Source organism: Typopeltis vanoorti, chromosome 6 (genome assembly GCF_054136105.1).
Source record: "Typopeltis vanoorti isolate ZY-2024b chromosome 6, IOZ_Tvanoo_1.0, whole genome shotgun sequence".
Taxonomy (NCBI): domain Eukaryota; kingdom Metazoa; phylum Arthropoda; class Arachnida; order Uropygi; family Thelyphonidae; genus Typopeltis; species Typopeltis vanoorti.
In genome coordinates this window covers 137,670,046-137,958,403 of record NC_143554.1, presented here as the reverse complement: position 1 = coordinate 137,958,403, position 288,358 = coordinate 137,670,046, and the positions used below count along the sequence as shown (strand labels likewise).

Below are 288,358 nucleotides of genomic sequence, written 5' to 3'. Positions count from 1 at the left end.
AATTGAAAAATAAAAATCTAACTTAAATTTCTGTTTAAAATCTGTTATGAATTCATCCTCTGCTTCATATACAAATTGTTTCTTTTTTTTTCCTCTAAGTCTTAACTGTTTATTGTTCAAAATTAGGCGTTACACCTAAGACCTCGGCGAATTTTATAACATCTGTTAACATCTTTTGAAATTCATCCTCATTTCGGATTTTCATTAAGAAATTCTTTGTATCATTAACACAATTTAAGACACCATTTATATCAAGGCTTGTATTCTGAAGTTGTCTACTTGTAAAATTTATTTCAAAAAGTATATTATACCACATTACTAAGGATGCGATAAATTTGAAATTCCTTAAAGTTTTAAGAAGACTACTTGCTTCTAATTGCATGATATTTCCACTTAATCCACATAAACTATCATCTTGAGATATTTCTTTTAGTGAATCCCTGCTAATGCAATTCTATGAAAATTCCCACGGCATTCTTATACTGATTTAGAATAAACTGAACTGAATTAACAAGACGATTCTGAGAGAAAATGAATGACTTATCCCTACTTTGCAGACCTCAGAGAGCTTGAAAAAACAGGGCTTAATCTAAAACTTTATCTTTACATATTATACCTCATAGCAACCTACGATCAACATACTCAACCTTCGGTGAGTGTATTTGATTTGATGGTTCACTATGGCAATCTGCTGAACAAATAGGCCTACAACATGGAATCCTATCAAACTCTGTCAGTTCCCTTCTAGCAACTATTTCATCCGGACAGAGTTGCACTGACTTGGGAGCATCACATTCCTCCAATTTATACTGGGTAAAAACACGTGACTCTTTTCATGGCACCATGTAACGTGCCCATGAGGGTGTCCGTTTGACTTCTTTCAATATATATATGTAACGTGCCCATGAGGGTGTCCGTTTGACTTCTTTCAATATATATATATATATATATATATATATATATATATATATATATATATATATATATAATATATATATATATATATATATGCTTCTTTAACAAAAGGAGCTTCTACTATACAATGTAATCTTCCATATGTTATTACTATAGTGAAATAAGAAATTCTGGGGAATTATTCTTTATATTAAAACACAAAGTAAACTTAAAATGAAATTTCAGACAGCCAAAATATCTGCTTAAAGTAAATTCCTGTTACTAGGAATTCGTGGTTATCTAATTCTGTATTCTAGATCTCATGATATGTTTCTCAGTCTTTTGTTTGTGTTATTGTGTTAACCAAAAGTCGCAAAGCAAATAAATTAGTAGATTCTCGATTTGAAGACTAATTATAGCCTTCAACGAGCCAACATTGTAGCCTACAAACTATGGTGAGAAAGATTAATATAGTTTACAGATATTCAAACCTACTTACGTCTTGAAGAAAACAAGATCCTTATTTAGATCGTCGATTGTGCTCACTCCTTTCAGTTCTAAAAGAGTACCTTCATGAAAGCATGGGATGTTACAAATATCGTGCCACCTAACACACACTTTTCTAACACTATCTAAATCATCCATTTTCAATAGCTTGAAGATTTGCACCAGAACTTCAGCAGGTAAGAGTGTCCATATTCCTTCATCAATGCTACAATTAAATATTTTAAAGCAGAAATTACATATAAAGAAAGTAGTTTGCTGGTTAACTAATTTACAACTATTTATTACAAACTGCGGCATTGTATTATAATTTGTGTAAAGAAGATGTGCGTGCGTGCGTGCGTGTGTGTGTGTGTGTGTGTGTGTGCATCATCTTTTGATGGAGAAGAACATTATTGTATACATTTTTACCATTAGCACACTAAATCTACATAACTGTAATTTCATAATTTCATTCCATATTAAATATTACATATTTATTAATTTGATTATTAAAACAATTAGATCATAACAATAAACAATGGGTATTTTCTTCATGACAGCACCTCTCGTCTAGAGGTGACATGAACGTGAACGCGCATATTACGATGACAACGACTCTACGTTAGGCGGAGTTAATCAAAAACATTTGTCAATTCTTTACTGATTGTTCGACATAAAAGTATGTCAGATCGCAGCATACGAGTCAATGTGAAACGGAATCCGTTTCATATTGTGAATGATCTTCTCAACCTACAGCTGTAGTGGATACCAGATATCCGTCATTAATAATGGATACTTCCAACCCAGCAAGTATCCATCATTAATAAACAAACAATAACTAACCAGTGTCATAAACGTTAGTAATAATAAACAATGAGTAACCAGTGTCATCCTCAGATAAGCTTAATGAAAAAGCTTCGAGGATGCAAGCTGAGAAATTACATCTCGATAGGAAGATAGGAAATGGTTTACTTGCAAATTTTACTTGTTTTATAAATTTTAATTGTTTACTTGCGCCCACCTGCATAAATAACAATCCATCATATATAATGACGCATTTGTAAATACTTCTATTTGAGGTATCCTCAAATTAGTGGCTTATGACTCATTATTCCTTTAGTTCATATACAAATGCGAATAGAGTGTTGTCGTGCTTTCAACATCTAATCGCCATAATACTGTCATCGCATTCATATTGTCATATGTAAATCGATCGCACATCCTGCCAATATTAATCTACAGTCCACAGCTTTTCCATCTAGCTTACAGACAGCAGATTAACCACCTCGAGCAGTCCCTCATTCTGTGTGCAGGAAATTACTGGACACGGCTGCAATTTCCACACTCCACCCTACCCCATCCTGACCACGGCTGCGCCTACTCCCCCTCTGCCTTTCGCCCGCTAGTAGGTGCGCATCCAGTAATCCATACCTAAACCAACAGCTTAACAAATTGTCTTTAGGTATGCCACACATCGATTCCCAATGTACGGTCCATAGCAAGATGAATCGCCATTGTGCTACTTCATGTCCTACAAGTTCTACGCAGGTAGCCACGATTTCCTTGATTAAGAACACCTTCATAAAGAAGATGTTATCTAGTTATTTCGTATGGGTACTCCCCACTTCCTCTCCGTCCCTTAGGGCGGATTGAATCCTCCTAATGAGGGATTGAGTGTGTTTTTATGTCTGTAAAAATGTGTGTGTTAACGGAGCCGGTTTCCCTGTTCTGAGGGACGAAAAACCAGACTTTCCAGGTGTAAAATACCCTCTACCTCCGTATGAGACCGGCTATACCCACCGCCGGTGAAAAGAGACCCTCTAAAAATTCCTCACGTCATGGACGGGAATCGAACCCGGTCTTTTTGACTTTGGGCTTAGTCTATACCGACTGAGCTACGGACGCTCATAATGAAGAACACCGCTCACCTACTTCGAAAACACAAACGGTATCGCAACACGGATAAAATTCATATCTAGTCATGAAGCAGCGCCAGTTTTACACATCTGTTGATATTTATAGGGAAAATGGTTTGCATTTCGATTGTGACGTCATAATGATGGGCGCATTATAAAATTAGTTTTCACTGCGACAATAACTTTAAATATATTCCGTATGTGACATCAATATTCAAAGATTTCAATTTGATAAATATTGAACGTCTTCAGTATCCAATATGAATATTGGATATTGAATATATTAAAGACTGATTATATTAAATATAATCATATTCATGAATTCACTATTCATGAATATGATTATATTTGATATATTCAAAATCAACTGTAATGAATTAGAACTTCTCATCTGTAATTGTGTATATCCATCGACCCAACTGGTGATTTTCAGATAATTGGTTAACCGATGTTTTCTTTTATATGGAGATCTCACGACTTCAAATTTAGATATAATATTGCAATATAGCGACGTTTCTACAGAAAGAATATTATTAGAACCTTAGCAGAATTTTTCACCCTGGGCGAATTCTTGTTATTATAACTGAAGCGTATAAAAAAATGCATGTAACGATTTTATTCGGAAAATAATCATTTTTATTCCTCTCTGTGATGTACGCTTTTTCCTACACTATTCCACCACGCCTGTGTTTCGGACACGTTTAATAAGGTCACGTAATTAACAATCAATTAATTGTTGGATATTTTAATATCATCGCAGCTTCGTCAATGGATGCGAAAGTTTCATGTCCAGAAAATGCGAGCAGAATACATTCTCTCTCTCTCTCATTTCCTTATTACAGAAAAACCATATTTTTGTTAACATTAGTAGATCACAGTAATATAAATAATGATATATATTTATTATGACATTTGATATGATGTAAAGTATTGAAGTGGTGTGTGCGTGTGTGTGTGTGTGTGTGCGTATGCAACACGACATCAATCAAATCACTAACTGGTTAACCAAAAACAGCATATATATAAACCCTGGAAAAACAAAGCTAATGATATTCAAAAACCCCCAAACCCTGCCCATAGAAACTAAATATCTCACTATCAAACATTCATCCTCCTATACACAAAGTGCAGAACCTAAAATCACAACCATCACACAGGTGAAAACAACACGCTACCTTGGACTTCACTTCGATGCAGATCAAAGTTGGAATAGCCATACAAACTACCTACATACAAAGCTTAGGATAATAGCAAGCAAACTATACAGATTAAAAGACACTGCCCCAACCCACATAAAAATACTAATCTATAAAGCATTATGTGAAAACATTTTAAGATATGCAATCACATCATACGCATTTTGCGCAGACTACAGACTTAACAGGCTACAATGGTTGCAAGATAAAATGATAAAACTGATATTCTGGGAACAACCCACTCTTATGCAGGAAGCATGGACAAAACACAAAATATTTAAGGTGAAACACTTATGCCACTACACAGTCATGTTAAAACACTACTACAGCCCAACATATAGAGTAACCAGAACAACATATCAAATAACAAGACCACAGTCAACAAACTACATGACATATAAGTACAACAATCACTACGGCAAAGCCACCCGAAACTTCTGCGTACCTGACATGATAAACAAACTCCGTTCGACAACAGAAACCTAGGAACATAGAGAGAGCTGAAACAGGCACTATATAAATATTATAGCGAGAATGAAAATTAGAGCAATTCCTGTTTCTCTCTCCCCCACCACACATACAAACCACGACAACCCCCCTCTCAATAAACTACCACGAAGAAACAAACACACCATGTCTAAATCCAACCCTATTTGCACAAAAAAAAAAAAAGTTAAACTGTAATAGCAGTCAAAGTCTTTCAAACACGTACCAACAAACAGTAAAATCAACACCTGGCTTGTGACCACTATAGGAACACAACCATGAAACTACCACCCTCTGTCATCTATTATCTTCCTCAGATAAGCTCTGCTAAGCTTCGAGGAAGAAAATTACTAACTTGCAAGTATCTGTTATACACACTTCTAACGCGTTATAAATATTATATACATATAATTACTACAGCAACTATGTATGCAATTCATCTGAGACAAAAAAAAAAAAAAAAAAAAAAAATTCTGTATAATCCTTATTGTAAATACTGTAAATATTATTATTGTATGTAACTTATACTGAGACATAATAAAATATAGAAAAAAAAAATATTATTATTAGTAGTAGTAGTAGTAGTAGTAGTATTATTATAGTAAACAGCTATAAACAGCAGACCCAGGTGAGCCCACTTTAAATGCATTACTTGAAAATAGATTACAAAACCTAAAAGACTGTTTAATCGATTTAGTTGGAGAACTATTTAAAAAACATACCGCACAAAATTACATAAAAATTCAACCAATATGAGGAATTTATTAAATTTAATAATAACTCGGTAGAAAGTGTATTACAGACTGTTAGAGAAATTAAAAACTGCGTTAAAGAGCTAACTGAAAGACAGCATAATTTAATTAAAGAGACAACGGACCTACGGCAAGAACTAAACTCTTTAAAGCAACAGTACGAACTCTCAAACCAACAACAGCACAAAAATGATCTCCTCATAAATGGTCTCCCAGAAATAGCTACGGAACATCTAAGAGACACAGTAATAAAACTAAGCCAAAAAATTGGCTCTCCCATTGAATCAAGAGACATCCAGTCAGTGCATCGGTTACCACAAAAAAGGAAAAGAGAAAATAATACCCGTCCTTCTCCCGTCGTAGTGCGACTCACCAACAGCCCAACAAAAACTACACTTATAAAAGCTAGCAGGATTAAAAAACCAGTAGTCAAGGATCTGAAAGGAGACCACGACAATCCCCCAATACACTTGTCCGAATACCTAAATCCATATTATCAGAAAATATTCTACCAAGCAAGGAAAGTAAAAACAGAAAATAATTACCAGTTTATATGGATAAGAGCCAGCAAAATATTCCTTAGATAGACACAAGACGCAAAACCAATCGAAATACAATCCGTAGACGACCTCAACAGGCTGTCACATTGAAAGGAATATTGACAACTCGTAAAGAAGGAACAGCACACCAACCAACATGAATACAGACCATCAAGCAGACGTAATCATCCCGGAACATGATAATTGCCACATTCTGAAATCAATAACAGATTCTAAACAAGTAACAATCCCCAAAAAATGACTATCTATTCTCCACATCAACATCAGAAGCATTCAAAAATATTGGCTGACCCTGCAAGCTTATCTGAAGGAAGATAAAGACGAAATAGACATTTTAATACTGACTGAAGTATCTACGACAAACGAAGAGGCATCCTCCTACCAAATGCCACACTTCCAACAACACAAACACTGCAGGCAAACAAAACGTGGTGGTGGTATAATAATATTTACCAAACATAAACTAGAAGTAACAGAAATAAACTATAAATTAGAATACGCAGAAAACATATGCATCGAAATTAAAAACATCAAACAAGAAAACTCCCTTATATTAAACGCAATATACATACCACCCGACTTAAGCACCACAAAATTCCTGCAAGAACTAAACAGATGGCTTTCAGCCACGGAAGTAGGCACCTCAGAATACTTGATAATAATAGGAGACATTAATATAAACATTAGGAACATAAATAACAACACAGAACAATACCTAAACTTATTATCGGCATATAACATAACCCCATCCATACAGTCGTATACACGAGAAGAGATAGTCGGAAACACAACAACGTCATCCAGCATCGATCATATAAATATAAGGGCCCCTCCAAACAGCAACACAGCAGCCGTCATAACATGCAAACTGGCAGACCATTATTTCACAGCATTGCAGGTACACACTGAACCAGAACCCATAAAAATTACTGAGACTTCAAAACAGTATCATAACATTCTAAACGAAACAATAGTAAACGATGAAATCAGAAAAACAGACTGGATGCAGATAGCATCTTTAGACTCTGCTGAAGCTGTATATAATAATCTTAAACTTGCATTTAACAAAATATATAACAAAGCATTAACAAAAATAAAAATACGCCACCAAACGAAACAAAATCCATGGATAGCAGACAACATACTAACAGACATACAAAGAAAAGATGCCCTGTGGAAACAACTTCAGAAGTCGCCGAACAATATCGCTGTAAAAGCTGAATACAAAAGAAAACGGAATCTCCTAACAACAGAGATTAGAACGGCAAAAAGAAACTATTACAGCAACAAATTAACAACAGCTCAGAATGACATAAAGGAAACCTGGCACCTGATTAATGAAATGCTGGAAAATATACACAGAACCACTGCCACATAAACAATAAAACACAGCTTTGCTTGCGACCCCAAATCCCTTAAACAGTTGGCAAACAACTTTAATCAGCACTTCGTGAACTCTGTCCAAAAGCTACAAGAAACAACCTCTCCTCACACATACGAACATTCTCCACTAGGTCCACGAGCAACCCAGTCGATGTGGTTCCCCACAGTAACAAAAGAAGAACTATCACTGGCAATTCAACAAATTAATCCTAACAAAGTACCGGGGATAGACGGAATCAGACCAAAGGACATCAAGAAACACTCAACCGACCTACTTCCAGTTATACAAAAACTGTTAAATAAAATCTTCGAAACGGGACACATACTTAAAACACTGAAGACTGCATTAATCACACCCATACACAAGCAGGGAAAAAGAAACATTATAAGTAATTACAGACCCATCGCCACACTGTCTGTAATGAACCAAATCATGGGGCGCATTGCACATCAGAAACTCTCCACATACGTTGAAAAATTTCAAATCATACCCAAAACACAATATGGCTTTCAAAAAAATAAAGGAACAGCAACACTCCTGGAACATTTCACAGACCTAATAAACGCTGCATTGGATAAAAACAGAATAACATTAGTGGTATTCATTGAACTAACAAAAGCATTTGACACAATAACACACAAAACCTTGTTAACGAAACTAACCCATATCGAAATTGGAGGTCGTCTACTCCAGTGGTTTAAAGCATACACGAAAAACAGAAAGCACATCACACGTATAGGATCAGCATACAGCAAAGAGGTACATGTAACCTGTGGAGTACCGCATGGAGCTGTCCTATCTCCCATTCTATTTAACATATACACACACGACATAAGCCAACTCCCCCTAAAAAGTAAAATCTTCCAGCATGCAGACGACACTGCCATAGTATCCATTCACAACAATGCAAATATCACTTACACAAATATGCAACACGACATCAATCAAATCACAAAGTGGTTAACCGAAAATGGCATATATATAAACCCTGGAAAAACAAAGCTAATGGTATTCAAAAACCCCCAAACCCTGCCCATAGAAACTAAATATCTCACTATCCAGCATTCATCCTCCTATACACAAAGCGCAGAACCTAAAATCACAACCATCACACAGGTGAAAATAACATGCTATCTCGGACTTCACTTCGATGTTGATCAAAGTTGGAATAGCCATACAAACTACCTACATACAAAGCTTAGGATAATAGCAAGCAAACTATACAGGTTAAAAGATATTGCCCCAACCCACATAAAAATACTAATCTATAAAGCATTATGTGAAAACATTTTAAGATATGCAATCACATCATATGCATTCTGCGCAGACTACAGACTTAACAGGCTACAATAGTTGCAAGATAAAATGGTAAAACTGATATTCTGGGAACAACCCAATCTTATGTAGGAAGCATGGACAAAACACAAAATATTTAAGGTGAAACACTTATGCCACTACACAGTCATGTTAAAACACTACTACAGCCCAACATATAGAGTAACCAGAACAACATATCAAATAACAAGATCACAGTCAACAAACTACATAACATATAAGTACAAGAATCACATGGCAAAGCCACCCGAAACTTCTACGTACCTGACATGATAAACAAACTGCCGTTCGACAACAGAAACCTAGGAACATACAGAGAGCTGAAACAGGCGCTATATAAATATTATAGCTAGAATGAAAATTAGAGCAATTCCTGTTTCTCTCCCCCACACACACACGCACACACACAAACCTATGAAAAACCCCCTCTCAAAAACTATCACTACAAGAACACAAAGAAACAAACACACCATGTCTAAATCCAACCCTATTTGCACAAAAAAAAAGAAGTTAAACTGTAATAGCAGTCGAAGTCTACCAAGCACGTACCAACAAACAGTAAAATCAACACCTGGCTTGTGACCACTAGAGGAACATAACCATGAAACCACCACCATCTATCATCTATTATCTTCCTCAGATAAGCTCTGCTAAGCTTCGAGAAAGAAAATTATTAAGTTGCAAGTATCTGTTATTCACAATTGTAATGCGTTATAAATATTATATATATATATATATATATATATATAATTATTACAGCAACTACGTATGCAATTTATCTGAGACATTAAAAAAAATTATAATAATAAATAAATAAATTATTATTATTATTATTATTATTATTATTATTATTATTATTATTATTATTATTATGTATATTCTATATTCAAAAATTCTGTATAATCTTTATTGTAAATATTAGAAGAACATGTGTTGTAAATACATAATATAGAGGCAAAAAGTATTTTTTTTTAATTTTTAATTGAAATCCAATGTAGAAAATGTAGCACTTTGTGCTGAATTCTCTAAAATTATAAGTGCAATGTCACTCAAGATGTTTATTGTATGTGTAAATATTTTAGCAGATCAATAAAAATATTATCATATCAAAAAAAAATTATTATTATTATTATTATTATTATTATTATATGTACGCATGTAATTTTTAGAATTTTTAAACTTTGTAATTTCTATAATTTTATAATCTAATTATTATATGTATGCAAGACATAATAAAGTGTTCAAAAAAATTATCGGAATGTTGTCGGAAAAAAAAAATATTATTATTATTATTATCATAATTGATACACAGTCAAAACAAAACATCATATAAACAAATATTTGACTGGTGATAAAGAATTCAGATTCTACCCAAGAATCTAAGAATAGTCCGTTAGGTAGCGTCGTAAAATATGGACTGTTCCAAGTAATACTGTTTTTTTTTTTTTTTTTTGTAGGTCATATGGGGTCACTTCGTTTATGCTTAATTACTGTAAATAGTTGGTTAGCTTCTTTGAAGTTGAACCGAGTGCACTGATAACTATTGGGATGACTTAGGTGTGTTTAAGCCACAGTCGGCCAAATTCGATTGCCAGATCTCGATATTTAGTCATTTTTTCCAGTTCTTTGTTGGTAATGTTGTTATCACTGGGTACTGCGATATCAATAATCCAAACCTGTCGATGTTTGATAATTCTGATGTCAGGTCTATTGTGTTCCAAATGCCGACCAGTTTGTATTCTAAAGTCCCAGAGAATTTTTGCTGTTTCGTTTTCCAATACTGTCTCGATTTTATGCTGCCACCAGTTATCAGAAGTAGGAAAGGCATATTTTTTGCATACATGCCAATGAATTCTTTTTGTCACTTGATCATGGCGGTATTTATAGTCAGTTTGAGCTATTTTGCTGCAGTCACTGATTAGATGTTCTACAGTCTCATCTTTCCGATCACATAATCTGCATTTGCTGTTATTATTGATGTTCAAATTTTTTTCCTTTAATTGCATTAGTCGGTAATGCCTGTTCTTGAGCTGCTAGAATAAATCCTTCTGTTTATTTTTTAATGTATCCGTATTGTATCCATTGCCACGTCTTGCTCACATCAATTTTGTCTTCATATCTCGAAGAAATTGGCCATGCAAGGGTTTAATTTTCCAGCGCACATATCGGTTATTTTGTTGTTCCTTTTTGTAATCGGATTTGTTTCCTGTTGCTTTTAGAAGACCCTCTTGTATAATTGCTTGAAGCATCGGCTCAGAGCTATTGTCGATGTAACTTCTTAAAATAATTTCTTCTTTTTCCACAGTCTGGCTCATTTGCAGCAGACCCCGTCCATCTATTCTCCTCGGTAGGTACAACCGGTCAACATCACTTCGTGGATGTAATGCATGATGCATAGTCATTAGTTTTCTAGTTTTTTTTTTTAGTTTTCCAGTTTGTCCAGGTCTTCTTTTGTCCAATCTGTTATGCCAGCTGTGTATCGGATCACTGGTATCGCCCAAGAAATCATTACTCTAATTGTGTTTAATCCATTTATTTTTGTTTTCAGAATATTTCTAACTCTTTTGATGTATTCTGATGCTGCCTGTTGTTTAACTTTCGAGTGGAGAATATCATTGGCTTCTAATATTCCTAGCTATTTATATTGTTCGTCAGCTGAAATTGCTTTTATATATTTCTCTTGATCAAAACTAAAATTGCTAGTGTCATTAATTTTTCCTCATTTAACAGATAAAATTGCGCATTTATCTAAACCAAATTCCATTTTGATGTCCTGACTAAAAATACGAACTGTGTTCAATAAAGAGTCTATTTGCTGAGCCGATTTTCCGTATAACTTCAAGTCATCCATATACAACAGATGGAAAATTTTAATATTACATTTAGGAATTTCATATCCAAGTTTTGTTTTCTTCAGAATCACAGACAAAGGTATCATAGAAATGTTGAAGAGCAATGGTGACAAGGAATCACCTTGAAAAATTCCACGTTTAATGCTGATATCTCCAAATCGTTCATTATTCACTAATAAAGTTGTTTTCCATGATTTCATAGCAGCAGTTTCTCATCACCAAGGGATGAGACTAGTGCCAGGTGGAAAGGACACTGAAATTATATTATGGGATACTATTAATGAAGCAGGAATGTTCATATTAAAAGGTCACAAAGGAATTATTACTGCTTGTTATTTCATGAAGAATAAGAATATTCTTATTTCCAGTTCTGTGGATACTTTTCTCAAATTTTGGGATCTGGATACCCAACATTGTTTTAAGACTCTTGTTGGACATAGAAATGAGGTATGGGACTTCATTATGCTGAAGGATGACACAAGATTAATAACCTCTAATGATATCAGTTCCCTTTGCATTTGGAAAGTGGACTTTCTTGATGGAGAAGAAGAAATGTCTCCTGTAAAAAAGCTAAATATTCAGAAACAATATGAGGAGGAAAGTAGTGAAGATGAACATGATGAGAGTGATCTATTGTGCATTAAAGTAGGTGAAATATATAGACAGAATAGCAATAAAATTGCTGACGGACTCTTCAGAAACAATACTTGGATGCCATGCATCATATTGGGTGTTAGGACTATATACCATTCTCTCTCAAGATGAATGCCAGAAGAAATTGCAAAAGAAAATGAAGAAAGAAAAGAAATTATCTGGGATCACTGACCAGAAGGATGATGAAGGAGGAAGATCAATTGATTTAAGTCATGAATTTAAGAAGTTAAAGCCTATTTTTGCTTCTGAAAAAATAAGATCTTTTGATGTTCTGGTAAAAAAAGGAACTGCAAAGGTAGCAGTCTGGCTGAATAACAACAGTATTGAACTATATAGCATAAATCTTTCTGAATTTGAAAGTTCGGGTTCATTATTAGGAAGCATGCAAATGGCTGGTCATCGTACTGATGTTCATACTCTTGCTTTTAGTTCTGATAATATAGCTATTTTGTCTGTTAGTGCAGAAAGTGCAAAAATATGGAATATGGCTAGTCAGAGTTGTGTATGTACCATAAAGTGTGGGTATGCTTTATGTTCAACTTTTGCACCAGGTGACAGATTTTGCATCAGTGGCACTAAAGAAGGGAAGCTGGAGATATTTTGTCTTTCAACGGGAAAACTTATAGAAACAGTTTATGCTCATTCAACATCTGTTTGGTCTCTTGACATGTCTCCTGATAAGCAACATTTGGCAACTGGAGGTGAGGATTGCAATATAAAATTCTGGGTATTTGATTTGGTGAAAAATTCTGATGAAGAAAGCCTTAGACTAAGTGTCGTGCATAGCCATACTTTGAAGATGTCAGGAGGTGTACTTGTAGTAAAATATAGTCCAAATCAAAGATATCTTGCAGTGGTATTACTGGATAGTGCTGTGAAGATATTCTTCTCTGATACTCTGAAGCATTGTGTTACACTGTATGGACATAAATTTCTGCTTGGATATATCATCAGACAGTACACTTCTTATTACAGGATCTGCTGACAGAGATAACAAAATATGGACTTTTGATTTTGGAGAATGTCGTAAATACATATTTGCTCATGATGATAGTGTCATGTGTGTTAAGTTTCTGCCAAATACCGATATGTTCTTCAGTGGAGGAAATGATCGAAAAATAAAGCAATGGGATGCAGATAACTTTCAAAAAATTGTTACACTGGATGGTCACCATGCAGAGGTATGGGCAATGCCTATCCGTTCTGATGGGCGATATGTAGTAACAGCATCTCATGATAAGTCCCTTCGTCTCTGGTTAAAAACAGAAAAATTAGTTATCCTACAAGAAGAGCAAGAAATGGAATTTGAAGCAGAATATGAAAAAGGTGCTGCAGGAGAAGAACCAGTGATACCTGGAGAAACAAATCAAGAAACAGGGTTAGCAGGAAAGAAAACCATAAAATATGCTGAACAGTTGATGGAAGCCATAGAGGTTTATCATGAGGAAACACTAAAATTGCAGCAGTACAGCAAAAATAAGGATGAAAGTGAAAAATCACCTGCATACACACCACATCCATTAATGATGGTGTACAAGACTACTTGTTCACTTCGTTATATGTTAGAAGCTATAAGAAGGATAAAATATAGTGATCTAGAAGAAACACTGTTGGTTTTACCTTTTAAGTATGTTGTGGATTTACTGAAAATATTAAGCTTATTTCTAGAAAGGAAGTGGAAAATACCACTGAAAGTCAGTGTTCTCTTTTTCTTTTGAGAATTCACTCTGGTCAGATAACAAATACTCATAGTCTGTTGCCTGTTATTGAGAAGATGAAATCACTTATGGTGTCTGGCATTAAAAAACTCAGATATACAGCAGGCTTTAATATGGCTGGGCTACAGTTTCTCAAAGGTAAGTGTGATAGTGAAGGAGTAGACGGAACTTTGAACTTAGATGCTACAAATGCAGTAAAAGCAAAACATAAATTAAGGGAAAAGAAGCAACAACAACAACAAGCAATTTTAAGTCTATCATGATCTTGTAAATTATGATTTAGCTGTATTTCTTTGTAAATCAATTGTACAGTTTCAGATATAAAATTTTATATGATAAAAAAAGAACAATTTTTTGAATTAAAAAAAAAATAATAATAATTATTATTATTATTATTATTGCTTTCACAAACAATATCACACAACTCAAAAAAGACAAACTACCAACGATCAACAAAAAAAAAAAAAAACTACCAACACAAATTCAACAACAAACGATGTATTTTCCACCCGTAACAAAACAGGAATTGAAAGAAGCACTCCTACAACTAAAACCAAAGACCACTCCAGGAATAGACAAAATAAGACTCACATGCCTTATAACACACATTTTGAACAAATAAATCCAATACATTTGAAACTCGTGAACATAATATTCGACACAAGCATTATTCCACAACAACTAAAAACTGCAGTAATTACGTACAAACACGGCAAAAGAAACGATACTCAGAACTACAGACCAATATCTACCCTACCAGTCATCTCAAAAATTCTAGAAAAAAATAACGCACACCAGACTACAGAACTATTTACAGAAGTACAACATCATCTCACAAAACCAATACAGCTTTCAGAAAACAAAAAGCACCATTACTTTATTAGAAGACATCGCCGACACAATAAACAAAGCTCTTGACAAAAACAAGTACACCGTCCTTATACTGCTGGACCTAACCAAAGCATTTGACAAACTTGAACATGACATACTACTCACCAAACTATACTCAATAGGTATAAGAGGAACACTACATACATGGTTCAAGAACTACCTCTCAAACAGAACACAAGTAACGAAAATAGGTACATGTTACAGTCGGGGTATACAATTAAAACACGGTGTACCTCAAGGTGCCATATTATCACCCACTTTATTCAACAAATACATTAACGATGTTCATAACATATCCAACCAACGGCACCAAAACACAGATGTTGATAATACACAACCCAAGAATCATACGCCCCACATCACTATCGATACACTGTCACCCATACCGCTGCATTAACAACAAAAATACCTGCCAATGTTCTGAAATCAACCCTGTAACACATTCAAAATACCTCAGTCTCTATATAGATTCCCACCTTAAATAGACAAAACATCAAAACATATAGAATACCTACACACGAAACTCCGGATCATCGCAGCAAAACTCTTCCAAATTAAAGACATTATTCCATCCAACATAAAAAAAACTCCTATATCACGGTATCTGCGAATCCCTGCTCAGATACGGAATAATAGTCTATGCAAACACATCAAACAGCCAACTAACAAAATTAGAAACATTACATAGGAAAATCGTGTCAACAGTGATCTGGACACCTTACACCCAACAACCAATATCCGACAAGCACATGGCGCTACACAGAATTCTGAGCATTAAAAACCTGAAACACTACATGACATTAACAAGGAATTACTTCAACATCACCTATCGAAACAACAGCGACACATATCGTATAACACGACTTACAAGAACTCTCTACATCCCTACACCCTTCAACAACTCATACGGTTCTTTTGTGAGATCACATCAGATACCCACACAACTCAACAACCTACCAAGAAATTTAAAACACATAGATAACTACAGAACATTAAAAAACGAACTCTGGAAAATATACCAACAAAGTTAATATACCATTAACACTAATATACACACCACAAATCACGAGCATCCAATGCCAACATCCCATACACAAACAGTAGCAACAACATAAATAGTGAAGCCTAAATCCCACTCTCTTCACAAAAGCTAACCCAAGCTTCGAAGTAGGTGGGATTAAACTGCTCACTCATCCATACGTAATCCTCATAATCAAAGGCTGCAAATTATGTTACAGTAACAACAACATAAATAGTGAATGTCTAATCCCACTCTCTTCATAAAAGCTAACCCAAGCTTCAAAGTAGGTGGGATTAAAACGCCTCACTCATCTACACGTAATCCTCATAACCAAAGATTGCAGATTATGCAACAAAACAGTCATCAAGGTGTATAACAAAAATAAAAATACTGATATTAAAAAAAATTGTGTATATGTAAATATGCTGTATAATAATAAACTATGATATTGATATTGAAAAAAAAAATTACGTACATTTATATTTTAAAAAAATCAAATCATTGTACTCTACATTTTGTACTGAACAGAAAATGTAATAGTATTCTTTATTGTATATATGCAAATACTCTGTATGATGATAAATAAAATGTTATTACAGTTTCTAAAAAAAATTATTATTAATATTATTATTATTATTACTAGAAAAGATGAGACATAAGATAATAAACCGAAAGGCTATTTTTACTACCCAAGTGATGATTTACACTTGGGTCCGCCGATAGTTTTTTCGGCATGAAACTCCATGGATTTCGATCCGAGTTACGTACCTGGCTATATACAGTAAAATAAAACGGGATTTATCATCCCCCTTTCTTTAAAGATGAGACATGTTTGAATAGATTTGCCTCTGTGCAGTTGGTATACAAACTGCCTTCAAAGGCATATCACACGTATCGGATCAAACCGAAGTAGAGAGCTACCATAACCTGTGGAGTGCCACAGGGAGCTGTACTCTCCCCAACTCTATCCAACATTTATATGCACAATATTAATCAGCTACCTCTCAAAGGCAAGATCTTTCAATACGCAGATCATACAGCTAAAATATCATATCCCTCCATAATAAAGCAAGTATAGGCCAAAGAAATATACAGCATGACATAAATCTGCTCACAGACTGGCTCAAGAAAAACTCCATACACCTAAACTCAGAAAAGACAAAATTAATGATATTCAAAAATTCACTCACTCGACCAGTTCATAACAAATATATAACCATCCAACATCCTCTCCAACATAAAAAATACACAGAACAGCAAAACTACTACAATCACTCAGGTTGAAACAATACGATACCTCGGAATTTACTTCGATGCAGATATGAACTGGAATAGCCACATAAACCATCTACACAAGAAACTCCGAACAATAACTGACAAACTCTACAGGTAAAAAGACATAGTTCCCACACGCCTAAAAACACTAATATACAAAGCACTATGCCAAAATATACTAAGATACGCTATAACAATATGCTTTCTGCGCACCCTACAAATTAAATAGATTAATGTTGCTACAGTACAAAATGATAAAACTGACCTTTTGCAAACAAAGAGAAAATAACGACCTTATATACATTGCAATGTCAGAACACAAAATATTGACAGCAAAACACTTATGTCACTATGCAGCTTTGCTAAAACATTATTTCGATGCCAACTACAGGACAGTCAGAAATACATACCGTATAACAAGATCTCAAACAACTAATTATATCACATATAAATACAATAATCACTACGGAAAGGCCACACGTAACTTTTACATCCCAGACATGATACACAAATTGCCTGAACAAGAAACACGCACATTAAATACCATACAAACTTAATGAAACACAATATATTAGTTCAAGCTTTCCAGTTCACCGACGCGCCAAGAGATTCCAAATTATCGTGAGGGGTTGGGGGGGTGAATTTCTCGACATACGGCTGTAATGCAAATCGGAACTATCAAACATCAGCCTACTTCCCGACACAGCAAAAGAACTAAATAAATAATAACCAACTGGTGTCATCCTCAGATAAGCTTAATAAATAAGCTTCATGGATGAAAGCTGAGAAATCTCAGCCAAGATCAACGAGAAAAAAAAAATTCTTCTGCAGCTTTTCCCACTTAAGTAGGGTCGCTGTTTGTGGTGAGTCTCCTCCACAACTTCCTGTCTTGGGCTGTAGCCACATCCAAGTTCTTCATCCTCAATTCCTCCTTCACCATCTCCCTCCATCACTTCTTTGGCCGTCGGCGCTTCCTCTTCCCCTGCACATCCATATGCATGACCTTTCTTCCCACATACTCTTCCTCCCTCCTCATCATATGACCAAACCATCTCAACTTTTCCTCCTGTATCTTTGCTTCCAAGTTCGTAACTTTCACAGCTCCCTTTATATAATCATTTCTCAGATGATCCTTTTTGGTCACACCGCACATCCACCTAAGCATTTTCATCTCCGCTACCTCCATCCTACTGATGTTATTTTTACTCAGGGCCACAGTTTCCAAAGCATATGTCATAGCTAGTCTCACTACTGTCCTGTAGATTTTGCCTTTTAGTTTGATTGGCACCCTCTTATCACACAGCACTCCAGCCATCTCTCTCCAATTCCTCCATCCTGCTTGTATCCTGCATCCCACTTCCTTCTCAGCCTCACCACCCTATTTCATTGTTGAACCTAAGTATCTAAAGTCACTGACCTTCCTGATGACATTTCCTTCCAGCTCCAGATCTGTCTCCTGGCTGCTATCCACTTTGCAACACATATACTCGGTCTTACTTCTGCTCAGTCTCATACCTCTCTCTTCCAGTACTTTCCTCCAATTGTCCAGTTCGGCTGCCACTTCTCTTGATTCTGCACACAGTACGATGTCATCTGCATACAACATAGTCCAAGGCGCGTCTTCTCTCACTTCTTCCGTCACCACCTCCATCACAATATTAAACAGGAACGGACTTAATGCTGACCCTTGATGCAAACCAACTGTCACTGGAAAATTTTCTGTCTCTCCTAGTATTTCTCCGGTACCTTCTTCTCCCTCAGACACCTCCAGACTTTTTGCCTTAGTACTCTATCATACGCTTTCTCCAAATCAATAAATACCAGACGTAGCTCCCGTTGCTTCTCTCGAAACTTTTCCATTATCTGTCGTATCCCAAAGATAGCATCTGTCGTGGATCGACCAGACATGAAGCCAAATTGCTCTTTTGCAATCTCCACCTCCTTCCTCATTCTTCCAACCTCAAACCCTCTCTAGGATTTTCATTGTGTGGGACATCAACTTTATTCCTCTGTAATTCTTACAGTCTTGTGCATCCCCTTTACTCTTGTAGATGGGGACAAGAGTACTTTCACTCCATTCCTCGGGTATATTTTCCTGCAGGTCCCACAGCAGGTCAATTCCTTCTTCCCCCAGTGCCTTCTATGCCTCCACTGGGATCCTGTCAGGGCCCACTATTTTTCCATTCTTCATCCTCTTTATGGCTTCTTTTGCTTCCACTCTACTAATGTTCTGCACCATCCCCTCATAAGGCTCCCCATCTTCTCTGTGAGTCCTTGCATTTTCTTCATTCAAAAGCCCTTCAAAGTATATTCTCCATCTGTTTCTTATATCCACATCCCTCCTTAATACCCTTCCTCCAGAGTCTTTGATCTGCCTCACATGTACGATGTCCTTTGATGCCTTATTTCTACATTTTGCCAATTTATAAATCTTTCTCTGTCCTTCCTTTGTTTCTAATTGTTCATAAAGGTGTTGATATGCCATGTCCTTCGCCTGTGCAACAACTCTCTTGGCTAACTCGCTTTTTCTCTCTGCATTCCTCTCTGTCCTCTTCCACACTTGATTCATCCCACTTCTGCTTTGCTTTCCTCTTAGCCGTCACTGCTTCTTGTACATCATTATTCTACCACCAACCCTCCTTCTGCTCTCTAATTTTTCCGGATGTTTCACCAAGCACCACAACTGCACAGCATAGAATTACTTTTGAATTATATCTCCACCAGTCTTGTACACTTTCTAATCCATCCGAAATCCTCTCTAACAGCTTCTCCCTAAAACGATTCCTCACACTCTCCTCTTTTAAGCGAAACAACTTAATTTTCTTCCTCCCATGGCTTCCAAAGGTTCTTATCTTCGACTTTATTTCAACGTCTGCACACAGCAGCCGGTGTTGTTGCGCCACTTGATCTGTTGGGATTACTTTACAATTTGTTACTGCCTTAAGATGTTTTCTTCTAGTCAAAATGTAGTCAATCTGTGAACTATTGTTGCCACTTCTAAATGTTATCAAATGATCTTCCCTCTTATAGAAGAAGGCGTTCACAATTGCCAGATCAAACGCTACTGCAAAGTCCAAAATCCTCTCTCCTTTCCGGTTCATCATTTCCACTCCATGGTCACCATGTACCCTTTCACAGTCCCTATTCTGTCTCCCTATGTGTCCATTCAAGTCCCCTCCGACAATCACCATCTCGTTTTCTTCCAGTTCCCTCATTTCTTCATCTCGCACCTTCCAGGATTCATCTTTCTCTTCTGCTGTAAGCCAACTTATGGGGCGTATACACATAAGATGACCAGTTCTTCTTCTCCTAGACCCAGTTTTTCATTCGCATGATCCTGTCGTTCCTCCTACCCACATCCAGTACTTCACCCTTCATTCTGCCACACACCACAATTCTGACACCATTTCTTCCCTCTTTATTCGCTCCAGAGTAGAACAATTTATACCCGTCTCCTAGTTCCTTCGCCTTTTCTCCCTTCCGCCTTGTCTCCTGCACGCATAAAATGTCCAACTTCCTCTTCCTCATCATGTCTGCCACCTCTCTTCCCCTTCCAGTCATGATTCCAACATTCAACGTTCCCACTCACAACATTCTCTCCACTTGCTGGGCTCGCTTCTTTAACCGCAACCGCCCTTAATGCGGTAGCCCTCGTCCACTTCTCGCAGCTGTAGTGCGATGTGGCTGCGCGTCGCTTAAGGGGTACGCCCTAGCCCTTGTATCACTTTCTTTTCGATTCATTTAATCATATCTAGAACTGGCAGTGAAGTTTTATGACCGGATGCCCTTCCTGACGTCAGCCCTCGCCATTTATTCAGGCTTGGGACCGGCACCTATTGGGGCTAGTTTTCCCCATTCAGTGGTTGCAATAGGCGAAATGACATAGCAAGATAGGAAAGATTCACTCCTAGCCCTCGATTACTCTAATAGCATTGGGGGTAAGGAGCAAGAAGAGAAGAAAGAAGCAAAGAAAGAAGGGTAGAGGACCAGTCTACAGATAATATAACAGATGTATATTACATGAAGTAAGACATGGTCCAGCATCAGCTACCTCGGGTTTGCTATGCCCGTACTCACTAAAGTGAGCCCTTGAGGTAAGAAAAAAAAATTGTAAATATATATAACTCATTGTTAAATGTATAAATGCTGTAAAAAAAGAATATTATTCAACTATTCAAAATTAATGACCCTGTAACTTTATACTAGTACTTCCAACTAATGTTCACAGAAATATACAAAAAAAGCAACAAAGCCTCCACAAATTAGGCGAAAAATAGACAATAACCCATGGATAAATGGCGACATTCTAATTAGTATTACTGTAAAAGAAAATCTATGGAAAAAACTAAAAAAGTCACCCAGTGACACATATTTAGAAGCATTATACAAAAACACAAGAAATTAACTGACAGCAAAAATTTGTAGGGCAAAAAGACACTACTACTACTACTACTACTTCCAACAATTCGTAGAATGTAACAACATGAAACAAATATGGGCTACACTCAACGAATTAGTAACTCGAAAAAAGAAAACTTCAGCACAAGATTTTATTGCAAAAAGTTTCGGTCATGATACAAACCAAGAGGAACTAGCAGACTCATTCAACTAGGCCTTCACAAACAATATCACACAACTCAAAACATATAATCTACCAATGATCAACAAAAAATTACCAACACAAGGTCAACAGCAAATTATGTATTTTCCACCTGTAACAAAAGAGGAAATGAAGGAAGCGCTCCTACAGCTAAAACCAAAGACCACTCCAGGAATAGATAAAATAAGACTCATGGACGTTTTAAAACACTTTTTGAACAAATAAATCCAATACTTATGAGACTCGTGAACATAATATTCGACACTGGCATTATCCACTACAACTAAAAACTGCGATGATTACGCCAATGATACACAGAACTACAGATCAGTAGCTGACCTACCAGTCATCTCAACAATTCTTAAAAAAATAACACGCACCAGACTAAAGAACTCTTTACAGAAGTACAATATTATCTCAGAAAACCAATATGGCTTTCAGAAAATAAAAAGCACCATCACTTTATTAGAAGATATTTCCGAAGCCATAAACATAACTATCGATAAAAACAAGTTAGCTGTCCTTATTGACTACTTAAGCTTTTCATGCAATTGAACATGACATACTGCTGACCAAACTACATTCAATTCGAATAAGAGAAACATTGAATGCCTGGTTCAGGAATGCCTATCTCACAAACAGAACACAAGTAACAAAAATAGGCTCATGTTACAGCCGGGGTATACAAATAAAAGACGGTGTCCCACAAGGCGCTATATTATCATCTGCCCTATTCAATATATACATTAACGACATTCATAACCTGGCCACACGAAGTCAAATACATCAGTTCGCAGATGACACTGCACTTCTAGCAATCCAAACAGACATCAACACGGCTCTTTCCAAAGCACAACAAGACCTAAATAAAATCACAACATACGTCTACCAAAACTCAATGTAATCAACGGTGCCAAGACACAGATTAATAATACATAATCCGAGAATCATGCACCACCCACCACTATCGCTACACTGTCACACATATCGCTGCATTAACAACACAAATAGCTGCCAATGTCCCAAAATCAAACCAGTAACACGTGCAAAATATCTTTTCCTTTACGTAGTTCACCTTAAATGGATAAAACATATAGAACACCTACATATTAAACTCCTCATAATCGCAGCAAAACTCTTCCAAGTAAAAGGCATGATTCCATATAACATAAAAAACCCTATATCATGGTATTTGCGAATCTCTACTCAGGTGCGGAATAATGGTCTACGCAAACATATCAAACAGCCAACTAACAAAATTAGAAACATTACATAGGAAAATTGTGTCAACAGTGATTTGGAGACCTTATATACAACAGCCAATATCCGAACCGCTGATGACGATACCTAGAATCCTGAGCATTAAAAATCTGAAGCACTACATCATTTTACTAAGGAATTACTTCAACATCACCTGTCATACCAACAGAGACACATATCGCATAACACGACCCACAACAACTCTTTACATCCTTAGATCCTTCACCAACTCATACGGTTCTTTTGTGAGATTACATCCGATACCCACGCTACTCAACAACCTACCAAGAAATTTAAAACACATAAACAACTACAGAACATTAAAACACGAACTCTGGGAACTATACCAACACAGTGAATATAGCATTAACACTTATATACACAACACAAATCTCCAGCATCCAACGCCTACATTCCATCCATAAACAGTGCTAAACAACATAAATAGTGAAGGATAATAGTGAAAAATTTCATATCTGTCAATATGTAACAACCATTAAGTAACTTATATGCTTAACCTATCTCTCCTCTTTTCCACTTACTTGCCAATTTCTGTAACCCTCAAATCTTCAATCTCTCCTCATAAGGAGTATCTCATAGACCTGCCACCATCTGATCACTCGCCTCTGGATTCTTTCCAGGGGAAAAATTAGTACAAATCTAAAGGCCCCCAACAATGATAGAGAGGGCCCAGGAGCACTCTATCGCTCGGTCTCTGCCTGCCCCTCGGGAAGAGTGTACGGCCCTGATCTTTTCAACCTCTTCCACATCTTAAAGAACCTAGATCTGTGCGCAGTATTGAAGATGGGATCGTATCAAGGCCTTATAAAGTGGTGATAACCTTCTTATCGCTGCTTGTTAGTGTTCTTCAATAATCAGATAATTCTATGAGTTATTTTAGTGACTTCTGCAATATGGCCTCCGAACTATAACTCAGAGTCCACAATCACTCCCAGATCTCTAGCCTTCGTTATTTTTGCAGTACAGTTCCATCAGTGCAGTACATAACTGATAATCTTCTCGTCCCAAAATGCATAACCTTTCACTTTGCCCCAATTAACTGACAGCCATTCTTCTTTGTCCATTACCTTGATTACCTTGATGGATCTGTGATTTTAGTCAGGATTTCTCCATGACTGCAGGTCGTAAAGAGTTCAGCTATTGCTATCTTGGGCCTTTCTTCTCCATTTTCTTCCATCTTTCTTATAATTGGGTCTTCTCACCTTAAGGCTAGTCTTCCAGGTTTCCTTTTGGTATCTCTCGGATACAAATTTGTTACTTTCACTGTACATCTGTTGTCTCTCATTCTGGCGCGATGTTCTGCCCATCTACTTTTGCTGTTGCATATTGCTTATATTACATCCTTGAGTTCAAACTTTTTCCTGATTTCTGTGTATCTTATGTGGTCTGTTTTATTTATATTGCACATTTATTTATTTTTCCCTTCTTTTTTTCTTTCTATTGCACGTTGAGTTGTTATTAAGCTTTGTTCTTCTTTTAAGGTTGTGTTCCAAAGTTCATTGCCCATACTCTTAGTCTATACAATTAAATGTTCTTGCAGTCCTTCTTCAAGATCTTCACATCACCATTATTAACTATTTCTCTACCCAGTTTTAAATCAACAGCAAATAACTGAATATTTCCCTTCAGATCATATTCTACAGCGTTAATGTTCAAGTTAAATAGAAGTGTGATGACTAGTGAATAGAACTGATGTCTATTCACTAGTCATCCTTTTATCCACCTCACCAGCTTCATATCCAAGCCCATTTTCTCCGGTTTATGTAATAAAGTTCTTGCGATACGTCAAATGCTTATGCGAAATATAGCAATATCATCGTGTAAGCATCTCTCATTATCCAACTTGGATGTTATGTGATTATAAAAAAAGTGAATAAATTACTTTGGCATGACCTACCCTTCAGAAATTTGCTAATTTGCTACTTCTCTCTTGGATCCTCCTTTATGCAACGGAATCATTTTGTCCTCTTTCAATTCTCTTAGGACTTTCTCAGAGCTGAGACTCAAATTAAACAAACTGGTCAAAGAGGAGTATACCCCAGCACATTCTTGTAATATACGAGCTCGTATCCCATATAATCCCATAGTTGTATTCATATCAAGGTTATGTAAGACCGTGTACACCTCTGCCTCATCTACCCTCTCTCATTTTAAAATCTATTTTAAATCACATCTATTACTGCAATACTGGATGATAGATCTTTGAAATGTGATCACTCAGAAATTCAACTATTTCATCTGCTTCGGTCAACTCCCGACCATTATAATTCATCAGAATTATTCTACCATGGTCATTATTCCTTTTTCTTGCCACATACTGAAAGAACTCCTCTTTGGCTTGCTCAGCTAGTTTCATCTCATACACTTTTCTTTGCCTTCCTACCATATCAGTTACCCTTTTAGCCATTGCTTTATACTGATAGTGAGATTGCTGATCGCCTTTCCTCTTTATTATTATTACTATTATTATTATCATTACGGGTGACTCCAGGGAGTCCTTAGACTCATCGAGGGAGGCCCTAAACATCGTGTTCACACAACTATTCTACATTCTCACAGTATCTATCATACCTTGCCTTCAACTCAATCACTGCCATACCACCCACAACAGACTTTGGCAGCTTATTCCACTCAATTACCACTCTAAGAGTAAAAAACCCAGCTCTAACACCCTTCCTAATCACACTTTTGCCCAGCTTAATCCTATAATCCTATAGAAAACCTTCAGCAATTTGAATGTCTCAATCATATCTCCCCCTTTTCCGCATATCAACCAATTTCTGCAACCCACAAATCATCAACCTGTTCTCATATGGTTCATTCCATAGACCTGCTATCATCTTGATCACTCGCCTCTGGGTCCTCTCAACCTCTTCCTCATCGAGAAGAAACCTAGGTGACCAAATCTGGGCACAGTAGTCGAGATGAGGTCTTATCAAGGCTCGGTACAGAGGTACAATAACATGCTTGTCTCTGCTCGTCAAGGTATTTTTCAACAACCAAGTGAGTTGATGAGCTGATTTAGCTATTTTTGCAATGTGCCCCCTAAACTTCATCTCCTTGGCCTCATCAATCTCCTGGCAGTTCCATCAATATGGTATACTGCTGCTAATCTTTTCACCCCTTTTCATAACCTTACATTTTGTCACATTAAATTGATATCCGTTCTCCTTAGCCCATAACTCCAATCTATCCAAATCATCCTCATCCTGCAAGATTTTGACATCTTCGGCATTCACTATTTCCCTACCCAACTTTACGTCATCAGCGAACAAATGAACTGTTCCTCTTAGATCCTTATCTATATTGTTAATGAACAAATTAAACAGCAGTGTTCCAAGAACAGAACCCTGCGGCACACCAATAGTCACAGGCCGTCTTTTGGATTCTACTTCTCAATAAACCACTCTCTGATATCTCTATATCCACCCACTTATCCATCTCACCAACCCTATATCCATTCCCATATGTTGCAGTTTCCGGATTAGACTTCCATGTGGTATCCTGTCAAAGGCCATAGCCAGGTCTAGCAGTATCACTGTAAACCCATTTCCCTTATCCAGTTCAGCCGTCACTGTGTTATACAACTTGAGAAAGTTACTGAGGCATGATCTATCCTTCAGAAAGTCATGCTGTCCCCCATAGAGTATCTCATTTTCATCAATCCATTCCTGTATTTTTCCCTTGACTACTTTCTCCAAGACCTTGACAACGACTCCTGATATGCTGATCAGTCGGTAATTTGCAACAGTAGTCTTGGATCCTCCTTTATGAAGTGGGACTATTTTCCCCTCTTTCCACACCTTCGGGACTAAACCCGACCCGAGACTCAGATTAAACAACGTGGTCAAGGGCACTGATAATTCTTTAGCCGCTTCACGTAAGCCCCGTGCCGGTATACCATCCAATCCCACATTTGTATTCACATTAAGGTTCTGTAATAGACTATTCACTTCCAATTCATTCATCACAATTCCCATATTAACTAATGGTTCCTTCATTCTGTCAATGTCACCACCTGGTTGATATACTCTTTCAAAGTGCTCACTCAGTAATTCCACTATATCGACTGATTCAGTGACCTCCTTACCATCGGCATTCTTTAAAATCATTCTGCCGTGTAAGTTTTTTTTTAGGTTGCAGCATATTTAAAGAACTGTTTGGGATTCTCTTTAGCTTGCATAGCTAGTTTCCTTTCATAATCCGCTTTTGCTTTTTTTACCACACTCGTACCCTTCTTGCCTGCTCTTTATACCTTTCTTTTGCCTGCAGGTCACCTTTCTCTTTAAATTCCCTCTACAGTTGTTTCTTTTTTTGCAGCTCAAGCTTAATAGTGTTATTCATCCATTTAACCCCTACTTGTTTTACTATTTGGACCTAGGTATACAATCAGCCATTACCTCTTATAAATGCTCCTTGACCACTTCCCATGCTCCATCGACATCCAGCCCTTGCAGTTTTGCATGGCATGGCACTGAACCAAGCAATCTCCTAAGCTTGTCATACTTGCCAGCACGGTGATTCCACATATTCCCTGTCTTAATCGAAAATTTCACATCTTTAGCCACCTCCCTGGTCAAAACCGTATGATCACTCTCACCAATAGGTGCCAACATGGTCATGTTCATTACCATGTTGGCACCTATTGGTGAGAGTGATCATAAGGTGCCAACATGGTCATATTCATTACAGTCAAATTTTCTGATGCTGTTACCAGGGCAAGCACTCTCAAACCCCTAGTATTTCTATTACATGCTGTCTCAGATAGTTATCCCTTAATAATTGAATAAAATCCAGCTCTTCCCTCACATGTGTCCTCTCCTCCTTCCAATCAATGTTATCATAGTTGAAATCTTCCATAATAATTACCCTCCTTCCATTCATTTCATCAATTTGTTTATGCATACTGTCTCCACCATCTGTTCCATCACCTGATCTATAGCAGCACCCAACTGTATAATTTGTTCTGCTAGTCACAATCTCACACCGAATAGCCTCAAATGAGTTATTTTCACTATCCTGCAATACAACTTCAATTTTCCTTAGCTGCAGTTCATCAGCTATCATCTATAATACCTCTCCCCCATTTTATTCTCTCTGTCCCCCTTAAACACACTATAACCTACACATTCTATCCCTCTAACTATATCCTCTTCCATCAGCCATGTTTCACTAATGCCAATAACCTGTGGCCAGGAGAGCCAACCAAGGCCAAAAATTCATCTTTCTTGTTCCTAATACTCCTGGCATGAGTATACATGAAATTCAGAGGTCCCTTTGTTCCACCCCCTATCTTGATGCGTTATTCTAACTATCCCATTCCGATTACTTGTCTTTAGTACTTGCTCGGGTACATTATATACATTCTTACACTCAATTGTCTCACTGATGCCCGCATATCCGCTCCCCCCCCCCTTTGGTAATTCTAGTTTCCCGTTCTGCACATCCATTTTCACTTCATTCAGCAACACTTTTTCCAGTCACCGCACACCAAATCCATTCAAATGCAGGCCATCCATCTTGTATAAATACTTTCGCCCAACAAACTCATTCCACGCCACTCCGTCTGCATAACCTATGCATAAAGTTATTTGCGATTATGGCCCTCCTAAACTCCTCTCTGTCGTACCGTGGCAACAGACTCACCATCCTAACTCTGTCACTCTTTTCTTTCGCTACCTTTAACAATACTTTCAAGTCCTCTTTAAATGTCTTCCACAAGCCTTTCTTTTTTAGCAACTCATGCTTAGTTACTTTATTTATCCTCTTGACTCTGTGTATGCATTCTGCTTTCTCTTCCTTCAAACACTCTTTCACCATTTCCCATGCACTATTAACATCCTTCCCTTGCAGTGTGTCATTCAACAGTGCTTCTCCAAGGAATCTTCTGAATTTGAAATAGTTATTTTAGTTCTGTAAGTCCACATGTAAAGAGAAATATATCCATATGATCTATCTATATCAAAACTACAAGATCGCTCTCACCAACTGGAGGTAAAGTATTTAGTTAACTTCTTTATAGACAGATTCTCTGATGTAATCACAAGGTTCGGCACTCTTAATCCCTTACTATACTTTTTATCACGTGCGATGCTAAATAACTGTTCCTTAATAGCTACATAAATTCCATTTCCTTGCTCCCTTGTAACCTTTCCTCCTTCCAATCTTCAGTTTATTTGTCGATGCATATCCTTTGCATTACCTGGCCTATAACGAGAATCAACTATATATTTTGTCCTGTTGACCTCTATCTCAAACCAGATGGCCTCGAGTCTACTGTTTTCATTTCACTGATACTCCTGTTAAGCCGTTATTATTTTCGGCTACAGTTCATCTGTTATCATCAGTAGTACCGCCCAGTCTTGTTTGCTCTGCTCTTTGTTGATCCATTGTATGAATTTTATATAGTTCTTTGTATGGACATTGTATGTCCAAATTTTGAATGCCATGAATATATGTTGAACAGTGTAGGTGATAATATTGCTCTTTGAGAGACTCCGTGCTGTATTGTATTCCACGGCTGCCATGTATGCTTTTTTGTTAGCTGCGCTCTCTCTCTCTCTGTGAGGTAATTCTTAAACCAGGTTTGCCGTGTGTCTCTTATTCAGATTGAGCACAGTTCGATCAGCAGTATTTCATAGTTAAGTGTGTCAAAAGCTGTGATTAGGTCAAGAAGTCTGAGGATAGCAAATTTGTTTTTATCGAGAACTTTATTTTCTTCGTTTGTAATTTCCTCTAAAAACATGGTTGTGCTTTACATTTTCTTGAATCTTAACTGCTTTTGTGAGTGGTGTTATATTTCTGTAAGTAGTTTTGTAGTGTTGTATGTATTAGTTTTTCAAGACAACAAGGTTACTGGTATAAATTTAACTATACATATGTTAAAAATGTTATTATTTATTCACACACACATATATATATATATATATATATATATATATGTGTGTGTGTGTGTGTGTGTGTGTGTGTGTGTGTGTGTGTGTGTGTGTGTAGAAAGTATTTTTTTTTACTTTCGGTATAATAAATGTTAAAGATACCAAGCTATTTTAAACCTAGTTTTACTCCATTTCCCAAGTAAGCAAACGGACAAGTAGGTCACGTTTGCGCCTGCAAGTATTGCAAGCCTAGGTGACCCCATGCGTAGTATAAGTCAAGGCAACTCATGGTAAAAGTGGGTAAGCTCTGATCACTATTCTTAATATTTACTCTTGATGCAAAACACATCTCCTGGAGGAGATGTATGATGCTATGTATTAAAGGCAAGGGGCCACTACCCAGACCGGTTTCGACCTTTATTGAGGTCTCATCAGTGGGGGTCAGGCTAGAAATACCAAGATTTTAGTAATACAGAGCTTATAAGTATTTTACCAGAACAAGTTACCATAAGGTGTTTTAACCTTATTAAATAAAACTCTCAGGAAGAGAGATAGATGTAGAAAATATTTTACTTTGGGTATAATAAATGTTAAAGATACCAATCTATTTTAAACCTGGTTTTACTCCATTTCCCAAGTAAATAAGTTTCTACATCTATCTCTCATCTTGAGATTTTTATTTAATAAGGTTAAAACACTTTATGATAACTTGTTCTGGTAAAATACTTATAAGCTCTGTATTACTAAAATCTTGGTATTTATAGCCTGGCTCCCACTGATGAGACCTCAATAAAGGTCGAAACCGGTCTGGGTAGTGGCCCCTTGCCTTTAATACACAGTATCATACATCTCCTCCAGGAGATGTGCTTTGCATTAAGGGTAAATAAGAATAGTGATCAGAGCTTTCCACCTTTACCACGAGTTGCCTTGACTTGCACTACGCGTGGGGTCACCTAGACTTGCAATACTTGCAGACGCAAACTTGACTTACTTGTCTGTTTGCTTACTTGGGAAATGGAGTAAAACCAGGTTTAAAATAGCTTGGTATCAACATATATTATTATTATTATTATTATTATTATTATTATTATTATTATTATTATTATTATTATTATTATTATTATTATTATTATTATATACTTCTAAGTATCTGTATGCACATTTGTGTGCATGTATGTACTGTAAATATTATGTATGAATGAAGTTTGTTTGTTTGACTGATTAAAAAAGTATTATAATTATTAATTCCCTAAAACTACAATACGAACATTTAAATCAATAACAACGTAAAGAAGATCTTGTCATTAACGGTCTTCCTGAAACCGAATCCACAGAAAATCTCAGAGACGTAGTTTTAAAGTTAGACCATGCAATTGAAATCCCCCTACATCATAACGACATTCAGACCGTAAATCGGATTTCCAGGAAGAAAAAAAAAAAAACAAGGCTTGCATCAGTCACAGTTCGTCTTACAAGCAAGTCCACAAGAGACATTCTATTAAAAGCCAGTAGCCTGAAAATAGCAGTTGCCAAGGACTTTTACGCATCACAAGACATTACACCGATCTTTCTATCTGAGTATTTAACACCATTCAACTGTTGTATCAAGCAAGAAAAGCAAAAACAGGGAAAAAAAGGTATCACTTTTTGTGGATCAGAGAGCAACAAGATATTCTTGAGGAAATCACAAACTTTAAAGTCGATACAAATCGAAAGCACGGAAGACATAGATAGACTGCCATAGTGATATAAAAGACTCTTAATTAGATCAAAAAGAAGACCTGAACACAACAAAAATTAATGTGAACCATCAGACAGATGTAATAACAGCAGATTACATCAGCAGTTGTACTTTTGACTAGCTCGATGCATGGAAACAACACACGGTACACACGTGAGGTCTCTCCGCCATGCCTTATTGCTACAAGCTTATCTGTATAATCCAGATAAGCAAAATCTATCCAACAACTAGCAAATGACTTTAACCAATACTTTACAGACTCCATCCAAGAACTACACCGGTATTATTTATATATTGGCCCTAACAGAAGTATCCGTTACTAATGACAAAGCAAATGCTTTCCAAACTCCTGGCAACCAACAAGATAGATCATGCCGCCAAACAAAAAGAGGGGGTGGAATATTAATATTTACAGAACATTAATAAATTAATAGAAACAAAAATGTTTATCAGTTTGAGGATGCTGAGTCTCTTTACATCGAAATCATTAATACCACCAATCGACAGCATCCCATAATACTAAATGCTATGTACAGGCCACCAAACTTAAACGTGATAAAATTCTTGCACGAACACAACTGCTGGCTTTCACGCCAAGAATTATGCTCAACCGAATACCTAATGATAATCGGTGACATAAACATAAATATTGCAAACAGAAACCAGAATCTATCCTGTCCTATAATACGCTATCCATGTATAACTTAATACCAGACATAACATCATGTACTAGAGAAGAAATATTCAGAAATACTATCGCTGCTTCCTGCCTAGATCATATAAACATTCGGGCACCACCAAATAATTACACTGCAGTGCAAAGCAGTAGACCATCACTTCACAGCTTCAAACCTGCACAATAAGACAATATCCATGCAATGTTCCACATATGAAAAGCAACACAAAACAATAATAGACGAAGAAATAATCAAACCACGAAATAAGAAAAATCGACTTGAAACACATGGCATCACCAGCTTCAACAGATACCTTATACAACAACAACATTAAACTCACACTGGAGGAAATATCTAAGATAACTGCAAAGAAAGTCAGAATTCGTTCGAAAACAAGCCAAAATCTATGGATAACGCTAAACGTAATCCTAGATATACACAGAAAGGACATTCTATGTCCTTTCTCTGTATATAAGAAATGCAAAAAAGAAACTACTACAGAGACACATTAACCTCTGCGCAAAACAACATGAAACAAACCTGGCATCTAATCAACGAGATGCTAGATTGTGTTCCTAATACCACTGCCTCTGAAACCATAAAACACAGCTTCATGAAAGACGCAAAATCTACCCAACAATGACTTTAACCAATACTTTATAGACTCCATCCAAGAACTACACAGAAATATCCCTCCAATCACTAAACGTAGTCCCCCACTTGGGCCGCAATCAAAACAGACATTATGGTTCCCAACCATAAAAGAAGCAGAACTTCTCTCTGTCATACATCAAATCAAACCAAACAAAAGTCCAGGAATTGATGGTATAAGACCTAACGATATCATGCAACACGCAAATAGCCTAGGCTCTATCATATTAAAATTAATAAATAAAATATTTAAAACCGGACAAATACCAACTATGTTAAAGTCTGCCATAATCACACCCATATACAAACATGGAAAAAGAAATTTAATCAAATTACAGGCCCATAGCAACACTAGCAATTATCAATCAAATTATGGAGCGGATCGTACTAAGGAAACTCGCAACATATACAGAGAACTTTTATATTACCCCAAAACACAATACAGTTTTCAGAAAAATAAGGGAACATCTCTCTTCGAAGACTTTACGAACGTAATTAATACCGCCTTAGATAAAAAAAAATTGCCATGGTAGTCTTTATCTCTTTGACTAAAGCACTTAACACACTCACACATCAAACTTCATTAGAGAAGCTGAGACATGTTGGCATAGATGGGCCTTTGCACAGGTGGTTTTAAAACTACCTTCAAAATAGAAAGCATATCACACGTATCGGGTCAAACCGCAGTAGAGAGCTACCAGTAACACGTGGCGTGCCACAAGGAGTTGTTATCTTCCAACTCTGTTCAACATTTATATGCACGATATTAACCAGCTATCTCTCAAACGCAAGATCTTTCAATATGCAGACGATACAGCTATAACATCCATCCATAATAATGTAAGCATACCACAAACAAATATGCTGCATGACATAAATCTGCTCTTTAACTGGCTCACCAAAAACTCCATTCAACTAAGCTCAGAAAACACAAAATTAATTATATTCAGAAATCAACTGACTCAATTAGTTGATAATATATATATATATATATATTAACCATCCAACATCCACTCTACAACATAAAAAACACACAGAACAGTAATACCACTACCATCACCCAGGTTAAAACAATACGATACCTTGGAATTTACTTCGATGCAGATATGAACTGGAATAGCCACATAAATCATCTACAAAACAAATTCCGAACAATAACTGGCAAACTCAAAACACAAAATACTGTGTTTATAACGCATAACACAAAATACTGACAGCAAAACACTTATGTCACTATGCAGCTATGCGAAAACATTATTTCGATGACAGCTACAGGACAACCAGAAATACATATCGTATAACAAGACCTCACACAACTAATTATATCATATCATATATAAATATAATAATTACTACGAAAAGGACACTCGAAGCTTCTACGTCCAAAATATGCTAAATAAACTGCCTTTTGAACACAGGAATCTTACAAATTACAATAGCCTGAAAAGAGCCCTAAGGACATACTATGAACAAGAAACACGCACCTTACAAATCTTACAAACTAAATTGTGTGTGTGTGTGTGTGTGTGTGTGTGTGTGTGTGTGTGTGTGTGTGTGTGTGTGTGTGTGTGTGTGTGTGTGTGTGTGTGTGTGTGTGTGTGTGTGTGTGTGTGTGTGCGCGTGTGCGTGTGCGTGTGTGTGTGTGTGTGTAATTAAAAGAAACACACGTATTAACCACAGTGAAAATGATTTATTTGTAAATATTTCATCCTAAGCATCTTAGGACATCATCAGTACAGTAGTTTAAACAATAATAGGAATAACATACAGTTAGGGCACATGATTACAATAGAATCTCATTAAACGCGTAACGTGTTACAGAAGTTAAAAAAAAAATAATAATTATTATTATTATTTTACACAATTTTGTATGACAATTTCCCATACTTTAGGAATAGTAAGAAGTGGTTTAAATTTGGTCTGTGTAGTAGGGCTTCAGAACTTTCTTTATATAAACGTTCATGTTTATATAAAGATCTATGTAAAAGTTTAGACTTTTCCCAATGGATCCTATGGTTTGGATTTTCAATTCCATGTTGAGAGGCCAGATTTCTGCGGTTTTAAAAGACGAATGTGGTCCTGATGTTCCGAAATACGTTTCTGAACAGACTTACCTGTCTGTCCAAAGTAAGACAATTTGCATCAGAATGGAATCTCATAAACGTCAGGCAACATCAAAGGTGAGAGTTTGTCCTTAGAAGGTAACAAGTTGTAAATCTGGTTGATAGGTTTGTAAGTAGTGGCAAAATTGTATTTCTTCATAATTTTAGAAAGACGTTCAGAGATGCCTTTAACTTAAGGTATGGGAATCCTATGGACTTCTTCCTGTCTGGTTTGATGTGGGGAGAAGTGACTGATGATTTTTGAGTTGTTTTAGGATTACATCCATTTAGGATGGTTGTATTTTTGATTACTTCTAATTCCTGGTTTAAAGATTCTTCAGAGGAGCAGAATTTGTGTGCTCTGGAAACTAGTGATTTAATAATGCCAGATTTCTGAGATGGATGATAAGCAGAAGAATTGTGAATGTAGCGTCCTGAGAATATAGGCTTGAGAAAGACAGCCGTGGCGATGGAACCGTCTTCTTTTCTTTGGATGTGTAAATCCAAAAAGGAGATACCCTGTGGAGATTCTTTTTCTAACGTAAAGTTGATGCGATGATGAAGAAGGTTAATGTTATCTAGAAACATTTGTAATTCCTGTTCGGGATGATCGCAGACAGCAAATACATCGTCGACATATCTTAACCAAATTTTTGGTTTGGGTTCAAAAGTGAATATTTTTTCCTCACGGTGTTCTAGAAACAAGTTTGCTAGGTTTGATGATAAAGGAGATCCCATTGCTGTTCCTTCTTCTTGCTTGTAAATTTGACCTTTCCAGGTGAAGTAACCTGATGCAATAACAAACTTGAACAATTCAACTATATCAGGCGGAAATTTGTGAGTTAGTAATTCTATTGTTTCTTTATGGGGAATGTTCGTGAAGAGGGAGACAATGTCGAAGCTGAATAACAAGTCAGTTTTTGAAAGTTGAATGTCTTTCATTTTTGTGTGAAACTCTGTGGAATTTTTGATTGAAGGGACTGAGTGGCCTATGTGAGGACGGAGCAGGTTAGATAAGAATCTTGATAACTGCTGATACAGTGCATGACGGGTCTGAGTGGAACATTAGTTTTGTGTAGCTTAGGTAAGCCATAAATTCTAAAGAGGTCTGGTATGGTATATTGTCTTAAGTTTTTTGATTTTTTTCTTCATCTAAGGAGGAAGTTTCATTAAGTAGCTTATTTTATTTTCTGAGTTGACGTTTTGTAGGATCATAATCCAATTTGGCGTAAATATTATGATCTCGAAGAAGTAAATTCATTTTTCGGTCATATGAATTTGTATCAAGAATCACAGTGGTATTTCCTTTATCAGCTCTGGTAATGATTATGTTTTGTCTTTTTAAACCGCAGAAATCTGGCCTCTCAACAAGGAATTGAAAATCCAAGCCATAGGATCCATTAGGAAAAGCCTAAACTTTTACATAGATCTTTATATAAACATGAACGTTTATGTAAAGAAAGTTCTGAAGCCCTACTACACAGACCAAATTTAAACCGCAACGATGTTCTTTACTATTCCTAAAGTATGGGAAATTGTCATACAAAATTGTGTAAAATTATAATAATTATTATTTTTTTTTTTTTTTACTTCTGTAACACGTTACGCACGTTTAATGAGATTCTATTGTAATCATGCGCCCTAACTCTATGTTATTCCTATTATTGTTTAAACTACTGTACTGATGATGTCCTAAGATACTTAGGATGAAATATTTACAAGTAAATAAATTTCACTGTGGGTTAATACGTGTGTTTCTTTTAATTATGATCTCACCACAGGTTTCGTTATTTTAAAAAATTTGTATGTGTGCGTGCGCGCGCTCGTCCCTGACTTGGTGATGTGATTGAAACAACAGGTTTTGTGATATGAAATGATGTGATAAAAGCAAATATCTTCTTTCAATAACCAAAAAGTCGAACTATATATCTGGGAAAGTCTATTTTGTAAAATCGGAAACCATATTGATTATACAATGAATTAGTACCGGCCACTGAATTAATTAACCGTTATGTAGATATACGTAAACATCACTTACGTAGCCTATATGCAAAATACTTGGACTCTTGCGTCACCACGTGTTCTGGGCAACTATTTAAGAATGCTGTTGGTCCGTAATCGTCAACAATTGATCAAAGGATCTTTCGGAATTCGATAAAGGGCTTATTGTGGGTGCCCGTCTGGTTGGAGCCACGATTCTGAAAACAGCAGAGCTGACTGGTTTCTCAAAAGGTGAGATATCTCGGGTGTATAATCAGTGGAAAAATAATCATATTGCTCGTCTAAGAGGCGTAACTGTGGTCGTATGATAGTCTGTCAGGAACGAGATCGCCGTCGTGTGTGAATTTGTATGGACAAGCATAACTTCCTCTGTGCAGCATTAAGTGAAGAGTGCTCTCGTCCCATATCTCACCGAACTACGCGCAAGGAATAGAAGACGATCAGTATTGGCAGTTGCATGCCTATAGATAAAATAAAAGTTTCCAATTCAGTTGCCAGTGTGTGTAATATTGTGAAAACGAAAATGTACGCAGGAGTAGATATAGACAGATAAATGTTTAAACAAATTCCAGTTTTATCAAAAGTAAACGTAAGATTAAAAATACTGAGAGTAGTCATAAAGAACTTTTTCCTGTTTCAGTTACTTGAAAAAAGGAAACCATTAAAAATAATTATGCAATAAAATTAAAGATTTAAAAATTGTTTTGAATACATTACAGAGCTTCATTAGAACATGAAATGGAAAATAATAACAAACTGGACATAGAAAAAGAATGTAAAAGTGGAAAATCAAAATGGAAGAAAACCATGAATGAATGAAAAGTACAGGGTGTTTTTAAAATAACGTCAAGTGTTCAGAGCTCTCTAGCGAGTAATGTATTGGACGAAACACACCAATATACGGTTGACGTATACAGTAGAACATGGGGATTTGATTTAAAAGACGCCAACAGGGGAAATTTTGGCGCTGCCAAATTAATTTTAGTAGGTGTGACTAACGAATGACTAAATGGCAAATGAGAGACAGCACACATCAATTTCATGACGTTTATTGTTAATTGTAAAGAGGTTCAACATGACCACCATTCTGATGTTCCAGGAACTGCATACGGTACACGACATTTTCCACAGTGGCTCGCAACATATCGGAATTGATTTGTCTCACGTGTAACGTTGTTCGATCTTTCAAAGTTGGAATATCGGGAACATGTCCTTGATACACAATGCTTTTAAGAAATCCTCACAGCCAAAAGTCACAAGGATTGAGATCAGGCGATCCCGTTGGCCATGGTGTAGGAAATGCACGACTAATGATTCTTCTGTCAGAGAAATGTCGCAAAACACGCTGTACCTGAAGTCCGATGTGGGGTGGTGCACCATCATGCATGAAGATGGTCGAATCGAGACATCCTCTTTGCTGCAGTTGTGGAACCACAAAGTTTTGTAGCATATTGGCATACCTGTTAGCATTGACGGAACAGGTCACTGGTCCATTTTGGCGATTTTCCTAGTAAAGACCTAGTAAGGACCAATGATAAAAGATGCCATAAATCCCCACCACACTATGACTTTGGGCAAGTGGATAGGCATCTGCAGACACGCACGTGCAGATTAGTTGTAGTCCAAATGCAACAGTTGCATGTGTTAATATCGCCGTTCAAATAAAAGTGCGCTTCGTCACTCCATAAAATCTGCCACGGCCATGCATCATCCACTTTCATGCGCGCTAAGATTCTCAAAGATAATTCGATTCGTGTGGTCGCATCACCAGGGCGCAATTCTTGAACATGACTGATTATATAAGGGTAAAACTTCAAAATCTGATGTAGGATTTTCTACACTGTTGTGTATGCGATATCCGTTTGACAGGATATTGCTCGTGCATTACTGGTACCCTGCACATTCGTCATCTCCTGTTCCACAATAGCAGTTGCAACGTGTTCAACATGTTGGTGATTGATTGGTTTCCGTCCTCTGCCTACCTGCACTGCTAGAGTTCCAGTAGTTTCAAATCGCCGAATCAGTTTTCGTAAGTTTGTTACGCTAATCGGTCCTTTTCGTAAATTTTTCATACACCGAAAATCACGAAGACAAGCACTGGCATTATTGTTCCGCTGATAATAGAGTTTGACTAACAAAGCACGCTCACGTAAGGTAAGAAGCATCGAAAAGCAGTTCGTCTACGAATGATAAGAAATCTCAGGCTTTCCTTTTATTGAATAATCGCTCACAAGAAACGCGATAATGCAAATTAATGCATTTTACTCGGTAAACAGCGCCAAAATTTCCCCTGTTGGCGACTTTTGGTACTATTTCTTTTTCGTTAAATCGAATCCCCATATTCCACTGTGTACATCTACCGACTATCGGTGTGTTTCGTCCAATACATCACTCGCTAGAGGGCTCTGAACACTTGACGTTATTTTATAACCACCCTGTATATTAAATCTATTCAGAAAAAGAAGACAAGCAAAAACTAAACCAGAATATGTCTTTAAACAATACAATAAGGAAAGGCTAAAGTTTAAAATATGTCTTTAAACAATACAATACAATAAGGAAAGGCCAAAGGGCATGGCTTAATAATTATTGCAAGGAAATAGAAGACCTAGAATTAATCAACAAATTCCTGAGGTGCACCAAAAAAATAATAATTCAATAAAATAAATAATTATTATTATTATTTGTCACCTCCAGGGAGTCCAAAGACTCATCGAGGTAGGGCATCTGCTCTACAACTCTGCTTCCAACACTCACAATCCACCAATTGACCGCAACTATACCAACGCCATCTACCGCCGACCGCCACCACTATTTTTTTGCACAAACGTTCATGCCCACGGCGGGATTCGAGCCCGCTGCCTCTTGATTGGAGAGCGGACACGCCATTCAGGCTAATGAACAAGAAAGTGAATGATCCAAAGAACGTTTTAACAGAGAGCAATGGTGACAATTTGTTATTTTAAACGAAAGAAATTTGGAAAAGATGGGTTGAATACATTTCAGATATTTTCATAGATGAGGAGAGAGAAAAGTTATACTGAAATTTAACAATTCTGAAGACCATCCTAGGAATAATTTCGGAATGTTTACATCATAAACATTCCGAAACATAAACATAAACATTTCGAAAAAAGGCTATATTTGAATGTACACACCATTAAGCCTAATTAACCGAGTAGTAAAATTTCAGTTACGGATGACATTGGAAACAATAAAATCAAAAACATGAAATGAAATTAAGTATGTCAAAAGTGGATTTATGAGAGAGAAAAAAAGGAACAATATCAGAATGATACTAGAAGGAAACTTGCAAATTCATAACAGTAGTTATTTTTCATTTCCATGTTTAAAATTCATGTCGAAGATAGAACAGCCAGCTTTAAACAAATTGAAGGTGTAGCAACGGGCTCGCCACTTCACACTGCCTTCGAAACAGGTGTAAAATTAATTTTATTGCTAACATTATGTGTGATTATCATTACAGCCTCCGTAGTTCAATCGGCTTCGACAAAGTCCTTTGGTTCAAAAAAAAAAAAAAAAGAAGTACGAATCTCGTTGCATAATACAAAAAACCTTTATCAGAGTTTTCCACTGAAAGAGAGTTATCGGGTCTCATACGGAAGGTTTCCCTCCCTGAAACTCGGTGTTTTCATCCCAAGAAAACACACTCAATTTATACGCAAAATTATATATTTAGGCATAAGACTAACAACATTATCCTAAAATTATAATTGCGAAAGCAAACTGTTAGGTCATGAGCTTTAAGAGCCTTTGTGTACCTTAGGTTATTATTATTATTATTATTATTATTATTATTATTATTATTATTATTATTATTATTATTATTATTATTATTATTATTATTCACATAATTGATACACAGTGAAAACAAGATATCATGAGTCTATGACTTCATGGAGGTTTTTATAATAATAATATAAACAACAATTTGAGTGGTGATATAAAACAATTCAGATTCCACTCAAAAATCTAAGAATAGTTTGTCGGGTAGCGTCGTAAAATATGGACTGTTCCAAGTAATGCTGTTTATTAGGTCATATAGGGTCACTTCGTTGATATTTAATTGCTGTAAATAATTGGATTTACAGCAATTAAACAATTAATTTCACCAAGTACACCGATAACTACTGGGATGACTTGGGTGTGCTAAACCCATAGCCTGCCAACTTCGATCTTTAGTAACTTCTCGACATTTAGTAATTTTTTCCAGTTTTTTGTTGTTATCACTGGATACCACGATATTATTATTATTATTATTATTATTATTATTATTATTATTATTATTTCGATACCAACTACAGGACAGTTAGAAATACATACCGTGTAACAAGACCTCAGATTACTAATTGTATCACATATAAATACAATAATCACTACGGAAAGGCCACGCGAAACTTTTACATCCCAGACATGATAAATAAATTACCTTTTGAATACAGAAACCTTACAAACTACAATAGCCTGAAAAGAGCTCTAAGGACATACTACGAACAAGAAACACGCACCCAAAATACCATACAAACTTAATCAGACACAATATATCCGCTCAGGCTTCCAGTTCAGCGACGCATCAATACATTCCAAGTTATTGTGTGTGTGTGTGTGTGTGTGTGTGTGTGTGTGTGTGTGTGTGTGTGTGTGTGTGTGTGTGTGTGTGTGTGTGTGTGTGTGTGTGTGTGTGTGTGTGTGTGTGTGTGTGTGTGTGTGTGTGTGTGTGTGTGTGTGTGTGTGTGTGTGTGTGTGTGTGTGTGTGTGTGTGTGTGTGTGTGTGTGTGTGTGTGTGTGTGTGTGTGTGTGTGTGTGTGTGTGTGTGTGTGTGTGTGTCTGCGCGCGCGCGCACGAATTTCTCAATTATAGATTTCGTAGCATCCCAACACAGCAAAAAAAAAAAAAAAACATAAATAATAACCAACTGGTGTCATCCTCAGATAAGCTTACATATAAGCTTCGAGGATGAAAGCAAAGAAATTAGTTCTCATCCAAGATGTGTCATATGTAACCATGTAACGAAATGCATGTAATGTACGTATCACATGAAAACCAATGTATATAATGTATGTATTGTGCATTATATGTAAACCAATGTACGTAATGTAAATATCACATGTAAACAAATGCAAGTAATGTATCATACCTAAACAAATGAATGTAATGTATATAATAATTGTAACAAATGTATGTAATGTATAAAATAACTGTAACAAATGTTTGCAATGTAAAAAAAATTCTTTTAAAAGTAAATCATGAGTTTACACCGTATGTTTGTGAAAATCAGGAAACATAATATTTAGATTGCATATGTGTAAATACTGTTGTATAATCAAACTTTTCAAACTTGAAAAAAAAAATAGTAAACCACAACATGTAATATTATACAACTAATGTAACTCTGAACAATATAATTGTAAATTATTATTATGATTGTTATAAATATATAAAAAAAACTGTTATCATCATTACTATTTAAATCTCATTATATGTAGCACAAAGTGCTGAACCTTGTAAAATAATATACTGAATAGATGATCATTGTACATATGTAAATATTTGAAAGAACAATAAAAAAATTTTAAAAAAATTATTATTATTATTATTATTATTAAGGTACGATATCCCAATATGCAGACGATACAGCTATAATATCCATCCATAATAACGCAAGCATAGCACAAACAAATACGCATCATGACATAAATCTGCTCAGAGACTGGCTCACCAAAAACTCCTTACACCTAAACTCAGATAAGACAAAATTAATGATATTCAGAAATCCACTCACTCGACCAGTTGATAACAAATATATAACCATCCAACATCCAATCTCCAACATAAAAAACACACAGAACAGCAAAACCACTACAATCACTCAGGTTGAAACAATACGATACCTTGGAATTTACTTCGATGTAGATATGAACTGGAATAGCCACATAAACCATCTACACAACAAACTCCGAACAATAACTGACAAACTCTACAGGTAAAAAGACATAGTTCCCACACGCCTAAAAACACTAATATACAAAGCACTATGCCAAAATATACTAAGATACGCTATAACAATATGCTTTCTGTGCACCCTACAAACTAAATAGATTAATGTCCTTAGAGTACAAAATGATAAAACTGATCTTTTGGGAACAAAGAGACAATAACGACTTTATATACACTGCAATGTCAAAACACAAAATACTTACAGCAAAACATTTATGTCATTATGCAGCTTTGCTAAAACATTATTTCGATGCCAACTACAGGAAAATACATGTCGTGTAACAAGACCTCAGACACTAATAATATCACATATAAATATATAAATACAATAATCACTACGGAAAGGCCACACGAAACTATATTCCAGACATGATAAACAAATTACCTTTTGAATACAGAAACTGTTACAAACTACAATAGCCTGAAAAGTGTGTGTGTGTGGTGTGTGTGTGTGTGTGTGTGTGTGTGTGTGTGTGTGTGTCACACTTTTTCAAACTTTGAAAAAAAAATAGTAAACTACAACATGTAATATTATGTAACTTATGTAACTCTGAACTATATAATTGTAAATTATTACTGTGATTCTTATTTTAAAAAAATAGCAAAAAAAAAACTATGTTATCATCATTATTACTTAAATCTCATTATATGCAGCACAAAGTGCTGAACCTTGTAAAATAATATACTGAATAGGCGATCATTGTATATATGTAAATATTTCAGAGATCAATAAAAAAATAATAAAATTATTATTATTAATTGTGTATATGTATATAGGCTGCATAAAAATAAGCTATGATATTGATACTGAAAAAAAATTACATTTATATTTTTTAAAAAAATCACTGTACTCTACATTTTGTACTGAACAGAAATTGTAATAGTATGCTTTATTGTATATATGTAAATACCCTGTATCATGATAAAGTGTTATTACAGTTAAAAAAAAAATTTTTTTTAATTATTGATATTAAACATATTTATATATTATTCATATGAATGACCATTTTATGTATATATGTATATCTATGATCACATTTTGTCAAACTTTGAAAAAAAAAAACTTTAAATTTCAACAGGCAATATTACAGACTACATTGTAATGTTAACTTTAACAATAGTACACATGGTATGGTGGTATTATAATTGCAACTAATAATACATGAATTATCCTGTTATAGCATTGCACATTATGCAAATTATGATATTAATTAGAAATTGTTCTTGAAACACATGAAAGAAAATGTAGTATCATTGCTTAAATTCTATATCATATGTATTCAATTTATCTGAGACAAAATAAAGCATTAAAATAATAATAATAATAATTATTATTATTATTATTATATAAAAAAGATGAAAGTACTCTGCATTTTGAATGAAATCTATTCACTAAACAGAAAATGTAGCAATAATATTTTTTTTTGTTTACATGTACTCTACATGCTAATTTATTTTCATTATCATTATTATACAGGCTCTTACAGGAAGCCAGCTACTTATCAATGTCTACGTACCTATCAGACTTTATTCAAAGCATTCACAGAATATGCACTTACGATATATAGGGACAGCATGTTCCATTCACTTACTGTATGCTATGAAAGAAACCTGAACCTAATATACTTCCTGACCACCTTCCAAGGATAACTTTGCGTTCCACCCCCCACCCCCAACCTGCCACGAGCAGCAAAATTTCACTTTTGCCAAATTAGATGTTTTACCGTTTACCAACTTCTATGTATCTATCATATCTTCTCTCCTGGTATTTCTCAAACTTCCAAGATCCCACTACTTCAGTACATCACACACGAAAAGTTTCACAGGCCAGATATTATCTTAGCTACCTTTTCAAATCTTTTCAACAGTTTCTTCATATCCATGAAACCCACTACATTTGAAGAAAAGTAATCTAGATGTGGTCTTATCAAAGCCTGAGAAAATTACTTATTCGAGGGGATGAGTGTTTCTTCTCAGCACTGCAGTTATCCAATGAGGTGTCTTAACCATCTTAGCAATCCAAGCCAGCCTGGATGGCCAAGTAGATAGCATCTAATCTCTTTCCAACCAATAGGTATTTGGTTTGAATCCCACTGTGGGTATGAATATTTGTGAATGTCTTTAGATGGGAAATGAATTTTATCGAACAGTGAGACGATACCTTGCTTATTTGAAGACCTGACGTGTCTTGAAATAGTTCCACATTTGGTTTCTAGTGTAGGTTCTGTATTATGTAAAAATAATGTTTAAAAAATAAGAAATAATCAAAGTAGCAAAAACCTTAGTCCATCCACGGTATTAATGTATTATAAGTTTACAACCTTTTATGGTGGGAGTCGCATAAAAGACTAAATAATAAAAATGCGACCTCTAAACTTTAAATGGCTTAACTGTCTCTACCTCGATCCATACATCCATAAGCCACTTGCATCAAATTCCCGTTGATAATTATACTTGCTGCAATGTCTTCAGTCCAAAACCTCGCACTTAACAACGCTAAACTCAAATTCATTAACATGTGCCCATATATCGGAAAGCTGCAAGGATACTGTATCAGATATGTCACCTATCACTTGACTGCTTCAGTTGCATATAATTTAATGTCGCTCTCTCCAGATTATTCTCCAATGTCATTAATATACAAATTAAACAGCTGAGCAGTTAAATTATATGATGGGGGGGGGGGGGGTAAAAAGTTCTGATAAACACCTAGAACAAGAATTACATTAAAGCAACTGATATAACCACAAGAAAAAACATATTTTAAAACATCTAAAGCTCCCATGTTTCATCAAATTGTAATAATTTGTTCTTTTTCTTTTAGGAGATATAAGAAGACATCTTGGAGGTCATTTTTGTTCAGGTGTTTATCAAAAATTTCCACCACTACCCACGTCGCTATCAATTCTAAATGTACGCTAAAATTTGCACATTTCGAAAAATAATCAAAACTGGCACAAATACTATTATTATAAGTCTTTATCATATTTTGTTAAGCTTACATATAACAAAGATATTAACATTATTAGACATAATATACGTGGTTCAAAACTAATATCAAACTAATATTAAACTCTTACTTATTGAAAGCAGTGAAATCTTAAACGTTCCTAAATAAAGAAATCCTAAATAAAAAGCATATTAATTTAACTAATATAGTTAATTATCTTACATAAAAATCCAAAGTTAAACATCATTCTAGTATGTCCAAAAATTTTAATTCACCATACATGTTCTATTTGCGTTTAATAATATTAATCGCTTACTTATTGCAAGCAGTGAAATCTTAAACGTTCCTAAATAAAAAGCAGATTAATTTAACTAATATAGTTAATTATCTCACCTGAGAATCCAAAGTTTTAACTGAATTAATAAATTCAGTTAAAATGCAAGTTATTTTTCTTATTCAGGTCTTATTCAAGTTTGGCATCACTCAAAAGTGGCACAAATACTATTATTGGTAAGTCTTTATCAAATTTTGTCAAGCTTACATCAAACAAAGATATTAGCATTATTAGACTAATATACGTGGTTCAAAACGATATCAAACTAAATATTAAAACTAGTATGTTCTATTTGCGTATAATAGAACAGGTCTGAACAAACTAAAAGTTTACATGGAAATTTCAAGTTTGGCATCACTCAAAACCTGCACAAATACTATTATGATACGTTCAAAACGATATCAAACTAAATATTAAAACTAGTATATTCTATTTGCGTATAATAATATTAATCGCCCTCTACATGTTTTTATGTATGGTACGCATATACCATGAAACATAAATTAATCTAAATAAGTATTTTTGTAGATTTCATTAAGATTTAATAAATTCAGTTAAAATGTAAGTTAATTTTTCTTATTCAGGTCTGAATAAACTAAAAGTTTACACGGAAATTTCAATAAGAATTAATGAATTCTAGGAATAAAATCGCTATTATTATTATTATTATTATTATTATTATTATTATTATTATTATTATTTAGAACTTCCAAAGACCACTTTGGAAAATGGAATTTATAGAATTACTAAGAGACAGCATGCAATGGTGTGGAGACAGTATGTTTGAGAGGATTGATACTGGTCATTGAATCAGATAACTGAAGTGAGAAAAATCAATCTGCGCCGCCATCGCATGTGGAAACCAACCGTGTTGTTTTGACCTGGAAGATTTCCGAACATGTATTTTCTGTTAAGATGGAGTATACGTGAAACTACAAAACTGGTGATTATGACAAACTGAAGAGTCGGCTATGTACAGTAACATAGCATGAGAATTTGGAGGGAAGAATTGGTGGTAGTGGTGGTGTATGAGAGATAGTCAAGGCGTATCTGAAGAGAGCAATATCAACTCTAAGAAGTTTTTGATGTGTGACAAGTAAAAGGTGGAATTACTATGAAATGCGCTGTGAGATAACAGAAGCAAATCAAAGAATAGTTACCAAGTGATCATTTTGCAAAGGTGTGCACTGAAAAATTCTGGACAGTTTAAGGATGTCATGTTGGACGGGGGGGCCGAACGTTTGGTCTCTATGTGTCTAGAGATTATATGAAGTCGTCACTAATAAGCATCTGCACTTTTTTAAAAAAAAATAATAATAATTTTCAGTGCAGTCAGTTAACTGAGTTCATCCCTTACTGTTCTTTTAGCCTGAAATAATTTTAGTAAATTAGGGTAATTGTTAGCAGATAACACCACAGGTTTTGCTAATGTCTCATGGTATGAAGGAAAACAAATCAAGTTCTCATTAGAATATTTCTGCTAAGTATAAATAAGTAGAAGTTTTAGTATGATTTTCAAAAACGTTTTAAAAACGTTTTCATCAAAACGTCGTAGTTTTCGTATAATTAAGCAGAACTGTGTGTTTCAATATAACATTTTAAAAAGATAAAGTTATCATTCTACATCAAACTGTAATCTTAGCACAATGATTAGGTATTGCTTACTTTAGCAACAATTGTTCCAAAAGAAACTATCAGGTCAGGCAGATCAAATCCTTCCATTTCTTTCTACTGTCCCAAATTCTTCACAAACACTGTACAAGTTCAGCTTTTTTTATTTAGATCTTCTCTCCACCTTTTCCGTGGTGTTTTCCTCGGTCTCTTCTCCTCAATTGTTTTTCATACTTGCTTGGCATCCTTCCTAAATTCATTCTCATTAGAACTGCAAACTACTTCAAGTGACAATTCGTACGCATTTCTTTCACTTTTTAGTCCTAAACTATTCTTAATTTTCAGATTTCTTATTTTATCTTTCCTTGTTTTTCCAACATTGTCCTTTTAACTTTCCTTTCCATTGCTGGTATTCTATTCATATCTCTTTTTTGTTAGAGATATGAATATATGTCAATGAAATATATATATGAATAAGTCAATGAAAAAAAAAGTAACTTTTTTTAATCAAACAGTTGCACTTCAGTGGGACCTCGCTATCCCAAAGTAAACTGCTTACACGAGTAAAAATGTTTGGCCTATTGAAACCCTACTCATTTTCTGCTAAGCTTCCATCACTAGAAAGTATGCCTCCCAGATATCTGAAGTTTTAACTCTTCTTCAAATCTTACCATCGAGTCAAACATCATTTACAATTACAATTACAATAAGATTTATAACTAACCATGTTCTCACTCTTTCTTCTATTAATATGTACGAGAGAGGATCTGGTAAGTTCTGATAAACGCCGAGAACAAAAATGATATTAAAGCAACTGAGTGAACCACAAGAAAGAACATACTGGTAGTAGAGTTATGAAGATAACTTATATTTTTATATCCTCGTTTGTTCTTTCTTGTGGTTATATCAGTTGCTTGAGTATCATTTTTGTTCTAAGTGTGTATCTGAAACTTTCAACCCCCTCCCCCATGAAACTTATAGTTCTAATGTACACTGTTCCATTTGTCCAATTTTTTTCTGTGGCTCTTCTTCTGAATGTGCTTGAATTACCACATCATCTGCAAACACAGCTTTTTCTCCTTTTTGGTCATTAACCGTATCTAAGTAGATAATATTAAGCAAAAATTTCACATCATATGATTTCAAATATTTTAATCGCAGTAGCTAATTAAATTAAACATGGACGACAAGCAAGTGAAAAAGAACATCAAGTTTTCTATAATCATTCTCTTATACATATAATTTTCGATATCAATATATCAATATAATAAATTCTCTTATACATATAATTTTCGATATCAATAAATTTTATTGTTTATCGAAAATCAATATTTTCGATAAACAATAATTAACAATATAGGAGTGCACCACTTTGGCAATTCGATAGTAAAGGTAAGTTCGTGTTCACTTAAAAACCTTGATATTCTAGGTCTACCTACTTATCGATGAGACCTCAAAAAAGGTTGAAACCGGTCTGGGTAGTGACCTCTTCTCATAATGTAAAACAATATATATACATCTCTTAGGAGCTGGGTTTTACATTATGAGAGAATATTAAAGTTAGTGAGGGAGCTTGCTCCACCTTTGCATGGAGTTGCCCTGGTGTTGTACTACCCAAGTGATCATTTTCACTTGGGCCTGCCGACAGTTTTTTCGCCATGAAACTCTATGGATTTCGATCCGAGTTTCGGACCCGGCTATAAAATAGAACGGGATTTACCATCCCCCTTTCAATTATTAGCACTTATTGAAGAAAACATCATACTGCTAGTAATGAAAAATTTAAGATTATTTTAATCTAAGTATAGTTAATATAGTATAATTTAGTACAGTTATAGCATTCAGATCAAACTGTGACAAAAAAACTGGTTGACATCATAGCATATGTCTATTGTGATACAATAGCATAGGTTTATGTGAGACATAAATCTACAGAGCAAAAATAATAAATGGTATGATACTAAAGCCCAGCACTTCTACATACTTTCAGTTTGATTGAGAACTCTCTTTCCTTAGAACAAAGGAGAGAGAGAGAGAGAGAGAGAGAGAGAGAGAGAGAGAGAGAGAGAGAGAGAGAGAGAGAGAGATTTATGAATAATGCCTCCTCCTTTTCAAACTCTGTAAAATAAATCAGCACTCGAAACAATTTTCAAAGAAGAAATAGCACGTCACATAAACTAGATCAAAGAATGTAGTTTTTCAATAAGAAGGTTTGCGCATTTTTGAAAGAACATAATAGCCATCTCTGTACAACTCGCAGTGAGATGAACTATTGTAAGAAAGTTAATAGGAAGATTGAAAATTAATATCTAGAAATGAGTGACATATACTAATACCAAAATATGAAGGTATTGCTGAGCCTTGGATGCTCATATTACTATGATAAAAGTTTCTGAACTCAAATTTCGTGTGGATGTTAGTATGGCACTTAGTGACGAAACCTCAAATATAAGAAAGGATCCACGATAACTAGATGCTAATTAATTGCTATAAAAGAGAGCTAATTAACTATTAAAGAGAGGTTATACTACTATGGGAGGTTCCAAGTGGTGAATAGATCAATGCATTCTCTAGATTTTAAATTTCTGAGAATTTAATAATGTGGATTCTCATTGATTACTTTTGTCTGATACAAAGGGAGTTCATTAATGACACTGTCTCTTTCATAATGTTTGGCTTGGCATTTCGATTTGATTTTTTTTTCTTTGCCATGGAAACTGGACAATATGGACCTAAGGATTGTTTACTTATTACAAGTGAGTGATTAGGATTAGAACCTTCCTCTGAAAGAGGATTTAGAAATAATTTGCTATTACACGGAAAGCTAGCTAAATATTTGGCCTTTACAGTGGGTCTCGTGCATGTGGAAAGAATGTTTCACATATTCACAGGATAAACCTGGAGAGTATTCACATCTTTGACTGAAAGAAGGACCAGTTTTACTCATAGCTTTTTGAAAATAGATTCTACGATAGTTTACATGAAGTTAACAATATTTCAAGTTGTAGTTATAAATCACTCTTTAAATTTCTTCATGCTGAGTTGATCTGAGTTCTGTGAGATTACTGAATTATGAGAGGAAGCTAGCTGATGAATCCAAAAGAAACCCTAAGGAGTTCTTTCGCTATATGGCAAGTAAAAGGAAGAACAACCATGGAAGGATTACATTAAAAAGTGTTGATGGTAGGGAAATTACAGACGTAAATCAAATAGCCGAGTTGCTTAGTGATCAGTTTTCAAAATTGTATCGTCTTGGATGTGATATTGCAGTGTAAAATGTGTTATTGACTGATGAGAGTCTAGAGATAGACGAAATAGAGGTGCTTAATATATTACAGAAACTTAATGCTAACACTGCCATTGGGTTAGATAGCATATCAGCCCATGTGTTACGAGAGTGTGCAAGAGAATTAGCACCTCCTATAACCAGGCTGTTTAATTTAAGCCTCAGTTCTGGTATAGTACCGATAGAGTGGAAAATAATTCCACTACATAAGGGAGGCTCCAAGATAGAGGTTGCAAATTATACACCAATCAATATATCTGGAGTAGTGTTTAAGGTCTTGGAGAAATTGATAAAAATTAGAATTCAGGACTGGGTGGACAGCCATATGATACTTTATAAGGAGCAACATGGTTTTGTGAAGGGTGGACCTTGCCTCAGTAACTTGATTACTTTCTATAATAAAGTAACAGTGGAACTAGATAAAGGAAATCCTTACTCTCAGTGATACTGCTGGACTTTGCAAAGGCATTTGACGGGATTACACACCGAAATCTGTTGCATAAATTAGAAAAAAAATGGTATGGATCCGAAGCTGGTGATTTCGATTAGAGGGTGGCTGAATAGATATCAAAGAGTGGTTTATGGAGGAGCTGAGTCCATGAGAAGGCAGGTGACTAGTCGTGTACCTCAGGACTCAGTGCTTGGTCCTCTATTGTTAAATTTGTACATCAATGATATTGGGAATACTTTGAAATGAAATATCCACTTGTTTGCTGATGACGTAAAATTAGGAAGAGCGATAGTCAATTCAGATGATGTAGATATCTTGCAGGATGACTTAAATAGGCTGACTGTATGGACAAAGGTAAATAGCTGTCAATTTAACATAGCTAAGTGTAAGGTGATGCACTTTGGGACGGTGAGATCACATGTTGTTTACTATATTGATGGAACTGAATTGCAAGAAGTTGACGAGGCAAGGGACTTGGGAGTTATTATGGACAGAGAACTTAACTTTAAAGGGGCATATTACAAAGATTTCCAAAATATCACATCAAATTAGATGGTTGTTGAAGAACACGCTAACAAGCAAGGATAAGGAAGTTATTATTCCACTTTACAAAGCATTAATAAGACCGCATTTGGACTATTGCGCACAGATCTGGTCACCTGGATTTCTTGAAGAAGCAATGGTGGAAAGGATTCAGAGGCGTGTTAGAAAGATTGTTGCAGATCTGTGGGATATTCCTACGAGGATAGATTGAAGATCTGTGGGCTCTAAAAACTAGGTGCTAATCTTCTTGCATCAGGCTCCCAACTACCTTAGTGTCATCCATATATTAAGCCATCTGTAATACTTGCCCGACTATTCCTAAATTCATTTTAGAATGCGAATGGATATTGATATCTGATATTCTTGAGTTTGAATTTTGGAGAGAGTTACTCATACATGGAATCAGGAGTAGCCCTTGGAAATCCTTACTGAATTCTATACATAGAAGATAATTTCTTGGTTTTCAAGCGAGAGCTGTTTTTTGTTCGAATTAAAAACGTAACGTCAAGCTATCGTATATCTCTGCCTTAGAAACAGATTAGCATTCATCAGAACAGTGTCCTTCTGCACTGCGAAGCAAAACAGCCCCAACAGAAATTAAAAGTTTTGTTTGCGTTATTCAGATATTTGGCACGTTGCTATTTCTCTAACTTTCATTGGATGAATGGGGAATAAGAAAGTATAAGTGTGGCATTCAGAACTAATGCGAGGGACAGAATTCTTGAATGATCAGGAAATATCTACATGCTGGGGGAAGCAGAATCCTCAGCTCAGAGGAATGGCTTTAATTCATCCTCACTTCACCTACTTAGTTCTTGAGACTTCCGTGTCATTCTAACACTATTGGCTGTCTTGTAGGAAACTAACGTCTTCTAATATGTCTGCTTTCCTTCTTCTGGACTTAGGTAAGTATATTTCTCTACCATTCACTGCAATCATGGTGAATGACGCCGTTTTTCGAACTTTTTTAGCAATGCAGAAGTGCCAGGACTGTTCTATCAGCATCCTTCTTTATATTATACAAAATTCACTTATAAATAACAAGGTTCAGAGGAAAGGGATTAGGCTAATGAATGATCTCTTTCTCTCTGATACTTCAGTCATGGCCTCCACATCCTGAAGACAGCCCCCAGGCCAGGAAGTTTTTGGTAGGCCCCCTACCTGTCACTCGGGTTAAGGACAATGCATTGCTATACAGTCTACAGGGTTTAGGATTAATTAGTTTAAATAATAACACAAAAGTAACATTTATTTTAAAAACTACCAACATCTACATAATACAACAAATAATAATATTCAAAATTACTTCAGAGTATATTTTCTAGCTTTTGTCGACGAAAATTTATCAATAACGTCAGTAAAATCAACTCGCTTAGCCAAATCATTTTCGATGGACAAAATTCCTAGGTGATTAAATCCTTCTTGGCTACTTGTGCTTCTTTGCCATGTTTTCAATGAATTGGCCAGTCTGCTGAATGATCTCTCAGCTGAAGAGACAGTAACCGGTATTGTGCAAAATAGTTTAATGGCGAGGCAGATATTGGCGAATATAACTTGAAGGTTTTTGTCATAAATTGCCTTCAGAAGTCTCACCAGACTTGTTTCTGTGCCAAAAGCTATCTTATGAATACTTTTAATGTGAAGAATTTCATTCAGAAACTCTTCTGACAGATCTTTTTTATACATATTCACAAGTTTTGCTGCTTTTGCGATAAGTTGACCATCGCCCAAGTTGTGGAAATTTAAAATAGGTGAGAATAATTCGCATATATTATCTGCTGCTTCAAACCTTGTTTTTAAATCATTCATAATGAAATCCAATCCTGGATAAATTACGAAAATTTTGAAATCTTATTCAGGTTCTACAATAACTTCTCGATTTTCGCAAAATTGAGGTTGCACATCGATTGCTTCAGCAACTTCTTTTGCTTTTTTTTATTACTATTGCTATTATTACGGGCGACTCCAGGGAGTCCTTAGACTCATCGAGAGAGGCCCTAAACATCACAACCCTCCACACAACCTTGCCTTGAACTCATTCACTGTCATAGCACCCACAACAGACTTTGGCAGCTTATTCCACTCATTTACCACTCTAAAAGCAAAGAACCCAGCTCTAATAACCTTGCTAACCACACTCTTGCCCAGGGTGTTTTTGGACAACACTTTTTCCACGAGATATATCTCTTGCACTAATTCTCTTATAAGTGCGGACTCGACCTCAAGAGATATTCCTTTACGTTGTATAATAATGTTCTTATTTTCAATATTTGTTAATATTTTGTGCGAAAACATTATCTGAAATATTTTTCAAGCATTTAATTGTGTTCAGTGTTGAAGGAGTTAATTCTGTGTCCTATTGACAACTAAAAGTACAACTGACTGTTGTACAGTTCTATCGATTTCCTAGTTATTAAGCAGTACAAAATTCCACTTTTCATCTCTGTGGAACCAAAAGAATCCGATAGTTCTTTCTTTCTTTTTTTTTTTAAATATTTTAACATTACATCCTCAGAGCAGATCAGGTTTTTCATATTTTTCAACTTCCTTTAATTCAGTTATTTTTTATTTTTTTTTAGAAAATTCTACAACAGCGATCTCAAGAAATCACCTGTCCAATTTTTTTTCATTATTTTAATTTATTCTGCAATACATCATTGCAAATATGTTACCTGTGTAATAAATTTGTAATAATGTATTGTAGATAAATTGAATATTATCCATATGGGTTTTATATCCCTTTTTATAATTTAAATTATACTGGTGTACAAAAGCTCATGACAAACTACAGCATACTAATAAATTATATTACATAAAAAATGTGTTATAAATTTCGCACATATTAAATTGCAATACGTTTTCGACCAAAGTTGAAAAATTTCCTAAGAACGTAGTTAAAGAACAGTGATTAAAGAAATTATGTGGAGACACACATCAGAAGGGAATATGCGCATCAAGAGCTGCGATGCCACTCACACAACGTCGTATCATGCTTACTACCAAGTGATTCAGGAAATCTTGAGGCAAACTGGCCCAGTTCTCCTTCAGAGTAAGGATAACACCTTGTTAATTTTCTGGAGGACAATTTCGAGCAGCATTGCGCCTCAAAGGTGTTCTATGTAACCGTGATCGAAGGGAACGTGCTGGTCACTCGATTTGATTAATATTTTCAATATTCTCGATCACCAGAAGCATCTCCATTGCTCATAAACAATGTGTTATGGCATTGTGATTCATAAAAATGAATTCTTCGTCCAAAGCACCACGGAACAATCGAACATGACATTGACGATACTGCAACGAGACTGATTGGTGAACGATACTGCAACGAAGTTGCAGTATCGTTCACCAATCAGTCGCTTTTTTTTCCCAACTCGTAGCGCGTGGCGTCCATAAGCATAACGCCTCCCCATACCATCGTATCCGTTCCTTTCAAGAACCTTCTCGCAATGGTAAGCAATAACACTTTTATGCCAGATCATGTCGGCTAAAATCAGAGAAAAGACTAAAACGACTCTTATCTGTAAAGAGTACTACGTTAGCCGATTGGCGTCTTCTTCAATGTACTGAAACGTGTTCTACGATGCCCTGTGAATAAAGAAACACAAGTCTAGTGGCCTTCAGATGGACAAGCCTACTTATCCTGGTCGTGTTGTCCCAGACTGTCGAGATATCCGTGTGTGCTTGAAGTTTCTTGCAAGCTGACCTTTTGAACAGTTATTGCATTTTTAAGCAAGGCAAAATTATGTAACATCCAAGTGTGATTTTAATTATTTTGATTTTGGATATTTTTAGGCCTGAAAAGTAGGTAACTAACAAACAGGGGGGAAGGGATCTTGCCAGATTTAAAGTGACCAGTAGAGTGCCCCAGGGATCAATCCTTTGACCATTCGGTATTGGAAATGGCCTGACAGGAGTTCTCCAATTGTTTGCTGATAATGCAAAGATAGGTTGTACAGAGATGCTACTGGGACACAGCATTTACAGGATGATTTTAAATAAGCTGAAAGTGTAGGCAAACGATAATGGCTATGAATTTTGTTAGTGTAAAGCTATGCACTTTCACATGATGAAATGTCCAATGGCATATTACATTACACGGTCAGGATTATGGTTGGAATAAATGACGAGGGTAGAGATATTGGAGTGTTGTGGACAGGAATTTGAAGATTAGGGGTCACAAAAACATTGCAAATACAACTCAGGAAAATTATGGTGTTGAAATGAACGACTTCCATAAGATAATTGGATTATATTTATTTATTTAGCAGGTTAACGAAAATTATCAGTGCCCCGCTTATCTAAAATGGGTTTGAATAGCACGATATTTCTTCTCTATATTAAAATTCCTACTTTATGTATTTAAGTGTATCTAAATATACTGCTTGGATACAAATCAACGGACACTCCTATGGGCTAGGTGCATTATGTTGAGGAATGTGATGCGCTCAAATCAGTACAAGTCCCAGTGAAATGGCTGTAAGAAGGGAACTGAAGGAGTTTGGGAGGCTCTGTGATAGGATACCATGTTGCAGCCTATTTGTTCAGCAAATTCTTGGCAAACTGGTACCATACCGATACGGAAGTGCAGGGAACCAACTGCAAAATAGTGGACGACAAACCACACTTACCGAACGTGATGGTACATGTGGTTGGACTGTAGGACGGTGCTACGAACTATGTTAAAACCGCCATTCATCGGCCAACACGTTGAATATAGTTCGGGCATCTACTGGAACAGGAATCTGCAGAAAGACATTCGGAACCAAAGCAAAACATGGATTTCCATGTTGAAAGCCACACATTACCGGAACCAATACCCAGCATCATCTTCAGTTGTGCAGAGCGTGTACAGTAGAACGTTAAAGCTTGGAAAGCTGTTATGGCACACCTTCTGAGCAGAGATATGGGTATAGGAGATGCCCCATGAACGTTTCTTACCAGAGTAACCCCGAACTATGAAATTCGGAGGTGGCAGTGTGATGGTATGGTCCCGATTTTCATGGCACTAACGAGGTTCGAGACAAAAATTGAACTCAATATCTAAACATTCTGGACAATGCAATGCTTCCTGCTGTTTCTACAGAAATGCCTATTCTTCCCTTTCAGTAATACAATTAACTGTCATAAGGCTCCTGTTGTAACTGTATGGTTTGCAGACATGAATGTCACCATACTTGACTGGCCTCCAGAGCCATGATCTCAACCATATTGAACATCTGTAAGAGAACTGGGACATTGGGTGAGGTCAATGGACGTTTGCCCCACAACAGTCTAAAATTCCTATTGATCGCTAACGTACACTTGTGGAAAGTATGCATCTTAGGATTGCTGTAGATGTTATCGCAGTGAAAGAGGGTTTTTACTTCTTATTAAATTAGTCACCATGGCAGATTATTCCTCATACTATGGTGTCGGTTGACTTCTTTCCAAGCTGTACCTTATAATTAAGGCATTACCTTTCTGATACATTTATGGCACAATGCTGAAGGCATTTATTTTTTAAATAATCATGATAATAATAGTATGATAATAGTAAGTACAATATATTAGCAGTATGTATTTTTTATTTTGTTCACATTTTTTGAAGCCAGCGGCTTATGTAAAGATGAATAGGTGCCATTAGGGTATAATAATTAGGCCAAACTCATATATATATATATATATATATATATATGAGTCTGCTAATAGTTTTTTTTTTTTTTTTTTAATATATATAAGACATGCTGCATGTTTAGTATAGGGATCACAAAGCTTTCTTTAGGAAAGCTTTGTGATATTAGGTTCTTTATATAGTATGGATGCTTGTTAATAGGTTGGAAGTTTATTTTGCACTTGGTTAGACTGAGTCTCGAAGATATTTTCAGGCACAAACTTTGTTTGCCTACATTTGGATAAATGATTAAACTAAATTTATTATAGTCTAACCAACAAAATAAACTTCCAACATCTTTCTCTAAATTCAGAGTAATTTAATAATATACGGTGGTACACCGTGGCAACTCGTATAAGTAAATATGACCTCTCCATTGCTTCTGCTTTGGTATCACCACTTCTGGGCCTGCATCACACTGACGAGATCTCAATAAAGGTCGAAACCGGTCTGGGTAATGGCCCTTCCCTTAATGCATAGCATTATACATGTCTGCAAGATGAGAGCTTGGTCCACCTTTGCTAAGAGTTGCCAACAAATGTACCACCTTGCCTCAGTCCTGAAGATATTTTCAGGCACAAACTTTGTCTACACTTGTTAATAGGTCTGCTACATAGAATTGAAGGGTTGCTTTTCATTTGCATTATTACACTGGTGTCCAAAACCTAAGGACGAACTCTATTTCTGAAGATTACAACCGCAAATTCAGACAAATCGGCTTGTGGCAATTTGTATAACTGACAATTTCGAGTAGAAAGTAGGTACAAATTTAAAATTTCGAATCGGTGGAAGGAGGTCATGTGGTAACACTCAACAAGATAAAAGACTACCCTAAGCAAATTGTGTTCGAAGGAGGCTCTTTTCGTGAAGGAATAAAGTTGCAAACTTAGATGCCGTGTAATGCTCCAAAACATCATCTAGTTAGTTTTACATGGAAAAATTTTATTGGAAAGCTCGAAGAATTACCAACATTGCCAGAGTTTGGAATCTCACATAATGTTGTAGCCAGGCTCTGGGTACTCAAACCGACAGAATATGTTCATAGAAAAGTTGTCCTGATATTACTAAAGTATTTCAGCACGAGAACTATTAAGTAATCAGCTTCCATCATATGCTCTGCCATGTGATTTTTGCAACTGAATTGCTAACTTTCTCTCTGGCTGCACATTACGTGTGATGATTCTCATTCCTCAAAGTTTTGTAACTAATTTTATAATACACAGTATTCTATTATTTTCTTCCATTTGCTCACTAATTTTCTAAAAATCCACTCCAATTTTCTTCATGATAGAATGCTCCATTTATTTTATTTTATAGACCTTGCATTAGACAATCTCAATAGAAATTCCAGTTGTCATATTTCTCACAGAAATCTTTCATTTCCAGTTATTTTTGACAAGCTATTGGCATAAACAAATATTGCGTACTCAACATCAAAGAAAATAGTTTTTTTTTTTTTTTTTTTTTGTTAAACTGAATAAAATCTTTCCACCTGTCATTAAAAATTCCTGATTCAATCTGTTGACTGGAATTACAACCAAAACAAATAAAACTAAGAGACCTGCAATATGTCTGTATTGGTCTCATAGTCAGCACATTACCTAGCCAATTCTTCTTTTAAGTTAATTTTCTATAATTACTGTTCAAAAGAATTGGCATCAACAATATCTACACTTTATTGGAAATCTGATAGAACACCTAAAGCAGCCAGCTATAACTGCAAAAGGTTTCAGAGTCCTTGCAGGTAACTTCACACCTCCTTCACCGTTCAGTTCCAAACTCAAATGTGAAATTTTTCCTCTTCATTTATTCTTACTATTATGTATTAGCTTTCCTTTTTATGTATGCAAAATTAGCATAAAAGTTTCAAGAAATGGAAAATTTTCTAATAAAGCATATATGTAATTTCTCCTTTTAAATAAAATAAAATTTAAGTTTATCTTGATTGAAGATAAACATTTCTTTCGTTTTAAAGACATTATAAACAAACACCAATTGTCACAAGGATTAAGCCTACAGGGATCAATGCCTGCAGGATTATGAGATTTTAAGTCACAACTGTATAGGCACATGTCAGGCATTTGACTCAGGAACACAAAACAGAGAGAGAAGAACCTCAAATTTTAGAAAGAAATAACACAAACGCATGGACCTCAATTCACTCAATCAAGTTTCTCCCTCTCTTCCCCCAATAAAGGCAAAATGGAGGATTTTTTGATTGGGATTTTCTCAAATTATTTTCAGATTCTACATTAGATATTTGCTTTATGCAGTAATTACTTGATCCATTATCGTTTTGCCAGGATAATTAGCATATCTGCTCTCCAATTGCCAGGTGTGGATGTTTGTGATTGATTTGTAATTATAGGTGGGAGATGAATTACATCACCACTCTTCTTATAAAAGGCCTGAAGTAGCTTGAAAAACTTTCATGTTTGGTCTCTAGAGCACAGTTTCAGTACCAGGAAAAAAAACTGAATTAAAAAAAAAAGATGAATAAAAATAGAAAAAATCCACAGCCCATACAGAGTATTAATGTTTCATAACCTTTCATGGGTGGGCATCACATCAATAAAAATAAAAAATAATAAATGTTTTATAGAATAGACTTAATAAGTATATATTATTCAATTATAATTTTTTCAGTATTTCTTTAGAATCAAAATCCTCACCCGGCTGGGGAGAGCTCCCAAAAGTAAAAATTTCATACAGTTATTGATATTCTACATTAAAATACACACGGATATTATGATATTCTTGCTTATTAATGCAGAACAGAGTCCATTTAATAGCTATACTGATTATGAGCTCTTAAAAATCAGAGTATAACTATTTATCACATTTTATAATTGATGTAAAATCTGATGAATAAGATGTGGTTTGCCTTTTATTCCAGGTGATATTTCAATAATTATACACTTCATATGAGAGGAATGGATGTTAAAAGTTTTTACACTTGGTTATACTATAAAGATGCCAAGAAATTATATTCTTGATTTAATCCTTTATCCAAGTGTAAGCAACAAAGTTTGCACATGAAATAACTTCACAACTGGGCAATTCATATATAGACGCTAATGACTTCATATCACTTGCCTTATATAATGCAAAGCACCTATCCTTACAGACATGTATAATGTTATGCATTATGGGAAGGGTCACTACCCAAACTGGTTTTGACCTTTGAAGTCTCATCAGTGGGAGCTAGACCCAGAAGTGATACCAAGGTTACTTCATGAGCAAACTTTGCTTGCACTTGGATAAAGGATTAAACCAAGAATATAATTTCTTGGCATCTTTAATTTATATGAGAGGAAAGTAATTTTTCATTATTATTATTATAATCTGATTACCAGGTAATATATAAAAAAAAAGCAATGCATCCGTAATTCTTTAATGACTTTCAGTTGCAACAATACTAGTATAACAGAGAATAAATATAAAATTCCTGAAATAGATAAAGAGGCAACAGTTACATGAACGCTTCCAACTGTTATAACAAATGACACATAAACGACTAAAAGCACAAAATATCCATAAGTCATTTTGTACCCCTATAAGAGTGCAACATTTAACTTGCTGAAACCAAATGTGTTGGGACATAACTGATTTTCACAACACCTAATAATAAAAATTACACATTATAACAGGACATACAGAGAAACATACAAAATGAGTATATACAGAGCATGTTTTCACTGTGTGCTCAAGTACAAATTTATCACCAAATATTTTGATTTGATGATAAATTCCCTTTCTCTGTTCATGAATCATTCTTCCCAATTTCAAAGAAAATAGACATTATTTAAAAAAAACAAAATTGTTGGAGAATTTTAACAAAGTAATATCAATTTTTGCAAATGAGTATAACTAATCCCATTTAGATATATCCAAAACTAAAGGAATTCAAATTTAGTTTACAAAGCTGCTAATCTGTTTGTAAACTAAATTAATATGATGCTATGCCATATTATAATGTTCACGAAAGTTAAAAGAACTTACCTACGAATGAAAATCAAAGGAAAATAACTGATACCCCCCCTCACCACCACCATAATTGAACACGAGCACATACTCTGCAGGAATGGTATACCCTGATATGGACAGTCATAAATATACATAATAATATTCTCATAACATTCACCACCTGTGAACACAAAACATCCTATTAAAATTGTATACATTTAGTCCAGCTGGAAATTTGTATAAACATATTAAACAATCATCCATGTTTATACATAGAGGAATAACAAGTTAATCATACAGGTGCTGAACACAACATTCATCTAAAATTCACAAGTGCTATTTCAATGCACAACAAGTCAAATATTGCTTGTGTATAGTAAATATATAAGGAATTATATACACATACATATTTTCCTTCATTCTTACTATATATAATATATAGATGTTTCATTTACAGCAAACAAAATAACAGTTTTCATATAGTAAAACCAGTATCACTCAAGGACAATCATACTGATAACCACATCTAAGTTTCATACTTTGTCTAGAAGTGCACATAGCTCTAAATACCAATGCCATTCAAAATAATGGAGAAAAAATGTACCTTCATTAATCAAACAACCATGCAAAAAATATGTATCTGCTCATTATTTTTACAAATATGGGTTTAATTAAAAATCTGATATGATGGCATAAACACATGCATGAATATGAAAAATATCTATGCAGGCTTTTTAAATCTAATATGTTTAAATGCATAAAGACATTATGATACACAGTTTTGATAATATTGCAATGGAAACTATGTTTAAACAATTTGTATACAGTTTGTTTTTCCCTATCATAGTATACATCAAAACGTGCTGAGCAAAACTAAACCAAAGTGCACATATGTTTTGGCTTGACACATATAAATACATATACACACAAAAATTAAAGTGTGCACTATAAAACATTTTTATATCCATCAGATACATTAAACATACAGGTGATAGTCTAGAAATGCCATCATTTGCATATATATATATACACACACACACACACACACATTGAAAAGTGTCAGTGACATAACAGGAAGAAGACATTCACAAATAGCAAACATTTTAACTATTTCAGCAAGCAAATATAATGCATTATACTGAACATGTGTTGCACCACATAAAAACTTAGACCAACGGTCCAATACTGATATACTTATCAACCAGCCAATGGCATTAAAAACAAATCACTAATTAGGTTAAACAAATAACATACAGATGTAACAAGTGATCAATGGTCCATCGTTAATTCACACACACACATATATATATATATATATATATATATATAAAATTTTTATAAAGCAAAATTACCAGCTATGAAAGAAAATATATCGAAATTTAGAGCAAATTCACATTCAAGAAACAAGAAAAATGTAGCATTTTAGTAAAATTATGTTTTCATCTTTAGATGCACAAATTCTGAAAGAAAGAAAGAAATACACTTCCTTATGATTTTATCTTGGGAATTGTTTAAAAAAAAAAAAGGCAGTACTAAACTAAAAAAAATATAGTTTAGTATTGCCATTTTTAAAAAAAATTAAAATTTGTTTTAAAAGCACATTATGCTGAAGATTTTTAAGAATATGAAAGCCATGAAATTTTGAACTTCAATGTTAACTGACCAATAAAAAGTCAAATTCAACTCTCCTCACCGGTTTCTTTGCAGAGCATAAATTTAAAGACTTCAAACCATGTACTTGTCTTATAAGCTAATACATTTCTTAAATTTTTCTGTCCATTTATTGCCATAACAGTAAATCGTGACGTTTTATTTTTGTTTTTTTTGATACAAAAAAGATCCTGTATTGAAAATTTAAGAAAAATAATATTTGTTGGTAATAACATTCATTTCCAGAACTATATTTATACAGTATATGTTACAATCAACTCTCACTACAGTAAATTTATAGGGACCAAACAAATGCCTTATAACGGTTTGCTACATCTCCTTTAGAACAATGCTAACACTATGGTCTTTGAGACATTTCAATTGCTTGTTACGGTGAGAGACTTTTCTATGATGCTATAGTGAGGGCTAAGTGAATGTATTTCTAACAAAAACAAAACACTGTTGAATATTCTGGTATAACTTAAGTTCTTTGCATTACAAGTTACAATTTTCAAAAATTTGTTATAGAATAATAATTTTTTGAACAAATTCAGAAATTAAAATGATGTAATGATGCAGGGAATGTGTAGACCGGGGCGAATATCCGGGTGTGCGGTACTCATCCACCAAATAGTAATATTATCGATGTTATATTTTTGCATCTATTCCCATTAAAGACTCCCTAATTGTTTGCAGACTTCGCACGATTCCTAAAATTAAACACAACATACTAATGCTTCATTGCCCTCTTCACGAGGATAATGAAGCATTAGTGCTTCATGAAGAGGGCATTTTTCAACACGTAAACATTGCGTCACATTCGCGTTAATAGCCAGGGCGTGCTTTCAAAAATGCATACACTTTCGCTCCCTTTGAAAAGATGTAAAGAGGGTGCAGTGGGTCAAATTCTTAGTGTTCTATTATTTTTAAGCTGCTGAGAAACTGGGTGAGCTCACCTAGCAGCTGTGATTGGCTATTGTGTCAAACAATCCAAACGAAAAGCGCTCAACTCATGACAAGTGAACGTTGTCACTTGTCATGAGTTGAACGCTTTCCGTATCCAATTCACACATAGATGTTACACACGTTTTCAAAAACTGAAAATTTGAAAGTGGATGTTAGGAGAAAAAAAGCTAAATTTTCTCTTGCTTGTGCAGTATAGCATCTGTTGAGGTTGCAAAGGTTTTTAATGGTATAAAGACATTTTTATTCTAGTCTTCGGAAACAACAGACAGTAAAAAATATCTATTCCTGAATAAATATGATTATTCTGCATATTATAAGATGTTGATCTACAAAAAAAATACCAGCATATGTGAGATCGATAAGACAGACGAACTGCTAATACTAAAAAAAAAAAAAAAAAGTGAATGTATGATTCCCGAAAGTGATGATTCCGATAATGATCGGATGTCATGTACACTGAATCTCAGTAAACAAAAGAAAATTCTTGGAAAATGGAGCAAAATATACACAAACCAGAGAAATATGCATAACATGTGCAATAAATTTTACGAAATGACTGGCTGCTCCATCAAACCATATTTATTCCTGCCATACTCTCTGTCTCCTCGTAAGTTTTTTTTTTTAAATTATGCCATCGTAAATTCACTTATTCATGGCTAGACTTTATAGGCTCGTGCTATTCGCTCTACCCAGCAACTTATAGGACACACCTATCACAAATGTTAATTATTAATAATTCGTTTAGCATTAATGAAAGTATTTCTACTCACACTTATTTTATCCTTTCATTTCTTATTCCCACGGCTTATAAATGATGGTTCACATATTTTCACCTTTGAGTATTTCAAATATACCAACCGAATATAGCATTCTGCTTCGTTTTCTAATAAATCCTAAAACAAACAGTTTGTTCTCCCTCCCCCCCCACTGCAGTATTCAAAGTTATTCTTCAATTGTATTGGACCAATTAAGACTAGCGCTGATGCGCCATGCACTCTCAAAACTTTCATACGTCGATAAAAATGCAATCATACAATCACGTACATCTGCAGAGGGGGGGAAAACAGGGACCCCGGGATCAAGTAAAAAATTTCACAAATTATAATCATAAAAGTGATTGGGATGTGTAACCTTACACCCTCGACCATGGGACGCTTTTTTCTGTCTTAAAATTTTATTATGGGTTGGCCTGTTTCAGCCATGGAGGGGGTAGCCATAGAACACGTTTTATTGCAGCAATAAAGCACGTGTTCCTGTTTTTGGTTCATCTTTTTCTGATTGTGAAATAAAAGTTTATTACTGTTGTGAACAGCAACCAATGTTTGTCTACCCTCTTCATCTAGTGAATCAATAAGTGAAGTGCGGATAGTAAATTTATAGTGAAACAAATTTAAACAGAAAAATACATTTTTAAAAGTGTATGTAATTTAATATTATTTTACTTGTTAGTTTTATGATTTTTTTGCTTTTAAACTGAAATAATTTAATTTAGGATTTTGTGATTAATTAATTAGTTGATTTTTAATAAAATGTCAGTCAATTTTTTTTATATATGAAATTAATTCTTTTTTTCCCAAGAATTAAAGATCATTAAAATCGATGCAAAATGAAAATAATGTATTTATAGTTTAAATCGACAAATAATTACATAAAAAAATGCCAAAAGCCATTTTAGCATTTTTTACATATAAAATAAATACATCAATTAATTACATCAATAAATTTATTGATGTAATTAATTACATCAATAAAAGCATAACCCACATGACAGTACATCCAACCGAAATGGGCACACAACGGCACTGGTGTAGACATTCCCTACATCAAGAGATTTTGTACTAACAAATCAAAACACAATGCATCTCTCACTTTACTTGGGGTACTATTTATTATTATTATTATTATTATGTTACACCTCCAGGGAGTCCAAAGACTCATCGAGGGAGAGTGTGCCAACAGCATCGAATGATTGAACACCTTCCAACTATTAACCATACTCAAACTTACTTAACTTTTTGTGTGAGCTATTAGTAGCAGAGGCTCTACCAATCGACCAACCTTTGCTTACATGAGAAAATTATTATGCGGAAATGTTAAGTGTGCATTGGACTGACATAGATGTTATGTCTATCAAATGCCATGTTCTCACAGCAGTTTTTGTTTGTGAAAATTCTAAAGAAGCAGAAACTTCCCATGTGTGATAAAAGGAATCCTTAATTTGTATAGATGAAAAGTGGCAAGGAATAATGTATGTCAGATGGTAATGAACAGGACTGGTGTTGGGAGACCTTACAGAAAAAAAAAATATTCCAAATGAAGAAGTATCTTGGGAATATTATAAAAAAGTCATGAAAGCTTACACTTTAAATGCCCAGGTCAGAACAAACAGGGAATACATTGCTGCTAGCCAAAATTTACTGTGCAATAGATTTTGTAAAGTAAATGTTGTCCAGTTTGGAAATTAGTTTGGCGGTGTGCTGGCAGTGAATAATTATGACACTAGTTAATGTTAGAGAAAGTGATTGCTGTTTTCTAATTGATAATCTTGAAATATATTTATGATCCGATAGCTACAAATGTTTAGTGTCTTAGCAACTTGTCAGGAAACAAGATTAGAAGAAGAAATGAATAGCTAACAATGAATGTAAACATCTGTGATAAACTTAAGTTGATTTTGGTATTGTGTTTTTCACTTTCACAGGTATAGATACACAGTCATATTATCTGGAATATAGGTTTTGTCTCTAGAATGAGATCTTTCTGCTTTTAGGTGAATCCCACCCAGACAAGGTGTAGACCTATCATACATTAGTAATGTGGATGGGCTAAGGGTTAGATAATTTGAAGGCCTTTTATCTCGAGCCAAAAATGGAACTTTTAAGCTGCTTTATGCCTGCAAATAAGTAGGGAATTGGTTTTCCATTGAGTGATGAATTCATATACCACCTAAACACCATGCCTATAGTAGGATTCAAATCCTTGACCTATTGGCTGGAGAGCAAAAAAATACTATCCATGTAGCCAATGAGGCTAGAGCAGCTTGCTATGAGTGTCAAATTGTTGCCCACATAACCAGATTATGCATAAGGAATATTGTGGAATTTGTTTGTATTAATAGATTATATCAGATTAGTATAATCTGCCACAAGATTTATTTTAATTATGTCACAGTGATGGTTACACAAATCCAGTGTTAGTTTCTAGGACTTTTATACTGCATCAGTTGATGGGCATTATTGCCTCAAGAATGTAAATATAACTATCAATATAAGAATATAAACAGAGAAGGCAAGGTAAAATGGTTAATATGTAGGATGTCAAAGTGAATCAGGAATTAAGTGAAGGCATCAATAGTGGTTATAATAAAACTTTCAACATCAACAGTGGCAGCTATTGATGTAATTTGTCAAATATATGCAGTCAGAGTCACAAGAGGATTATTTGCAAATGGTTTAAGAGAATTATGGATATATTAAGTTAATGGATGTGAAATGGCAGACCACTAATTAGGTGTACAAGTAAGTGAAAAAGTCAATTTAGTATAAATCACTGATGAATCTATACAGATTCAGTAGTGATTCAGATAGATACTGTTGACTCGTTATAATAAACGTGTAAAAATTGAATATATATATACAGGGTGTTCGGGATAAATTTGACATATTTATAATTAATTATATTTTTCCGTAAGTTACATGTATTAACACACACTTCTCTTCATTTAAAAGTTTGGACCCTTCTTCATTCATATACAAGATGTCAGAAAGGATGGATAGCTGGAACCCACCTGAATCATGGAAGAGAATAACTTGTATCATGATGATTCATGCCCGCCATCAAAATAAGGATATTACGACTGCTGCCCAATGCTCCCTGAATACAGTAAAAACAATCAGGCATGAACTAGAGACTTGCAATGGTGACTACGAGGATGTAGCAAGAAGAAAGATCCCTAGCAGACGATCTGATTGCGTTCGTACAGCAGAATTCCTCGCAAATCTGCAGGAACAGGTGTTGAAGAACCCTGGCATTGGAATTCGGGCTTTGTTCGTGGAGTTGCTAACTGTAGTCAAGCCCTGGATAACAAGGGTAGCCAATGGTAGGTCGTATGTATGGCAGCAGGATTCGGCCCCTTGCCACACCTCTGGGAAAAGTCAAAAATGGTTGTCTGAAAATTTCTACGACTTCACCAGTCCAAATGTTTGGCCTCCAAACTCCCCAGACCTTAACCCCATGGTTTATTTTGTATGGAGCGCAGTTGAAAAAGACACCAATCGCACTTCCAGTAATACAAAAGCCCAGTTAATGGATAAAATTAAAACAGTTTTTGCGGCCCTTCCCAGGGAGACTGTAGCATCAGCTTGTTCGAGGTTCCGAAGCAGAATTGAAGCTGTGATCGATGCTAATGGTGGTTATTTTGAGTAAATCTTGTTGATAGTATTGTAATTAACTCTGCCTGTAATGTTTTTTTGTCAATTCATTAAATTTAATAGATACAAAGAAGATTTTCTTTTTCCTTACGAAACTGTCAAATTTATCCCGAACACCCTGTATATATATACTTATAAGCTCTGTATTACTTAACCTTGGTATTTCTAAGCCTGGTTCCCACTGATGAAACCTAAATAAAGGTCGAAACCGGTCTGGGTAGTGGCCTCTTGCCTTTAACGCATAGCATCATACATCTCCTCAAAGAGATGGGCTTTGCATTAAGGGTAAATATTAAGAATAGTGATCAGAGCTTATTCCAACTTTACCAACAAGTTGCCTTGGACTTGTACTACTTTACGGGTCACTTAGACTTGCATTACGTGCAGGGACAAACTTGACTTATTTGTCTGTTTGCTTACTTGGGAAATGGAGTAAAAACCAGGTTTAAAATAGTCTGGTATCTTTAACATATATATATATATTTAAATAGTGAATAGCTTGCCATAGTAAATTTTCTTATAGCATTATGCATATGAGGTTTTGGTTGAGAGTTTTTGCTAATGTGTTGTAATGAGTGAGTTTGTTATAATTCCATTTACTATAGTGGATCAACTGTACAATGAAAGAATCACTAAATTAACTGCAGTGAGAAAAACCAGCCACCCAAACACTTCAAACACACCAAACTAACTTCTCATCAGCTTCCTTCATTCCATCCACCTCTATTCTTTGGAACAATATTCCCCATACTATTTTTCAAACTGAGTACAACTTCCCACTCTTTAAGGAACATATCAACAGACTACATTTTTCTCCTTAATCACTTGTCAACACATGGCACTGTAGTGTTATAGGTGTTTTGACCTTTCATGTGAGGGGTCAACATAAAAAAAAAAAGAAGGCTGTCTTGGTTCCAAGTAGTATCAGCTATATGAAGTGATATAGCTTCATATAGCTGATACAGTAAATGGTTTTGCCCTTGATAATGTCATTATCAAGGGTAAAACCATTTACTTAAATCAAATGCAAACAAACAAAGTCAGAGATAAAACTAAGGCACTCAGAAGGGCATCAAGGTTCATGTAACTCACTATATTAATCTTTTAAAGGCCTAAGAAATGCAAAAGAATGACAGACAACTCTCAGACCTGGAAATTATGGATTACAGTGTTCAAAGATGTTACACTGACTAGGAAAATTATTTTGGAAAGAAATGACAAGATTAGAGACTGGCATGATTCATTTCAAGAGGGGATAACTGGGCTGATTCCTGTTATATAGTGTTAAGGAATAAGTACAATATAATTTAAGTGGCACTAAGATAGAAGTGGAAGGAGATTTCAAGATGTTGAGTAAGAGCTGATTAAAGAGAAGAGCAAATCTCTACATTTTACCAGTTTGTTGTCAGGTTTTTGATATGGCTAAATGAGAAGAAAAAAAAAACACTTTCTTTGCCAATACAATCTAAGTACTGAGAGAAGGAAAATAAAATTTTTAATTCACTTTCCAGAGTATTAACAACTCCTTTAAAAAGTTATTCCTGAAACTTTGCTATAAATATAGGATGTCTAAGCTAGCCTGCTAATAATTTAGATCCATCCCTCAAGAATGCATTGGGAAATCGGTTTAACTACCCAACTGGCTGCAGTGGATGAAATATATCAACCATCTTGCACTGCATTCATGTTATGTGCCAATTGTATTTCAATTTCAATGGTATGCTTCATATTCATTTTTCAGTTGATGGCTACACACATTATGGATGGTAAGGAGATTTAAATGTGAAGCCAAACCATCAAAGATATGAGTATGTATATATGCATTCAAACATCTGCAGCCATGAAACTACACATGAATATTTTTTTATTACTCGGCCACAAGTGCTGGCTGATATGCATTTTACTTTATTTTTAGTTCTAAATTCTACCATAAATATTACTGGCATGCATTAGAGAGCAATTACTGATATGAAACTGAACATATCTTAAACTAGAAATAGAATATCAGATGATGAATGTTTATTGCAAATTAGTGTATGAAATGCCAATTTTTAAAATAAATTGTCAGAAATGTAAAACCCAACATGAACTGAAATATGAATTTTTTTTGTATTGCGAGTAGTTACTATGTAGTAAAACCTGACATCCTTTAACAATTTTTTTTTAATAATTCAATTTCCCCCTCCCCATAGTTTTCTTTGACTAGGGTCACCTCTTTCCCTCCAGTTTTGGATATGGTAGCTGTAACTCTGTCCCAATCACTTTTTTGAATGTCATCTCCCCAAAGATTATCATTAATTTTTATAATTTTTCTTAAAATAACATTAAGTTTTAAAAATACTCTATGTGACATGTGAAAGATGCAGAAGAATAAAGACAAGTCAACAATATTTATACAGAAACATATTGCAAAGTTAGAGAAGAGGTATGTCATATAATTCAACAGTATTTTGCAAAGGGCTTTAATATCTAATATGAAAAAAAAAGTTATGATTAACATATATCATAACAAATTATATAGAAAATAAGCTACTTAACCTTATTTTGTAACAATAAGTACCAGTATAAAAAAACCAATAATTTAAAAATCAATTGGCATAAACGGGATTTTGCTTTTTATTCTATAAATCTAGCAGAATCTAGGATATCACATATCCTTAACAATTTATCATATCAATAACAGTACTTAAAGTATAGCTAAATACTGTCTCAGAAAATGAAACACACCAAAGTTACACAAATTATTTTAATAACTGTAGAAATACAGTAAATGAATAAACTATTAAAAATCAGTGGTGTGTAATAAGTTATATGGAGACAGCTTTTTGCCATAGTAAACATAATTATAGCAAATTCACCCCCTAAAATAAACTGGGCAGCTGTTCTTTCGATTTCAATATGTTTGATATAATCAGAGTTAACTGCACTTCTAAAGATTATCAGTAAAAATATACAAAAGTAAACAATGTGACAGTAAACCTGTCATTAGTAAATCTAGTGCTGATTATGTTCAGATGATAAAATTATTATCAAATTGTAATCCAGAAATGTATTTTTATTATCTTGGGTTAAAACAACCTATAACAAGTTTAGATATTTATAAAGGGACTTGAAGTTCATTTTTGTAGAAAATACCTCCATCATTAATATGTGAATCTACATAAAAAAGAAATGAAAATCACAACTATTTAACAACAAAATAAGCAATCAATTATCAGAATGGCTAATTCTGAATTCAAGAAGTGTGTATTACTTACTAAGTAATTCATTGGTTATGAGATGAATGGTAGAATAGGTTGTAAAAGAGTTATAAATCAGTGAGTGTGTGTTGGAGGTGAGACCTGAAATATCAGAAACGAGAGAGACATGGGCCAGTGGAAGTTTTCCATTCTTTATGTTAATCTTACCCAGGAGAGGAAAGGCTGGACCCAAATACCACATTTAGTACAACGTCGTATGCTAAGGATTAAATATAATCTAAGAATATCATGCTGGAGTCAAACATGAACCTTTTGCAAACAACTTCAAAACCTCCACATAAGCAGGAGAGTGATCTCACACCAGGTGATTAAAATATCAAGTCAATGGGATTCAAATCCACAGCCTGTTGGTTAGAGAGCAGACATACTACTCATTCAACTATGCCAGCACTCATTGGGAATAGCTCCACAAAGACAATTTTATTCAGTGGTTATGCTTTTCTGTAATCTTTGTTTTCTTTAACACATTCCTGTTGTGAACTAAAAGTATGGGATAAGTTCTATGAAACCTTGCATTCCTTTAAAATATAAATACTTGTGTATTTTACTAAGTTTAATTTTTAAAGCCTTTTCTATAAAAGAAAATGAGTACATGTACACACACCTGCAGAAATATACTGTATGTGTAGGGAGGGCCTTCCTTTTATATATATATATATATATATATATATATAAACCACATGCCAGAACACTTTCTAGTATCATACGCATGGGATATTATTGTAGTATAATATCCCATGTATTTAAGTTAAACATAAATGTATATTTGACATGACATTTTTTATATAAAATTAAATGATTTCATTTAACACCCCAACCAGCCACGACATCTATAGACGTTCAGCAAAATCTGGATACAATTCTGTAACATCTATTGAATAACATGGATAAGGAGTGCAATTTGGTCTCACTATTTCATCCACCATGGCCAGTAGAGAGGTTAATGAGAATGACAATGACATGTCATATTTAAAATGACAGCTTGCTATCAATATCACATTATTACGAACTAGCCATATTTGAGTAATACTTTCCTGGAATGATATAACTATCAACATAAATTACATTATGTCGAGTACATAAAAACTTGCTTACTGCACTGAATATAATCTAACCAAACAATCTAAAATTATTCTAATTTAACTGAGTGCAAATTATATTAATTAAAAAGAACAACTAATATCCCAGAAGATTAAGAATGTAAAATAACAATATGGTAGCAAGCAACATTACATATACATGCAGTCTTCCATTAATAAATAAATTTCATTTGTATAAACCGTGTCAAATCAAACTGTTTTTATTTGCAAGCTGTTTGACATGTTAAATATTGAGAGGTATAAAAAAAAAAAAAAGTGGCTGGTGCTACAATTCAATATGAACCACATGACATGAAACAAATTTCATGCCCATATTGGCCCTTCTGCAGTTCTAAAAGTAGTCTGCATATTACTGTAATTTATAAAAGATATCATTTGTATTAAACAAAACAGTGAACAGCAATATTAAGAGGTTTTTGTATAGCTCTTAGTCTAATTTTATAAGAACAACTTTTTGTTATTTTCAACAGGATGAATTAGCACCTCATGAAAAGTTTGTAAGCAGTGTAAACTCATCAAAAGCACAAAAATTATGCTATTACTCTCACTTTATGTGTGCTTTTTCATACAGAAATAATGAATGCTTCCGAAATAACTGTCTCTTTCAAAAATATACTCTGAAAACTTACTATTTTATGTCTACATAATATAACGTTACATAACACACAATCTTGTGCTTTTTTTTTTTTGTCCCCCAGTTCCAAATAAAGTATTTATATACTATAATTTGCTGCAAAAGGGCTAAATCAGTCCTGTCCAAATCCCAATATGTCAGTTATGCAATTAATACAAAAGATTTTATAACTGTAGCCCACTTTTTGATCAGCTAATCCATTCTTAAAAATAAGAAGTATATTGCTAAAATAAAAATACATGTATCCATGGACTCATTGTCTAATTATTTTTTGCACATCAACTCACATACAATTAGTGGTACACTATAAAAAAAAAACGCCTAGTAAGGTATTTTTAGAATCACTTTCTCCCACTCCCAGCATATTTGAATATCAGAGTGTTAAGCAGAAAAATATCTGTTGAATGAACTCTGTTAGAGCATTCACTTCTACACATTTCAACACCTGATACATGTTTTGTCATGATAAACACAATAGCTTGTGCTGTTTCTTTAAGAATGTCAAGAAAATATCAAGTTTTTTTTAAAAAAGGAGAGTCTGAGAATTATGTGGAACTAATCCACAAATACCCATATTAATTATATATTATTTAGGAAGTTTTCTAAAAGATGATTCTTAAGTTTTAATCCTTAAGACAAGAAAAGCCTGGAAAAGAATATATGTTACACTTCAATATTTAGAACACTGGCTACATGAGAAATACAGTGAAAAAATGTACATTATCTATTTGCATACACTACAATGCTCTATACATTTGCATACTCTGGACAATATATGTCATAACAAAAGATCCACACACGCAAACACACAAATATATATATATGTATAAGTAGAAAATAATTTGCATGAATTTCTATAAAAATAAAATAAAACAATCTTTTACCCATATAATACTGAGTGTAACAATATATTTACAACAAAAATATCATGAAAAAAGAAAATTATAATATTGTACAAAATAGTCATAATATGTTTGTTCAATACTGATGGAATGGCACAAATGTAATGAATGTTTAAATTAATAAAACAATGAGAAGGAACATATATGACTAGGTGTTAAAGAGATTACTCCTATCCTCAATCTGCTGCATACAGCATGGTGCCTGTGAGAAATACTGCACACACACACACAACATGTAAATGGAATGTGTTATGGTTGCATGTGTGTGTGTGTGAGTGTGTCTGTACTGTGCATGCGTTGTGTAGTAAAACAAAAATACTACTGAGTGAAACAACTTGTGCTCTGCTTCTCCAGTTGGCTATTGCAAGGCATACTTGCGCAGATCTGCACAGAGTGGCGGAGACGTCAGATGAGCATTTTTGTGAGCCTGTTAGCAGAAATACCTTCAGTAAGACTTCATTCTCCTGACTGGTCTGGCAACGTGTGTTCAAAAACACACAATGCTTGATGGACAAACTCGTACTGTTCAGCAGTCTGGACCATTCCACCTCTGAAGGATGGTCAGAGAAAAATAAAACATAACAAAACTGCATGTTAAGCATAATATCTGTTTTAAATAAAACTAATTTTTTACTGAAGCAAGATAGTTTCATTTTATCACATAGAAATTAAATAACATAACTATTTTGTCTTGAGAACAGTTACAAAATCAGAATAAAAATAATTGAATGTCATTCATATGTAGCTAAAACTAGAGTAGCAAGAATAGCTGATCTTCACAATGCAACGGCAGAAAGGGAAAAATATGGAGGGTGTGTAAATCAAGGTTAAGCTAAAGGTAAACTACAGATGTTAATTACTGCATCAAATCTGGAAAAATATTCTCTGAAGATGGAAAAAAAGGTTTTCAGCCAAAATTATTTAATTCCTGATGTTTACCATTTAATGGAAGAAATTTTGTCAATATTTGAATCACAAAGGCATCTCCATAGCAAATATAAGGAAATGCATATAGGCATGAAGGACAATAAATGAAGTAGTGAATTTAATACAATACAAACCATCAGAAATTTCATTAGTTTATGTTTTGAGTTGAACCTTGCCATTCCCATGTGAGAATGACTAACTCACTGTCAGCTGCAAAAACGTTCTACAAAGTTCTTCACACCTTAGATGTGATCTGAACCCAGGCTTTTCCAATCAAAGGACAGGATCATTACAATATAAACTACAGAGGATCTAAAGCTACAGTCCTAACTGGCAGACTATGAGCATAGCAATAAAACTTGATTTTGGGCTGATGGGTTTAATATAGGGTTCTCATTCGTCCTGTTTTTTATAAAAATGTCCCGAGTTAATTCCAAAAGTCCCGCTTTTTTAAGTATCCTTCAGGAAAAAATGGATAAATGGATTTTATCTCATTTTTAGTACCAATTTCTATTACAATGTTGATAATAATAAACTTTATTTATTATTTATAATAATAATCATTAGTATTATAAATAATATAACTAACTAATAATAACTAATAGTAACTAATGGCGATGTTCTTTTTTTCACATGCTTCTGTAATAACAGTAGCCTATTTGATCAATACTTTGCGTGTTATAATTTTTATTGTTTTCTACCCCTATAATGCTGAAACGTAAGTGTGGTATTAATGATTATATTAGAAGAGAATTTCCTTTCATTAAAGGTGTAGATGAAAATGTGGAATGTACTTTATGTAACTGTAAATTTTGCATTTCACATGGTGGTCGGTCAGACGTAGTCAACCATGTGAAAACGAAAAAATATAAATTTGCTGTTCAAAGTAAGGCTTCCAACTGCAGTATAAGTAATCTTTTAATTGTGAAAACCAAGAGTGAAACGGAAAAAGAGTTATCACTAGCAGTGCAGGAAGCAACCTTTGCGTATCACACAGCAGTGCATAACCACAGCAAAAACTCCATGGACTGCACAACAACCATCATGAAAAAAAGTTTTCAACGATAAATTCAGGTGTTCGCAAACAAAGTGCAAGGCAATAATAACCAATGTTATTGTGCCATTAGTGACAAAGCAGACTGAGAAAGAGCTAAAAGAAGTTCATTTTATATCAGTACTAATCGATTCATCAAACCACTTTGACATGAAATAAGTGCCTCTGGTCATTAGATACTATCATCCAGAAAAAGGTGTGAAGGTGAATGTGTTGGAGTTCGTTAATTTAGGTGGCGAAACTTCAGAACTTTTATTTTCTTATGTGTTGGAAGTTAGATCTCCTGAAAAAGGTTATTGCTATATTAGCAGATAATACAAATACAAACTTTGGAGGAAAGAATAATCTGTACTTCAAATTGCAAGAAAACACTGTGAATAATTTAATTGGAATTGGTTGCCCTGCACATGTGATACATAATGCTGTGCAGACTGCTTCAGATTGCTTACCTATCAATCTTCAATTAATGATTAACATGATTTACCAACATTTCCACATATATTGTGTACGAGTTGAGGAACTTAACAATCCAGAGGGTTATTGACAAGTTTCCTTCATTGAAGTCATATTTTTTTTCTATTGACAAATGTCCTATCAGTCTCAAAAATTTCTTTGAAAATCCACTTTCAATTACACTCCAACATTTCCTTGCCAGTCAGTTAAAATCCTTTTATGATACCATTAAATGTATTGAAAGACAAGATATAACAGTAATTGAAGTGAAGGATGAAACAAACAAACTGGTGGAAAGATTAAATTGTAAGAAGGCAGAAAAGTTTCTTACAACTACTGTGAGAAAACAGTTGCAAGAACTAGAAAAAGAAGGGCACATAATAGTTGAAAAGTTTGAAAGGTATGCAGTCGATTTCTACATGCACCTGTCTTGAATATATTCAAGAGTGGTGTAGACTATTTCTCGCACCTCTTTAGTCTATGGATTGGATTAATTTGAAGGGAAAGGATCCTGTGACTTGGAAGAACATACAAGAAAGCTACATATTCATGAAGACAATGTCAACAAGTTTTACTGTGAATGAAGAGAACTTATTTGATGAATTTGTATGTGTGAAAAAAAAAATTGTGAAAGCAAATTTGGAGTGTGGAGTGAACAGAAGGATCAAAGTGTCAGTGATAAATGGTGTGAAATGTTTGCTCATTTTACAAAGTGGGGTATAAATTCTGGGAGTATTAAATGCCTAGTTAGTTTTTGTTTAGAACTGCCAGGAACTAATGCAGCTGTCGAACGTGTTTTTTCATTAATAAATGCATTCTGGACAGATGGAAAAAACCGACTTAAAATTGAGACAGTGAAAGATTTAATCATTGTAAAGACATATTTTAAGAATTCCTCTTGTGCTGAGTTCTATCATCACATATCAAAAGAAAAAAAAATCTTGAACAGGTAAATATTTTTCTAATTAAATATGTTTGTGATTAATAATCCTTTTTTAAAAGTAGATTTAATGTTAATGTATGTTTATAGCAGTATTTAATTTAAAGTGCAAAATATATAATAGTTTTATTTTTGGTTTTCTTAATTTTTAACATGTTCCATTTTTTTTACAAAATGTCCCGGGTTTTTTTACGTAAAAATTTCAAAATGTCCCAGATTTTAGTAAACATTATGGGAACCCTATTTTAATAGTCTCTTAGATTTCTGGTAGATGATTTCATTAAATAATAAAAACAAACATTTAACAATAATTAAATAAAATTAATTCTTATTATGTTGTACTATCATGTTCATTTCTGATTAACCAAAGACATCCCCTGTTTTTGTCAATAGATACCAAATAATAAGTATGAGGATGTTCTAGTCAAGCAATAATGATCAAAGAAAACTGGCCTTTTCAAGAAATCAAGTCATAGTTATAGCATTCAACACCAAACTTCAAAATGGGGAAATGGAAAAATTAAACTCATTTATGCCTATGATCCCACATAAGTTCTCCTAAAGAAGAAATTTTTGAATTTTCCATTACAGCAAGCAGCTGACTTAAAGAAAATGGAAAATGTAGTCCTTCTTGGAGATCTAAACAGTATGTAGGAAATGAATCCCATTAGGCATAAACATTTACAAATTTGGAGAAAAAGACAAATCTAATAATAATGGTAAATACAGTCTGGACTTCTGTTTAGGATATGGACTAGTCATTACTAACGCCATGCTCCAACAAAAAGATGTGCACAAATTCACAAGGAGAGAAGACACAAGAAATAAGAAAGCCTTTGCAATATTTAGGGTTAAGTGCTGGTTTACATTCATAATAAAATTTAATGGAATAACTGTACAAAGAAAAATTAAAACAGTAGATTTAATCATTTCAATATTTTGTCTCTGTTACAGAGATATCTTCATTTGATAACACTCACATAGAAAACAAAAAATGGAAGAAATTAAATTAGACTATATAAAGACTAAAGTAATATGAGGGGGCACTCTCTATGCTGTTGGCAAGCCTTAGTTGTTGGGAGGGAGGCCAGAATTAGTTTCCAAATCTTGGGAAGTTTAACACAACCATTAAGATTGTTTTCTAAGTCTGCTACTCATTCTAAAAAGTCTTTCAAGTTTGTATTTACTGTGATGGAGAATAATAGTTTTCTCCCATCTGATACTGTACAAAGCATCCAAGGCATGATCTGCTAGACCTGACTGAAGATCTACAAATTATTTGTCCCTTCCACCTTCTCAACATAAAGACTATAGTAATGCTATTACTATTCCCTTATATAAATAAGGGAATAGCAATAGAAAAAATAGCTAGAACTTTAAAAAAGAAATGTAAACTCTGCACTGCTTTCAAGCTTCATTTGAAGCTGGCTTCCTATCTCTGCTCTCCTAAGAATCCAAGTGTTTACAAGGTTCCTTGTTCTTGCAACTTATCATATTATGGTCAGACTGGGAGATCTGCTAACATCTGCCTGGATACACACAAAAAATGCATCTACCACCACAACTATGGTCATCAGGTCTAGCTGACCATGCCTAGGATATTTTATACAGTATCAGATGGAAGAAAACTATTATATTCCTTCACAGTAAATACAAACTTCAAAGAATCAATAGCAAATTTAAAAACCCAGCCTAATCTTAATAAGTATGGTTGTTAAACTTCCCAAGATTTCAAACCCAACAACTAAAGCTAGCCAACAGCACCCATAGAGGGTACAGCTCAAAGGACTTTAGTCTTCACATAGTCTAATTTCATTTCTTCCACTTATTGTTTCTTGTATTTGTGCATATTATTAAAATTTAACATTGTATTCCTGAAGATCTCTCTATAACAGAGATGAAATACTGAAACAATTACACCTGCTGTTTAATTATTTCTCTTTGCTGTAGTTATTCTATTAAATTTTATTATGAAAAAAAAAAAAGCCTCACTGACTATGTTATCATTGGCAGTGACATCTTTATGCTGGTTCAGGATACAATAGTATACAGAAAAAATGAAACTGGGAGTGATCATCACTTAGTTTTAAGTACAATAAAAATGAATGTTACATTGAAAAGAATAATCTCATCTCATCTTCGTTATACCCTCTTTTACCTTACGGTGTCGAGGGTCCATTGATCATCGGACCTCACTCCATTTACAGGATAAGGTGGTCACAGCCTTATGCCCCGGTGTATCCTATGGCCTGTAGTGTTGAGTTCTCAAGGCCAGTTTGCCTGCTTTGCTGGATGAAAAACCCCAGAATAAACTGGGGGAAAAACCCTGCTGTCCACGCCGAACTGGCTAACTTGGCTATGGCTGAGGAAGATCCTTCAGCTCCTCAAGTCACCGACGGGAATCGAACCTAGGACACTCCTTCCCCAGGCATATGGTTGCGAAGTGCATAGCCACTAGGCTAACCGCGCGGACTGAAAAGAATAATATATGTAAGAAAGTTTTAAAATGAATTGAAGTTCAGCAGCTTTTACAAGTGAACTATACAAAACTGTAGACTCAACTGTGCAAACATTATTCAAGAAAAATGAAACAGATAACAAGAACCTAACCTTGGAGTCTGATTGGACAACCCTGCAAGAAACATTGACTGATTCATCTTGGGAGGCATGTGGTGAAGTTGTCTGCAAGGATAAAAAAAACTGGAATATTGTGGTGGGCATAAATAATTAAAGAAATCTTCAGCTATGTGTAAAAGTCATGGGAAGACTTCAATGAAATATCAGGAAGGTGGGAAAACATTCTGAAGGCTACTAAAAAGATTAGAAATGGAGGAAAGAATCACAGGTGATAAAGGTTATATGAAAACTAAAGATAGAGATATTCTAGATGTCCAGAGTGATTACTTTGAAATATTGCTAAATGAAACATGCAGCGATGTACTCCCAATTTCATTCAAGAAGAATGAAATTGAGAGTACATATCAATAACTTCAGGTGGAAAAAAACCTGCCAAAAACTTGATGTTGATATGTACTCTCAATTTCATTCTTCTTGAATGAAATTGGGAGTACATCCCAATTTCTCCAGCTGCCTTTCTGCTGGAAGGCAGAAAGGCAGCTGGAGAAGATGCCATTCAACCAGAAATGTTTAAAGGTGGAGGTATAAAAGTTTTGCAGTAGCTACTGCATAATTCAGAGGGCCTGGGCAGAAAGTCAAATTCCAGTTAATTGGAGTAGAGCTCTCACATTTGCCATCTATAAAAATGGGAATAAAGCAGAATTTTTAAATTAGAGAGAATTTTTCTCTTAATTGTTCCAGGTAAGATTAAGGCAAGCTGAGAAGATTCAGAAAAATTGGGGAGGAGAAACTTAAAGGAGGGCACAATGAGTTCAGGCCAAACAGAGTAGCCAAGATCACATTTTCATTTCATAATAAATAACTGAGAAATCATGGGAATATAAAAAAGCCTAGAGAAAAGCTTTTCAATATACTAAAAATTATGTGGAGTAAATGAAATAGATGCAATACACAGTTTATATATAAGTGATCAATTAGAATTGAAGAAAACACTGGAAGATAGTTTGATATAAAATCAGGTATAATACAAAGGTGCACACTATCTCCAACTCTTACTCATCATCTATATGGATCACATTATGAAAGAATGTGACATTGGCATTCTGATATCCTTAGAAAATTGGTTTTATAGTATATTAGAACGATTTTCGTGTTTTTAGAGTATTTTGTGCGTCTTTATAACATATTTTATTGGGGCAGTCGCCGCTAGAGGGATTCGTAGTGTGTAGTGTTCGTGAAAGCTCCGGATAAGAGATGAGTATTATTTTCAGTTATCGTTGATAAATTATTTAATATTACGTAGTTTTGTTTGCCTTCCATCTCTTAGTGCATCTTTTTGTGTGTTTTTGGTGTGTTATAATTTATAATTTGATAACATACGTTGCAAGTAAGTATGGCTACAGTACGAAGGAAAATGGCGGCCAGTAATGATGGTTCTCATCAAAGAACGGTAGTATAAAAGAGATGATTCAGTGTACTAGCTGCGAAATGTATGCTTTGCGGAGTCCGGTTGGAGTGTGGTTAGATGATAATAAAGGAGTGAATGTGTGTAGAAAATGTAGGGAGAATGAGAAATTGAAGAGTATTTCGGATCGTGAGTGTGATATTTTTGTCAAACTTCAGAATGAAAAAAAATAGGGATATGACAAGAAACGGCGAGGTTGTACCAGAGAATTGTGAGAGTGTGAATGTAGAAAGTGTGCATGATAGTATTAATGGTTTTACTGAGAATAAAAAAGATGAGAGATAGACGCAATGAGTGAGATCGCGTTGTTGAATGGTGCGATACAAAGGGCAAAACAGCAGCTAGAGCGTATGAGCAAAAGTCGACTGAATAAACCAGCCAATAATAAAAAGTATGACAGGAAAAATAGACATATGAGTGTGAACATGAACAAAATGAAGGATAGAGTGCTGTATGGAGACCCGTTAGTATAAGGTGTGATAGTAGAGGATTTGACAAAATCGTACCAACCTGGTGCGACCGTAAAGGATGTAACTGAGTCTATTAGAGAGCAAAAGGAAAGGGTGAAAGAAATGATCATTGTGGCAGGTACGAATGATTTGAAAGGAGACAAAATGGAAATGATAGAAAACCTGAATGAATTGTTTGAGGTAGCAAAAGAAAAGAGTGAGAGAGTTAGAATGATTAATCTTTTGCCAAGGTATGACAGTGAAATGTTTATAATGAAGGCCATAATTGCGAAGGACTTTATGTGTGGGTTATGTATGACGAGTGGTGTGGAATTTGTGGACGTGTGGAGTGAGTTCGATGGGCGAAGGATAGAGAAGGAGAATAGAATAGAAGGATCTATATAAGATAGACAGCTTGCATTTGAATGGTTACGGTGTAAGAAGACTTGAGAAAGTGTTGCTAAATGTGGTGGATGTGCAAATTCAGGGAAACCAGATTTATTAAGGGGGGGGGGGGGAGTAGATATACAGTCCTTAGGGAGGAAGTTGAATGTAAGAATGAATATAATATGCCCGAGCAAATAAGGACAACAAATCAGAGTGGGATAGTTAATATATGGCATCAAAGTAGGGTTGGGGCTAATGGGGGGGGGGGGGGGTCTTAAATTCTTGTACACTAATGCTAGGAGTATTAGGAACAAGAAGGAAGAGTTTTTGGCCATGGTTGGCACTTCCAGAACACAGGTTATTGGTATTAGTGAAACATGGCTGACTGTAGATGATATAGCTAGTGGGATTGAATGTGATGGGTATAGTGTGTTCAGAAATGACAGGGAGAATAAAATGGGGGGAGGAGTATTGTTGATGATAGCTGATGAGCTGCAGCCAAGGAGAATAGACGTTATATTGCAGGATAGAGAAAAGAGCACATTTGAGGCCATTTGGTGTGAGATTGTGGCTAGCAGAACTAAATATACAATTGGGTGCTGCTATAGACCAGGTGATGGAAAAGATGGTGGTGACAGTATGCACAAGCATATAGAAGAAATGAGTGGAAGGAGGATGATTATTATGGGAGATTTCAACTATGGTCGCATTGATTGGAGTGAGGAGAGGACACACGGGAGGAAGGAATTGGATTTTATGCGGTTATTAAGGGATAACTATCTGCGACAGCATGTAATGGAAAATACTAGGGGTCACAGAGTGCTTGACCTAGTAATTACATCTGAGGATTTGGCTGTAACAAATATGACCACATTGCCACCAATCGGTGAGAGTGATCATAGGGTCTTGACTTGGCAGGTGGCTAAAGGTGTTGAATTTTCAATTAAGACAGGGTACATGTGGAATTATCGGGCTGGAAAGTATGACAAGCTTAGGAGTTTGATTGGTTCAGAGCCATGGCATGTATAAATGCAAGGACTAGAAGTGGATAGTGCATGGGATGTAGTTAAGAAGTGTTTGGATGAGGCAATGGCTGACTGTATACCTAGAGTCCGAATAATAAATCAAGTAGAGGTTAAATGGATGAATAACACCATTAAGCTTGAGCTGCAAAAAAAGAAACAGCATGGAGGGAATTTAAGGAGAAAGGTGACCAGCAGGCACATGAACGGTATAAAGCGCAGGCCAGAAGGGTAACGAGTGTGGTAAGAAAAGCAAAAAAGGATTACGAAAGAACATTGGCCATGCAGGCTAAAGAGAATCCTAAACAGTTTTTTAGATATGTAGAAAGTAAAAGGAAAAATGCACGTGGCAGAATGATTTTAAAGAATGCTGATGGTAAGGAGGTAACTGAATCAGTTAATATAGTTGAGTTACTGAGTGAGCACTCTGCAAGAATATATCATCCAGATGGTGACATTGCAGAAACGAATGTACCAGTAGATTATACAGAATTGTGGTGAATGAAGTGGAGGTGAGTAGTCTATTGCATAACTTCAATGTCAATACATCTGTGGGATTGGATGTGTTGTACAAGACAGCAGCTAAAGAATTGTCAGTACCCTTGACCATTTTGTTTAATTTGAGTCTCGGGTCTGGGTTAGTCCTGAGGGGGTGGAAAGAGGGAAAAATAGTTCCACTGCATAAAGGTGGTTCCAAGACTGCTGTTGTAAATTACCGACCGATTAGCATATCAGGAATCATTGTCAAGGTCTTAGAGAAATTATTCAAGAAAAGAATACAGGATTGGATAGATAAAAATGGGATATTGTATGGGGGACAACATGGTTTTGTGAAGAGTATATCATGCCTCAGTAACTTGCTCATGTTTTATAACACAGTGACAGCTGAACTGGATAGGGGTAATGGGTTTACAGTAATACTACTAGACCTTGCCAAGGCTTTTGATAGGATACCACATAGAACCCTAATCAGTAAACTGGAACAGATGGGGATAGATATAGGGTTGGTGAGATGGATAGGAGGGTGGTTGAAGGAGAGATACCAGAGAGTGGTTTATTCAGGAGTGGAGTCTAAAAGACGGCTTGTGACTAGTGGACTGCCACAAGGCTCTGTTCTTGGACCACTGCTTTTCAATTTGTTCATCAATGATATAAGAAAGGATATGAGAGGAAGTGTTCACTTGTTTGCTGATGATGCAAAGTTGGGCAGAGTAATTATGAGTGCACAGGATGTCAAAATTTTACAGGATGATTTGGATAGTTTAGAGGACTGGGCTAGGAAAAATGGATGTCAATTTAATGTGGCAAAGTGTAAGGTTATGCACTTTGGGGTGAAAAGAATAGCAGCAGTATATCGCATTGGTGGAACCATACTCCAGGAGATTGATGAGGCCAGGGATTTAGGAGTGTTGGTGGATAGGGAATTGAAGTTTAGGAGGCACATTGCAAAAGTGACTAAAACAGCTCACCAAATCACTTGGCTTCTGAAAAATACTTTAACATGCAGAGACAAACAAGTTGTTGTTCCTGTGTATCGAGCCTTTATAAGATCCCATCTGGACTACTGTGCCCAGTTATGGGCACCAGGGTTTCTTCGCGATGGGGAGGAAGTGCAGAGGATCCGGAGACGAGTGACCAACATGATAGCAGGTCTGTGGAATGAACCTTATGAGAATAGGTTGAAGATTTGTGGGTTGCAGAAACTGGTCGATAGGCGAAGGAGGGGTGACATGATTGAGACATTCAAATTGCTGAAGGGTTTCTATAAGATTGATCCAGAAGATATTTTTGAAAATATGACTGGTGGTGGGAGGACTAGGGGCCATGAATGGAAGCTGGGCAAGAGCATGGTTGACAAGGGTGTTAGAGCTAGATTTTTTACTTGGAGAGTAGTGAATGAGTGGAATAAGCTTCCAGAGTCTGTTGTGGGTGCTACGACCATGAATGAGTTCAAGGCAAGGTATGATAGATACTGTGTGAATGTCGAATAGTTGTTCTTGACATGATGTTAGGGCCTCCCTCCATGAGTCTGTCGACTCCTTGGAGTTGGCCGCAACAATAATAATAATAATATCAAAATCAGATATATCAAACTTAGGGCTTTGCTTTATGCAGCTGATATTTTACTCCTAAACACATAGTCCAAGACTTTAGAATTCTCTAAATCAAATATGAACTGTAACAAATTAGGTATGAAAATCAGCAATAAAGATCAAAATAATAAAAATTGATAGAACACAGAAATCTTCGCATTCTCAATGGAGAATAAGTAAAATATTTCAGCTATTAATGCACATTGTTAGTGAAGAAAGCAAATTAAATATGGAAATGATTAGTTTATTTAATCGTTTAAATTCACAGCACAAGAATAATAGGAAAATAATATTTATTTACTTATTTGCCATTATTTTGCAAGTGGTATACTCAGCATCTTCAGAGCACAAAACTGTTTGTCAGTATGTGAACAGCAGCAATTAGTTAATAGTAGAAACAGTTTAAAATTATAACAAACAGGGAACTCCAGTCCTAATTGGCATCATCTGTTGTTGGATGATGAGTTAACAAGTATTAATTTGATCTTAAAATTACCGTCTTCCATATTATTGGTAAACTGATACAGCCATATTTATTGAGGTTTGGGAAACGTTTTAAAACCGCTGATTTCAAAAACAGTCTCTAACTTTGTCTTTATCTGATCCTGTGTGAAAGGGTATCCAAAGCATGTCTGATAGTCCTGACTTGTCATAACGATAATCCCAAATGTATTTTTTTATGTTGTCCAAGGAAGATGTCAGCAGATTTTGTCCGTCCATAGTAAGCAAGGTTACTAGAACAGAGCATTTCATATATTCCTGAATGTGATAAAGGAAAGAGTTTCTCCATAAGTAAGCAGATGAGAGTTGCAAACTTGATATATGGTTTAAAAGTGGTGAGGAGCTAATATTTATGAACACCTCTAAATATCTTTTCAGATGTGCCCTGATTACTTTGCCATTTGGCCACATGGTCCAGATACAATTAGATACAAGGGTGATCTGAAAAGTTCTCGGCCTCGCCCATAGATGGCAACATTATTGGCAAGATTTTTTTCTCTAAGTTGGTACCATCTGTCATAAGCATCCATGTGAAATTGCAAGTCCTTCTATCAAGTAGTTTGTTTTATACAACTGTCTGAAGCAAAAGTGTTGTCAGTATACCTTGAAAAGGATAAAATTGAATATCGTGCGATTATAAAATTCTCTGTAAAAGAAGGTTTAACCCAAAAGAATTCATTTGAAGTTATAAAAGTTTATGGGCACTCTTCTCCTTTGTTTTCGACAATTAAGAAATGGGCTACTGAGTTTAACCATCACCGTACCAGCCTTGAAGATGATCCACGTGAAGGATGTCCAAAAAAGTGTAACACTACCAGAAATCATTGATCAAGTGCACGACATGGTATTGGATGACCAGCAAATCAAATGCTGAGACTATAAGCATTTCAAAAAAATGTATAGGATATATTTTGCATGAAGAATTGTAAATGAAAAAGTTTTGCACAAGATGGGTGTCATGCTTTCTCACAGCAGATCAAAAATGCACTCACATGAAAATCTCTGAACAGTGCTTGGAGCATTTTAACAAGAATAAAAATGATTTTGTGCATCAATTTACTATGGATGAGACTTGGAGTCACCATTATACACCAGAATCCAAACAGCATTCAAAACAGTGGACAGAAGCCAGTTGTTCAGTGCCAAAGAAGACACAAAGTCAGTTCCATCAGCAGAAAAGGTCATGGCATCGGTCATTTGGGATGGTAAAGGCATTTTGTTTATTAATTATCTTGAAAAGGGTAAAACAATAACTGGGTAATATTATTCCGATCTTTTAACCAGACTAGACGAAAAAATTCGTGAGAAAAGACTCAGTTTGCAGAAAAAGAAAAAAAATCATCTTTTATGAGGACAATGCACATGCCCACAAAGGTGTTTTGGCAATGGGAAAATTAAGGGACCTGCACTATGAATTGTTGGAACATCCACCCTATTCCCCTGATTTGGCTCCCTCTGACTTCTCTCTCTTCCCAAAACTAAAACTCTTCATCACTAGACAGTGGTTTTCTTCGAATCAAGAGGCGATTGCAGCCATAGAGGGGTATTTTGTAGATCTTACTGAGAACCACTAGAGGAACGGGATAATAGCGCTGGAGCATCGCTGGAATAAATGTATTAGTCTTAAGGGAGATTATGTGAAAAATAAAAATAATTTTGAAATTATAAATTCGTTTTTTCATTGTTAAGCTGAGAACTTTTCAGACCACCCTCATACATTTTTAGTAGTGAGCACCATAAATTCCACCTTGCAATGGAAAAAGGGGCAGAAAGATTTCTTTGCCATTGTGAGGTAGATTTTAGGGTGTTCTCCACTTAAACACACTAAAAATGTATCTAATGTGTCTGAACCATGTGGCTAAATAGCAAACACATCATTAACACAGCACAACAAAATTAGTGCTTTGAGAGTGGCTGTGTTGAGTGCTTTGTTCTCTACAAAAACTGGTCAAATGGGAGGGGTGCTAAGGGGAGCCCATGTCTTACCATCTAGTTTGTAGATTTTTCCTTTCCATGTGAAATAACCAGCATGCACTGTAAATTTGAATCATTCAAATACATCTGGGGAGGAGGTAGGGTTGCAACTAACAAATCAAAATCTCAGTTAATGGTACATTAATGAAGTAATATTGAAACTAATTATTATGTCTGAACTTTTTAAAAAGTGTTTTTTTAATAGACTTTTTAGGTAAACAGAATTTTTTTTTTTTACAAATGGGAAAGAATTACCTGCAAGGGAAGCTAGTAATCTAGCCAAATGCTTAGCAAGTTTGTTTGTAGGTTTGTTTATTATGATTATTACATCACACCTCCAGGGAGTCCTGGACTCATCAAGGGATGGTACCTACTCCAAAACTCTCAGTCTCCACCAATCTACTGACCATGACTACCTTCATCACCTACACCAACGCCATCTACCTCCGACGACCACCAATATTTTCACAGACAAACATCCATGCCCATGGCAGGATTCGAACCTGCAGCCTTTTGGCTGGAGAGCAGATATGCTAACCACTTGGCCAACCAGGCTGGCTAAAATTTGTTTATTGGATAATGAACGAACATGGGGATACTGTGGCGCAACTACATACATATTTATATGTTATTATTATTTGACACCTCCAGGGAGTCCAAGGACTCATCGAGGGAGGGCATCTGCTCTACAACTCTGTCTCCACTACTCAATCCACCAACTGACTGCAACTACACCAATGCCATCTACCGCTGACAACCACCACCACCACTAGTACTTCCACAGACACTCACAAACATCCATGCCCACAGCGGGATTCGAACCCGCAGCCTTTTGGCTGGAGGGCAGACACGCTAACTACTCAGCCAGCCAGGCCGGCAGTTATACTATCAACAACTGGGTATAAGGGTAAATTATGTGAATTTTTAGTTCTCCACATGTTCTGGGTGGCTTTACATATACGGTTAAGTTTTTTAACCGTTTCTTTAGACTAGGAAGTGACTTTCTTCAATAATTTGCAAACTTTATTCTTTTGTGTATTAGTCAGTTCATGATTATGATTTTGTATGTAAATGAGCTTGATCTCATATGGAAAATGATTCATACCATCCCTGCACTATAAAAAAAAACTGATTGCACTCGTCCAATTCATTAATGCATAAAAATACATGACATTTCCTGAAGAGTTAAATTGAGAAATTACCTATTTGTAGCAGATTTTCTTAAACCGAGCCCACTCACAGCAATTAATACACCTTGACAGCCAAAATAAGAGCTTCCTTATATTTTGAGATAATGCTATCTATTTCTCATTCACCATTCTCTAAACAAAAAATCTAGTCATTGCTAAGCACACACTTGCTCAATTTCCAAGATGACCCTAGTTCTGCCACCACCAGAACTGTTCTGAATTAATCAGTAATTCATATTACTAATTAATCAGTAATCAGGCATATTAAGCAGTACTTAGTATGTCTCAATCATCATCATCATTAATGTTCTGTCGCTTGACAGGTCCAATGGTACATCTCAGCAAATTCTCTTCCTCCAATTTCTTCTGTCTCAGTCATATCACCCCTTTAATTCCTGATCAACCAATTTCTGTAACCCACAAATCTTCAACTTATTCTCTAAGCAGGTTCCACAGTTCTGCAACCATCTTGGTCACTTGCCTCTAAATCCTCTCCACCTCATCCACTGCTCCAAGACTCCTAGGTGAACAGATTTGTACACAGCAGTCAAGATAGTCTAATCAAGGCCTTATAAAGAGTTATAATAACCTGCTTGTTAGGGTGTTCTTCAGTAACCAAGCAATCCAATGAACTGTTTTAGCCACTAACACCCCCAAATCCTCGGCATCATCAATATCCTGGAGTAGTTCCATCAATATGGTACACAGCTGGTCATTTTTACGCTCTGAAATAACCTTACACTTTGCCACATTAAACAGACATCTTTTCTCCTTTGCCCGCATAGAAATCTATTTAAATCATCCTGCAAAAATGTATCTTTACATCGTTTTTCTACCCAATTTTGCATCATTAGCAAACAACTGAATATTTCCTATATCATTAATGTATAAATTAAATAGCAGTAGCCCAAGTACAGTCATAGGACTTCTAGTGAACTCTATTCTTGAATAAACTACTGTCTGGTGTACATCTCCCCACCTTATCCACTTAACCAACTTCATATCCATGCCCATGTGCTGCAGTTTATTTATCACAATTCCATGTGGTATCCTCAAAGGAATTGCAGTATCATTGTATACCCATTACTTTTATCAAAGTATCACTGTATTATAAAAGGTAAGTTACTGAGGCATATCCTATCCCTCACAAAAACCCTGCTGGCCCTATATAACATCCCATTCCTGGATTTTTTTTGTAACCAACTTCTCCAATATCTTGAGACCACCACTCTGAGATGCTGATCAATCAGTAGTTTGCTACCTTGGTCTTGGAACCTCCTCTCTGCAATTGAACTATGGTCATATTAATTAAAGACAAATCCTGTGATCCAATTACTAGATCTAGCACCCTCAAACACTTGGTACATTCCTTGACATGCTGTCTCAGGTAAGTCTTAGTATCTCCATAAATTTCATTTCCTTCCTACGATGCATCCTTTCCTCATTTCACTATGTTCCCATAATTGGAGTGCCCACTAATAATTACTCACCCTCCACTCATTGCATTTATTAGCCAATGCATACTATTCTCATTATCCTTCATATCCCATGGTCTATAACAGCAACCATCTGTATATTTTGTCCTAGGGGCTTCTACTCACAACAGATAGCTTGGAATGCACTATTTTCACAGTGCAACTAGTTTCAACAGTGTAACCTAACCCTCCCCTCCTACTCTCTCTTTTTAGGTGCAGTTAATTGGCTATCATCAACAACATCCTTCCCTCCATTCTTTTTTTTCTCTCTCCTCACTGAAACTATCATACTCTTCACATTCTATCCCACTGACTATATCATCTTCTGTCAACCATGTCTCAATAATGCTAATAACTTTGGCCAAGACCTAACAAATTCTAAAAACTCTTCTCCCTTGCTTTGAAAGTGCCTGGCATTAGTGTACATAAAATGCAATAGACCCTCCTCCCAACCACAATCCTTATGCTTTATACAAATTATCCCTTTCTAGTTTGTAATGCCTAAGTTAGTATACTTAGGCATAGGACATTACTGTTTTCATGTGTTTTTACCCTAACTAGACTCAAGTCATCTAATATCATTAGTAGTACCCCCCCCTGTCATTCCTGAAAAGACTATACCCCATTACACTTGATTCCAGTTACATCTGACTGATAGCCAGGTTTCACTAAATGCTAACATCTTAGCCACAACATATTCAATAAAGCAAGAAGAACTCAACCTCTTCATTCCTAGCATTTATTTACAGATGGGACACATTACCACCCAGCATTTTCTTATACTTCGATCTACAGTCTGGTTGGCCCTGTTGGACAAATTTCTCTTTTCTCTCCAAGATACACTTAAAAGTCTAAATTCAAAGCATACATTTCCACTCCTTTACAATTACATAACCATGCTCAATGCCATTCATATTATTATCATGTTGCATACCATAGCTGAAAACTTACAAGTTCTCTTACAAGTAAAAAAGTCCAATGATTTTTTTTTTATGTTTTGCAATGTCCTTTGTTCTGTTCCATTTCTTGAATTTTCTTTTGTGTTATTTCTTACGATTTATTTCTCAAAATTTCTTTGATTCTATTTCTTGTGATTTCTTTTGTTTCATTGGCATAGCATTAGTAATTTAAATTTACTGTTGAGAACTGAGCTAAAAATTGAGATGTAAGTGGAAAAATTCATTATAACTAATTAATAATGGACACACACACAAAAGAATTAAATTAACATAAGCGTTTCCGTTATTAATTAGTTAAAATGAACTGTTGAGAACCTTGTGTTATAACTAGCTGTTTCTGCTCCCCAGAGCTTCACCTATAGCAATCATCTATTGCGTCTATTCAGCCTAAGTACAGAAATGAATCAAGATGTCATAAGCATCCTTTCCAAAATAGAAAGAAATAATAAATGGAAAATTAATTATAAACTTAAGAAATATTCCAATCATGCGATATCATGAAAATTGAAGATGCTGAAACCATCTCTCTAAAACTTTTATTCCAAACATGCTTAAATAGAGCACTAATGATGATGATAATCATAATAATGTTATACAAATAATTATAATATAGCATTATCAGAATTACCTGTCCATTCTAAGAGCGCATACAACTCCCAATACATCGACCATATTTTCTTCTAATAGCTGTTGGATACCAATACTAATTGCAATAAAACATCCAGTTCTTCCAATTCCAGCACTTAAAAAAAAGAAATATATTACATTTTCAGTACACATATTGATTATAAATGACAAAGATAAAAAAAAATCATTTTATTTAAAATTATTTAGCATAATTTACTTAAGAAATTCAACCCCATGAGATAAATTCAGTGTCCAGAACAGTAAGGTTATTATCATGAACTACTTGAATAATGTTTTCATCTATAGATGAAATGATAAAGCAACTTTTGGTTTTTGAACTAATTTCACAAATATAAAAGATTCTTCTTTTGTCTAGAAGTGAGCCTCTAAGGCTCTTATCAATAAGAACTAACTTCTCCAGTCTTCTCTGTCTTGAGCTCTTTCAGTCCAATCCAGGATTCTTGTTATAGTCTTTTGTGATATTATCTTCCCAATATTGCGATATTCTTCTTGTAGTCAATTTCCCTAGACCTCTAGGGAAAGTGACTAGAGGAAAGGAAAGATTGCCTTTCCTTTCCTTACCCATTCTTTTCACATGTCCTATCTCATCCTGGAAGGTCTCATTATATCAGTTATTTGTATAGTTAGCATAGTTCTTGGATATGATTTCTCCATTCACTTGCTGTATCATCTCTTGCAATCCAAAACTTTTCTAATGGTTTGATTTTCAAAGATCTGCAAAGCTTAGTATATTAGCATCTTAGTATATTATGCTCTAGGTTTCTGTTCCATACAAAACAAAAGGTCCAAAATCTACATGAAAGAATGTTAGAAAATAACAAAGTAATGATGGTAGCATCAATATCATCATTAGAAGTGGGCAGTGTTGTGCATGTGTTGTTCAGATAAGTTTTTATATGTCTATCCATTCCTGAAACAAACAAGTGCAAATGTAGAAATAGTGAAGAGCTGGGTGTAGTTTTCCAGGTTTCGAATCTGAAATGGCTGGTAATGACATTATGCATGGGTGACTGTGGGCCCCAATGAAATTTAATGTTCAAATGCATGTACGTGAATAGTAGAAGCATAAAGTAGGGGAGTTCTGAGCATTGTTCAGCTCAGTTAGGCCAAAAACTATCAGAATCAGTGAAATCTTGTTGACAGAAGATGTAGTTACAGGGATAGAATAAAAGGGATATGGTATTTTTAGAGATGATAGAGGGAATAAGGCAGGAGGGTGGAAGCAAAACAGATGTTTCAAATTACAGACCTGTTTGCATTTCTGGAGTGGCTGTTAAGGTTTTGGGGATCGTTTTTTTTTAAGAAAAGAATACAGGATTAGGTATAAAGCAAAAGATTCTGTATAGAGGTCAACATGGGCTTGTTAAAGATATCTCATTTTACTAATTGACTTACATTTTATAATAACATAACTACAGTTCTGGATAGGGGAGATTCATATACGGCAATATTTCTGGATTTTGCAAAGGTGTATAAATAAACTGGTGTATAAGTTATCACAAATGGAATAATCAGTTGGTTGATAGAATAAGAAACTGGTTTTCTAATAGATATCAAACAACAGTATACAGAGGGGCTCTGTCTCTGTGGAGGAGAGTTACCAGTGGAGTCCCACAGAGTTCTGTTCTAGGACCACTGCTGTTTAACTTGTTTGTTAATGATATTGCAAATGGTTTGCAGGTGATGCTAGATTGGGAAAAGTTAGGACTGATGCAGATATATTGGTGCTTCACTGCGATTTGAATAAATTGGCTATGTGGGTAGACAGGTAGAGATATCAATTTAGTACCAGCAGATGTAAGGTTTTATTCTTATTATTATTGCTAGGCACCTCCATATAATTCTAAGACTTATCTTTGGAGACCCAAACTATCAACAAAATATCTATTGCACACACACACACACACAACAAACAGACTCAGGCAATCAATTGCATTTATTCACCACTATCCAAGCAAAAAATCCAGTCCTCATGCCCTTGCTCACCACTCTCTTAACTAACTTCTAGGGATGACCTCTTGTTCTGCTCCTCTAGCCAGCTGCTGAAACATTTCCATGCATCAATCCTATGTCTTTAAGTAACTTTTAGTAAATGTTTCTATCATATCCCCCCACAAACTTTTTTTTAATCAACCAACTTTTGCAATCCACAAACTCTCAATGTATCCTCATAAGGAGCATTCCACAGATGACTTACTATCTTGGTCAATCACCACTAGATCCTCTCCACCACTTCCTCATCCCCAAGAAACCCAGGTGACCAGACCTGAGCACAATAATCCAGATGTGGTTGTATCAAGGCTTTATAAAAATAATGATAACTCCCTTATCTCTGCTTTATACTGTGTTCTTCAATAACCACATAATCATGTGAGCTACCCTGGCTACTTTAGCAATATGCTTTCTAAACTTCAGCTCTCTATCTACTACCGTACAAATGATAATATAAATTATAATTTTGAATAAATGTAGATTTTTGTACATGAAAAATTAAGACATCCCCTGAAAATAAGCCCTAATGTGTCTTTTGGAGCAAAAATTAATATAAGACCCGGTCTTATTTTCGGGGAAACACGGTACTACTACTCCCAAATCCCTGGCTTCATAAATTTCTTGGGGTATAGTTCCCTCAATGTAATATAATCGTTGAATCCCAAATTGCATAATTTTACACTCCATATTAAATTGACATTTATTATGTTATACCCATTCTTTCAGCCTATTTAAATCATTCTGCAAACTCTCTACATCATCTTGATTAACTATTACCCTACCCAACTTTGCAACATCAGCAAACAACTTACTATCTCCCTTCAAATTGCTTCCTATATCATTTATGTGCAAATTAAATAGCAGTGGTCCAAGCACAGAGCCCTGTAGCACACCACTAGTCACCTGCCTTCTCCTGGATTCTGTTCCTCCATATACTGCATTTTGGGATCTGTCCATCAGCCATCATTTCCTATCCATCTCCATTTGTTGCAGTTTGCATAATAGAGTTCCATGTGATATCCTGTCAAACACTTTTGCAAAATCCAGAAGTATCATCATGTAGCTATTTCCTTTATCCAACTCAGCTCATCCTATTACAAAACGTTACATTACTAAAGCATGACCTACCCTTCACAAAGTCATGCTGCATCTCACAGAGTATCATCTTATCCATCTATTCCTTAATTCTCTTTCAGACCAACTTTTCCAATACTTTTACAACCACTCCTGAAATATTGATTGGTCTATAATTTACTACCACAGACTTAGCCCTCCTTTATGCAAAGAAATTATTTTGCCCTCCTTCCACTCCTTTGGGACTTTTGCCAGAACTGAGACTTAAATTAAACAGCCTAGTGAAAGACATCACTAGTTCCCTTGAACATTCTAGAAAAGCATGAGCAGATACCTCATTAAATCCCATAGCCATATTTGCATTCACATTCTACAGTACACTAAGTATCTCTAATTCTTCAACCTCTGTTCTCAGATCAGTCCCTATAACCTCTGTCATAACAATATCTTCACTTGAATAATATACCCTTACAAAGTGGTCACCCAGCAGCTCAAATATTTTGTTTGCTTCTGTTACCCTTTTATCATCAGCATTCATTAAAATTATCCTTCAATAGTTATTCTTCTTCCTAATTGCCAGATAACAAAAGAGCTCTTTGGGATTTCATTTGGCCTGTTTGGGTAATTTCTTCTCATAATCTGATTTCATGTTTTCTACTGTTCCTGAGCTTGCTGATAACATTTGTCATTATACACCTTCCACAATCCTCCCCCCCAGCTCATGCTTAATGATACTTATTAATTTAACTCCTGCCCGATTTATCCTTCTGACCTTGGGTATACATCTTCAATTGAATACCCCATTCAATATGGTTGCCTGAAAGACTAGATTCCCCATCTTCCCCCAATTCTCTCTCTCACACACACACACATTCATTCACTGCATAGGTACCACCTTCACACAGTTGTCTAGATCCACACAAATTTCTTTAGTTCTCCTCACTTTGCACTTCCACGCCCTCAGAGAATTCAAATTTTAATTAAATTCATTATCTTATGAGGTATTCCAAGTTCATTTAATATTCATGTTAGAGGCTAAATGGAGAGAAACAACATTAAGAAAGGATTAAACATAATGTTTAATTCTTCCAATATTTCACTGAGACACTTCACCTCATGGATGAAGGATGTGAGTCCTAACTAGATGGACACCCTCTGTGGACACACACCCAGTTAGGATCCACCTAATGATGAAAATATATTTTCAATGTTTCTGCCTATTTTCATTGTCGTTGTCTTGTTATTGCTGATTTTCATACCAAATTTATTACAACAGTTATTCAATTTAGCCAAGAAATTGTGGAGACTTGTACTGGATTCCTTTTAAAGTATAACATCATCTGAATAAAGTAAAGAGCTGAGTATAATAAATTTAGTTTAATCCTTTATCCAAGTGTGAGCAAACAAAGTTTGCACCTGAAAATATCTTCAGGACTGAGATAAAAATGCATAACATTATACATATCCAGATGTGTTTTGCATTATGGGAGACACTGAGATAGGAGTGATGTTAGCTTGGTCCACCTTTGCTATGAGTTGCCCAGTGTTGTACTACCTTATCTCAGGCCTGAAGATATTTTCAGGCGCAAACTTTGTTTGCTCACACTTGGATAAAGGATTAAACTAAATTTATTATAGTCTAACCAAGTGAAAAATAAACTTTCAACATCTTTCTCTAAATCCAGAGTAATTTAATAATAAGGTGGCACACCTTTTGGCAACTCCTATAGGTAAAGATGACTTCTCCATTGCTTCTACCTTGGTATCTCCACTTCTGGGCCTGGCTCCCACTGACGAGACCTCAATAAAGGTCAAAACCGATCTGGGTAGTGGCCCTTCCCTTAATGCATAACATTATACATATCTGCAAGGAGATGTGTTTTGCATTCTGGGAGATACTGAGATAGGAGTGATGTTAGTTTGCTCCACCTTTGCTATGAGTTGCCCAGTGGTGTACTACCTTATCTCAGTAGTGAAGATATTTTCAGGCACAAACTTTGTTTGCTCACACTTGGATAAAGGATTAAACAAAATTTATTATAGTCTAACCAAGTGAAAAATAAACTTTCAATAAAGAGCTGAGATTAACATCTCCAATTTTGACATCAGGTATAATAGTACTTTTCTTCATAATGTGATCATACAGATAATGAATAACAGAGGGGATAATGTGCATCCTTGTCTGACACCAGATTTAATATCAAACAATCTTCCTGTACTTCCTTCAATTCTAACTGCTGACTTACAACTCAAATAAAGATTAAGTATTGCTTGATATAATTGATACCATATTACTGTAGCATTTTGAATAGCTTTTCTCCTGGCACCTTATCATATGCCTTTTGCAGGTCTACAAAACTTAAATACACATCACATCTTTGTTAAAGTCCCACGTTTTCTCAACTATTTGTAGTAAACTGAAAATCTGATCCTGACAGCCTCTATTTGCTCTTACTCAAGCTTGCTCTGCACTAAGCTTCCCTTCCACAATCCTTCTCAACCCTGGTAAGATTTATGCAAGTATACTTGCATAAATCTTACCAGGAACAACAAGTAGGGGAAATACCTCTAATTCTCACATTCGGTTTAATTTCTGTTTTTATATATATATGAGTATTATGAGAGCTCTACTCCAATCATCTGGAATTCATCCCCTCTGTCCAGGCCTTCTGAACTATGCAGTGCGGCCACTGTAAGACTTTTAGAACTCCATACGTCAGCATTTCTGGTTGAATAGTATCTACTTTGACCGCCTTTCAACATTTCAGACTTTTGATGGCTTTTTCTAATTCAAGTATCGATACGCATTCCTGATTGCATGCCTGGTCAGTGTTTTTTACCACTGGGCTGTCACTGATTGTTTCATTTAGCAATTTTTCAAAGTAATTACTCCATACTTCAAGGATACCCTTTCCTCCAGTTTTCATGTCACCTTTCATGTCATTATTTTCTATGTTCTTACCATGACTTTCGTTTAACTAGTTCTACACAGTGTTTAGCTTTCTTACATGTGTCTTTGTATTCTCTAAGAGCACAAGCTGACTCATTTGCAGGAACTTTTGATATGCTTTCTTCTTTTCCTTCACTGCCTTTTTAACTTCCTGTTTCCACCATGGAGTTCTGATTTTTCTATCATTGCAGACAACCTTACCACATGCCTTTCTGACTGAATCAATCAATATTTTCTTTAGGATTTGCTACTATTTGCTAATCTCCAAGGTTTGGTTCCTATTCATAAACTCTTTCATTTTTCTTGAATAATGTTGGCCTGTATATTACTCTAAAGTTCATGTCTGAGAGCTGCCCAACTTTAATTTGCTTTAAAACTTTCTTACATGTCATTCTTTTCAATATGAAATTTAATTTTATCCTGCTCAAAACTAGTGATCACTTCCAATTTCAAATTCTCACTAGTGTCCTGCACCAGTGAGAAAACATCACTATCAACAATAACATAGTCAATGCGACTTTCTTATTCCTTGTCTCTTCTCTCCATGTGAATTTGTGCACATTTTTATGCTGGAACATTGTGTTAGTAATAACCATGTCCTGAGCAGAAATTCAACAGGTACTTGCCATTATTATTAGCTTTGCTCTTTTCTCCAAATTTTCCCAAAATGCTTCTGTATATCTGACAATCATTTTCTACTTTGCTATTTAGATCTCCAACAAGGACCAACTTTTCTTTTTCATTGTGTCAGTTGCTTTCTTAAAAACTTCAAAAAATTCCTTCATTTATACCTTAGTTGAACCTTCTGTAGGACCATAGGCACAAAAGTCTCGCTGTCCAGTTCCCCATTCTGATATTTGCCCACATCACTCTACTTGCCTGCCATTCAAGATTAGCCTCTTATTTAGTGTTGAATACTATACCTACTCCTTCTTCTCCCTCATTGTTACTGCCTGAATAACATTTTGTATTTATTGCTTAGAAAAAAATTTCACCAGTTTTTGACTTTTTTTGTTTCAGTCACCCCTATTATGTCAGTCTGGTACTTATGCAATTCTTCTGCTAGTTACATTTCTTTGCCATTCAGGCTTCTTATGTTGACAGTACTGATTTTGAACTCTGGTGATGCTGAGTTAGGATAGTTAGGATGTTTCAAGATTTGTTCCAGTAGCTGACTTTTTGCTGTTCGCCACGAAAACAACAGGGGCCTTGTTTAACTGGGCAACATTCCAGCCAGCATGAAATTCTCTCATGTTGTACCATAAATTTTACATTGTGATTTAAGCCAATAAGAATACAATTGGGTTGGCTAAATCCCAAACTGCCAGCCTATCCTCATTCATTCAGTATCCAGGTGTACCTAACAGGGTGTACCACAAGAAGGTGAGGATTGTAGATTAGGCCAGAAGCCCTGGTTGGTTCTCCACATTCCTTTAAAGGTTATGTGGAGTAATCACATAACCTTTAAAGTTATACAACTCTGACTCTTAAGCACTGCTAAAAAAAAGCTTGGCTGTGCTTAAATTTTTTTTGAACAAGCTTTAGTGTCAAGAAGTGGAGCAAATATAATATAGAATATTGAGATGGAGACTATTAGAATGCAGTTTAGTGTGATTTAACAATGAGAAAACTAGGGATCTGTTCACACATGTGTAAGTTTTATGAAAAATCTAAAAAATGAGAAATGTTAAGATCCTGGTTAAGATACTATGCCATAGCAAAGGTTACTGCATCACACATGGTATTACTGAATAGTCAGAGATAAATTAGTAAATAATGTGTAAATATTATTTTTGAGGAAATTACGATATATGAATATTAATTATTAACTTTAATTACTACTTTTGATATTTTGGCAAAGTAAAATTGCCATGATCTGATCACAGAACAATGATATGTGCATGCAGGCCCTAACACTAGGTAAATATACACAATATAGTGGCAACACTCCTTCATATATAAAAAAACTCAGCTCACTTCAAAACCAGTATAGAAAACCTTACGTCCCAACACACCGACATAATGGTCAGTTCTAATGCTTCCTCGCTATTAACTAATGTCCTACTTAAAGAAACCTTAGACCTTATCCAAGCTATATTTCCTCCTGATATCTCAGCCCTATTTCAGTTCACTATGATTACTGGTTATTTCATTTGGCAAAGAAAATTCTAGAGGAGACAGCCCGCAGTCTTTCACTTTCTTTACCCCTGGCCAACTACTTCATGGAAACTTTCGAAGAAAAAGCCTTAAATTCTCCCCCACATAAACCCACTGTTTGGGTATGCTATGTACAGTAGATGTGTTCTCCATTCAGCCACATGGCTTGGATATGCTCAACATTTTTTTACACATCTATACGATGAACAATCCAGGATCCAGTTCATCCTAGAATAGGAAAACAACAGTTTCCCCTTACTAGACAAACCAGCCTGATGGATCTCAGACATGCTCTGTTTACAGAAAACCCACACATACTGGTACAGTCATCCTCACCATTTCAACAATATGGGATTATAAAAACTCTATATAACAGGGCAAAATTAATCAGTACTGATAGCAGTGTCCTAACTACCGAACTTCGCCGCATTTATCCTAGTGAGGATGCTGCTCTAGCGGAGGTGTCAGGGACTGAGGAGAGAACTGGGGGTTGATAAATTGGAGATACTCAGGAAAGACTTATTTGTTAATATTTCATTATATCCAGCATTTTCAGAGCACAAACTGTTTGTCACAGTACATGAACAGCAACAATTTAGTTAACAGTGGGACCAGTTTAAAAAATTGTAATGAATAACACAAGGAACTAAAGTCCTAATTATCACTGTCTATTGTTGGATAAAGAGTACAATGAGTTCAAGTCAAGTGATTATTATGGGGAAACTATAATTTGGAGACAGACTGGAAGGAGGAAAAATCACATGGCAAAAAGGAAATGGAATTTATACACTTAATTAGAGATAATTACTTGAAGCAGCATGTCATGGAGGAGACTCAGGTTGCAAGAGTGATGAACTGGTTATAGGATCAGAAGAGTCCATAACTATGGCTACATTGCCTCCAATTCTGAGCAATCATGGTTTTTCACATAGTAGGTAGCAAAACATGTGAAAATCAAATTAAGAAAGGGTATATGTGGAACGACAAGGTGAGTGATTGTGACAGGCTTAAGAGGCAGTTTGAAGACATATGCTTTATTATTATTATTACATGACACCTCCAGGGAGTCCAAGGACTCATCAAGGGAGGGCACCTACTCTACAACTCTCTTTCTCCACCAACCACAACTACCATCATCATCTACACCAACGGCATCTACCGCCCACAACCATCAACAGATTTTCACAGACAGTCACAAACATCCATGCCCACAGTAGGATTCGAACCCACAGCCTTTTGGCTGGAAAGCGGATACGCCAACCACTCGGCTAACCAGGCCAGCTGTGAATATCCATACCATGGGTGTTCACAGTGCATGGGGGATAGTCAAAATGTATCTGTAGAGAGGAATATCAAACTAATTAAGCATGCGATGGGAAAAACAAAAATGTTGTGGAAGGTACATATAGAAGGAGAAAAGTGACCAGCAAGCTCATGTAAAGCAAAAGGGTCAGGCAAGAAAGACCAAATCAGATTATGAAAATAAACTACCCAAAGGAAATCCCAAAGAGCTCTTTCATTATGTGGTAAGTAGAAGGGAAAATGACCATGGAAGGATAACTTTAATGAATGCTGATGTTTCTGAGGTGAAAGAAGTAGAAGAAATAGTTGAGCTACTGAGTGACCACTTTTTAAGAGTATATTATCCAAGTGAGGATGCTGCTGTGGCAGAGGCAGCAGGAACTGAGGTGAGAACAGAGATTGATGAATTGGGGATACTTAGGATATTGCAGATTCTTAATGCAAATACAACTGTTTGATTTAATGGGAAATCCACTCATGCTTTACAACAATGTGCAAGGGAACTGGTGAAGCCTTTCACTAGTCTGTTTCAGCTCTGGAAAATTCCCGAAGTAGTGGAAGGAGGGCAAAATAATTCCTTTGCATAAAGGAGGATCTATGTCTGTGGCAGCAAATTACAAACTAATCAGTATCTCAGGAGTGGTGTAAAAGTACTGGAAAAATTGGTCAAAAAAAGAGAATTTATTGAAAAATGGGTGGAAAAAATAAGAATGTGATACTCTAATAGGTGTGGCACAGATTTGTTTTATAAATTCTTTATACAATAGAATTTATAAAACAGCCAGTTATGCCTTAGTATTTTACTAAAATTTTATAATCAAGTGACAGCAGAATTGTATAAAGGGAAAACAGCTACACAATGATACTGCTGGACTGCTGTTGATACAAAATTGGGAAGGGTAATTGTTAATCAGGGAAATGCAGAGAGCTTGTAAGAATTTAAATAGGCTGACAGTATGTGCAAAACATAATGGATGACATTTTGGGATAAAAACATATTACAAACTGTACCACACTAAGAACACTGCACTGCAGAACACTGATTTCATTCCAGGGATTTGGGGATAGTAATAGATAAAGAGTGAAGTTTAGAGGGCATATCGCTAAGGTGGCTTACAGGATTACTTTGTTATTGAAGAATACACTAACAAGTAGAGATAAGGGAGTTATCATTCCTCTTTATAAAACTTCAACATGATGATATCTGGATTACTGTACTCGAGTATGGTTATCTGGGATTCTTGGGGAAGAATAAGTGGTAGAAACAATCCGAGGTGAGTAATGAAGATTATGAGTGGCCTGTAGAATACTCCCTATGAAGATGGATTGAAGGTTAGTGGGTTACAAAAGCTGGTTGATAGGTGAAAGAGAAGAGATACAATAGAAATGTTTAAGTTATTCAAAGGATTTTATAGCATTAATTACAGAGGAAATACTTCAGAACTTGAGTAGAGGGATCAAGACAAGAGGACATTCTCTGGAAATTAGATAAGAATGTGGTTAGCAAGGTTGTGAAAACTAGATTTTTTGCTTTGAAAATTGGTGAATGAACGAAATGGGTTGTCAGTCAGTTGTGTGTGCTTCGTTAATGGATTTAAAGAGAGGTACAATAGATATTGTGTGGATAGTTTTGGTCTCCCACGATGAGTCTTCGGACTATGGAGGTGCCTGTTCAATAACAATAATAAATTTAGGTGCTGTGATTACATCTTCAGTGAATGTATTCAATGAGAGATTTAGGAACTTAGGAATGCATGACTAGAAATTGAAAAAAAACCAAATCCTTCAGGAATAATAATAAGCTCAAATCATACAAAATAAATATTTTATATTTTTGCAATAGAGTAAACATTTACCTGCAGTGGACAACTGTAGGCCCTTTGGTGATGCCATTGTTATCATGCCTTAGTGCTTCTACTTCTAGTGACATTGCAAGCAATGGCTTGGCTGAGTCTGGTGTTTTATGATCTGGCCAAGCAGTATACCAGAAATGAAGAACCTGGTGCACCTTTTCACCATACTACAAAATTAAAATACATATTCACACTTTAAAAAATAACTTTTCTTAAAGTATACAGGGCATATTTTATGAGGTGAGCAGTACAAAAATAAAACAAACCATAACAACTCAACACACTCAACTTGACTCACTATAGTAAAAATTTACTTGCGCTAACAAATACTGAAATAATTATTATAGTAAGCAAGCTGTGTTGTAAGAAAACTAAAGGAAATTTACTATAGTGAACTGATCACTATAACAAACTATTTCTTTGATCAAATGAGTTTGTTATACTGAAATTGAAAGAATTGTTCGACATGCAACTATATATGGAAGAATTCCTTGAATAATGTGCTACTTTTTATTTCATACTTTTTTATCTCCTCTGGATATATTTATAAAATTATTAAAATATTTATAAAAATATATTAATATTTATAAAATAATCTTATACTGAAGCAAATGAATCACTTGAAAGGATAACAATTTATAACATTATCCTTTCAAGTGATTCATGATGTTTCCAAGTATGTGAATATCTGTAATATTCACACCAGCAATTTTATCTCTATCGGGAATATGTGATAAATAGCCTGACAATATGGGCCAAAGATAATGGATACCAGGTTTAAGGTGAAAAAGTGTAATGTTATATATTTTGGGATGAAAGGATTACAAGCCATGTACTACACTGATGGAATTGTACTCTAGGAAATTGATGTAGCTAGGAATTTGAGGGTGTTGATAGATAAAGTATGCCCACACTTTTGAGATCTCCACTTGGAAACTTGCCAAGAATAGTCAATTCATGCTGAAGGGGAGAAAGAAATGAAGGACGTACAAATTGGTCGCCAACGTGCAAAATCACATGCTTTATAGGTAAATTTTTCCAACTGTTATACAAGCAACATAGTTAATTACAATGATCATAAAACAGAAGTTAATTTTCCGATGTGTAATAATAAGCAACTCATCCCGCAATACGGATTGATTACCCTATTATCGGAATGGATTCTCCTTTTTGTGACATGTGCAGAAGTGTCGAAGAGTCTCTAATCTGTGGGCGAACTATAGTGATGAAGTTCAGAGGGCACACTGCAAAGGTAGCCAAAGCACAGTTGTTAGGATTACTTGGTTAATGAAGAACACACAAGCAGAGATAAGTTTTCAATCCACTTTACAAGGCACATATGGATTACTGTACTACTCAGGTCTGGTCAACTGAGTTTCTTGGGGGTGAAGAAGTGGTGAAGAGGATTCAGAAGTGAGTGATCAAGATTATAAATGGCCTACGGAATGCTCTTCTAAGGTGACAATGGATTAAAGGTTTGTGGGTTGGAAAAGTTGGTTGTTTGGAGGAAAAGAGAGATATATGATAGAAATATTTCAGTTACTGAAAGTGAGTGTAAAAAGCAAGAGTGTGAAGATTAGATTTTTCACTTGGAGAGTGGTGAATGAATGGAAAGGGTTACTAGAGTCAGTTCTGAGCTTAATCAGTTAATGAATTCAAGGTGAGGCATGATAGATATTGTGTGGATAGTTTAACTGAGTAGTTAGTGCATTTGCTCTCCAGCCAAGAGGCTGCGGGTTCAAGCCCTACCTGGGGCATGGTTGTTTGTGATAGTTTTTCACCTTCTTCTCACACAAGAATATTTATTCTTCCAACACAAGACTCTGCGACAAGAAGGCTGGGGTCTCTCGAAAAGTCACAATAAGGAAAAATAGCAGATCCTACATTAAGTGGGACAAAAAATACTACAAAGAAGATTTAAGTTACTGAAAGGGTTTTATAGGATTGATGCAGAGGAAATATTTCAGCACTTGGTTAGAAGGGCAGAACAAGAGGCCATCCTTGGAAATTAAGTAAGAGTGTAGCAAGCAAGGGTGCAAAGACTAGATTTTTCAATTGGAGAATGGTGAATGAATGGAATAGGTTATTAAAGTCAGTTCTGAGTGCTTAATCAGTTAATGAATTCAAGGTGAGGCATGATAGATATTGTGTGGATAGTTTAAGTCTCCCTTGCTGAGTTTTTGGACCCATGGATGTTTTTTTTATTTTATGCATAGTTCCCACTGGCAAAAGGTTATTATAAACCTATAATACAATTCCAACTGTGGTGAATTAATGATTTTTTTTTGCCACTTTTATAAACAACATATATATATATATATATATATATATATATATAAAAAACATGGAACTTTTTCAAGCCACTTGAGGCCTCCAATAAGTGGGGTGGTCTCATACTGGGTGATGACATTCATCTCCCACTTAAAGGCAATCAGAAACATCCATGCCTGCAGTGGAATTCAAACCAGCAACTCACTGGACGGAGAGCGAGTACGCTAACCACTCAGCTAACCAGGCTGGTACCCATGCAACAATAACAAATAGTGATTATAATATTCAAAGAGAAAGAATTTGGGTTTGAATGACCTCCATAAAAATAATTCAGTCATGCAAAAATATTTGTACTGAAGACTTATCTTCATACGCGTGGACAGGCTTATGTGTTCATCAGACATGTTGTAATAGGTTTCACAGTATAATAAGAACACAGATGGTTAAGAAAATAACTATTTATTAACTTAAAGCTAATATTTCGCTGGTATTATATCCAGCATCTTCAGAGCACACAACACAAAGTTTGTTACAAATGTAAGACAACCACAATCTGGTGTAACAGTGGGGGCTAGTTTAAGTGATTGCAGCATGCAACATAAGACTAAAGTCCTAATATGGCACCATCTAGGTAAAAAAAAAAAAAAAAAAAAAAAAAAAAAAAAAAAAAATCAAAGTTTTGAAATAGTAGTCAAAAAAATTCAAATTGAAAACATATAAATTAAAAACTATTAATTTGGTCTTAGGATGACTGTCTCCCAAATCTTTGGTAGATTTATACAGCCATACTTGTTAAGGTTTGGAGTATGTTTTCAGACTTCTGTTGATTCCAGGAACAACCTCTCTGACTTGTAGAAGCTTCTGTGCATTACTTTTGTTTCTTTCCAATTGATCCTGTGTGCAGGGGTATCCAAAGCATGGTCTGCCAGACCCAACTTACCATAGCGAAAGTGTCGAATATATTTTTTGTGTTCACTGAGGCGGATGTCCACATTTCTTCTGTCTGTCCGTAGTAGGCTTGATGGCAAGAACAGGGCACTTCATAGACACCTGGATGTGATAAAGGAGTTCATTTGTCCTTAGGTGAACGGATGAGAGTTGCTAATTTTATATAAGGTTTAAATACTGTGCGTAGTTGGTGTTTGTTAAGCACCCTAGATATCTTTTCAGATGTGCCTTTAATGTATGGGATGGTGATGGTTTTGTTGTAGTCTTCTGTGGTAGATAGAGAGGATTTATGGGTAGCATTTAGTATGTCATCTATTTTGTGGGGATTATAACCATTGATTAAGAAGGTTTGACATAGGTGAGAAAGTTCAGCAGTGAGAGCAATGTCATTGGAACAGATTGCTCTAGCTCTATGGGTTAGTGTTTTTAAGATACCATATTGTTGAGAAAAGTGATGGTGTGATTGATTGTGTAAGTATCTCCCTGTATGTGTGGGTTTTCTATAAACCGAAAATGATAAGGAACCTTCTGGAAGACATGTGATCAGTGTGTCCAAGAAGGGCAGGCAGTCATTGGCTTCTAGTTCCATTGTAAAGTGGATTTTAGGGTGCTGGCTATTTAGATGCATTAAAAATGTATTCAATGTGTCTGGGCCATGTGGCCAAATAGCAAACACATCGTCAACATAGAATAGCCAGAGACTAGGTTTGAGAGTGGCTGTGTTGATAGCTAATTTTTCCAGATGTTCAATGTAGAAGTTGGCTAAGGGGGGAGAAAGGGGTGAACCCATAGTTGTCCATCTAATTGTTTGTATATTTTCCCTTTCCATGTAAAATAACCTGCCTGTACTGTGAATTTAAATAGCTGAAATATATCTGGGGGAAATTGTGAATTTAGTAAGTTAAGTCTGGAAAAATTAGCTATCAACACAGCCACTCTCAAACCTTGTCTCTGGCTATGTAATGTTGATGATGTGTTTGCTATTTGGCCACATGGCCTAGACATATTGAATACATTTTTAGTGCATCTAAATAGCCAGCACCTTAAAATTCACTTTACAATGGAACTAGAAGCCATTGACTGAATGCCCTTCTTGGACACACTGATCACATGTCTTCCAGAAGGCTCCTTATCATTTTCGGTTTATTGTGCCTATGGTCCCACAGAAGGTTCTACTAAGGTAGAAGTGGAGAAATTTTTTGAGGCTTTAGAAAAAGCAACTGACACAATGAAAAAGGAAAAGTTGGTAATTGTTGGGGATCTAAATAGCAGAGTAGGAAATGATTGTGAAACCTACAAAAATATTTTGGGAAAATTTGGAGAACAGAGCAAAGCTAATAATAATGGCAAATATCTGTTGGATTTCTACTCAGGACATGGACTGGTTATTACTAACACCATGTTCCAACATAAAAATGTGCACAAATTCACATGGAGAGAAGAGGCTAGGAATAAGAAAAGTCTCAATGACTATGTTATTGTTGATAGTGATGTTTTCTCCCTGGTGGAGGACACCAGAGTGTACAGAGGATTTGAAATTGGAAGTGATCACTATTTAGTCTTGAGCAGGATAAAATTGAATTTCATATTGAAAAGAATAACATGTAAGAAAGTTTTAAAGCGAATAAAAATTGAGCAGCTCTCAGATGTGAACTGTAGGCTAAAATACACAAAGATTATTGAAGAAAAAATGAAAGAGTTCGAGAACAGGAATCAAACCTTGGAGATTCAGTGGCAAACTCTGAAGAAAACATTGATTGATTCTGCCAGAGAGGCATGTGGTGAGGTTGTCTGCAAGGATAAAAAATATCAGAACTCCCTGGTGGACACAGGAAGTTAAAGAGGCAGTGAAGGAAAAGAAGAAAGCACATCAAAAGTTCCTGGCAAATAAGTCAGCTTGTGCTCTTAGAGAATATAGAGACAAATGCAAGAATGCTAAACACCGTGTAAAACTAGCTAAACAAAAGTCATGGGAGGACTTTGGCAAGAATATAGAAAATAAATATCAAGAAGGTGGCAAAATATTCCGGAGGTTGTTGAAGAAGCTTAGGAATGGAGGAACGAGTGCTGTAAAAGGAGTTAGAGATGATAAAGGTTACATGAAAACGGGAGAAAAAGATGGAGTAATTATTTTGAAAAACTGAAGTATGGAGTAATTATTTTGAAAAACTGCTAAATGAAACAAGCAGTGATGACAACACAGTGGTAAAAAACACTCAACAGGCATACAGTCAGGAATACATATCCATACTTGAAGTAGAAAAAGCCATCAAAGGCTTGAAATGTGGAAAGGCAGCAGGAGTAGACGATATTCGACCAGAAATGCTGAAGTATGGTGGAATAAGAGTCTTACAGTGGCTGCACTGCATAGTTCAGAAAGCCTGGACAGAGGGACGAATTCCTGATGATTGGAGTAGAGCTCTAATGGTACCCATATATAAAAAGTGAAATAAAACTGAATGTGAGAATTACAGAGGTATTTCCCTACTGAGTGTTCCTGCCAAGATCTATGCAAGTATACTGGAGAAACGGTCGAGAAGAATTGTGGAAGAAAAGCTTGGTGAAGAACAAGCTGGATTCAGGCCAAACAGAGGCTGTCAGGATCAGATGTTCACTTTACGACAAATAGTCGAGAAAGCATGGGAATATAACAAAGATCTGTATTTAAGTTTTGTCGATTTGGAAAAGGCATATGATAAGGTGCCAAGAGAGAAGCTATTCAATACACTGCAGTTATATGGTGTCAATGGGGCATTATATCAAGCAATACTTAGTCTTTATTTGAGTTCTAAGTCAGCAGTTAGAATTGAAGGAAGTACAGGAAGATGGTTTAATGTTAAATCTGGTGTCAGACAAGGATGTACGTTATCCCCTCTGTTATTCATTATCTATATGGATCACATTATGAAGGAAAGTGGTATTAAACATGATATCAAAATTGGAGATGTTAATGTCAGCTCTTTGCTTTATGCAGATGATGTTATACTTCTAAATAAATCCGCTACAAGTCTCCAAGATTCTCTGACTAAACTGAATAGTTGTTGTAATAGATATGGTATGAAGGTCAGCAATAAAAAGATAAAGACAATGAAAATTGGCAGAATCATTGAAAATGTCAACTGTGTTGTGAATAGAGAACCTGTGGAACAAGTAAAACATATCAGCTACTTAGGCACGATTTTTATTGAAGATGGTAAATTAAATACAGAAATAGACAACAGAATCAGCAAAGCTGGTATGGTGGGAAGTCAATTGAATAAATTCATATGGAATAAGAGAGAAATTAGTCGGAACACTAAATTAGCTGTATACAAGACAGTGTTCCAACCGGTTTTAACTTATGGATCTAAGAGCTGGGTCAGAAGTAAAACACTTGACCAAAGACTAGAGACCTCAGATATGAGAGTCCTGAGAAAGATTATAGGCGTGAACAGATGGCATCAATGGCAATATCATATTAAAAACGGCGATATTAGGAAAGAACTTGATATTGTCAGCATTCAGGAATGCGTTAGCAGAGCTCAGGTGGTATGGTCACCTAAACAGAAGGGGCGAGGAAAGATTAGCAAAACAAGTGTTCTCTGCCAGGTTGGCAGCAAAATGACCCAGAGGAAGACCAAGATATAGGTGGATTGATACGGCACAAAGTGCCTTAGATGATAGAAATATAAGATCTGATAATGTTGGAGTCTTGACAAGTAACAGACTGATTTAGCTAAAAATTGTAGATAGGAAGTTAGTAATGATATAATTTTATCATGTAGTACTATCATATCCTGTACACCCCTTGTGGGTACATGGCAGGAATTTGATGATGATGATGATGATGAGAAAATCCACACATACAGGGAGATACTTACACAAACAATCACACCATCACCCTTCTCAACAATCCCCTCTATCTACCACAGAAGACTACAACAAAACCATCACCATCCCATACATTAAAGGCACATCTGAAAAGATATCTAGGGTGCTTAACAAACACCAACTATGCACAGTATTTAAACCTTATATAAAATTAGCAACTCTCATCCGTTCACCTAAGGACAAATGCACTCCTTTATCACATCCCGGTGTCTATGAAGTGCCCTGTTCTTGCCATCAAGCCTACTACGGACAGACAGAAGAAATGTGGACATCCGCCTCAGTGAACACAAAAAATATATCCGACACTTTCGCTATGGTAAGTCGGGTCTGGCAGACCATGCTTTGGATACCCCTGCACACAGGATCAATTGGAAAGAAACAAAAGTAATGCACAGAAGCTTCTACAAGTCAGAGAGGTTGTTCCTGGAATCAACAGAAGTCTGAAAACATACTCCAAACCTTAACAAGTATTGCTGTATAAATCTACCAAAGATTTGGGAGACAGTCATCCTAAGACCAAATTAATATTTTTTAATTTATATTTTTTCAATTTGAATTTTTTTGACTACTATTTCAAAACTTTGCTTTTTTTTTTTTTTTTTTTTTTTTTTTTTTTTTTTTTTTTTTTACCTAGATGGCCATATTAGGACTTTAGTCTTGTGTTGCACGCTGCAATCACTTATACTAGCCCCCACTGTTACACCGGATTGTGGTTGGCTTACATTTGTAACAAACTTTGTGTCGTGTGCTCTGAAGATGCTTGATATAATACCAGCGAAATATTAGCTTTAAGTTAATAAATAGTTATTTTCTTAACCATCTGTGTTCTTATTATACTGTGAAACCTATTACAACTGTTATCTTCAATCTCTAGTTCATCAGATTGTATGAATAATTTAATTTAATTTTTTTTTTTTTTTCTGTTTCCTCTTGGTATTACTAATTTCATTTTAGTTATAAGATTTTAAAGTTATGCAGTTCTTTACATGATTGTTTTATTTAAAACTGGGGATGGTGTCTACTCTCTTAATCAAAAAAAAAAGTTTGGAATTTATCACAGATAGCTTTTTTTGAAGTTCCACATCTTTTCTTTATATGTAGTCATTATTGTAAATATGAATATCTTCACTGATCTGTAGTTGAAGCAAATGTTAAGGACTAGCTAGAATGTTCTGAAATATGTCAGTGAGATTAGATGCCATTTATACACTTACAACACAAACTTTCAGCTGTGTTGTAAGAGTATGAATGGCATGTTGGAGCTATATCGTTTCCTATTATATTAGGATGCATTCGCCATTGTTATGAATGGCTGATATTTGCTCTTTTATTAAGAGAATCCCAATATATATTAGGGTCTACCCAATAGTAAGTGTTCATTACTTGGTGGCTGATTATCACTTATGTTGACAACATACATGTACAAATAATAATTACTAACTAAATTTATTTAACAACCATATATTATCGCGTATAATGCGAAAAATTTATGGTATAAAATACTACTTAAAGTTAGGAGATCCGCATTATATGCAGATCCTAAAAAATATAACATCTTATTAGACTTGCACACACAATATATACTACCTAATGCCTATGCAACCAAATCTACTTGACCCACTCGCATTCAGCGACCAAGTGCGCATCGTATCTGTGCATAAAGCTACTTACATTACTGGCTTTATGCACAGATACCATGCGTGCTCCGTCACTGAACGATAGAGCACAGTTAGGTATATCGGTTTAACCACAGTTCATTTTAAATATTATTCGTTAAACAAACCTAGCCTGAAAATGAGCCAACAGAAACATAAACGTTCATCTTTTGAAGCAGGATTTAAATTGCGTGTCGGGCAGTTTGCAGAAGAACATAATAACAGTGTGGCTATGAGAGAATTTGGTGTAGCAGAGAGCAATATTAGGCGTAAGCAAAAAGTCTTGAAAAAATCCCAAAATGAAACGTGCCCATCGTGGAGATGTAGCATCCTTTCCAGAACTCGATGAAGAGCTAAATGAATGGATTTTGACACAACGACAAGATGGCATTATAGTAACAAGAAATGCAACTCGTTTTCGAGCTTTACAACTCAAGAATGGTAAATTCAAGGACACACCAAGTATTTCATCTTTTCTTGCTTTGCCTGGGTGATGCAATAGATTTATGGAACGCAAAGCATTAACATTACAACACCAAACAAAAATTGCACAGAAGTTACCAAAGCAGCTTGAAGAAAAAGTGCAGTCCTTCCATAAATTTATCATAAAATTACGAAGTGTCATGGATATGAACTTTCCCAAATTGGCAACATGGATGAGACGCCCATGTACTTTGATATGCCTGGGAATCGAACAATAAACTCATTTGATGAAAAGGGTGTCTTCATAAAAACAACGGGACATGAAAAAACACATTTTACCGCTGTTCTAACATGCATGGCAGACGGAACCAAATTAAAGCCAACAGTGATATTTAAAAGGAAGAAAATTCCGAAGCATATGAAATTTCCACCAAGTGTAATTGTTCATACCAATCAGAAAGGTTGGATGGATGAAGACGGTATGCAATTGTGGCTGGATCAAGTATGGAACATACGTCCTGGTTTGTTACGTCAACAAAGCATGCTAGTCTGGGATATGTTCCGGGCGCATTAACAGAGGTAAGCAAAGAGAAAGCATGTGAGCTACGTACAGACCTAGCAGTCATACCGGGTGGTCTAACTTCCGTTTTGCAGATGCTTGATGTCAGCTTGAATAAGCCATTTAAAGATCACTTACGTGAAAAATGGAAAGAATGGATGTCATCTGGTTTGGTGAAGATGAGAAAGGGTGGGAATTTTCAGAAACCTGAGATCACTCTAGTCACCAGCTGGGTTAAAGAAGCATGGAATTCGATACCATCTGAAATGATTCAACGCTCATTTCTTAAATGTGGAATAAGTAATTCAATGGATGGATCTGAAGATCACGTCATATACGAAAGCGAGGATGACGCACAACAAAATGGAGAGCATAATGATGATAACTGCTACACTGATGACGCAATCCCTACAGATGAATTTATAAATGAAATGTTTGATGACTCAAAAGATGAAGAAGAATTTAAAGGATTTTCACATTTTGTTTTAAAATAAATATTTCTTTCGTTAATTTGTATTGTATTATTTATAATGTTATGGAACAAGATTAACAGATCGCATTATATGTGGACATGGCATTTTAGGGCTAGTTTTCAAACAAAATTTCTAGTTCGCATTATACACGATAATATATTGTAATAAATTATTATGCCAAGACATCTTTGTGGGAACAAAAAATATACTAAGGATATGCTCAACAGGCACACTAACAAGGTGGCAAACAATGGACTGAGCATGAAAGGCAGAATCGTACAGTCCTAACTGGCACCCATCTATGGTTGTGATTACAGAATCTTGCTAAAGGTCTCAAAATGATGGCCTCACAGTTTTGTTGGTAAAGTGAGGTTGGTGAATTTGCTAAGAAATGGCAAATGTTGTAATGCTGTGGCAGATTCTAGAAATAGTCTCTTAGATTTATATCTGCTTCTGTATAAAAGGGAAGTTTAGTTCCACTAGATCTAGTGATTCATATCCATCACATGGTGTGCTACTGCAGAATAGCTCTAGTGCAGGTAATGGACATAGCTTGTGTTCCTCCAGACAGATATTAGCTATGCTTCCTGTTTGATCAAAGTAAGATAGTCTGGAGGAGAAAAGGATATTAATCCTTTGCTACAACATCAAAGGATATTGTAGACCATAGGATGATCTAGATCAGGGCTGTCCAACCTTAGGAAATCCGAGGGCCATATTAAAAAAAAAGATTTATCCAAGGGCCGCATCCAATGAGTATCTAGCAATTTAGTGAGGAGCAGCGACACAACCTCGATAGCTGAAGAAAAGAACGACACTAATCGCGCATTCACGCAATCCGTGAATGGAGGAGTATGCGCATTAGAACAAAACAGTGTAAGAATGCTTCTTTGACACCTGTAATATCTGAAAAACATGTGGTATACAGTGATGTAAAATCACCAAATAAAATAATCAACATCAAGGTTATCGATTAGTGATAGAATTAAAATATCTAATATGTATTTGGTTCAAATTGTTATTTTATTCGCTTGTGAAAATCAAAACCCACAGGCAGGCCACACAAAATTGCACCACAGGACAGCCCTGATCTAGATGGAGAGAATCTTTTGGTCAGCAGATCAGGGTAGCTAATTATTTTTTGGTAAGGCTTGAAGGAGGGAACCCTGTGGAGTCCCAGATGATAGAGAACGGCAATGGATTTTTTTGTATTCTGGGTTTTGAGGGGAATGGGCACAGAGTTCTGTTGGTTTTGTGAAAGGGAAAGCTATTGGCTAAAAAGTGCATAAGATGCAATTGATTTCTGTGGACACTAGTGCGGTTAAAGCAAATGGTTCTAACTTGATTTGTTAAGGTTTTGATAGCATCATATCACTGGTAAGGGTGGTAATGTGACAGATTATGGATGTACCCTTACAGTGTAGGCAGGTTTTCTTTAGACAGAAAAGGATAAGAATCCACTGGGTAGTAAGGCAGATCGTTATTTTTGTCCATTTCAATGGTGAAACAGATACTTAAACGCTAGCTGTTGGGATATGTTAAAAACAATTCCAACATATTCTAGCCATGTGGCCAAACAGAGAACACATCATACTATGTAACTATTCAATTATTTCAGGAAATTACAATGTATACTAAATATTAATTAAAAGCAAACTTTAATCAATACTTCCTATATTTCAACAATGTTACATTGCTATCTTCATGGGAATATAAAACTATGATAACTGCATGCAGGCACTAACAATGAGCAAATGAAGTCGAAGAGAGTAACTAACATTGTTTCTAGAGTCCTAAAGGTGTCCCCCTAGCGGGTTAAATTGGGTTGTCTTGGCTGTTGAGCTGATGTTCTCGTGATGCAAGCTTCCCAAATTTGGGGCAGTCTCATGCACCCAAATTTGTTGAGGTTTGGGAAGTTTTTTAGAGCTGAGGCTGATTCCATAAACAATCTTCTGTATTTATATTTGCTACGGTGTAGTAAAGTGTAGTTCTTCCATTCCGTCATATTCTGTGGCGGGTATCCAGAGAATGGTCTGCAAGCCCAGAATCCAAGGAAGAATATAAAACTCTACAAGAAATGAAGAATAACAGAGAAATAGTAATCACCAAAGCAGATAAAGGAAATGCCACTGTGATTCTCAACCAAAGAGACAATACAGGTAAGTTACTTCTTTATTGTTAGATCGGTCACCCTACCTCCCTATTGAATATGATCCCACCAGCTCCCAAATCAGAACACTCCGAAGGCTCCTTAAGAAAGTTACCTCTTGGCCTGAGGAGGTTACTAACAAACTAAAGCCTCTTAACTCTAGATCCCCCCCCTCCCCCAAATATAAGGACTAACAAAAATCCGTAAACAAAATGCAGCATTACATCCCATTGTGGATAGCATTGATTCCCCCCACATACAAATTAGCCAAACATTTAACCAAAGCACTCACAGATTATACTGGCAACACACCATCACACAAAAAAAGTCAGCCCACTTCAAAGCCAGTATAGAAAACCTCTCACTCCAACACACTACATAATGGTCAGTTTTGATGTCTCCTCCCTATTCATGAATGTCCAACTCAAAGATATCTTAGAGCTCATCCAAGCCATTCCTCCTGATATTTCAGATCTATTTCAGTTCACAATTAACCCCGGCTATTTCGTTTGGCAAGGAAAATTCTATAAACAGATAGAGGGGACAGCCATGGGTTCACCACTCTCCCCCACCCCTGGCCAACTTCTTTATGGAGACTTTTGAAGAAAAAGTCTTAAACTCTTAAACTCAGCTCCACAAAAACCCACTGTTTGGCTACGCTATGTGGGTGATGTGTTTGGTATTTGGCCACATGGATCAGATACACTCTACATCTTCTTAACACACTTAAAACAACCAACACCTCAGAATCCAGTTCATCTTAGAAAAAGAAAAAAAAACAACAGTCATCATTTCCTAGACACTCTGATTACACACCACCCTGATGGATCCTTGACTTTCTCTGTTTACAGAAAACCAACCCATATAGGCAGATACATTCACCAGCAATTCCCCCCCCCCAACAATATAGTGTTATAAAAACTCTATATAACAGGGCTAAATTAATCTGTTCTGATGACAATGCCCTAACCACTGAACTAAACCACATCCTTAACAAGTTCTTAGCCAATGGCTACAATCCCTAAAAAATCCAGAAAATATTAAACCCAATTAACCGCCCCCCACTTTCATAACAAAGATTACACTAAAACTATCACCATTCCTTACATATGGGACACCTCTGAAAAGTTAATCAAAATCCTAAAGAAATATGACCTGACTACCTGTTACAAACCATATAAGAAATTGGCATTCCTTATCTGCTCCACCAAAGACCAGCCACTTCCCCTAGACCTACCTAGAGTATACCAGGTCCCTTGCAGCTTTAAACTGTCTTACTATGGCCAAACAAGCAAGACAGCTAATATCAGGATAACCGAACACAAAGACTACATCTGGTTTCACTAATATAGCCATTCTAGACTTGCAGACCATGCTCTGGATACCTGCCACATAATACAATGGAAGAAAACCACTTTACTACACCGCAGCAAATATAAATACGAAAGATTGTTCGTGGAATCAGCCTCAACTCTAAAAAACTTCCCAAAAATCAACAAATTTGGGTGTATGAAACTGCCCCAAATTTGGGAAGCTTGCATCATGAGAACATCAGCCCAAAAGCCAAGACAACCCAATTTAGCCCACTAGAGGGGCATCTTTAGGACTCTAGGAACAACATTAGTTACTCTCTTTGGCCTCATTTACTCGTTGTTAGTGCCTGCGTGCAGTTATCATAGTTTTATATTTCCATGAAGATGGCAATGTAACAGAGCCAAAATACAGGAGGTATTGATTAAAGTTTAATTAATATTTAGTATACATTGTAATTTCCTGAGGTTGCCAACATATAAGCTTATCAATAACAAAAAATACTATGTAACATAGCCATGTTGTGGGTTTCAGAAGTGCAGAGTTTATGATTACATTTTCAAAATGTACTATAAAAGGTTGAAGACAAGGGAGTGGGGGTCAGGGATGTTCATACAACTGCCTTCGATCTGCTTGAAGGTTGTTTTTTTTTTTTACCTTATCAACACATAAAACTGCAGCATTCATGGTAAAATCAAATAAGGCTGCTATATACAGGAAAAAAGAATCTGAATGAGTTCTGAAGTTTCTTTTAAGGATATATCAATGAACAGGAAAACTATATCAAAACTGACCATAATGTCAGTATCTTTGATGATCAAGTTTGACGAACAAAATTTGATGTGTACACTTTTAACTTAGAAAAGTGTGGCTTTAATAAGAAAGAGCTCTTTCACTAAGTATTTGGCTATTTTATAAATAGAAGAATCAATACTGGCCATTATAGATCTCAAAAGTGTGTCAACTGTTTGTGTATTTTTGGTAATCCATAAATCTAGGAAGTGCTGAGATTCTCAAGATTTAAGATTTCAGTTAATTCTGATTCTAAGTTTTGTTGTTGGAGGCCAGAATACAACCACCTAATGCTTTCTGGAGTTTTTTTTTTTTTTTTTTTTTTTAGGGTGTTGGCATCAATTAAGTGGTAAGTAAATCAATTTCTGAGTAAGGTCAATATTTTTCAATCATATTCAGAGTAATCAAGTACTACCATAGTACTTGATTACTCTGAATTTTTACTCAAGTAAATTACCCTTATCTACGTTAGTAAAAATGATATTCTAGTTTTGATGTAGTCTTTTGAAGTGCAGTGTATTCCACATAAGATGTTCTTTAAGCTATTTTATAGGGCTTTGCAGATTTCAAAATGTTGGTTACATCTAGCCGACAGATATTTTTGGTGATAGGGGAGGGTAGGCTGTGGATGTCCCATTCTATTTTTGCCATGATATGAAGATGGAAGACTAGGTACTTTCTTTGGAATTAATGCAAAGTTATGGCTAAGGTCATTTGACCACATAGCTGAGATACGTTGAAAACATTTTTAGAACACATAAAAACGTTTACTTCATCCGAAATTGCATCTTTATTATATATCATAGCTGAGATACATTGAAAACATTTTTAGAACACATAAAAACGTTTACTTCATCCGAAATTGCATCTTTATTGTATCTTGGGCTACTCCAAGGAGTCCTTAGCTCTTTGAGAGGCCCTAAACATCATGTCAAGAACTATCCACCAATTTGTGTAGTATCTATAATACTTTCCTTTTACTCATTCATAGTCATGGCACCCATAACAGACTGTGGCAACTTATTCCACTCATTCACTACTCTCCAAGCAAAAAATCTGGTTCTAACACACTTGCTAACTACATTTTTCCTCAGTTTCTATGGATGGCCCCTAGTTCTCCACACCACCAGACCTGTTCTGAAAAATTTCCTCTGAATTAATCTTGTAAAAACACCTCAGTAATTTCTATGTCTCAATCATATCATCCCTTTTCTGCCTATTAACCAATTTCTGTAACCCACAAATCCTCAACCTGTTCTCGTAAGGTTCATTCCATAGACCTGCTACCATCTTGATCACTCGCCTCTGGATCCTCTCCACCTTCTCCTCCTCACCAAGAAACCCTGGTGCCCAGATTTACACAAAGTAATCAAAATTGGGTCTTATCAATGCTTGATAAAGAGGAACAATAACCTGCTTCTCTCTGCTCGTCAAAGTATTCTTCAGTAACCATGAAATCTGATGAGCTGTTTTAGCTACTTTTATGTATCCCCTAAACTTTAACTCCTTATCCACTAACCCTCCCAAGTATTTGGCTTCATCAATTTCTGGGAGTAAGGTTCCACCAATGTGGTATACAGCTGGTAATCTTTTCACTCTAAAATGCATAACCTTACACTCTGTCATATAAAAAAAAAAAAGACTGCTCCTCCCCCATTCACAGGAAATAACCAAAATTAGGTAACTATAGCATATTGAACTTATGTCGCACCAAACTTTAGAGGTGTCTTGGGATCATCATTCACCCCAATGCAGATCATAGAGGAGATTAGCATTAGAATTTTGATAGTCACAATTTTATGATACTACATGAGGGTGGGGTGGGGGAAGACCTAAAAAGAAAGACTAATGCCCAGTATTTTTATAGGCAACACAACAATCTGTGGAAAAGCAATAACTGGGAGAGAAAACCATATCTGAGGTCACTAAACAAAGGAAATGGAAGGAAAGAAACACAATGCAAACACACAAAAATATAATGAAGGAAATGGCGGGAATCATACAATGATGGCAAAACACAGAGAATTTGCATAAAACAACATGAAAAAGTACAAATTCATGCATAATGATACCATAAGAAAGCAGAGAGCTAGAGTATCAAAATGTTATGATAGCATAAATAAATAATACTTACCAAAAATCTTCAGGATGAAATAAATATGAACAGTCATCAAATTCCTGATAAGTACCCTCCAAGAAGTGTATAGGATACTATGATAGTGAAAATGTAAACTTTTCATGTAGTACTAACTTCCTATAGACAATTTTTCTCCAAATTAATCTGTTATTTGTCAGGATGCCAATATTTTCAGACCTTTTTGTCACTTTGGTCTTCTAAGGCACTTCTGAATGCAAAATACTATCTAAATATACCAATGCCAGAAGTATTAGGAAGAGTATTTGGCATTTTTAGTCCAACTTTGCCAAACGTTAAAGGCATAAAATACATGGCAAACAGCAGATGATGTAGTTACAGGGATAGAATGTGAACAGTTTAGTATTTTCAGGGAAGACAGGATTGGGGAGAGATGCTGCTGATAACAGATGAACTGCAACAGATTGGCAGGAGGATAGCTATTCATTTGAACAGTCTGGTGTGAGATCAAAGACAATAAGACAGAATATAAAGCTCGTTGCTCCTATAGGGGGCCAGGGGGTTCCAGGGATGATTTGATCTGAAAGATATGCATCACCAAATTAGCATTTATTTTGGGGGACTTCAACTGGGGAAAGTGACTATGCAGTCTTCACTCAGGAGATTAAAAAAATGAGGAATATTCTATCAAGAAGGGGTATATGAGCAACTACAATGCATTTGATTGTGACAAGCTTAGGAGGAAGCTCATCATTAAGAATGTACTTCAGAAAAAGAAAATACTGTGGAGGATATAGCAAGCTCATGAACAGTACAAAGGGTCAGGCAAGAAAGATGACTAGCATAGCAAGAAAATCTCAGAGTTCTTTTGCTATGCAGCATGTAAGAGGAAGAATGCCTATGGAAGAATAACCTTAATAAGTGCTGATGGTCACAAGGTTACAGAAGCAGTTAAAATAGTTCATTTACTGAGTGACCACTTTGCAAGAATATATCATAAAAATGAGATTAATGTTATGATATATGTGGCAGACTTATGTGGGAACAGAGGTGAATGAACTGGAGATTCTTAGGATATTTCAATATCTCAATGTAAATACAGCTGTGGGATTAGATGGGATATCAGCTGACGTTTTGCAGGACTGTGCAAGAGAACTTGCAATGCCTCTGACTAGGCTGGTTAAGTCTCAGCTCTGCTAGAGTTCCAAAGGAGTGGAAAGAGGACAAAGTAATTCCCTTGCATAAGAGAGGTTCTAAGACTGCAGTAGCAAATTACCAAATACCAAAATACCAATCAGTATCTCAGGAGTGGTGGTAAAAGTATATATATCCATCCATCCATCCATCCATCCATCCATCCAAGGAGCATAATTATGTTTTGGTTGTAATTATGCCTAAAATAGCTATGAGGTTAATATATTTCTGTTGTCAATTCTCTCTGGATAGTTTGCCTGTTCTGAAGAATGAAAAAACACTGCAACCTCTATATGAAAGTGGCTAACACATATTCAGCTGAAAAGCACTTGCGTAGGTTCCTTGAATACTAGATAGGATTCCAACTTAGATATCTAACCAAAGAGCAAAATTGTTATTACAACCTCATGATTATGTTACAGAAGTACTTCTGGGAAATAATGAAATGATGTATCATGCAACTGGTGCAGTCACTAACTTCATCTTTCTATTGTTCTTCCTTTCAAGAAGTAGCAGACCAGAAGAAGTCCTCTGCAGCTGTTTTAAGGATGACTGGAAGATCTTAATATCAATCTACACTTTCATATTGAATAGGTGTACATACTGCTACCATTTTTATTAAATTCTATTATATCCTCAAAATTATCTTTTTGGTCTTACCTTTAAATATAATTCCCTGATAGTATACCCATCTCGTGGAACAACTTTAGTGACAGTAACTTCAATTTCTCCAAAATGGCTACAGTAGTCAGGAATATATGGCTCACATTTGGCCTAATTTAAAGCAGAAAATAAAATAAGTATATGAAAACAGCAAAATATAGCATCTAACCCTTAATTTACAAGGTAGATTGGGTTCCGAAAAAAAAAAAAAACATGTAAATGAAAATCATGTAAATTGAGACTAATGTTTATATAGAAAATGGGAGGGATAAATTCCATAACACTCAAATATTTGCATATTGTTTAAAACAAAATTAGCATTTTATTTTTATGTATAGATACACAACAAAAATTTAAGGATAATAAAACATGCTATGAAACAAAACAAATACTTAATACTTTATAATTAAAGATACAGTACAGTGCATATAGTGAAGTTTGAACAAATGCCTCCTAATATTATTTCAAACAATTTACTTTAATAAATACTACAGCAGTATTTACAAATGAGTTAGTGGATCAGTTATATGCTTATAATAATAGATCATTATATAGATCTATTATATAATAGATCTATATAATGTAGAATATTATATTCTGCATTATATAGTACGGAATTTGTATAGAATATATGGTTTTACAGCGTAATTATTGCATCTAAAAATTGCATGCATGTGTCTGGAAGACTGATATCTCAGTGTGCCATAACAATCGAATAACAATGTAACATCCCCAATAGCTGTATGCTACCAATGGTATTATGCATCTGTACAGCTTTTTAATACGGCACACATTTTTTTATTATTCTTAAAATGTGTTAAGAAATTTGTAGCATTTTTCAGACTCTCAACTCCAAATCAACTGTGCAAACCTGAAATTGTGCAATTTGAGTATAAACAGTGGGTTAGGTGTACTAGTAAACAACAAGTATTCAAGTAAATTCACACAAAGTGATATATGTAATTTATCATTCCAATATATTTTCTAGCTTTTGGAAGCTTTAAATAGTATTAAGAATTATTCAATTTTCAGGAGGATGATATCACATGCTGTATACTGTATTTTGCAGTTCAGTTCCATTAATACAGTATACAGCATGTGATATCATCCTCCTGAAAATTGAATAATTCTTAATACTATTTAAAGTTTCCAAAAGTTAGAAAATATATTGGAATGATAAATTACATATATCACTTTGTAATATATGTAATTTATCATATATTCTTCCTACATATAAGGAATTTGGAGGTTATTGTGGACAGGGAAAAGTTTAGATAGCATAATGCAATGGTTGCCAAAACAGCACATCAAATTACATGGTTGTTGAAGAACACAGAGAAATTATTGTTCCACTTCATAAGGCATTAATAAGACCACATCTGGAATGTTGCACACAGATCTGATCGCCTGGATGCCTTGGTAATGAAGAAATGGTGGAGAGGATCCAGAGGCGATTGACAAAGATTGTTACAGGTTTTTGGAATGTTTCCTATAAGGAAATATTGAAGGTCTGTGCACTCCAAAAACTAGCTGATAGGCCTAAGAGGAGATATGACAGATGCATATAAGTTATTAAAAGGGTTTTCTAGGATTGATACTGATACTTTTTTCTGTACAGTGCAAGAAAGGAGGGAACAAGGGGCCATCCCTGGAAATTGTGTAAGAGTGTGATTAACAAGAGTGACAGTACTAGTTTTTTGCCTGGAGGGTGGTAAATATGTGGAATGTGTTGCCAAAGGTGTTTTGAGTGCTTCATCTGTGAAATAATTAAAGGAGAAGGGTATTGTGTGAATAATGGTTTGCGTGTTGGTATAGGTTCTTCTGACTCCATGGAAATACCATAATAATTGTATCTTATTCGTGTGGGGTTCCCCCATTCCTCAACCGTCCCTTAGGACTTGTGTAGCACTCCTAATGAGGGAATTAAGTATGTATTTTATGACTGTAAATCCGTGTGTGTTCACGGGCCGGTTTGCCTCTTCTGAGGAAGGAAAAACCCGAGTTTCCAGGTGAAAAAACCCTCTACCTCCATATGAGACTGACTAAACTCACCTTTAGTCGAATGAGACCAGATAAAGGCTCCTCATGTCATGGACAGGAATCGAACACAGGTCTTTCCAACCAAAGGGCTTCATCTATACTGACTGAGCTATGGAGGATCAATAATAATAATCATAAGTTGAATATGATTTCTTAACATTAGTTAGCTGTAATATCCACCTGATATTACTTTTATCACAAGGCTAACTGTAAGAGTTCATTCTAATTATCAACACCTTTTTACTAAACTCCAGTGTGTTATTTTTGCCAATTGTTTGCTTTATGCCAATCCTCTACAGCTCTTGGGAGGAAATAAAAAAGTTTCTCACAAGGAGACAAATATTCAGCCATATATATATATATATATTTGTATAGAGAGAATTTAATGACTGAAACCGAGAATAATTGTAAGGTTTTAATGGTATAACACACTACTAGTTTCGGCTTTTGACAGCCTTCTTCAGGTGTCTTTAAAAATAGGAAACAGCAATAAAAACACTGAAGTTTAAAAAAACTGAGAAACACAGAAAAAAATTGCAGTACATAATTAACATGAAAAAAGTACTGCAATTTTTTTCCTGTGTTTCTCAGTTTTTTTTAAACTTCAGTGTTTTTATTGCCATTTCCTATTTTTAAAAGACACCTGAAGAAGGCTGTCAAAAGCCAAAACTAGTAGCGTGTTATACCATTAAAACCTTACAATTATTCTCAGTTTCAGTCATTAAATTCTCTTTATACAAATGTATCAAAACAACCGAGTCAATGTTCCTCAACTATATATATATAAAACCGCACATATATAACAGGATTTGAATATGAGTATACACAGGGCTTGAGACAAATATGCTTTTGTCTCATTATTATAGAGAGAAATTATATTCTTGGCTTAGTCCTTTATCCAAATGTAAGCAAATAAAGTGTGTGCGTGAAGTAACTTCATAACCGGGCAACTCATATATAGAGGCTAATGACTTTACATCACTTGGCTTAGTATTCCATAATGCAAAGCATATATCCTTATGGACATGTATAATGCTATGCACAGGAAGGGTCACTGCCCAGACCAGTTTTGACCTTTCTTGAGGTCTCGTCTCATCTCATCAGGCAAGTGATGTGAAGTCATTAGCCTCTATATACAAGTTGCCCAGTCATGAAGTTACTTCACATGCAAACTATGTTTGCTTATACTTGAATAAAGGATTAAACCAAGAATATAATTTCTTGGCATCTTTAATCCTTTATACATGTGTAAGCAAACAAAGTTTGCATGTGAAGTAACTTCATGACTGGGCAACTTATATATAAAGGCTAATGACTTCACATCACTTGCCTTATGAGTAACTGCATACCAGGCAAAACTAGTAACTGCATACCAGGCAAAACTAGTAACTGCATACTAGTTTTGCCTAGTATATTTTTAGTTTTATTTTTTATGTTGCTCCAGTCAATGAAAGATTATTTGCAAACCTATAGCACATTTTATACCATGGGTGGGCTATTGTTATTTAATAAAAATAACTTTCTAAATAAAATCTTTTTAACCTTAAGAAAATACATATGCAACAACACTAATCTTTATAGCACTCCTATTGACTTATTTCAATATATCATTAAAAATTAATCTTGGGCAAGTACATTTTTTTGTATGGCAAATAAGATTTGCCTAATTTGTTGAAACCCGAGTATACATCACAGAGGCACATGACTGCACATTCAGCTCTAAGTAGTATTAAGAATTATAAGGTTTTAATGAAAGTAGAAATCATAACCAAGTATCACAAAATCCTAGCTTATTAACCCCTTTATATACGTGTTTCCAATAAAATATTTTAAATAAGTAGTTGTTTCTATAAATAAAAATCATACCTTGTTTTTCTCTTTGAGTTTGGTTATCATGACTATAAGAGGAACCTTCTGCTGCCATATCATAAACCAAAAATCACTGACAGTATGTGCTAGAGGACCTTGAGTTGCAATATATGCATTAAGTTCTCCATCATAACCCTGAAATATACATGACAGTATTCAAGATTTCTTTCAAAAAAAAAAAAAAGCATTATAAGTAAAAACAGCAAGTTCCTGTTATTCAACAATTTCTGGTTTTAAATGCGAAAATACACAACTGTAAAAATTTTGAATTTTGATAGATATCAGTCATTTCAGAATTACCATAACACTATTTAGGGATCCAAAAAATACTAAATAAATTCATAATCTAACAAACCATATGCTGATAAATAAATCATCAAAAGCACAGAAGAATTCTATAGCACGAAAGTTATTAATTTTCAAATTCATGGTTCATGAGGAGATCTATACACCACAAGCCTTCATTAAATAATGAGTTTCTAAAATCTTTCTGAATATTCAGTATATAAAAATGAAGCAATATAAATGATGAAATCCAAGATGAGGTATAAATCAAAAAGCATATTATCTGAAGTAACATTATTACTGCTCAGTACATTCATGGAATTCATTGTCTCATCATGGGATGTTACTCTGTTACATCACGTCGTCTATAACTATTTTCTCAGACCAGTTTGACTGCTTTATGGAAAACTGGTTAGTCCATTTCCATATGAGATAAGTTAACCATCAAAACAAAGTTAAAATGTTTCTTAAAATTAAATGAAACAATCAGCAATCAAATTTGACTACAAAAATGTAACTTTTTTTTTTTTTAAACTATTGTGCAATCCAATTTTGCATCATTGGCAAACAAATGGACATTTATTCTCAGAACACCTCCTATATCATCAATGTGCAAAATAACAGCAGCAATGGTCCAAGTACAGAGCCTTGTGGCATGCCACTAGTCACAGGCCTTCTACTAAATACACTACTGCCTGATATCTCCATCAACGATCCTCTTATCCACTTCAACTTCATATTCATCCCTTGTGCTGCAATTTAATTATCAGAATTTCATGTGCTATTCTGTCAAAAGCCTTTGCAAAGTTCAGCAGTATCACTATGTACCCATTACCTTTATCCAACTCGGCTGTCACTGTTTTATAAAATGAGATAAGTAAGTAAGGCATGACCAACCCTTTACAACACCATGTTGCCACAAATATGACATTCTATTCCTCTCTAACCATTTTTGGATTTTTCCCATAACCAACTTCTATATTTTGACCACCACTCCTGAAATGCTGATCAGTTGATATTTTGCTACCTCAGTCTTGGAGCTTCTTTTATGCAATGGTGGAAAAGTGCAAGATTTTGCATTTTTCCACCAGGGACACCAACAGCTGAGAATTAAATTAAACAATGAATGTGGTCTAAAGCAGTGCCAATTCCCTAGCACCTTCTAGTAATACTCAAGTAGGTATGCAATCCAATCCCATAGCTATATTTACATCAACGTTCTGTCATATCTTACATCACTATTGCTATATAAGCCCTTGCTTCTCATGTTACTGCAATATCTTCACCTGGATGATATACCTTTGTAAAGTGTTCACTCTTTATTAATTTGACTATTTTGTCTGATTTGGTTACCTTCCTACCAATGAACATTCATCAAAATTATTCTTCCATTATCATTCTTCTTTTTACTTGACAAATGCCAAAAAAACTATAATCCTAAAGAGTTCTTTGGCTGCACAGCTAATTTCCTCTCATGCTCTGATGATTTTGCCTTTCTTATCATATTGGTCACCCTTCTTGGGTGAGCATTGTATTGTTCATGTACCTTGTGGGTCACATTTTTCATTGAATTTTGTGCAATTTTTTAATTTTTTTATTTCCTGTTTAATAATGCTATTCATCCATTAAATTCCTACCATTCACTTTATCCTCCTGACTCCTAGACATGAAGTCTACTATTACTTTACTCAGACAGCCCTTTACCACCTCCCATGTACTATCAACATCCAATCCTTACAATTTTTCATGTCATGGCATTGCTGCATAATAAAACTTCTACTTTGCTTTGCGTGAATCTGATACGATCATTCATCCCACTCATCTGACGTACATGTTTAAAATAGTAAAAATCCTATGTTTATTTCTAAGTGCATAAAAAAAATCCATGTTTTACAAGAAAAGGACTGCTTCTGACAATCTCCAGTGAAACTTAACGTATTCCAGCTGTTAAAAAAAAAAGAAAAAATAGCATTAGCATAGATTTGTATTATTTCAATGATGTTCCTAATTGTCTTTTATATTCATAAAGCAGTTTCACATCTGACGATGAGCACGAGTATCTGATTGCAAAAATCCAGCTCTTGCAAACAAATGTAATGCCAGCCTAGTTGGCTAATTTATTTGCTCTCCACCCAACAGGCTGCAAGTTTGAAATATCTACACCAACACTATGGCAATTCAGAACTGCAGATCAGCTCTGATTTGGTGTTAACAGTAGCTATGAAACATTTCCCATATCAGTTTGCCAAAAATCTGGTAGACACTTGTTGGACAAAGAGAAATTTTAAAAGTAATTCGACATTTAACTGGCACCAAATTAGCACTTCAACTCATTGTCTGTTGTAATTTTAAACTGTTCCCACTATTAATTAATTGCTGCTGTTTGCATACTGTGAAAAACTGTTTGTGTTCTGAAAACGTTACGCATAAACAAGCAAAATGTAAGAAATAAAATAATAACAAAAAATGATCTTAAAAATCTCGTAATGTATTACAGGTTTACAACTTTTTTGTAGGTGGGATTCACAAAAAATTATGTAGTATTAGGAACTGAATAATACAGCAGAGGTAATAAGCATCATCTGATGCCACTCCACATGGTAAAAAAGTTACCTACAATTTTCTGTTTTCTTACCAACAACAGTATACAATTCAGGGCATAAGTAGCAAAAATTCTGATCAGTTCTTGTCTATCAATAAGGAATCAAATTACAGATGGATACAATAAAAAATTCGGAATACTTTTACACATCAGAATTGGAACTGAATATGTTACTGAAATAGATTTATATCAGCTGAAGAATGGCACGTAATAGCAGAATTGCAAATAAAGGTGTTAAGGCACAGGAAAGATTTCTGTAACTGTTGTACAGCATTTTTGGAACAATACTAATGAGACTAGCAATCATTTGTGTAAAATTAAAGAGTATATGCAATTTAATTCCTGGTAAGATTTATGCAAATATATCTGAGAAAAAGTTAAAACTGTGGAAGGGAAGCTTGGCAAAGAACAATCTGGGTCCAGGCCAAATAGAGATTATCAGGATCAGACTTTCACTTTAAAACAAATAGTTGAGAAATCATGGAAATATAACCAGGATCTATATTTAAATTTTGTAAATCTAGAATAGGCATATGACAAGGTATCAAGAGAAAAGCTGTTCAAAACATAATAGTTATATGGTATACATGGGACATTATATTATATTGCCGGCCTGGTTGACCGAGTAGTTAGCATATCCTCTCTCCAGCCAAAAGGCTGCAGGTTTGAATCTGTGGGCATGGATGTTTGTGGTTGTCTGTAAAAAATGCTAGTGGTGGTGATGGACAGTAGATCGTGTTGGTGTAAATGATGTGGTTCATTGTAGTTCGTGGATTGAGTGGTGTAGACGGAGAGTTATAGAGCAGGTGCCCTCCCTCGATGAGTCTGGGACTCCCTGGAGGTGTCAAGTAATAATAATAGTAATATTGGGCAATCCATAATCTATATATGAATTTTAAGTCTACAGTTAGAAATGAAGGAGATACAGGCAGATGATTTGATGTTAAATCAGGTGTGAGACAAGGGTGTACATTATCCCCATTGTTATTCATCATCTATATGAATCATATTATGAAGAAAAGTGGTCAAACAATGAAAATAACATTACCACAGTAATCATCTTTAATGAAAAGCACAGTATATCATCACTGCTTGAAAATAGCAAGTAAATTCATTTAAAAGGCAGGAGGAAATAGAAGGTAAATACTGCAATCGATTTACCAATTAAAAACAGTTGCCATGTGCTAGAATAATAATGTTTATGAATTTTATTTTTTATTAAAAAATTAAAAAAAAAAAACATCTTTGATATTTACATAAAATAAGAATCTCCCAAACTTTTAGGAGAGAGAGAATCATTTTTATTCAGGCATTCATATTTAAAACTCTTCCATGGAGAAGACAAGCATCATCCCACAGGATATTTTGTTTACTATCAATACTAAGTTGTGCCAGACCAGACTTTTTGGGTTTCAGGTATTTGATGTAATGATGTTCATTAATACCCTCCCACCCACCCACACACACACACACACACACACATAAAACAGTGTGTCTGTCCAAAGTATATAAAATTACATTCAGGTGTTGGTTCTTCCAATAAGACCTCTGAACCTATTGGCAGAATTTTGAACAAGTTTAACCTTAATCCCAGATATTTTACAAAAAAAATTTTCTCATCTGCATTTACACAAGATCAACTGTTACCTCTATCTTTAGCTGATGTTTACCAGATCATTTGTGAGTATAATATGTAATAATATATAATATTACTTTGAGTAGACAGGCTGGTCTGTGGAAAAAATAATTAATGAACATCCATACTACATTGAATAACTGGAACATCAAGTCTGGTATGGCACAATGTAGTATTGATAATAAACACAATATCTTGTTGGATAAAACTTGTCTTCTCCACAGAAGCAGTTTTAAATATGAACACCTTTTCAAAGAAAGTTATGAAGTCCCTTTACACCAGTCTAACCTAAATCAGAATGATTCTCTCCCCCCCCCCCAAAGTTTGGGAAATTTTCATCTTATGTAAATATCCTTTTTTAAAAAAAAAAAAAAAAAACTGCATCCTGAATGGAGAACCTACAGAATGAGTAAATAAAATATTTCACTTATTTAGGCACATTTTTAGTGAAGATAGCAATTAAATATGGAAATAGAAAGTAGAATTAACAAAGCTGGTATGGTAGGAAGTCAACTGAATAAATTTATATGCAATGAGAGAAATCAGTTCAAACACAAAACTAGCTGTATACAAGACAGTGTTCAACCCAATCTTAACATATAGATCTTGAAAGCTGGGTCAGAAACAAAACACTTAATGAAAGACTGGAGACAAATGATATGAGAATTCTGAGAAACATCACTGAAGCAAACAGATAGCATCAATGGCAGTGTTATATTAACTTGACATTGTTAGCATTCAGGAATGCTTTAGCAGAGCTAGAGGACGATGGCTCCCAAAGGAAGACCAACACATACATGTGCCTTAGAAGACAGAAATATAAAATCCGATAATATCAGTCTTAGCACATAACAGATTTGTGGGAAAATTGTTAATATTAAGTTGGTAATGATCTTAAAAATGAATGAAAAACAACGAAACAAGAACACTGAAAGTTGTCTGAATATCCTCCAACTGAACATCTATAAACAGAAAAAGATAATGAACCATCAGGAAGATGTGTGATTAGTGTATCCAGGAAGGGCAGACAGTCCTTAGTTTCATTGTGAAGTGAAGTGAATTTTACAGTGTTGGCTATTTAAATACATTACAAATGTATCCAATGTTCTGGACACATTGCCCCTCCAGTGCCTATTACACAAGACTACAGCAAAACTGTTACCATCCCAAACATTCAAGGCATAATCTGAAAAGATATCTAAAGTGCTTAAGTATGGTGTGCATCAGCTGCACACCATATTTAAACTATATATCAAATTGGCAACCTTCATCCATTCAACTAAAAACAAACTCTCTTCTTTAATATCACATCCAGGAGTGAATATGAAGTACCCTCTTCTTGTGACCTGGCTTACTATAGACAGATGAGATGAACTGTTGACATCTGTCTTGGAGAACATTAAAAATACATTCAGCACTATCTTTATGGCAAGTCAGGTCTAGTAGACCATGTCTTGGATACCCCTTCACACAGGATCAAATGGAAGAAAACAAGTGCTATAAGAAGTCATTATAAGTCAGAGAGAGATTGTTTTTGGAATCAGCAGCAGCTGTATAACATACTCCAAACTTCAACAAGTATGGCTGTAACAATATACCAAAAATCTGGAAGACAGTCATTTTAAGATCTAATTAATACTTGTTTCCTTTCTCTCTTTATCCAGTAAGAGATTACACCAATTAGGATTTCAGTTCCTTGTGTTGTCTGTTACAATTTTTTTTTAAACTAGTCTCACTGTTATACTAAACTGTTGTTGTTTTATATTATGACAAATTGTGCTATGAAGATGCTGGGTATAACACTCGAAATATCGACTAATAAGTTAATAAATATTAGTTATTTTCATATCATTCTGTGTTGTGAATCAATCCCATTTAATAAATTAACAAAAAAAAAAAAAAGAAAGAAAAAGATATCCATTGTAATTACAAAAAAGTGCTCTCATCATGTCCTACATGCACAGTAAACTCCAATCCAGTAACTCTAGATGAAATTGATGCAGTCTGCAAACTAATTAAAACAAGTTCCATATTTTCTTATTCATCTTGGGCTAAGAGCAAAAATCTTGCTACCTAATTTCTTCTCTTCAATAATAAATGATGAATCACTCTCAGAACTTTGGTATGAATCAGACTCTAACAAGTCAACAGATGACCCTAATAACTACTGTCCTATAATATTGCTCAGCACTCCATACAAACTGTTTGAAAGGATTATCCTCTCTAGGATTTCTCCAAAAATAGGAGCCACCATCTTAGCCAACAGACAGGCTGAGTTTATATCTGGCAGAAGCTGCTGCGACCAGATCTTGGCACTCACAACTCACATTGAAGCTGAATACCAAAAGAGTTTAGGTATTCAGCTTCAGCTTTGGAAGATCTTAAAAGGCTTCAAAATTTCTAAACTTTTTTATAAGGGACGTAGATATGTACATCTTGTAGAACAGAAGACAAGCACACTGAGATTTCAAAATATAACAGTGATATTGTATCTGAATTTTGTGATGGCATATGCTGTTTTATGTTTTATTTTTTCCCAAATTACTTCAGGTCTATAAAAAGCAGAGTGGCAGTCATACTGGGAAAAACTGCCATTGCCCTTAGTGGGATTTGAACCAATAGTCTGCTGGTTTGCAGAGTAATATGCTTTTCATTTGGCCGACCAAATCTATTGCCAAGAATCTCGCACAAATTGTTCACATGCCAGATAATTCTAGCCACTCAATCTATCACGTCTTTGTCTAATTAGAAAGCTGACTTGTTTATACCAGTTATGAAAATCCCTGTCCTTTCGTGTGACTAATTACCTAATGCAGCAGGATAGTTATTCATCTCTTATGAAGAACTACCTTATCTTTAACTGGAAATGACCAATTATAATGTTGACTGACTGCTGAAGTTTTCAGGTTATTTTATTTTTAATGATGTAGACTACACATTCAGTTTACTATGGAGAATTGGGATAAATAACATTAATTATAATGTTTTCCAAAATTTAAAGGTTAATCCTGAATTTTCATTTTTATAAAATACTCTTTTTAGTTCTCCTCTTTCTTATATTTCTCCCATTATTGCATGCATTTGTATGTTTTCATGTTGCTGTTTTAAGTATTTTATGTACAAATTCTGCCAATCCTTTGTATTATTTCACTAATGATTTCTTGCCATATGCTTTGATGATCTCAGCCACATTTTTCTCTCCAGATTTATCATTCTTCAGTAAAAGACTTTGTTCAATGGTTATTCAATGTTTAAAATAGTTCAGTTACCATTGAAACTCTTCAGTGCATCAGGGAAAGTAAATCAGTGACCAATTAATGGTCACTGATTTACTTTCCCTGATGGGGGGGGGGATAGAACTAGTGTTATCTGTAGATATCAATACCTTCTTGGGTATTTCTCAGGAATAGGCAGAAAATCCCCCTCCCCCTAAATCCACCATTAGAGTGAACCTTGCACTACAGTAAACTATTTAGTCCTTTTATTAAGTTTTTGTTACAGCAAGCATTACTGTATCAATGGAATCAAAACTCTTTATTATTTGACAAGCCTTATACTACACATATCACCAAATTTTAAAATATAAATACACATCCAAAATTCTGATTTCTAAACCATTCTTTAGTGGGGTTCTGACACTCCTGAATACATTTCATAAAGTTACGTAACAGCTAAATAAAAAGTTAAGAATAATATTTAATCCTATTACTATTGGGCTGGATATTATTTCTATCTATTGATAGAAGAAAATCTGTCAGATTTCATACAAGTGATTCAACTAAGTTACACAAAGTGATTCAACTATGTTGCACAAAATAGGAAGTCAAAACTTACCCTGATGCAATTTGCATTAATATAAGCAGACAATGGATCTCCGTTGATTTCTATTAACTGCACTCGACTGTGTTCATCTAGAAAGAAGTTGAAAAACATTAATGGAAATTCTTTAGGAATTAATAAAAATAAACAAATAAATAATAATAATTTATGCCTGGAGATACTAGTCTTTCAAGACTGAAAAAATATAATAATAATAATAATTGAGAATTCTTATATTCCTATTGGAAACAAATTAACCTGAAATTCAAATAGTATTATGTAGTATTATTAAACCCAATTTTTAAACCCTTTATGCAGATGCTGTTTTCTTAAATAAACAAAAGAACTTTTAGTCAACAACAAACAACAAAATTACACGATAACCACAGTAATTAACTTTAATGAAAGAGATCCCAGATATTTTCCTATCAATAAACTTTCTCATTTGCTGCCATCTATAAAAGACAAACTTTCACCTCTATCATTAGCTGGCATTTATCAGATAACTTGTGAATATAATTTGACATACTTTGGGCATACAGGCTGTTCTGTGGAAAAAATAATGAACATCAGTATGATATTGATTACATGAAACCTCAAAGTCTGGTCTGGCACAACAGAGTATTGACACTAAACACAGCATCCAGTGTGAAGAAGCTCGTATTCTCCATAGAAGCAGTTTTAAATATGAATGCCTTTTAAAAGAAAGTTGCGAAGCCCTTTTACATTGGCCAAATCTGAATCTGAATGATTATCTCTCTAACCCCAAAAGTTTGGGAGATTCTCATTTTATGTAACTATCAAAAATAGTTTTAATAATATTATTTATTAATATATTAATTTCTAGCATGCAGCAACAGTTTTTAATTGGTAAATCGAATTAAATGAAAATCATTAATAAAAGATTTGAAAAATATGAGCATAAGCAGGGAAACATAAAACTGCATTAATCAGTGCTGAACCTAGAAAACAGGTTACACAATTTAGCTATAAAGTTACAATTTTTAGTGAAGATGGTATATTAAATATTTAAGACTATGGTAGAAAGATAGCTGAACAAATGTGCTGCGGATAGGACAAATCAGCCAGAAGAAAAAAGGTTCTTCAAAACTAATTTTAATAAGTAGATCTAAGCAGTAAAGTTAGAAATAAAACAGTTGATCAAAGACTGGAAACAAAAGAGATGAGACCTCTGAGGTAAATTAGTGAAGTGAACAGATGACATCATTGGTTAGAAATATTAAAAAATTATATCAGCAAGAACTTGATATTGATGAATGTGTAAGACAGCTGGGCTAAGATAGTACAGTCACTAAAACACTCATTATTATGTCTAACAGAATGAATACAGCACAAAGAAATAATTAAACACAAGTTTAATAGATCCAATACATTTTAACACAACCATATTTATTTACAGATGATTGTCAGACATACAAAAATATTTGGGGAAAATTTGGAGAAAAGAGCAAAGCTAATAATAACAATGGCAAATACCTGTTGGATTTATGCTCAGGACATGGACTGGTTATTACTAACACCATGTTCCAACATAAGCACAAATTCACATGGAGAGAAGAAGAAGAAAGGAATAAGAAAAGTCTCATTTACTATGTTATTGTTGATAGTGATGTTTTCTCCCTGGTGCATGACACCAGAGTGTACAGAGGATTTGAAATTGGAAGTGATCACTATTTAGTCTTCAGCAGGAAAAAATTGAATTTCATATTGAAAAGAATAACATGTAAGAAAGTTTTAAAGCGAATAAAAGTTGAGCAGCTCTCAGATTTGAACTGTAGACTAAAATACACAAAGATTATTGAAGAAAAAACGAAAGAGTTTGAGAACAAGAACCAAACCTTGGCGATTCAGTGGCAAGCTTTAAGAAAACCCTGATTGATTTGGCCAGAGAGGCATGTGGTGAGGTGGTCTGCAAGGATAGAAAAATCAGAACTCCATGGTGGACACAGGAAGTTAAAGAGGCAGTGAAGGAAAAGAAGAAAGCATACCAAAAGTTCCAGGCAAATAAATCACCTTTTTCTCTTAGAAAATTAGTATTATTACGGGAAACTCCAAATACAGAGCCAAATGTAAGAAAGCGAAACACTGTGTAAAACTAGCTAAATAAAAGTCATGGGAGAACTTTGGCAAGAACATAGAAAATAAATATCAAGAAAGTGGTAAGATATTCTGGAGGTTGTTGAAGAAGCTTAGAAATGGAGGAAAGAGTGCTGTAAAAGGATTTAGAGATGATAAAAGTGACATGAAAATGGGAGAAAAAGATATCCTTGAAGTATGGAGCAATTGCTTTGAAAATTTGCTAAATGAAACAAGCAGTGATAACACAGTGGCAAAAAACACTCAAAAGGCATACAGTCAGGAATACATATCCATACTTGAAGTAGAAAAAGCCATCAAAGGCTTGAAATGTGGAAAGGCAGCAGGAGTAGATGATATTCAACCAGAAATGCTGAAGTATGGTGGTATAAAAGTCTTACAGTGGCTGCAATGCATAGTTCAGAAAGCCTGGACAGAGGGACGAATTCCAGGTTGGAGTAGAGCTCTAATAGTGCCCATATATAAAAAGGGAAATAAGGCTGAATGTGAGAATTACAGAGGTTTCCCTACTGAGTGTTCCTGGCAAGATCTATGCAAGTATACTGGAGAAACGGTCGAGAAGAATTGTGGAAGAAAAGCTTGGTGAAGAACAAGATGGATTCAGGCCAAATAGAGGCTGTTAGGATCAGATCTTCACTTTACGACAAATAGTTGAGAAAGCATGGGAATAAAACAAAGATCTGTATTTACGTTTTGTCGACCTGGAAAAGGCATATGACAAGGTGCCAAGAGAGAAGCTATTCAATATGTACAGTTATATGGTGTCAAGGGGCATTATATCAAGCAATACTTAGTCTGTATTTGAGTTGTAAGTCAGCAGTTAGAATTGACAGAAGTACAGGAAGATGGTTTAATGTTAAATCTGGTGTCAGACAAGGATGTACATTATCCCCTCTGTTATTCATTATCTATATGGATCACATTATGACAGAAAGTGGTATTAAACATGATATCAGAATTGGAGATGTCTTTGCTTTATGCGGATGATGTTATACTTTTAAATAAATCCGCTACAAGTTTGCAAGATTCCCTGACTAAATTGAATAACTGTTGTAATATATAGTATGAAAGTCAGCATTAAAAAGACAGAGACAATGAAAATAGGTAGAATTGTTGAAAATGTCAACTGTGTTATGAACGGGGAACCTGTGGAACAAGTAAAACATTTCAGCTACTTAGGCACGATTTTTACTGAAGATGGTAAATTGAATATGGAAATAGACAACAGAATCAACAAAGCTGGTATGGTGGGAAATCAATTGAATAAATTCATATGGAATAATAGAGAAATTAGTCAGAACACTAAATTAGCTGTATACAAGACAGTGTTGAAACCAGTTTTAACTTATGGATCTGAGAGCTGGGTCAGAAGTAAAACACTTGACCAAAGACTAGAGACCTCAGATATGAGAGTCCTGAGAAAGATTATAGGCGCGAACAGATGGCATCAATGGCAATATCATATTAAAAACGGCGATATTAGGAAAGAACTTGATATTGTCAGCATTCAGGAATGCGTTAGTAGAGCTAATCTCAGGTGGTATGGTCACTTAAACAGAATGGGTGAGGAAAGATTAACAAAACTTCCCAGGAAAGGAAGTTGGCAGGAAAACGCCCGAGAGGAAGACCAAGATATAGGTGGATTGATACGGTACAATGTGCCTTAGACGATAGAAATATAAGATCTGATAATGATAATATTGGAGTCTTGACAAGTAACAGACTGATTTGGAGGAAAATTGTAGATAGGAAGTTAGTAATGATGTAAATTTTTCATGTAGTACTATCATATCTTGTACACCCCTTGAGGGTACATGTCAGGAATTTGATGATGATACCTGATGATATCTCTGTGACAGAGATGAAATATACGATCCATTAAACTTGTGTTTAATTATTTCTTTGTGCTGTATTCATTCCATTAACCCTAATAATGAGCATAAACCACCACCTAAGCCTAAATACTCAATCAGTCACTAAAACAGTATAGGAAGTTAGTAATGATGTAAATTTTTCATGTAGTACTATCATATCCTGTACACCCCTTGAGGGTACATGTCAGGAATTTGATGATGATACCTGATGATATCCCTGTGACAGACATGAAATATACGATCCATTAAACTTGTGTTTAATTATTTCTTTGTGCTGTATTCATTCCATTAATCCTAATAATGAGCATAAACCAGCACCTTAGCCTAAATACTCAATCAGTCACTAAAACAGTATGGAAAAATTGTCAAAACTAGTATTTGAAGTAAAATAGACTCGGAACAATATGATCTAGATGGGTTCGTTCAATTAGAATTACTTTCAAAGACCAAAATGCAAGAGCATATCAATTAAGAGATCTGCCAAGCAACAGACCAGTTTGGTTCATAGAAAACTAATCATGAAACTTCAGTCAGTATCATATCTGGTTATATCTGTAATTATGAATTTTTAAAGGTGGTTCTTCAGAATAACTACTATTCAGAGAATACTCCATAAAACCATGTCTCTTCATATCATGCATATAGCATTCAAATACAGACAACAAATAAAGAAATTATTTCAGTATTTGTGAATAAAATTTCAGTTGAATTTCAGAATAGCAAATATAGTCAACTGCTATCTTGTACTGTCTTTATAGATATGATTTTTGGCATCTATATTAATGAATAACAAATAAAACAAGTTGTCAATTATGTTCTCTAACATAAATGAATTCACTATGAACACACAGAGAGAGAGAGAGAGAGAGAGCAAGCAAGATAAAACAAGCTGCTTGTTTCTACATCATTTGGCCATATTACTTTTATTTAGAGGGGGGTGGAAGGACTTATAGGAATATGGAAATATTCCAATACATTATGGCAAATTAGCTTGACATTCCCAATTACATTGATTTATTTTACTAGTACTACTAATATATGAAAAAACATGCTCTTGTGTTTTAGTTCTAAATATGGTTAGATTGTATTTGGATAAAAATTAATTTATAAGTTAGTATGTGAAATACAGATTTTTATTCATTCCATGGATTCCCAAAAACATCCATGTTATACTTCCACTTATGCCTTTACGGGCACAGAGTATGTTCAATGTTTTAACAGGTACAAATGATTTTAAAAGTGAGGGACTTCCTGCTCAACAGCAAATACACAAAGAGAAAGGATACGAAAGAGTTGAAGTGAAAGTCTGAATGTTTTGGCAGGCATTTGATTACAAAGGTGAGAAATATGCAATTAGGAGAGGGGGAGAAATAGTTGCTGAACGAAGTGAAAGTAAAGATTGTGAATGCTGCCTTGGTATGATACAGAACTGAGAAGGACCATGGTTGCTAATGAGTCAATGAGAAGACTGTGTAGGAGAAATGGTGTGTGCAGTATATAGTGAAGAATTTAGTAGGCAAAAGGACTTGTATAATATATATGTCCTTTTGCCTATCAAACTTTGATCTCTAAAGACCAGACATGGAACTTTTTCAAACCACTTCATTTAGAGATGTTGTTCAGTGAGAGGTTGGAAGTGCCAAATCAGGGAAACTAGAGATATTAGGGGGGATGCAATCAAGCATGTGTCTAGTTAGCCCTTGGACAAATGAGTGCATGTCCAGAAATGACCATGAACAGTTGGGTACAGTTTTCTAGGTTTTCAATCCAAATGAGCTGGGAATGACATGATGCAAGGGTGACTATGGATCCAAGGAGATGATGAAATGTAGAAGTATCAGAAATAAGGGAGAGGAGTTTTTGGCACTGGGTTAGCTCAACTTTGCCAAAAATTATCAGCATCAATGATAGAGAATAGTTACATGGATAGAATGTAAGTGATGTCGTATTTTCACAAAAGAGAGATAGAATAGAGCAGTAGGAGAGATATTATTAATGATAGCTGAAGCATTTCAACCAACAAATATAGAAGTTAAGAAGGATTTTGGATTCGAGGGAGATAGTTCATTTGAGGCTATCTGGTGTGAGACAGGCTAACAGAACAAAATATATTGCTGGTTGCTGTTATAGATCTGGTGGTCCTGATGCTGCTACATTATACTGTTACACCATAATACTGCTGCACTTGGCATTTGACAGAATACTGCATGGAAAACTATTACAAAAGTTGGAATAAATGGAGATGGATATAAAGCTGATAGGATAAGCATGGACTGGGGAGGAGAATGTTAAAGGGGAAGAAATAGATACCAGAGTGTTACACGGAGGGGATAGAATCTACAAAAATGAGGGTGCTCTTTACCAAGGCCAACTACTTCTCTCTTCCATCATCTATGTGGATGACGATAAGGCCGAATGAACTCTTTCCGCTTCTGTCTGTCCCTTGGGAGTCAGAACAATTCTGTCCAGTTTGGTGTTGCTTGTTATGATTTGGTTTGGTAAGGCCAACTACTCTTTGTTTTTTAGTGATATAGGGAAAGATTTAAGGAGGGATGTTCAGTTGTTTGCTAACAATGCAAAAGTAGAAAGGGCCATGTTGATAAAGGTGATGTAAATATCCTGCAGGATGATTTAAATAAATTGGCAGTGAGCAAAGGACACTGGTTGTCAAGTAAGGTCACTTTGGGATGAGAAGATTACATACTTTGTATCATACTGATTATACTAAATTACAGGAAATTAATGATGCTAGGGATCTAGGGGATAAGATGGACAGAAGTTCAGAGCACACATTGCAAGCTGTTTTTTTGGCAAAACAGCTCAAAGGATTACTTAGATGGAGATAGGGAAGATATTATCCTTCTTTATAAGGCTATGATTTGACTGCATCTCAACTGCTACATGAATCTCATGCAGTAGTTGAGACAGCCATTTGAAACAAATATCTGAAATGGCGCTATGATATGCATAATGCCATTTCTGATATTTGTATAAAGGATGACTTAAGATTGTTTCAAATGGCTAATTCTCTATGTTTGCTTGGTGTTAATGTGTGAAAAGTTGTGCAGTAGTTTTCTTTACCCATATATACTGTGTGTGTGTGTCACACACAGAGGCATATTCTTGAACATAAGATATCTGCTGTAAAGAAGAAATCTACAGCAGTACAAATTTGTAGTGCAAAGTAAAGCAGAATGCATTCAAGTACTTTAACTGATATTTAAATTAAATACAACTGTTATGTACTGTTTTTTTTATTACATGTTCTCGTATATTTGTCTTTACCTTCTGTAAAGACAATCCGCTTATTAATAGTTTAAGATATAGAGCTCTATGTGCACTCTTGCTGTTTAAGTAGTCAAGTAAGCGACTGACCTTTCCTAAAGGGAACTGTATGTGTGAGGAGCCAGTTCCTTTGCTAGAGATGTCTGGAATTATCTCCTTTTTAAGGTTCAGGAAAAATTAATTTGTTTCGCTGCGCCACCCTGAACCCCTAGATTGGAAACCTTTCAGCCAAGGAGCAAACTCTCAGACTGGCACATAGTTACTTTGTCATACTTAAATGCCCCACTTGGAAATGATAATATCTTCTAATTCAATTCTAATGCTAGTCGTTACCCTCCTTTATAAAGTCTACTCCCTATTTGTCCTGCTATATCCAAGTCTCTTATGAGTGGTGCATCGGATTCTTAAATTCAGGCAACCAAATGAATAAGGACAAAAGGTTTATTTAACATATTGATAATTTTACACAACAAAGAATTTTCAATCATTACTAAACTACTAAATTACAAAGTAAAAGAAATCAACATAAATTGGACAATAATCAATGCTTTGGAACAATCTTGTTCAAATTCCAGCAGCTCACTTTCTCAGTTCTCTAACCAACAAAATATTTAAGGTATTAGTAAAACAGTTAGGATTAGGTAATGCTATAACACCTTAGACATAATTAACAGTCATCACATATACTAGACTTAGGAAAAAGAAAACCAGGACGTCCTCTTAAACGATTCAACGATGACTTCTAAGGCCAGAACAGGCCATACTAGGCCTAAATCCTTGATACGTATGATGATGATGATGACATATACTAGACATAGCCCTTGGTTGAAATGTTCACCAACTTTGCTTATATATCACAGTCCTGCCTTAATCTTAATTAGAGTTCTAACCTTTTTGAATGGCCTTGATTCTTAAATTACAAAAATTCTTCCTTTCATACAAAACATAATCAAAGGCTTATACCTTACCGAACTTGAAGATTCATCAGGCTTATCTCTTCCTTTCTTGGTTCCTTTTCTCAGCACGTTGTCTTCCTTCTAGGTTGTAAGTGGGAATTTAATCAGCTTAGGTTGGTCCATTTGGAATTATACATCGATCAGCTATGCCTAGAGATTTCTTGGCACATAGACGAAACTGCATCCATTCGGCTTGCTACCTAGCCGCTACTTCCCCGTGTGTAGCCCGCTGCATAGGAAAACTTCTACCCACTCATCGTAATGCTTGAAACCGGTGGTGATGCGCACCTCGACCAGGCACCAGTAGAACTCCAACCACAGAGCGAGAGAAAAACATAAGACGTCTGAGGGGTTTCCAGCCCTTTTATATGAACCCTATCGGTATCCTTCTGCAATACTTAATTTTCACCCAGTATGCTATTTTCTTTTGCTCGTGGGTCTTGCCTTTCCATAGCATTTTCCAAGAAGACTTCAGTGCGCCACATGCCTTACACGTACGTGACCACTTCAGGCATCTCACTAATCCCGGTGTCTCGCCCGTGTACTTTGGTCTTGTGTTATTAGTTGGTTATATACAATTCATAAACTTTCTATCATTGCTAACAGACAAGATATATATTATTTTCATTGTAAATATACAGTTTAGAAGGAACTTCACACGTGAATACTCAAAAAAATTGTACTAATCACGTTATCTTAAAGATTTACAGGCTATTTACAATTATACCAAAATACAAGCATTTCTCTTTTTTTGTGCTTAAGCTTGTTAAACTATGAATGAAACATTCCTTAGTGAATTGTATTCATTCACAATTTAACAATAACCCTTCACAGTAACTTTTTTTTACAATTTAAACAATTTAAAATTAAATTTAAAAAAATAAATGGACAAGAAATAGGATTGCACAGGCAGCAGAACTACATTAATGCCTCAATAGACAAATAAATTAGTGTAGCAAGTTCATAGTAATTATTAGTACTATTCAGAATCTCCATGGAGTCATAAGACTCATTCTGAGAGGCACATCTTAAACAACACAATTCTATCCTATCATTTTTTTATTAAACTCATCTGCTGTTCATGTTCTCACTATCCTATCAAGCAATACATTCCATGGGCACCACCTTCCATGCAAAAAGCCACTCCCCCTTGTCTTTGATCTACCATATGAAAGAACTTCCTAGTGTCAATCCTGTAACTACCCACTGAACACTTTAAATGTCTCAATCACATCTCTTCTCCTTCTATTGACCAAACGCAGCAGTCCACATGTCCTCAGTCTATCCTCATTGCTTACATTATACAGTTCTGATATCATTTTTGTTATCCATCTTTGCACCTTCAATGAGATTAATTTATCCCCTTCACATCCTGCAATCAAATCTGAGCACAATAATCTAGATGTAGTCTGATTAGTGTTTTATACAATGGAATCATAATTCTATCTCTGCTGGTCAGCATCTTCAGTATTGCAGCAATGCTCTGGGTTATCTTCACCATTTCTGCAATAAGTCCCCTAAACTACAAGTTGGAGTGATGATTGATTGAAACTCCAAGTTTCCTTGCCATCACCACTTCCTCTGGAACAGTTCCTCCAACAGAGTATGCAGTTTCCCATAAATGGATCTCAATCTTCAAGACCTTACAACATTTAGTTGCATTAAACTGACATTTGCCCATCTGTCCAGTTTATTGAAATACTCCTGAAGGGCTATTACATTGGTACTATGGCTAATAACCCTTCCTAGCTTCACATTATCTGCAATCAACTGAATATCCCCTGCAGTCCACATTTTCAGTGGACTGCAGGGGATATAAATGTCAGGTTAAACAACATGGGTCCCAATACTGAGCCCTGAGGGATCCGACTTGTAACCTTCCTTGATACTGCTCACTCATATACAACTATCTGATATCCATCAGACAGCCAATCCAATTCACTAACCTGATATCTGAACCCATATGCTGTAACTTAAATTTGGCACCCTGTCACAATAATCTAGATGTGGTCTGATTAGCGCTTTATACAATGGAATCATAACTGTATCTCTGCAGGTCAGCCTTAGTAAAATCAAAAAATTGCAGCATATGCCTTTCCCTCATTAAACACACTTGTTACTTTATTATAAAAGGTAATTAGATTACTAAAACAAGAGTGTCCCTTAACAAATCTATGCTGACTCTCACAGATAACATTACCCTCATCTGCCCAATGCTGTATGCCATCTCTCACTAGTTTCTCCAAAATCTTAACTACAAAAAGAAAAACAAACTGGCCTATAGTTTCATACTTCCATTCTACCACCACTCTTATGCAATGAGACTGGTTTACATTCTCCTTCCACTCCTTGGGCACTTTTCCTATAGTCACTCACTTAAAAGCAAAATCAATGGAGCTGTCAGTTCTTTAGCATTCTCTTAAAACATGCAGTGAAATCCCATCCAGTCCTATTGTCTTATTGATGTCGAGAGTATTTATAACACACTCTTTTTTTTGCACTTCCAAACCTTGAACTCTCCCCATCCCTCTAGTAATAAAACTGTCTTTTCTAGAATGAAATAAACCAATCCAGTGATAATTAAACAATTCCACTATGTCTTCTGCACCAATCACTCTACTCCCATTCTCATCTACCAATGTCATTCTTCCAAAATTATTTATCTTGGTCACATAACGAAAGAATTTCTTCAGATTTACCTTGGATCTCATGGCTAACCTCTTCTCATATTCAAGTTCTGGCTTCCTTACCATGCTAGTCACGTTCCTAGTCTGAGTCTTATAATTCCTCATGCAACCACTCTCTACTTCGCTCCTTAATACTTTTTTCATAACCTTCTTTTCATCTGTAGTTCCTGTTTGATATTAGTTATCCAATTTAAACCAAAACTTTGTTCTCTTTTTCCCCTCAAAGTATAATGGGTACATACACACTGCAAACAATGCTGAGGAGTGAAGTAAGACATGATATCCAGAACAGAAATTAACCTAAGAGAATGATTATTAGCAATAATGTACATGAGTATGTTATTAAATAAAGAATCAGCTACATCTGAAAATTCATTCTCAATACTTCACCTCTCGTGCATGGAAATTATACTAGAGTTATTTCCAAGCTGTCATGGAATTGTTCAACTGATTAATTCCACACATATGCTGAAGTACTATCATATTTCGCCTTCAGTTCACTCAAGGATAGATTACTACACGTGTGTGTGTAGTAATCTATCCTCAGTCTAACCTTCAAAACAGGGTTCATTCAAAATTTTGAACCACAAGGCAAGAGATCCATGAAATAACACTTTCCCAGAAAACATTAGTGTTCTTGCGCAGTTAGACTGAATTTTATACCCCCCCCAACAATGGCTATCACTCTTCATATGTACAGCTAAGTATAGCGTCTTTAAAAAAAACCTCCATTTTTTCTTCAGAACTGTGTCCTAATGGAAGTAGCTACAGAGAAAAAGTGATTTATACACAGCAGTTTAATAAATTTTTACCAATCAGTTTTATTACATAGAAGTTGTTATAGGTCTGTGAGACTGTTTTTAGAATCAGCATCAGCTATGAAGATCAGGGAGAGAATTTTAGCACCTGATAGCCTGACTCCTCTAAATTAACTTTGTGGTTATCTGACCCACAGAGGAGGGCATATAAGGACATTAGTTCTGTTTTCAGTTACAATCTTTTTTAGTAGCCTCCAGAACATTTTTCCACCTTCCTGATATTTATCATCTATGTTCTTATTGAAGTCTTCTCATGACTTTCACCTTGCTACTTTTACACATAGCTGAGCTTTCTTTCATCATTCTCGTAGACAGGCTTATACGTTGGTTATGCATTACTAAATCACTTAAGGAATTGACAACGTAGATACAAATATAAATTAAATTACACTTTAATAAATATTTCCAATATTTCGACAACGTGACTTTGCCGAAATATCGGAAATATTTATTAAAGTGTAATTTAATTTATAATTCGTATCTACGTTGTCAATTCCTTAAGTGATTTAGTAATTTAATCATTCTCTTTATTCTTTTAGGGCATCTCACTAATTGGCTAGGAACTCTTAGCATGCTTTCTTCTAATTTAAATTGTTTTCCTCAATTACACAGTTTGGTAACAAGCCTATCACAGTTATAATTGAACTGTGATGACACTGGTTAAAAAACCAGCAAAGTATCAGCAAGTTTAATAAATATACCCCCCCCTCCCTCTCTCTCTCTCTTGGTGATGTGTATACTGTAAAACATTATTATGAATCATTAATAACACCTAAGCCTTTTTATGCATATTGACTGAGCCAGCTAGGGAGGCATGTGTCAAAGTTGTCTATGAGGATTGAAAAATAAGAATACTGTGGTGGACACATGAAATTAAGAGTTCTGGAAAAGAACTAAGAGTTCCTAGCCAATTAGTGAGATGCCCTAAAAGAATAAAGAGAATGATGAAAGAGAACTAAGCTATGTGTAAAAGTAGCAAGATAAAAGTCATGAGAAGACTTCAACAAAAACATAGAAGATAAATATCAGAAAGGTGGGAAAATGTTCTGGAGGTTACTGAAAAAGAACAGAAATCGAGGAAAGAGTATTGTAAAAATCATAAGCGATAAAGGTGATATGAAAACTGTAGATATTCCAGATGTCAGGAGTAATTATTTTGAAAGATTGCTAAATGAAATGTATAGAGAAAGCAAAATTGTGGAGGACATTCAAGAAAAATAAAATCAGAAGTCCATATTAACTATCATACCAGCCTTGACATGTATATCATCATCAGCCATTGATCCACTGCTGGATGAAGGCTTTTCCAAGATTACTCCAAAACTGTCTGTCCAGAGCTCTCCTTTCCCATGTCACTCCTGCAAATCTGACGATATCATCAATCCACCGTGATTTAGGTCAGCGTCTTTGCAGTCATTTTTCTCTTGTGGAATCCAATCCAGTACTTCTTTTGTCCATCATTTATCTTGTGCAAGCCCATTTCCACTTCAGATGTTTCACTCTTCCTATGATGTCAGACACTTTGGTTTGATTTCTTATCCATGTATTTGTTTTGTGATCCAGTCTTGTGATACCAAGTATACTTCTTTCCACACTAAATTGTGTTCTTAATTTTTGAATTTCCTTTGCATTTAGTGTCCATGTTTTACAGCCATTTGTAAATATAGCTAGAATACATTGGTTAAAAATTTTGCTTTTCAGGCATAATGGTAGTTGTTTTTGAATACTGAATGTAATTTTCCAAATGATTTCCACCCAAGCATCATATGTCTTTTAATTTCATCCATGATATTTTGTTCCATTGATATCTGTTGTCCTAAGTATATGTAATGATTTACTTGTATAATTTCATCATTACTGATTTTTATTATTTTTGGTTGGACATAGCCATTAAATACAACTTGAGTCTTCTTTAGATTTATCTTTAGTCCAACTGTTTTGCTAACAATTTGAAGTTTTTTGGTTCGAGTCTGTAATTCATGAACAGTTGAAGTAAAGATAACCATGTCATCTGCAAAGCATAAATGGCTTAAATATCTTCCACTTATCTTCAGATCTTTCCTTTCCCAATCAAAAAGTTTGAATATTTCTTCTAGGCATGCTGTGAATAATTTTGGAGATACTGTATCACCATGTCTTATATCTCTCTGTATTTCCACAGTAGAGTTTTTTCCATTGAAATTATTGCTGCTGTTGCATTGGCATATGCTGATTTGATGCTGTTGACATGTGGCTCCTCCACTTGTTGGTTTTGTAATGCTTTAAGTATTGCACAAGTTTTTACTTAATCAAAGGCTTTCTCATAATCAACAAAACCAAGACATAATGGTAACTGATATTCATTTTTTTGAATATCATTTTTTGAATAATCTGTTGTACAACTTGAATATGGTCCATTGTACTAAAGCCACTTCGAAAGCCTGCCTGTTCTTTTGCCTGATATGTATATATTAAGTTGCAACTCAGCAGTCAGGAGTGAGAGAAAAACACAACACTGGTATGATGTAAAACTGGCTGAAAGACAAGGGTGCACACTATCTCCAATCGTATTCATCATCTATATGGATCACATTATGGGAAAAAAGTAGTTAGTTTGATATTAGAATCAAAGATATCAAATTTAGCTCTTTGCTTTGTGCAGATGATGTTGCACTCCTAAACAAATTAGTTTAAGTCTCTAGGATTCTCTCTAACTACATTGATTAAGAGCTATAACAAATTTGACATGAAAACAATAAAAAGACAGAAACATTGGACACTTCAACTTCCTTATCAATGGAGAAGCTATAGAACAAGTAAAATGTTTCAACTATTTAGGCACAGTTTTTAAGTCAAGACGAAAAAAATTAAATATGGAAATTGATGACATAATAAGCAAAGCTGGTATGGTGGTAAGCCAAGTAAATAAATTTAAACAGAATAAAAGAAAAGTTAGCCAAAAGACTAAATAGCAGTATGAATGATGTGACAGTAAGTAGTAAGTAGTAAAATAATGTGCATATGCAGAATTGTTTAAAGGATTAAATGGGGGATAAAGCAACTGGAAAAATGATTGTTGTGTGGTACACCAGGAGTGAGAATGAAAGAAAAAGTGAATGAGAAAAGTAGGTAAGGGTGAGAAACTGGAAGAAAGATATTGTGTGGAGATCATGTAGGGAGGATGTGACTGAATGAAAGCATGTCTGCCAGGTGCAAAGATAAAGGATGTTAGTGAAGTTGTCAGTTTGCAGAGGGTAGAAACAAAAGAATTGACTGGCATAAATAACTGGAAAGAGAACAATGTGCAATGAAAGAAAATGTTAAAGAGTTGTGATAGAAGCAAAAAAAAAGTGGGAAAGTATGTGATTCTGCTGCTTTGTATGATAGAACTGAATTGAAAAGAGGCCATGATTGCAAATAAGTCAATGAGAAGATTGTGCAGAAGGAATTATGTACAGTTTATAAACATATGAGTGAATCTGATGGATTTTGGAGTTAGAATGTTTGTGAAGAGTGTTGTTCAGCAAAAGGTTGAAAGTGCAAAATCATTGAAGTATTGGGGGGGGGGGGGGGATACAATCATGTGTAGGTTCAGCCACTCTTCAAACAAATGAGAGAGAGAGAGAGAGAACAGAAGTGATTATGCAATTTCACAGGTTTCAAATATGAATGGGTTGGTAATGAAATTACAAAAAGGGGTAACCGTGGGAAATGTGTATGTTGAAATACTAGAATTATCAGAAATAATAAAGAGGAGTTTTTGGTACTGGTCAGCTCAACTTGGCCAAATCTTAAGGGCATCAGTGAGACCTGACTGACAGAAAAGGATATAGTTACAGGAACAGAATGTAAAGAGTATTGATTTTCAGAGAGAATGTAGGGATGTGACAGTGGGTGGGGTATTACTGCTGATAGCTGAAGAACTTCAATCAACAAAATTGGAAGTTAGAGGATTTTAGGTCTGGAAGAGATGGTTCATTTGAGGCATCTAATGTGAGATAGAGAAGGCTAACAAGACAAAATATATTGTCCAGAAAGGACGGGGTGGTGGGGAGGGGAATTCACAGGAAAGATGTAGATGCAATGCACTGATAGATTAGCACAATGAGTGCAGGCCAAGCAATTTATTATCAGGGACTTCAAACTATGGGAACATAGATTGCAGGGAGGAAAAGTATTGATTTTCAGGGAGAATGTAGGGATGTGACAGTGGGTGGGGTATTGCTGCTGATAGCTGAAGAACTTCAATCAACAAAATTGGAAGTTAGAGGATTTTAGGTCTGGAAGAAATGGTTCATTTGAGGCATCTAATGTGAGATAGAGAAGGCTAACAAGACAAAATATATTGTCCAGAAAGGATGGGGTGGGGGGGGGGGGGAATTCACAGGAAAGATGTAGATGCAATGCACTGATAGATTAGCACAATGAGTGCAGGCCAAGCAATTTATTATCAGGGACTTCAAACTATGGGAACATAGATTGCAGGGAGGAAAAGTATTGATTTTCAGGGAGAATGTAGGGATGTGACAGTGGGTGGGGTATTGCTGCTGATAGCTGAAGAACTTCAATCAACAAAATTGGAAGTTAGAGGATTTTAGGTCTGGAAGAGATGGTTCATTTGAGGCATCTAATGTGAGATAGAGAAGGCTAACAAGACAAAATATATTGTCCAGAAAGGACGGGGTGGTGGGGAGGGGAATTCACAGGAAAGATGTAGATGCAATGCACTGATAGATTAGCACAATGAGTGCAGGCCAAGCAATTTATTATCAGGGACTTCAAACTATGGGAACATAGATTGCAGGGAGGAAAAGTATTGATTTTCAGGGAGAATGTAGGGATGTGACAGTGGGTGGGGTATTGCTGCTGATAGCTGAAGAACTTCAATCAACAAAATTGGAAGTTAGAGGATTTTAGGTCTGGAAGAGATGGTTCATTTGAGGCATCTAATGTGAGATAGAGAAGGCTAACAAGACAAAATATATTGTCCAGAAAGGACGGGGTGGTGGGGAGGGGAATTCACAGGAAAGATGTAGATGCAATGCACTGATAGATTAGCACAATGAGTGCAGGCCAAGCAATTTATTATCAGGGACTTCAAACTATGGGAACATAGATTGCAGGGAGGAAAAGTATTGATTTTCAGGGAGAATGTAGGGATGTGACAGTGGGTGGGGTATTGCTGCTGATAGCTGAAGAACTTCAATCAACAAAATTGGAAGTTAGAGGATTTTAGGTCTGGAAGAGATGGTTCATTTGAGGCATCTAATGTGAGATAGAGAAGGCTAACAAGACAAAATATATTGTCCAGAAAGGATGGGGTGGGGGGGGGAATTCACAGGAAAGATGTAGATGCAATACACTGATAGATTAGCACAATGAGTGCAGGCCAAGCAATTTATTATCAGGGACTTCAAACTATGGGAACATAGATTGCAGGGAGGAAAAGTGGCACAGCGCGATGGAAGTGGAATTTACACAGTTGATAAGGGATAATTTTATCTGAAATAGCATGTCATGGAGGGGACAAGGAGTTTGAGAGTGGTGGATCTGATAACAGCATCAGAAGATACCATAAATAAGGTAGACACAATGCCTCTAAATCATGAGTAAAGTGATTATGCAATCTTGTTCTGGAAAGTTGCTAAACATGTGGAATTTTCTGTCAACAAAAGATTTAAGTTGAACTAGACAGATGATAATTATGAGACTTAGGAGTCATCTTGCAGCAGTGCCATGATTAGAGAAGCTAAAAGCAAAGAATGTCAGTAGTGAATGAGATTGTCTGAGAGAAGAAGCAGTATCAGACTGCATACCCATGGTAGGAGGATAAACCAAGATCTGCAAAAATAAATAAATAAAACATTGTGAAGGGGATGTATTAAAAAAAAGTGATCAGCATATTCATGAGAAGTGCAAGGTGCAAGCAAGAAGATGACTAGTAGTACGGTAAGAAAGAATAAATCAAATAATCAGAGAAATTTATGTATGCAGTCTGAAGTAAATTCAGAAGTTTTTTTCATTATGTAGCAAGAGGGAAAATGACTATGGAAGGATAGCTTTAATCAATGCTGATGGAAAGTGACAGATGCAAAAGAAATAGTTGAGTTGCTGAGTGATCACACTCATGTGAAGCTCTTAATAGAGTAAAACAGCACTGAGGAGGGATTAAAATAATATTTAATTCTTCTAATATTTTTTTTGTCACTGAGCAATGTCAGGGAATGCAATATGAGACGTGTAACACACACAACACAAAACTAACTTTAACAGATAGATGAAAGACCATGGTGCTAACCAGGTAGGGTGCACTCGGTAGGCACATCACCTAAACCTATCTCCCCACCCCACCACCACCACCAAAATTTATAGTAGATGCTACAGATTAATTACCTATACTATAAATTTGCTATAAATTTGCTAAATAGCAGGCTTTCTTCCCCCTCCTATAGTCAATACCACACCCTAAAAACACTACTCATTTTGAAACTTCTATTGAGAATTTATTATTATTATTATTAATAATAATCATTAATTAATAATTAATAAAATTGTTAATCAATCTCTCAGGAGGACACTGTAATCCCTAGAGAGCGCGTCCCCTGGGTGGTGGATAGGAGAGCCCACCATGTGTGGGCATGCATGTGTGTGTGTGTGTATGGTGGGGTGGTCCGAATATACTGAATAAGGACTCATGGACCAACAGGGCCATAATGGCCAATCATCTTGATTGTAAGGGAAGTGGAATTCCCATGGACCCCCTAGCTGGATCTATCCTCTTCTTCTTCTACTTTGAGGAAGATCCACTTACTTTATTCTTTCCTATAAGGTCCTATCAGTCAACTCTTCTTATTTTATGACCCTTATGCTATTAGAGCACTCGAGGGCCATGGGGTCTTTTCATCTCTGGCGTTACAACTATGCTCTCTCTATAATCCTTACTATAATTCTTCTATAATCCACTCTCCCCCCCCCTTCAATATACCCTATTCCTCCTATGGGTTTAAATTCGGAAGAAGACTACTTCAGGTAGCAGCCCTACCACTGAACTCTTCCATCATCAGGCTAGTCCCCCTGACATGGAGAACATAATTCTACTTGTAAGCTGACAGAAAAAGATAATCGGATTGAATCTATGGAAAATAACCCTGGAATGGAAAAGGTAAAACAAAAATGGAAATGACAAAATATAATACACATAGCAAACTGGAATGTAAGAGGAATAGCATATAAAGAAATTTTAAAATAGCAGTAATTACTGAAACAAAAAAGAAATTAAAAGAAACAATGAGAACCGAAAATTTTAATGTGATATACAGTGGAGTTGACAGAGACCAAAGAGCACAAGCAGGAGTCATGATTTGGATTCATAACTCCCTTTCAAAATAGTTAAAACATTATAAATTATGGAATGAAAGAATAATAGAAGCTAGAATAAAAATAGATAGAGGCTATTTAAAATAATTGGTTTATATGCCCCAGAAGAAGGAAGAGAACAGGATAATATTGAGTTTTATAATCAGCTACAAAACATATATAATAAAATAAATAAAAATCATTATGTAATTTTAGTAGGAGACTTAAATGCAAGAATTGGAACACAAAAATTAATAATAATATAGGAATACATGGAGAACATACTCTAAACAGGAATGGTAAAAAATTGATTGACTTTGTGGTTTATAATAACCTAAAAATAACGAATGCCTTCTATAAACATAAAGATATAAATACTTGGGCAGCAAGAGGATGGAAATCGATATTAGATTATTTTATACTAAATGAAAAGACATCAAAATTTTCACTAGATGTTAGAGTTCACAGAGGATATGAAATAAGCAGTGACAACTTCCTTGTTAAAATAAAATTAAGATTACCACCTAAATGGCTACAAGTAACAAGAACAAAAAGAAAATTTGAAACATTTGTTTATAAAACTAGACTATTGAATGGCACAAATGTACAATGGCTATATGAACAAAGAATTAACCAATATCTAGATAAAATAAAACAAAATGAAGAAATAGAATGGCTTAATATAAAAATAATACTAAATGCAGCAGCAAATGAAAGCTTAGGAAAGACCAAAAAATTCAATAAAAGGAAAGAAACTGAAGATCTGGGATGATACAATCAAAGAAATAATCAAAAAAGAAGCCTATCACAAATGGTTAAGCAGTAAAAGATTAGAAGATGAAATAGAATATAAAAGAATAAGAGCCATAGCTAAAAGAGAAGTCAGAAAAAGACACAGAGAATCATGGAACAAATTTGTTTCTAATTTAGGACATGATTTATATAAAATAAGACCCAAAGTATATAAGATTTTGAAACACTTAAATGCAGATACCAAAGAAAACATAAAATTAAACACTGAACTGAAATTAGAAGAATTTCTAAATTACTACACAGAATTGTGGACAGACAAATATTTTAAAAAAGACAACTGGCAAACAATGAACAAAAATGAAAAGAAAATAACTAAAGAAGAATTAGAAATCAGCCTGAAAGAAACAAGAAACAGAAAATCAACTGGAGAAGATAAGCTAGGTTCAGAACTATATAAATACACAGGAACAAGATTCAAAGAAAGGCTATTATTTTTAAATAAAATTTATTCAACTGCTATCCCCCCCAATAGAATGGAAAAAAGCAATTAATCATGATTCCTATCTTTAAAAAAGGTAATACAGATGACCCTAAAAACTATAGAGGTATCAGTATACTATATTCCTGTTACAAAATATATAGCAGAATCTTATATAGCAAACTAATGAAATATTCCGAAAACTTTATTCTAGAGGTACAAAATGGATTTAGAAAAGGACGATAATGTATAGACCCAGCCTTTTGCCTAAAATTAATAATAAAGAAAAGAAGAGAATACAATTTAGAAACATATATTGCATTTATTGACTTTGAAAAAGCATTTGACAAAGTTAAAAGAAACATATTATTTAACATGTTAAAAGAAAGACAAATACCAAATAATATCCTAAAAGCTATCACAAGTATATATGAAAATAATCATATACAAATAAGATTAAATCACGAGCTATCATATACGAGAGAGATAAACCAAGGGGTCCGACAGGGATGCCCTCTCTCAGCAACTCTTTTTAATATCTACTTAAATGAAATAATAATAAAATGGAATAAAAATTTACATCAAGGAATTAAACATTCTCCTACTATGAACTTAAACACTCTCCTTTTTGTCGAAGACCAAATAATAATTGGAAATTCTGAAGATAACTTACTGAAAGCTATTTTAGATCTAAATGAGATAGCCAAAGTTTATGGTATGATAATATCAACAGAAAAATCCAAAATTATGGCCTTTAAAGGACAAGATCCAGCAATAACTAAAATAGTAATAGATAAGAAGATCTCAGAACAGGTGAATTCATTTAACTACCTAGGATGTATGATCACATATGAAAATGAAAAAGATATAAACGTAAAAATTGCAAAATATTTAAAAATAAAGGTGTAATTAACTTTATATTTAAACCAAACCTACTTCAAAAACAAACCAGACTAAAAGTATACAATACATTAGCTCTACCAGTCTTAATGTATGGAAGCGAAATCTGGAAAATGAAACAAAAAGACAAACAAAGATTAATAACAGCAGAAATGAAGTTTATGAGAAAAACTGCAAAGTATACCCTATTTGATCACAAAAGAAATGAAGAAATTATGAAAGGATTAAACCAAGAACCAGTAATAGAAAAAATGAAAAAATATAAACATAAATGGATGGAACACATTCAAAGAATGAAAACAGAAAGATTACCAAAACAAGCCTTAAAGTACACGCCATTAGGAAAAAGAAAATCAGGATGTCCTCTTAAACGATTCAACGATGATTTCTAAGGCCGGAACAGGCCAAGCTAGGCCTAAATCCTTGATACACATGATGATGATTATTAATTGACACCTCCAGAGAGTCCAAGGACTCATCGAGGGAGGGCACCTGCTCTACAACTCTGTCTCCACCATTCAATCACCAAGTGACTGCAACTACACCATCTCCGACTGACCACCACTGGTATTTTCAGAGACAATGACAAACATCCATGCCATGGCAGGGTTCGAACCCACAGCCTTTTGACTGGAGAGTGGATAGAATATTCAATTTATTCAATTGAATTCAAGATTATTCAATTTAACATTGAATAATACAAATATTTTGGTTAGCTCTGATATCACTTCACTGTTCACTAATATTCTCTTAAATGACACCTCATTACTTATAATAAAAAAAAAGTCTTTCCTCGTGATATCAATGATCTTTATTCCCTTTGCTATCCATTCTGGATATTTCTCTTGGAAGCATACAATTTATAAACAGACAGAGGGCATCTCTATGGGTTCTTCCCTCTTACCCCCTTGACAAGTTTTTTTATGTAATACTTTGAAAAACAAGCTCTTGATTCAGTCCCTCTCAAACCTATCTGATTAAGATATATAGATGCTATGTTCTCTATTTAGCCTCATGACCAAGACACATTACTCTTTCCTCAATCACTTCAATAGTCTACACCCCAGAATCCAGTTTACTATGGGGAAAAAAAAAATAATAATAGTTTAACCTTTCTAGACAGCTTGGTAACACACCTGCACAATAATAACCTGTCCTTTTCGGTATACAAAAAACTCACTCACACAGGCAGATACATTCACAAATTTTCCCATTATTTCCCTCTCTCAACAATATGATATCACATTAAAACACTAACCAATATATCCATAACCTTTGTTCCAATGAGTTCTCTCTTGCAATAGAACCTAATCATATACACACTTTCTTATCTAATGGCTATGGTTCCCACAGCATCAAAAAATAATCGATCCTTCTCGCAATTCTGAAGATTCTCTTCAGAAAGATTTCAATAATGGTATCGTCATACCCTATGTAACCGAAGCACTTCAGCTAGCTTGAAACTAGCTACCTTTATCCACTCCACTAAAGACCAATTTCCTCCTTCCTCAGTTCTTGGAATATATACTTCCATGTTTATGCAAGTTAGCCTACTATGGACAGACAGAAAGATTAGCCAACATCCACATGGAAGAACATAAAAATACATATGCAGTGAAGACTACAGTCGATCACACCTTGCACCTTGCCAATGCTTTGGATGCAGCTCAAAGAATCGACTGAAAAAAGATCACTGTTCTCTAGCGCACTACATTTAGAAGAGAAAGACTGCTTTTGAAATCTACAACTGCTCTCAGAAATCAGCTTAATTTTAAATAAATATGGTTACATTAAAAACTTCCCAAAATATGGGAAACACTGGTACTTTGATGTCTTAGTTTACATCCTGGGCTGCCAACAGGTGCCCACAAAGCATCCTAACTAGGTGGGGTTAGGATGCTTTCTTTGTGCGTTACAAGTCTCATATTGTATTCCCTGATGATGTTTCAGTGAATGAAACAAAAATTGGAAAAATTAAATATTATTTTAATCCTTTTTCATTGCTGTTTTACTCCATTAAGCTTCTAACATGATTTTCTCATAGCACTTAAACTCTTTATACATAGATGCTGAGTATTCATTTTGTCAAGGTGTGTATCATCCAGGTGGAGATTTTGCAGTTACTGATAAGACAGTCATGTCAAAATTGAGAGGAAGTACTCAGCATATTGAAGAGTATGCTCTGATTAAACTGTTCAATGTAAGTCTCAGATCTGGAAAGGTTCCAGGAAATGGAAAGAGGCCACAACAAAAAGAGGCTTGGAGCTGCCATTAGATAGGCAGCTCCAGAGAGAAGTAGCAAATTACAGACCTATCAGTTATTAGTTAAAGTATTGGAAAGGTTGGTCAAAGGTATAATCCAGCAGTAAGTGAATGTATAGGAATTTGATACACGATGGTAGAAAGCATGACTCTGTAAAAGTAGATCCTGCTTAATAATTTATTCACATTTTATAATAGTTTGACAGCTGGAGTGCCTAAGGGTTCTTTACCAAAGTCATCACTCCTCTTTAATTTGCATATCTTTCCCACTTAAATCTTTCCCTAAGATATAGGGAAAGATTTAAGTGGGATATTCAGCTGTTTTCTGATGATGTAAAACTGGGGAGGCAATAGCTGATGATGGTAATGCAGATATCCTGCAAGATGATTTAAATAAGTTGGCATTGTGGACGAAGGAAAATAATTGTGAATTTCGTGTTGCAAAATGTAAGTTTAGGGTTACATACTGCATATCACACACTGATGATATTGGATTGCAAGAAGTTGAAAAGGCTAGAGACCAGGGGATAACAGTGGACACAGTTGGATTCTGAAAAACAAGCTAAGAAATAAAGATGGGAGATTATTATCCCTCCTTATAATGCTATGATTTTGACCACATCTTGACTACTGTGCACAGATTTAGTCACCTGGCTTTCTTGGGGTGGGGGGTGGGGGATCATGTGTTGGAGAGGATTCAGAGATGAATGACCAAGCTGGTGACAGGACTGTAGAATGCTATGAGGATAAGTTGAAGGTGTGTGGATTGCAAAGTCTAGTTGATAGGTGGAAATGAGGGGCCATGATAGAAACTTATAAGCTATTAAAGGGTTTCTTATAAGATTGACACAAAGGAAAGTTTTCAATATATGACAAATACATGGAAGTTGTGTAAGTGTGGTTATAGTAGAGTATGTAAACTAGATTTTTTGCATGGAGATTGGAATGGAATGCCAGAATTAGTTGAGTGACACAACAGTGAATGAAGTTAAGGTGAGGTATAATAGGTATTATTATATGGGCACCTCCATAGAATCCAAAGACTGATGGCAGGAGACCCAATCTATCATACCTCTCCTTGAACCTATTAACAGACAAAGCACTCAAAACTGATTCTGGCAATCCATTCCATCCATTCCCCACTCCCCAAACAAAAAATCTAGTCCTCACACCCCTACTAACCACACCTTCATTCAACTTCCAGGGATAATCTCTTGTTCTGGTCCCTCTAGCCAAGTGCTGAAACATTTCCCCTGCATCTATCCTATAAAACCTTTTAAGCAACTTAGATGTTTCTATCATATCCCCTTTTTTCTCCTATCAACCAACTTCTGCAATTCACATACCTTCAATCTATCCTCATAGGGAACATTCCATTTTGATTTTTGATCACTTGCCTGTGAATCCTCTCCACTGCTTCCACATCCCCAAGAAACCCAGGACACCAGACTTGAGCAGTAATCCAGATGTGGGTGTATAAATCTTATAAAGAGGAATCACAACTTCCTTATCTCTACTTGTTAATGTGTTCTTCAATAGCCAAGAAATCTTATGGGATACCTTAGCAATATGTCCTCTAAACTTTAACTCTCTTGCACAGTTTGTAATCTATTTATCGCAAAATGCATAAATTTACATTTCTCAACATTAAATTTAACACCAATTAACTTTTGCCTACTTAAATCATCCTGCAAGCTCTCCACATTGCCTTGATTAATATTACTATCCTAATTTTGCATCATCAGCAAACAACTGAATATTTCCTTTCAGATTATTTCCTATATCATCATCATCAAATTCCTGCCATACATCATATATCATATCCCGTACATCCCGAGGGATGTACAGGATATGATAGTACTACGTGAAAAATTTACATCATTACTAACTTCTTATCTACAATTTTCCTCCAAAACAGTCTGTTACTTGCCAGGACTCCAACATTATCAGATCTCATATTTCTATCATGTAAGGCACTTTTTACTGTATCAATCCACCTATATCTTGGTATTCCTCTGGGTCGTTTTCCTACTAACCTGGCAGAAAACAATTGTTTTGCTAATCATTCCTTGCCATTCTGTTTAAGTGACCATACCACCTGAGATTAGGTCTGCTAACGCATTCCTGGATGCCGACAATGTCAAATTCTTTCCTAATATCCTCATTTTTAATATGATATTGCCATTGATGCCATCTGTTCATGCCCCTAATCTTTCTCAGGACTCTCATATCTGCAGTCTCTAGTCTTTGATCAAATGTTTTACTTCTGACCCAGCCCTCAGATCCATAAGTTAAAACAGGTTTCAACACCGTCTTGTATATAGCTAATTTAGTGTTCCGACTAACTTCTCTCTTATTCCATATGAATTTATTCAATTGACTTCCTACCATACCAGCTTTGTTGATTCTGTTGTCTATTGCCACATTTAATTTACCATCTTCACTAAAAATCATGCGTAAGTAGTTGAAATGTTTTATTTGTTCCACAGGTTCTCCATTCACAATGCAGTTGACATTTTCAATGCTTCTGAGCTGACATTAACATCTCCAATTTTGATATCAAGTTTAATACCACTTTCCTTCATAATCCATATTGATAATGAATAACAGAGGGGATAATGTACATCCTTGTCTGACACCAGATTTAACATTAAACCATCTTGCTGTACTTCCTTAAATTCTAACTGCTGACTTACAACTCAAATAAAGACTAAGTATTGATTGATATAATGACCCACTGACACCATATAACAGTGTACTGAATAGATTGTCTCTTGGCACCTTGCAATATGCCTTTTCCAGATCTACAAAACTTAAATACAGATCTTTCTTATATTCCCATGATTTCTCAACTATTTGTCGTAAAGTGAAGATCTGATCCTGACAGCCTCTATTTGGCCTGAATCCATCTTGTTCTTCACCAAGCTTTTCTTCCACAATTCTTCTCAACCATTTCTCAAGTACACTTGCATAAATCTTACCAGGAACACTCAGTAGGGAAATACCTCTGTAATTCTCACATTTAGTTTTATTTCCCTTTTATATATGGGTACTATGAGTGCTCTACTCCAATTATCAGGAATTCATCCCTTTATCCAGGCCTTCTGAACTATGCAGTGCAACCACAGTTAGACTTTTATACCACCATACTTTAGCATTTCTGGTCGAATATCATCTACTCCTGCTGCCTTTCTACATTTCAAGAAGTTGATGGCTTTTTGTACTTCAAGCATGGATATGTATTCCTTACTGTATGATTGTTGAGTTTTTTTTTTTTACCACTTTGCCACCACTGCTTATTGCATTTAGCAATTTTTCGAAGTAATTACTCCATACTTCAAGGATATCTTTTACTCCACTTTTCATGTCACCTTTATCATCTCTAATTCCTTTTACAACAATCTTTCCTCCATTTCTGAGCTTCTTCAACAACCTCCAAAATATCTTGCCACTTTCTTGATATTTATTTGCTATGTTCTTACCCAAGTCTTCCCATGACTTTTGTTTAGCTAGTTTTAAACAGTGTTTAGCTTTCTTATATTTGTCTCTGTATTCTCTAAGAGCACAAGCTGACTTATTTGCCAGGAACCTTTCTTCAAGGCTTGCCACTGAATCTCCAAAGTTTGGTTCCTGTTCTCAAACTCTTTCATTTTATATTCAATACTCTTTGTGTATTTTAGTCTATAGTTCACATCTGAGAGCTGCTCAACTTTTATTCACTTTAAAGCTTTCTTACATGTTATTCTTTTCAATATGAAATTCAATTTTATCTTGCTCAATACTAAATAGTGATCACTTCCAGTTTCAAACCCTCTGTACACTCTGGTGTCCTGCACCAGGGAGAAAACATCACTATTGACAATAACATAGTCAATGAGACTTTTCTTATTCCTTGCCTCTTCTCCCCATGTCAATTTATGCACATTTTTATGTTGGAACATGGTGTTAGTAATAACCAGTCCATGTCCTGAGCATAAATCCAACATGTGTTTGCCATCATTATTAATGTTGCTCTTTTCTCCAAATTTTCCCAAAATATTTTTGTATGTCTGACATCATTTCCTACTCTGCTATTTAGATCCTCAATAAAGACCAACTTTTCCTTTTTCATTGTGTCAGGTGCTTTCTCTAAAGCCTCAAAAAACCTCCTCCACTTCTACCTTAGTAGAACCGTCTGTGGGATCATAAACACAAATAAGTCTCGTTGTCTAGCTCCCCCATTCTGATATTTGCCTACATCACTCTACTTGAGACTGCCTGTCATTCAAGAAGATTAGCCTCATATTTAGTGTTGCAAGTCCAGAAAGATCTCACCAGTTTTTGTCTTTTTTGTTTCAGTCAACCCTATTATGTCAATCTGGTACTTATCTAATTCCATTTCTTTGCCATTCAGACTTCGTATGTTGATAGTACCAATCTTTATCTTTGGTGATGTTGAGTTGTGGTGCGTTTTCAGATTTGTTCCAGTAGCTGACTTTTTGCTGTTTGCCCTGGTTCCCTGGTGAAAACAACAGGGGCCTTGTTTAACTGGGTGATGCCCCAGCAGGTATAAGATTTTGTCATGTTGTACCATCATTTATGTTTTGGTTTAAGCCAATAAGAATACAATTTGGTCGGCTAAATCCTAAATTGCCAGCCCATCCTCGTTTGTTCAGTATCCAGGTAGATACCTAACAGGGCGTACCTTGAGAAGGTGAGGATTGGACATTAGGTCAGAAGCCCTGGTTGGTTCTCTGCATTCCTTTAAAGGCTATGTGGAGGTCTCCTCTCAGTTATACAGCTTTGACCCTTAAGCACCCCTTTCCTATATCATTTATGTAGAAATTAAAGAGCAATGGTCCCAGCACTGAACATTATGGCATATCACTGGTCACCTGTTTTTGCATCAATTCTGCCCCTCCGCATATCGCTTTTTGATATCTGTCTAGCAGCCATCCTTTTATCCACATAACCAGTGTCATATCCATCCCAATTTGTCCTAATTTGCTTAACAAAGTTCTATGTGGTATTCTCTCTAATGCCTTTGCAAAATCATCTTGTAGCCATTTCCTTCATCCAACTCATCAGCTGTTACTCTATTATAAAAATAGAGTGGAACTGGATATATCAGCTGTTACTGTATTATAAAAAGTTAGTAAATTATGAAGGCATGACTGATCCTTCACGAAGCCATGTTGACCCCCATACAGTATATTTTTATCTACCCATCCTTGAATTCTCTTTTTCACTAATTTTTCTAGTACTTTTACCACAATGTCTGAGATATTGATTGGTCTATAATTTGCAACCGTAGTCTCAGACCATCCCTTATGCAAAGGAATTATTTTGCTCTCTCTCCACTCCCTTGGAACTCTACCAGAGCTGAGACTTAAATTAAACAGCCTAATCAAAGGCATTGCCAGTTCCCTTGCACATTCTCACAAAACCCTAACTGATATCCCATCAAATCCCACAATTGTATTTATATTTAGATTCTGCATTATCTTAAGAACCTCCAATTCATCTAACTCTGTTCCCACATTAGTGTCTGTCACATCGGTTAAAGCAGTAACCTCACTAGGAGGATATATCCTTGCAAAGTGGTCACTCAGTAACGAAACTATTTTATCCACTTATGACTTCTCATGACCATCATTAAGGTTAATCATCCATAGTCATTCTTCCTCTTACTTGCTACATAACGAAAGAACTCTTTGGAATTTCCTTGGCTAGAGTCTTCTCATAATCTGATTTTGCCTTCCTTGCCATGCTGGTTGCCTTTCTCTCTATATATCCTCCACAGCATTTTCTTCTTCTGCAGCTCGTACTTCATGATATTACTCATCCATCTAACTCCTACCCGATTAACCCTTCTTAGCCTAGGTATACAACTGAATACTGCTTCCTCATTCTTACCTACTAACATTCTTACCCTGCAGTGTTTTATGCTATAATACAGATTTAAGCTTTTTCCTAAGCATGTCATAATCACCTGCCTTGCAGTTCCACAAATTTGCCTTCTTGATAGAATATTTCTCATGGTTTACAATCTACCAAGTCAAGCCAAGTCGTTATTTACTAAAAGTTTTTTTTAATCTTTTCAGATACTCCTTTAACATTATATATATATATTTTATTTCATATGATAATTCAATGGCTGTGAGCCCCTTTACAGCACCATCCCCCCCACCCCCATTTTTATCCAGGCTTGGGACCAGCATAGCTGACAAATCAGACCTATGCTATGATAGGAAGGACCGTCTTTAAGTATTCCTAACTGTAATCCATGTATGTTCACAGGGCCTGTATGCCTGTTCTGTGGAATGAATAACACGAGTTTCCTGGTGAAAAAAAACCCCTACCGCCATATAAGACCGGCTAACTCACATTTTCGTCAAAAGAGACCAGATAAAGACTGATTGGAATGGAACCAGGTCTTTCTGTCAAAAGGGCTTCGTCTATACCAACTGAGATATCATATAGAGGCTCATGTACGAGGGTGGTCTGAAAAGGTTCTTGGCTTAACAATGAAAAAACAAATTTATAATTTCAAAATTATTTTTATTTTCCAACATAATCTTCCTTAAGACTAATACATTTATTCCAGCGATGCACCAGCACCCTTATCTCATCCCTGTAGTAGTTCTCAGTAAGACCTGCAAAATACTCCTCTACAGCTGCAATCACCTCTTGATTTGAAGAAAAACATTGACCAGAGAGGAACAGTTTCAGTTTTGGGAAGATATAGAAGTCAGGGGGAGCTAAATCTGGGGAACAGGGTGGATGTGCCAACAATTCATAGTGCAGGTCCCTTAATTTTCCCATTGCCAAAACGGTATCCGGAGAGTTCATCGAAAAACAGTTTACCGAAAGACAATTCATCGAACAACAATTCATCGAAAAAGTAATTCACCGAATAAACAATTCATTGAAAATCAGTTTATCGAACAACAATTAATCGAAAAAGCAATTCATCGAAAGACAATTCCCTGAAAAAGCAATTCACCGATGAGCAGTTAATCGAAAAGACAATTCATCGAAACGCAATTGATCAAAAAACAACAATTCATCGAAAATACAGTTCACCGAAAAATGAATTATAAAGCGTTTGGGGGTGAAGATGCGTGTGCATTTTTTTTTTTTTTGTTTGTTTGTTTTGGATTATTTTGAGAGGTATATATCTTTTTATTATCCTACTATTTATAACTACTATTTATCCTACTTCGTTCGGAAAGCGATTTTTTGGCGGAGCATACTGGTTGCAGTGAATGATATCCACTGATATAATTGAGATGTTAAAAGAACATTTCATAAAGGGATTTCATCCTCGTGAAATTTTTTAACTCATATTCTAACCGTTGATGAAACATGGCTTCGTCACTATGACCCAGAGAACAAACAACAGTCAATGGAGTGGAGACATAAAGGTTCTCCATGGCCAAAGAAGTTTCGAACCAAACAGTCAGCAGGGAAAGTTCTTACCATTGTCTTTTAGGATATGGATGGTGTAATCCTTACCTTGCTTCAAGAAAGGTGAAACTGTTACAGCAGCTCTGAAGCAATTGAAGGAGGTACTAAAGGAAAATCGGTTCGAGAAACTAAGCAGAGGCATGTTGCTTTTGCAGGACAATGCACCTGCTTATGAAATCCAACAGACAATATACGACTTGGGATTTCAATATCTACCTCAAACACCATATTCACCAGGACTGGCCCCAGGGCCGGCCCTAGAAATTTTGTCGGCACGTGCAGTAGCATTTTTTTCTGCTCCTTCCCCTTAAAAAAACTCTTTTAATGACGTCTTAAAAGCCATGATATTAATCTAGGCTTCAACATCTCTGATCATAAATTCTAAACAGCAGCATTAGCTAATAAAAATTCATACGTTAATGAAAAAGGATCATGAACTATATTTTTTACAGAGAGAGAGATTTCCTCTTAATATGCAGTATAATAAAATGATTTGTAACGTGTTATTGTACTTCGGGATCTTTTAATTTTTAATGGAAGAGGGGCACAAAAATTTTGCACTCAGCGGCGCAAACCCACAGAACGGCCCTGAAGATCAGTCACTGAGTTGTGTAGATTCTAGTTAATTGTTAAGAAAAGTTAAATGGCTCTCCACATGTTTATTTGTGGTACCAAATAATGAATGAATGATTCCAGGAAAAAAAAAAAAGTTTATTTTCCAGGCATTAAAAAATACACAGCCTATATATTTACAAATGAATTGTAAGAATAAATTGCCGGTAAACAGTTTCATTTCCTGATCACGTTATCAGGAAATGAAAGTTTATGCTAAGAAAGAAGATATATATATATATATATATATATATATATATATATATGAAAAATATATGTATTCAAGATACTAAGTAATTTTATATTAAGTTGGTTTTAATCCAGAAACAAAAAAATCAACTATTTAAATTGTACATGTTTTGGTCATAAAGTATTACAAAATAAAGATTTATTGTTACAAAGACCATATATTTACAACGTACTTAAGCTCTTACAAATTGCCTACCGGTTTCGCTAGTAACTGACCAGCTTTCTCAAGGCTTGCATAGTACAAAAAAGAGGTAAATGCAAAAAAAAGTTTCAAAATACAAAGAACCGTTAGTACCTGTTAGGTAGCTAGGGTGACACGTTCGCGTGACATAACTACTCAGCATCATGAACACGTGTTACATGCAAATGCGTAATATGATTATTTGCGTACTGTAGCTCTGTTGAACTGAGGGAGTTAATTAGATTTTTGCAGGTATCGTTCAGAATGGCCCCTTGATTTCTGTTTAGGTTACTTCCCATACGTAGTACAACTGCCGCTTCTTTAAATACTCGATGTCTGTAATCCTCGTCTACGTAGGGCATGGAGCTGTTATTCCAGTCTATAGTGTGGTTCGAAGTTGAAAAGTGATGTGCCAATCCTGAGGTGATCGTTCTGTTGTGAAGAACAGCGAACAGCTACACTATTTGGACTTACTAGTAAAAAGACAAGGAAACAGCATCAAACTGTCGATTTACAAAAAACCAACCGACACGGGAAGATATCTACATTACTCTTCTAACCATCATAGGTCACAGAAACACAGCATCATCCACATGCTAAGAAATCAAGCTAGAAAATTTATCTCTGACGAGGAAGAAGTGCAAACAGAACTGTCTCAAATAGCTACAACTCTATCACAAAATGGTTATCCTAGACACATCATCAACAAATTTCTATACATAGATAACCAACAAGAAAGAACAGTCGCCCAGCATATCTCAACAGCAGTCATCCCCTTTATAGGTTCAACTTCAACAAAAATTGCAAGATTGTTAAAGACACATAACATCAGGGTTGTATTTAAACCAACAAATAGCATAAGACAGGTCCTAAGATCCCCTAAAGACAGTGTGCCATTTTATAAATATCCAGGTGTGTATAATATTCCATGCACGTGCGGTCTTTCCTACATTGGACAGACTTCGAGAAGCCTGGAAATAAGACAGAAAGAACATATAGGCGATGTTAATCACAACAGAACGATCACTTCAGGATTGGCACATCACTTTTCAACTTCGAACCACACCATAGACTGGAATAACAGCTCCATGCCCTACGTAGACGAGGATTACAGACATCGAGTATTTAAAGAAGCAGCAGTTGTACTACGTACGGGAAGTAACCTAAACAGAAATCAAGGGGCCATTCTGAACGATACCTGGAAAAATCTAATTAACTCCCTCAGTTCAACAGAGCTACAGTACGCAAATAATCATATTACGCGTTTGCATGTAACACGTGTTCATGATGCTGAGTAGTTATGTCACGTGAACGTGTCACCCTAGCTACCTAACAGGTACTAACGGTTCTTTGTATTTTGAAACCTTTTTTTGCATTTACCTCTTTTTTGTACTATGCAAGCCTTGAGAAAGCTGGTCAGTTACTAGCGAAACCGGTAGGTAATTTGTAAGAGCTTAAGTACGTTGTAAATATATGGTCTTTGTAACAATAAATCTTTATTTTGTAAAAAATCAACTTTCAGAAACATCTCATCTCTGGAAAATGGAAGACTACAATAAAACTTGGCGTGAATGTATAAAAAAAAGTCCTCCATCCTAAACTTATTTTCTACAAAACTGCAGAAACCAAGAAGAGAAAAATTCTACAGCTCATTTAATTAAACCGCTGAAAAGGACTTCAGCATCCTACGTTTATCAAGGATGTCCAGCGCCTTTATCAGGGCGTTTAACCTGAAGGTGAGTTAGCCTGTCTCATACGAGGATGGAAGGTTTTTCCTCTCTGAAACTTGTTTTTTTTCTTGCCGAAAAACAAGCGAACCGAATTGGGAAAACACGCAGGGATTTAAGGTCAGTTGCTTCTTCCTTAATTCAAAACAACTCAACCCAATTACAATTTCCTTTAGCATTGTGCTTTCTAACTGTGATCTGCCGACCACTGGCATCCTTCAAAAGTCGAATAAGACTTCCAGCAGCTGCTCATCTAAATATAACACCAGATGAGTATGCTTCTAAAAGGTTTACAGGTTTGTTTTTTAAGACTCTTTATTCATCATTCCTTATTTTATTATTTTCCTTTCCTAGAGAATATTTTAACCTTTTATTTATTTTTTTAACAAACTGCACCGATCACCTCCTCAAAACCCAGAAATATACCCACACATATACTCCTCAGTATTCTTAGCCTATTCCTCCCCTTATTAACTGCAATTACTTGCTTTCGAGGTTATTCGGAAGATAAGTGCATGTGGCGCTCCTGTCCTTGAGGAATAAAAGAAACAGGAGCAAATAAGTGAAACATGATTGAAAAATCTTCAGGAATGATTTTTTTCAAGTTTTCCAATATTTTTATTCTGAATTCCTGTATATTTTATTATTATATTATGAAAAATATTTACATCAAAGAATCAATTTATTATTATTAGTAGTAGTAGTAGAAATATTAATGATTAATACTATTTTCCCTCATCCTCCTCAATATAACGATTATTGGTATAGCAATGCTGCTTTACTAAGGAATAATTACAGAACAATATGGATTCTTATTGTCTTTCTTGTCCGATTTGCCTATTTCCAGGAGGAAAAGCCTAGTAATCTCAGTATTAGGCCTACTAACTTACGTTGAGTAAATTTATTTATTCATTACATTTATTAATGAAAAAATTTTATTTGGATTCCGTATTTGAAACTTTTACAAAAAAATGTTGAACCATTCCAGTTTTCAGTTCAGCTATATTCGGGGCTACAAAGAAAAATGTCAAAATTATGTATTACAATAACTTGCAGACTTAGCAGAATTCGCAGAAGTTTTCAGAACAAGAAGTTGAATGCACGGTTCAGTTTTAGTTCGTAATGGATCACTTTTATCGTGACATTTCCTTAAAGAAGTTCCTAAATGATATTAGCAATTTTGCTCTGACTGGATGAAATTTAATGAAATTTTTAATTTCAATCGACTAGACTTATTGTGACAAAATTTGGTAGAACAAATTTCTTGGCCTATTCCTCCCCTTATTAACTGCAATTACATGTTTTCGAGATTATTCGGGAGAAAAGTGCATGTGGTACGCCTGTCTTCCCTACAGATAAATCGCTAACTGTACAATGAAGCAGGATGTACACTTACATTAAATGCTCTAAAATGCAAGAAAATAATTATTACGCTTCAATGACCGCTTCCATATGTTGTCTGTATCATGAGTAACGTTCCGCATTGTTACTGAACATTTTCTAAACAATAGTTTGCAAGAAAAATGACTTTTCGATGAATTATGAAAGAATTCATCGAAAAATTTTCGGTGAATTGCATTTTTGACGAATTGTCTTTCGATGAATTGTCATTCGAGGAATTGGTCATTCGAGGAATTGCCTTTTCGACAAATTGCCATTCGTTAAATTGTCGTCGGCGAATTGCTGTTCGATAAATTGTCTTTCGATTAACCATTTTTCGATGAATTTGCCTGTAACCGCCAAAACATCTTTGTGGGTAGGTGCATGCAGGTGTCCTGATGAAAGATGTTTTGTTTCTTCTGCAAACCGGGTCTTTTCTCACGAATTTTCTCGTCAAGTCTGTTAAAAGATCGGAATAATATTCCCCGGTTATTGTTTTACCCTTTTTAAGATAATTAATAAACAAAATGCATTTAGCATTCCAAAACACCGATGCCACAATCTTTCCTGCTGATGGAACTGACTTTGTCTTCTCCTGAGCTGGATAACCAGCTTCTGTCCTCTGTTTTGACTGTCGTTTGGATTCTGGTGTGTAATGGTGAATCCAAGTCTCATCCATAGTAATAAATTGATGCACAAAATCAGTTTTATTCTCGTTAAAATGCTCCAAGCACTGTTCAGAGATTTTCATATGAGTGCGTTTTTGATCTGCTGTGAGCAAGCATGACACCCATCTTGTACAAAGCTTTTTCATTTCAATTCTTCATGCAAAATATATCCTACACATTCTTTTGAAATGCCTATAGTCTCAGCAATTTCATGCACTTTGACTCGCCAGTTATCCAATACCATATTGTACACTTGATCAATGATTTCTGGTGATGTTACACTTTTTGGACGTCCTTCTCGTGGATATCTTCAAGGCTGGTACGGCCACGTTTGAACTCGGCAGCCCATTTCTTAATTATCGAAAACGAAGGAGAAGAGTGCCCATAAACTTTTATGAACTTCGAATGAATTTCTTTTGGCATAAAACCTTTTACAAAGAATTTTATAACCACATGATACTCAATTTTATCCATTTCAAAGGATACAGACAACACACTTTTGCTTCAGATAGCTGCATAAAACAAACTACTTGATAGAATGACTTTCAATTTCACATGGATGCTAATGACAGATGTACCACCTCAGAAAAAAAAAAATCATGGCCGATAGTGTTGCCATCTATGGTCGAGTCCGAGAACTTTTTAGACCATCCTTGTATGTATGTATGTATAAAATACTACAGCTTCAGAGTGATCTTTATTAGTTTGTTTTGTGTCATGTGTAAGTATAACTATAGATTATCCTACAGATTAATCTGATGCTTTGCAAATACTCCTAATATAAACAAGTATGGCTGTAAAACATATGGAAGATTGAAACTCTATATTTAAATGAACAAAAAAAACTGCCTAGTTTTGACCCTGTCCAGAGCACACAATCAAAATAATGTTTGCTTGATATTTTATGTTCTTATTCAAATCACTTTGTTTACATACCATCACTATCCTCAACAATGCCTCAGGAAAAATATTGGAATACAATTTTAATTTTTTTATTTTACTGTGCTGTAAATAACTATTAAGATAAATTTATTTTAATCCTTTATCCCAGTGAGAGCAAACAAAGTTTGCACCTGAAAATATCTTCAGGACTGAATATAGTGTTGTACCATCTTACCTGGGTAGTACAACACCAGGCAACTCGTAGCAAAGGTGGAGCAAGTTACCAACATTCCTGTCCCAGTATCTCCCATAATGCAAAACACATCTCCTTGTGGATATGTATACTGTTATGCATTAAGGGATTGGCCACTACCCAAACTATTAAGTTTCAACTGCTACCATTCTGTTAACTGAAGTTTGCAGTTATGTTATACTTATAAACTTGTTGGATCAAAATCATACCAACCTGGTGTGACCATAAAGGATGTAACTGAGTCTATTAGAGAGCAAAAGGAAAGGGTGAAAGAAATGATTGTTGTGGCAGGTACGAATGATTTGAAAGGAGATAAAATGGAAATGATAGAAGACCTGAATGAACTGTTTGAGGTAGCAAAAGAAAAGAGTGAGAGAGTTAGAATGATTAGTCTTTTTCCATGGTATGACAGTGAAATGTTTAAAAGGCGGGCCAAAATTGCGAATGACTTTATGCGTGGGTTATGTATGATGAGTGGTATGGAATTTGTGGATGTGTGGAATGAGTTCGATGGGCGAAAGGATCTGTATAAGATTGATGGCTTGCATTTGAATGGTTACGGTATAAGGAGACTTGAGAAAGTGTTGCTAAATGTAGTGGATGTGCAAATTCAGGGAAACTAGATTTATTAAGGGGGGTGGGTAGATATACAGTCCTTAGGGAGGCAGTTGAATATATGAATGAATATAATATGCCCGAGCAAATAAGGACAACAAATCAGAGTGGGATAGTTAATATAAGGCATCAAGGTAGGATTGGGGCTAATGGGGGGTCTTAAATTCTTGTACACTAATGCTAGGAGTATTAGGAACAAGAAGGAAGAGTTTTTGGCCATGGTTGGCACTTCCAGAACACAGGTTATTGGTATTAGTGAAACATGTCTGACTGTAGATGATATAGCTAGTGGGATTGAATGTGATGGGTATAGTGTGTTCAGGAATGACAGGGAGAATAAAAAGGGGGGAGAAGTATTGTTGATGATAGCTGATGAGCTACAGCCAAGGAGAATAGAAGTTGAATTGCAGGATAGAGAAAAGAGCACATTTGAGGCCATTTGGTGTGAGATTGTGGCTAGCAGAACTAAATATACAATTGGGTGCTGCTACAGACCAGGTAATGGAAAAGATGGTGGTGACAGTATGTACAAGCAAATAGAAGAAATGAGTGGAAGGAGGGTAATTATTATGGAAGATTTCAACTATGGTCGCATTGATTGGAGTGAGGAGAGGACACACGGGAGGAAGGAATTGGATTTTATGTGGTTATTCAGGGATAACTATCTGCGACAGCATGTAATGGAAAATACTAGGGGTCACAGAGTGCTTGACCTAGTAATTATATCTGAGGATTTGGCTGACACAAATATGACCACATTGCCACCAATTGGTGAGAGTGATCATAGGGAGGTGACTAAAGGTGTGGAATTTTCAATTAAGACAGGGTACATGTGGAATTATCGGGCTGGAAAGTATGACAAGCTTAGGAGTTTGATTGGTTCAGTGCCATGGCAGGTACAACTGCAAGGACTAGAAGTGGATAGTGCATTCGAGGCAGTTAAGAAGTGTTTGCATGAAGCAATGGCTGACTGTATACCTAGAGTCCGAATAATAAATCAAGTAGGGGTTAAATGGATGAATAACACCATTAAGCTTGAGCTGCAAAAAAAGAAACAACTATGGAGGGAATTTAAGGAGAAAGGTGACTGCCAAGCACGTGAACGGTATAAAGCGCAGGCCAGAAGGGTAACGAGTGTGGTAAGAAAAGCTAAAAAGGATTATGAAAGAACATTGGCCATGCAGGCTAAAGAGAATCCTAAACAGATTTTTAGATATGTAGCAAGTAAAAGGAAAAATGTACATGGCAGAATGATTTTAAAGAATGCCGATGGTAGGGAGGTAACTGAATCGGTTGATATAGTTGAGCTACTGAGTGAGCACTTTGCAAGTATATATCATACAATGGTGTATGATACAATAGTATATATTGTATATATACTATAGTTTATATAATATTGTATACATACAATAGTATATATCATACATTGCAGAAACGAATAAGCCAGTAGATTATATGGGAATTGTGGTGAATGAAGTGGAGGTGAGTAGAGTATTGCAAAACCTCAATGTCAATACATCCGTGGGATTGGATGGTATACCAGCACGTGTCGAACGAGAAGCAGCTAAAGAATTGTCAGTACCCTTGACCATTTTGTTTAATTTGAGTCTTGGGTCTGGGTTAGTCCCGAGGGGGTGGAAAGAGGGGAAAATAGTTCCACTGCATAAAGGTGGTTCCAAGACTGCTGTTGTAAATTACCGACCGATTAGCATATCAGGAATCATTGTCAAGGTGTTAGAGAAATTAGTCAAGAAAAGAATACAGGATTGGATAGATGAAAATGGGATATTGTATGGGGGAACAACATGGTTTTGTGAAGGGTAGATCTTGCCTCAGTAACTTGCTGACATTTTATAACACAGTGACGGCTGAACTGGATAGGGGTAATGGGTTTACAGTGATACTATTGGACCTTGCCAAGGCCTTTGACAGGATACCACATGGAACCCTAATCAGTAAACTGGAGCAGATGGGGATAGATATAGGGTTGGTGAGATGGATAGGAGGGTGGTTGAAGGAGAGATACCAGAGAGTGGTTTATGCAGGAGTGGAGTCTAAAAGACGTCTTGTGACTAGTGGTGTGCCTTAGGGCTCTGTTCTTGGACTACTGCTTTTCAATTTGTTCATCAATGATATAGGAAAGGATTTGAGAGGAAGCATTCACTTGTTTGCTGATGATGCAAAGTTGGGTAGAGCAATTATGAGTGCACAGGATGTCAAAATTTTACAGGATGATTTGGATAGTTTGGAGGACTGGGCTAGGAAAAATGGATGTCAATTTAATGTGGCAAAGTGTAAGGTTATGCACTTTGGGGTGAAAAGAATAGCAGCAGTATATCGCATTGGTGGAACTGTACTCCAGGAGATTGATGAGGCCAGGGATTTGGGAGTGTTGGTGGATAGGGAATTGAAGTTTAGGGGGGCGCATTGCAAAAGTGACTAAATCAGCCCATCAAATCACTTGGCTTCTGAAAAATACTTTAACATGCAGAGACAAACAAGTTGTTGTTCCTCTGTATCGAGCCTTGATAAGACCCCATCTGGACTACTGTGCCCAGTTATGGGCACCAGGATTTCTTCGTGATGGGGAGGAAGTAGAGAGGATCCAGAGATGAGTGACCAAGATGATAGCAGGTCTGTGGAATGAACCTTATGAGAATAGGTTGAAGATTTGTGGGTTGCAGAAATTGGTCGATAGGCGAAGGACGGCGATATGATTGAGACATTCAAATTACTGAAGGGTTTCTATAAGATTGATCCAGAAGATATTTTTGAAAATATGACTGGTGGTGGAAGGACTAGGGGCCATGATTGGAAGCTGGGCAAGAGCGTGGTTGACAAGGGTGTTAGAGCTAGGTTTTTTACTTGGAAAGTGGTGAATGAGTGGAATAAGCTTCCAGAGTCTGTTGTGGGTGCTACGACCGTGAATGAGTTCAAGGCAAGGTATGATAGATACTGTGTCAATGTCGAATAGTTGTTCTTGACATGATGTTAGGGCCTCCCTCGATGAGTCTGTCGACTCCTTGGAGTTGCCCAGAACAATAATAATAATAATAAAAAAGCAGCTGTACGATATCAAGGTAAACACATATTTACCTTGATATCATCACATTCTTCTAGCATGTCACAGCCGAGCAACCTGCCTACACCGAAACCTAATTAAAGCAATGACAGATGGTTAATTCTATATCCACAGTCATTGCATATATTTCCTGGTTAGTTTGTCTTGTAGGATGAAAAATCTGAGTTTTGGTTATGAAAAAACCCTGCTATCTCGACATGAGATTGGCTAACTCATATTCAGCTGAAAAGCCTTTATAAATGTTCTTTGCATCTTACACAGGATTCCAACCCATTTAAGATTCAAACAAAAGCTCTCTGGTTCTCTTTTTATATCACTTAGTTATTAAACATAGTTTATATATCAGAAACAAAGCAACTAATATATTACTTATAACAAAATAATTCAAACTTCATAATAATGGTGACAATTAACATAATTAAGTTAATAATGCTGATAGACAAAATTATGCTACTGATTTTAAGGAACCCTGAAACTAATCCAAAATGTGTATTTTTTTTAAATAGCATACTTACTTGGTAATATTGTTTTGTAACGATTTTTGGTACCCGATCCTGGAATCTCCACTTTTTCTGGATGGTTCATAGGAATTTCCTAAGGACAAAAATAATACACGTTTTGATCATAATGACAATGACATTAATATAATAGTATTATATTAATTATATTATTATATTATAATAGTTACCTTATAAGACCGAACTCATCTTGCGACTGTGGTGAGAATAACCGAACTATACAACATATCACGTTTGACTGTTCTTGCAGAGCCTACACAGGTGTAACTGACTTTATAACATAATAAATTTAATTTAATAATTTATCCAAGTGTAAGCAAATGAAGTTTGTGCCTGAAGTATCTTCAGGACTGAGGCAACTCATGGTAAAGGTGGACCAAGCTCTCATCACTACTTGTCTTAGTATCTCACATATAACAAAGCACATCTCCTTGTGGACATGTATAATGCTATGCATTAAGGGAATGGCCACTACCCAAACCGGTTTCGACCTTTATTGAGGTCTCGTCAGTGGGAGCGAGACCCAGAGGTAGTGATACTAAGGTGGAAGCAATGGAGAAGTCATATTTACCTATACGAGTTGCCAAAAGGTGTCTCACCTTATTATTAAATTACTCTGGATTTAGAAAAAGATGTTGGAAGTTTTTTTACCACTTGGTCAGAACATCCAATGACTTTATAATAGTTTCTACAGATGTAGAAAGTGCTTGGTATCTTTAACAGTTTCTACAGATGTTGTTGATTTGCTGTCAAAACTTAGATATTTAATTTTATGCTTATTTGTAAATGTATATATGACTACAGTGTCACTTCACACTATTGTATTCTTTTATATATCTTTTATGCATTTTATTGTCTTGTACTTACTTTTGTGTGTGTGTGTGTGTGTGTGTGTGTGTGTGTGTGTGTGTGTGTGTGTGTGTGTGTGTGTGTGTGGTGGCATATTCATGTATTCTTATTAGCCAAACACTAAATAATAATAATAGTTATCTAGTTTTGCATCATAAGTAAACAACTGAAGATCTTCTGTCTGCACTTTTCCAAAATCATTAACGTGTAGATTAAACAACAATGGTCCAAGGACTAATTCTTGGGCACACCACCAGTCACCTTAAATTTTGCAGATTCACATTTCCCATATACTAATAATCCCACTTTCTGATACCTATTTTTCAGCCACCCACTAATCCAAGCCAAGCCAAGCCAATAATTTATGTTCCAATTCTGTACTCTCTAGTTTATGCAACATCCTTTCATGGGATATCCTATAAAATGCCTTAGCAAAGTCTAGCAATATCACAGTCTATCCATTTCCTTTTATCCAACTCATCCATGACATTATAAATTATGAGCAAATTGCTCGATATGCCCTCCCTTTAGTAAACTCATCCCGTTCCTTGCAAAGTATAGCTTCTGCCCATTTCTGTATACGAGTTCTTACCAACTTCTCTAAAATCTTTACAGTTAGTCCAGAGATAGTAATAGTTGATAGACACATCAGTCTTTACACCACCCTTGTGCAATGGCATTATCATACATTCTTTCCATTCATGTGGGATCTTTCCTGAACTAAGAGTCAAATTATGCAAACAAATCAAGAACCTAGCCAGTTTGGCTGAACATTTCTTTAGCATATGTAAATTATATATTTAGTTTAATCCTTTATCCAAGTGTAATCAAACAAAATTTGCACTGAAGTATTTTCAGGACTGGAGCAACTCGTGGTAAAGGTGGTATAAGTTCTAATCACTTGCCTTAGCATATGTGTTGATATTTCATCTGTCCAAATTGCAAAATTCTTATTCAGGTTATGCAACAGCTCTACAACCTTCTCATGTACCTCTTTGTGCACTGTTACACACATCAGGTTGATAGATCTTGAAGCATGCAGTTATTATTTGAATTACCTCATTTGCTTCTGATACCAGAGTACCATCTACATTCAGTAAAATTATTCTTCTGCATTCATTCTTTCTTTTACTTCAGTATAATGATAAAATTCTTTTAGGTTGCCTTTAGACTCTGGCCAATTTCTTTTCAATGTTCCTTCTATATCATCTTCTTCTTATGGATCTCTTTAGTGTTGCACATTCATTTCACTCCAATTTCTATTTGTTCTTCAAACTCTAGGGACAAGTTCAGATACTGCATCATTTAAATATATTTTCAAAGCTTCCATGCACTGCTGACATCTTTCCTACTCAACATCTGATACCATGGGACCAACAGCAGTATTCTACTGACTGTCATAATTTCCAGATTTGTAGTTCAGCTTGTAACCAGTCCTAATTGGAACATCCATATACTTAGCTGCTTCCCGGGTCAGTACAGCATAATCACTATCACCAGCTGATGGCAAAATAGTCAGATCCTTAACTGAGACAGCTTCTGATACTATGATCAAACCTAACACTCATCCTCCAGCTGTTCCTTTAACATGCTGTTTGAGACTTGAGTCCAGTCAGTTCAGTTGTCACATAACTCAATAAATTCTCCTTTGTTTTCATCATGAGCTTTCTCTGCAACCTAATCAATATGCAGATAATTTAAGTGACCCATAATAATTTGTCATTTAGTACTAATCATGGCAATTTGTCAATGGATATCTTCATCCTCAACAAATCAATCACTGGGCATGTAGCAACATCCACCATATATTTCATCCTGTCAGCTTCCAGTTTACACCATATAGCCTCAAACTCAGTGCTACATGGGACATTATTACCATTATTTATTTCATGTGTTTGTATCCTGACTGGACTCAAGTCATCTGATTATCATTAATAGTATTCCTCCTCCTCCTCTCGTATCTCTTCTATCCTTCCTAAAAATACTGCATCCTTTGCACTCTATTTCAGTTACAACATCCAACTCTGAGAGCCCTGCTTTGCTAATGCTAACAATTTTAGGTCACAACATATTTATCAAAACAACAAACTCAACCATTTTGTTTCTAATGTTCCCGGCATTTGTGTAGAGACACAAATTACCTCCTTGTCTTATACTTAAATCTACAATCTGCTTGGCCCAGCTGGGCAACTTTCTCTTTTCCCTCTCTATACACACACACACTCAAAATGCCTAAATCTGAATTGTAGTCATCCATTCAGTGGATTCATAACTGTGCTCAATAGATGGCATTGATATCACTATTACATATACAGCTGAACTTACATACACACTCAACATTCCTCCCAAGATGATCTAGGATTGAAGTGAAAGTTGCGCTACTGTATTTTAGAGCATGTGCAGAAATGAAAGGAATGTTGACAGACATTAACAAGTATTCATGTGGACAAATATTAACAGAGAAAAGGAAAAGAGAACATAGCAGGAGAATAATTGTGGAGTTTGTGTCCTCAATATATGAAGATTAAACAAAAATTCGAAGAAAAGTTGGAAATGCAAAAACAGAGAAAATCTTTTTAAAAAAAAGTTTATTGTAGTGATTAAACAATATAGGATTTAATCAGTGAAAACAAAGAAAACTTTATTGCTTTCCAATTCATATAGAAATGGACCCAGTAAAATTTTTAAGTGTTTGATTGATTTTGGATTTTATGGTGCAGGAACAGAAAACAGCACAAGTTACAGCATTACACAGGGTGTTGATAGGTAAAGGAATAAATAGTTACAAGGAGATAAATTAGTGAATAATACGAAATATATGTACAAAGATATAAGAAGATAAATGAGTAAATAAAATCCATGTACAAAGATATAAGAAGATAAATGAGTAAATAAAATCTATGTACAAAGATATAAGAAGATAAATGAGTAAATAAAATCTATGTACAAAGATATAAGAAGATAAATGAGTAAATAAAATCTATGTAAAAAATTTAGTATCTACATATAAACAAATCCATAATCAAATGTCTTTGAATAAATTAATGTTTTGTAAAAATCTAAAAATGTCATGCAACATGTCAGAGTCTGATAACACCTGGCTGAGTGTATAGGGCTCAGCCAAATAAGTAAAATTGTCGTTTCTCTCTCATGTGAAGTACTTATTCTCCACCAGAATATGATTAATGGTAAGATGGGTGTTGCATTTTCCACATAAAGACATATATAGATATAATGATATATAGATAGATAGCCAGTGCTTAATTTCAGGCTTAATCTCATGCAATTTGTTCATCAGTGCTTCCTGCCAAGAGTATTGCCATTGGGCAATTAATTTTGATTTTATAACCTATGTGTAGTCAGTATAAGGGACTATCAAACAGTATGTCGAGAAAGTATGAGCTCATATAGCATCTGCGATGTCATTTCCCTTAATGTCGATAGGAATCCAACACAACTAAATATCAAAATTAAGGGTCTTTATTTTGTACAAGAGTTGAAGTACCTCACCAAGCACTGAATGTGGATTATACACCAAAGAGGACACAGCATGTAAAGAACGAAGTCTGTATAAATTAAAATTTTTTGGTAGGAGGTTTCTTTGATATGCACAAGTGCAAGCTTAATGGCATGCAACTCTACTGTAGAGCTGTATAACTCTGCAGACCATTGATCAGCACCCCCATTACTGTAATAGAGTAGGATTTGGTTGGAGATTGTAATGTTAGGAAACACAGCAGCACAGCTAAGAGAGCTCTCTGATCTTGAACTATTGGTATAGATGCAAGAAATCAGAGTAGTCTGTTCTGTGTACATTGAACAATTGAAGGTAGACAGATGAGGGTGAATGAGACTTTGGTATTTGACAAAGTGAGAGATTGCAGAATGAGGCAAGCCTGCCATGGAGGAATGCTGTTTTGTTTGGTGCAGATAATGTTGTCAACACTCATGCAAATAGCTTTCATAGCCTCTTTAATACACTAACTTTAATACTAAAAGGATGGATAGCAGTGTGATACAGGTCCTCCCAATGTATAGAAAAGAGACTAGTCCACATAGAATGATTTGGGACTTTATTTTTAGGGCATAATTAAGAGACAAATGTTTTCATTTAAGTGATAACAAGAATTCATTTGATTCAACATAAGGCTTTGAACAGGACAGGTGATGTGCAAAAAACACATATAGCTAATTGGGTATCTTGATGATGGATCAGGTCCAACCACTGGGACATGCTCTCCATTGCACACTGTAAATCTGGAACCCATAATCAATCTGTGAACATCCAAGTGCATGATAAATGCAGGCAAGGAACATCAATCAGCACTCCCCATTCAGTACAGGATAGAGTTGCAGAGGATGTTCATTCAATGCTTTTCTGCACTGATTCTGAAGATGGCAAATGCATGTAAAGAAGAAAGTCAGCTTTCTATCAGAATACCAAAACTTGGCCTCTGGAACTACAGGGATAATAGCTTGTCCCATTCTTAAATCAGAATTGGGGTAAAGAGTGCAGTGTACACAGATGGCTTTTTTTGACATATAACCTGAACCCATGACAAAAAGCTCATGATGAAACATGACTGATTGCTTGTTTAAGTTGGCTATCAATGCCCTCACACTGCAGGAGTGACAGTAAATTATGAAATCACCGACAAAAAGGCAATTGCCTAATGTAGGAGGAAGCAGTTCGTAACTGAATTCCTTTAATAGCAAAGAGGACCATACTTAGACACAGCCTTGAGGAACCTATTCTTCTTGATGATATAACCAAGATTACATGCTTCCTACTTAGACTTGGAACACATGATTGGATAGAAAGTTCTTAAAAAAGGAAGTTGCCCCCTCTATCCAAGAGTCTTTTAACTCTCTAACCGGCCATGATGTCTATAGACGTCCAGCTAAAGCTGGATATGATTCTGTAACATATTAACCTCCCTACTGCAATTTGGTGAGACCAAATTGCAGAAGGGAGGTTAATATGCCATATCTCCTGGCTGTGTCATAGGCATTTTACATGTAAAGAACACTGAAACTACATGTTCATGTTTCAGTAAAGTGTCTCTTATACACATTTCTAAATGGACCAAATAGTCCAACATTGATCACTGTCTACAAAAGCCACACTGTGTGTTGGTTGGAAAGACGTTTGTTGCAATTGGTACCTCAATACCCATGGAAAAGCTTAGCTGCTATTTCTCTTGTTCTTTCAAAATTAAAAAAATCAGGAGTATAGGAAACTGTTGCTGAAATCCTGGCAAAGTTTCTTTTTCCAAAGTGTCTGCAACAGCTTTGGAATTAGCAACAATACATCTGTTATAAGGTAGACAAATGGTGTGTGTGTTCTGTATCTTCCTTTCATCTTCCACATTGTATCCCACACAATTTTTGATTAATCAATGACGTAAATTTAATACAGACTGTTTTGTACTCTGATGTCTCACATAACAACAAGCTTTGGCCTGAGCATGTTTAAATGCTATTAAGCTTGTTATGGTAGGATATATCCTATGCTCTATCTTGATCTTTTTTGGTTGCCTGGCAGCACTCTTGGTTCCACCAAGGCTTTGAATAGGTGAAAATTGGGATGATGTTTTTGGAATTGCTGTGGTAGCTGCATGGACAATACAATCTGTGACGTACTTCATTGCTTCAATAATAGGTGTCTGGCTGACTGCTTGAGTATCAAATTTTGCAAGATAGGAAAATTTATTCCAGTCAGCCTGCTCCATTTTATACAATGGCATCCATGTAGGAGGATGTGGTTCCTTTGAAGACATAGTGCTGATAAGAAAAAAATGATTGCTTCCACATGTTTTCATCAACATCCCATGTGAGCAGTGGAAAAAAAAAGGCAGGGGGAGCAGATTGTCAAATAAGGGTGGGTAGGCACATAGAAGAAAGTATTTGCTCTGTTATTAATAAGGAAGAAGTTATGGTTGTCGAGCAGTCGCTCAATAATATGACCTCATCTATTTGTACTGGCACTATACAACAGAGTGTTATGTCCATTAAAGGCACCTGCAGTTGCATTAGGAGATTATTGAGTTCCATTTCATTTCTTTCAGAACACAGTGGTAAATATTTTGAGCATACTGTGATTAGAAACCCCACAGAGAAGCAAATCACTACTGCTTCCAGAGCAGTATTTAGATGAACACAATGGAATGGAGCATGAGTGTCCATGAGAATAGCTACTCCACCATCTGCAAGACCATAGTTCTGACCTAATGTAAATGAATTATATTTCTGAAGGTAGGTTCTTCACTTTGTTTTAAATAGGTTTCCTGTAGACAGAAACAAAATGGTTTCAGCAAATGATTGATATCATTAATATTCTGGCAAAACCCACAACAATTTCTTTGCAAAAATTTTCCTATTGTTTAGGCTTTGCAAAGTTGTCTAATTTCTAGGAAGTTGAGGACTTACCCTTGTCAGGTTTATATTTCACATTAGATTTTGGAATGGTGGCTGACCGGTGTCCATCTCTTTCTCTGGAAAAATATCCAATACATCTTCCAATGTGTCAGGATCACTGGGTAAGTTCAAGTGACTTTCAGCAGATATGAAAGTATAATTTTTTTCTGTGGAAGGGTCTGGTAGTTTGTCTTTAGGTGATAACCTTCCATAATTTTTTTTCACAAGTGGGTTCTCATTGGATGGAACCATTTTTGGAGTGGGACTGTACATTGTGCAATTGATGCACTCAATAGAGAAACAGTTACAATCGTAAATTTCAGGTATGGTGAAATAGACATTCAAGTTTGAGTTGTTGTTGAAATTTTCTTAATTGTTACCTTCTCAGCATAACAGGATCTCAGAGCAGTGTGGTGGTATCTTTCTTTTTACATCCTGATATGATGTTTTGTATTGGTTTTATTTTTTGTACTTCTTTCTCATCTTTCCATTTTTGACATGCATCGGAGTACTTTGGATGATCTCCTTGACAGTTTAGATATTTATTTTTCTTGGAGAGCAAGACTGGTTATCATGCCCTTTACTATCACATCAGGCACAGGTGGCAAGAGCCACGACAGGCAGCTTGGGTATGTTCATATTTTTGGCATTTGAAGCATCGTAGTGGATTAGGGATCTATAGCCTAACAGGATAATTGGATTCCCTGCTTTAACAGATGTTAGAGGCTTTGGAGTATCAAAGGTAAGGATGATGCTTCTGATTGGAACAAGGTGACCATCCCTACGGATCAGGATGCTCGCCATACTTGTGACCCTCTTATCTTTGGGCTCCGAACATATCTCTTCATCAGGAAGATCTAGGAGATCACTCCTCTATAGGAATTGGGTGTTTTATGAGTATAACTGTTATTGATATTCCACCAATTGATGTAGTTCTGAGTAGCTTTTCTGAATGTTGCTGACATGATGTTTCTACCAAGACACTGCTGTTTTGGGAGAACCTGACAATCCTTCTAAACCCTTCTGTTGCACGGATGATTAGAAAAACTAGTACATTTGTACTGGTAGCACATTTTTTGTTTCTTATTTCTGTTATCAAAAAGTGTGTCAATGGTATTGTTACTAGGTTGTGACTTTGTTAGGACCCCTGAAACAAGTGAGGATGAAAGATTGATGCTCGAGAGGTTTTTCATTCACCACTGGAGCTGCCCACCCACCATGGAGTCACACATGGATACCTGCAATCCAGCAAGCAATAACTGCATTTGGGAGTTTAACAGCAAATTTACCCCAGAAGCTATACAAGCACCACAGTAAACCTTGGGCCCTATCTCCAGACCATGGGGAAGGAGATTTACTGCAATACACTTGACCCTTACAGGAAGCCCGCTAGCTGGCTGATCCAGGCCAAGCCATCCAAGGACAGCCAGTCTTGCCGAAGTAAAGACCAAAGTAGTGCAAGCGTACCAGGATTCCCCCCCCCCTCTTTCTGGATGTCCACAGGTCACACTGCATGGCAAACATGGCACTGGAACAAAAGTTCTGCTGGAAGGAAGAGATTGAAATTCCATAAGTTGGCCCATAAAGGATAAAGGGTTAGATTTTAGATTGTTTAATTGAAAGTAGTAGAGCACAGGATTTTTTTTTATTTTATTTTATTTATTTTATTTTATTAAATTAAGAGTCAAACCACTCAGAGTTAAGAGATAAGTTACTAATGGTGCAGGTGACAGGATTGCATGCACAAGAAAGAAAGAAAGCAACAAATACCCACCCACACACACACACACACACACAAACACAAAAATGATATATTCACTGAGATTAATAAGAGAATCTTAAGAATTCATATATTTAAGGGATTAAGAAAATGAACAACAATTCAAGTGTAATAGGTGAAAATTATGGCTCTTCGTTATGGAATGAATGAATTTTTGAAATATGTTTTGAGTTATGCCATACCAAGCGATTCTGCTGAATATATTGAAACTGAAGAATCAATGAAGAAAATTGGTAGATAGTTTGAAGTTTACACTTTAATTTTAGTCTTAACTTCAAGGTAAATATTAACTTCTTCTCTTCAAGGTAAAGGTAAACATTTTGTCCAGAATTACACAAGGTTAAGATTACCTTCAGACAATGCAATCTTTTAAAAGTATTTTGACCACATAAATTTCCAAAAAGACAAGAACTTTTGCAAATTTTGGAAAGTTGACTCATGTACAGATGCAAAAAAAGTTTACAATTTTATTTTATGATTGGTTAAATAAGCTGTTATATGATTATAAAACTGAAGATTATGATAATGAATATTTTTGAAAAGAACTCTTTTCCATCAACTCAAATATGGACTGAAGTCTGAATTAAAAAGGGATTACTGATACTGAAAGTGTTCTTGAAGTAGCTCAAAAGGAAGAATTACTGATTCATAATTTACATAATGGATGATGTGAGAAATATACAACAATAGATACAACAATTCCCTTGTATCCATTTGACAGGCTGCTCTCATCAGCTTATACATTTCAATCATATCACCCACCATCCTCATATCTGCCAAGCTCTGAAGACCACATTCCCTCAATCTGTCCTCATACTCAACATTCCAGACTCTCGAGACAGTCTTTGTTATTCACCTCTGCACTGCCTCCAATGATATCGCTAATATAACCAGGTGACTAGATCTATGCAGAGAAATCCAAATGAGGCCTGATTAGTGTTTATATAGTGGAACCATCACCTTATCTATACATAGCAATGAGACCCTGAACTTCAGTGCCCTATCCACCAAGTTTCTCAGATCTCTTGCCTCCTCTGACTCTTAAAGCAAAGTTCCTCCAATATGACAAACCTCATTCCATCTTCTCTGGTCAACTGCATAACTTTACATTTAGCATCATTGAAATGACATCCCCATTCTTCAGCCTAAAGCACCAACATATTCAAATCTTCTTGTAATAACGTCACATCAGAACTTCCTGACATTGCTCTTTTTAATTAAGCATCAGCAAAAAACTGAATATCTCCTCTTACACTCTGAAATATCATATATAGTTCAGAGTGTGAACTATCACACTCTGAACCTATATATAAAATAAAGAACAGAGTAGAACTCTGTAGTACAACCACTCATCACCTTCATTTTTTCAAGATACTGCACCCATATACAACTCGCTGGCTCTTATCAACCAAGCTGCCAAATGACTATCTTAAACAGTAGTTTATCATGTGGTACTTGATCAAATGCTTTAACAAAATCCAGATAAGTCACTTTATAAGCATTGCTTCTGTCTAAAACACTAGTTACCCTATTGCTCTCAAAATACTTCAATTTTCATCAATCCAGGTTTGTATTCTGTCTCCAACCAGTCTCTCTAACACCTTCACCACTATACTTGATATACATACTGGTTTAAGTTTGACACTACTGATCACCGTTTGACACTATGGATTCTCCCTTATGCAGTGGCACTATTTTTTTTATTCTTTCCACTCTTCTGGGATTGTTGTTATCAGATTTCTGCTCAATAACCAAGTCAAGGTATACTGCCAACTCTTTCACATATTCCTGTAATATATGTGGTGATATCCCATCCAGTCTCATGGCCATCAGGGTAATTTAATATTTTAAACACTTCCCATTCTTGACTGTCTGTGTTCTGTCCTCCTCCCTACTGATATTCAAAACTGCTCTCTCAATTCCCTATATAAAATACACTAACAAAATACTCCTTGAACATTCTCACTAACATCTTCAGCAGATGCGAATTGTGTTTCATGTCCAGCAGTTAAAGTCAGTCTTTCATATTCACCATTTCTTCTCCTAGCAACATAACTAGGGTTTTTGCTTTACTACTTCAGCCAATCTCCTTCAATATGCCATTTTGGCTTTCCTCACTACACTCATCACCTTCCTAGCCTGAATCTTATACTCCTCATGCTGCTGAGGGACATCCTATTCTTTATATTTTCTCCATAACGTTCTTTTTTTCAGAAACTTTTGCATAATTCCATGATTCACCCATTTCACTCCTACTTTAACGGTCTTCCTAATCTTGGAATACCATTTAACATTAATTTCTCTACCATTCAAATGATCAAGCCACTGTGTATCACCAATTATGTTAACTTCTGCATAATTCCATGATTCACCCATTTCACTCCTACTTTAACGGTTTTCCTAATCTTGGAATACCATTTAACATTAATTTCTCTACCATTCAAATGATCAAGCCACTGTGTGTATCACCAATTATGTTAGAAGAGGTCAAATGTGTTGGCAAATTGGAGGGGGGTTGTTGGTATTCTGATAGGAAGATTGGTGATCTGCGTAGGTCAAAGTGTCCAGAGGAAAAGCTTTTCAAAACACTAAGACAAATAGTTCAGAAATAGAATATGACAAGGATCTGTACTTTAGTTCTCTAGATCTGGAAAAGGAATACAACAAAGTTCCCAGAGAAAAGCTTTTCAAAACACTACAGTTATATGGAATAAACGGAACATTATACAGAGCAATACATAGTCTATACTTAAGTTGTAAGTCAGTAGTTAGAATTGAAGAGGATGATGGTTTGATGTAAAATCAGGTGTACGACATGGATGCACATTATGAAAAAATAGTATTAATTCAGTTGCAAGCCTTGAAGAAAACCCTGATTGATTCAGCCAGAGAGGCATGTGGTGAGGTTGTCTGCAAGGATACAAAAAAAAACAGAACTCCATGGTGGACACAGGAAGTTAAAGAAGCAGTGAAGGAAAAAAAAGAAAGCATATCAAAAGTTCCAGGCAAATAAGTCAGCTTGTGCTCTTAGAGAATACAGAGACAAATGTAAGAAAGCTAAACACTTTGTAAAACTAGTTAAACAAAAGTCATGGGAAGACTTCGGTAAGAACATAACAAATAAATATCAAGAAGGGGACAAGGTATTCTGGAGATTGTTGAAGAAGCAGAGAAATGGAGGAAAGAGTGCTTTAAAAGGAATTAGAGATGATAAAGGTTACAAGAAAACTGAAGAAAAAGATATCCTTGAAGTATGGAGTAATTACTTAGAAAAATTGCTAAATGAAACAAGCAGTGATAGCAAAGTGGTAAAAAAACACTCAACGGGCATATAGTCAGGAATACATATCCATACTTGAAGTAGAAAAAAGCCATCAAAGGCTTGAAATGTGGAAAGGCAGCAGGAGTAGATGATATTCAACCAGAAATGCTGAAGTATGGTGGTATAAAAGTCTAACAGTGGTTGCACTGAATAGTTCAGAAGGCTTGTACAGAGGGATGAATTCTATATTATGGAGTGGAGCACTCAATAGTACCCATATATAAAAAGGGAAATAAAACTGAATGGGAGAATTACAAAGGTATTTCTCTACTGAATGTTCCTGGTAATATTTATGCAAGTATAGTTGAGAATAATTGTGGAAGAAAAACTTGTTGAAGAACAAGTGGATTCAGGCCAAATAGTGGCTTTCAGGATCAGATTTTCACTTTATGACAAATAGTTGTAAAATCATGGAATATAAGAAAGATCTGTAATTAAGTTTTCTAGATCTGGAAAAGGCATATTACAAGGTGCCAAGAGAGAAGCTATTCAATATGCTACAGTTATATGGTGTCAATGGGACAGCAATACTTAGTCTTTATTTGAATTATAAGTCAGCAGTTAGACTTGAAGGAAGTACAGGAAGATGGTTTAATGTTAAATCTGGTGTCAGACAAGGATGTACATTATCCCCTCTGTTATTCATTATCTATATGGATCACATTATGAAGGAAAGTGGTATTAATCCTGATATCAAAATTGGAGATGTTAATGTCACCTCTTTGCTTTATGCGGACGATGTCATACTTCTAAATAAATCCACTACAAGTCTGCAAGATTCCCTGACTAAATGGAATAACTGTTGTAATAGACATGGTATGAAGGTCAGCAATAACATGACAAAGACGATGAAAATAGGCAGAATCATTGAAAATGTCAACTGCATTGTGAATGGAGAACCTATAGAACAAGCAAAACATTTCAGCTACTTAGGCACGATTTTTACTGAAGATGGTAAATTAAATATGGAAATAGACAACAGAATCAACAAACCTGGTATGGTAGGAAGTCACTTATGGATCTGAGAGCTGGGTTAGAAATAAAACACTTGACCAAAGACTAGAGACCACAGATATGAGCGTCCTGAGAAAGATTAGGGGCCTGAACAGATGGCATCAATGGCAATATCATATTAAAAATGAGGATATTAGGAAAGAACTTGACATTGTCAGCATCCAGGAATGCATTAGCAGAGCTAATCTCAGGTGGTATGGTCATTTAAATAGAATGGGCGAGGAAAGATTAGCAAAATAGGTGTTCTCTGCCAGGTTGGCACCCAGAGGAAGACAATATAGGTGGATTGATAGTAAAAAGTGCCTTAGACAATAGAAATGTAAGATCTGATAATGTTGGAGTCTTGGCAAATAACATTGATTTGGAGGAAAATTGTAGATAGAAAGTTAGTAATGATGTAAATTTTTCATGTAGTACTATCATATCCTGTACACCCCTTGAGGGTACATGGCAGGAATTTGATGATGATGGTATTAAACCTGATAGAATTGGAGACATCAAACTTAGCTCTTTACTTTATGCAGATGTATTCCAAAATGCATGTAGTGCAAATCACCAGGATTCTCTAACTAAATTCAATAATAGCTATAACAAATATGGCATGAAAATCAGCAATAAAAAGATCAAAATTATAAAAACAGGCAGGAACATAGAAAACTTCAGCTGCATTCTGAATGGAGAGCCCATAGAACAAAAGAAAAAGTAAAAGATTTCAGCTATTTAGGTGCAGTATTTAGTGAAGATGGCAAATGAAATTTAGAAACAGACAACTGAATAAGTAAAGTTGGTATGGTGAGAAGCCAGCTGAATAAATTTATATGGAATAAGATTGAATGCTGACAAGCAATAGACTAATTTGGATGAAAATTGTTGATAGGATATTATTAATAATGTAAACTTATTCTTATAGTGCTGTCATAGTAGCCTGAAGACCCATTAAAGCACATATCAGGAAATTGATGATAATTTTTTTCTTTATTTTTAATGTAATCCAAAAACTATTCCAGGGACCAAGCATAGAACTTTTTGGCCATTTCAGGCATCCAATAAGCTGGGTGAGAGTCTCACACTAGACAATGAAATTCATCTTCCACCATTCAAAAACATCCACCCTCCTGAGGGGATTTGAACTTGCAGCCTGATGATTGAAGAGCAAGTATGTTTGAAAAAGGATTAAGAGTTAGGAATACAATATCCTTTCATGACAACTTAAAGCAACCATAGAATGCCAATAGCTTAAACTACAAAATTCAGTATCTCCTCTCCTTAACATAAAGTAACATAACAATGGTTGTGCCCTTGAGCTTTCAGAGCCCCTATACTTTACCTAACTGAGAGATGAATTCAGCAAATTTATTTATACAGGTAAATAAATTTGTATAAATAAATTTATTTATTTATACAAATACATTATGCACATCACTATATGGCTTTCTCTACATGACAGTTTCATGAGTGAGACATGGGGAAACAATCTAGTTTTCCAGTACTTTAGAATACATTTCTGATAAGAAGAGTTTTCTCCACAGTTAACAATATATACTTAACAAATGAGCTTCTCTTTCTATGGTGAACAGGACACTTTGATTTAAAAGAATCCAGTAGAGAACATTTTCAGTAAGTAGCAGATCACTAAACTACCACACAACTCATATCAGTACATTATTCAGCAAATGGAAATTAATATATCTATCAAATCAGTAGCATGAGATCTCTATAATATGCAAAAATACTTATGTTCTTTAATATCTAATGGCTTTGAATTCCCTTCCCCTTCACACACATGTACCTTCCCTCTTAAAATATCAAAAGTGTTATTTCTAGCCTTATGTGGGACAAAAGAAAACATTCCAGTTGGTTTACAAATGGTGGACTTTTCCAAAGACACTCAACATTATAAAGAAAGGGTATTACCATTTAAGTTATGGGCAATCATCATGAGAGAACAGGTGTCATGTAAAAGGGAGAGTTTATAGGATATGCAGAAAGATAATGAAAACACACCATATCAAACAAAAATCATAGCCCAGCTATGCCAGAACTTACCTATTTACTAACATACGTGCAGTAATATTCTCACCCAACTTACCCAAAATTCCGAATGAAGAGCTTTTACATCTTTCAAGCAATTACGAAGTTGTTTACGGGTCATACGATTACCAGCCGAAAGAAGGAATTCTTCTGTGGAACTGGAAAAAAAATACCACTTCATTAAGACCCATGACGTTTGCAAGTAACCAAAAATAAGGTTTGACAATCAAATATGTAAATGATCTTCAATACAGAAATGAATGAACAAAGTAAATACGATGGGTTTCCAAAAAGTAAGGTAACATTTTTTTCTTAATAATGGTGAAAGGGAATGAGATACAACTACAATAGACAGATAGACTCATCAATAACATTCAGAAAGACAGCTATTGCAGTGTAGCATTATTTATGCCTAACAGTTAATTCCAGTTGCAAGATGGCAACTACCTTGCGAGCATAGTCCAAAGCAGGTGTCTGTGAAGTTATTCATTTTTTGCATGCAAAAAAGAGGCTTCACAAAGTGACATTCACTGTGAACTGGTTGCTGTGTATGGTGAAAAGGTGGTGTCAAAGAACCAGGTGTGTTTTTGGTGCAATGAATTTAAAGCGGGCCCTGGTGATGTTGAAGATTGACACTGAGCGGGCAGGAGTTCATCAAGGTCATCTTCAAGCAAGACAAAAAACAACATTTTATGCATTAAGGGCATCGTTCTTGAAGACTGGTGAGTGAAACTACATAAAATTACACAAATGGTGAACTTAAGAAGTCCACTGTTTATGAAATTGTTAACGATGACCTTGGCTTTTAAAAGGTGTGTTCAACTGAGTGCCCTGACTTTATCACTTTATCCCAGAGAGCAAACAAGACTCCATGATCTCGAAACATCCACAGTCTTTTGCATGCAAAATATTCAAAACTGTTTCCACTGCACAAAAATAAATGGCCACAGTATTCTGGGATTGTCAAGACATTCTGTTAGTGGACTTCTTGCCAAAGGGAGAAACAATTGATGCAGAGCTTTACTGTGGAATGTTTGACAAACTGAAAGCCAACATTTAACTCAAACGACTAAGACTCCTGACAAGCAGCATGATTTTGGCGCATGACAACATCACTCCACACCAATCTTGAGTGATTACAGTGTAATCACTCAGAAACTATGTCCAGACTTGACACCTTCAGACTTCCATTTGTTCAGCCTCCTCAAGAAACACCTTTCTGGAAGGCATTTCGCTGCAGATGGGAAGTTCATCAGGCTGTGCAATATTGGTTACTGGATGTGGCATGGACTTCTCTTCTTCAGTACTGATATTGATAAACTGATCTATCATTGGGACAAGTGCATCAATAAATTTGAAGATTTTGTGGAGAAGTAGTGTGTGTATGTTCACTTATTCCTTGGTGTATAATTTTAACTTCAAAATGTGTTACTTTACTTTTTTTTTACCTTACTTTTATTAAAACTCCTTGTAATTAGCTTGCATGTTGTTATTTACATAGTGTGCCTGTTAAGTAATAAGACAATTATTATATCAAAACAAAGATCTATATTTGGAATTGCTGATTACACAGATTCAAAATAATCTCCCTCCAACACAATGTTTACATCTGTTGTAGAGGTGAAAGTTCTGAATGGGAGCCTCCTTCAGTGTCTGGGTCACACCACGTTGGATATCCTCAATGTCCCTGAAGTGCTCCCCTTTCAAAGCACACTTCATCTCTGGGAAGAGGAAAAGTCTGCAAGAGCCAAATTTAGTGAATATGGAGGATGTTCGATGACACAGATCAACTTTGAAGCCAGAAACTGCATCAAAGCAGTGCACAGTATGCAGATGTGTTGTCGTGCAACAGAAACCAATTATCGTTGTGGAACAGTTCTTTCCTGACATGTCAAATGTGGACATACAGATGTTGCATTACTCCTAAATAATACCGACCATTCACTGTGGTGCCCTCAGGTATATATTCGCTGCTGATAATTCCAGAGCATCGAAAAAAACAATAACCACCGTCTTTGAATGATTTTTGCAACTTGACTTTCTTCTGCTGGGGAGAAGACGTTCCTCACCATTCCATACTCTGGCATTTCGTTTCTGGATAAAACTGAAAACACAAACTTTCATCACCAGTAATGATTTTTACATCACATCATGATCTTGATCAACTGCATGGATGAAATTTTGACAACATGCAACTTCTGACATGCTCCACTCACACACTTTTACGTCTCTAACATGCTCCACTTACACATTTTTACTTCAATGGTTGCCACATGAAAACTGCTGCATCACCCAACTCGAAAATTGCACTTGCAATCACAATGCACTCTAGCAGTCAAAACTATAAACACATTTGTTGTTTTTATTCAAAGGGCTATCCTGTAAAAAATCAATCTCATTACTTAATGGACACACTGTGTATGTTACAATATAAGAATGAATGCAATAAAGTAGTTTATTTTACATAATGTAACAGACACGTAATTTATATTACCAATACAAATTTGTTAAAATACTAAATAAAAACTTACAAAAGAAAAAAAGAAGAAAAAAACAAAAGAAAAGAAAAAGGTTTATGGCAACCTGCCATTTCTGCTTAGCCAATAAATTAAAGATGCCAAGAAATATATTCTTGATTTAATCCTTTATCCTAATGTGAACAAACAATGTTTGCAGGTGAAGTATATTCATGACTGGGCTACTGGTATACAAAAGAGTGTGTGCTTTGCACCATGGGATACCAAGGCAATCGATGTGAAGTTATTAGCTTCTATATACAAGCTAATAACTTCACAAAAATTGCCTTAGTATCCCATGGTGCAAAGCACATGCCCTTTCATATACCAGTAGCCCAGTCATGAAGATACTTCACCTGCAAACATTGTTTGTTTGCATTATTTTGCCATTAAACCTTATGAATCAGGAATCTCCACTGTGTCAAGAGAACCCTACTGCATCCGAGGAAGCTGACGCGACTGTTCCTAGATCACAGGGAACAGTCGAGAAGTATGTTGTTAGCCAATAGTGTTTCTCATTTTCTAACTATAAATATAAGAACACTGCCAAAATCTGGGAAAACAAACTTGATGGAAAAAGAGCTTGCTAGGATTAGATGGGACATTGTGGGCTTGGCTGAAACCCACTGGACAGGAGAAGGAGTTATAAATCTGAATTCAGGAAAACTATTCTACTCGGGCAGAGAAGACAATATACATAGAGAAGGAGTTGCCATCTTAGTGAATAACAGTCTACAAAATGCAGTCATGGCCATAGAACCACATGGCCCAAGAATGATCGCTATCAGACTAAAAGGTAAAGAGAAAAATGTTCACTTAACAATTATTCAAATCTACGCCCCCGACCAGTCACATGAAGATGAAGAAATTGACACTTTTTATGATAAGTTACAAGATTTAATAGACAAGACTAATAAGAAAGATATATTAATCATGATGGGAGATTTTAATGCCAAGGGGCAGTTCATCCCAGGATGGAGGATGTGATGGGCAGGTTTGGAGTTGACAATAGAAATGAAAGAGGAGAAAGAATACTAGAATTTTGTAAAGCAAATAATTTATTTATCTGCAATACCCTTTTTTTTTCCATAGACCTTCCCACAAATACACATGGATCTCACCAGATGGTACAAAAAAGAACTGTATTGATTACATTTTAATGAAACGTAACTGGAAATCGTCAGTTCAAAATGTTAGAACTTTAAAAACTCCAGATTTTGACACTGACCATGAACTACGTATGGCAAAAATAAAACTAAAATTTAAGTACCACAAGTCATGAGCTTTTATCAACAAAATGGACATCTCAAAACTGAAAGAGAAATTTACAAGACAACTATCAAACACTAAAAGGAAATGAGATCAGACGATTAATCTATGATAATATAGAAAATACATGGAATCAAGGTAAAAAATATATTATAAATACTGCACGAAACATACTTAGAACAACATCAAGACTAAATTATGAATGGATAACCCCTGAAATTTTAAATACTTTAGAAGAAAAATAGCAGCAAAGCATATATTAAATATAAAAAATACAGAAGAAAATAAACAACATTATAAGAACCTTAAAAACAAAATTGATAAAATGTGCATATCTGCAAAAAATGATTGGTTGGAGGGAAAAGCAAAACTGTGTGAAAAAGCTAATAAAAGAAATGACAATAAAACTGTATATAAAATTATAAAAGAACTACGATATATATAAAGATAAACCACTAACAATGAAAGATAAAAACAATCTAGAAACTGGATCAACACAAAATATTAAAATAATCTGTAAGGACTACTATCAAACATTATTTCAGAAAGAATATGAGGAGGAAAGTATAATAGAAGAGAGGATATATGAAAAGGCACCACCCATAACTGCAGCAGAAATTATAAATGCAATGAACCAAATGAAACTCTCGAAAGCTACAGGCAAAGATGAAATATCTATAGAACTATGGAAATATGGAGGCAAAGAAGCCATTAACTTCTTAATGAAATTTTTTAACCAAATTCTTTATATTGGAGGAATCCCAACACTGAAAAACAGGAGTTATTATACCAATTCATAAAAAAAAGGAGACAAAAGAATATGTGAAAATTACAGACCTATAACACTCTTAAGTCACAGCTATAAACTATTCATCCGAATTATTCAAAAGAGAACACAGGTGCTTACAGAAAAAATCATAGAAGAATTCAGGCCACATCTTCACCATTAATAATATAGCAGAAAAATATTGGTAATACAACCTGCCCATATACTGTTTTATAGATTTCAAGCAAGCCATTGATTCAGTTAATAGAAACAAATTGATCACCATTTTAAAAAATGTAAGAATGGCTTCTGATATTTTAACATTTATTACAAATTATTATGAAAATACTAAAGCTTTTGTTAAAATGAACAATATTAAAACCAAGGATTTCAGAGTTGAGAAAGGTGTAATGCAGGGTTGCCCTCTTTCACCTCAACTCTTTATCATCTTCTTAGAAGTCTGTAAAACCATAGCTGATGAACCAGGTGTAAAAATCAATGGCACCAGCATTAATCACATTAAATATGCTGATGATATCATTATCCGAGGATTCTAAAACACAGAAAAAACTATTAATATCTTAAATGACTCCTGTAAAATCTATGTTATGAAAATAAATCTTCATAAAACAAAAATAATGAAGATAGGTAGAGAAGAAGAAGAAGAAAATATTTCTATAAATCTTGAAAATCATCCATTGGAACAAGTTAATAAATATGTTTATCTTGGCAGTCTCATTTCCAGTAACCTCAACAACATGGAAACAGTAAAACATAGGTTAAACCTTGGTTGGACCAGTATGAATAAACTAAATAAAATACGGAAAAATAAAAAAATCTCAACAAGTCAAAAACTAAAATTATATAAAACAATTATCATCCCCCTTGGCTACCTATGCTTCAGAAACCTAGAGATTAACTGAACCAATCAAGCATTTGATATGAAATGCCTCAGAAAAATCAATAACACCCAATGGATGCAACACAAGACCTATGATCAAGTCAGAATAGATTTAAACTTCTCAGATGATATAATAGATACAATCATTAAGCATCGGCTGTGATGGTTTGGTCACATTCAGAGAATGACCCCTCATAGATTGCCATATTTAGCTCTGAATGGATATACAGGAGGTAAAAAACCTAGAGGCAGACCAAGAAGTATTTGGATAAAGTTGCTGAAAGAACATTCCCATCTGCCCAGTTATAGAGTTATGACCGAGATGACCAAAGATCGCACTAAGTGGACTCAACCCGTTACCAAGCGGATGAGATGATGATGAATACAAGTGGCTCAGTTGTGAAGATGCTTCATGTACAAATGTTTGCTTACCATTAGATAAAGAATTAAACCAAGAATATAATATCTTGGCATTTTTAATTTATAGTATAACCAAGTGAAAAAACTTTCAACTTACTCAATGTTGCATTCCATCATACAACCAAGTCAGCTATTCAAAATATACCAGCACATAAAATTCGATACAAGTTTACTTTAAATGCACATAACAACATTTGCATGATATCAGTTCTTTCTCTAGAGGAACATATATTAAAAACTATTAGCAGTAGTTAAAAATGAATATTGAAGTTATAGTTAACTACAAACTCTAATAGATGGTAGAAGTTTCAGCTGATCTTTCATTCTGACTTCTAAAGACCACTTATTCAAAGATTAAATAAGAAAAATAAAATTAGAAAGAAGTTTACTACAATCTGTTTTGAAACCCACTGACTGACTCTCTCTCATGTGATCCATAAAAATGGCAGTAAGCAAAATAATATATAATTTTCATGGAAACAAATTAACCTAACTAAAAATTCTATAGTGATAGTATAAGGTGAAAATATGGGGAAAAAAGTATTAGCATAGATTACATATTGAGCAGATTTACAGTTAAGTTCAAACATTTTCATTTTTTTTTTTTGGCAATTCAATATATAAAACACTAATCTTCTAAATTCAATTTGGCTTTTAATTTTATGTTTTCTTCGGTATCTGCATTTAAGTGTTTCAAAATCATATACATTGGGTCTTATTTTATATAAATAATGTTCTGAATTAGAAACAAATTTGTTCTATGATTCTCTATGTCTTTTTAATATAAGATTACTACAATAAGATTACAACAAATGTTATTACAGTGTAATACATAGAGTTAAAGAGAAATTACTATACGACATGTATCCACATATAAACAAAATTACTGCAGCATTTAAGGCAGTACATAATTAGACAACAATACAAGTTAATAAACAAAATGCATGTACAACACCAAGCCAAAGAATGCAGTATCTACATATAAGATTACAACAAATGTTATTACAGTAATACATAGAGTTAAAGAGGAATAATATACGATATGTATGTATAAAAATTAAGTTTAGCAGTGTGATATTTACATATTAACAAAATTACAACAAGGTAACACAAGGCTACAGAAATACATGATTGGTCAGAAATTAAATTAATGAATAATATATACATTAGTATTCAACTCCTGCACATATACATCACAAAACATTACATATTTTGTAATATATACCTACAAAAGTTAAGTGAAGCAATACAGTATTTACATATAAACAAAATTACAGTCAAATGTGTTTGTATAAATTAATTCTTTGTAAAAAATTAAAAACATCATGCAATCTGCCCGAGTCTGTCAGCATCTGCCTGAGTGTATATGGTCTGGCCAGGTAGGCAAAAATTTCATTCCTCTCCCATGCAAAGTGCTGACACTCTACCAGTATATGATAAATAGTGAGATGTGTATTGCATTTTTCACACATGGGAGGGTCATTAGCTCTCAGTAAATAAGAATGTGTAAGATGACTGCGACCTATGTGGAGCCCCTAGTGAGAACAACTTCCTCTCTTCTCTTTATTCGTTGACTAGAATGCCAATGCTTAATTTCAGGTTTAATGTCATAATTTGTTTGTTAATGCTTCCTGCCATGATGACAGCCATTGAGCAATTAGTTTTGATCATATAAACTGTCTGTAGTCTGTATATGGTACTGTCAAACAGTATGTGGACAAAGTTCGAGCTGATTTAGCAGCTACATCTGCAGTCTCGTTTCCCTTAATTCCAATGTGGCTGGGAATCCAGCACAACTGAACATCAAAATTAAGGATTTTCATTTTGTGAAACAGGCGTAACACCTCATAAAGAACTGGATGTGGATTATACATAGGAGAGGAGATAGCCTGTAAAGAGCTCAATGAGTCTATATAAATTATACACTTTTGGTAGCAGTTTGCAAGCAGAATGGCATGGAATTCTGCTGTATAATTACTGCAATCAGGCGGGAGCTGGCTAGAGATAATGTCAGGAAACAGAGCAGCACAGCCAACAGAGGTATTAGTTCTTGAACCATCAGTATAGATAAGCAAGAAATCAGAGTGTGATGCTCTGTGTGCATTACACAATTGGAGGTAGACAGATGATGGAGTATGAGATTTCTGTAGCTGACAAAGTGAGAAGTTACAGGATGGCGTGCAAACCTGCCATGGAGGGATGCTGTTATGTTTAGCGTAGGCAATGTTGTCAACATTTATACCAGGAGCTTGCATAGTGTTAGTTTTGTGGCTAATATTGTTTGTTTTCTTACGTTTTTGTGTCTCAAGGTATGCTAGAATTCCTCTCCCTTATCCTTACTCAACTCCGTTCGAAAATAGTTAGAAGTACCTACAAACACAGTATTTTATCTATCCTTGACCCCTCTGCTACCATAATCTGCCTTAGCTAAATCCTATCCCTTTGGTGGCCATTCCTTCAGTTGGTTATAAGTGCAAAGCTCAGCAGACAAAGAGTCTGTCTCAGGCTAGAGTCAAGCCTCTTTGAATACAAAATCCGGAATTAACTCCCTTTCAGAATTAAGAAAAATTTGTTTGATAATGGTGCACAATCTTATTTCCTATACAAGAGAAATCTCCTTGTCATGGAGTTAACACACAGACTATTTTATGATTCTAGAATCTAGCTAACAGCAATCCCAATTACAAATCCTTAACAAACTTATTCTACATGCAGTTGTAGCCAATCCCCCGTGTTTGAATTCGTACAGGTTCTGATTTTAGTGAGTGGTGCATTGATTTTAGAGATCAGACAACTTTATAAGGTAAAGAAAACATGAATGTTTATTCATTCTTTAGCTTGATACATTAATCAAAGGTTCACTTAACTAAACTGAATTGCATATAACAATTATTAACTAGACAAAATAGAACTACAATCGATACATCACAATAAGAGACAACACCAAATTTAAGTCCTGCTTCTACTCATGTAACACAATTAAACTAGCGATTATCTCATTCATCTAAGGCTAACAGACAATGGCATACCTCAACAATTCAATGTCAACCTCTACTACTATGCACTTTTAGAGTTATTTATCGATAGGTTAAGTACTAGAGTCCTGTTACTAATTATCAAGTTCTATCACATAATATATCAGCACTTTCCTGCACTTCTGCTTAGTTCAGAATACAATGGAACTGGAAAGATTTTACATTACCGACCATCTGGTTTGTGCTGGTATCTTCTCCCGATCAGTCCTTTGTGAGCACGTGGCTTGTTACCTCATTCTATGGCCTGTTATCTTTGGATATGACCCTCTAGTGACTACATTCACGAATCACCCTCTTGGCAATATGGGTATGACAGCTCTGCCTGGACAGGTCCTCGTGATTCGGCATGAAGCTTCGGTTCTTGCTGTACTGTAGATATGCCTGGACTGGACCGCCGCCTGGTCGCTAAGCTGCCACTGACCATCGTCCTTCCCGACCGCTCATGCTGCTTCTACCAGTACCCGAAAGCCAAAGACAGAGAGATGAAGAGAAAAAAGAGCCTCAAGCCTGCACCGCTAAGCTTCTTATACCTCCACGTTCCTGCTCTCCCCCTACATCACTGAGTCCGCTCGGCACCTAAGCCCCTTGCACTCGGTACTATCTTCTCCTCAATATCTTCTCCACGTGGATGTCTCACATGCACCTCAGATCTTGTGACTGCCTCGGGTTATGTCTTTAAGCCGATTACTTCAATGTGAACTTCGATCTAACCTTTCCTGTTCTAATATAATTCTCACAAAAATCCAATTCCTTTCGGTTATACATAGGACACTTAACAATGTAGCAAAACAGAGGAATTTAAAAAACAAAGGACTAATACATTATTTACAATTTTATTTATACCTATATACAAGTACTTCATTAGGAAAATTTAATTGTATCCTAGTTAAATCACGAATGAAATGTTTTATGACAATTTAAACCTTTCATTCAAAATTTAACAATAGTCTCTTTAACACGCATACCAAAAAGACATATGGCAGTTTAAAGTGTGTGGTATTGAGCTTCCAAGTGCAGAGAAAAGAGACTAGTCCATGTAGGATGATCTGGGAGAGACTATCTTTAGGGCATAATTTAAGAGACAACTGTTTCCGTCGAAGTGATAGAGCTGGTTCATTTGCTTCAAATAAAGACTGAGTGGGTGATGTGCGAAAGGCACCAGTAGCTATGCTATCCATATATCTTTGATGGATGGAATCCAACCATCGCAGGTTACTCTGTGTTGCAGAACCATAGACCCATAATCCAGCTTTGAATGTATAAGTGCACGATAAAGTAGGAGCAATGAAACTCGATCAGCACCCCACTCAGTAGAGGATAGAGTGCGAAAAACGTTCAATGCTCTCTTGCACTTTTCTCTTAGTTGACAAATGTGTGCTAGAAATGTAAGTTTACTGTCAAAGATCAGTCCCAAGAACTTGGCTTCTGTAGCTACTGGAATAATAGTGCATCCCATTCTTAATTCACGATCTGGGTGAAGAGTGCGTTTACGAAAGTAGTGTACACAGACACTTTTTTCTGTTGAAAACCTAAACCCATTGCTAAGAACACACAGAGAAACATGATCAATTGCTTGCTGAGGTTGTCATTCAATTACCCTCATGTTAAGGGAGTGGCTCTAAATTGTGAAGTCATCAACATACAGAGCATTGTCTACAGTGGGGGGAAAGCTGTTCAGTGATCGAGTTAATTTTAACAGCAAAAAGTGTCACACTTAAGACAGAGCCTTGGGAAACACCCTGTTCTTGATGATATGATCGATATAGCGTATTTTCCACTCTGATTTAGAAAATTCACCTGGAAAAAAAGTTTTTAATAAATACAGGAAAGCATCCTTTAAGACCCAGGTTATAGAGGTCTTTTAATATGCCATATCTTCAGGCTGTGTCATAAGCTTTTTCCATATCAAAAAAAACTGAAACAAGATGTTCTTGCTTCAGAAATGCATCTTTTATACAAGTTTCTAAACGAACAAAATGGTCTAAAGTTGAGCAATGTCTATGGAATCCACATTGGAGAGAAGATTGTTGCTTTCTAAATACCAGAGAAGTCTGGCATTGACCATTTTCTCTAGTATCTTACAAAGACAGCTGGTCAGAGCAATGGGTCAATAATTATTTACTTGCGTTGGATCTTTTCCTGGTTTTAGGATAGAATGACAATTGACTTATGCCAAGAATTTGGAAACTCTTCCTCTGCAAGTATTCTATTGTAAAGTAAGAGAAGGAGATCCATAGAAGATGATGGTAGATGTTTTATTGTTTCATAATGGATGTCATCATACCCTACTGCACCTTTGTTTCTCTTGCTGTTCTTTCAGAATTAAAAATTCAGGAGGATATGAAGCTGTTGCTGAGATTCTGGCAAAATTTTCTCCCAGAGTGTCTGCAATGGCTTTGGGATCAGCAATAACCCTTCCATTATGGTTCTAAAGTAGACAAACAATGTGTTCTATATCTGCCTTTCATTTTTCGGATTTTATCCCATACAATTTTTGGACTGGTCATTTGATTAATTGATGTAGTAAATTGGATCCATTATTGTTTTTGACTCTGATGCCTCACATAGCATGCTTTGGCTCGAGCACGCTTGAAAGCTATAAGGTTTGATATGGTGGGATATCTATGAAATATATCCCATGCTCTGTGAATCTTTTTTTGGCTGTCTGACATTCTGGGTTCGACCAAGGCTTTGGATAGAGTGGAAACCAAGATGATGTTTTGGGGATGGAGGCTGTTGCTGCCTGGACAATGCACTGTTAAAAAGGGTGTCCCAAAATTCACGCAAGATTTAAATTTAGCACCATTTGTGCAGTAAAGTATTGCCAACGAGAAAAAAAAAGACAGCGTGACAGCTGACGGTTCAGGGTTATTAAAAATGGAGCGCTACACGAAAGAACAACGCATTTTCATTGTTGAGCAATATTTTAAAAATAATAAAGGTTTGGCAGCTACAGTTCGCAATTTTTGTACAAAATATGGTCCGAATAGTGATTTAACTTCATCAACTGTGAAAAGATTAATTAAAAAATTCAAGGAAACTGGATCAATTAGTGATCTTATACACTCTGGCCGTCCTTCAACAAGTCGTTCAACAGAAAACATCAAAGCAGTTCGTGAGAGCGAGAGTCCAGGAACATCAATTCGGCACCGTGGTCTTGAATTGGCCATTTCGAGAAGCTCTCTACAGCATATTCTCATGAAAGATTTGCATCTTTATGCTTACAAAGTTCAATTGACTCAAGAACTGAAGCCTACTGACCACACACAGCGAAGAGAGTTCGTTGAATGGATTATGGAACAACAACAAGTGGATGCTTATTTTTCGAACAAAATCATCTTCAGTGATGAGGCTCATTTGCATCTTGATGGCTTCGTTAATCGACAAAATTGTTGCATTTGGGGTTCAGAAAATCCATGAGTGATTGTTGAGAAACAAATGCATCCACAACGTTTCACTGTTTGGTGTGGATTTTGGGCTGGAGGCATCATCGGTTCATTCTTCTTCGAAAATGCGGCTGGTAAGGCAATAACAGTTAATGGTGCTCGCTAGCGCCATTAACTGTTATTGATGTTAATGGCGCTAGCGAGTGATAATCCAGTTTTTTGTGTCTAAATTGCACAAATTTAGGCCAATTCTGATCACCAAAACGGGAAATTACATGACATGCGGTTTCAACAAGACGATGCCACATGCCATACAGCCCGAGAAATAACTCAATTACTGCATGAGTCATTTCCTGGTCGTGTAATTTCCTGTTTTGGTGATCAGAATTGGCCACCCAGATCATGTGACTTAACGGCGTTGGACTTTTTTCTTTGGGGTTGTTTGAAGTCTAAGGTTTATGCCAACAAGCCCACGACCACCCACACCTTGAAGGAGGAAATTGAGTGCTGTATCAACGAAATTCAGCCACATTTATGCAAAACGGTCATGGAAAATTTCGACAAAAGAGTGCATATGTACCAGCAAAGCTGTGGAGGCCATTTACCCGATATGCTATTCCATGCACAACCCTATACTATATACTTTATGAATCAATAAGAAATTACAATATTTAATTAAAAACCTGTGTTTTCTATCAAAATTACTTCTTGCGTGAATTTTGGGACACCCCATATATTTTACCTCTTCATTGATAAGCGTTTGACTGATGGCATCAGCATCAAATTTTGCAAGATGAGAAAAAGTGTTCCAGTCAGCCTGGTCCATTTTCCATGTAGGTATCCATGTGGGTGAACATGGTTCGTGTGAAGACATTGTGTAGAGAACAGGCAAGTGATCACTTCCATGTCCCACATGAGCAGTGAAGAATGGAAGGGGGAGTAGATTGTAAGATCAATTGCAGAATATGAACGGGTAGGCATATGAAAGAAAGTATTCAGTTTATTATTTAAAAGGGAGAGGTTATTATTATCAAGAATTCTTTCAATGATTCGACCTAGTCTGTTAGTGTTGACGCTACCCCATAGAGTATTGTGACCATTAAAGTCACCCATGAAAAAGTATGGGTTAAGGCAGTTGTGAGATAAGGTTATCAAGATGTTTCATTTAACTCAGCACTTGGTGGTAAATAAATTGGACATACTGTAATAAGAAATCCCAAGGAGAAGCAAATCACTACTGCTTCCAGAGAAGTATTAAGTTGGAACTGATGGAAAGGAATATGACTGTCCACTAGGATAGCTACTCCTCCATAAGCAGGAACATCCTTGCATACAACAGTGAAATTCCTAAAGGTAGGGTCCTCATTTGGTCTTAAGTACGTTTCCTGTAGACAGAAACAGAAAAGTTTGTTTTTCTGCAACAAAATCTTGATATCAATATTCTAACTAAATCCATGACAGTTCCATTGTACAAATTTTCCTATTGTTTTGGTTTTATAGACGTCTGGTTTTCGGGAGGTTGAGGGCTTATCTTTGTCATATTTATATTTATCAATTGTTTTGAGGAAGTATGGACAGCCAGTGTCCATCTCTTCCTCTGGTAGAGTATTCAACATGTTTGATGTGTTAGGGTCAGTTGGTAAGTTTAGTTTACTTTCACTGGGTACTGAAGTATCCATTTTTCTGTGAGAGTATCTGGTGGTTTATCTTTAAGTGATATCTTTGCCATAATTTTGACAAGTGGGTTTTCATTGAGTGTGATCATTTTTGGAGTTGTCTCCAGAGTAAGGCCATAGGTCATGTGATTGATGTGCTCAACAGAGAAGTACTTGTGATCATAAGGTGCAGGTATGGTGAAATTATCAGATGGTGGAACATACGAGTTTGAGTTGCTACTGTCACTTTCTTGATTGTTACCTTCTCAGCATAAGAGGATCTCAGAGCAGGTGTGATAATGGCTAGCTTTCTTATTGCATCCTGGTATGTTATATTTTGCTCTGTTTTCATTCTTTGTATTTCTTTTTCATCTTTCCATTTCTGACATGCACAAGAGTAAGCTGGATGATCTCCCTGACAGTTGACACATTTAGCTTTTTTTGCACAGCAAGATTTGTTATCATGCTCTTTACTACCACATCAAGCATAGTAGAACCACGACAGACAGTTTGGGCATGTCCATATCTCTAAAATTTAAAGCATCCCAGTGGGTTAGGGATATACATTCTAACAGGACAGCTGAGATACCCTGCTTTGACAGATGTTGGAGGCTTAGGTGTATCAAAAGTAAGGATGATGTTCTTGGTTAGAATTAGGCAACAATCCCTACGTATCAGAATGTGCCTCACACCTGTCACTCCTTGATCTTTAAGTTCTGAACATATCTCTTCATCAGGAACATCAAGGAGATCCCATTCTGCTATCACTCCTCTACAGGAGTTAAGTGTTTTATGAGGTGTTAGTGTAATTTCTATTCCACCCATTGTTGTTACTCTCAGTAGTTTCTCGGAATGTTGCTGACACAATGTTTCCACAAGTACATCACCAGAACGCAATTTCTTAACAGTTTTGGGAGGTCCTGCCAGTCCTTCTAAAACTTTTTTGAATAAAGAAGGGTGACATTTTCCCTATTGGTTTTTCACCTGTAGCATGAATGATTAAAAATGTTGGTACATTTATGTTAACATCATATATCTTTTGTTTCTTACTTCTGTTTCCATATGCTGTATCTACGGTATCAGTACTTGGTTGGGGCTTTGTTAGGACTGCTGAAACATTTGAGGATGAAGGATTCATGCTCAAGAAGTTTTTGGTTCGGTGCCAGAGCTGCTTACCCACCATTGAGCCACACATGGATGCCCACTGCCTGGCAAGCAATGACTGTGCTCAGGAGTGGAATGCCAGGGCTACCCCAGACGCTATACTGGCACTACAGCAAGCCTAGGATCCCGACCTTGGACCATGGGGTGAGAGACTTACTGCAACACCGTTGACCCTTGCAGGCAATCCCACTATAGCTGATTGATCCTGGTTGGGCCATCCAGGACTGCCCATCTTGCCGAAGCAGGGGCCAAAGTAGTGCAAGACTTGGAGGAGAATGCAATAATTATAGCTTCTGGAAAAGATCCATATATCTATACACAAATGCTAGGTCAACTATTAAGGAACCTCATAAAGCTTGTATGAAACAAAATTTTACTTCATCTGTATTCAAGAATAATGGTGACAGAGTCAGCAAGAATGGAAAAAAAATCACAACTGCAAACAAAGAGAAGCCAGAGTAATGAAGAATGAATTGGGAGAGGGAAGAAAGAAGTCACTAATTTTTAGACTCCTCTAGAAATATCAAAGACAACTATTTTAATAATACAAATTAAAGAACTAAAAGAAATTTTAAGACCTTAACATCCTTATCATATGGAGAGATGATTATCTTTCTATATGATTTTCTTTTTGAAGGAAGACCAACGACTGGAAGGACGGAAGGAAGTGGTATCAAATAAAATTACTAAAAGTTGTAGTATACTACATGTTTTTTGTGCAGATTCATATTCTGGTTGATGCCCAAAACTCCATACTCAATGTGTTGCTGACAAATTGCAGTTTTTACATATTATCCTTCAGAGCACTCTATGGTTACATTCAGTGAGTGTGGTGGGTTGTCCACTGTGGGTCACACTTGTAGTTGAATACCTGTGCCTTCATCTCAGTATGGTATAACTAATTGTTGATTGACTTGGGATAGCCCAATTTGTGAACAATTTGCCGAATAAACAGGCCTGCAATGCACTTGATGAAGTGTATTTAATTTAAAATAAAATAAATTAAATTAAATTAAATAAGTTGTTCAAAGAGTCCCATAAAGTAGTTGGCAAAAGTAGGAGAAATAGGACTGTTCATGGCTGTTCTTCATGGAACACTTTGAATAACTTATTTTTGATAACATTTCACTTAGACCTATTCACTGGTTCGGATATGTGGATGATATTTTTGCAATTTTGAATGGCTCTTTCTCTGAGTTAAGACAGTTTCTTTCTAAATTAAATACACTTCAACCTAGGATCCAATTCACCTTAGAAGAAGCAAATAAGCAATTAGGTTTTTAGATCTTTTAATTCTTTGTCAACCAGGTGGTAGCCTACATTTTTCAATGTTTTGGAAGAAGACTCATATAGGCCATTATATTCATGCTGAATTTCATCACTATCCTAGTCAAAAGACTGGAATTATTAAAACATTAGTACATCGTGCCCATTCTTTATGTTCTTCAGATACACTGTTACAGAAAGAATTACAGCATATTAATTCCACCTTTTTATCTAAGTTTTAAGGATTCTTTAATCAAAAGGGCTTTTAACAGTTATGGTATCTCTACCTCTTCAAATACAGAAGAACTATTTCTCATTCCCATTCTTTATGTGCAAGGCATTAGTGAGCACAGAGCAAAAGTTTTAACACCACTGAATATTTTTGTTGACTTTCACCCCATCAGAAAAATCTCCACCTTTCTCACTTTTCCTAACAAGCTTCCATGCTCTTGGATTATCTTATTTCAGACAAACAGGAAGATCTTTTATTTGGGTAGAAGAACATGTCATATTAAATACCATGAGCCTGAATAGTCTGGACTTGCAGAGCATGCTATCAACACTGAACAGAGTTCATTAGAACAAGACAAAAGTTGTTCATAAAAGTTGTTTCCTCATAGAAATGGCTTTATAAAGAAACATATGAAACTTTACTTCAATGTTCTAACTTAAACAGATCCAATGTACTGACTTTATATTGTCTAAATATATATTATTTATTCATTTTTTTAAAGACATTAGGAAATTACGATCTTTTATAGTTATCCTACATTAGCAACTTAGGTGGTGCTTTTCAGAATTGTCTATTAATGTTTAATTGCCATTCTGTGACCTTGTACTGACAATGCCTACAATACATAGGCAAAAATTATACGCTAATAAAGTTTTTTATGCGAGTTTTCCTCTGGTGTTATAATTCTTTTCAATAATAGATATGATTATGTTCTAATAGCTATAACAGTAGGGGAGTCTGATCCTACTGTTATAGCTATTAGAACATAAAGGCTATAACAGTAGGGGAGTCTGATCCTTTCAAGGAGCAACTCAAATATAGTCTAACAATTGCAAACAGAAGATAAAACTTCAAAGAAAATAAGAGATACAGCTTTAGAAACAGAGATAGCACAGCTAAGTTGGCAGGGGGGGGGGGGGGGAAATACAGACAATAAATCACTGAATAATGTCAGTCTGACATTATTCATCAGTCTTGTACCAAAGAAGAGAATGCTAATCAGAAGGGATATTTCTGGAATACTGGAAGAGAAATACAAAGGCAAACTGTAATACAATTAAAACAGGCAATACAGCAAAATGAAAAAAGGCCAGTGCAAAGATATACAGGGCATAAAACTGAGGAGATACATAAAATTATTATTATTACAAGGGCATCCTCATTGAGTCCAAAGAGTTATTACAAGATGCCCACACTAACCATTACCTACACAATGCCTATCTTATTCTCAAGTCACTGACAAAGCACTCATAACAGCCTCTAGTAATGTATTCTAGTCATCCACATACTTCCGAAGCAAAAATCTTGTTCTTTCACCTTACTTACACAAATTGTAGTGAAAAATTTCTTCTGCCTCTATCCTATAAACCATTTAGTAACATTGTTTCTATCATATCTCTTCTTTTTCACCTACCACCCATTCTTTGTACTTCATAAACCATTTACCATCTTAGTCATTTGCTTGTGAATCCTTTCCACTACTTCATCCCCAAAATGCACAGATGACCAACTCTGTACATAGTAGTCCAAATGTATGCAATATCAAAGTCATATAAAGAGAAACAATAACCTCCTTATTTCTACTTGTCTGTGTTCAACATTCAAGCAATCCTTCAAGCTGTTTTGTTCACTGCTTTCTGCCATACTGAATTGGCAATCATTATCCTCTGCCCAAACTGCCAGCATGTAAATCACCTTTATCTTTATTTATTAGTGGCACAGTATCCCAGTTTACCATCACTAGCAAGCTGGATATTTTTTTTCTCTAAATCATTTCTAATACAATTAAAGTACAAATTAAACAGAAACAGCCTCATAGCCCACTAACACTGGTCACTTGCTTTTTCTTTGATTACTCATTATTCTTTGAAGGCCATTCATCGGTTATTTATTTCATAATTTATTTTGCAATATGCGGCTTTCCTCCCCCATCCCTTAGGACAGGTGGAACCCTCCTAATGAGAGATTAAGTATGTAGTTTATGACTGTAGATTCATGTGTGATCACAGGGCCAGTTTGCCTGTTCGGGATGAAAAACCCAAATTTCGGGGTGAAAAAGCCCTCTACCTCTGTATGAGACCAGCTAACTCACCTTTAGTCGAAACAGAACAGATAAAGGTTCCTCATATCATGGACAGGAATCAAACCCAGGTCTTTCCAACCAAAGGGCTTTGACTATACTGACTGAGCTACGGAGGCTCATCCTCTTATTCAAATTACCATTTCCATATCAATCTCCATTTATTCCAGTTTACATAATAGTATTCTATGTTGTACAACATCAAATGACTTTGCAAAGCCTCATTCTATAGTCATTTCCTTCAGTTAATTCTATTGTCATTTTATTAGAAAAAGTGAATAAACTGCTAAGGCAAGACCACTCCTTCCACAAGAGACATGTCAGATTTTAACTCCATATAGCTTTGCCATCTCCCATAGAGTATTATTATTATTATTATTAAGAGGGACCTCCAGGAAGTCAGAGACTCATCGAGGGAGGCCACATACTAACACACCAGCTATCATACTTATTCTTGAAGTCATTCACATTGCTTGCACTCACAACATCCAATGGCAATTCATTCCAATCACGCACTACCCTATGAGAGAAAAATCTAGCCTTCACACCCTTCTTGGCGGCCTTCATTCTCAGCTGCCAAGGATACTCTTTTGTCCTTTCCCCACCCTCCATAAATTGAAAACTTTCATCAATTGAAATCCTGTATGACTCTTTCAAAAGTTTGTAAATCTCAATCATATCTCCCCTCTTTCTCCTGTTTGTAGTGTCTGCAGTCTACAAATTCTCAATCTGCTTCATAATCAGTATTCCATAATCCTGAAGAATTTTTAACACTCTGCTTTGTACTTTCTCCAATATATCAGAATCACAACAGAAACAAAGAGACCAGACCTGTATACAATAGTCCAAATGAGGTCTTATCAAGGCCTTGCAAAGAGGCAAAATAACATCCTTATCTTTAGATGCAAACATTCATTTAGACAATATAAAGTCAGTACATTGGATCTGTTTAAGTTAGGACATTGAAGTAGTTTCATATGTTTCTTTGGATGTGAACATTCATGTGAGCAATGCAATTATCTTTTGAGTTGTATTTGCAATCTTTTCCACATGGCCCCTGAACTTCAACTTCCTATCTATTAACACTCCAAGACCACTACTCATCAGTTTCTTCTAGCCTCATAACACCAATATAATATGACACTGGATATCTAATCATGTCGAAGTGAATGACTTTACATTTACTGACAGTGAATTGACACCCATTTTCCCCTGCCCACAATTCCAGCTTATTCAAATCGTTCTGCAAGTACTGCATATCAGTAGCATTCCTGATTATCCTGCCTATCTTTGCATCATCAGCAAATAGCTATATGTCACGTCAAATCCTTCCCAATATCATCAATGTACAGATTGAATAACAATGGACCAAGCACTGATCCCTGTGGTACACTACTTGTTACCTTAAACCTTGCAGACTCAGATTTCCCCCCTCCTCCTGTATACCACTTTCTGATATCTGTGAGTCAGCCATCCTCTTATCCATGTTAATATTCTATAACCAAAACCCATTTTCTCCAATTTATGCAATAGTCTACCATGGTGTATTCTGTCAAAAGCTTTAGCAAAATCCAAAAGTATCATGGTGTATTCATTCCCCTTGTCTAGTTCAATGGTAGCATTGTTATAGAATGTGAGCAAGTTGCTAAAACATGACCTTCCCTTAGTAAACCCATGTTGTTCATTGCAAAGTAGAGATTCACTATCAACCCACTTCTGAACGCGGGCCCTAACCAATATTTCCAAAATCTTCACCACCACTCCTGAGATACTAATTGGTCAATAGTTGGATACATCGGTCTTAGCACCACCCATGTGCAATGGAATTACCATACATTCCTTCAATTCCTGCGGAATCTTCTCTGTTCTGAGACTCATATTAAACATCCTGGTCAAAGGAATGGCCAGTTCGGCTGAACACTCTTTTAGCACACATGCTGATATTCCATCAGCCCCTATTGCTGAATTCTTATTCAATTTGTGCAACAGCTCTAATACCTCAGTCTCACACCTGCATTTCATCATCTAGTGAAGAAGTAACAGTGAGCTCAATGTTGTGTTCACCAGGTTGATAGCTTTTAACAAAATGGGCACTCATTAACTGAACAACCTCTTCTGCATCTGTAAACCCTCACACCATCTGTATTTAGAAGAGTTATTCTTTCATATTCATTCTTTCTTTTTACTTGCAGCATGTTGAGAGAATTCTTGTTGGTTGTCTTTAGCATGCAGAGCCAGTTTCTTTTCCTACTCTGCTTTCCATACAACAGCTGTGACTATTCTAACCTGCTGCTTATAGCGTTCATAATGGAAGTATTCCTTATGCAAACAGAATTCCTTCCACATCGTCCTTTTCTTACGAATCTCTTGCTTAATAAGATTATACATCATTTGACTCCTACTGTATTTATTCTTCAAACTCTCAGGACACATTCTGATATCGCATCATTTACGTATTGTTTAAATACTTCCCATGTACTGTTGATATTCTCTCCATCCAGCAACCGATCTCATTCCACTGAACTCAGTATACTCCTCAGTTGGTCATCATTTCCTGCTTTGCAGTTCAGCATGTAACCTTTTCTGAATGGAACATTCATAAACTTAGTCACTTCCCAAGTGAGTACCGCATGATCACCGTCACCAACTGGAGGAAGAATAGTTACGTCTTTAACTGAAACATCCTCTGACACTATAATCAAATCTAACACTCATTGACCTCGAGTTTCTTCTGTCATATGCTGCTTGTGGAAGTTGTACCACAACAGATCAATAAATGCATTTTCATTCTTCTCATGAGATTCTACTGCTACCCAATCAATATTTGGATAATTAAAGTCTTCCATTATGATTACTCTTTTCGTACTCATCTTTTCTATTTGGTGATACATTTCTTCATTACTAGCAACTGAACCACCAGGTTTGTAACAACACTCCACTGTGTAATTAGTCTTGTTAGATTCCACCTCACACCGGATAGCATCAAACTCTCTGCCACATGAAATATTGATAGTAGTAGTACTATAATCATAGGTCTAAACTCTAACTGGATTTAAGTCATCTGATATCTTTAGCAGCACGCCCCCTCCTCTCCTATCCTTCCTAAAAATACTGTACTCTTAACACTCGATACCAGTTAGGTCTGATTCTGATAGCCAGGTCTCACATACCTACAATCTGAGGTCGCAACATATTGACCAAAGCAACAAACTCTACCCCTTTGTTTCTGATACTCTTAGCATTTGTGTACAGACATAATAATCTACCTGTTTGTCCTTTTGTATTGTCTTGTCTGCAGTCTGCCTGACACAGTTGGATAACTTGCAAATATCTATTATTCTCCAATGCCTTACACATGTAGACATCTTTGCATTCATATGATGGGTCCAAACTGGATGAACAAAAATCTGAAATCGTTCTCTCCTTGTCAACATTTCCATGACAAAGTCCATTCCAGTCATTAACACAGTTATATAACACTGTCACTCTCTTACGCTAACATTCACACCATTCCTCCCTTTATAATTTAGTTTCCCCAACTTTCTGTGTTAGGTCTCATACCAGTTATTAGTTTTTCTAGACTACTGACACCAAACACTTGATATTCAACTGATATTCAAACACCTCTTATACAAATCCAATCTTTCCTCAAACTCACTCCACACATCCAAAAACTCACATCCATTCCTTCTACATAGCCTATGCATCGAATCGTTTGCCATCATAGCCCTTCTCTTTAAAATTATATAATAATAATATTTAATATTATATAATAGTATTATATATTCCTATCCACCCATTCCTGAATTCTGTCCTTACCAAACCATCTTTTCCAATACCTTATACCATCGCTCCTGAAATGTCTATAATTTGCTTTTGCCACCTTTCTCCGCCTCATGTAAAAGTGTCATGTGCCAAGACATAATAACTTGGTTAGTAGTAATGTGTCTCTCTTGCACTTTCTTGTAACACACTTGCCAATATCTCACCCTATATCATGGCTGTAGTCATGTTGAGATATCTTGAATATACTAAACACTTCAAGTTCATTAACTTCTACCAGCATTAACTTATGGCAGTGAAACATGGAACACAACTTTAAAAGAAGACAAAGCTTAATAACAACCCAACATGCAATAGAAAGAAGAATGCGTAATATAAATAAAACAGACTACGTAAGAAACACAGAAATCAAGAAGAAGTCTGGACTCAAAGATTTAATAAAAGCAATCTACAACAGCAAAAGTAGATGGGCAGGATATCTCGCCAGAATGTGAGACAACAGATGGACAATCCGAGTAACAAATTGGTATCCAAGAGATACCAAAAGGAAACCTGGAAGACCGGCCTTAAGGTGGGAAGACCCAATGATCAAGATAGAAGAAAATGGAGAAGAAAGGCTCAAGACAGGAATAGCTGGACTATGACCTGCAGTCATGGAAAAATCCTGACTGAAATCACAGGTCCATTAATAGCATAACTCTGGGATTTCCTTCGGTCTTCTCAGCTAATTTCCTCTTATATTCTGATTTTGTCTTCTTTAGCATGCTGTTCATCCTTTGCCTATTCTTTGTACTATGTATACTTACTGATCACAGTTCTCTTTATATTCCTTTTACATCATTTCTTTTTTTTCAACTTCTGCTTGAAGATGTTATTATTATTATTATTATTATTATTATTACCACGGGCTACTCCAGGAGTCCATAGACTCATCGAGGGAGGCCCTAAACATCATGTTCACACAGCTGTTCAACATTCTCACAGTATCTATCATACCTTGCCTTGAACTCGCTCACTGTCATAGCACCCACAACAGACTCTGGCAGCTTATTCCACTCATTTACCACTCTAAAAGTAAAGAACCCAGCTCTAACACCCCTGCTAACCACGCTCTTGCCCAGCTTCCATGGGTGTCCCCTAGTTCTCCCACCACCAGTCCTGATCTCAAAAATATCATCTGAATTAATCCTATAGAATCCTTTTAGCAATTTGAATGTCTCAATCATATCTCCCCTTTTTCGCCTATCAACTAGTTTCTGCAACCCACAAATCTTCAACCTGTTCTCATATGGTGCATTCCATAGACCTGCTATCATCTTAGTCACTCGCCTCTGGATCCTCTCAACCTCCTCCCCATCAAGAAGGAACCGAGGTGACCAAATCTGGGCACAGTAGTCGAGATAAGGTCTTATCAGGACTCGGTACAGAGGTACAATAACTTGTTTTTCTCTGCTCGTCAAGGTATTTTTCAACAACCAAGTGAGTTGATGAGCTGATTTAGCTACTTTCGCAATGTGCCCCCTAAACTTCATCTCCCTATCCACCAACACTCCCAAGTCCCTGGCCTCATCAATCTCTTGGAGTACAGTTCCACCAATGTGGTATACTGCTGCTAATCTTTTCACTCCGAAATGCATAACCTTACATTTTGTCACATTAAATTGACATCCATTCTCCTTAGTCCAGAACTCCAATCTATCTAAGTCATCTTGCAAGACTTTGACATCTTCTGCATTCACTATCGCCCTACCCAACTTTGCATCATCAGCGAACAAATGAACTGTCCCACTTAGACCATTCCCTATATCGTTAATGAACAGATTAAACAGCAGTGGTCCAAGAACAGAACCCTGTGGCACACCACTAGTCACAGGCCGTTTTTTGGACTCTACTCCTGAATAAACTACTCTTTGATATCTCTCCATCAACCACCCAGCTATCCATCTCACCAACCCTATATCCATTCCCATATGTTGTAGTTTACGGATTAGAATTCCATGTGGTATCCTGTCAAACGCCTTTGCCAGGTCCAGCAGTATCACTGTAAACCCATTTCTCTTATCCAGTTCAGCCGTCACCCTGTTATAAAACTTGAGCAAGTTACTGAGGCATGATCTACCCTTCACAAAGCCATGCTGTCCTCTGTACAGTATCTCATTTTCATCAATCCATTCCTGTATTTTTCCCTTGACTACTTTCTCCAAGACCTTGACAATGACTCCTGATATGCTGATCGGTCGGTAATTTGCAACCATAGTCTTGGATCCTCCTTTATGCAGTGGAACTATTTTCCCCTCTTTCCACGCCTTCGGGACTAAGCCAGACCTGAGACTCAGATTAAACAACATGGTCAAGGGCACTGATAATTCATTAGCCGCTTCATGCAAGACCCGTGCCGGTATACCATCCAATCCCACAGATGTATTCACATTAAGGTTCTGTAATAGACTATTCACCTCCACTTCATTCATCACAATTCCCATATAAACTAATGGTTCCTTCATTTTTTCAACGTCACCACCTGGATGATATACTTTTGCAAAGTGCGCGCTCAGTAACTCCACTATATCGACTGGTTCAGTGAACTCTTTACCATCGTCATTCCTTAAAATCATTTTGCCATGTACGGTTTTTCTCTTGCTTGCAGCATATTGAAAGAACTGTTTGGGATTCTCTTTTGCTTGCATAGCTAGTTTTCTTTCATAATCGGCTTTTGCTGTTTTTACCACACTCGTTACCCTTCTAGCCTGTACTTTATACCGTTCGTGTGCCTGCAGGTCACCCCTTTCTTTAAATTCCCTCCATAGTTGTTTCTTTTTTTGCAGCTCAAGCTTAATGGTGTTATTCATCCATTTAACCCCTCCTTGTTTCACTATTCGGACCTTAGGTATACAATCAGCCATAACCTCTTGTAAATGCTCTTTGATCACTTCCCATGCTCTATCGACGTCCAGCCCTTGCAGTTGTACATGCCATGGCACTGATCCAAGCAATCTCCTAAGCTTGTCATATTTGCCAGCACGGTAATTCCACATATGCCCTGTCTTAATCACAATTTTCACACCTTTAGCCACCTCCCAGGTCAAGACCTTATGATCACTCTCACCAATAGGTGGCAACATGGTCATATTCATTACAGTCAAATTCTCGGATACTATTACCAGGTCAAGCACTCTCACACCCCTAGTATTTTCAATTACATGCTGTTTCAGATAGTTATCCCTTAATAACTGAATAAAATCCATTTCCTTCCTCACATGTGTCCTCTCCTCCTTCCAATCAATGTTACCATAGTTGAAATCCCCCATAATAATTACCCTCCTTCCACTCATTTCATCAATTTGTTTATGCATACCATCTCCACCATCTATTCCATCACCTGGTCTATAGCAGCACCCAACTGTATATTTTATTCTGCCAGTATCAATCTCACACCAAATAGCCTCAAATGAGCTCCTTTCACTATCCTGCAATACTTCAATTCTCCTTGGCTGCAGTTCATCAGCTATCATCAATAACACCCCTCCCCCAGTTTTATTCTCTCTGTCCCTCCTAAACATACTATAACCTACACATTCTATCCCACTAACTATATCATCTTCCGTCAGCCATGTTTCACTAATGCCAATAACCTGTGGCCAGGAAGAGCCAATCAAGGCCAAAAATTCTTCCTTCTTGTTCCTAATACTCCTGGCATTAGTATACATGAATTGCAGTGTTCCCTTTGTCCCACCCCTATCTTGATGTGTTATTCTAAATATCCCATTCCCATTTTTTGTCCTTATTGCTGGCTCAGGTACATTATATACATTTTTACACTCAACTGTCTCACTGATGTCTGGATATCCACTTCCCCCCCTCCTTGGTAGTTCTAGTTTCCCTGGTTCTGCACATCCATTTTCACTTCATTCAGCAACACTTTTTCCAGTCTCCGCACACCAAGTCCATTCAAATGCAGTCCATCCATCTTGTATAAGTCCTTTCGCCCATCAAACTCATTCCACACGTCCACAAATTCCACACCACACCGTCCGCATAACCTGCGCATAATATCATTTGCGATTATGGCCCTCCTTCTAAACTCCTCTCTGTCATACCGCGGTAACAGACTCACCATTCTAACTCTGTCACTCTTTTCTTTCGCTACCTTTAACAATACTTTCAAGTCCTCTCTCATAAAAAATTTATCACCTTTCAATTCATTCGTACCAGCCACAATTGTTATTTCTTTCACCCTCTGCTTTTGCACTCTAATGCTCTCACTTACATCCTTAAATTTCGCACCCGGCAAGTACGATTTAGTTACACTCCCACTCCCATGTTACTCATTCTTTAATTCCTTGATTTGTTCATCTGACTTCTGGATGTGCAGTTTGATACTACTTGTAATTTCACATGCTTAGTCATCCAGAACAAGAGTGCAAGATAACTCTCCTGAACTGGAGACAAAGCAGTTACCTAGTTATGAATAAATTTGAGCATTTAGGGTAATGGAACAGCTAAGAAACAAAAAAAGAAAACCAAGCTTCAGATATTTTACAACTATCAGTTCATATAAAGCATGTTCCAGAAGTTTTTATTAAAGGATTATAATATCCTTCAAGATGCACCAAATAAAATGAAATACAAATTTACGAAACAAACTGTTATGGTATCAACTTAAAGTTGTTCCTTTTAAATTGCTTCTATTTAATAACTGCAATTGGATTTTTGTATAAAATATTGCGAGTGATTTAAAAAAAAAATTATATATACTGTATATATAGATAGATAGATAGATGAAAATACCATTATCCATTGATCTGTTTGTCTATTACAAACCCTCATTATGAACAAACTTGGACAGTTAGAAAAAAATTCCAAAAAATTCTTTGGGTGGTAGAAAAATGTCATCAGCCAGTGATTCAAATCTTGAATAAAAATTTCCCAAAATTGTTGGCAATCATAACAGTAGTTTATCAAAAGGCAACTTCTGGGGGAAAAAAGAAGTAAATTTTATATGCCATATCTATGCTATTAACTTTCAAGAAACTTAATTTCTTAGTACAAGTTTCTGTTTACTTCCTTAGTTTTAAAATATACATTTTCATTAAGTTAAAAATAAATCAAACAACACAAAATTGAAGAGTAAAGGGGATAAAAATTCCCTTTACTTATCATCCTCGCCAGAAAAAATAGCCATTTGGCTTTTCATCTTAATTATAATATGTTATAATATAATATAGTGGCACACCTTTCTGGCATTCGTATAGCAAAGGTATGCAAGTTCTTTTCACTTAAACTTTGATATTATCTAGGTCTAGCTACTCACTGATGAGACCTCAAAAAAGGTTGAAACCGGTCTGGGTAGTGACCTCTCCTCATAATGTAAAGCAGTTCTACAACTCCTAGGAGCTGTGTGGTTTTACATTATGAGAAAATATCAAGGATAATGAGGGAGCTTGCTCCACCTTTGCATCGAGTTGCCTTGGAGTGGCACTACCAAGTGGTCACTTACGCTTGGATCCGCCAACAGTTCGTCGGCATGAAATGTTTAGATCGTAGTTTTCGATCTTAGTTTCACATACTGGCTGAAAAACAATAAGGGATTTTTATCCCCTTTACTTATCATCCTCGCCAGAAAAAATAGCCGTTTGGCTTTTCAACAAAATTGAAGAGTTTCTTTTTTTTTTTTTGCAAAGGATTTTTTTTTAATTAATTTATTTTTTGTACTCTTATGAAATAATCATCTTATAAAACATAGTCGCAAAAATGTTCAGTCTTCTGAATGTGAAAGATAAACATTTGAACTGATGCTACCTTAATTAAAGCTAAATAAAACAAATAGATGTCACTTTTAATTTTTAATATTACAAAAATATTAAGTAGTAAAGTAAAATTTATGAAATGAAATACAAACCACCATAGATTAATTTATCACAAACTGTCCAATTATGACTGTGGTCAGCCAATCGATGCAAATCAGAAAGTTAAGCCTATGCAACATTATTAATATCATATTAATCTATCATGTGAAAAGTGACTAGCAGCTGGTCAAGTGAAAAGGATAAATGCTATCTAACAAACAGGTTAGTTATAAGTTAAATTCCCACTGTAGGCATGGATGTTTGTGAATGTCTTTGGGTGGTAGAAAAATGTCATCAGCCAGTGAGTCCATCACCATGCTTAATGGAGGCCTGATGTCACTTAGTTTTAGGTTAGGTCTCTAAAAGAAGAGTTTCTTGGTTATCTAGTTCACTCACAGTATATATACTACCAGTTTACAGACTTTCACATGCATGATTCACATTAAAACAAGAAACAGTGACATTGTTGCATTATTTCTTCAAAAAATGCTGAGAAACTGAAGGAGAGGATGCTAATGAAAGCAGCAAAGGTTGTAAATTAATTTTTAAATCACAGTAATCAAATTACACAAAATTTAGATAATTCATAATGACCTGGATTTTTCAATGCACAGATCACAATCATTTACATTTTAATAATATAAAAAATGTACTATTAATTTAATTTTACCTTACCATTCTTTTGGAGGAGTTCCACAATGTATATTTTCTTGAGAACGATTTAAATCCAGCGTTAATGAAGCATTGGAACCACGCCTAATTTAGTGGTAAAAAAATATATATATATATATGTATATGTGTGTGTGCATGCGCGCGCACAAAAAAATTTTAATGAAAATAATCCATAAAAATAAAAGATAATCAGCTTTACAATGAAATAGATTTCTTTCAAAACCCAATTTGATATATTCAGAAAGATATAGACATGATTCATTATAAAATAGACTAATGATGACATTATATAAAAATGATCATTACCGTATTTTTCAATATCTTGTGAGCAATCCAACTCTCTCCAGGTTGCAGTTTTCTTACAATAACTTGTGCTCCTTGACTGACACATGACAGAAATACTTAAAGATGCATTCAATATATTAATACTACAAGGGTACTGAAAATGTTCTCAGCCTAACAATTGAAAAAACGAATTTATACTTTCAAAATTATTTTTATTTTTCAACATAATCTCCCTTAAGACTAATACATTTATTCGAGTGATGCTCAAGCACCATTATTCTGTCCCTGTAGTGGTTCTCAGTAAGATCTGCAAAATACTCCTCTCCAGCTGCAATCACCTCTTGATTCAAAGAAAAACGCTGACCAGTGAGGAAGAGTTTTAGTTTTGGGAAGAGAGAGAAGTCAGAGGAAGCCAAATCTGGGGAATAGAGTGGATGTTCCAACAATTCATAGTGCAGATCCCTTAATTTTCCCATTGCCAAAAAACACCTTCGCAGGCAAGTGCACTGTCCTGATTAAAGATGATTTTTTTCTTCTGCATACCGGGTTTATTCTCATGAATGTTTTCGTCTAGTCTGGTTAAAAGATTGGAATAATATTCCATGCTTATTGTTTTACCCTTTTCAAGATAATTAATAAAAAAAATGCCTTTGGCATATCAAAACACTGATGGTATGACCTTTCCTGCTGATGGAACAGACTTTGTCTTCTTTGGCGCTGAACAACCAGTTTCTGTCCTCTGTTTTGATTGCTGTTTGGATTCTGGTATGTAATGGTGAATCCAAGTCTCATCCATCGAAAAAATAAATCGAAACACAAAATCAGTTTTATTCTTGTTAAAATGCTCCAAGCACTGTTCAGAGATTTTCACACGAGTGTGGTTTTAATCTGCTGTGAGCAAGCATGGCACCCATCTTATGCAAAGCTTTTTCATTTGCAATTCTCCATGCAAAATATATCCAACACATTCTTTTGAAATGCATATAGTCTCAGCAAATTCACGCACTTTGACTCGCCAGTCATCCAATACCATATCGTGCACTTGATCAATGATTTCTCATGTTGTTACATTTTTGGGATGTCCTTCACGTGGATCATCTTCAAGGCTGGTACGGCCACATTTAAACTCGGCAGCCCATTTCTTTATTGTCAAAAACGAAGGAGAAGAGTGCCCATAAACTTTTATGAACTTCGAATGAATTTCTTTTGGTGTTAAACTTTCTTTTACAAAGAATTTTATAACTGCACGATACTCAATTTTATCCATTTCAAGGGATACATACAACACAGCTGTATAAAACAAACAAGCAATCACCTCTTGATTCGAAGAAAAAACGCTGACCAGCAAGGAAGAGTTTTAGTTTTGGAAAGAGAGAGAAGTCAGAGGGAGCCAAATCTGTGAAATAAGGTGGATGTTCCAACAATTCATAGTGCATATCTTTGATATAATACTTGATAGAATGACTTGCAATTTAACATGGATGCATATGACAGATGTCTCAACTTAAAAAAAAAAAAATCATGACGATAGTGTTGCCATCTATGGTCAAGGCCGACAACTTTTCAGACCATCCTCGTATATATACTTTAATAAATAGTATAACAACAAGATGTAATAACTAGTTCACACGTGATCATAGTGTAATAGTGAACATGTATCTTGTCTTTGCTTTGCATTTATGCCACAATATATATCCCACTTCCAACATCAATGTTTTAGGATTAAAGGTAAACATGTGTTAAAATGCCATAAAACCACTAAAAAAAATATTGCTGAACTACTAGAATGAAAGAATAGAAATTTAACCCAAAACACAGTCACAAACATTAAGCCACACAACAATAATTTGGTGTTTGTATAGCATATGAGGGGGGGGTGGGGGTGAAAATTATACATTTATGACACAATGTCATAGATTAAACTGACAAAACAGATATTACTAGCAGGAAATTTAAATGCTAGAATAGGATAAATAAAATTCAAAACAAGACAGATAAATTTGGTGAAGATATCTGCAATCATAATAGATGCAAACTATGATATTTCGTTATTTATAATAATATGAGAAAATGAACTTAGTATCTGAAATAAGGAAATACATAAATATATATACAGCCAGCTGAGATTTCAAGTATGTTATTGATTACATAATCACAAATTTTAAGTCTTCTAAGTTAATTCTAGATGTAAGAACATACTGAAGAGCATTTTCAGTATAGAAATCTGAAACTATTGCAGTCACTTTTTATGATTGGCACAATCAATCACAGGATTTAATAATAATAATAATAATAAAAAACTAAAATTACTAAAATGAGGACAGAGGTACTGCTGATGATGGTAGATGAATGAAGCCAAAAAGAGTAGGAGACAGGTGTGCAGATGAAATAGCTATCAACGATTTTTATTATTTATTTTTTTTAGAAGCATTGCCTTCTGATATTCCAGTATCATTCTACAAAATACCATCATGCTTAGTATATAACATTTAAATGAATTTAACTCACATTTTTTCAGTTAATTTTTTCTGCTTATTCTTTTTGAATTTTGCACCTACCAACTGTATATATATGCTATGTTTAGTTTTTGCAATATGCAAGTTTAAGAATAAACTTACCACAAACACACAACTAACATCACATATGTGAAACACTGATATGGATACACACACACATTCACACATATGATATATAATCAAGATTGCTTGCATACGTGTATGCAAAATACAGTGGTGCCTTGCAATTCAACACTAATCCGTCACCGAACTAATGTCAAATTGTGGTACAATATTTCCCATATAAGTCTATGGAAAATAGATTAATTTGTTGTCAGACCCATCCCACCCACCCCTAACAGGGAAGTGGGAGAGAAATACACCATATTATGTGCAGCTTTTGCATCCCTTCATAACACACTAAATTACAAAATACACTATTGTATACACAATACATACAATCTATTGAGCTTTAGATGTTGGAAGGGAGCCTTCTTTATCCTGTTCTACCTCTTCTCGTCTTCTCTATGCTTGAACAGGGATGAGGAACTGATCAAGAGTGGACTGTCTCTCTCTTTTTCAAGATAGTTTTGAAGTGATGCATGATGGTGTTATTGAACAAGTCTGTCATTCTACTCACATCAGCAGTGTTGGGGTGCCATTCCAAACAAACAGACTGCACCTTCTCCCAATGGAATAAAACTTCTTTAATGGCAGCTGTTGGTATTGGCCCTTTTTCCGTGTCATCCTCTTCTTCAAGTGAAATTCCTCTTTCTCTCTCCTTTGTTTGCTGTTCGCTGTGTACTCCGAGTTCTTCAACGGTCAGGTCGTCATCGTGATCCACCACAAGCTCTTCTACATCAGCCTCATCAACCTCTTTTATGTCGAGATTCTCTGCTGTTGAAATGATCTCTCGCATGGCTGCAGATACTTCTGATTCTCCAGCTGCTTGGTCTGCACTGTTGTCATCCTGAGAAAAATTAGGAACAAGTTCCTTCAACGATGCATGAAGGGTTCTCTATGTCACTCCATCCCAGGCAGTTTTAATAAAGGAAATGGTGTGGAGAATGTTGAACTCGGTCTTCCAGAATTCCTTCGGTATCTTGTCAGAAGAGTAAATCACGTCGAAAAGCCACGAGAAGAAAGCCTTGGTGTCAAGTTTTTTAAAACATGCAATCACTTCTTGATCCATGGGTTGGATCAGTGACATTGTGTTTGGAAACAAGAACTGGAGTTTGATGAAGTCAAAGTCAATTTCAAGAATGTCCTCTAAGTCTTGAGGGTGGGCACTAGCATTGTCAAGGATCAGCAGTGCTTTCAAAGGCAAATTGTTGTCAGTGAGGAACTTCTTCATGCTCAGGGCAAATACCTCAAAAATCCAATCTTGGAAAACTTGCTGGTCTACCCAGGCTTTTGCATTGGATTTCCACATCACTGGCAGTTCAGACTTAATGATTTTCTTCCCAAAGCACCAAGGATTTTCTGAGTGGTAGACCAGAAGTGGCTTTAGTTTAAAGTCTCCACTTGCATTTGCTGCCAATAACAAGAAAGCCTATCTTTCATAGGCTTATGTACTGGGAGCATCGTTTCTTCTTATGTGATGCTGTTACACCTGATACACCTGATATCATGGTGTAACATGAAGAATAAATAAATTAAAAACCCTGCATAAAAGATAATAGATGAATTATTTAAAAGAAAAGGAAATATTCTTGCATCCAATAAAATATATAAAATATAAAGGTGTTTGTTGAACTAACTAACAAAAAGAAAGAATATATTAATGTTGTAATATGATATAAAAGAGAAAATTTAACTAAATAAGACAGAAAAGGATTAGTCATAAGAGATGGTATGTGAGAGGCTAGAGATTAAAATATTAAGTAAATTCATAGAGAAATTTTGGAAAGGGGATTAAGTTAGAGGCTAACGAAAGAAAAACAACAGACTATCGCTCAGGGCCGATTCCCGGATTGAGACTCGCTATGGGCTCGCCGACCAAAGGACGTTTGGCAGAAAAACGCCACCCTAATTGGTCGGAGAAGTAAAATTAAATAAGGGGTCGGAGAAAAGAAGTTAAAGAAAGTGCCATTAGGAGAGTTCTTCGCGTGCTCCTTCGTATAGGTTCCATGGGGTTTTCCTGAGTGGCGAGATGGAGTTATATCTCCGTCGTCACAACATGGAAACAAAAGTGAGCAGGATTTCGATTCTGTATTTCCTATTATAGTCAAGGAAAAGAAAGCATATTCTTTGTGTTTCAGCTTCAGTGACAACCACGAAAAAGGGAAAGCTGTAAAGAAATCGATATCCATGTTGCGAGTTGCACAGCCATTATATAGATGATTCAAAGTGTGTCCTGAATTACGAAAGGTTAAGACCGCGTAAGCATAGTTCAATTCAAAAGGGAACATAGGAGAAGCAGATTATTGGAGAGGTTATACCAGGATACTTCAATCAGAAAAGGTTAGAGGCCCATATGGAAAAATCAAGAAAGAAAGGCACTGTAAAATATATCTAATGTTAACTAAAATTTGTCTGTAATAGGTATCATTATTCTAATACGGAACTGTTGAAGTGACCAAGGAAAAATTATACTAGGACTTTAGTATCTGACAGAATATAATCAACGTAAGCTTGCTAATGAATATTATATAAATAATTACGTGTCCTGAGAAATTTTGCATGTCTATTGTAATGTATAGGAAAGTTTAGATGTCATAGTTATGTGTAAATGCAGAAAAGGGTTTAGTTAATCTACTTAAGTTTGAATAATTAAATAGTGTAAATTAATCTTATATGTCCAGTTCATATGAATTTATATGTTGAATTGTTATGGCGGCATGATCGTAATACCCATTATAGGATCATAGCCTAAAGACTTGTGATAAGCTAATGTTAGTTTGTAAATATTTAGTATAGCATTGAATTGAGAAATAACTAAATTTTGAATTGTGCCATGTTAAGGAATTTAATAAACCTTTTGTTCGATGATAAAAGAGTTGTCTGAAATTGCTGTCCAATGTACCACTTGAAAAATTATGAACCTAATCACACAGGAAATTAATGTGTCAAGAAACGAGATAAAGTGTCACGACTGCAACATAGTTTCACTTTCAGACATATTTTAGTTCTTTCTCCTTGTTTTTGTATATAATATCTTAAACTAAATGTCCCAAAAGGCGCAGCATAATACAAATATTAGGGATACTAAGGGGAGAATTAACTTAAGTATTAGTAAAAATTTTGGTGATATCTCGTGCGTAGATAATAGTTGAACATAGATAAAGGGGAAATAACTAGATAGAATAAAAATCATAAAATGGGACACAACATAAATGGCGCAGCCGACAGGATGTAGTTTAGCTAATTAAATCTTAATTGTAAGCTTAATTAAAAAACAAAACCAACTTGTTGTGAATACAACAAGTTGGTTTTGGTAGCAGATCGGACAACTAAGAGGTAGACGTTTAGTTAAGTTTTGTTGAGAATTTTAGAAAGTTAATTAGTGTAAATTGGATGCAAGTACGACTGAACCCTCCAGTAATTTAGGCATGGATAACAGCGAATTTTTTCGCTACATTAACCCACAGCAGGTTTTCCCACAATTTTCGGGCGAGGAGACCGATGACGTCCTAAATTTCTTTAGTTATATAGAAGAGCTTAGAAGAGTTGGAGGATGGACTGATTTTCAGTTGCTAGTCCTACTCCGAAGTAAACTGGTGGGAAAGGCTAAAGCTTTCCTGTATTCTTCCCCCATTCTCAAGGAAACCCTGGATTACTCCCGATTTAAGACAGTCCTAATTTCTGAGTTCTCAAAACTGGGAAGCTTGGGACCTAACTTATGGAAGCTCCAGAGGTGCTCTCAGAAGGAAAAGGAAAGTGTGGCTGAGTTCCATAACAGGTTACTGACGATAGCTAGTACCCTAAGTGTCCTTAATGAAGAAAAGCCTCACTTGGACTGGGCCATTTTCCAACAATTCAGACAGGGAGTCAAACCTGAATTGAAGGAGACAGAACTCGATAAGAAATTATCCAATTTAAGAGAATGTTACGATGCTGTAAAGGAACACGAACAATTGCTCGGAGACCTCCATCCTGCACATGTTTATGGGTCAATAAACAAAATTGAAGAGAAGGGCAATTCTGAAAAGGGGCAAGAACATAATAAAGAGAGCAAGACTACTAATGATCAAAAGGATAATGAGGGAGAAAGAGAAAAATCAGTCAACGTTAATCAAGTAATTGAAAATGAACTAAACATCCATAAACAAGTAGGACTAACAAACATAGACGTACGTTCTATAATAAAACAAGAAGTGGAACAGTTACAACAGCCCTTAATAGACCGTCTTGATGCTGCACTGAAGCAGCTGGCAGCAGTAATGGAAAGGTCCTCTAAATCAGATATATCTCAGACAGAGAGGACTAATGAGATGGTAAAACAAGAGGTCGAACGATTACAACAGCCGATGATGAACCGTCTTGATGCTGTACTGATACAGCTGGCGGCAGTCACAGATAAGACTTCGAAATCATCTATCCCTCAATCAGAAAAGACTAATGAATTAATCAGACTAGAAGTAGAAACTTTTCAACAGCCTATGCTGAACCGTCTGGATGATATAATGCAAAAGTTGGTGGCAGTGACAGAAAGAAAACCTGAAGTGTCTCTACCCCAAACACAGAGAAATAATGAACAAGGAGACAGAAGGGAGCCTTCTAGATGCTTTAATTGTAACAAGATAGGGCACCTAGCTCGTAACTGTTTTAGTAATAGGAGACCCTCCATGAAAAATAATAGAAATGAGTCGAAGTTTGGGCAAACTCCTCATAATTATGAAGATAGGCAAAGAAATCATGAACAACAAAGAAAGTCAAAAATGATAATTAAGGGTAGGATACAAGGTTTGCATTGTGATATATTGCTAGATACAGGTTCCCAGGACTCTGTCATAATGGAACATTATTTTCAAGGTATAAAATCCCGTGTATGGCGAGGCATTTCTAAATTAAAGAGACCGATCAGATTATCGGGGATGTTGACCTCAAATGTTTAGGCAAACAAGAAGGTTGGAGTGAAAATATACTTACCTGAGTTTAATATGTATGCTTGGCAGGAGTTGTTGGTCCTCCCTAGGACATCTCGCCCAAGCTCACAAATCATCTTGGGAATAAGATTTCTAGAGAAGTATAAATTCTCATGCAACTTCTCTCGTAATGAAATGTTCCTTATGGGAAGAAAGCGGTCAGGTAAAGAGAGAAATAATAAGGGAAGAAAGGTTAGGAAATCACATCAAGACAAGATGAAAAACGAGACTAACATCGTACAAAGAGTACAGTCTAAGAGGGATAATGAAGAATGTATTGATAACCAGACTGATTCTTCATTAACTTCAACATCCGAAGACAACAGCCAGACGGAGACTTACCTCATAACAAACGTCAAAGTAGTAGATAATCAAAGTGTAGAGGAAAGGAAATTAGGGGAAAGTAGTCAGGGAACAATCACCGCGAACTTAATTGAGAGATCTGAAAGATCTAGAGGTTACCTTAAATACTCAAGGTGGAACATGAACAGGAGACGTGAAGTAAATGTACAATCTAAGCGGCAATTTATTTATGCTGACTTCTTATGTTTTATATTCAAGCTTAGAAGGGCAATAAGTGAGTTATTAGTTTAGGATTTACCTCTTGCTATGAAGGCTGCACACATACTCACAGACTGTGCAAGATTTGTGAATAATTCAAATGAAAATGGAATTAGGTCCAATACATTACAAAATAGCAGTGTAGTCAAATGTAATCAGAAGGATAAGGTACAGAGTAACATGAGATACATATTAAGTTCGACAGAGATAAGAGAAGGAAGCACAGCCAGTAACAGAAGAAAAAAGTTTGTCCAATCTAGATATGACCTAAGGCCTAGAGAAAATGGAAGGTTCATCCCCAGAAAGAACCGTACATGAGAGGGGGAACACTTCGTTAGAAAAATTTCTTTTTACAAAAAATTTTTTTGTTTAAAGGTGGGACCTTTGTTACACCTGATATCTTAGGAATGTAGAATTCTCAGCTATCATGGTGTAACATGAAGAATAAATAAATTAAAAACCCTGCATAAAAGATAATAGATGAATTATTTAAAAGAAAAGGAAATATTCTTGCATCCAATAAAATATATAAAATATAAAGGTGTTGTTGAACTAACTAACAAAAAGAAAGAATATATTAATGTTGTAATATGATATAAAAGAGAAAATTTAACTAAATAAGGCAGAAAAGGATTAGTCATAAGAGATGGTATGTGAGAGGCTAGAGATTAAAATATTAAGTAAATTCATAGAGAAATTTTGGAAAGGGGATTAAGTTAGAGGCTAGCGAAAGAAAAACAACAGACTATTGCTCAGGGCCGATTCCCGGATTGAGACATCGCTATGGGCTCGCCGACCAAAGGACGCTTGGCAGAAAAACACTACCCTAATTGGTCGGAGAAGTAAAATTATATAAGGGGGCAGAGAAAAGAAGTTAAAGAAAGTGCCGTTAGCAGAGCAGGTATAAAGGGGCTAGAACCCCCCCCCCATGGGGCTTTTTAGACTTTTGGCTTTGGTTCTGTTCCAGGAGAGTTCTTCGCGAGCTCCTTCGTATAGGTTCCACGGGGTTTTCCTGGGTGGCGAGACGGAGTTATATCTCCGTCGTCACAACACGGAAACAAAAGTGAGCGGGATTTCGATTCCGTATTTCCTATGTAAGAAGCGAAGAAGAATATAGTCAAGGAAAAGAAAGCATATTCTTTGTGTTTCAACTTCAGTGACAACCACAAAAAACGGAAAGCTGTAAAAAATCGATATCCACTTCGCGAGTTGCACAGCCATTATATAGATGATTCAAAGTGTGTCCTGAATTACGAAAGGTTAAGACTGCGTAAGCATAGTTCAATTCAAAAGGGAACATAGGAGAAGCAGATTATCGGCAAGGTTATACCAGGATACTTCAATCAGAAAAGGTTAGAGGCCCATATGGAAAAATCAAGAAAGAAAGGTACTGTAAAATATATCTAATGTTAACTAAAATTTGTCTGTAATAGGTATCATTATTCTAATACAGAACTGTTGAAGTGACCAAGGAAAAATTAATCTGAAAAATGCAGAATTGAAGATTAGCACAAACAACATGAACACCAATGCAGCCCAACAAAAAATGACAAATAACATCATACAATTCCATGCACGCACATGTGCCGGCCCACGAAATACAACTGTTGAAATGCGAGGCACCACTGTACCTTCATTTTGCTAAAAGATTAATACTTTTTACTAACTAAATGTTAGACCTGGGCTATGAAAAATGTTAAATGGTCAATTGTGAACGTGTTAAAATATAAAAAAGGGAAGAAAGGCTAGATATTTTCTAATTCCAAATTCAATATTATATGTAGTGTTAAATATAAATGTGACAAAGTGCATTAGCAGTAAAGGTAAACAGGAAGTATAAGAAGCAAAATTCAACAAAATCCATATTTTTGTAATCATTGAATTTTAGTTCAAGTACTGAGTCCAAATAAAAATTAAAAGAATCACTGAGTCTAGCTAATTGGACCTGAAAACCCTAGTACAGACTGCATGCAGGATTATTTAAATAGAATTGCAGTTACGAACAAGAGATAATGTTATCAGTTTAATGTGGAAAAGAGTGAAGTTATGCTTTTTATGATGAAAATATTATAAACAAGCATCACATTGGCGGAACTGTACTCCAGGAAATAGATAAATCTCAGGATTTGCAGGTGCTAATGGATAGAGAGTCAAAGTGAACTTTAACTCCCTATCCATTAGCAGCCACTTCAAGAGCATATTGCAAAGGAGGCCAGTGTAGTTTACTTGCTTACTGAAGAACTCAATAAGCAAGCAGATTTTCGCTAACAAGCAGAGAAAAGGAAGTTCTACTTTATAAGGCCTTGACATAACCACATCCTGGAATAATGTCCATACATCTGATCACCTGGGTTTCTTCAGAATGAGGAAGTGGTGGAGAGGGTCCAGATATGAGTGACCAAGATGGAAAGTGATAAGTAGACTGCTTCCTACAAGGATAAACTGAGGTTGATAAGTGGAAAAGAGAGGATATGATAGAAACACCTAAGTTACTAAAAGAATTTTACAGGACTGATACAGATAAAATTTTTCGGCACGTGGCTAGAGTGGCAGAACAATGGAGAATCTCTGGAAATTGAATAGGATTAGTAAATATATCAGGACTAGATTTTGTTTTCACTTAAAAAGAGTAAATGTTGCCAGAGTCTGTTATAAATGCTTTATCAGTCAATGCATTCAACAGGAGATACAACAGATACTGTGTGTATGTACAGGGTGAGTCAGCTGTGATAAGTTTCTTACTCCATCGAGGTTCCTATGCAACAACAATAATTATTTTCATTTGAAATATTTAAAAACAGAAAATCTAAGATTTAAGAAAGAGCCATATTGTTGAAGAAACTGTCTAATTTCTTCAACAATATATTTTTTCACATATTTATAAGTTCAAATTCAGGCACATGATAGCATATGGCTGTAAGTGATGTAGTAAGTGGTTATCATCCATCTTTTTTATGAAAGATATATGGAATACATCTTCCCCTTTAAAGAACTCAATTCATGCCAAAACATTGGGCTTTGGTTTTCTGTTAAGTTATTAAAATTTTTCCAGTTAAAAAAAAAAAAAAACTTTTCCTAACAGGATGAAAGTAATCCATCAGGCCTGTTAAGATTTGGATGATGTATATGTGAAACTGAGTGGAACACATTTATACACCTTTGACATTTATGTGATATAAATTATTTAGTAGGGAAACAGTCTATTTTTACTAAAGTGTAGTGTATTTAAAAAAATGAAAGTGTAAGTGTATCCTCTCCAGTATCTTAGAGATGCATTCAGATGCATTTGATAACAGAGATGGAAATACAATTAACATCTTCCCAAAGGAAGAACATGTCCTGTCACTACTAATGATTTTGTTGATTAAAAATAATCATGGAAACCATCAGATAAGATGACCTTAACACATTGTATTTCCTGATGTAACAGATCTCAGTAGAGCATAGGGAGTGAGAATAATGAACTATGGTTTCAACAGTGCCAGATTTGATGTGGGTGATGGCAAGACTGTGCAAGAATGTAATGATGTGTACATATCTTTTTCTGAAAGACTGATGATTGAAGTTTCCCATCCAGTTGTTGAAAAAGCAGATTTTTTTTTTTTTTTTTTTGGATGAGCTTTATTGGGATGGACAGCATTAATCTTAGTAAACAGATATGGAGATCTAGCATGTCATGTCACTTCCTGCAGGGTTTTTTATATATATATATATATATATGTTAAGAATACCAAGCAATTTTTTAAACCTGGTTTTACTCCATTTCCCAAGTAAGCAAACAGACAAATATGTCAAGTTTGCGCATGCAAGTGATGCAAGTCTAGCTGATCCTACAGGTAGTGGAAAAAAAAAAAAAAAAAAAAAAATTGCTTGGTATTCTTAACATTTAATATACCCAAGGTAAAATACTTTCTACATATATATATATATATGTTGCAAATTACCAGATCATGCTTCAAAGTAAATCCAAGCATTCTTTCTCCATATTTCCATTTGCCCATTATTCTTTTCCATCCTTCATTGTGCTTTCCAATCTTTGCATACTAATATCATTCAATGCATTTTTGGAAATTATGGAGACAACTACCGTGTTTGAATAAAAACTTTAGTTTAATATTACTAAAATTTTACAATTCGACGTTTCGACCTTTATGTCAAGGTCATCTTCTGGAGCATACAAATATACACAAGAAACAAGCCATACTACAATCATACTGGTTCGTTAAAGACACTGACTAACTGCTACCACAATTGTAGGCCTGACCTCTGGTGAAAAAAAATAAATAAATAATTATACATAAACGCTAGAGTCCTATTATTTGTGTTGTCTACTATATACATATATTAACATCATTCCAGCCAGTTGGAGTGGAATGGCTTCTAATACTAGCGGATTGGCTAGAGTCCTGACTTATGTTGAATCTTTCATATTAGGTTGGCTGAATGTGTGCCATCCAGATCCTTGGAATTTTCATACCATCTTTATTGTTGATATTTGGGTGGTTTATCAGGATTTCACAGGATTCTTTAAATTTTCTTTCGTACCATGTTTTTGTGCGGTGTAAGGAGTAGGTGCTTTTCCAGTTGATTTGGTGTAAGGTGTTAAGTGCATGGTCTAAGAGGCCTGCTTCACCATAATGGTTATATTTAATGTGTTTAATGTGTTCTTTCTTGCGTATAGGGATTGTCCATCCTGTTTCACCAATGTACGGTAAGTTACAGGTGCAGCAGATGCAATAGACTCCAGGATGTGCTAATGGGAGGAGAGGATCCTTAGAGGAGCTGAATATAGTTTTAAGTTTAGTGGGTGGTTTAAAGGTGGCATTGAGGTTATAATGTTGTAGGATTCTGTTGATTTTTTCTGATAACCCTTTAATGTATGGGATGGATATGGATTTACTGTAATCTAGATTCGTTTTTGTTGTGGTTTTATAGAGTATTTTATTGACAGTATTTTTGTTATAGCCATTGTTTATGAATGTGTCACTAATGATTTTTAGTTCTTGTTTCAGGGCTTGCTGGTTAGAGCAAATAGTTGTGGCTCTGTTTTTAAGGATGTTTATGACTCCATATTTTTGTGCTGGGTGGTGGTATGAATTCGCATTTTTGTATTGGCCCGTGTATGTGTCAGTTTTCGGTAGACCGTGAAGGATAGACTGCCTGAAGGAAGACGTGTAACTAGTGTGTCTAGGAACAGGAGCGAATTTTGGTTTTCGATTTCGATGGTAAATTGTATGTGTTCGTGTTGTTTGTTTAGGTGGCTGAGGAATGTGTTTAGCGTTTGTCGCACGTGCGGCCAGATCGCGAACACGTCGTCAACGTATCTGAGCCAGATTGTCGGTCGAAGCGTGGCGGAATCACGAGCCCTTTGCTCAAAGGTTTCCATGTAGAAGTTCGCGATTGGGGGGGATAATGGTGAGCCCATGGCTGTACCTTCCTTTTGTAGGTAGAATTTGTTTTGCCACACGAAGTAACCGGACTTTAGTACGTGGGCACAGAGGGCCGTAATGTCGGGCGGAAATTTGTTCTGTAGTAGGAGAATTGTGTCATTGATGGGGACATTAGTGAAAAGGGCAGAAACGTCAAAACTGACTAATAAGTCGTCTTTGTCGAGTGTTATGTTTTTGATTTTGTTTATAAAGTGTTGTGTGTTTTTTATGTATCACAGATAGTAACATTGTTTCTATGTGTGATACAGAAGTATCACACATAGAAACAAAGCATTTTGTTTGTATAAAAATTACTTGTTAAGAGATTTACCTATATGACTAAAAAGAAAGCTCTTTAATATAAGCATTATTCCAGTGTTTACCTATGGAAGTGAGACATAGGCAAAAACTAAAAAAATAAAAAGACATGGTGCATGGTGCAAAAGACATTAAAAATGCTTCACAAAACAAAAAGGGATAGAATAAGAAATACTAGAATTAGAATGATGAGTGGAGTAGAAGATATTGTGAAGTGTTATACACCGTCTGTCCAAAAAGAAACCAAACTTTTCGAAAATAGAAGAAACAAGTGACACCACCTATTGTATCTTTTTGTTGTCGAAAGCAGCAACCTTCATTAGTGTTGTGTCAACTGTTTATCACATTTCTTTCATTAGAAGCTGAGCTATAGTGCCAAGAGTGACTGTGTTTTGACGAACGGTTGGAAAATGAGTTTCAAACAGAGAGCTGCGATTGACTTTTGTGTTAAACTTGGTAAAAGTTTTACCGAAACACAACAAATGCTTCAAAAAGCATACAGTGGTGAATGCTTATCCTGCACTCAAGTTTACGGAGTTTAAGTGATTTCAAAGTGGTTGTGAGACGCTTGAGGATAAGAAAAGCCAGGTCATCCAAAAAACTGGACTGAGCAAAGTTAACATCCAAAAAGTGTGTGATTTCATCAAAGAAAACCCAAAATCGTCTATGAATTTGATTGAAGATGAATTAGGGATTCCAAACTCAACTGTGCAGAAAATTTTGACCGAGAATTTGGGCCTTCATAAATTGAATTTGCGATTTGTTCCCCACAAGTTGACTGACGACCAAAAAATGAAAAATGTATCGAATTGAACACTGCAAGGACCTCATTAAAACTGCTCGTAAGGACTCAAACTTCCTTGAAACAATCATTACTGGTGACGAACATTGTGTTTTGAGTATGAGCCTGAAACAAAGCGCCAGAGTGCTGAGTGGGGGCATCCAAAAAAAAAAAGTCATTTGGAGAAGTCAAAAGTAAAAACAATGCTGATTAATTTCTATGATTCCAAGGGTATTATACACATATCCACAAAGAATTCATTCTGCCTGGCCAAACGGTCAATGGTGAGTTTTATCTCAAAGTTTTGAAGCGATTGGTAGTGAGAATTCATCGTGTATGGCATGAATATCGTGACGACCGACTGTTCGTCAAAAACACACTCTTCGTACTATAACTCTGCTTCTAATGAAACAAATGTCATACAGTTGACACAACACTAATGAAGGTTGCCGCTTTCGACAACAAAAAGATACAACAGGTGGCGCCACTAATTTCTTCTATTTTCAAGAAGTTCAGTTTCTTTTTGGACAGAGGGTGTAAAGCATGTAAGTGGAGACAGGCTGCTGGCCATATTAGTAGACTACCAGACAAAATTGAGTGGATAGCAAGAGAAGGAAAGGTCATCAAAAAACAAGATGGAGAGATGATCTAAAAAGATTTTACATGAGATGGTGGACATTGGCTAAAAACAGACAGAACTGGAATATTGAGGGGATGGTCTATGAGGGTGGTCTCAAAAGTTCTCAGCCTAACAATGAAAAAAAGAATTTATAATTCCAAAATTATTTTTATTTTTCAACATAATCTCCCTCAAGACTAATACATTTATTCCAGCGATGCACAAGCACCATTATCCCATCCCTGTAGTGGTTCTCAGTAAGATCTGCAAATATCCCTCTACAGATGCAATCACCTCTTGATTCGAAGAAAAAAGCTGACCAGTGAGGAAGAGTGTTAGTTTTGGAAAGAGAATAGAAGTCAGAGGCCAAATCTAGGGAATAGGGTAGATGTTCCAACAATTCATAGTGCAGATCCCTTAATTTTCCCATTGCAAAAAAACTCTGGTTGGGCAGGTGTGTAATCATATGCTGTTAATTTCTCTTTATTTTAAGTTCTTTATTTTTTTTTATACCTTATATACCGTTTTTCTTAAAATATTTATCTTTATACTTTATTCTAATTAGCTGTATGCGCTCTCTCTCTCTCTCGTAACCTTTCTCATTTACTCTACTGCGTACTGTGATTATCCACCTTCCGTATTTACTAATCAAATGACTATTAATACTGGAAATTTATTTGTCAGACTATGCCACCAATATATCATTTACTTGGCATAAGACTAAATAAAACTTCCGGTAGATTTCCCTCTCTCTCACGAAGAAAGTTTCTTTTATCAATGTTTACTTTAACAGTCGTGGTTTGTAACTGAACTGCATTTTTATTGCCTTAAATTATTTCCCACTCACAAGTCCGATTTATTTAAGAACAATGCAGTTGTAAAATAAAAGATCAGGCAGCACTCTTTTAACAAATAATTAAAATACATTTATTTACAAATTATACATGAATTATACAATTGGGAGATTGCTTTCTCTATCCATTTATAAAATTTTAGCATAAATTAGAACCTTTTTACTTTAACACTAATTAACTTCTTTAACTCACAATCTTATTTACTCTCCGCTTACAATTTCAACTTATTAAACTTCTAGTTTACTTGTAAAGAGGTTAGCTAACTCTCTGTTAAGTTATCTTGACAATTTTTATATCAACTTCCAATATGCCAATCAATTCTCTTAATGACACTTCTTACTGCTATTAACCAAAATCAGTTTTATTCAAATTTTTCAAGTCTTTCTATAGCATATTATAAGAGGAATTGTACAAAAGTATGGAACTTACAAAGGCTCTGTATTGCACATTCAGTCAAAAGTCTTGCAAAAAGTTCTAAGGCAATTCTTTCATCTCAGATCTTGAGCTTCCTCGGGAATGTCTGGCTTCAGTAATAACTAACTGGGAAAATAGGGGACTGTGAACTGCGGTACTCATTCAGCTCCGGCAAAAGGTTGTTCTCCCACGGCGAAAAGAAAAATGTCTGAGCAAAGCTGCCTTGGGTAATTTACATCGCCTTTTTTCCTCTGCTTTGGCTCGCCGAAAATGCCTGGACGACTGCTGTCTCAAGTAGCTTGAACTCCCACCTCTGAGAAACTGTAATTGCCGTCAACTGTCAACCAGGATCCCTCTCTGGCCTGGAAGCTTTTCTCCAGCAATTGGAACTTCTCCTTTCGGCAACTCTAAGCCCCCCCCCCCCTCTCTCTCTCTCTCTCTCTATAGACTGGGACCAGGAAGCCCCTCTCTGGCAACTGCTGGAAGCGGGGAGCTCTGTCTGCAGCCTCTGGAAACCCTCTCTCTGGCCTAGAAGTTATCTCTCTCTAGTGACATCTTGAACCGGGAAGCTCCCTATGCTTGGCTCTGTCCCTTTTTATTATGCCTTCTCTGAGACCTCGCACGAAGTTTGTAATCCCCAAAGAACTTGGCATGACTCTTTCATCTTCTTTCAACTTCGGCCTGCTTTCTGTTCTCCTCCACTTTCTTTTGATTGTAAGTTGCCGGCCATCAGAAAGTTGTTTGAACCTTTCTGACTGACTTCGGAGGTGTTTACGCGCAGAGCTTGTAAGTCTTTCTCATACACAAAAAAAATCCTAAACAACCTTTCTTATGCCGTCATGTAGAGATATTACATAAAGTTCTGGTGGCAAAATATTGCCTTGTTTTTTAACACTCTGAAATATTCTTATTAAAGGAGCATATACAGTTAATTTCCAAAGGGTTATTTACAAAAATATCTAGTACAAAATATACAGAGACAAACAAGTTATTTTTACAACATTCTCATGGGACTTGACCTCTGTAAAAAATCGATGTAAAGCGCTTTGGTATTTTTAAGCTACATTGAGATTTTACAGGTGCATTGTCCTGATGAAAGATGATTTTTTTCTTCTGCAAACCAGGTCTTTTCTTACTAATTTTTTTCGTCTAGTCTGGTTAAAAGATTGGAATAATATTCCATGCTTATTGTTTTACCCTTTTCAAGATAATTAATAAAAAAAATGCCTTTAGCATATCAAAACACTGATGGTATGACCTTTCCTGCTGATGGAACAGACTTTATCTTCTTTGGTGCTGAACAACCAGCTTCTGTCCACTGTTTTGATTGCTGTTTGGATTCTGGTGTGTAATGGTGAATCCAGGTCTCATCCATAGTAATAAATCGATGCACAAAATCAGTTTTATTCTTGTTAAAATGCTCCAAGCACTGTTCAGAGATTTTCATACAAGTGTGTTTTTAATCTGTTGTGCAAGCATGGCACCCATCTTGCACAAAGCTTTTTCATTTGCAATTCTCCATCAAAATATATCCTATACATTCTTTTGAAATGCCTATAGTCTCAGCAATTTCACTCACTTGGGCTTGCCGGTCATCCAGTACTATATCGTGCACTTGATCAATGATTTCTCATGTTGTTACACTTTTTGGACATCCTTCGTGTGGATCATCTTCAAGGCTGGTACGCCCATGTTTAAACTTGGCAGCCCATTTCTAAATTGTCGAAAACAAAGGAGAAGGGTGCCCATAAACTTTTATGAACTTTAAATGAATTTCTTTTGGGATTAAACCTTCCTTTACAAAGAATTTTATAACTGCACAATACTCAATTTTTTTCATTTCAAGGAATACAGACAAAACTTTTGCTTCAGACAGCTGTATAAAGCAAACTACTTGATAAAATCACTTGCAATTTCACATGGATGCTTATGACAGATGTACCACCTTATAAAAAAAAAATCTTGCCGATAGTGTTGCCATCTATGGTTGAGGCCGAGAACTTTTCAGACCACTCTCATATATTCAGCTGTGGATGGAAAGAGGCTAAAGAACAAAAATAGACTAGGAATCAGAAGTTCAAAATTCCAGTTGCAATTCTGATATTGTGATGGTGGACAGGGTCCAAAGACTGCAGGGTGCTCTTTCTTGCTCTGGCAGAAGCACAGACTTAGGACCCATAAACAAGTTTCAATATAATCAGTTCAAGACAGATGGAGCAAAGAACATCTGTCCGAATCCCAAAAGGGTGGAAGATAGGGTCCTAAGGAGATTTACCACTTTACTATCTCAAAACTGATTAGAGAGAAATAAGCCCTAAGAACTTGGCTTGTGGTACGACTGAGATAAATGTTTATACTATTAATTTTTGTTCAGGAATGCCCCTTTTATAATGTCATTTGCTTTTTACTCAAATTTTAGGGCATTACTGATGTTTTATATAGACAGATATATGAAGAATATATAAAAGGCATAATTCAAACATACCTTTGTAGGATGTTGCTGGCTGTCTGCTTATTCAGCAGCATTCCGGTGTGTGTGGCGATACACATTCATGTGCTGTTCTAGGAAGTATGATTGAAAGGAATGGGTGTTGGAAAATGTGGGAGAATTATCAGCGAGACAGGGGACCTTTGTAGGATGTCGCTGGCTGTCTGATGATTCAGTAGCATCCCGGTGTGTGTGGCGATATACATTCATGTGCTGTTCTAGGAAGTATGATTGAAAGGAACGGGTGTTGGAAAATGTGGGGTATAGAGATGTGAGAGAATTATCAGCGAGGCAAGGGGTATGTGAACTTTTTGAAACACCCGTTTTTTTTATTTTTTTATTTTATATTATTAAAGGTGGGCAGAGAATACTTGGGAGGGGTGAAAATTGGAATTTTTGGGGAAGGAGAAGGATATGATGGGATAAGATCAGGGGTGGGAGTAACAGGGTGTGAGCTGTTTCGACAGTGCATCATCTTCATCCCCCACGAGCTCTGAAGACGATGACAGTGAGTTGTCTTCAGAGCTCGTGGGGGATGTGGAGGTTATGTCATGCTGGCTTGGTGTTTCTGTCTTTGATATATCTGTGTGGTTTCCTATTGGTTGGAGTCGTGACTTAATTTTTATGTTATGGAGCTTTCAACTCCCTGAGATTATGTAGGTTCAGTAGACGTTTATTGAGTTTTTGTCACATTTTATGGCTATTTTTTCCGATATTCTGAGCATTGTTTCATTTTCTTGTATCCCATATTTGTAAACCACATTACAACGTTCTAGTATTTCTTTGTGTGTGTGAGATTTTGTAGGTTTTAGAAGTGTTGCCAATTTTTTGGTTCATGTTAGAAAACCACAATGTGGATTATAAATTACCTTGCCAAAAAGATTGTGATGTCACCTACACAGGTTCTACTATCAGACCTTATGGGCAAAAATACAAGAATACTTCCGTGACTACAACATTCCTATTCCAGAATATTTAAACAATAAAAAATGCAATAACCAAAAGAAAAACAGAATATAAAATACAGGGAGAATAGAAATAGCAGTTCACACCCTTGAACAGAAACATACCCTGCAAATCAACAAGGCCATAACAATAGATATACAAGAAAATGAAATAATGCTTAGAATATCGGAAACGATAGCCATAAAATGTGACAAAAACTCAAATGTCCACTGGCCCTACATAATCTCCGAGAGTTGGAAGCTCAATAACATAAAAATTAGGGCATGACTCCAACCAATAGGAAACAACACAGATACACCAAAGACAGAAACACCAAGCCAGCATGACATAGCTTCCACTTCTCTCACGAGATCTGAAGACAATGCACTGTCAAAACAGCTCACACCATGTTATCCACGCCTCTGTTCTTATCCCATCATATCCTTTCCCTTCCCCAAAAATTCCTATTTTCACCCCCTCCTAAGTATTTTCTGCCCACCTATAATATAAAATAAAAAACAGTGAGTTTTTCAGAAAGTTCATATATCCCTTGCCTCACCAATAATTCTCCCACATTTTCCAACCCCCTTCCTTTCCTACTTCCTTCCTTTAACAGCAGTGAATATATATCATCACATGCTGGGATGCCGCTGAATAAGAAGATAGCCAGCAACATCCTACAAAGATATGTCCAAATTATTCCTCCTATATATTCTTCACATATCTGTCTATATAAAACATCAGTAATGCCCTAAAATTTGAGCAAATGTATGGGAATTTTCCCAGAAATAATACCTATAGGGTTTGTACTAGTTTGAGTTTCAGGTCAGGGTGAAGACCATGTCTGCAGCAAAAATGCATAAAAACCATCTTCTAAGAATCTGGCCACATTTGCAAGTGTCCATTTTCAAAGTCAAGGGAATGCTGTAGCTATATTCTATGACCCTCATATTACAGTGAATACAGAATGTAGTAAAGTCATCTATACAGAGGGCAATACTTACAGTTGGAGGAAGTTGTTCAGTTATGAAATTAATCTTGATTGCAAAAAAGCTGAACACTTAAAAAATAACCTTGAAGGACTCCCTCACTCCCTCTTGGGTATACAATCGAGAGAGGATGGTTCCCACTTTGATTTGGCTGGATAGAAAGCTTGATAAAAAGGGAGAGGTTCCCTCTGGGACCAAAGTTGTGTAGCTCTTTCAATATTCCAAATCGCCAAGCAGTGTCATGTTTTTTCCATATTAAAAAAAAAAAAAAAAAACGATACTAATACTAAGTGCTAATGTTTTAGGAAGGCAACTTTAATGGAAACTTTCAGCCAGACTAGAAGATCAGTTGCAGAATGATATTTCCTGCCGGCCTGGTTGGCCAAGTGGTTAGCATATCCGCTCTCCAGCCAAAAGGCTGCAGGTTCGAATCCTGCCATGGGCTTGGATATTTGCGATTGTTTCTGGAAATACTAGTGGTGGTGGGCAGTAGATGGCATTGGTGTAGTTGCAGTTCGTTGTAGTTGGTGGAGACAAAGTTGTAGAATAGGTGTCCTCCCTCCTCGATGAGCCCTTGGACTCCCTGGAGATGTCACATAATAATAACAATATTTGAATAAGCAAGTAAGTGTTCTGGGAAAAAAAAAAAGAATTAACAATTTTTTCCAGAATCTTGCACAAGCAGCTGGACAGATCAATTGTAGATTATTGAGATTTTAGGGAAGGGCAATAATAATAATAATATCCTTTTGCAGGTATCTGAAAACCTGTTTTAACAGAAAATTGTGTTGAAAAGGTGCAGCAGTTGATCCATGGCTCATGGTGACAGATGTTTGACCATCTCATAATGGATGTTATCTGGTGCAATCTTGAACAATTGGGTGACATTTAAGCAAAGTAGCTTTCATTTCTTGTTTTGTAAATGGCCTGTTTTAATCTTCCATGCAGCTTGAAAAGAACACAATTTACTATTTTTCTGGACAAGGAACTCTAGGGGAATAAGAAGTTGCTGATGTTTTAGCAAAAATCTGTCTGAGAGTGTAAGCAATTGATGTTGGGTCAGCTATTATACATCCATTATGCTTGGTAGGTGGTATATCTACCTTTCATTTTCCACAATTATCCCATACTTCTTTGTTCTTGGTTGCTCTTATTATAGATCATTCCTTCTGGCTGATGATGGACGTTTCTTGCTAAGGCTTGAGTATGTTTAAAAGCAATTAGTTTCTTATTTTGGTGTTTCTGCAGAAGATATCCACACTTTCTCCTGAGTTATCCTGGATGCCGTGCAATCATCATTCCACCATGGCTTCGTGGAAATTGACTAGATGTTTTAAAATAGTTGTTGTAGCTTGTGTAATAAGCTGTCATGCAGTTCCCTGAATCAATGACAGGAGAAGAGTTCACTGTTTCAGAATCTAATTCTGCTAAAGTAGAAAAGGTGGGAGATGGGGAGGGGACAGTCAGCTTTCTCAGGTTTCCATCATTATATCTGTGTAGTACAGGGTTACCTATGTAAAAAAGGTGGATATCACAGAGAAATTATTACTCCAAATAAGTTGTCTTCCGTTTCCCATTTAAACAGCAAGAAAAGGGAGGGTGAGCAGACGGTTAAGTCAGTGACAGTGAATAGGTAGGTATGTGGAAGAACACGTGCTTCATATGTTCAAGAGGAAGACTGATGATGTTGTGCACACACACACATTTAATGAGTCTTCCTCTGATGTTTGTTTGCTTGTTTGGAAACTATCTAAAAGTGCTGTGTCTGTTTAAATCAGACATTAAAATAAGGGGATGGTAACTGCAACATGGTCATCAAGGCCATCATGATATACCTGAGGCAGGAGTAACATAGATGCAGAAATTACAGATATAAGAGTAAAAGCTGAGCATTGGATGGCAACTGTCTCAACGTTTATATTAAGTGGACTCGCTGTTAAGGTGTGTGATTACTGCTAGGATGGTGACTCCTTTTTGGGCAGGTCCATCCCTGTCCAATACTTACAAATGATAGTTACATATAATGCTAGATCATCACTGGGAATTAGGTATGTTTCCTGCAGACAGAAACATACTGGTTTATACTTCTGCAAGAGAGCCTTGATGTCATCAATATTTTGACAGAATCCACAAAAATATCATTTATAAATGTTTACAGTACAGGAATACCTTGTATAGTGTGGTTAATTGGTCCCAAAAAGCATCCCTTGAAAAAATGAAAAAAAAATTATATTTTTATTAACTAAATAACAAATAAAATCCTTTTAAACTGATACAAAAGTTGTAGAAAACAAAACAAATATTCCTTCAATTTTAGCATACAGTAATTTACGTTTTACTAAAGTAGTCTTTTAGTGTTCGTTGAACCATCCTTGTCTTCTTTGTCTCTTCAAGTACTACATCTCTGTAGCATTTGATGGCATTATTGAGACTTTGTCTCACTTTGATGCGTCTTTCCAAATTCGGGTCGGCATTTATGAGAAAGTCGGAAGCTTCGTCGATTTTTCTCACAAAAGTTGAAAGGTCAGCAAAGGAAAATTCTTTGACCATGACATCAGTGGGGTCATCTTCGTCTTCTTCTGCTTCATAGGCTCATTGTTGTTCCAACTCCAAAATGGTTTCATCATCCAGATCATTTGAATGAGAATCAATAAATTCAGAAAATAAGGGGATAAACATCCTTTGTTGTTTTATAGCCAGTAAGCGAAACTAAAGATCGATAACTACAATCTATAAGTTTCATGTCAAAAAACTATCGGCGAAGGCAATTCGAAGTAAAGGTGGAGCTCCCTCCCTCACTATTCTTGATATTTTCTCATAATGTAAAACACAGCTCCTAGGAGATGTAATACTGTCATTACATTATGAGGAGAGGTCACTACCCAGACCGGTTTCAACCTTTTTTGAGGTCTCATCAGTGAGTAGGTAGACCTGGAAGATATCAAAGCTTAGTGAAAAGAACTTACATACCTTCACTATACGAATGACATAAAGGTGTAATTATATTTTAGTTAAGATAAAAAGCCAAATGGCTAGTTTTCTGGCATCTTAATATAGAAAATATGGGGATAAACATCCTTGGTTGTTTTATAGCCAGTAAGCGAAACTAAAGATCGATAACTACGATCTATAAGTTTCATGCCGAAAAACTATCGGCGAAGGCAATTATATTAAGGTGCCAGAAAACTAGCCATTTGGCTTTTTATCTTAACTAAAATATAATTACACATTTATGGCATTTGTATAGTGAAGGTATGTAAGTTCTTTTCACTAAGCATTGATATCTTCCAGGTCTACCTACTCACTGATGAGACCTCAAAAAAAGGTTGAAACCGGTCTGGGTAGTGACCTCTCCTCATAATATAATGACAGTATTACATCTCCTAGGAGCTGTGTTTTACATTATGAGAAAATATCAAGAATAGTGAGGGAGCTTGCTCCACCTTTACTTCGAATTGCCTTCGCCGATAGTTTTTCGGCATGAAACTTATAGATCGTAGTTATCGATCTTTAGTTTTGCTTACTGGCTATAAAACAACAAAGGATGTTTATCCCCTTATTTTCTATATTAAGGTGCCAGAAAACTAGCCATTTGGCTTTTTATCTTAACTAAAACAATAATCAATAAATTCATTCACATTGTTACAATCTAAACTTGGAAAACCAAGATCTTTGCCCATCTGCACAATTTCTGTTGAGATTTCCTCTTTCTGTGTTGTAAAGGCAACAAAGTCCTTTGAACAATGTGGCAAGATATTATGCCATACGGCTCTCATGTTGCTTTGAGTCACCTCTTACCAAGATTCATAAATATTTTGAATGGCATCTTTTATGCTAAATTTCTTCCAAAATTCACTCAAAGTCCAAGAATCTTCTTCTGCTGCAGCTTTAATAGCTTGAGCAAAAGTTCTTAAATAGTAAGCCTTGAAAGTGGAGATAACGCCTTGATCCATTGGCTGCAGAATTGTTGTTGTATTTGGAGGGAAAAAATGAATCTTGACATTTTCATCTGTCAGTCAATAGAGTTGGATGGCCTGGCGCATTGTCTAATAAAAACAAAATTTTGAAAGGAATATCATTCTTTTTACAATAGCTTTTAACTTCAGGGCAAAAACATGTTTTAAACCAGTCTTCGAAAACTGAACGAGTCACCCACGCTTTTTCATTTGAATGCCAATGAACAGGTAAATTGTTTTTTGTAAAGCCCTTAAGAGCTCTTGGGTTTTCCGCTCAGTACACTAACAGTGGCTTCAATTTGAAATCACCTGATGCATTACCTCCTAGTAAAAGTGTCAATCAGTCTTTTGACACTTTATACCCAGCTTGTGTTTTTTCCTTCTCAGCTAGAAATGTGCGCGTTGGCATTCTTTTCCAAACAAGCCAGTCTCATCAGCGTGAAAAATTTGATCATCTATGTAGCCTTCCTTCTCAATAAGCTTCTTCAATTCATTGGGAAATAATTATGCAGTTTTAGTGTCTGCACTTGCGCTTTCACCTTGGATTCTTACATAACGGAGTCCCATACGCTTTTTGATATTGTAGAACCATCAGCGACTTGCTATAAAAGCTTCACTGGTTGTACCTCCTTCATTTTCTTTTATTTTGTAATATAGATTTGTTGTTTTGTGTGGATTATCATTTGACTCAAAGGAATATTTTTCTGATTACAATCTTCAATCCAGATCATTAGAAGGAGTTCCATATTTTCCATTGTAGAAGAACGATTTCTCGTGATCACTTCTGACATATAAGAAGCGGTGCTCATTCCATGTTGTTTAATTTTTTCTTTGCTCTGAATAATTGTTCATATAGATGACTCATTCATTCAATTCTCACGTGCTATTTCAGCAAACAAAGCTCCATTCTCGTGACATTTTATAATTTCAAGTTTCTTCTCTAATGTCAACCACTTGCGTTTTTTGTTACTCCAACAGTGTCTTCTTTGCTTTGTCTCTTTTCACTCATACTTAAATAATAAAAAAATATTAAATACTAATATTAACGTAAATAATAAAATGCCCCACAGGGAAAGAACGTGTCTACGTGAGAGCCAATCGAATAACTACTGCATAAACATGACTCTCAACTGTCACTTGAGGTGCCCGGGAGTCACCGGTCAATGTTGACAATGTTAGTGTAATAACGATAAGTGTAATAATAAAAACTGTGTTAGACCAAAACCCGTGTTGTTCAAAACCGTGCTATACAAGGTATTCCTGTATTTCTTTTTGGTGGTATCAACTGGCTTCGTATGTTGAGAGATTTTGTTTTCTTTAGTCTTGGATTTATTTTTGGAGAATTGTGGATAATTAGTGATCATCATTCCTTCATCAGGAAAAATATCCTACACATCATCAAATTAGACTCAGAGCACTAAGTATATGTCTGATTCTCTGAGCCATACATTCCATTTTTTTAAGTAGATTTTCACTTGGTGGGATGAGACCATTTTTAGCATGTCTTCAGGAGTGAATAAGTGCATATTGATTTTTCTCTTTGATTCATTTTAAGGAGACAGTGAGCAAGACATACTGTTCAGGGCAGTTGAGAGAGGTGCAACATACAGGTTAGGGTTCCTGCTGACATTTTCTTTACAGTTGCTTTCTGAACATAAGAGGGTTTATTTATCTGATGTTATTTCTACTTTTGTGGTGTGATGTAGTGTAGTGCCTCTTTACCTCTTGATAAGGGATGCGCTGTTCAGTTTTTATTTTTTGGATCTCTGTTTTATCCTTTCACCTTTAGTATGTTCAGGAATACACTGTGTGTTCTACTTCCCAATCAGGATATTTAGATGTTTTACTCTTACACTCTTCATTCTCATGACCTTTACACCTACATTGAGCACAGATGGCAGGGCCATGACAGGCAGTTTGAGAATAACCATACCTCTGACATTTAAGCCAATGCAAAGGGTTTGGGATGTAGAGCCTTGCTTGTTGATAGATGTTGGTGGGTAAAAACCACCAACATCTATCAACAATGATAGATGTTGGTGGTTCTGGTATGATGAAGGTAAGGATGATGTTTCTAGTGGGAACTGGGTGTCCATTGCTATGTGTGAGGATTCTCTTTATGGTTGTTACTCCTTGGTCCCTCAAGTTCAGAGCAGATCTCATCATCAAAAACATTGAGGAGTTCTCAATCCAACATTATGCTTACAAAAGTTTATTTTTGTAGGAGGGTAACAATAACAAGAATAATTTTTTCCCACTCCAATATGTCAACAGGAACCTTTACTTGTATGTCGCACCTCTCCCAACTACAACCTCCCTGAACAGTATGTCTTGCTCTCTCCTTAGAATGAATCAAAGAGAAAAATTGATCTGCCAGCTGATCTAGAAGAGTTGGCATATCTCGAAAATCTGCAAAGAAACTTCATTCAGAGATATTCACATTGAAGTAGCAACACAATCAGAAAAACTGCTTCATGTAACATCTGTCAAGGGAATACCAATTATTGTTCCTCTTCCATAAAAATAAACTTTTGTAATGGCATAATACTGGAGTGAGAAACATTTTCCCAAGTGGACATTCTCATGTTGTATGTAATATTAAGAAAAGTGATATATTTGCTTCTGATGTTATGTTTTTTATTTTCGTTTTCTGTTGATGATTCAATGGTTTCTGAACATTGTTGGAGTTTGTTGGGCTCCCTGATAAACAAGGGTACAAAAAATTATTCACTCTTAGGAAGAAGGTAGTTCAGTGCCAAAGCTCTCCACCTCCCATGGAGCCACACATGGATGCCTACTCTCCTGCAAGCAATGACTGCACTCAGGAATGCCAGGGTTATCCCAGATGCTATACTGGCACCATAGCATGACTTGAATAGGGAAGAATACTTATTGTTGACCCTTGCAGGCAAGCTAACTAGATGACTGATCCTGGCTAGGCCATCTTGCTGAAGTAGGGGCCAAAGTAGTGCAAGACTATCCCTGATAGTCTTGCACTACTTTTCTCGTCCCTTTCCAGATCCTCGGTCCCTGGGTTGCACTGCATTGGCAAGCACAAAAGCAAGGCATTGGATGCTGGTAGTGATTGGGAAGATAGAATGGATGGTATAAAAGATTCAGAAGAAGAGCAGTGAGTATGGAAAGAAAAACATAGTCCATGAATGAAGGCTAGTGCCATCACTAGGAGTGGACATAGAGAGGAGAAATAATGGATATTCCACAATACTTCAATAATTTCACCAAGACATCTGAGAGGATCCCACACAGAAGGTTGTTACACAAACTCAAAGGAAGGCATGCAAAATAGGCTTGTACATCAGTAAAAGAATGGCTGACTGATAGATATTAGTAAGCAATGAGTGGAGGTGCTAAGTCTAAGGGAAGGAAGGTGACCAATGGGTGATCTCAAGGTAACACATATGGTTTTGTAATTAGGCCATTATTGTTTAATGATACTGGGGGTAGTAGTTTTCTGATGATAAAAAAATTAGAGAAGAAAACAAGGAATATAAATTGATATGGAATCTCTAAAAGTCTGATTTGAACATACATACATGTTCTGTGAGCAAATAATAATGAGTTCAACTCAATACTGCCAAGGTTATGTTCTTTTGGATTGAGGACATAGCAGGCTGAGAGTATTATTTACATTATTGAGAGTAATAATGTAAATAATGCAAATGGTCAAAGAGGCCTAAGGTGGACAAAAAATTGAAGTTTAAAAGCCACAACACACAACATAATAGTCTAGATGTGTCCTTGATAAGGACACATCTAGACTATTATGCTCAGTATGGTCACCTAGGTTCTGTTGAGATGGAGACAAAAGTTCAGCAGAGGATAACCAAGTGAGATTTAGACAATGGAACATACATATAAGGACTAACTGAGATGTAGTCTTCAAAGCTTGAGATATAAATGGATGAGAGGAGATATGATAGAAACATACAAGCTGATGAGAGGATTTTACAATGTAGTTCAACAGATACTAGTGACATGGTTAGAAGCATAAAAGGTCCGGTTTTTCTTCATGCCATATAGTCAGGGCTCGAAAAACATGCTCATCTGCTCACCCATGATGAGTAATATTTTTAGTTGAGTTAAAAAAAAAAAATAGAAGTGAAGTTTCAGTTTAATTGTCAGGTTTATTTATATAATGCCAATTATATTTCATGTCACATGTTTTTTGTATGTTTCCCTTACTTACCACATCTGTTGGGGAATGATAGTCATAAAATACCGGTTTTGTCGATATCACTGATTTTGTCATAACTGAATACGACCAATGAGAGAATAGGTTATATTCACATCATTTCAGAGAATGCTCATTCATACTTCAAGGTAACTGATTTGTAGCTGACTGAAAATTAGCTTATTTCTTATCCATTATGGAATATGCAGAATTTGACCATTACTATCAGATGTTAAAACTTGAAAGTATTTTTTTATATTGATTTCTAACCTAAATGTTTCTGCTGTGAAATATGACATCAACGGACTTATCCATTTGACAATGTTTTAGAGCCAATGAGAATCAAGAAAAAACACTAACATAGTTATACATGTAGACTAAGGGTGTTATTTTATTGTGTTTTTATGATATGGAAAATTCTGAATGTGTTTATAATGGCAGAGAAAAAAAAGAACTATTTTTTTCCATAAAAGTGATTTAAGACACTTTGTCTTATAAAGCAAAAATGTAGCAAAAATTAATAAAAATAAAATAATAAATGAAAAAAACTTCATGCCTTTATAAAATGCATAAATTTTTTTCTTCAAATACTGATAAACACATTAATGTATAAGCAGTTAATTATTTACTTCAACGCTGGTAATTATACAGGATAAAAATTGGCCACAGCATTAACAAAAAGCTCATAAATTGACAAGATCAAGGATTACACACGTGACTATGATATATTTGGCAACTGTGACAGGGTATATCCATCTGACTAATGAGATTTTTACCTGACTGGTTAGATATAAAATTTTTTTTCAAGTCCTGCATATAACAAATGTGCTAGTGCCATGTTGGATGATAAGCATATCATCAGTGAATGTGCTCAAAGAGATATAGTATGTAGGCATTGAATTACACAGGATGGGATTCCTTTTATGAATCCTCAAACTCCCTCAGAAGACTGCACAATAATAATATGAATTACCAAAAATGGTATGATGTGAGCTGATATATTTGGTGAATGGTGGTATGTTATCAATACCTTCACACTATCATTCTTTTCAAAAAATTTATTACCTATTTCCTCATCAGCAAATACTTAAAACATAAAATTCTGATGCATGATTTAAAATGAATGAAATATAAGTCAACTTTCGTTATAATGAATATGTACAGAGGGAAAAAAAGTTTTAAAGTTGAGTTTCAGTGACTTTTCTTTAAAAATAACATTTACCTACAGAGCTTTAGTCAGGACTTTAGTAACAGTGATCTAATTGTTATAACTGTGAGAGTCAACTGTGTTTATATATGCCACTGTGGCTCAACAAGTAGCTGAAACACCAACCATAGATAAACATAAGAGGTCTCCCTGAATTATATACATAACTTAGTAGAAATGCAAGATTCAGTTTGCTCATATATGACAATGGGTAAAGGAGTGGCAAATTGAAAACAGAACAACATACCTTTCTAACAGTCCCTTAGCTTTCATACGAAGAGGACTTCGGGCAGGACTAGGGGTGTGCTCCGATTCTGTTTCTGTTAAGTAACTATCTTTATTTTCTGGCTGTACATTATCTGCACCTTTCACAGCAGGCTTGACTAATGGTTGATAAACTACCTGTTGTGGTTCTTCAACTGAGGCTAACTTCTGTTTTAGTTCTCTTCGGGAACATAAAAATAACTAACAAACAATATAAAGAATATGTAAAAATTGATTTAAAAATTTGCAATGTATGGAAATTATTTTAAAATGCTATATACAGGGTGGGTCAAAATTCCAAGTACAAACTTTGAGGGGAGGTAGAAAACATCAAAATCAACCATATTCACATAGGAAAGCATGACCAGAAATGCCACCCAAAAGTGATAGGTGGCGCTGTTCGGCAGTGCTCCAGGCGAGCAATTGGGGCTTCCTCATTCAAGCTTTCAACGTCGTACGAAGAACATGGATCGTTTTACGAACGCTGAGATGGCAGACATGCACCTCGTTTACGGGTTAGCTGACGGTAATGGATGAGCTGCTGTATGAATGTATTGTGAAAGGTACCCAAACAGACTTATACCGCATCACCAAATGTTTGTGCATTTGCATCAGAATTTGTGTGACTATGGATCGTTCAGGGATTGCAGGCATGATAGTGGCACCACGATCGATACGAAATCTCACCATGGAAAGGGAGGTGTTGCATGTGATGGACAATAATCCAGAGACAAGCACACGTGTCGTTGCCTCTGCTATAGGAGTATCTCGATCCAGTGTATTGCGCATTTTGCACTCCGAGTCCTTACATCCATTTTATCTGCAACGGATCCAGTTACTGATGGCCGAAGATTATCCTCGGCATGTGGAATTCACGCAGTGGTTTCTGCAGAAAACTGCTATAGACCCCGATTTTCCAATTTGTGTTTTGTTCATGGATGAAGTTTCATTTACCTGTGAAGGGGTCTTCAATCACCACAATGCTCATGTGTGGGCCCATGAGAATCCACACACTGTGCGATCACATGCTACAGAACAATGCTTTGCCATTAATGTATGGGCAAGTATCATCGCTGACTGTTTAGTTGGCCCATACCTGTTACCACCCCAATTGGACTCCCAGAAGTATCAAACTTTTCTTGAAGAGGTTCTGCCGGATTTACTGAACAATGTTCCAATGACTGTGTCGGCAGATGTGGTTCCAACATGACGGGGCTCCAACCCATTTTGGCATTTCTGTGTGTCGGCATTTGGACAGGTCCTCTGGGGGCTCGATGGATTGGGCATGGTAGAACCATCACATGACCCCATGCTCACCTGATTTATTGAGCATTGATTTCTTTCTGTGGGAGACCCTTAAAGCCATGGTGTACGAAACACCTGTTGCCTCTGATGTGGACCTTGTGGCAAGAATCGCCATCACCACTGCTAATATCCGGGAAACTCCATGTATTTTTGAAAATGTACAGCAATCAATGTATTTGGTGTCAGGCATGCATCACTGCTAATGCTCATAACTTTGAGCACCTGATGTGAAACTGTATTATGTATCCAACTACTATTGAACTGTTCAGTTTATCCTTTACACTACTTACTGCCTTGTGTTATTTCTGTATCTTTGTGCCCCTGTTAGTACCGTCCAGTGGCATTTCCGGTCATGCTTTTCTAGGTGAATATGGTTGATTTTGATGTTCTCTACCTCCCCTCAAAGTTTGTACGTGGAATTTTGAACCACTCTGTATATAGAAATTGACAAGTTATCTGGTCATTAAATCATCATCAGAAATCTTAATACATGTCCAAGTATAGGCTTCTACAAACAATCATCTCTACAAAGTGACTCTGACATAGAGATGACCTGTTTGTAGTATGAGCTGAAGTATTTGTTAATGTGTCAATTACTATACTTAGTAAAATAGTCAATCTTCAAATAATTTTTATAAAAGGGAATTTCAAAAATGAAACTGCAATCTAACCAGAAAAAACAAATTGATTTTTAGACCATTTTAGCAAATAGTCAAGTATTATGTAAACACCACTGCAGTAAACTCACTATTAGGAAACCATTTTAAAAAAAGTCTCGTCAAGCCTTGTAACAACAATGCTAATTTATTATTGCAAACTTTCTGCTGTAACAAATTATTCTTTTGGTCCCTAAGGGTTTGGTATAGCATGAGTTGACAATAATATGTATAAAGAAAAGGAACAAAATAAAATCATAAATTATACTAGACTAGAAATTATATTCTTGTTTTAATCCTTTACACAAATGAAGTATCTTCATAATTACACTATTGCAGCTGCTGGCTTCACATTGCATCAATATCTATAATGCACACAAAAGGAAGTGAGCATTATGCAATACTAAGAAAAATGATGTAAAGTGAAACAGTCAATATACAAGTAACTTGAAGATACTACATGTGCAAACACTGTCATTTACACTTGGGTAAGAAATTATAAAATTACTATAATTTCTTGTCTAGTATAATTAATGTATTTTGTAACCAAATAGAAAAGATTTCTATTTGGTTACAAACAAAACCTTAATAAACCTTGCTACTAAGAAAATAATAAATTATAAATTAACAACTACCTTTTATTATAACTTTAACAACTTGTCCACATGGCTGCTATGTTGTAGGTTTACAACCTCTCATATGTGGGATTGATATAAAAATGTAATAAATGCACAATTTCTTCCCTTAACTGGACATGTTGTGATACCATATCTATTTAAGATATTATAAAAATAAGCATGTTTAATTTTAAATAACAGATTTTTACAGGTTCATCTTAGCATAATATAAGTAAGAAAATGATTCCACATAAGTGAACTTAATAAGCATTCCCATACAGTGACACCATTCATTATCAAAATAACTATTTTTGGCAATATGTACTATAGATATAACCATTTCGCCTAATTTTCCATTCAAACAGACCAACAGAAAAAAGAATTTCTGCAGTGATCTAAATTGCATCTAAACAGAATGCATGTGTAGCCTTATTTCTGGCAATCTAGTCTTATAGAACCAGAAACATTGCCATAAGGCAATGTTTCTGGTCTATAAGACTAGATTGCCAGAAAAAACCAGAAAAACTATTATAGGTCTGATCCTGGTCAATTACATGAACTTTTTCTAGTCCTGCTTTTTAGCCAGTTCCTGAATAGGATAGTTTTTCCTGATCAAAAATTAAATTTTATCATCACAGTTCAGAATAATCTACTGGAGAATTGAAATGAATTACATTATTTCAGCCAATAGGTGTTGGTAGAGAGGGAGATGAAGTTCAGGGGACGCATTGCTAAGGTGTCCAAGATTGCACATAGGATTACTTGGTTGTTGAGGAACACACTGACATCCAGAGATAAAGAGGTTTCCCCTTTATAAAACGTTGATACTTCCACATTTGAATTACTGTGCTCAAGTCTGGTCATCTGGATTCCTTGGAGATGAGGAGGCTGTGGAGAGGGTTCAGAGAAGAATGACTAAGTTGGTGAGAGATGTAAAAAATGCTCCCTACATTGATAGATTGAGAGCTTGTGGATTGCAGAGGTTGATTGATAGGCGAAGAAGAGGGGATATGATAGAAACATTTAAATTACTGAAAGGTTTTTATAGGAGTGATGCAAGGGAAATGTTTCAGCTGTGTGATAGTGATGGAAGAACAAGAGGTCATCCCTGGAAATTAAAGAAAAGTGTGGTTAACAAGGGTGTGAGAATGAGGTTTTTTTGCCTGGAGGGTGGTGAATGAGTGGAATGAATTGCTCGACTCAGTTGTGAATTCTTCGTTTGTAAATGAATTCAAGAACAGATATGATAGATATTGTTTTGATAGTTTGGGTCTCCTGCGATGAGTCTACTGACTCCATGGAGTTACCCGTAATAATAATAATAACAACAACATAACTACTGAACTAAACCACATCCACAACACTTTCTTAGCCAATGGTTATAACCCCAAAAAAATCCAAAAAATACTAAACCTAGTAAACCACAACCCCATTTCCACAATAAAGATTACACCAAATCTATCACCATCCCCTACATCCAGGGCACCTCTGAGAAAATAACCAATATCCTCAGAAAATATGACCTTACTTCTTGTTACAGACCATATAAAAAGTTGGCATCCCTTATCCGCTCTACCAAAGACCAACCACTTCCCCTAGACCTACCTGGTGTATAATGTATACCAGGTCCCTTGCAGCTGCAAATTGTCCTACTTTGGCCAAACAGGCAGAACAACAAATATCAGGATTTCAGAACACAAAGACTAGATCCGGTTTCACCAGTACAGCCACTCTGGGCTCGCAGACCATGCCTTAGATACCCACCATAGAATTCGTTGGAAGAAAACAAAAATAATACACTTGAGAACTTCAGCCCAACTGCCAAGATAACCAAATTAGCCTGCCAGAGGGCACCATTAGGACTTTAGGAACAATATTAGTTTCTTGCTTTCTTCCTCATTTGCTTTTGTTAGTGCTTGTGTGTACATACCATATCTTTATGTTCCTGAAGATGGCAACGTGACTTTGCCGAAATATAGAAGTTATTTATTAAAGTTATCTTTAATTAATATACTTTATATGCGTTGTTAATTCCGTAAACTAATTACCAGTTATGTATGACCAACGTATAAGCCTTGCTACCAAACTAGATGGTAATGCATTTTAGGCTTCCTGATCAACCAGTGAATATTCTCAATTCCATTGGCACTGGAAAGTCATGTCTAAAGGGAGGTTGCATAATGATATGTAGGAAGTACTGTTCAGGCCACATTATGGTTTGTAGGCTGGATACTCTCTGTATGGGAAACATGTCCCAGTGCCTATTTGCTCCCACTGCATGTCCCTGCCACACACACACACACACACACATTCTTTCTTTTCACCTTTGAAATGCTAAAATGAGATTAAAGCATTCATTGCTGAACTTTTTTTTAATTTGATTTCTTGTCATAAGATGCTATTACTTAATAGGTATATATATTTTTACCTTTTTCTGCTGTCACTTAGTTTGATCTTAGTTGCCCTTGTGGCAATAAACCTCAAACCAGCTGTAATGATGCCAAGAAATTATATTCTTGGTTTCATCCTTTATCCCAGTGTAAGCAAACAAAGTTTGCACGTGAAGTAACTTCACGACTGGGCTCCTTGTATACAGAGGATGATGACTTCACATCAGTTGTCTTAGTATCCCATAATGTAATGCACATATCCATGCAGACATGTATAATGCTATGAATGCTGAGGGAAGAATTGTAGTAATAAGGTGTGACACCTTTTGACTACTTGTATACGAAAATTTGACTTCTGCATTACTTCAACTTTGGTATCATTTTTGGGTCTGCTCCCACTGATGAGACCTCAATAAAGGTCGAAACCAGTCTGGGTAGTGGCCTTTCCAGAACATATCCATACGGACAAGTATAATAGATATGCATTATACTTGTCCATATGGATATGTGCTTTGCATTATTGGATACTAAGGCAATTATGAAAACAGACCGATCACCAGGAATTGATGATATAAAATCTGATGAATTAAAAATGGGTGGACAGGTACTCTTTTAAAGCTCTAGCAGAAAGATTTACTCGATATGTACAATTAATGAAAGCACCTACTGAATGGAAAACATTAAAGACTATAATTCTGCATAAAAAAGGCAATAAAGAAGACATCAGTAATTACAGACCCAGCTATCTATTATCACATACATATAAATTATTCAGCAGAGTCATCCTAAACAGAGTACAAACCTCCATCAACGAAAATAGCTGGCCGGTTTCATAAAAAAGGCTTTGACAATAGACCATATTCAAACTATTACTCAACTGCAGAGAATACAGGTGTCACTTTGTTTTCTTTTTATAGATTTTTAAATGTTGAAAATAATGCAATACTCCAAGCTTCAATACAACAAGGAATAGAAATAGCATATATCCACCTCATAAAAGATATTTACAAAGAAGACACAACAAATATTCTTTTCAATCACCCGATTAAAATTAACTTAAGTAGAGGAGTATGTCAGAGTGATGTCTTATCACCTAATCTCTTCACATCTACTCTGAGCATCATTTGAAAAACTGACATGAAAGGTGGAATAAACATTGATGGCAAAATGTTAAATATTCTATTATTCGCCGATGATGTAGTATTAATATCTCACTCCCCAAACTCCTGGAATCAATGCTGAATGACATAAATCAAAACTGAAAAAAACTGGACTGGAAATACATCTAGACAAAACAAGATGGATGAAAAATGAATACTGCAAAGATTATACAATCACTCTAGAATCCTACAACCATCGAAAAAAAAGTTGAAGATTACATCCACCTCGGACAGTCCATAAAAACAAATAACGACATATCAAATGAAACAGTAAGGAGAAAAAGAACTGCTTGGATGGCCTACAACAAAATAAAATCAACAATTACCAACCAAAAAATAGATATAGAAATAAGAGCCCATCTTTTCAATAGTCACATCCTACCAGCATTAACTTATGGCAGTGAAACATGGAACACAACTTCAAAAGAAGAACAAGCTTAATAACAATTCAACATGCAATAGAAAGAAGAATGTGCAACATACCACGTAAGACACACGGAAATCAGGAAGGAGTCTGTACTCAAAGATGTAATAAAAACAATCTATAACAGCAAAAATAGATGGATGAAACCAAGAATATAATTAAAAATTGGCATTTTTAACTTAAAAACACACAGGCATATGGAGTTCCAGGCCGAGCAGTAGAATTGAATCTGTTTCTGCTATGTGATCTACTCTGCTTAGTTAATATGAAAAAGCAGCCAATGGCAGTGCTATCAGTAGAACTAACTTAAGTATTTGATAATGTCCAGCATCCCTTTCCGTTTCACATCCTCCAGCAAATTGGTGTGGGTAAAAAGGTGCTATCTGTTATTAAAAGAACCCATGCCAATTCAACTACCCATCTTCTAGTTAATGGATTCCTATTAGACCTGGCCAAACATAAAGGAGTCAAGCAAGGTTGCCTCTTAGTCCATTACACTTTGCATTGGTTCTTGAACCTTTCTTTTTCTTGCAGGAAATTGACAATACACATGTGCAAGAAATAGCAGTTCTTCAACTATGAAGGAAAATAAGGTATTAGCATATGCCAATGATGTAGGGGATAATGATTCCATATACATCTTTTTTGTTATTTTACAAAAATTCAGCAAGATCAGTGAATTAACTGCTAATGCAGACAAGACAAAATTAAAGGTTTTTGGAAAGTGGGATCTTGGAGGCATTCTTTTTGGACTAACCCCTAAGAGAGAATCTCTCACAATACTTGGAATTCTGGTCTCCACTTTCTCAATATTACCAGTTCAAGAACTTATATACAAAAATATTGAAGCCTTAGAAGACTGGAAAATTAGGCCACTTTTCCGTTACTTCTAAAGCCATAGTACTTAAAACCATAATTTTCCCTGCTTAGTTGTACATAATAAATATTACAGATATTACAGAAGCTGAAGAAAAGCAATTGTATAGTAAGCCTGTGCAATTTTTTTGGTCCAGCTGATACCAAGAAGTTAAAAATGAATTTCTTCGACTATCAAAGAAGTAAGGAGGCTTTGGGCTTCCATTCTTAAAATTCTGCCATTTAAGCGATACAGCTTCAAAAATCCATAAAATGTTGCAGACTAATCACACATGTGCAGATCTTCTCCGGTACTACCTGGATTTTCATCTTCCCCTGTTGGAGTCGATGATTATAAAGGTCCAAAAGCTGAGACTGTTCATGAATACCAACATTCTGTGTTCATCATTAACCAGAAATCTTTAACCTCTTTTGCCACAAACTTCCACAGTTGGGTATTGACAACACACTTTAGTGAAGTTTCAAGGATATCCTAACAGGAGGGATATTGCTTGGAGAATAGCATATGGTCACCTTCCAGTCAATACCATCAAATGGAGGTACTTTAACATTGAAGATACAATCTGTTACCATTTGGAGACAGTGGAAGTTGCTCTCTTACCCTGCATATCTGGAACAAATTATGTAATATGTTGGCCATTCCATTACTTACAACAGAACAGGATCTATTTTTTCAGTACCCACCACCTGACAACAATGGGAAGAAATTTTGATTTTTATAATTATTATCTGAGACCTCCGGAGAATAAAGGACTCATCGAACGAGGCTATAAATTCCCCAAAAACCAGCTGTCATATCATTCCTTAAATTCATTCACACTAGATTGCACTCACCATCCCCTATAGGACAACTATTCCATTCACTCCCTGCTCTGTGAGAGAAAAACCTAGCTCTTACCCTTCTCTTGACTGCAAATAAACTTAACTTCCATGGATGTCCCGTGTTCTCTCCTCACCGTTCATATAGCAAAAAATTTCATCAGACAATATCCTATAACATCCATTCAAAAGTTTATAGACCTCTATCATATCACCCCTCCTTTTTCCTGTTAACCAGAGTCTGATTTCATATTCTCCCAATCTGTCCTCATAATCCTGATATAAGCTTTGTAACTCTTCTTTGCACCCTTCTTGCTGCTTCTTCTCTCCTCATGAGGACTCGTATACCACAATATCTCTCCATTCCTTTGTCTTTTGTTGCAGCAGTGGCCAACTCCAAAGTAAGTCTGGTGATCCTCTTTTTCTTTGTCCTTCCACTTTGTCCTGGATGATAAATTTTTCCAAGTTGTCATTTTCACATCTTGAAATGTGACCAAAATCTTCCAGAATTCTTTCTTTCATATGTTACATAACCATCTCTTGATTTTTAGTTGACTTATTGCAACCCTTTCCACAGCTTCTTTATCTTCATGGAACCTGAGACACCAAATCTGCACACAATATATAGTCTTATCAAGGCCTTATAAAGAGACAAAAATGACTTCCTTATCCTTACATATTAAGGTATGCTTCAACATTGCAATTATCCTCCAAGTTGTATTTGCAAGTTTTGCTATGCGACCTTTGATCAAATTCCTATCCACCATTATGCCAAGATCTCTAGCCTCATCAGTTTCTTGCAGCATAACCCTGCTAATATAACATGGAAATCTCATCACACCAAAGCGCATAACTTTACACTTACTAATATTAAACTGCCAGCCATTTTTGTTTGTCCAAATTGCCAGCCTATTCGAATCATTTTGTAAAATGCTGGATATCAGTAGCATCCCTTTTCCCTGCCTATTTTCACATCATTGGCATACAACTGCCAATAGCTTCTGACACTAGAGTACCATCTGCATTCAGTAAAATTATTCTTCTACATTCATTCTTTTTTCTGTTTGTGGCATAACAATAAAGTTCTTTCGGACTGTCTTCAGCCTGCATAGCCAATTTCTTTTCATATCCAGATTTAGCTTTCTGCACAATATTTCTTTTTCAATCATTACTTTTATTACCTGAGCTTTATATATTTCAGAACTCCTCTCACTCTTATTCTCATGATATTCTTTCCACATCTTGTGGATCTCTGCTTAATAAGGAAGTAATCAGGACAAATATTCTTCTCTGTACTAACAATTTTAGCTTAAGCTTTAGACACTGCCCTGTTATGACAAGTTTTGGGGACCATTCTTAAGTAATAAAAACTAATAATATTTCTACAATTATGTTATTAAATGCTGTAGTACAATAATATACTAAAAAATACACCAATAAATCTAAAAACACTCAACAAAGAAAAAGCAACAAAAAATCACTGATCTTTCAGGAGTTTCCTAACAGTACATCTTTTAACCATTTTAATGAACATATCATTTATGGAAGGTTAGGAAGAAACATGGATTTGAAAACCAGCAATATGACATACAAATGTCATATTGCTGGTTTCCACAATACAATATTGAATTGTGGAAATTTTATTGTTCCATCAGACGATTTCTGAATTTAGAATAAAAGCATTCTAGAAGATATCAAATTTTTGCCTAGTGGTGTAGACAACCCACATTATGCAATATTCACCAGGGGGAGATAAAATTCTGTCTATTTTTACTATGAGAGGTATTTTAAATGGTTCCAACCTCTTAGTCCAATGTGGTCTTATGGTCAATTGCAGTATGACTGGAGAGCAATACCAGGCAGAGTCAAGGAAGTTAACTGAGATGAGGTTAACTACCTAGGTATCAGTCTTCTTTGCACTTTAGTTTCAATTCGTCTTTTGGTTGTTCATCTGAATGAGACTGGTGGAAAAGGAAAACTGATAGCATCTGGCGATACAATGATATAAAAGTCATGTTGGAGGCTTAATGGATTTTTTACAACACTCAAAAAGAATTAACATAGAATACTTCCTATATTTCATCCTAGTCACTAGGACATCTACAGGGATTACAAAAACAATTAATGTAACATGCACACAAATATCATACAATACTAAGCCCAACCACGTGGGTGACACTAAAGTCCTATCTAGGTGGAGCGGCCTCTAAGGGCGGTAGTAGGGGGCCTGGAGTGTAAGGTGGGACCTCTGGTGATGAGTGTTTCCCAAATCTTTGGAAGCTTAATGCAACCGTATTTATTAAGATTTAGTTGGTTTCTGAGAGCTTCTGCTGCTTCTAAGAAAAGTCTCTCTTTCTTGAATTTGCTGTGGTGGAGCATGGTGGTTTTCTTCCATGATACCCTGTGGATGGTGTCCAAAACATGGTCAGCCAAGCCTGAATGGCCATAGTTGTGTTTACAGATGTAAGACTTGTGTTCCTCCAGGCGGATGGATATTAGGAAAGAACTTGACATTGTTGGCATCCAGGAGTGCGTTAGCAGAGCTAATCTCAGGTGGTATGGTCACTTAAACAGAATGGGCGAGGAAAGATTAGCAAAACAAGTGTTCTCAGCCAGGTTGGCAGGAAAACTACCCAGAGGAAGACCAAGATATGGGTGGATTGATATGGTACAATGTGCCTTAGACGGTAGAAATATAAGATCTGATAATGATAATACTGGAATCTTGACAAGTAATAGACTGATTTGGAGGAAAAATTGTACACAGGAAGTTAGTAATGATGTAAATTTTTCATGCAGTACTATCATATCCTGTACACCCCTTGAGGGTACATGTCAGGAATTTGATGATGATGATGAGTAGTAACTCCAAAGAGAATGCAATAACTTCCTGACTCGATGTAGATGAGAGCAATTAGACTGATGAATCAATCACTGATTCTCTTTACAAAGACGTTCAGTTCTGCCTTATACAAAATATAAAAATTATTAATTTTTATAGCTATATTTGTTTAGGAGTACTCCAGTTTATAATGTGATTGGCTTTTTACTCAATTTTTAGGGAATTATTGATGTTTTAAAGACAGATACATGAAGAATATATCATCATCAGCAGCAAATTCCTGATATGTACCCTTGAGGGAGTGTACAGGATATGGATAGTACTGCATGAAAAACTTACACCATTACTAACTTCCTATCTATAATATTCCTCCAAATCGATCTGTCCTGTAAAGACCAACATTATAAGATCTTATATTTCTATCTTCTGTATCAATCCACCTATATCTTGGTCTTCCACTGGGTCTTTACTCGTTTTGCTAATTCTCCCATTTATATGACCATACCACTTGAGATTAGCTCTGCCAACACATTCCTGGATTCGAACAATGCCAAGTTCTTTCCTAATATCCTTGTTTTTAATATGATATTGCCATTGATGCCATCTGTTCATGCCCCTAATCTTTCTCAGGACTCTCATATCTGTACTCTCTAGTCTTTGGTCAAGTGTTTTATTTCTAACCCAGCTCATTTTCATTGTCTTTGTCTTGTTATTGCTGACCTTCATACCAAATCTATTACAAGAGTTATTCAATTTAGTCAGGGAATCTTGGAGACTTGTAGCATATTTATTTAGAAGTATAACTTTATCTGCATATAGTAAAGAGATGAGATTAACATCTCCATTTGATCAGATTTAATACCACTTTCCTTCATGTGATCCATATAGATAATGAATAACAGAGGGGATAATGTACATCCTTGTCTGACACCAGATTTAACATAAAACCATCTTCCTGTACTTCCCTCAATTCTAACTGCTGACTTACAACTCAAATAAAGACTATGTATTGCTTGATGTAATGCTCCATTGACACCATACAACTGTATCATTTTGAACAGCTCCTCTCTCTTGGCACACGCCTTTACTAGATCTACAAAACTTAAATACAGATCTTTGTTATATTCTCATAATTTCTCAAATATTTGTCGTACATGAAAATTTGATCCTGACAGCCTCTAATAGGCCAGAATCCAGCTTATTCTTCACCAAGCTTCCCTTCCACAGTCCTTTTCAACCGTTTCTCAAGCATACTTAAATAAATCTTACCAGGAACACTCAGTAGGAAAATACCTCTGTAATTCTCACATTCAGTTTTATTTCACTTTTTACATATGGTTCTATGAGAGCTCTACTCCAATCATCTGGAATTCATCCCTCTTTCCATGCCTTCTGAACTATGCAGTTTATTTATTTATTCTTATGGCAAAAGCAACTACAGGTCAGTGTCCAGACCAGAAAGCCAATTCAGGGTCTCATCTGTCACCTCATGGATGTCCTGGAGGCCAGCCTGAAATTGGCACCTTAGGCAGTCATTCACAAATGAGTGCAGTGCAGCCATATCTCCATACTTGAGCATTTCTAGTCAAATATCATCTACTCCTGCTGCCTTTCTACATTCAGGCTTTTGATGGCCTTTTCTACTTCAAGTATGGATACATAATCGTGACTGCATGTCTGTAGAGTGCTTTTTACTATTGTGCTGTCATCACTGCTTGTTTCATTTAGCAATTTTTCAAAGTAATTACTCTATACATTATGGATATCTTTTTCAACCTCAAGAATATCTTGCCACCTTCTTGATATTTATTTTCAATGCTCTTACTAAAGTCTTCCTAATTGACTTTTGTTTAGCTAGTTTTACATAGTGTTTAGCTTTCTTACATTTGTCTCTGTATTCTTTAAGAGAACAAGCTGACTTATTTGCCAGGAACTTTTTGATATGCTTTCTTCTTTTCCTTCACTGCCTCTTTAACTTCTTTTTCTATCCTTGCAGACAACCTCACCACATGCCTGTATGGCTGAATCAATCAATTTTTCTTGAATAATGTTTGTGTATTTTAGCCTATAGTTTACATCTGAGAGCTGCTTAACTTTTACGAGGGCAGTCTGAAAAGTTCTCCGCCTAACAATGAAAAAACAAATTTATAATTTCAAAATTATTTTTATTTTTCAACATAATCTCCCATAAGACTAATATATTTATTCCAGCAATGCTCCAGCACAATTATCCCGTCCTTGTAGTAGTTCTCAGTAAGATCTGCAAAATACCCCTCTACAGCTGCATCACCTCTTGATTCAAAGAAAAAACGCTGACCAGCAAGGAAGAGTTTTAGTTTTGGGAAGAGATGGAAGTCAGATGGAGTCAAATTTGGGGAATAGGGCAGATGTTCCAACAATTCATAGTGCAGATCCCTTAATTTTCCCATTGCCAAAAGTGGGCAAGTGCATTGTCTTCATGAAAGATGATTTTTTTTCTTCTGCAAACCAGGTCTTTTCTCACGATTTTTTCATCTAGTCTGGTTAAAAGATCGGAATAATATTCCCCGGTTGCTTTACCCTTTTCAAGATAATTAATAAACAAAATGCCTTTAGCATCCCAAAACATCGATGATATGACCTTTCCTGCTGATGGAACCGACTTTGTCTTCTTTGGCACTGAACAACCAACTATGGTTGAGGCCGGAAACTTTTCAGACCATCCTCGCGTTCATGTTAAAAATTTCTTATGTGTTCTTTTAGTATGAAATTCGATTTTATCCTACTCAAGACTAAATGGTGATCACTTCCAATTTCAAATCCTCTTTACACTCTAGTGTCCTGCACCAGTGGGAAAACATCAGCACTATCAACAATAACATAGTTAATGAGACTTTTCATATTCCTTGCCTCTTCTGTCCATGTGAATTTGTGCACATTTTTATGTTGGAACATTGTGTTAGTAATAAATCAATCCATGTCCTGAGCAGAAATCCAACAGGTATTTTCCCTTATTATTAGCTTTGCTCTTGTCTCCAAATTTTCCCAAAATATTTTTGTATATCTGACAATCATTTCCTATTCTGCTATTTAGATCCCCAACAAGGACCAACTTTTCCTTTTTCATTGTGTCAGCTGCTTTTTCTAAAGCCTCAAAAAATTCCTCCATTTCTACCTTAGTAGAACCTTCTGTGGGATCATAGGCACAAATAAGTCTCATTGTCCAATTTCCCATTCTGATATTTGTCCACATCACTCTACTTGATATTGCTTGCCATTCATGAAGATTAACCTCATATTTTGTGTTCAATACTATACCTACTCCTTCTTTTCGTTGATTGTTATTGGCTGATGAAGATTATATGGGAAGATTAATTTTGGACATACCTTTGTAGGATGTTCCTGGCTGTCTTCTTATTCAGAAGCATCCGTGTATGGAGATATACATTTGTATTACTGCTGAAGTATGACTAAAAGGAAGGGGGGGTGGAAATGTGGAGAGAGAGATGTGGGAGAATAGCGGGTGAGGTATTCCAATTTTAAAACCCAGGTTTTAAGGGTGAGCTGAAAATTCTTTGGGAAGAAGTTGAAAAACAGAAACTTTTTGGGGAAAGGAGAAGGATAGAATATGATGGAACAAGATTGGGGTAGGACCCACCTCTAATACTTCAGCAATAATACAAATGTATATCGCCACATGGTGGATGCTGCTGAATAAGAAGAAAACTAGGAACATCCTACAAAGGTATGTCTAAAATAATTCATCCCATATATTCTTCATGTATCTGTCTTTAAAACATCTATAATGCCCTAAAAATTGAATAAAAAGCCAATGACAGAAATAGGCAAAAATAGCCCTAAAAATTAATATTTATTTAGAAGAATAACATGGAAATTTTTCCAGAAATAATACTTACATAAAAATATAAATAATAAAATTTATATTTAAAAAATAGGTATTTTTTTTTTTTTTTTTTAGAGATATCACCATGGTTACTATTTGTTAGAACTGGGATCAAACTTACAGAGCCTATTTGTTCTTCCTCTTATTTATTAGATCTAGTTATATCCTGTGGTACAATTTCATTTACTTACTTAAAAATACACCCATTGTCCAAAAAGAAACCGAACTTTTCGAAAACAGAAGAAACTAGTGGAGCCACCTGTTGTATCTTTTTGTTGTCGAAAGCGGCAACCTTCATCAGTGTTGTGTCAACTGTTTATGACATTTGTTTCATCAGAAGCCGAGTTATAGTGCCAAGAGTAACAGCGTGTTTTGACAAACGGTCGGAAAATAAGATTAAAACAGAGCTGCGATTGACTTGTGTTAAACTTGGTAAAAGTTTTACCGAAATGTATCAAATGCTTCAAAAGCATACAGTGATAAATGCTTATCCCGTACTCAACTTTACGAGTGGTTTAAGCAATTTCGAAGTGGTTGTGAGACACTTGAGGACGACGAAACGGCAGGGCTGTCCAAAAACTGGACTGAACAAACTTAACATCTAAAAAGTGCGTGATTTCAACAAAGAAAACCCAAAATCATCCGGTGAGATTGATTGAAGATGAATTGAGGATTCCAAAATCAACTGTGCACAACATTTTGACCGAGAGTTTGGGCATTCATAAATTGAATTCGCAATTTGTTCCCCACAAGTTGACCGACTACCGAAAAATGTATTGAATTGAACAATGCAAGGACCTCATTAAAACCGCTTGTGAGGACTCAAACTTCCTTGAAATGATCGTTACTGGTGACAAAATGTGGTGTTTTGAGTATGAGCCCAAAACAATGTGCCAGAGTGCTGAATGGAGACCACCAGAAGAGGGGCATCCCCCAAAAGAAGTCACTTGGAGAAGTCAAAAGTAAAGACAATGCTGATTTGTTTCTACGATTCCAAGGGCATTATCCACAAAGAATTCGTTCCGGCTGGCCAAACAGTCAATGGGAAGTTTTGAAGCGATCGATCGCAAGAATTCGTTGCATACGGCAAGAATATCGTGATGCAGGCAGCTGGTCACTTTTGCACAATAATGCACCATCTCACTGTTCGAACATTGTGAGACAGTTTTTGAGCAAAAACCAAGTTTCTGTGTTGGATCGCTCACCATATTCACCTGATTTAGCACCCTGTGACTTCTTTCTCTTCCCCCGAATTCATTTGCTGATGAAAGGAAAGCGATAAGACACCACTGAAAACGTTCAAGCTGCAGTAACCATGACCCTCAACAGTATCCCAAAAACTGATATAACTAATTAATTGACTGTGCCAAACGCTGTATCGAAGCTGAGGGAAAGTATATTGATTGAAATAAATTATTTGAAAAATAATAATTGGCCTGTGTTTTATTTTCTATCAAAAGTTCGGTTTCGTTTTGGACAGAGGGTGTAAATAAATAAATAATAAAAACTTCAGTTCTCATATCTTGGTAACAAGTTTCATTTTTCTTCTTAAGCTTTTCAGTCATACGTAGTACTAATGTGTACTATGTATGATGAACAAGAAAGTGATCCCAAAATTTGGGATCACTATGGTAAATAATTGAAATTCTGCCTTCTACAATAGTGGTATTTGAAGAAATATAATACTATTACAACAACATCCTGCTTAACTGCAAGATGTTTTGCAGATTTATATTTAAAGTCATACAGTAAAAATAACTTACTTATACAGAGAATAAGGTCTTTTCTTACCATAAGTAAAGTGAGAGCAAATACTGCAAAGAGACTCGAAGATACAATTAATGGTAACTGCCACGATGACCATATATGATCTCTGAAGATGCTCCATAGTCTAAATTCATCTTGTGATCGTACAGAAAACTTTTCCTATAAAAGCACAAACATTATCTATAAAGATTAACACATATACGTTCAGATATTCACTCTTCTATATATAACAGCCATCAAGTAGATCATTAATGTTTAATTTTAATGTAAATGATTATTTAATACAAGAATACCTAAGTACTGATTTACAGTTACATTTCATAAATAACAATATTTAATAACTAATCAGAATTTGTGTTTTCCAGTTATTTTAGCTACAGGCAAAAAAAAACTATTATTTTAAAAAATTGCTTGGTTAGCAAGATAGCCAGCTGGTTTGAGTTGAAAGTTTTTTTTCACTTGGTTGTGCATTACTTCAACCTTGGTATCACTTCTGGGTCTTGCTCCCACTGAAGAAACCTCAATAAAGGTTGAAACTGGTCTGGGTAGTGGCCCTTCCTATAATGCATAGCATTATGGTATACTAAGACAACTGATGTGAAGTCATCAGCCTCTGTATACAAGTAGCCCAGTTGTGAAGTTACTTCATGTGCAAACTTTGTTTGCTTACACTGGGGTAAAGGATGAAACCAAGAATATAATTTCTTGGCATCTTTAATTTACAGCTGGTTTGAGGTTTATTGCCACAAGGGCAACTAAGATCAAACTAAGTGACAGCAGGAAAAAGTAAAAAATATATGCCTATTAAGTAATAGCATCTTATAATAAGAAATCAAATTAAAAAAAAGTTCAGCAATGTAGTAAATACATAAAAAGAACACAAGATACACAAGATCAGAGGTATAAATTAATTCCTTGTAAAAAGTGAAGCACTTCATGCAGCTTTTCCAAGTCTGACAAGATCCACCTGAGTATGTATGGCTCAGTCAGATTAGTAAAAACTACATTCCTCTCTCTCAAGTGAAGTGCTGGCACTTCACCAGAAGATATGCTAACAACATGCAAGATGACTAACTTATGTAGAGCCTAGCTAGAACAATTTTCTCTGTCCTATTAGTATGCAGACTGGACTTCATCAATAATATGTTCAAAGAGAAACTGTCAAGTCAGGCAAATCAAAGCTCTCCATTTCTTTTTTCTAGATCTTCTTTTATCTGGTCTCTCCATTTCTCTATGGTCTTCTTCCTCTTGTCTCTTCCCATCAAATTTCATTTCAAGCAATCTTTGGGGTATTCATTCTATGTCTAAACTCCTTCAAGAAAGAATTCATAAACATTTTTTCTTCAACATTTTATAGTCACAAACTATTCCTAATGTCTGCATTTCTTATTCTTTCCTTTTTTTTTTTTTTGACATCATTGTTCTTAAAACCTAACTTATCTACTGTATAAGATAAAATGATAAAATGAACAAAAAGTATGCTTGCACTTCAGCAGGACCTCACTGTCCCAAAGTAGACTACTTCCACTGTTAAAAAAACATTCAGTCCAGTGAATTCCTCATTATTTCCTGATCTAAACTTCCATTACCAGAAGGGTATACTTCCAGATATCGAAAATTTTTGCTCCTCTTCAAGATTTGCCCAGTGAGACTAACACTATTAGCATTTACATTTTCTCTATGATTCAAAAATCATGCTCTCACTCCTCCTACTATTAATATGTAATCCATAGTTCTGTGTCACATTGCTCCATTTGTCCAGTTTCTTCTGCTGCTCTTCTTTTGAATGTGCTCAAATCATCATATCATCCATAAACACAGCTATTCTAATATTATTCTATTCTAATTTCTGGTTGTTAATCGTATATTGGAAGGATTAGTTGTGTTCTCCTACTACGATCTTGGCTGACTAGCCATCAGTCATGCTTGTAGCATGTCGAGCACAGTTAAGCCTGGGATGGATTTCCGTGGTGGGCTGGCAACCTATATACGGTCAAAAACACTGATGGAATTGATATAGATGGCAGTGCTAATATTTTGGTGAAGTCTGAAGGGAAATCTTCCACACCCAGGAAGTCTTAGTATCATGCCTCCACGTGGACCCCCCCCCCCAGGAAACATGGTGTCGTAACAAGCCATGGCGAAGTTGATACTGAGCAAAGAGCTGGCAGAAAGCTATAAAATCCATCTCCTAAGATGTTATGTGGCCAGCGTGCGAGATTAAGCCACAACCCCTCCACTACAATGCCAAAAAGAAAAAAGGAAGACCGTAAAGCCCATGGCCAAAATGGGCAAACACTGCAGCACACTCTAGACAAAAAAAGAAATAGTAATCAAAACTTTACTATAGTAATGGGCGATTTTAATGCCAAAGTAGGTCATCCTATTCACTAAATAGATACAATAGGACCATACATATGGTACAAGCAGCAACTGAGGAATGGCTCTTACAGAATTCTCTATCAGTAATAAACTTTACATTATGAATACATTTTTAAGAAAGTCCTCAAAAGAAAATGGACATGGAGAAGTCCAAATGGAGAAATAAAAAATGAAATAGATTATATACTGTGTAATAATAAAGAAATAGTTCAAGATAACTCAGTACTAAATCAAGTAAAAACAGGAAGTGACCACCAACTGGTGAGATCCAAAATTAAAATAAATCCCAAATTGGAAATAATAAGATGGCTAAACAACAAAAAATCAAGAAGTTTTGACTTAAAACCTATTGAAAACAAGAAGAAGGATTACGAAGAAAAACTCGATCAAAAACTAGACTTAATAAATATATTTGAAGACATAAATAAAATAAGCAAAACGTAATGGAGGTAATAATAATAATCTCAGAGCCAATGAATTCAAAAGCAACAAACAACAAAAAGCCAATAAACTTTCAGAGGAAACGATATGACTACTACAAAAAAAAGACGAAATATGAAACAAGAAAAAAACTTAACTTCTAAAATAGAATATGCAGACTATGCAAAACAATAAAGAAAAGATGAGAAATGAAATAAGATGTTGTAACACTAAAAAATAAAAGAAACAACAGAAAACAATAAAAATATGAGACTAGTAAGAAAACATTTATCAGTTGGAAAAAGTAGTCAAATAACTGCAATAAAAGATAAGAATGGAATAACAATAAGGAACCAAGAACAAATTCTAAGCAGACTAGAAGAATTTTATAAAGAACTCTATAGTGATCCTTCAACAGATAAATCAATAAAACAGATAACTCTTTTCCATTGCATATAGAATTCATCCCCCCATTCGCTTCAGATGAAATAAAACAAATAAAACAAATGAAAAATGTCCTGGTGAAGACCTAATTCACATACAATTAATTAAATGGGGAAGAAACAGCATAATTCGCCATGTCACAAATTTACTAAATCTATGCCTAGAAGAGGGGAAGATACGAGAAAACTAGGAAAATGCTACTCTGATACTATTATTTTTTTTTTTAAAAAAAAAGGGGACAAAGTAGAAGTAAAAAATTATAGACCAATTAGTATTCTCTCTAATCTGTACAAAATTCTCGCAAAAGTAATAACGAACACATTAACCCCTCTTCTAGACTCAAATCAACCAGTAGAACAAGCAGAATTCCAAAAGGCTTTAACACAATTGATCATATTCATGTTGATATTCTTCAAATAACAGAAAAAGCAGAAGGAAACCAATTGCCTCTCTGTTTAGCCTTTATTGATTATGAAAAAGCATTTGATTCCATCAAAACTTATGCAATAATCAAAGCACTCCACCTCCAGGAAATATACCACACTGCAACAACAATAATCCAACTTCACACGAGTAGCAATAAAATATCAATTGAAAAAGGCATCCGATAAGGAGATTTTCTCACCCAAAATCTTTACAGCAGTCCTTCAAGAAATATTTAATAACATAAACTGGACAAACCTTGGTATAAAAATTAATAACAGAAACTTAACACCTAAGATATGCAGATGATATAATTTTTGCAAACACTCCAGAAGACCTTAATATAATGATAGAAGACCTATATCATGAAAGCAGAAAAGTCAGTCTAAAAATAAACAGAGAAAAAACTAAAATCATATTTAATTATTTTGTAACACCAAAAAACATAATAATAGAAAACAATTTCTTGGAAAGAATCTCTTCATATACATACTTAGGTCATCTCATTGATCAAAAGGAAATAAATAGGAGAGTTCAACTTGCCTGGAGTGATTCAGAAAATTGAAAAGCATTTTTTCAAAACAATGATGTCCCACTCTATTTAAAAAGGAAGACATTTAACCAGTGTATACTTCCAGTCATGACATATGGTTGTGAAACTTGGTCTCTAACAAAAGCACTAGCAACAACTCAAAGAAAAATGGAGAGGTCGATGATAGGCATCGCATTAAAAGATAAGAAGCCAGACTGACATCATTCTTCACCATAAGCGACTAAAATGGAAATGGGCCAGGCATCTATCCAGAAGAGAAAATGGACCACCATACCAACGAACTGGATTCCAAAAGAAGGAAAACGAGGCCGAGGACATCCTAAAAGAAAGTGGAGTGATGAATTGTCAAATTTTGTTGGGGAAACTGATCTACCATTGCCAAGAACAGAGAAAGGTGGAAAGAACTGGAGGAGGAGGCCTTCGTCCAGCAGTGGACAGAAAAGAAGAAGAATCGTACACTATTCATAGAGATAAGACACTTATTTTTTGCATTCCATTATTAGTGTAAACCACTCTGAATTACCAAATTTAGTCTTCAAATAACTATTAGACTTAATATATAAATTCTTGATCACAACCATTTTTTTTTTCTATGCCCATCTTTTCCAAACTTTCAAAGACCTTTCTTTTTTTGTAAATCAAGAAATGTTATAAATATGCTTTATTTCACAAGCTAGTTCACTATCCTTTCCTATTTCTATGGAGAAATTTATTTGGGTATGCAGGTTATTAGTTCAAGAAAGGTCCTTCAAGATGATGCCAGATGGTGAAGAGATCATCTACATAGCATACCCAAAGGAACAGTGAGGTCTGTATGGAGAAGAAAAAGGATTTAAGTGTTCCAGATAGAAGGTCCAGTGCAGGCGAAAATGAGCTTCCTGATGATGTACCTTATATCTGTAAAGTTTGTTTTGGCAAATACAGTTGAATAATTATAAAGTTGGATAATTCGACTATATCCAGAAGGCAGGCCCATGAAAGCAAAGCAAGAGAATCTTCAAGAGGGACATTGGTAAATAAGGAATCGATGGTGAAGCTGACCACTAAGTGATCAGGTTGAAGGGATGTGTTCTTCACTTTAAGTAGGAAATCTGCAGAGGCTTTTTATGAATCGGTAGGAATTATCAATTTGAGAGTTTAACAGTCAAGATAAAAATTTAGCTATGCAATATGTCAGAGAAATTGATGCATCTACAATGGGGCAAAGAAGCACTCCTTCATTGTGGATCTTAGGAAGACCATAAAAACAAGCGAGGAGGCAATGGATCTTTAACAACTTGTTGAGTAAGGAGGCGTTTTTTTTTTTTTTTTTTTTTTTTTTTTTTTTTTTTTTTTTTTTTTTTTGAGCGGCTATTTGTGGTTATAGTTATCCAATAAAAACAGTAGCTTGTCCACTTTGGTAATGTTGAAATGGCTGATCTGTTTTAGAGGTCACAAAGCCTTGATTTCTGCAGATTTGTTGAGGGGGAAATTGGGCTTTAAGTAACACAGATGAGACTTCCATATGGAGTTTGTTAGCATCACTGAAGAGGCTGAATTAGTTACATTCAATGTTGTGGAGGAAATTCAAATATGGTATTTTTTGGAAACTATAGTAAAATCATGTCCTTTGATAGAACAAGGATTTCAGTATGAATTAGTGGGCATTCGGAAATGTTGACCTCCCCCCTCAATCCCACTTTTATATATACAGTATATATATATTAAGTCAATAATTTCCCTGATAGGGAAGGTATGAGATTGTCTTTGCTTAGCGAAGAGGGTGCTAAACTTGTGTTATCCAGACACTGTTAAATGAACATTGGAGATGTTATTTAGATAGAACTAAAACCCTAAAACCATATTAACCTTCCTACTGGCCAAGACGTCTATAAACGTCCAGCTAATTATGGATATGTTTCAGCCCACCTGTTGAAAGAACCTGGATAAGAAGTGCAATTTGACTGTCATGTCCATTAGAAAGTGTGATAAATCTTCACGCTGAAGAGAATGGTTAATCGGATTATCTCGCGTTCGTAGCTGCAGTTGCCTATAACAAAAACGCACTTCCTTGTTCCATGCTGGGTAACTGGATTTTAGTTATATAGGATAGAATAAAATAGAGAAATTATTTATATTTTTGTTTTCTCTTTTTATTGTACAATACAATTTCAATGTCTGGACAAAATAAAGATCTTGTATAATTTCTTCACTTAAATATTGCCTTACCTTGGAGAACCAATTTAATTTTTTATTTTTTTGCGCTAATTTTTTTCTAATCGCTTATTAGTCAAAAGATTTTTCTTTGTTCTCAAAGAAATTAATTCACGATAATTATTTGAAATATTATTTTAAAAAAAAAAGAAAAGAAAACCGGCTGCGACATTCCAGTTTATATTATTTTTATTTTTGTACAAACCTTCGAAATCGAATAATACTTCACAGATTTCCTTTAGGACACAATGGAGCAACTTTGCTTTATAGAGAATAACATGAAATTCTTTAATCAAATTACTAAATTTTTTCTTCATGTTGTATAGTACTTTACTGTTCTTTGTACTTTCACAATCTTGGTTTCCTTGTATAATTGGTCATTTCAAAATGAAATTAACAGTTATGATTTATATTTATATTTTCTGCATAATTCAGATATTTTATTCTCCAATTTTTAAAGTAAGTGATACATTTGTTTATTTTTATCATTCAAAATATGTATATCAAATGTGAATTCCATTTCCTTTCACAATAGAATTGAACTTTATTTCGCCTCTGATAGTTTAACCCCCCCCCATTGCATTATTATCACACACCCGAAAACTGTTATGAAACATAGGTAGTTTTTATTTAATTCGTTATTTTTCTCTAGTAATTGTTCCACATAACTTTAATTTTTTGATACTGAAACTATGTGGTGATAATTATAAATTACCAAATTATAAATCAGAAAATATACATATTATTTCCTAATTATTATAAATCAGGAAATTGTGATATTCGGATATAGGCGAAATTAATATTTAAAATCACTGTCATCCTTCAAATGCAATATCAGAATAAGAAAGTGGAAAACCAAACAGGAAATTTCTGCCTGTAAAATATTCAGATATTGCTTGAGGCTCTTTAGTGTGTTGCATGTTCTATTGTTCTGTTTCTCAGTGGGGGTTAGTAATCTCCATTAGCTTTGAGCTGGGCAGAAAGGAATTACTGGGCAGAAAAGAATAATTAGTAAGTATATTCAAGACACAATTCATTTGCAAGATGGCAAGCAACAGCAGTAGCAGTGACACTCATGGTAAGAAAAGAAAACTTTGTGGGATGCAGAAAAGTTGGAGCCTTCGCCTTTTGAGCAGCTCTTGTTCTACCGATGAGGAGAGAAATCTCTCTAGCTCTGAAGATAGCGATTCTGCCTGTACTTTAGATATGTCTTCGTGCAGAAAATGGGTGATCGCCACTGAACGTACACCAGCTTGTCCACGGTTTCCCTTCATAGGTAAGCCAGGAATTACTGAAGACTTTGACTCCAGTAATATTTTAAGCTCTTTCCGTCTATTTTTAGACGATGATATTCTTTCCTTCATAATGGAACAGAATAACCTTTATGCTTGCCAACATCAGCAAGTTGAGTACAGTCCGCATTCTCACAGTAAATTTTGGAGCCCAATAGATATCAACATGCTCCTTACATTTATAGCACTCTTGATTGTGAAAGGTATCGTGAAAAAGCCCGCTCTCGAAATGTATTGGTCTACAGACTGGATTCTGAACACACCAATGTTTCGTGATGTTATGACTGAAAAGCAATTCAGTCTCATCATGAAGTATTTGCATTTTCAGAATAATGAGGAATACAATCAGGCAACACATCCTTGCCCAGTCCTCAACAAAATTTATGATTTTCTGATGAAAATCCGTCAGAAATGTAGATCACTCTACATTCCTGAGAGAGACTTGAGTATCGATGAAAGCCTTATGCCATTCAAAGGTAGACTGAAATGTACGCAGTATATTCCCAAAAAGAAAGCGAAGTATGGAGTAAAATTTTTTATGCTTTGCGAATCGGAAAGAGGATATCTTTGGGATTTCAAACCTTATATGGGAAAGCAAACTGTAATCGAGCATGATAAACATTCAGATCTCCCCTTGTCAATGCATGCAGTAATGCAATTACTAGACCCCCCTTTACTGGGGAAAGGTTACTGCATTACATTGGATAATTACTATATGTGTCCTGAACTCGCTGATTTGCTTTTACAGCATCGTACAGATAGTTATGGTACTGTAAATGCAAAAAGGTGAGATATGCCTTCAGATCTGGCTTCAGGAAAGCTAACGAAGGGGGAAATCTGAGCTTATCAGCGAGGAAAGTCTTTGCACTACATTGGAAAGACAAAAAAGATGTTTTTCTGCTGTCTTCCCTGCACAATCCATCAACGGAATCCGTGGAGAAGCATGGTTTAAAGAAAGAAAAACCCATTGCTGTGTGTGCATATAACGGCACTATGGGTGGAGTCGACAGGTGCAATCAGCAGCTATCATTCTACTCTGTAATGAGGAAACAGCATAAAAAATATTACAAAAAAGTGTTTGGACATGTATTGGATTTTGTTATTTGGAACAGTTTCCTCCTGCAAAAGAAAAAATGTTTGTCTACCATAACATATCTAGAATACAGAATAGAAATTGAGAAAGCATTGCTGCATGCACATGCGCCTTCTTCAGCAAGCAGAAAAACAGGAAATCCTGCCAGACATTTGAGGTTGAACGCTGCTAACTCCAACCATTATCCCGAAAATCTACCACCAATGGCTAATAAAAAAAAAAACCTGCACGCAAATGTTATGTATGTAATAAAAAAAATATCAGAAAGGAAACAAAAATCTGGTGCCCTGAGTGTAAAACTGCTTTGTGTATTTACCCTTGCTTCAAGGTGTTCCACACTGTTCAAGAATTTTAAATTCTGAACAGTATGAAATAAAAAATGTTTGTTTTCAAGGCCATCAAAACAGTCCTTTTCAGGACTACAAATATTGATGGAGAGATACCCGAATATACTGTTTCTTTTTCATCTTGAAGGCTAATTTTTAAGTTCTTTTATGACACAGATATTTTTGAAGGAATAAAATATAAGAGGAACTGGAATAGTCTTTCCAGTTCCTCTGGAACTGGAAAGAGTATTCCAGGTAAAGTATTTCACCAAAACAATAAAAAATAATGAAATAAAATCTACCCTATATATATATATAAAATGATATATAAAATGATAAACATGACATAAAAAGCCTTTTTATGTCATGTTTTTCGAAACGTCTTGAAAGTCAGGAGCTACCCTGAGTGTCAAGCCTTCAAAATTTGAGTCATCAGAATTCAGGGGTGGAACCCCCTTTCGAGTTATCACAATTGAAGGAGAACTGGCCTACCAGACCAGAACACGGGAGGGGGGGGGGGGGCATACCCCCCAGTTAATAAATGAAATATATAAATAATAACGGGAACGTTTTCACCTTGCCAACACTCAACATTGATGTGATATGGGTTCCAAATTTCTTGTTTCGGAGATAACAAAGTTTTGTAATAAAAATTTCTGCTACAATGAAGTTTGGCAGAATCAACAATATTATTACTACCTTATTTCTGTTTCTCGTGTGGGAGAGAAACAGTAAAATGTCACTCTTATAATTATATGAGATGTTATAATGGCAAAAATAGTAAGAAAAAGGTTATTTGCACTTTCTTTCAAAACACAAAGAAAGAACATTGTAAATTCAGCCAGTGGAAAAGAAAATACTACATATTTTTCTTCTGTTATCTGATTTTTTTTTCTTGTAGTACAAAAAAGAAATCACTGCATATAACATGAAGTCTGAAGGAGGGAAAAAATCTGAAAATTGGTTACATTATAACGAACAGAGAAATCATGTCGGAAAAATTATTCACGTAAGATTCTAATCTCAGCAGACATAACATTTTCTTCTAGATTAGATATCTAAAGTAACTGAACCTTTGCTACTATTTCACACTAAAATGAATGGGTATGTTCCCCAAGTGATTTACGTTTGTAACAGCTGTCTTGCGAACGATTTATGAAATAAATTATCTGAAATATCCGCAGATTGATTAGTTCTATACCCCCCTCCCAAAAAAAAGAAGATTAGGAAACACATATGCACCTTTTCTTTGATAATAATTCAAATCCTCTTTTTCAAGATAACTGTATGATTTAATTTCTAATTTTTGATAATAAAAGTGAAACTGATCATTATAAATTAAGCAATTATTTTGGCATAAATAATGTATAAGCATGTAAACGAAATATCAGTATTTCTGTTAGGATACAGGTAATCAACAATCGAAAAGGAAACAATACATTCTTGACATATTCTTCACTACAGCCTGAGGCACTTTAGTGCGACTTTAGTGTTCTCCCCTTTCTTCTCAATAGCACTGAGAGTAATAAGCCTTCAACTTTTCCTCCAGCTAAGAGGATATTACCAAGTATTTATAAGACATAGATTATTTCAGAAATAGCTTCCAGCAGCAGAAGTAATATTTAGATTTTTTTAAAGAAAAACAAACAAAAATAATACTACTGAACTTTCTTTTGTGTGGTATGCATATAAACAATTTTGCATGGTGAAAATATAGCATATTATTTCTAAAATTTCACATAATTTCAGCAGACAGTAGAACAGCTGGTTTTAGATTGCAGATAAATAGAACAGAATTATGCTTCACGATGCAATCTGATTGCCGTATATCTTTTGTCAAAATGGTAAAATGAAGTAATTGATTTTGAATGCTGTCTAGAAAATCTTTCAAACCTGTATAGAAATTTAGAGTAGTTATGCAATTGAGTTCCAGGAGAGGATGGGGGGGGGGGGGGGGGCATTAGAAAATTTTCAAAATGAGCAAAAATTTTGAATCATTCCGTATATATATATTTTTCACATTAAATTTTCAACATATCTACGAGGTTATGCACTAGATATTATCGTAATATGCATAATACAAATAAATAAATAAATGACGAAGGCAAAGAATCATGCTAAAATATCACTGGATATAAATTTTTGATACCAAAAAGACGCAATCAGAAACCGAGTAATGCAATTTAGCATTTTAACATTTTTTTTTATTTTCTCTTTATTGAAAAACAAAAAATCGTTTCTAAAACTGAAATGTGATGATCCATAATAATGCTATTTGGCTAGAAACGAAAGCAAAAGGACATATTTATTTCAATAAATATTTAAAAATATAAATATTTGACATAATATTTTCAAAGCAAACATTTGAAAATTCGAAAAAAAAATTATTCAATTATTATACGTAAAGTAAAAGAACAATCAGTGCAACTCTTCCGGTTGCACTGATTCGTAGAATAAAATACACCAAATTTACTATCACTAAATAGATTCATTGCAAAAGCTGATCAGTGGTCATTTCAGGACTGATTTCTTTCGCATATGTGAAATTCGTTTCAATTTTTGGGAAGAGACACAATAAATCATTTTAGAGGCAAGAAAGGTCAAATAACTTAGGACAGTAAATGAAATTCTAAGCAACACAATAGACGTAAAGACATGGAGAGGGGACACAAAGGTCACTCAGCAACAGTTAATCCACTAATGGCTATAGAATAGCCATAACGAGATTAACGGCGGAGGAAGGTAATGGCATGATAAAAGGCAGAATGGCGACGAAGTTTTGATCCATGAAAAAAGCTAGGGAGTGTTGACTATTTCATCTACACTGGCCGGTTGGGAGGTTAATAGTTGAGGGTCTAAGATGGAGGTAATCATTTTCTGTAGCTCATCGATGACATGAATAGTGATAGTAAGATCTCATTAAACTCCCAAATTCATAATTCCCACTCATTCATTAACAAATTCTTCAGATTTTCTAGTTAATGTGAAAAACATATCCTTTCAACCCACTGATTTAATGGTCAGATTCAGCACTGAATCTTTATTTACCAACATTCTCTCTTGAAAATTCCTATATCTGATTCCATGGGCCATCCCTCTGGATATACATTGTCAAATGATTTGACTTTATCATCAACTCTGGCTACTTTATGTGCCAAAAAACACTTTACAAACAAATAGTAGTACCTAAATAGGAAACCCCACTTTCTCCTGCACTGGCAAACTTCTATCTGGACTATTTAGAATAAATCCTTGACTCCTCCTCCATACAACTCCAACCATTCTTTGGTGATGCTTCTTGGATGATAGCTTCACCATCATGACCTCATCAGATAACTTATTGGCCTTTCTAGAAAAAAAAAAAAAAAAATGAAAAGAATCTGTTGAAAGCAATAGAACCTGTAGAGGTATCTGTAGATACCTCTACAGGAATTGTAGGAGAGATTATCCTAAAATCCCCCCCTCTCATTTCAGTCGAAGTGGACTGATATTTTTTGGAGAATCTCATGTCAATAACATAGTTATTGACATGAGATTTGATATTTGGTCCAAATATCAAATGAACAACAATACAATCTGCACAGGTGTCTGTGGAGAAAGCAATTCACTAAATTTCCTAACCCTCTGATTGTGGCTTTTTTTTTTTTTTTTTGTATTGGTTATTATGAAACTTGTTAATTCGAATTCAGTCAAAATAAGTTGAATAATCTAACTTGCAAAGAAAGCTATATTTACATATATTTACAACCTCTCTTAACTTTTGTCTGATTAAGTAGAAATCCTCAGGAGTATAAACAACATAACAAGTACATTCCATATGTGGTTGACTACAGTTAAATGGCAACCACATGAGGTGTGTGAAAAAGGAAAATGTGATTTTCAGCCACCATCCTGGAAATAAGTGCAGTGGTTTGCACCAGGTGATGAAATTCACCTCTCACCTAAAAACATTCACAAATATCCACACCCATACAATGGGATTTGAACCTGCAGTTTGTTGACCTGACAGTGGATACACTAACCACCTAGCCAACCATGACAATATTTATGGAATTACATTCGAAATTAATCAAGTAATGAATCTTTTTCAAGAATTCGAAAGATCTGCCAGTGTCTTCCATCATATGGTTGACTCTCACTATAGAGACCAAATGAACAGTCTATTATAGGAATGTTCTTTAAGAATATCAGTGTGCCTACAAAGGCTTAGTTCAAGAGCTTTTAGTAGCATGTTACAGCAAGTGAGTTTGTTATAACAGTGTTTGCTGTAATGAAAGTAGATAGATTATTTGTTTAGCTAGTGAAATTAATTGAGATAAGTGAAGATTAGGAGAGAGGAAAAGCTACTACAATGTTAGTCAACCCAGCTGTTTCCAGAATATTACCATTCTGATAAAATATAAAATGAAATGGCTCAGCATTTTCTATTAGTATTATCACTATAATTGGCTACGCATTTTAAAATACTGAATTATTTTGTCTAATACTAACAGAGATCTTGGCAGTTATTTGTTAAACTGTGTTCCACAGTTCAAGAAGCAATGACTTATGAGAATAACTTATTAATCTTTAGTCAACATCACAAAAGTAATTTGCCAAAACGATCCAACTCCTCAATGCAATTTAAAATAAAAAATTAATGGTATTAAGAGTTTACAGAATACAGCTATAATAATATAAGATCAAGTATTCTAAAACCTACAGGTAAGTAATAAAAATGAGCATATATGAAACGTGCACAAGATCTGTAAGACCAAACTGTTTATGATAACAAACTATTTGGTATCACTACTGTGTTTTTTTTTTCCCCCAGCATATTTCTTCTATAGATCATAGATGAAGAGGATGCCACTGTCATGAGGCAGTATCATTAATATCACATGTAAGGTATATGAAGGAGAGAAAAAAAAAAAAAAAAAATGCAAATTAGTTATTTATAAGTAACCACTAAAAAAAAGTATATTTAAAAGGCTTCATTTTAATGATTAAACTATTTAGAAGAATAAAACATGGTAATTAAACATAACACTGACACTATACTAGACTTCAGGAGAAAAAGAAAAAATAAATAAACCAAAGATTTCTCTGCAAACAGGCAGAGAAATCTCTGGTTGATTATCACTTGACCAAAGTGATAATCAACAATAATTTAACCTTACATTTATAACTCACCTCTAAACTATCTTTTGACTGGATGCTGATAATCTTTGCTGGTGCCATATCTGCTTTTAACTGTTTAAAAGATATTAGATTCAACACTTTAGATGCTGGCAACAATACAGATACATCAGTATGTACTGTTCCTTGACTACTGTGTGCCATGCTATACATGAAGAATAGTACTACCTTTCTACTATGAGGCTGCAAACAAATAAAAATTTTTCAGAATACTTACTTATAATATAATACCTATGACTAATTTTTTTTTATTTATTCTATATTAAATTAATTTCCATATTTCAATAAATTCAAACAAGATACTAAATACAAATCACATTAGTCATCACAACCAACTAGAACTACCTTCATTACCGTTACTAAGTGTAAGCAAGACTTGTAACTGTAAATAAACTTCATCATTTGCCTGTCCTGTGCATCATACATGATACACACACACCATTAACTTCAGACACCTGTGCATCTCATGATGCACAAGCATCTGAGGTTGGTGCCTTATCATATAGGATGCACAGGACAGGTGGAGTTAATGTATAATCAAAACACTGTTTACAAATAAGAGCAGGGACTTCGTGAGTCACTCTTGATATATCCACTACACATGCACTTTGATTTTTAATCCCAAACATGGAAGGTTCTAAATCCCTAGCACCTTTGTACTAAATGGGACAGAGATTAGATAATTCAAACCCTTGGTCAAAAGACATGGAACTTTTTCAAACCACTTCAGACCTCCAATAAGCAGTGTAGTTCAAAGAGAAGGGTGATTCTTTTCCTGTCACATTCATTCAAGTTAGAGGGATTTGAACATATAACTTGTTGAATGGAGAGCAGAGATGCTACCCGTCTCCCCAGCCAATCAGGCCAACAAAAATGTAAAGTACATATTGGATTCATTGTGTCCATCTGTACATTGCAATCTTGCTCTTGCAAATAATTAAGATCATACCCAAGTAAATGAAGTTACAAAACATCAGTTACATTCACAGACAGAATTTGTAGTGTGTGTGCATATATATATATATATATATATATATATATATATATAGTAATACCTTGCATAGTGCAGTAAATAGGTGCCAAGAAAGTCCCATGTAATGCAAAACTGTACAAAAAAACTGGTAATTAATTTACGGAATTAACAACGCATATAAAGTATATTAATTAAAGATAACTTTAATGAATCACTTCTATATTTCAGCAATGTCACATTGCCATCTTCAGGAACATAAAGATATGGTATGTGCACTAAGGAACTAACAAAGCAAATGAGGAAGAAAGTAAGAAAGTAATTTTGTTCCTAAAGTCCTAATGGTGCCCTCTTGTGGGCTAATTTGGTAGTATTGGCAGTTGGGCTGAAGTTCTCATAATGTAAGTCTCCCAAATTTGGGGTAGTTTCATGCACCCAAATTTGTTGAGGTTAGGAACGTTTTTTTAGAGCTGCTGAAGATTCTTTGAATAATCTTTCATATTTAAACTTGCTGCGATGAATTATTTTTGTTTTCTTCCAACGAATTTTATGGTGGGTATCTAAGGCATGGTCTGCCAGCCCAGAGCGGCTGTACTGGTGAAACCGGATGTAGTCTTCGTGTTCTGAAATCCTGATATTTGTTGTTCTGCCTGTTTGCCAAAGTAGGACAATTTGCAGCTGCAAGGGACCTGGTATACACCAGGTAGGTCTAGGGGAAGTGGTTGGTCTTTGGTAGAGCGGATAATGGATGCCAACTTTTATATGGTCTGTAACAGGAAGTGAGGTCATATTTTTTGAGAATATTGGTTATTTTCTCAGAGGTGCCCTGGATGTAGGGGGATGGTGATAGACTTGGTGTAATCTATATTGTGGAGGGGTGGGTTGTGGTTTACTGGTTTTTGTATTTTTCGGATTTTTTTGGGGTTATAGCCATTGGCTAAGAAAGTGTTGAGGATGTGGTTTAGTTCAGTAGTTAGGGCCTTGTCATCTGAGCAGATTAATTTTGCCCTGTTATATAGTGTTTTTATAACCCATATTGTTGTGAGGGGGGGATGGTGGGACTGTTGGTGTTGGAACAGTCCCACCATCCCCCCTCACAACAATATGGGTTATAAAAACACTATATAACAGAGCAAAATTAATCTGCTCAGATGACAAGGCCCTAACTACTGAACTAAACCACATCCTCAACACTTCCTTAGCCAATGGCTATAACCCCAAAAAAAATCCAAAAAATACTAAAACCTGTAAACCACAACCCACCCCCTCCACAATATAGATTACACCAAGTCTATCACCATCCCCCTACATCCAGGGCACCTCTGAGAAAATAACCAATATCCTCAAAAAATATGACCTCACTTCCTGTTACAGACCATATAAAAGTTGGCATCCCTTATCCGCTCTACCAAAGACCAACCACTTCCCCTAGACCTACCTGTGTATACCAGGTCCCTTGCAGCTGCAAATTGTCCTACTTTGGCCAAACAGGCAGAACAACAAATATCAGGATTTCAGAACACCAAGACTACATCCGGTTTCACCAGTACAGCCGCTCTGGGCTGGCAGACCATGCCTTAGATATTCACCATAAAATTCGTTGGAAGAAAACAAAAATAATCCATCGCAGCAAGTTTAAATACGAAAGATTATTCAAAGAATCTTCAGCAGCTCTAAAAAACATTCCTAACCTCAACAAATTTGGGTGCATGAAACTGCCCCAAATTTGGGAGACTTTCATTATGAGAACTTCAGCCCAACTGCCAAGACTACCAAATTAGCCCGCTAGAGGGCACCATTAGGACTTCAGGAACAAAATTAGTTTCTTACTTTCTTCCTCATTTGCTTTGTTAGTTCCTTAGTGCACATACCATATCTTTATGTTCCTGAAGATGGCAATGTGACATTGCCAAAATATAGAAGTGATTCATTAAAGTTATCTTTAATTAATATACTTTATATGCGTTGTTAATTCCGTAAATTAATTACCAGTTATGTCTAACCAACGTATAAGTCTTACTACTAGAATCATGATCATCCACTGAGATGCAATCGCACGAAAGGCCCGTCAATACAGCAAATTGAGGTTGAAGATATCGAGGCAAATAAATCGTCTGACGTTCCTAAAATGCTGCCGGGATAACAAAGTGATCCCCAACTGTGTCAAATTGAGGCACCGTTTTAGTTCCGAGAAAGCTCTACGCATTTATAACCGCACTAGCTTCGCCCTGTTAAGAGAACAAATTACCGCGACGCGCGTTCTCCTTGCCGACGAAAACAAAACCTTACGGGCGCTAGAGGAAGAGCTTTCTAACACACTCGGCCTTGATCTATGGTCTATACTTCATGACATCTCATGTACATCGGCAAGAAAGGAATTCGAAAAAATACGTAGTCAGCACGTGAAAAAATACGAAAACCTGACAAAGACTTCTACTTCTGTACCCCAGCCACCACTTAACACAGTAGTCAACCTCTCGTCGGCAGTTTTAAAGCCTGAAGCACTCACCGCACTTTCACGTGGTCACAATTTCGCCCTAGCTCCTAAAAGGATACCTGCTGAAGAAATCATGATCCAAATAGAGCGTGGAATTCGCAACCTGCCTAACCATATCGCCAACAACGTGAGACTGGATGTAGTCGGTGTTCTCACTAAAGCCAAACCTCCAAAATCCAACTTATCCAAAAACGAATATACAGCCCCACAAGAATTAAAAAACAACAAAAAAATAGTAATCACCAAAGCTGATAAGGGAAGCGCCACTGTGGTACTCAATCAAAAAGACTACAAAGGTAAGCTAAATTCTTTAATACGAGACCGTACTACTTACCTCCCCATTGAATATAATCCGACCAGCTCTCAGATTAGAACTATCCACAGACTCCTTAAGAAAGTCACTTCTTGGCCTGTGGAAGTCACCAACAAACTTAAACCTTATAACTCTAGACCCCCCCCCCCCGATTATATGGACTCCCAAAAATACATAAACAAAATGTGCCATTGCGTCCCATAGTGGATGGCATTGATTCCCCCACATATAAATTAGCCAAACATTTAGCCAAAAAGCTCACACACTACACTGGCAACACACCATCACACATAAAAAACTCAGCCCACTTTAAAGCCAGTATAGAAAACCTCACACTCCAACACACTGACATAATGGTCAGTTTTGACGTCTTCTCCCTATTCACTAATGTCCCACTCAAAGAAACCCTTGAACTCATCCAAGCCAAGTTTTCTCCCGATATCTCAGCCCTATTTCAGTTCACAATGAACTCAGGCTATTTCGTTTGGCAAGGAAAGTTCTACAAACAGATAGAGGGGACAGCCATGGGTTCACCACTTTCCCCACCCTTGGCCAATTTCTTTATGGAGACATTTGAAGAGAAAGCCTTAAACTCCGCCCCACAAAAACCCACTATTTGGCTTCGTTATGTGGATGATGTGTTTGCTATTTGGCCACATGGCTCAGACACACTCCACTCCTTCCTAACACACTTAAACAACCAACATCCCAGAGTCCAGTTCACCTTAGAAAAAGAGGAAAACAACACCCTCCCCTTCCTAGACACTTTAATCACCCGCCAGCTTGATGGATCTTTGGTTTTCTCTGTTTACAGAAAACCCACCCACACTGGCAGATACATTCACCAGCAATCCCCCCCCCCCTCACAACAATATGGGGTGATAAAAACACTATATAACAGGGCAAAATTAATCTGCTCAGATGACAAGGCCCTGACTATGAAACTAAACCACATCCTCAACACTTTCTTAGCCAATGGCTATAACCCAAAAAAATCCAAAAAATACTAAAACCTGTAAACCACAACCCCCCCTCCTCCCCTCCACAATAAAGACTACACCAAGTCTATCACTATCCCCTACATCCAGGGCACCTCTGAAAAAATAACTAATATCCTCAAAAAATATGACCTTACTTCCTGTTACAGACCATATAAAAAGTTGGCATCCCTTATCCGCTCTACCAAAGACCAACCACTTCCCCTAGACCTACCTGGTGTATACCAGGTCCCTTGCAGCTGCAAATTGTCCTACTTTGGCCAAACAGGCAGAACAACAAATATCAGGATTTCAGAACACCAAGACTACATCCGGTTTCACCAGTACAGCCGCTCTGGGCTGGCAGACCATGCCTTAGATACCCACCATAAAATTCGTTGGAAGAAAACAAAAATAATCCATCGCGGCAAGTTTAAATACGAAAGATTATTCAAAGAATCTTCAGCAGCTCTAAAAAACGTTCCTAACCTCAACAAATTTGGGTGCATGAAACTGCCCCAAATTTGGGAGACTTTCATTATGAGAACTTCAGCCCAACTGCCAAGACTACCAAATTAGCCCGCAAGAGGGCACCATTAGGACTTTAGGAACAAAATTAGTTTCTTACTTTCTTCCTCATTTGCTTTGTTAGTTCCTTAGTGCACATACCATATCTTTATATTCCTGAAGATGGCAATGTGACATTGCCGAAATATAGAAGTGATTCATTAAAGTTATCTTTAATTAATATACTTTATATGCGTTGTTAATTCCATAAATTAATTACCAGTTATGTCTAACCAACGTATAAGTCTTACTACTAGAATCATGTACAAAAAAACATTATTATGATGTGTTAGTGCAAGGTTTCCCAAACTTTTCCAAAGAAGAAATACTTCACAAATCCTGAAATTTTCACAGAACACCTTGGTTATTTAGTAATGTATTAATTAATAATTAATTGTTAATTTATCTGATTTTTATTATTAA

General features: G+C 35.6%; 1 protein-coding gene and 1 pseudogene across 1 annotated transcript; one reads left to right on the top strand and one right to left on the bottom strand.

Annotated features, from left to right (window-relative positions):
• Positions 1 to 1,918: 1,918 nt before the first annotated feature.
• On the top strand, positions 1,919 to 14,233 carry LOC150105982 (WD repeat-containing protein 3 pseudogene; annotated as a pseudogene).
• A 60,962-nt stretch (positions 14,234 to 75,195) lies between these two features.
• LOC150105981 (tyrosine-protein phosphatase non-receptor type 5-like) lies at positions 75,196 to 282,784 on the bottom strand. The gene is made up of 12 exons (XM_090393737.1): positions 282,606 to 282,784; positions 268,332 to 268,466; positions 251,552 to 251,769; positions 220,688 to 220,768; positions 191,752 to 191,851; positions 176,278 to 176,356; positions 135,214 to 135,290; positions 126,854 to 126,991; positions 122,945 to 123,058; positions 104,548 to 104,711; positions 93,197 to 93,310; positions 75,196 to 75,652 (listed from the first exon to the last, which is right to left on the bottom strand). The coding sequence occupies exons 1-12, from the start codon at positions 282,762 to 282,764 to the stop codon at positions 75,559 to 75,561; spliced, it is 1,473 nt and encodes a 490-aa protein (XP_090249863.1). The 5' UTR covers positions 282,765 to 282,784; the 3' UTR covers positions 75,196 to 75,558.
• Positions 282,785 to 288,358: the final 5,574 nt, after the last annotated feature.

Bases quoted from the DNA above. Each gene is read 5' to 3' on its own strand.
- LOC150105981 (XM_090393737.1), bottom strand. From the start codon at position 282,764: ATGTATAGCATGGCACACAGTAGTCAAGGAACAGTACATACTGATGTA. The intron at 268,467-282,605 runs GTGAGTTATAAA...GTGCTTTTATAG, and splicing joins AGTCAAAAGATAGTTTAGAG to GAAAAGTTTTCTGTACGATC. The intron at 75,653-93,196 runs GTAATTCTGATA...ACCATCCTTCAG, and splicing joins TGCGCTCTTAGAATGGACAG to AGGTGGAATGGTCCAGACTG.